The 288,358-nt window shown below is 45.5% G+C and overlaps 4 protein-coding genes across 10 annotated transcripts; all 4 read left to right on the forward strand.

The window, feature by feature from the left end:
* Positions 1-2,567: 2,567 nt before the first annotated feature.
* LOC142577856 (uncharacterized) lies at positions 2,568-151,327 on the forward strand. Of its 2 annotated transcripts, none has more exons than XM_075687290.1 (4): positions 2,568-3,048; positions 118,558-118,840; positions 138,555-138,746; positions 150,762-151,327. In XM_075687290.1, the coding sequence occupies exons 2-3, from the start codon at positions 118,561-118,563 to the stop codon at positions 138,662-138,664; spliced, it is 390 nt and encodes a 129-aa protein (XP_075543405.1). In that variant the 5' UTR covers positions 2,568-3,048; positions 118,558-118,560; the 3' UTR covers positions 138,665-138,746; positions 150,762-151,327. The 2 variants fall into 2 exon arrangements, with proteins under 2 accessions (XP_075543405.1, XP_075543406.1); XM_075687291.1 differs by lacking the exon at positions 2,568-3,048 and adding an exon at positions 60,649-60,873.
* On the forward strand, positions 24,179-26,599 carry LOC142578282 (uncharacterized). Its single transcript, XM_075687683.1, has one exon. The coding sequence runs from the start codon at positions 24,179-24,181 to the stop codon at positions 26,597-26,599; it is 2,421 nt and encodes an 806-aa protein (XP_075543798.1).
* Positions 151,328-207,537: 56,210 nt separating the features above from the next.
* Positions 207,538-241,758, forward strand: LOC142579528 (uncharacterized). 6 transcript variants are annotated; one of them, XM_075689840.1, is made up of 12 exons: positions 207,538-207,702; positions 210,316-210,466; positions 212,593-212,802; positions 214,414-214,486; positions 219,529-219,771; positions 222,635-222,712; positions 222,821-222,988; positions 226,005-226,091; positions 230,296-230,370; positions 231,308-231,639; positions 236,417-236,558; positions 241,368-241,758. In XM_075689840.1, the coding sequence occupies exons 2-12, from the start codon at positions 210,333-210,335 to the stop codon at positions 241,407-241,409; spliced, it is 1,584 nt and encodes a 527-aa protein (XP_075545955.1). In that variant the 5' UTR covers positions 207,538-207,702; positions 210,316-210,332; the 3' UTR covers positions 241,410-241,758. The 6 variants fall into 6 exon arrangements, with proteins under 6 accessions (XP_075545955.1, XP_075545959.1, XP_075545956.1 ...); XM_075689844.1 differs by lacking the exon at positions 226,005-226,091; XM_075689841.1 differs by lacking the exon at positions 222,635-222,712 and having other exon boundaries at positions 222,752-222,988.
* A 923-nt stretch (positions 241,759-242,681) lies between these two features.
* LOC142579530 (acid phosphatase type 7-like) lies at positions 242,682-276,189 on the forward strand. The gene is made up of 12 exons (XM_075689847.1): positions 242,682-242,924; positions 248,456-248,650; positions 253,629-253,808; positions 256,008-256,033; positions 263,040-263,137; positions 263,564-263,635; positions 264,169-264,283; positions 265,243-265,356; positions 268,643-268,771; positions 269,872-269,943; positions 275,793-275,930; positions 276,023-276,189. Exons 1-12 carry the CDS (start codon positions 242,804-242,806, stop codon positions 276,077-276,079), a joined length of 1,317 nt encoding a protein of 438 aa, XP_075545962.1. The 5' UTR covers positions 242,682-242,803; the 3' UTR covers positions 276,080-276,189.
* Positions 276,190-288,358: the final 12,169 nt, after the last annotated feature.

Genomic DNA, 288,358 nt, shown 5'->3' on the forward strand with positions numbered 1-288,358 from the left:
CCTCTCAGTGAAGCCATCAAAGGTTTCATGCTGACGTTGAGGACCTCAGCCACAACCACACCACGACGGATGATAGCGTTCTTGCGCTGAGCAATCTTTTTGAATCTAATTAGATTCTGCAGCAAATACATACATAATCAGGGTGCTTTGTTAAGCTTGGCGAATGCCCGTTGGCAAGGTGAAACGTACACTCAATTATTAGATGGTATATGTTATTCCATTTTTTAGCAGTCTCTTATCCTTTGCTGAACAAAATGAGTTTGCTATTACTTCATTTACGAGCACTTTACGCTCTTTACATATCACGCAATGAGAACCACTTGACGATCGGCAAAACCGGTCGTGCGTGTGTGTTCTTAGCGCAAATGCTTTCAATGGGCACGTCTTTCGTATCGGCTGTTATGAAAAACAAATGCGTTCTTGAACTCGCGTTGCCAACCTTGGTTTCCCGGAAACGTCGAGTGCGTTACAGGGGCAACTGTAATACTTCTACCACAAGAAAAGTATCTCAGGCAAGGTTTCTTTGCTTGCATTGGCACTCACGTAATGGAATGGATGAAACTGCTCGCAGACAAACACTACAGTTTTTTTTTTTTTTACGTGCTCAAGATACTTCTAACCATGGTGGCCTGTGCCTGGTTTTGTCGAACTTCTGGCAGGAGCTGACGGATCAGCACAGAGAAATTGATAACATTGTCATGGTCAGATGCGGCTAGGATACTTCTATAATGCTAGCACAAGACATCAAATTCTCCTCTTGGAGCGCGGGTGGTTTTTAATACCACCGTCTGCGCACAGCCGGATAACTTCGTTTCATCTTCGCATCTCACCACGAGTTCGCCGACGCGAGGATGCCCTGCTTTGTGGGCTATGCCTATGGGAGCAGGCTTCACAAAATTTCTTGCCTTCCGTATTCGAATGGCTGACAACGCTGCTTGTGGTGACTGTGGTATCGAGGAGACATGTGAACACATTTTGCGCGTCTGTCGTCGATACAGAGTACGGAGAGAAAAAAACTTAAAAATTAATTATATTACGGGGGTTTACGTGCCAAAACCACCTTCTGATTATGAGGCACGGCGTAGTGGGGGACTCCGGAAATTTGGACTACCTGGGGTTCCTTAACGAGCGCCTAAATCAAGTACACGGTTTTTTTCGCATTTCGCCCCCATCAAAGTGCGGCCGCCGTGGCCGGGATTTGATCCCGCGACATCGTGCTTAGCAGCCCAACACCGTAGCCACTAAGCAACCACGGCGGGTCCAGAGAATCGCTCACCACTGCGCTAGCTCTCACTGATGACATGCAATTGTCGGAAACCACTTTGCAACGTGGACCTCCCAAGCTGTCGCAGCAGATGAGCACGAATTCATTGTTGCAATTCTTAAGGAGAAAACGACCTTGACAATCGACTGTACTGTTATGATTTGCCGCGAATGACTGTGATCGCATGCATTTGCTTTTTCGTTTTTTAAATATATTTTTTTACAGCTGAACCTCAACACCCCAGAAGTGAGTAGCAAATTGAATTTTTCATTCCAGTTAACCTCCCCTTAACCTTCATGCTTCTGTCCTTTCTTTGGTCTTTTTTTTAGCAGGAACATGTTTTCTGCGAGGGTGGATTTTGATTTACAGGTGATGGAGCTCAGTAGACGAGCACATAATACGAATTCCAATACAATGAACCTTTATTCAACGAAACGTTTTTTTTTTTCGTAGAGCAGTTGATTCTCCTGTCTCTGAGATTACCACTCATTTAAACATAATTTACAGTTATCATACATTCTGGATACCTAACTCAATGACACTATAGATAAAGCGCAGTTGTCGCCTGCTTTTTCGGGACCACAGCGCATTTTCCAAAAACGATCACCTACTTCACGAAATTGCGAGTGTCGCGTAACGTCGCCTACCGTACTATAAGCAGTGCCGGCGACGGAACGTGGGACGGCCAAAATTGCAGCCTTCATCGAAGAAGGCCGTCGCGTGGTTGCAGAAAAATATAAAAATAAAGGCAGGAGGGGGGGGAACTACAGCACGACCTCGTGCCTTTGTAAGTATCCCTACGCAGGCACGAGGATAACGGTTGTTGAGATATCGAGGCGCAGGAAAAAGGGTTCGGGCGGGCGGGCGAGGGTTGAAGTAAGGTCGCCGTGATTAACCCTGGAACAAGCAGCCGAAAGAAACAGCAACGACAAAGACAACCTATCAGCCCACAATGCACCAACTAGCAAAGGGAGCCACGAGCGCGGAAACAGGAACGATCGGGCAACCCTTCAAGGGAGCCGGCCCCCCTATAACCACGCGCGAGCGCTGATTGGTCCGCGCGGGAAGTGACGTCGTCAAAAAGGCGCGCTCACGCGTTCGCGCGCGCGCACGCACGAAAAAACTTGCGACGGAGCGAAACACGGAGACGGGAGCAGAAGGCGAAGAGGAGGGGTTAGAAGAGGGAGAGAGAGAAAAAAAAGCTCTAGCGCGACGCGGGTTTCCAATATGGCGTCGGGCACACTTCCGGCACAACGCCCACGCGCACAGAGCGCGCGCGCGTCAGCCGGACCGGGGGGTACAAAAGCGACGGCCGCGGACGGCTCCGATCCCGACTCCGGAGTCAGGACCACCCGAAACGCGTGCGCGGGACGCTTTCGAAGAGAGAGGCGCGAAATCCGAGAGCGAGCCGAGTGTGCGAACCCAGTATAGAGGCTGCTCCTTACCGGTGTCTTCGAGCGAATAGAAAGCTAGTAGGGATAGCAAGCGAAAAGAGGGACTCAATAAGGGACGAGAGCAGAACCGCACTTTGTTTCCGACTTCGCCGCGTAGTTATCATTGCCGCCTGTTGAGCGGCACAGCGTGGCAGTATCCGCGTTAGTGACTTTCCTTTAGATCGGCAACAGCTGCGAACGAAAGCCGGCCTCTGACTCGAGTTCGGGAAGGAGTGAAGGAAGAAAGAAAGAAGTCAGGGACGAAACGACCAGTGCAGCGACTTCGCCCTGAAACATCCCGCTCCTGAGTTTGCCCCTTCGTCCGCTGTTGGAGAAAGACCTGCCGAAAGAGTGAGTTATTTGGTGCGACGCCTTTGTACCTATACCGTAATGCGACATCCTACTTTGCTGCACGCAGAAAATTGTCGTAGGTCTTAAGAGGCTATTAATACTTGGCACGTTTGATTAACAGTTACCTTCACGACGCAATGCAGTCTTGCGAAATTTGAGCGTGCGGAACGTCCCGATTTGGTGTACCGCTAAGATTTGATAATTTTAATCATCCTCGTGGGCGATGTAAATAAATGTGTCGCAGTAATGTTTTGAATAGGGAGAGAGAGAGGCGAGGTAATCGACATTTGTGAAATTTCGAGGTGCTTGGATAACTAACGTGGTCATAATTGTTACATTGATTCTAGGCCAAGTGCAGCGCGGTGGCTCAGAACGCGACAAGTAGCTGGTGTGTTTCGCCCAAGTTTTAATGAAACGAGTGTAACCAATTTAGGTCTAGGTAATTACATCGCAAAGCAAATGACCTAATAATAACAAAGATGTCTAGGTATATCTCTTTTTGATTTCGAGAACTTTGCGCCCTTTTGTGTACGCGTATATCTCTGATGACAGTTATGAGTTGTAGAATATTCACAGTCAACTTGCGTACGCTTGAATGAAAATTTTTAGCAAGTAACCAATGGTTCTGCTATATTATAGCCAAGAAGCTGGACTTTTTTTTTTGCACTGTCTTAGTTTGGCACCGAACATAGAGTTGTATCATTGCGCGGATTTTCGTGCTACATACGCAGGGCATCAACGTGGTCGGTGCACCTATTCCGCGAAATAATCTTATTTTTCATTTTGTGAGTTTTACGTTCAAGAAAATTCTGGGGAAAACGTGTACTAGGGCGTTTATCTTAATCATTTTTAGTTGAAAATGATTCGTCATTAGGAGCTTCTACAACTTTCGCCTTAGGCGACTTTTTTCGCACACGTCTCGGTACGGCGAGGCCGTATCACTTTCTGAAAACTAACGGTTGTCTCCGACGTTTCTTATAAGGTTTCAAATACCGAACACTGTCGCTATTCCCTGACAGCCATTAACTGAACAACCTGCAATCCTTAGAAGAAAAAAGAACCAGCAACATATTGCTGGAGACATTTAGAATACTGGTGCCTACTTTTCAGCATTCGCTTGTTGAAAGGAAACAATAGTAGAGTGAGCATGAAAACTGTGTTGAGATGGCATTTGTATTCGTTAGTTTCGTTGGAATAATTTGCGAGAGAATGTCCCTGTCATAAAATGTTGAAAATTTGTACTGGAAGCTCTGACCTGCTCTGCAGGACCTGAGTCGATGAAAATATACACGAACAGCTGAGATATATGTATCCTGGGACTCTATAACGTAAAACTATTCCAATATGTTTTTACTCCAATCTCCTGACGTCACATTTACATAACTGCCGACGTAGGCAATGGATGGTGACCTGCAGCGCTGTTTGAACCACCAAATCAGACGCTGTCCTCTTTTATAGGAGGCCGCTTTAGTTTGATTTCAAAGCAAATAGCATTGCCTACTTTGACAGGCTTTTCTTATTGAATTGTCTGGCAAGAGGCATGGAGTACGTAGAAATGAACGGAGCTTCAGTGGGGCCGAGCTAGCGCACTCAAAGTAGATAAGAAAAATAGATAAGATAAGATAAATGTAGATAAGAAAGGTGTGGAGGGTGGTGTCGGCATCTGGGATTGGACCGCCTCCCCTGGCTTAGCTTGGGGTGGCTGGTCGAAAATCGCGGTGGCGTGCAACGGAAGGTTAAAAATGTCGCTGCAACGAATCCTCAGCGACGAATTGGCAGAGCGATGTCGTACATGTGCTGGAAGGGTTCGACAACGTTACACCGCCACGTAAAATGCTTTTCTTAGGCAGTTTTAGTGTTGCGCCATGACGATACGTACGCAGCACGCAAGGGCTTTGCGAAACGTAGCAGCGCGTGTGACGTCAGGGCTTTTGGTACTGGGAAATGCCTACGTACGTAAGCGGGCGGGCGTCGTTAGATGACGGGTGCGTTTGCGCTGCGTCGGAGAATATTCAGGCCTTTAAAAGACGCTGCATTTAATACGGATGCAATACGCGAATCATATCGAGAAAAATAAAAACAGAGCACTCACTTTCTGAGGCTGGCACAGTCATTTGCGACGAACTGCGCCAACAGGAGGTCCAGCCTATCGCGCAAACAGCGCACACTGAACACTTTCTCAAAAACAAACTTGATATTTTTTGCTCTGGATTCCCGCCGCGAAGAATCCTGGAATGGGTTCTGCGCATACACTTCACGCAGCAAAGCCAGAGCGTAGGCCATTGAAAAGCACAGCCTTCCGCTGGTCGCCTTTGACGCCGAGATTTTGCGAAACTGTTTTGTCTCGCGTTCTCGCGAGCAAACGAGTACCACGAGAGCAGCACGCTGTAGGCTCCCGACGTACGCGCGCAAGAATCGGATGCGTGCGTACACAGCGGCCGCGTACGCATCAAGTACCATTCGGGTTGCGTTTTGCACATGCACACTTTCCAGAAGGTAGTGGTCTTACGTACGCAACGCCGTTGCGTACGCAAGGTGCGGAGTACCAAAACTGTCTATTATACGCAAATAAGTCTGTTTCCCCAGCAGCTGCGAGTAGTCAGTGCCAGAGTGATCGGTAGGCAGACGTCTTATATTCCTTTCGTAATTGGGCAGTCTCCAGTTATGTCAAAAAAGGCCGGTTTGTCCGGCATATCAATGCAACTTTAGTGTGTAGACCTCATTTTGACGTGGTCAATTACTGTGGCTTTGTGACGTCACGTGACAGAAAGTTGAAGTGGGCGCCACTCGAAAACGTTGGACAAATAGCGGAGGGCTAATAGCGAAAAATGTGTGGAATCTGAAATATTTGTTTTTATGTTGTTCGGTCTTATCATGCCTAATCATTGCGCACACGTCATGCCCGATGGGGAGGTTTCGCGGTTTTCCTGACGTCGCGTGACAAGCAGGTGAAGATGAGGGGGGGGGGGGTAGCCCGAAATTTTTCGACACATTTTGTGGAGGCGTGATTGCAGACATGGAATAGAAACAGTTTGGAATAGTTTTACGTTATAGCACCCTTGTGTTCCACCTGTCCGAAGGAAGAACTGAAACCATGGAGGTGTACGGCTCTGACCGGCAATCAAAACATGGATTGCGCCGTTAGGCCCATAGTGCCACGGCCCATAATCGCAAATGACATGCGTACTCCGATAGCAATAACATTTACGCGTCCCTCCTGGCAGGGAGACAACGGCCGAGGGACGCCCGCAGTTTGTCGAAGCTTATTAAACCCCGTGTAACCGACGTGCAAGACAATATGCGCACCAGAACGAAACGGTATCTACACGAAAAAAACGCTCTCAGCTGCGACCTCCACCCGGCCTTGTTGTAGGGTTTACAGCCTGCTGTCACTGACAGAACGATTTCGTTCGGAGTCAGAGCAACAGTTTTAAAAACCGCGAAACATTTGTATGTCACATATTCTTTCAAGGTGCGCGGAACACAAATACTTTTGAGAATAAAATGGCTTTGCAAGAGCTCCCGCAGCGCTATATGAGGATTAGGCTTGAGAACATGCCATTGTCACCAAATAGCAGATAAAAAAATTGCGCGCTCGCTTAGCAAGAAAAAATAAAAGAACGCCTGCTTTTTTCAGGTACGCTTTTTGCTTTTGACCAATCCTAACTTCTTACAAGGGGAGCAGGTGAACGCTTCAGCCACTGCGGTTACCAATGTGTTCACGCATAAAAGCATCGAACAGTCCAGATATGGTTTATCTGTGGTTTAATATGATGCATAAAGGAACTGCTCCTAAACAATAAAAAAATAAAAGAAGAAACACGTAGGACAAGTATTTCTGCCAAACTCCTGCTCTTCTCACAACCCATTCTTATACCGACTCCCCCTTTATTGTCTTTGTGTACTTAAAGTCGATGTCATGGGCAAAGCCTGAGTCATCGGATGTTTCTTAAAGGAAAAACTAACTTCTTACTACACTTTTTGTACAGAATACGGAAGTTTTTGGTAGCACGCAAAAACATTGTACAGTATGCGGTGCAAATTTGAGCTGGTCGCTATGCTTTGAGGGCAGAGTGATTTTTTTTCTTTAATAAAAAGCACCACTAAGTCGCTCTTTCCACGGGAAAAAAAGTCATAATTTCTCGATGCTGGGAAAAGGCCAGCAACGAGAAAACGCCGCAAACTTTTTATTTCCTTAAACATAAATGCCTAAAATCTTGAAGCCTCATATGACTTATATAACACAGCAGTCAGAGATAATTAGGCTGACAATAAAATATTAAAAATAATGTTCCTAACCGACTCTGCAGGCATTTTCACTAAAGTTGTTCTCTCTCTCTCTCTCTCTCAGTAGAACAGCGTCTTTCCTTCGGGGGAGACATGATGAACTGGATATTTACTGAGCAGGATCGATTGCTCGGTATTTGCTTAAGCTTAGAAACTCTAATTGCATCCCTTCTACAAAGTCAGGTTCATTTGCAGGCCTAACGGGAAGCTCTTTCCTATCTCACATGGAGCGCTCAAAAGGCGAAGAACCATTTGCCCCTTCACTGATTGCCCTTTCAATTTGCAGGAAGCGATGGGCTGTTTTGCTTCTAAAGAATCTTTTACAACATGCCAAGAGCACTTTCAAAATTAAACTTTGCCCAAATGCACCAGCAGTGTTTTAATCTTTTTCGCTAGTGTTTGTTTTCCGTCAAGGGGTCTTCACGGTTACTTAAAAGGAACTACTGTCGCTTCCAAAGAGCGCTTTGAGGAAGAGTAGCACATAGAAATTCCCCAGGGCAAGCCTACGAGTAAGCTTTGACAAAATTCTCGAGGATCCATGCGATTTGCATGCTCTAATGAGTTCCAGGTATCCATTGCTTCGTCAATCAACGTGACCAAGTAACTTCAAGTTTGAACGATATGAAATCTCTCTTTTTTTAATTTCATGATGACTTAGTCTTGTAACACCACGAGAGTAAAACGCTAGAATATCAACCTAATCACAGCTGTCCATGCGCGATGAGTTTGATGAAAACCACATCACTTTTTCTGTCACTCTTCTTTTCGCTGTTCCCGCTGCGTTTATTATATTAGCATTAGCGAATGGTCAATTGCGCTTCCAGGACAGCCTGATTGCTTGAAGAGAACAAACCGATTGCGACAACATCCAGTTTACTTGACCAGATTTTACCATAAGAAGTCTGAATATTGAATGGGCTATTGTCTTTTAGATCAAACTTATGACGACGTTAACATAAAACTTGCGGTAAAAAATCTGAAAGTATACCTTTTCACCCCTACAAGGTGTATGCCATAGCTTATGGCTGAAATTCGCTGAATTTTTCGGCAGCCTTAACAATTACTACAGCGATAAGCAAAGATAAAATGGTTAATTCCTGCGTTCCTTCAGAATGCACCGTCATTTCAGTAGAACTGAAACAGGGTACTAAGAGTAGACACAACAAGCGTTCGTTGTGTCTACTCTTCCCGTCTCTCTTGCCTTTACGCTACAACTACAACTCTTTTTCTGAAACGAATTGCCCCCCTCCCCCCTACCTCTTATTTATTTTTATTATTTTTTATTGTGCAAGGTGGTCCAAGTATCTTGGCATTTTAAGGTCGAGCGCAAAGGAATTTGCCCACTCGAGCTAGTGCTGCCGCATTTGCTCCGTCCATATTTCAGCGGAGACACCAAAAAAGCGGCTTCGTGTACACCAGTTTAGCAGAGCGCGGTTTAAAAAAGTGTCCTAGTTGTCATACTCAGTGCCTTCCTCGTGACAAAGATTATTTACGCTTATTAAAATTTTGCTACACCACGAAATTTTGATATAGACAAGCCCAACAGCTCAGCATGGCTGAAAGAGTTACATCGCATTGTTAATTGAACTTTAGTTGCAAAGGGCTGTACACCATACAATTTCAACACACAGTCTCATAATTATTTAGAGGCACTGTAATGGTGTATGCAGTGTTGTTCCCGTTTTCTTTATTTCCACCACGTGCTGACATAAAGAAAGATTGTGTAAATTTGTAAGGCGGGGACGCTTCAAAGAAGGGAACGCTGGCGTCTACTTGCGGTAACACCTGGCTACAAAGGAAGCCCATACGGGACCCTCTTAGAGAAGCCTACGCAGTTGAAGAAAAATTGATCTGGTAGGAGAACTGAACCCAATGCCCAGACTATCTTGGGTGGGTAGATTGCACGGTTAGAGCGAATGAAACATTTAATTGAAGCAGCTCTTGTGTGCACAATAAAGAAGTGAGTTATACGGAAATCCTCCAAATGATTGCAATACCTTGTAGAATATTTCTCTTGTTCGTTTTTTTTCTTTTTGTTCCTCTTTCTGTCGCCGTTCTAATTTGATGTGGACACGTTTCCCATTTGCTCTTCGTTCTACTAGAATAAATACTAGGTTTTCAAAGAACAAGTGATCAACCCAGGCAAAATTTTTTTGTTCGGCTTCTAATTTAGATACTCGTCCAATATATGAAACGGAACACCGGATAAAGAAAGCCGGCAATTTTCCTTGCGTGTGCTTGTAATGAGGAAACGTTCCGTGAGCATGATTTTTCGGCAGGAGAACAACACAACAAATAGCAGCGAGTGAGGTTCAGAATTTCATATATGCAGGAATCTCGGTTCGAATACAGGTGAAGTGTGTTCCCTTTCATACTAGACGAGGGTGCGCGTCCTCAAGGTGGTGATATGTAGCGATAGCTTTTCCTATGCGATTCGTTCACGTACTTTTCACGCTTCGTCAGTCGTCAAAGTGATGCTTCGGCCACGTTATCAATGGAATCAACCACCCGTTAACGATGGGCGATACGAACTTCACAGAATCGAGTGGAAGGCATTGCTGCAAGCTCGCGGCCCACAGCAAATACACTGCTGCAGTTGCGCTTTCTGTGAGGTGTCGGAGGCCCTTTCACTTACATTAAAACATTCCCAAGAAACTTGTCATTGCGAAAGATTGCGAAACATCATACTGCCCAGACCCCATTAGGACGTGATGGCAAGCATTTTAGTTGAGATCGTCCCACAGCACATTAATCCTTACGCGCATCTGCAGAGCCACTTGTGGCTTCGCTTGACTCCTCCACAGGCATCGACCAGCTTCATTTTTCACAAGTAAACCGTGCGTATCTTGCTAAAAGACGCGCTGAGCAGAGCCAGAGATTAGTCCTAAATTATGACGGAGCTTGACAAATGAAAAAAATAAAGTGAGCGACGCAGCTTTTGCTGCTTTGTGCCATCTTGCTCAGCACCTTTATAATTCAAGTATGGTCCAACTAGTCCGCAAGAAAGTATTATTGCTTACCGCGCTTACTTTCACCCCCTCTCTCTCTCTCTCTCTTTTTTTTTCTCCCTGTTTGCACCTCGGCGAATGTTCTGACATCCTTTGGTGCTTTTCAGTCGTGAATCGATCGCCCGGCTTGGCACACCGGCAGTCCACACGCTGGCGATGACAGCGGCATTATTAAAGGACAAGTTTTGCCACATCATTTGGCAAATGCTAAATGATGCAGGGATTGTTTTGCGCAGCTTGTACACGGAGGGTGCCGGCCAAGGTACGCGTCGTCGTGAGAGAAGCCTGTACTTGACGTTCCGCAAGAGATTGAAGAGTGCGCCGGAGCAATACACACGTCTAATAAGCCGCGGTGCAACCCCGCTGACCAATAGTGCTGCTTTCGCTTGAAAGCAGCAACTGTGCCTCACTTCGTACTGCTTCCTTTGTTCATTAAGTTTGACTCCCCCCCCCCCAGAAAAAACTGCCGCGTAAGCGGAAGCCTGTTATTAACGTTTTCGCAGACACTATGCGCAAGGATACGTACGTGTTAGTGCATACGCAATGTTGCGATGCATGCAGTTTCTTTTATTTCTGATCAGTTTCTCGGACAGTAATCTTTTACCATGGTTGTGCTTCTATTCAAAACGCACCGGTTAATGAAATTACGCATTTTCCGCGGTGCTTTAATCATTCTTTCGAATCATCGCCATGACTACCGGGAAAGGAAGATTGTAGAATGAAGCCTCATACTTTGGGTAAAATGTAAATCAAAACTCTTTATTGAGCAACCATTGCCAGTGATCGTTTTCGTTTTTGCCATGTGTCGTGAACGCAATCGTAACCGTGATCTTTAAGCGTGGTTCAGATAGTGTTCTTGAACATAAATGCGTACCTGCCATGGTAGCCGAGTGCCTATGGCAATGTACGGCTACGCTCGAGGTCGGTGGTTCAACCCCATCCGCGGCGGAATGCAAGTACCCTCGTGTACCATGCATTGGGTGCACATAAACAACCCCAGCTGGTGAGAATTAGTGCGTCGTCCCCCTCTACGGCGTGCCTCATAATCAGTTCGTGGCTCTGGCCCGTAACGACCCACAATCTAACATGAACATAAATACTGTAATCTGAGAGAAACCAAAAGCTATAATAAAGCAAGCTGGATAAAAAGCTGATAGTTGTTAATTTTAAAATATTGTAGATAGCGAAATAGTTAAAGTCTGATCATGCACAATATACGCAATCGTCATGAAACAGACGTTGGTTTCATTGCACCATTAATTTAAGTTTTGCCTCACGGAATACCACAGCATGCCTCCTTGTTTGCCAAACTTAGTTTACGTATGGCCTTGCGGCGAGAAGTGTAAATGGTTACCCTCGTTCCTTATCTATTTAGCGGTGGTGACTTTATATGAGTTTCAGATTTGTACTCTACTTCATTTAGGCTGCTTTAAGTTTTTTGTGCACAATATTTTTTCTGGAACAACTACACAAAACCTTTCTTTCACATCACCATCCCTGGCCCAGCACTGTTGGGATCGCGACGCTTGACATCTGTCATGGCCATGTCTGGTAGCCGATCGTACCTACAATTTTTATAGTTATCGGCTCCTGTGGTTTAAGAATGCCTCGTTGCGATCAATGCTGAATCAGAAGTGCTTGAAAGCAGCCTCTACGACGAATTTTACTCAAGAAGATGACGTGTGAATGCAGTGCGAAAGTTATGTTTATTTGTACCACCGAAAAAACAAAGTCGCACGCCATACCCCCACACACAAACCACACACACACGTTCTCTCTGTATTCGTTTATTCAGCTCCTATCACAGCTCGTGCATGATACAGAAGAAATATGAAAGTCACAATTCTGCGTTTCAAGTGGTCACATCATGAAACTCAGTTAATGGAATAACACAACGCATCAGGAGAAAAAAAAAGTTAAAAAATTTCTGATGCACGAACAAAGTGCTGATTCAGGCATACGACGATGTAGGATGTGCAGCCATTGATTGGTGTTCAAGAACACGCGGAGCTTCTGTAATGTTCCGGTACTCCTGTTGCTGGTCACTTTTCCACTTGCTGTGATGGTACCAAGCTCCTATAAGCGTAGTGCACCGCAGAGGTGCCACTGATGGCCACCTAGCGGGCGCTTCCCATAGTACGATCGGGAGCAGCGAGCAGAGTACAACCCTTTGCAGCAAGGATGGCTGAAGTTCGCGACTGCGATTTTTCCTTTGTCCGGGTGCCAGACTGCTTCTTCTGCGGTAACAGCTGCAGAAAAGATGCTGGCCTCTATGGAAGCGGACATGAACGGGATGTTACCGCTGTTTGGGACAACACCCTGCACATACGTGTCAGATGAGTCCCACAGACAAGCGCAATGAACCCCAGTTACACGAAGTGGGGCTCATTAACTAGCTGCTTGGTTTTATTGAGTAATGAGATGTGCCGACCGTTCTTTTTAATTCTATCATTGCCGTAATACTGCTTCTGTAGCTCGGTAATAGGCACACGTCGTTAGTGCGGACTTATTTCTCAAACAAATCCGCACGGTGCGATGTCCGCACGTGTCGTAGTGATCATTATGCCGATGAATGCATGTTACATCGCTAAATGAGCACCGTCAAAGTCGCTTCAAGAAGAGTATTTGCGAATTTATTGATGGAAACGGGTACGCTAGTGAACGAAGCCACCAAACGCACGGATGAACAAAAGCGCGAGCTAGCGCTGTACCGCCCACGCAATTCCGCTGCATGGATGAACTGCCGTTCCCGCTCCAGTTTTCGCAATTTGCAATTCTTTTAGAGAATTGGACCTGCCTGGAGAAGTTCAGAGCTAAATTCCGACTAACTTTCAGTAGATTTATTTTTCTCGAATGTTAAAGAAGAGAGGTGAAACATAATATATTTAGAAGCAGAGCAGCGCCAGCCAATGAAGATGAAACCTCACACATGAAAACCTCGCACATAAAAAAAGAACAGCAAGAGTTCTGCATGAAGCAACTAGCAACAGTTCAACATGCGCAAAGTCAAGGATAAAATAGATGCAAAAACATGGAGTGCGCGACAGCTGGTGGGGCGATTTACTGGGCCGCATAAAATCAAAAGTTTCAGTTCGTGCAAACTTCAGTAGCTTTAACATACAACATGATACACTAGTGCAGCCGTGCTGCCTAGCTAGAGCAACACGGTAAAGATGCGGCAAATGGTAGAAGCGGCATGAGGCATTCAGAATTTTAGCGAAATGCCTTAAATCTCCATGCAGCACAGCGGACGAGCCAAACCAAGCATGGGCAGGCCGCGATCAAGTTCGTCACTTACCTGTGTAAACATCGATCGAGAGCAAAAATCATCGACACGAAAGAAGAAAGCATGAGAAAAACAAATTTCCCGCCGAACGGCGGCGATCCTTTGCTACCGTTGCTCTCGCTGATGAGACTTTGCAGGGAATGATAAGAGCCGACACGTTTCTGGGGTATTTGAGCACACCACCGTGAAATAATTCCTCTTCGACATGCCTTGAAGCTTCGGCCACCACACACATGCGAAGGGTGTTGCTTATTTTGCTCTGAAAACGTGAATCACACAGAGAAGCACGACGCAGAAAACTACGGCGCGCGGCTGCCTCGTTTCCTGAGAGCGCTTCGCAAGGCCGTCACCAGTGGCTTGTCCATCGGCGTGCACTAGGCGTATCATTCACGTGCGCGTGACACGGCGAGTGTCACAAGTAGTTCATTCGCGCCCAATGTTGTGACCAAAGCCGTGGCCTTGAGACTAAAGGCCTCGTGCGAGACCGAAAGGACTAGCACGAGGTACACAGTTAATACGCACTGTAACTGTGTATCTCTACGTGGTGCGTGTGACACTGGTGCTTCTTTGCGCATTAGGGGGACACGGACCACCATCTCGAAACAAGTATGTTAGAACATTTAGCAACCGCCTTCGGATGTCCTCTGCACGCTGGATGCATGGATAGATGGATAGATGGATGCTATCAGCGTGCCCTTTGGAATGGGGCGGTGGGTTGTGCCACCACACTCGTGTTATTATATTGCCTAATGTCCTACCTATACTAAAAAAAGAAAAGGAAAAAAAAACACGAAGGATTCCCATCACCAAACTTTATGTACCCCTATTGGGAACTTTGTTTTTTGCACGCCTCTGTTGTTTCTCGTTTGCCTACTTTTGCCCCAATCTTCCAATCATATCTTACTAATCGTTGTTGTGGACATGCTACTTTCCCCCTGCTCTCGTTGAACCCAAGGGCTTCCAGGAGGCCAGAGGTGCCTAAATCAACCGCTGGGCAGATATCTTCACATTCTAACAAAACATGCTCCATTGTTTCCCTAGCTTTACCGCAGCAAGCACATTCTTCTATCTTGTATCTCACTTTCTAAGAGCGAGTTCTAAAGCATCCCGGTCTCTCTTCGAAAAGTAATGAGCTTCCCTTTGAGTTATCATAAATTGTTTTTTTCCTTATTTCGCTTTTTTCTCTGAAGTGGTTACTCACAGGAGGTTTCTTTTTTATTTCCGCCACCCTTGAGATTATCTCAGCCTCTCCGACTTTCCGGTTGATGTTCTTTGTTGCTGTGTTGCTCACCCTATAGGCCACACACTTGCTGGGGCGCTTCCTAGTTCTTTGCCTCCACTGTCGATCATGTTTTTCCTGTACAAATATCTGAACACTCTCCGACCCCATTTACTTTCTTCCGTGTTCCTTAGTCGTTCTTCATAATCAATTTTACTCTCAGCTTCCCTCACTGCAAAATTTGACCAGCCCATATCAACCTGCACAGCTTCATTTGTAGTTTTCCCGTGAGTGCCCAATGCGAGGCGTCCAACTGACCTTTGGTTGCCATCGAGTCCTGATTGTACCCCTGACTTCAAGCAAACAACCGTATTTCAAAATGTATCTCCTAGAACAATTGCACTATTCCACATACCCCGCAGCTACCTAGCGCATCGCCATAGCACTCTGTGTTTCATCATGGCCGCGTTTCTCTTTGCTTTTGCAGTTATTGTTTTTTCCTGTATTTCCCAATATCTATTGTCTTCGTTTATCCATATACCAAGGTATTTATATTCTTTTACCCGAGGTATTTCCTAGCCCTGTATTGACACTGTCTGTTCAATGCTTTCAGTAAATGTCATAACACATTATTTTTAACGCTAAATTTCAGATCTAAATTCTCGCCTTCCTGTCCACAGATATTAGACAAACGTTGCATAACAATTTGCTTGTTAGCTAGCAATAGAATGTTGTCCGCATAAAACAAAGCTGAAAGCCGCTGCTATACTTGTACCTGCCTGTTTGTATGAGAGATTAAACCGGAGATTACTTCCTTCTAGCGCTCTCTCCATTCTCACCACGTACTTCATAAACAGCAGTGGAGAAAAAGGCACCCCTGCCTCAGTCTCTTGTTGATATTAACTTTTTCTTCGCTGCTCATTTCTTCCCATTCAACGCATGCGGTATTTTCTTGGTAAATTTCTCTCAAAACCAGTATACAATCAGCGCCTAAGCCTTATCCTTCCAGAATATACCACAAAATGTTGTGGTCTATGTTGTCATACGCTACTGTAATGTCTAAAAAAGCCACATATAACGTTCTTATTTCTACTCCAGATATTAGAATAGACTGAGTAAGGACAAATGAGTTATCATCCAGACGCCTACCGATTCTGAAGCCATTCTGAAGTTCTCCCAATATGCCATTACTCTTTGCCCACGCTTGCAGAATAATCGTTTTTCGCTGCACTGTTCTCGCCTGAGCATAAAGCAGTGCCCCGTGTATATGGCTACATCATGAGGCATCGGTCACCAATATGCACGGCTGCAATGCGGCGAAAGCATAAATTGGTCGCGATGTCACAAGTGTGCGAAAAACAGAGGCGTGATGCAGTTTCTGCAGAGGCGAATGGCGTCGCTTCGAGTGACCTCATGACTTGCACTCTGGAGGATGCAAACAAGCAATCAGAGTGAGTGTTTCGACAGAGTGGGTATTTTGGCGTCTTGAGAAACGCTCTTTAGTTTATTCTAACATGAAAACTCAGGTCTTCCGACATATGACAAGGTCAAAGTTCCACAGAGTTTGTGCCGCTCGCTCTTTTGTACAAATTATGACACAACATTAGCAAGATAAGTGGTTAACTACGCTAATTACTTCATTTCACTTCATTTCAGCTTTCTTTAAGCATCGGGTAATTTTTCTTTCAGGTGGTTCAGGATGACAAAGTAGTTGATAGCTCATCATAGCTTAAAATTAAAAAAATGAGCGTATAAGTAAGTGTGTGCAGCTTTCTTTACGAAACACACTCCAAGAGCACGTGAAACTGCATAACTGTAGTTATCCGCCACGGTAGCTCAGTGACCATGACGTTGCGCTGCTCTGATGAAGGTCGCAGTTTAGATCCCGGCCACGGCGGCTGCATTCCGGTGGGGGCTGAACTCAAGAACTCTCGTGCGCTTAGATTTAGGTGCAGGTTAGAGAACCCCAGGTGGTAAAAAACTTATTCGAATATTCCCCCTATGACATGCCTCATAATCAGATCGGGGTTCTTTCCCCTCCGGTTAACCTCCCTGCCTTTCCGCTTTCCTCTGTCTCTCTCTCTCTTGGGCATAATACTCTGGAGTTTAATTTTAATTTCACTGTAACACTACGGCTAATTCAAAAACTGCGGCATTTTTTTATTGAAGGCATCTGCGGCAAACAATATGTAGTGAAAAAGGGCGGAAGAGAAGGGGCATCAAATAAATGCATGCAGCCCTGTGTGAAGCAGGTACTGCAGGCATGTGCCCATTTGTTGTCCTTTATCCAACGGGTATAGTCCTCTAGACATGCGGCTTTGGTTTGGCCTTCGTAAGCATAGTGAGCTTGATACCTGTATCCTGGTTCCAAACTCACTAATCTTTGCGTTCTTAGGTGATCTTTGACCATTGGCCGACCATCTTCGCTATTATGCGTCAGGAGTCAGCATTGGTTGAAATAAGAGGAGTATATCAGGGCTGTGCGAGGGCAGCAGCCACAAAAGGCGATAGGCATTCGCCGTAGACACAGGAGCCGGACACTTAGGACACGTAGCAGCGCTGTCACTTGCAGAACCGCAGGCCTGCAGGTGACAGCCGATGTCGGGGCTACCCCAGGCCGAAGCCTCCTCCACCCACGGTAATGCTGCGGAGATGGAAGGCAGTTCAAGTGTGCCAGGTCGGAGAACGGACTTGTGGGCTTGGGCTTGCTGAAACTTTCCATATTGGTGGACGTCACTGATCACGACTTCAAACTTATGGGATGGAACCGAGAGTTTAAAGTTGGTGGAAGGGATCACGAAAAGCATAAGGGAGAGTGAGTGGAGTATAAGCTGACAGAACGGGTGCCATGGTCTCTACATGAAAGACGGGGAAGAGAGAGAGAAACAAAAAGGGAAAGGTAGGGAGGTTAACCATGGAGGTGCCCGGTTGGCTACCCTGCACTTGAGGAGGAAAAAGGGAAATCGTACATAAGAAGGAGAGAAGAAAAATAATAAAGAGCCATCCATTCGCAGAGTCAGTCGCAGAGGAATGCCCACTGTCACAAGCGGTCGTACAGTACAGCAGCCTTCAAGAAGTGCAGAAGGACTTTTGTGGCCTTTCGCATGCAAAAATTCATAGGTCATTGGCCCAGGATCTTTTTCTCCGAGAGCAGTCGATTATCTAATCGGCAGAGTTTAGCCTGTAGCTTACGTCGTTGAGCATCAAAGGATGGGCAGAGACACAGAAGGTGCTCTAGAGTCTCATCGCACCCGCACAAATCGCACTCCGCACTTTTGGCCATTCCTATTAGGAATGAATAGGAATTTGTACATGGGGCGTCCAACCACACGTGACACAGTAAAGCTGTTTCGCGACGGGAGAGTCCGGGTAGCAGGCGAAGTCGCAAGACGAGTAAGGAGATGGCTTGCAATCACCTGCGCCAACACAGATTTGGTGCTCACGTCGAAGACTGCAAAATTCGATCTTTGCAGCACGCTAAAGTGAAGTCTATCGGCAGCAAATACAGCCTAATGAAGTACGTCACGACAATTCAAGTGTTATTACTGGCACCTGAAAGGAAATATCAGCCATGCGGGCGCTTGCACTACTCTTATTATGCCTCCGAAATGAAAAACTGACAGGCTTTGAGTAGAGAGTATTCGTTCGCGTCAACGACTGTTTAACGCTCCTATTCTCTGTTCGAATGCAACTTCGGCAAGTGTCTGTTCTTCTACATAACACCTGTCATAAGAAACATGTGCTATTGACGACTCTGTCACAACGATGGCGTAATAAATGCGCGATATCAAACTGTCTGACTTGCTCGCTTGTTATCTGTCACGTAACGCTATACTATGCGCATTTTTGTATCTTCTACGTTTATTCCTTTATTCCTTTATTCTTCCTTTATTTATTCCTTTGCTCTTATTAAATGTTCTGTCAGTGGCAACAAAGCGTTTATATGAGCGGGAAACTTTATTTGGACATTACTTTCCCACATGCTGGTGTATTTGCCACAGAGCAGCCAGGACAAGAAGCATAATCGAACAAACGACAACTCCCAAACCTAACAAGTTCATCCATCAAAATACGAGGGCGAATCAGAAAGTCTCTGACCCCCTTTTTTTTTATTAGCCAAAAGAAGGTACATACTGGTAAATACAACTGTACGCACTGTTTTACGTACTTTACACCATTTTTCCACATACTGCCCACACCGGCTCAAACACTTGATCCATCGGAGCACTAAATTTAAGGTGCTCCTGTGGTAGAATTCCTGCGCCTGACCGTGGAACCACGCTCATTGTCATGCAAGCCTTCGCGGCCTTTTGGGATCTCACAACACCACCACCTCGCACTTCTCAAAGCGAGACATCTTTCCCCATACGTGAACTGCATTTCCCTGTGGATTTCCATGGGTATTCGTGCCATGCTCTATAAAAAACAAATCACACTTCGTTGCTCGTACGCCGTGGCTGTGTGAAGCACAACCGCCATCTTCAACAACTAACAGCAGCGCCATGCCGCGGAGATAGCGGCAGATAAGGCCGGCCGGTCCAAGAAAGGTGCACTGCTGGGAATGAATGCGTTGACTTCGCATTTACAGCAGTAATTTGCCTAAAAAAAAATAGGGGCAAAGACTTTCCGACTCGCTTGCGTATGTTCAATAATTTCGGTGCTAGATAAAAGTGATAAAGGAGACGTATTCAAATCTACGCTTGTACAAATAAAAGCAAAAATTGAGGATGTTTATATTAGCATTAGAGAGTGTTAATAATCCTGCGCGATGATTTCTTGTTAATCGCGGGTTCGATGGTTTGAAATATTACTTAGAATTAAGGAGACCTTTCGGTTATTCAAAAGAAAGCAGAGCTACCCTTAATATAGATACCCTCTTACGGAACAGAATTGTTTGAATGCTATACAATTTCATAAGCTTTGTCCATACCACAACTCGACAATATTTGGGTGAGGAACTTTTCGCGCCGAATATCCTCTAACGATTGTAATTTAACTTGACTGCTACGATTGCTTGGTCCAGACTAGTGAATCACAGCTCACAAATGATTAAGTATGGAAGTGCTTGTTCGCGCACCACATTGGCTTACTATTGGCTGATTTAAGTCTCGTTTGTACGCACATGGTCCCCAAAACGTGACTCCCTATTTAAGGTCTCTTCACTTTTTTTTCTTTTGCGGATAACATATGTCGACTTTTGTTCTTGCATAGCAGTTGATCAGACTTATCAATATCTCAGATATTCCTGTGTCGCCTTTCGATGCTACAGAGTATGAAGAAAGGAGTCTTCATTAAGCTACTTACTTGCTTTCAAGCGTCAGTAACGCCGAACTAATACAAATACGCATCAATGCCAAAAACTCCGCCATCAACCTTTCTTGAAGTTTCCTTTGCGCTGACGAGAAACTTTTCTGTAATTCAAGTTCCATTTGCAAGCGTACCTAAAGACACAATCGCGCTCGCGAGGCAACGCAGGCAAACTGGGTATGGCCGCATGAACTCTGACCAATTACCTCATCAGCTACACGTTCCCTGACCGTTCGTAATGCTTAAAACAAGATCCCACGGACTTTCTCTGTCGAAATCGAGATGGTGTACCTGCATGCGCCACGCACATAGAATAAATGTGCGTCCATAACTGGCACTGAGATCATAAAAAGCTCTTTGTCATTAACCGGTCGCCTTCGCTAAATATATTTTTACCATCGCCATTGGTTGGCGAGGATGCAAGTGGTTATGTTTGGCCAGTCACATTCGATAACTATAGAAACACTGATATCGATGACCGGCTACCATTCTTCAAAACCGTTCTGGTGTGCTCGGTGCTTGGGTTCCTAAAAAAAAAAATCCTGGCACAGCTTAAGGCGTAGGCCACCATAATGCAATGCTTCTTCTCGCTAAATTCTGTGCCTTTTCTATCAACCGCTATTCACGATTGGTGATTGGTGATTGGCGAGTGGTGATTAACGTAAGCGCAGTGCAGCTCGGACCACTGACGAAGAGCGAAAAGGAATAGCATTGTGATAGAATCGCTACATTAATCCTGAACTGGTTTCTCAATCAAGACCATACATTGTTCACTATTAAGCCGCTGCGCAATCGTTTAATATATTTATAACGCCACAGTCTCCAACTCCCTGGAAGTGGTAGCGTGGCGGCTCTGTCAGCGTTCGTGAGATATCGAGCACTCGCCCACAGCAGCTTTGGCATTTGTCTACAAACGAGTATTCAGTTATGTGCAGCGCGCATGCGACATTAAGAACAATGCGTTTTTCAGTAGTGTCTTTTAGAACATGCTGAACGCTTTTGCGCGTTGCTTGGGAACTCTACTATTTCTTATTCACATCAGCTTACTTGCACTTCTTTCTTTGGCACATGCACCCCCCCCCCCTCCCCGCTTACTCTCTTAAAAATAATTTCTGGGGTCTTACGTGCTACATCAACCATGTGATTATGAGGCAACCTACATTTGCGAACTGCGCATTAACCTGGACACCTCGACTTATTTAACACACCGGCATTGCTCAGCACAGGAGCGTTTTTTGAAATCCCGCCCCCATCGAAATGCGGCCGCCGTGGCAAGTATTGATCCCACGACTTCGAGTTATGCAGCACAATGCCATAACCACTAAGCTACCAAAATGGGCCTACCCCCTCTCTCTACCGCGCATCGCCTCCTTCCATTCCCCTCCTATCAGCTTCAAGTCTAAGGGAATAAAAAAATCCAGGTGTAAATTAATACAATGACTTTGTTCGATTTAAATGCCTTTTTTGTATGCTTTGCACAATGGCAATACAACGTTTCATGGTTACAGTTTGCGTTAATAATGTTAACTATTCATAATATTCAGAATGTTGTTGAAATCCCGCAAGAACTCAGTGCAGTTGAGAAGCTTTTTCTCTAAAAAAAGAATGATAATAATAAATAAAAAATTAAAATAAATAAAGAAGCCCGACTTGTTCGACCCCGGGGGGCTCAGCATTTCTATATATCTCAATATAGTGTGTGGGCCGAACAGCATAAATAAGTCACGTAGGGCGTTTGTGTTCTCTCTGAAGGGCAAGCCGCGCATTCGGCATAGAACGTAACACCGACGAAGTTCTGGCGATCACAGTTGCAATGGCTCACAAGGCGCCAGTTTGGATTCATGCAACGGTGAGCAAATCAGTTGTTGACTGGCACCGATAAGAAATAAGTTAAAGCAATACCGCCTTATAAAGCGGTACATAGGAACCGGGCAGCTGAAGATAACGAAGAAAAACTACGCCATAAAGAATACGGGACGGAAAGAGAAATACCCTTTATTCTCCAGAGCACCATAAGCACCGTACAATTTAGGTGGATGGTTTGGTTGAATGACAGTCGTATCACTACGAGGTATCGAGCAATCGGCGGGGAATGAAACAATGAGAATCTTATGGCACATAATGTTGCCCTGGCTGACGCTTTAGGTCATTTGCATTGCGAGCTTGAACTTATGCGTCCAGATGCTTCCTTAGATGCAGTGATGAACAAAGTGAAAAGAAGGCAACGTAGGATGAATTCGCTTCGACCTACTTGAGCATCACGCTCACGGTGACCATGCAACGACAGTTTTACGCAGCCGCAGGGTCCATGGTGCAATATAATAGATAATTCTACCAGGTTAGGCTTACGTTGATTGAGTAATACGTGCATTGCGCTACAGCCGTTGTGTCAAAGCTTCGCTCTTTACACGCTGTAAACTTTTTTTTCTTCGAAGTTTCTTACAATAAACTTTTAAGTGTAAAATGAACAACGAATGAGCACCGAATAACTCATCCTTTTTCAGTTTCTTCGGATTGCTCACTTGAGCAGCCCGGTCCGAGGCATAGAGATTTAAATTCCTTTGGCCCACAATAGTGCTCCCACAATGTGCGTTTCGATACTTTACGTCACGGAGCACAGACCCTAATCCATCAAATGCGAAAGCACCTTTGCTTTTCTTGCTGCAAGAAACAGCTCTTTTCAACCCAGCACCTGGTAAATGCTTGTGTGTCATTATGTGCCCAGTCTTAGAAAAGGAATGAGCTATCAGTCAGCTGTCGTGAGGATAGCACGATTGTGGCGCTTACTTCTATCATTAGAAAACTCGAGTGCATCATCCCATTGATGGGCCCATGGCGTATCCAGCATCTCCGTACTTGAGGCAAACTTATCACGCATGTACGCAGCCTCTGGAAAACGAAATCTTTACACCATGCATTTAGGGTTCCGAGTATTTCGGCTTTCGAGCGCACAAATATTCGTGTTAGTTTGCTTTGTAATTCTCGTTTGTGTGTTTTCTTTTTCTTTCTTTTTTTTTGGGGGGGGGCGGAAGGGGGTTTGAAACCCTGTTTTAACGAAACACAAAAATATGTTAATCACTTTACTAACTATGTTACCTTTTTTTCATGGCCGCCCTAATCAGGCGCAACGTCACAGCGGTGCAGCATGACACCGGGAATGCACAAATCGACCACGTCCTCGTAGAACTGATACCGCGAAGAAAGAAAGACTGTAGCTTGTTTGTATTAAATGTGTACAGCTCTCCCAGACAAAGAAAATGCGACTTCGGGGATCTCTTCGCGACGACGCTACGTAAAATTAAGAACAACCCGCTGTTGATCGTGGGGGACTTTAACGCTCACCACACGGCATGGGGATATAAGCAGACTTCGATCAAAGGTAGGAAATTGTGGGACGACATACAAACTCATAATCTGGATTTAATAACCGACCCGATGCAGCCTACGAGGAAGGGAAATAGTGTCGCGTGTGATACGACACCCGATCTCACCTTGACGGGGAACGGCACTAAAGCCACGTGGTGCAATACAAACGAAGACTTAGGCAGCGATCACAAAATCATAGAAGTGGTGGTAGAAGGAGGCCCGACAACCTCCCGGAAAAGGAGGGTGGAGGCTGTAAATTGGGACTCTTTCAGGGCACTCAGGGGAGACCCGGCTCCCATCTCTAATATTGCAGAGTGGAGCGATGGCGTAGTGCGCACTGTTAAAGAGGCCACCGAAGTGGTGGAAACTGAGGGGGACAACGAAGCGGTAGACAGGAGATTAGTTAATCTCTGGAGGAAAAAGAAAAGGCTGGAGGACCGACTTCGACAGAAGAGATGAGATCGAAATATCAGGAAACAGATAGCGGCTTTAAACAAGGAAATTGAAGAGCACGCAATCACGCTCACGAAGCAAAATTGGGGGAACGTCTGCGATCAGATGGAGAGGAATATGAGTACCGCGGGGACGTGGCGACTTCTTCGCCACCTCTTAGATCCGGATAGCACAAAGTCAGCGTCCAAACAACAGCTGGAAAGAATGGCACATCAGTTTGATGGCACTACGAAGGAACTCTTAGAAGTAGTTAGGAATAGGTACATCAATCCCGCCGGACCTGAACCCCTCCCGGACTACGGAGGGGGAGAGAATTCGGAATTAGACGCCCCCATCACCCTGGCTGAGGTCAGAGCGGAGATTAATCGGCTACGGACTAAGTCAGCGGCAGGGCCGGACAGAGTGAGCAACAAAATGCTCCGTAATTTAGACGACAGCTCAATCGCCAACCTCGCAACGTACATGCAGGAGTGCTGGGAGAAGGGGACGATACCGCAGGAGTGGAAACTCGCCAACCTCATTTTCATTCCCAAGCCGGGTAAAAAACTAGGCTTCGAGAACCTCAGGCCTATATCGCTCACCTCCTGCGTGGGTAAGCTTATGGAGCACGTTGTTCTGACGCGGCTCAATAGGTACATGGAGGAAAATGGATTGTATCCGGACACCATGATCGGTTTTCGACCAAAGCTGTCGGCATGCGACGTGATGCTGCAGCTCAAAGACCAAATTATAGATAAGCAAACGCGAGACACGAAAGTGATTGTGGGGTTAGATGTGGCAAAGGCATTCGACAACGTGAGGCACGCGTCCATCTTGGAGAATTTGAACTCACTCAATGTCGGGAAGAGAGTGTACGATTACATCAAGGACTTTCTTACCAACAGGAAGGCCACTCTCAAGATAGGGGAAGAATCTATAAAGAGCATTGACCTGGGTAACGTGGGGACGCCGCAGGGCTCGGTTTTATCACCTACCCTTTTCAACATTGCTATGTTGAAACTCCCTGAACGGTTGGGGGAAATTGAGAATCTAAACCACACCATATACGCGGATGACTTAACACTATGGATAAACAAGGGCAGTGATGGGCAAATTGAAAGCTCCCTGCAAAATGCAATTGACATTATCGAGGAGTACCTGAAACCCAAAGGACTTAAATGTTCGGCCGAAAAGTCGGAAGTGCTGTTCCTGATGCCCCCCGGAAAACGGCGGCTTCACCAAAAGCGTGAGGCGGGCATACACCTGTACGTCAACGGCGCCGAGATCCCTGCGGTCGACAGTATCCGCGTCCTCGGGCTGAGGATTCAGGCCAACCGGAAAAATTATGAAACGCTTGCTAGGTTAGAAGCCAGTTCAAATCAAACGTGTCGTCTTATCAGACGAATAGCGAACAGGCACGCTGGGATGAAGGAGGCGAATCTCCTGAGGCTAGCACAAGCCTTCGTAATCAGTAGGATAGTGTACGTGGCACCCTACCTCAAGCTCAGTTCTGTAGAACGGAACAAGCTCGAAATCATTATTAGGAAAAGTGTCAAGGTCGCGCTCGGACTCCCCCCGAACACGCCCACCGGCAAACTTATGAAGCTGGGTGTGTCGAACACTCTCGAGGAACTGATTGAGGCTGCCGTTACCGCGCAGCACCAAAGGCTACTTGGATCTAAAACAGGGAGGAAAATTCTAGAGAAATTAGGCTACGAGCCCAAACATGAGCACGTGCGCTCAGGCGACATACCCAGACATATCAGGGACATGATAAAAATACCTCCGCTACCCAGAAACATGAACCCTGCCTTTCACGACGGCAGGCGTAAAGACAGGGCAGAGGCATTACAAGCTAGATACACTTGTCGACAGGACGTCCTATATACGGACGCTGCGGAATATGAAAGCAAAGCGGCACACGCGGCCGTGGCGGTTAGAGAAGACGGAACACCGGTGGCGTGCTGCACAGTCAGTGGCGTCGAGACGGTTGAAGCTGAGGAAGTAGCCATAGCCTTGGCCCTCAGCCAAAGGGGGGTAAATGTGGTCATCAGCGACTCCAAAAACGCTGTGAGAAATTACGAATCGGGGAGGGTGACGGAAACTGCCATCCGTATATTAAACAGGGAAGGAGGACCCAGTCAGCTTGTTCTGCTCGTTTGGGCACCAGCTCACCAGGGACTTAGAGGGAACGAGGGGGCTCATTCGGTCGCCCGAGGTCTCACTTACCGGTCGACCCCCGGAAGCTCCCAAACCACCGAAACTATAAACAGAAGAGAGGATATGCGCGCATACCAGGAAATCATAGCATACTACAGACTAAATCGCCAAATTTACCCGGGAGCGGACAGAACGCTCAGCAAGAAAGATGAGGTTATGTGGAGGAAATTACAGATGGGGGTTTTTCCAAACCCCGTACTCTACAGCAAGTGGCATCCAGGAGTATTCAGGTCAAAGTGCAAATTCTGTGATGAGGCCGCAAATCTGGTTCACATGGTGTGGACATGTCCGGCTAAGAATGATAGCTCGCGCACTCTAGAATCCTGGGAGGCTTTGCTCCGCAGCCCAGACCCCAACGTCCAGCGGGACCTCATCGGTCAAGCCCTTGCTGCTGCTGTGTCTCAAGGTATTCCGGCCGACGGCTAGGGGCGAAGGGGGAGAAGCATTTCTCTCCTGACGTTCACTGACTGGTGTTTTTAATAAAGTTCTTCCTCCTCCTCATCGATGGACTTTTAACCACACCTTGCAGTACGTTCACAGAATGTATTGCGACTCAATAGCAATCCGCCCTCTTGTGATGGTGCTCTATGGAATTGGTTCCGAAATTAGAGCTGGCACATGCGAAGATAGTGCCACAGAATAAAACCACATAATCTGCACCGGATGCGCCTACTCTTGTACAGTAGTGGGAGACTAAACATTGAAATAGAAAGCAAGCAAGCAAGCAAGCCAGCAAGAAAGAAAGAAAGAAAGAAGAAACTCTTGGGGCGTTGAGCGGGCTGTAGTAACGGGTTGATTTACTCGGCGAAGGATGCAAATCGAGCCCAAATGCGAGGCATCAGTTCAGCACTACACGCAAACAGTTCACATAGCGGAACGAGTGTAACGAATATTTTGAACGGCGCAGGGAGAACCGCGCCAGTCATCTCCAGAGTGAAATGTGAAAGCATAATGTGTCACCACGATTTTACATTTTGCAGACATTATTGACTGAAAGGTAACTCGTGTTTCCATAAGTGCGCCCTGCGATATTTCATATTGCGTCCTGCTAGAATAACCCGGCACTCCTATTTAATTTGTAGTAGAACTGCCGACTAATGTTACGGTAATATTTACATAGCTGACAGCGATTTCTGACAACACAAAATCAGAGTGAAGTTAATCATTGAGGAAGTCAACAGCGCTGTTACGCTTTTATAGGAATGCATCCACGTGTATCGGCATTTCTTTCTGTTTCGGCTGTGTTTCTCGCTAAAGTTACTTCCAATTACATTTGTTGTTTCAATTTCACGAACTTGAGTTTCGCTGTGGAAGCGTTACTGGAGCTCACTTGCTCCTCCGACGTGCTCAATTTGTGCTACGTTTTTCATGCAGCGCTGTGTACACGCTCAAAACTAAGTTTTCTATTCATATTGCTTTACATTTAAATAGACACAGAAACATCGTGTGGAGGGATCTGCAGGCTTTGTTGCACCAACTCATTATTTCCGTATTTTCTGGCCCTCAAACAAGGCGGCTGATTCGGCTTTGAGCGGGTATTTAGAATTTAAAATTCCGGCGAGAGCTCCGAATAGAATAGTCGGCGAATTTCCTGCCAAACGTAAAACAGTTACTTTCTTTTGTAATGAAGTCAGTAGCATTGCTTACTTTACTTACAAAATAGTGCTTCAATACGCAAGGTATGGGTTAGCTGTTCTGAGGCTGAAAACTCTTGAAACTCTGAAACCACCAATTTGCTTCCCACCACTGGAAAGCTATAGTAGAAAACATGCCTCGTATTCACAAAAATAAAAAATAAGGAGCTGTTGGCCTAGAACAGTTTGCAAGACGCAATGCCAGCCAATAGCGACTACCGGAAATATAATTAGCGAAACCGGCTGACCAATAGCAAACAGCCCTTAAGAAAAAAATCTGCGTGAGATATATCAGGGCCTGATTCACAAAAAACTCTTGCTGCATGATTGCGCCTATAATTCCAGCCAATCTGTACACTGGACATAATATTACCAAAAGCGGCCGGCCAATAGCAGAGGCTCTTACGAACCCAAATCTTTGTGAAATTGGCTCCAGGTTTCCTTTACCCTGGTTTCTCTCTCAATAAATGCGAACTCAGAAAAAAGAATTAAATTAATGCTTTTGACCATATGCCTACTTAAGAAAAAAAAATAAAGGATAACTTGAGCTGTGCCTACGGATACAAAGGCTCCAAAAAAAGAAAGCACCGAAAATTTTCATTCATCACACCTTAAGGTGGTTGTGGTGAGAGTGGCGGTGGTGTTGCAACAGGCGTGCTTAGCCTGGCATACGTAACATGAAATTGTACCGCCTGAGCCTACTGTGAGTCGAGATCAGGGGCGCGTCACCAGGTGTCGAAGAGTGCTGTGTCTTGCATGAAGCTAATTAACAGTCGTTGCAGTCTCTTCCGGATTCCCGTGGGCCCACCGAGGAAAACAACGTCTTCAAATGTCCTATGCGAAAGACCATTTTTTTTTTGCAGGCTGTCGATCATCGCTTTTCTTTCTGTGTCGAACTGTGGGCATAGCCAAATGAAATGTTCGATGTCGCCGTTGTCACCACAGAAGGCACAGAGCGAGGAAACGCGTCGTCCCGCTCGGAATAACAAAGCTGGGGTGTGCGCGGAGTCGGATGGGATGTGGTACAACAGGGTTGCTTCTTCCCGAGTGAGTCCATGGGTCACACAGGCTTGGTATGGAGGCTTGTGGATCGCCCTAAAGTGATTGCGAATAGCATCCTTAGAATACAGAAAGATGTTTGGCCCTCTCACTTTTGGGACGTATGTCTGCGCTAAGCGCGCAAGAGCGTCAGATTTCTCGTTTTCTTCAATTCCGATGTGGGATGGGATCCGCTGCAATCTTACGCTAAGTCCTTTGCTCATTAGATCTTTAATCAGTGGCAGAGATTGCCTTGTAAACTTTTCTCGAGGTAGGCCACGATGTACTCGTTATAACGCTGACTGAGTCCGTCAGCACCACGACGTCTCGTGCAGAAAAGGCGCACTGTTTTCGCATTGCCTTGGTAATTGCGGCGCTTTCTACTGTTAAAGACGAAACTATGCGATCCAGGCGGCCAGACCATGACATATTAAGGGAGGGTACGCAGAATGCCGCTGCGCTGCCATCTTCTTGCGCTTTCTGTGAGAGTTCTTCGGCGTTTACTCCGATGACCGGGATATGGGGAGTAATCAATAGCCTATCCGGAAAAATTCTCCCGCACAGGCCATAAGAAGCGCTTGTTTTAAATCAAGCAAAACGTTTATAAACCCTTGCAGAAGATTTTGCAGATTTATGCGCATCTGGCAAATCAGCAGGAGTTGAAGCCTCGTACATCTCAATCATTCCATACAATGGATGCGCCATTCAACTTTCGTGAGCTCAATTTGGCGCTTAGCAAATTAAGGAGACGCTCTGTGGTGGGTCGCAATTTGATCAGCAACCAAATGCTGATGAATGTGTCATACGAGTGAAGACGAACTCATCTGGAGATATTTGATCACGTCTGGAGCACAGGAGAGATCTTAGAAGCGTGGAAGACAGCATAGGTGCTGATAGTGCTCAAGTCCGGAAAAGATTCTGCGAACCTTGCCTCATATCAACCAGTATCGCTAAGATCATGTGCGTCAAAGTTGATGGAAAAACTAATGTGGTACGAGGTTAACTTGGTATATTGAACCAGGAAGTTGACGGTCGTCATCTATGAGCGGATTTCATCCACGGTTGAGTGCGCAGCACAGTGTCTTCGTGTTACTAAGCCGTATCGAGCATCATTGCGTCAACGGCCTTTCGACACTCGCCATGTTTATGGACGTTGCCAAAACATACGACTGTGTGCTTGATACAGACATCATCAACGGACTCCAAGCTATGAGCATCTCGGGAAGTTATCTTGGATTCGTCCATGAATTAATTTATTAGGGATTGATGTGTCCAGGTAAAGCTCGGAAATATATTAAGTGAAAAGCGATGCATTCCCTTACGCGTCCCAGAAGGAAGCATCCTATCTCTCTTGCTATATAACCTGGTCATGGCAGCCTTCCAGACGCACTGAAAGTAGGTTGGATGGCAGTTAAATGTGCACCTACGCAGATGGCATCTCCATTTGGATCTCGGGGTACCAGCACAAACGTTTGGCCCGGATAGCCAATGGCACAATCGCCATCATACAAATACGGACACGAAGAACTTTATTAAAAGGATCCTGAGAAGCGCCGCCCCCTAGGGTGACACTGCGGGCCACTCCCTCGTGGGGACAGTTAGGCCGACAGTTAAGCGTCGATAAGTGAAATCTCAAAGGTAACGACGGAAGAAGTAAAGAAAGCCTTGGGAGATATGCAAAGGGGGAAGGCAGCTGGGGAGGATCAGGTAACAGCAGATTTGTTGAAGGATGGTGGACAGATTGTTCTAGAAAAACTGGCCACCCTGTATATGCAATGCCTCATGACCTCGAGCGTACCGGAATCTTGGGAGAACGCTAACATAATCCTAATCCATAAGAAAGGGGACACCAAAGACTTGAAAAATTATAGACCGATCAGCTTACTGTCCGTTGCCTACAAACAATTTACTAAGGTAATCGCAAATAGAATCAGGAACACCTTAGACTTCCGTCAAGCAAAGGACCAGGCAGGATTCCTTAAAGACTACTCAACAATAGATCATATTCACACTATCAATCAGGTGATAGAGAAATGTGCGGAATATAACCAACCTTTATATATAGCTTTCATTGATTACGAGAAAGCGTTTGATTCTGTCGAAACCTCAGCAGTCATGGAGGCATTACGGAATCAGGGTGTAGACGAGCCGTATGTAAAAATACTCAAAGATATCTATAGCGGCTCCAGAGCCACCGTAGTCCTCCATAAGGCAAGCAACAAAATCCCAAAAAAGAAAAGCGTCAGGCAGGGAGATACGATCTCTCCAATGCTATTCACAGCGTGTGTACAGGAGGTATTCAGAGACCTGGATTGGGAATAATTGGGGATAAAAGTTAATGGAGAATACCTTAGTAACTTGCGATTCGCTGATGATATTGGCTTGCTTAGTAACTCAGGGGACCAATTGCAATGCATGCTAACTGACCTGGAGAGGCAAAGCAGAAGAGTGGGTCTAAAAATTAATCTGCAGAAAACTAAAGTAATGTTTAACAGTCTCGGAAGAGAACAGCAATTTACAATAGGCAGTGAGGCACTGGAAGTCGTAAGGGGATACATCTACTTAGGGCAGGTAGTGACGGCGGATCCGGATCATGAGACGGAAATAATCAGAAGAATAAGAATGGGCTGGGGTGCATTTGGCAGGCATTCTCAGATCATGAACAGCAGGTTGCCATTATTCCTCAAGAGGAAAGTATATAATAGCTGTGTTTTACCAGTACTCACCTACGGGGCAGAAACCTGGAGGCTTACGAAAAGAGTTCTACTTAAATTGAGGACGACGCAACGAGCTATGGAAAGAAGAATGATAGGTGTAACGTTAAGGGATAAGAAAAGAGCAGATTGGGGGAGGGAACAAACGCGAGTTAATGACATCTTAGTTGAAATCAAGAAAAAGAAATGGGCATGGGCAGGACATGTAATTAGGAGGGAAGATAACCGATGGCGATTAAGGGGAACGGACTGGATCCCAAGGGAAGGGAAGCGTAGCAGGGGGCGGCAGAAAGTTAGGTGGGCGGATGAGATTAAGAGGTTTGCAGGGAAGGCATGGCCACAATTAGTAGATGACCGGGGTTGTTGGAGAAGTATGGGAGAGGCCTTTGCCCTGCAGTGGGCGTAACCAGGCTGATGATGATGATGATGATGATGATGATGATGATGATGATGATGAAGTGGCGTTAGAATCGCCATCACCTAACGCCAGTTATCGACGCTTGGCCTATCTTTACCAGCGGAAAAACCTGCCTTCATGCTTTTCCTGGAAGTGAGGCGGAAGTCAGCATGCCCGATGTTGAATATTATAGGCCATCCAATTCCTCGTGCAACTACTGTTCAATTCCTGGGCATCGCCATCGACAGCGAGGTACTATGTTGACGTGCAGTTGTAAGTGTTGCGGCTGCAATGAGTCAATGGACTCCATCGCATGGCAGGTGTCCGTTGGGGAAACAATCCTATGTCCATGCTTTAACTGAACGCTGCACTGACACGCTGACAGAGAACGCTGCACAAGCCGCATTCTCTTTCAGCTGCCGCTGATATTACTATCACCGAATCAATTCTAGCGCTTAGAGGCAGTGCACAGAAAGGGACTTCCCTTGGCGATGGGAGTTCCTCAGGCTGCTTCAAACGAGAAGGTTAATAATGAAGCACAGTTTTTTACACTCTGCTGTTTGGCCTCTCAGGCCTTGCTGATGCAGTTATTAAAACTGGGCGAGCCCTCCGCAGGCACGGCGTTTCTCCGGCGGCTAAGTTCCGGAGAACTGGCTCCAATTTCTATGCGGCGCTGAACGGCTCCCGATTTTCGGGATCGGAATGGCGTAAATGGAGTCGCCTCGACCCGCCATGGTCTTTTTCGGACGTTACCCGCAGCCTCGGTGTGCCTCACCTGCCGTCGAAACGCACTATTTCAACTGCCGAAGCAAAGTTTTTTTGTGTTGGACCACTTCAGCACAGCGTTTCACCGCCACCTACAAGTGTACACAGACGGGTCAACACCACTTAGCTGCTTAAACACAACACACTCCATCGCGCTGGCCCCTAATAATGAACGGCCGCGATAGGTGCACAACATGAGGATACACTCGCCCTATATTCGCTAAATATCATGGTACCGAGTGTTTCCTCGCCCTAAAGCAGACAGGCCTATGCAAACGTCGATACCTCAGAAGATCGTGCGATTGTGCTGACTCTGTTCTGCTATAATTTTACAGGTAATAGTTGTTCTGCCGCTTTGCCTAACCTTTGGTAACACGCCGTGTACGATATCAGCCGCACACTGTAACAAAGCTCACCCTGTCCTGAAGGTGTACTGTAGTCTGCCACGTGACGTACGATCACTCCAGTTTTAATACTTTAGCTGGTAAATGGTCGCATAAGCTGGCGCAGGTCAACGACAGCAACTCCTCCGAAATCTCTACCCCGACACACTACTCCACATTGAACGTCTATGAGGCCCACACCTGCGCTCACCAGCATGCGCCGCGCTGGAGAGATGCCAGCGCCACGCTACACATCAGGTTTCCAGTTTTGAACCCTTACTTTAGTTTGCTCCGGAATTAGGCCGGAACTGAACCGATTTCACTGAACAGGAACGAAAACCGGATCGAAGAAAGTTTCGGTTCGACAATTGGCTTCCTAGCGCGTTTATAATGACTAGCATCGATGTGCGACGCCCAAAAAAGCTTTCGCAGATGAGGTCTTGCGGATATGAGCGCTGTTTACCTTTTAAGTTTGATCCTGCTCGTTCTGTTCTTCAGGAAACAATAATGCTACTGGGCCCCGCACACCCAAAGCACTTTGGGTCCGGAGAGGATCGAGAGAAACTTTGACCAACTGCGTCAACTGCGAGGTACCGCCATTCAATCACCAACCACGGGGCCATTTTCCTGTGTCTTGCCCCGGTCCCGCGCTCGATCTGATCAACTCCGCCATGTGTTACGGATTAAGGGCGGGGCTTTGTTTGGTATCAGTCTGTCGACAAACAGGTGCGATGCATAATGAGATGTCCTACACGTGCGAGACGGGCTTAGTTAGACAAGCGGCTGTGACAGTGATGTCACGTACCATGCAAGAGTCACGGACTGTATCTGACGATGTGTGTGCTGTGCTATGTGCTCTCTCTCTCTCTCTCCTCCCCATCTTTCATCCTCCTTCATCCCGCTCCAATGTGTAGGGTAGCAAACCGGTTGAGCTAAACTTGTTAACCTCCCTGCCGTTCCTTCTCCACTTTTTCCTTCCTTCCTTCCCTCCTTCCTTCCTTCTTTCCTTCCTTCCTTCCTTCCTTCCTTCCTTCCCTCCCTCCTTCCTTCCCTCCCTCCCTCCCACCCTCCCTTTCTCCTTCCTTCCTTCCTTCCCTCCCTCCTTCCCTCCCTCCTTCCCTCCCTCCTTCCCTTATGGCTTTATACCGTGGTGCATATGCGAACCGACAGTAGTCAAGTGGGCGCACTCAATGTGGCACCCCTTCTGACAGGTATAGTGGCACCTTCATTAACGCAGTCCGGGACAATACCACTAAAACGATGCGGTGGATGGGCTTGCCAGAGCAGCTGGGAAGAAACAAGAACTGAAATCTCGCTCCGATTGCTGGCCAATGGGCTTCAGGAAGATGGACAGGTTGCAGCTAGCGTCAGTGCAGCACACACTGGGGTACTTTTTTTAGCGCAACCTTCGACACAGCGCGGAAATACCGATTTACACAGAATCATAAATGAGCGTGTGGAGAGGCGATGGAAATCCTGATTTGCTTTTTCATTTTCTTTAGGTTCATGGGAGGGCTGGATGTTCGCGAAAGAGCGATAACGGTTACTTAGCAGGAGGATTTTGATTTCTTGCGTCTACCTGAATCTATTTGCTTTCTTCGTCACTTCGATTGTTTATGACATATGATTGTATTTGTTGACATTCGTTATAGGCTTAAATATAAACCCGGAAAACTTGAATGGCGGCTAATATTTCAACAGGCCGCCGAAGAGGTCAACTCGAGCAGTACGGAGAACTTGGCGGTCTCCGCTGTTTGGGGAAGTGAGGTCGTTGAATCAGCTTTTTAGTAACACACTAGATTTTTTTTTTTACGGTGTTGAGTGCGTTGTAAACAGTCCCATGTAATAAAAGATATAGAGCGAACAAAGCGGAAGAGGAAAGCACGGCAGAAAACTAGCAGATGACGACCACTCAAGGTAACAACTCGCGTAAATAAATACTGTTTATCGGCGGAATCCATACCAGTTCACTGGTACAGTACTGAAGTTCCCTGGGAAACTAAACAATGCTGTCTTAATTCACCGCGAGCAGTGGTGTCGACTAGAAGGTCGCAAACCTGAGCAAGGTGCTGTGAGAGAATGCGATACACGAGAGAACTCAGGAGCAGAATTCACAAAGCCGTTTGGTACGTTAGAGGCGTTTGCCAACGGCCCGGCATCTTCCCTGATTACACGCGCTGAACCACGAGAGATGGGCTCCGGTTCTTGCAAACGACTGTAGTATGAGAAAAGTCCTCTGAATGCGGCGGCAAAGGACTCATTTCAAGTTCATTAGCTATGCAATCTCCGTTACGCTTAAAGCTAATTCAGCCAAGGTACAAAGTAACGCATAACAAAAAATTCGCTCGCATTATTGAGCGACTGCGCATCATCACCCCTTTGCCAGGCACTGCCAGGAAAAAGAAACACAACTATGATCTACAGCAATGTCACTAGTGCGCGTTCGCAAATAGCAGCATCACCGCCTGGGTAGCAAGAAAAACGAAAAAAAAAAAACGAACGTAGAAAGAAGCTGCGATTTCATATGCGTCAGTACGTAGTGACGCTAGCAGTGGTTTTTAAGTCTCCTAATTGAGACATATTGCCTCCCATAGGACCCATAAAGAAATCATACGCGTCATCTACTGCAAATTAAAGAGGCATTGTGAAGAGAATGAATTTTGTTAGTCAACAGAGCGTGCGCATCCGCTTTTAGCAATTCTCTTCCCGTGTTTGCAAGACTAAGAAAGAAAAAATATAAGCGAGGCAATTTATTAACCTTCTTCTCGGAGCCTTCTTTCTTGTAGCCTGCTGTTCAAGTTAGCGACTGGCTTTCATTTACGGGCAACGACAGCAGACATTCTTGGCTGTAACCATTGTACTCGATGTAGTTTATTTCGAACTGCTTTTGCGAGGCACGAAGATTCTCAATTGCCGAGAATAACATTCCACGACCTCAATAGCTCAAAGACTGCCTAAAGTATTCCTCGTTATAGAAAACTTCTTTTCATTTTTCTGCTAACAAAGTGCATTACCTCTGTGCTCTACAGAGAACAATGCTCGATCGAAAGTTGCACTATTCTGTATCATAATTGAGAAACAAAGACTTGAATTACTTTTTGGCAAAGCTACAGTAATCAGTGTTCGACATAGTTATTGCTCTATCTTTGCTACCAAGTTACGGGGTTTCTTTTTTGCAAAAATATTGTTTACTAGAAGGCAGACCTCGAAAGAGCATTTTCCGCTATAGCACAAAGCGACTGCACTTTTCATTTTATTTCTTTTTTTTTTGCATTAGCACGAAACAGTTTATCAATGCAAGAGTCGAAATCGTGCTCAGCGCGCTCTTGAAAATGAAATACTTAGTTAATTCTTGTTAGGCCGGTGCCTCCTAAAATTGCACTCACTCCACGCCGCTGCCGCACGGCTTCCTTTAGTTTGTTGCGACGAGCGACCGCGTAGACCGGTGAATACTCGTCCCTCCGAGAGAGAGAGAGAGAGAGAGAGAGAGAGAGAGAGAGAGAGCAAACCGACACGACCTATCTTGTCGCGTAGCAATGTTCTATATTATCTTTTAGTACCCTCGAAGGCTAGCCCATGCCGGGGCGTGCCAGGGGCACACGCCTCGTGTAGACGCAAGCGTCTGCGTAATTCTTATGCGACGCCGATGCTGCTAGTGCTACAAGTTATTACAGCATCTAGGATGCCCGAGCCTCTCTCATAGCCGCACCAGCGCTGGGCGAATAAGTAAATGTAACTCTATCCTCGATGTTTTGAATCAGCCATTCTGGAATCGTAATACAAAAGAACTACAAGCAATAAGCCGACAAAGAGGGCCGGCGTAAGGTAGACCAATTCCTTTGGATCGATTCTATTCCTCTTTCATCATTCGCCCCTCACGATCAGCCGATTCCGGCGATAACGTCTCCGTTATCTGACGCAACGTGACAAGGAAAATATATGGAATAAAATTCTTGCATTATCCTGAAACATGTTGGTTTAAAATCAGTTTCTCCGTCTTCTGAATTAGACAAATTGCCTTCGAGAAGTTTGATTCAAACCCCGGCAGATGCTTCTACCGCACGGGAATGGTACGTTTCCTTCATTCGTCAGGGCCCGCTATACTGCGACAGTTTGCTCTAGAACAAGGCGCTGCCTAACCGGCAGCGAACCCCTAACCGTGCTTTTCACTATGCGTTTCCACGAATGCATGCTTTCGGCGATGGGACACGCGTAGCGATAAAGCACGCCCACGACAGCGTTCGTGTCGAAGTCCCGCGGTTTTCTATTTACCAACTTGTAAAATATATGTTTGTTTTCTCACCAATAAACATGTGGTTGTGAGTCAGCACTCGTGTACATGTGTTAGTGCTTCTTCGCGAGCATGAAATTTTCAGCATTCCTTGCAGAAATCAAATGAAGCAACTCGCCAAGTCGCTGCGACCATCTTTGTTTACTTTAAGAATTTCGGGAAAAAGATATCGTCAATTGGTTCGAGGGCCCATAATTTAAAGGAAGAAAGGAAAGGGCTACTTAAATCCACGTAAATTATGTACTTCTGCACTCCCTCTGTCTGCGCGCTGCTGACATCCTCTGTCACCTCAGGTGACGTCACTTAAGGGGCGTGACGCTAGCAGAAAAAGCGCCTCAGCTTTTTTCCCGCTCGTGATCGACGGTGTCGTATCACCGGAAGACACAACGCTTGCGGTGTTGTCACCTCGCGGGGTGTGCGGGATGGTGACATAGCAAACAAAAAGAAAAGACCAAAGATGGTAACACACGATTGTCGGATAGAGACAATGACTTTTTATTATAGCGCGGCTGAGCCAATCACGGTGCGCGCTCTAGTGCGCCGCGCAGGTGGCGGCCGAAGAACGCGCGCCGCGGTATTGCACAATGTCGGGAGAGACACGGTGCTCGTGGCGAGGAGTATACACAAATTGGGAAAAAGGCGTCGGCTGGGGAGATGAGTAGTTGGAGTAGTTGAATAGTAGTTAGAATAGAGTAGTTGAATGAGTAGTTGGAGTAGTTGGTCTACGTCCACGGAGACGAGGTCCACCAGAACCTAGCCATAAACAGCTTCGCTGTAAAAACAAAAAAAGACAGCACCTCACCACTATGGCGTTAGGAGAGCTGCAGCGATACATGCTCTTCGCCTGAATAGAGTTCACAGGCGCCACGAACTTAAAGCTCAACGCAGATTCTGCTGAGGCGTATAGTCGGTTATCATCCTGCCAGCTTAGACCAGGACTGCAAGTTTCTAATAATAGGTTTAGGAAACGACCCTCGAACAATAGATCTTCGGCAAAATCAATGACTGGTCTTGTCTACTCAACCCGTCGGAGATAAGACGCCGCCGCCCCCTTTAGCCTACAATCACAAATAAATTTTGAGTGCACTGGCTAGCGCTCGCCCTTCTTTCTACGCACTATGATAACTTCCGAAACGTGTCATTTACCTTCGACGCGGCTGCTAGAGGGAGCAGCTGAAACGCGTCGAAAGACCCGCTTACGAAATTCCGCTTATGCTATGGACCTTGAGATGATTTCCTAAATTGTGACCGCTATAGCCAAGGGAAAAAACGCCGGAGGTCTACTATATTTACTCTTTATGTTCGCGACCAGAACAAAGGAAGCGCTGCGAACTTTTTTCTGCGCAAGTAACTACTCGTCCTAAGTGTAACTTCACTTTTTCTTCGTTGTAGGTTCACTAACCACTATGAAGTACACTGATTCCGTTCAGCATAAATACGATCAGCTATGTACACCCTCTGAAAGAGCGAACACTTGCAGGCAATATGCAAGCGAATCTCAGTTGCATTTAAGAAACACAATTCTTTGAGCGCCAACGAGCTGCTTTTCCTTTGTTAGGACAGAATTTTTTCCCAACAACAATTATAATCATCTTATTTATGAACATCATTTAGTATACGAGAGCTCCTTCGCTGCCGCACTAGTCTCCCGCCGATATCCGCAGTGGACTTTCTCTTATTCTCCAAATCTTTCCCTCCCCTGCCACCATGTGTAGGGTAGCCAACTGCCCTAACTCCTGGTTAACCTCCCTGCCTCTCATTTATAATCTTCTCTATCTCTGTCTTCCGCGCATACCGCATCTACTCCGGCACACAATGAAATCCATAGCTAGTCCTGAAAAAAAAAAAAAAAGACCGCCATCAATGGGACTCACGCGACAGTAATGCGTTAGCAACAGTTTTCTCCCATAGCACTTTCGGCATCTTCTTCATCTGCACAACGAAAGCAAGAGCTAGTCTGGGAAAAAAGTTACCGCGATCAATAGGATTCGTGCAACATTATTGCGTCAGAATTAGTCTTCCCCTATAGAAGGTAAAGTGATCCTTCGTTACTATTAACTATATAGCACACGGAACACAAACGCGGCCACTAACGCGACTATCGGAACACGCAACACGTACAACTTGCCCGCCGGGGTCGAAAGGCATCTATCTGCTGACGGTCGAGTGTCAACTCAGCGAGGCCGCCTTACAGCGCGCTGCGCGCGCTGCCTCGGTCAGGTGGCTCTCCCTTTCCACGTGTGTCAACCTCCTCTGCACTCATATCCCCTCTGTTGCCGTACACAAGCCGACAAATGGGCTTTCGTTTGCATGACCGTTCTAATCCTTACGCATTCAATATTTGCGCTTGCATGGCGAAGCACCAACAGTGATAGCAAACGTCTAGAGTTTAGCGTTGCGCTGTAACTCCTCGGACAGTGTTCTAACTATGCGCCGCCGAGTGCAACTATATACTGATGCGACATACACGGATGTGCTGAAATTTCTGTCACCCTTAAAAGCTTTAGCATGTCTTAAAATGCTTGTAATAGCATCGCACAAGCGCCACTGCGCGGCCCGTAAAGGGCGGCGCCAGTGAAATTGCGTCATTTTCAGGCTATGAGCACTAATATTGTCTTCCACCTTTTTAATAATGTGAGATTTAATATAGAAGACATGCGCTGTGAATTAAATGTCCCCTAGCATCAGTTTTCTCCCATAGCACTTTCCGCATATTTTCCAGTTCTGCACAACGAAATGAAGAGCTAGTCTTGGAAAACTGCGATTCTCAAAGCTTCTGAGAAATAATTTGGTCAGGACTACAAGAACAGGTTTGAGGAACCTTTGACGTTGAATAATATAGCACCTATCTTGGTTATATTGCATAGCTGGAAGACATGGCATACATATACATAGGTATGCACGGAACATCGAGGACCACAAATAGTAAACGCATCCGCATTTTCCTCCATGGCTGTAGTATTTTGTCCTCATGTACAACAGGTGTGTCCTGATGTAGACGTTCTCGAAAACCGTCTTGTATATACATTACTGCTACTTCTAGTTACCCCAGCTTGCCATGCTCGTTCCAATAATGTGTCGTGGGGTGCGATAACGGTGCCATTTCTGCCCGGCCACCTACGCGACTTCATGCGGCGTCTAGGGTGGCAAGTGCTCCCAACGCATGACAGGCTAGAACGGTGGGGCATAGTCCCATCTTCGCTGTGCCCCAATTGCCCCATTCAAGTATCAAATAGACATGTGCTTCAGCAATGCGTCGTTGCTAGGGTATTTTTGAGGGCCGTGCATGCTGGTTTCCATGGCCTTGGAGCTAACCGCTTTATTAAATCTGGTTGCTGCTGAAGTGTTCGCTTCGCGTGAGTTAGTTGCTGCGGGGGCCTTTTGTCTATGGCGTAACCGATGCGAGGCAGTTTACGGGGGACATCGTCTACGCACTCTGTTTCCACTCTGTGATGCTGTCGTTTCTGTCAGAGGAGTCCTTCCTTGGGGAAGAGGAGGCTCTTCGGCAGTGGCCATGCCGTTTCCTGTAGGTGACTGATCGACACGTATGCCTTGATTTTCGACCAGCCTGGTTCTTGTATCCAGGCCATCAAAAGTACTCATTGAATGTGCATAGAATGTAGGCAGTGGGGTAGCGAGAGATTTTGTTGGGAAAGGAGGGGAGGGAGAGGGGGCACTCATTTTTGCAGCTCGGCCTCCTCCTTATAGAATTTGTCAAGGGATCGAATACATGAACAATAACTGCATTGCCATCACCATAAATGCTGCAAACGAATTCTTGAACGCTACGCACTGTTAATAAAAGCAAAATATGTTTTCTCATAAAATAATATATTCGTGTGTCTCAAAAATTGTGCCCTAAATAACTGATAACAATGCTTTCATGTTTTTGTCTATTTAATAAGTAAATAAAATATAACTTGAACTTTAGAATTATATCATTTCGAAACCAACAAAGCAGTGCATGCCGCTGATACGAAAAATGTAACGACCATGAAATGAACAAGTTGAGGACAAATATGTTAATGAAACTTTGTCATTCAAGAACCTTGTCTACATTTTTGTACATATGCAACCGCCAGGGGAAAATCTCAATGACGCTGTCTCTTGGAGCAGGAGCAGCTATCACCGGTAGTGTATTGCGAGTAATTGCACCGAAATTATAGTCGCAACAGAGAGCACATATAAAGACCAGAAGTTCTGCAAAATATACGATGGCGAGTCAAATGAAAGTGAGCCGATGCGAATATATGACCAAAGGGGTACTTTATCTAAATATAGCCTCCATGAGCATCTAGACATTTGTCCCGATGACTAATGAGTCATGTGATTCCCTTCTCATAATACTCCTTGCGTTGCGGCTTCAAAAACTCTGTAAATGACTCTGTCACGTCATTGTCCGACACTAATCATGGTTCCCTTGAGCTGTTGCTTCATTTGCCCCAAAATGAGGAAATCGTAAAGCGACAGGTCTGGGCTGTATGGCAGACGTTGCAGCCTTTGTATTGTTTTGTATTAACCAGTTAACCAGTTGTATTAACCAGTTTTGTATTAACCCCGTCGGCGACGTGGATACGGGCGTTGTCGTCGAGCAAAATGACCCCCATTCGTCAATTTTTCACATCCTTTGTTCTTGATTGCGATACGCAGCCTATCCGGCGTTTCACAATATCGGAAACGATTGATAGTCTCTCCAGGTTTAACAAATTCTATCAGCAATGGCCCCTCACAAACGAAAGAAAAGTCAGCAACACCTTCCCGGGGAAAATGACGGCCTTTGCTTCTTCAGGGGCCGGTGAATTCATTGTCTCCACTGTAAACGTTGTCGTCGTGTTTCAGGCCTGTAGTAGTGGCGCCATGATTCCTCCCCGGTCATAATTGCAGACAAGAAGTTGCCACCCTCATTGTCATACCGCATCAGATGAGTAAAGGCAGCGCCGAATTTCTCCGTCTTCTGGCGGTGGCTCCAAATCTTGGGCATCCACTGCGCACACAAGCCTCGATAACCGAGATATTCATGAATTATGGTGTGAACCGAACCGCGACTGGTGTTCACACGCTCTGTCAGTTCATCGATGCTTATCCTCCGTTCTTGTCTAATAAGCTCATCAACCTTTGCAGTTGCGTTGGGGGTGATTGCATGGTGGCTTTGGCCTGGTCTTGGACCGTCTTTCCAACTTTCACGGCCTTCTTTGAACCATTTCCTGCAACGCTTCACAGTGGCCAATGAAATGCAAAGTTCAACGAACACGGCAGCCACACGGCGACTAATTTCTTTTTGGGAAACACCTTCAGCTGTCAAGAACCTCACAACACCATGCTGTTCAACTTTTGGAGCGTCCATTATGTCAGGCAACCATGTTCAGCCCAGTGTATGACAGCATTAAAAACATTTATCCTCACACCAGTGTCACATTCGTAAATGAGAGATGCCTATGTGCTACGCGCATATACCTCGCAGATAATGAACCAACCCATTATTGCGCGGGGTGCATTGGCTCGCTTTCATTTGACTCGCCCTCGTACATTGTAAATGCGAAGACACAATGGAATATACAATTGCGAAGATACAGCTTTATAAAGGGCAAAAAAGTGTCACTGGAAACAAAGTTCACTGCACGTACACACAAAACCTCGCAATCATATATTTGAACATATGTATAAGTCAATAAATCTACGTATCTAAGAAAAAGTCACTGTATATAATGCGTCAAACAACACAAATAAACGTATTGCGCAATCACAGATCACAGTATCTTAAGGCCCCCCCGCCCTTCCTCCACTCCACCCGATGGATCGCGCCCGACTGAAGGCGGCGCGCTTCCTTCCCGCTTTTCTCCCTCGCCCTTCCCGCTTTTCACCACCGTCGGCTCACCCATGCCATCAACCCCACCTCCCTCACCACGCTTTCACTGGCACATACAGCATGCGGCGCGCGGTCACGATGTTATCACCCTTGGACTTTATACGGAACATCAGGGCGACGGCAGGAATGCGCCTGGAGTGTCCATATAATTGCTATCGCAATAATATAATAAGAGTATCCGGCAACTGAAGCGTTTCGTCGCCAATTACTTCCCGCAAAAGAAGTAACAAAATTAATCTTTAATCATGCGACAATTCGCTCCTCCGCAACAATGTCTTTTCTTTTCTCTTGTGAGGCGGGGGCACCGAAATGAAAAGAAAAATGCAAAGGCAAGCATGTTGATCACATTACGTTCGAATGCCTAATTTGGGCACCTAATGTCGCTACCAAAGAAATACCGAAGAAAATGTGAGACGCTTGGTCCACAGAGCAAGCGTCTCACAGAGCAGGATACGCATACTGCTCGGTATTCTACACTGGCGAGACAAGATTTTCCGGAGAGGTGGCGCTCAAGCGAACCCGTTGCAATCCGTGGAGCCCCCCCATTCATGGCAGCGAGCGACCATTTTTTTTTTTTTGTCTGCTAGCCAGACAGCGTAGAAAGTAAATAAGAGCGTAGTTACCTTTGCGGGCTTTAATGTCTTGACATGGATGCTCTGGCGCTAGTAGAAAAATGTTGGTATTTTTTTCTGTGAAATGACGGCACAAATGAACCACCACAACACTTCGTCTTATCGGACCTCGTGCTTTGTCAACTTGTTTGATAGTTTGTTGATTTCGCTTGTTCCGTTGTATGGTCTGATGTACGACTAGGAAAGTCAATGCACCTTTGGCGTTAAATGTTTATAACAACAATGAACCCCCCAATTTCCGGAATTGAAAATCTAAATCACGACTTTGGACATGTGAATGAACCTTTCGCATCACAAATTTGGGAACTTTATACCCATAACATTTCGGAATTGAAATCCATGCGCTCCGTAGATTCTGCGGCTTCCGCGAGATGCCGCGACGAGCCCGCTCGCCATCAAAACGTCCTTGAATCTTTGTGCTCGGATGGGGCTCCTTGCGTTATGTGACTCCCGGTGCATGGGCGTTGCCGCGAAATCTATCCCGAGTTCACAATGAGCGCGCTGAAATGCCTTTTCGAGCGTGATAAAGACATTCTAGACAAAATCCGGAATCCTGGTGTTAACAGCGCAAAACGTAGACGAGACACGAAACGAGAAGACGGCACCACAAGCGCTGACTTTCAACAACGTTTATTTGAAGAAAACACGGCTTCTTATACCATTGCCCACGCGTGTCACAGTCACGTGATCGCACATCATGTGAAATACGCACTTTTTTCTTTTTTTGCACTCAAGATATCTTGAGTGCAAAAAATTCGCCTGCAGTGTCCATGGAGTTACTGTCGCAATGAGAGGACCTGCCCAACGAACGCTAGCCTTCCCAGCCACCGAGAACACAAAACCTGCGCTCTTCAGTGGCTAACCACGCAACGGTACCGAGAAAAATTCATCAGCCCTTCCACTCAGTGAAGAAGGACGAGCAGCGAAGCTGTGGTGCGTTTTACCTCAGCCAATGTGCGCTAAGTGCAAGTGTGAAGAGACCATCGGTCATCTTCTGTGCCACTTCTCGCTTTGATAACCAACGTCAGACTCTCCAGTGTGCCTTGAAAGACTGGATGACAGGCCATTTACAGAAGCAGAGATCTTGGGAGCCTGGCCTTACCGTTCATTAGCCCAGAAAGCAGTTCGAGAGCTTCTTCACTACCTGAAGGCAACAGATTTGAGTGCCCGACTATAGACATCCTACACTTAACTTACTGCATGTGAAAGTGTTGTATATACTCATGCTTTCTCTCTCTCTCTTTAAATCCCCATTCCCCTCTCCACGTGTAGGGTAGCAAACTGGACTGAGTCTGGTTAAACACCCTGCCTTTCCTTCTTCCCTTCTCTCTCTCTGTCTCTCTCTACCTCAATCGACGCATCTATGTATTATAGGTATTATTATTATTACTACTACTACTACTACTACTACTACTACTACTACTACTACTACTACTACTACTACTACTACTACTACTACTACTACTACTACCCACTGTCCAAAGACAGGGCCAACGAATACAACTTTTCACTTTGGAGCGATTTATTCTTATTCTTTTATGAAGTGACGTGTGCATGCAAGTACCACCGCATGGCAGACAACTTCAATGTGAACTACGTAATCTTGGAAAGTAGATGAAGCTCGGCGTATTGTTAGAGTCGTCTCAGCGGCTAATTTTCATACGATTTCTTTCGGGATACTTTTGATAAACCAAGAGTTACAGCCACTTTCTGTAACCATACTCCCTCCGTTGACTGTCATGTATTGACAGTAGACGGGAATTCCTTAACGTTTACAACTACACTGTGTACTAACTAATTATGACAACTAAATGAAACTCGGCTTAATGAAAAAGTCGTTTTGCCAGCCTGTTTACGTATAATGTTTTCCAAGATAACCACATTATATTGAGAACTGCAGAGCATTCACGAGAAACTCTGTAGCCACTCAGATATGAGTGCGATCCCGCTGGTGTAATCACGACACAGAAGCCTTTATGTCGCGTATCACCCGGTATCTGCTGGGTGATACGGGGTGATTATCTTTAAGTTTTACGAAATTTTCGAAAATACCCTGTCCCAGATAACATAATTCTAGTCCTTGAGCTGCATTATTCAGAGGAACAGACCTTACTTGCACGAGAAATCGAAACACATATTCAACTAATCACCGAAATCCACTAATTATCTCTGGTATTTATTACTTGACGGCACATATTGCCATTTGCGAACTGTCGCCAGTGAGTTTGCGAGGCGTATTCACTTGGAAATAATTCCCAAAATGACGCCGGTTTGCAGATATGCGCCATCAAACTTGTAAAATTGCGTTGTTGTTCTACTTACTTTTTAAAACAAGCACTCTTTTGTGCATTGACGCACAATAGTAACTGGAAGACTCATGTATTTCATGCCGCACTTTGGGCAATAATGTCTCGAAACTAGTATAATCCTGGAAATTAATTTCACGTTTAAGACACGTCTTGTAAGCTCACCGGATACAATTCGTAATTGCAATATGTGGTGTAAAGTAATTAAGAAGTTAGCTATTTTCGTTAATTAACTATCTGAAAGAATTGGAGGGCGCTTAAGCTTCGCTTTTATGAGTGGAACGCGATGGAATTCAAATATTCCTTAGTGCTTCTCACGCTTCCCGGCAACTGCAGCTTATGTAACCATAATGTTTACCAGGAAACCCTGGCGGCGAACACGATGCACGAAAGCGAGCTTTGTGGTCGTTTTTTTTTTTTTGATGGTATGCACGGAACCGAAGGGGCAGCGCCGCTCCTACTAAGATAAAACATCAAACGGCAGCTGGAAAACATCATCGCGTTAAAAGGGGTTTGTGTTTGAGTTTCCGCGTAACAGAATCATATAGTTGTCGTATATTCAAATTACATTCCGACGCTATCATGCCTATAGGTTGTATATAAGACGTACCTTACAATTTTTCTCATGCATTTTACTTTGAGAAATTCAATTAGCTCAATAACTTCTTTGTGCTACATGGACGCCCTGCGTCGTTGGGTATGCGTGGATCCTAATGATTACTCCCGAAACGATGACGCCGGAAACGACGAAGCGGGACGCCGATGCCGAATTTTCTGCGACATCTTTATTTTATTTTTATTTATTTTCAGATACCGTTGGCCGTCTTGGCTGTAACAGGGTGGGTACAGCACGTTTGCACATAGCGTAAAAAATGTAAACACCTTACAAACTTAAACAGGACATGATGCAATGAATGTTGGAAATACAATGCCAAACAACCAACCAAATACAAATACAATATTTCGGCTAAGAAATGCATGTCTGTAACCTTGTGACAGTGACATCGGAAGCAGCATAAAAGAAAGACTATTGTATGTATTTCTAGAATAGTGTGACAACGTTTGCACGACACTACTAAGCTTCAATTTCATAAAAGGTTTTTAACGCGCTCCTCAAAGATTTTAATGCTACTCGACTGCAAAACAGATGCCGGCAAACTGTTCCATTCCTTAATCATTCGCGGAAAAAATGAATAAGAGTGCATGTCCAGATGTGCTTTTGGAATTGGGAACATGCAATGATTGCTTGACCTGACGTTTCTAGCCTGCCTGGGAGCAAGATAGGGTGTGGTTGCAATATTGAAGTGGCCTTTTTATAACAAAAAAAGAAAGAAATTTAAGTCTAGCCAACTTCCGCCGTTGAGCCAGTGGAGGCAAATCAAGCAACCGAGGCATTTCGGAAACAGAGTCAGTACGATAATACCGGGTAAGAATGAATCTTGGAGATTTTCTCTGTATCTTCTCAGTGCGGTTTATTATTCCTGATTGAAACGGATCCCAAATGACACTGGCATACTCTAATAATATTTGGGGTTTTACGTGCCAAAACCACTTTCTGATTATGAGGCACGCCGTAGTGGAGGACTCCGGAAATTTTGACCACCTGGGGTTCTTTAACGTGCGCCTAAATCTAAGCAGACGGGTGTTTTCGCATTTCGCCCCCATCGAAATGCGGCCGCCGTGGCCGGGATTCGATCCCGCGACCTCGTGCTCAGCAGCCCAACACCATAGCCACTGAGCAACCACGGCGGGTACTGGCATACTCTAACGTCGGTATAATGTAAGTTAAATATGCAAGTAGTTGGACGGGTGTGGTTGCTAGCTTTAATTTTCGTCGAAGGAACCATAACTTTTTTTCTGCAGCTCCACTAATTCTGTCTATGTGTGTTTTCTAACTTAATTCTTTCGAAATTGTTAAACCTAGGTATTTGGTCGTTTCAGCTTCGGTTAACGATATCGGTTAACGCTAACGTTTCAGCTTCCCAACGCTATCGCGTTATTATGTGTTTAGATTTCCCGTGCTAGCAGTATCCGCCTCCTTGAACCATGCAGCTCAAGGACAATAATTATGCTATCAGCGACATGCGATTTGTAAAAATTCCATAAAACTTAAAAATTATCACCCCGTATATTCAATAGACAACGTACAGGATAAACCGGATGCGGGATAACTTTTCTAGTTCTATACACGGACACACTTACACTACCTAAAACAAACACTGGGCACTATCCCACTAATATTCATTATGAACACGGACCCGAAGCGTTCCCGAAATATCAAAACACATTTTTTTTCCCTCAACCATAAGCGAGTGCTTGTTTTAATTTGACCACGTGCCACCCTCGCCTGACGAGCTTTCGCCGCGCATTGGACAAATTATAATCGTTGATTCCTATAATTCATTTTTATAGCAACCAAATACCTTCATGGTTTCACGTGCGGTCTGTATTTCGGAGAAAAGCAAAAGAATAATACGTAATGCTTCCTCGCCATCAGAAGCAAATACAATGACACCGCATTCCTTGAGGTTAGGTTCCCGCAAATGCGCAGTTCTATAGCTTTCTCACCGGCTAGACCAGTGGCTCGATCAATGTTTGAACAATTTACATTCTTGGCAGTAAGCAGCCTTTCTACAAAAATGGGAAGAACGAAATGGCGGTAGCAACGAACCCCGCAGTTATCACAAGGCTGTCACTGATGACATGAATGCAGTATTTCTAAGGCGTTTTAACGCCCTGAAGAGTATATTGCAATCGTAGTGTGCAGGCACTCTTTGTTCGCTCTTTGACACTAAGTAAATTTCCAGTTCAAGTCAGTGTTTAAGCGAGGTTCAGGTCGTAGAACGGCTCTAGAAAAAGTCGAATGGCTTGCTGTCAGCCATTAGGACCGTCAATTGCTGCCACCTGGAAATTGTCGCTCTGATGTTGTCATAAAAGATACGATGGGACGTTGAATATTTGAGGCCAAAGTCATTGCGAATGTCGCTGTTTGTTACAAGGCTTAGCTATTTTTGGCAGCAAAAGCTCGGCGAGGAAGCCGTTGCTCTTGCCCTACATGTAACAAGCGATCAGTACTGCCCATTTCGAGTGATAAAAGAAAGGCGAAAATTTCGTACGTGCTGTGCTGTATAATGTGCCCATTTGTATTTTCCATGAAGTACACGCAAGCATTCTGCGACATTTCTGTCCAGTTATTTTTACTTTATTTCCACTTTAGCCGGCCTAAGCGGGTAAAGTATCTTTAAGAGAGAAGTAGCAGACATCATGAGTCATGATGCCAATGCCTTCTAAACAGACTAAATATACATGTTTTCTGGTTTTTGCTCGTTTTGAGCCTTGGGCCTCTTCTGAGAACGAGTTTAATTTTCAATTCATCAAGTAAGCGCTGCCCCCCCCCCCCCACGCGCCCTCAACTTAAGTTTTGCCCTCTCAAATAATTATTAGTCCAAAAGCTCGTGGTAAGGTGGAAAGTAGTCAGTCAAGTAGATTGATTCAGCCCTCAAGATATCTACGTTGTTTGATGTGACCCTTCGCCGGTTACAAAAAGTATCCTGCGACAGTCTGAAGGCGATAATTACGCACTTGTGCCAGCCAAGCGACGGAGTAAGCTAATGTGAGCGTTTGCTAATGTGATCGTAAGGTTACCACTATCTAAACATAATGTACTGTATGATGATGATTAGTGAGATTTATTGGTGCAAAGGCCAGATGTGTTCAAAGAGCGCCAAGGCGATGATAATGGCTTGTCAATGGTACATGAACTGTGAACTACGGCGGGTGGATGAAATACGGCTGTATACATAATGGCCTAAAAATATTCGCGAAAGAGATGTGTAAAATATATACGTATTGAAGCTATGCCAATGACAAGACGTACTGTACAGCGCGATAGACGCGACGCTAGAGAAGGACAGCACACAGACGAAGCGCCAGGTAGCACGACTTTGTGCGAAGTCAGTAACCACTATAGCCATTCTTTTCTTCTCTGTCTTGTATCAGTTTAGGCCTTCAGCAATGTGCTCCGCCATGTAGCCGAACAAATTTCTTCCCCGTGGCGGCTACGTGCGTGACGTGGCGAATAACGAATGTTTGAACGAGGAAAAAATACATCGAGAAGTGATGCTCTCAAACAAAGTAAGTGGCCCCAAATTCAACACAGCTCTACGCTACGAAAGTCGACCCTATGAAGAACTCGAGTAAATGTTCCAACCAGCAGTTGAAAAAAGAAAGGAAGAAAGCACCCCGTCAGCGAAAGTGTGATAGTGTGTTTCGGACAAAATTGCACCATTTGCGAACGTTGCCTTAGTCATGGTGTTCGGACGCAAGGTTTAAAGTGTCCACTTTGCTCCTTCTGGCTCAAGGCTTGCCGGCGTCATGTACTTAGTTGCCGCACAACCCTACAGCAATAAAGGTCCTTGCCCTTCTGTCTGTGTTATTTTTGTTCCACCCACTACCATGTTAGCGCTATACCAAGCGAAAGAAACCGGTGTTTGAGGGAATAAGAAAGAGACAAAAAAAAAAGAATAATAATGCAAAGAAGAAGGAGCGTACTGTGAGCAATCTTTCTCCGGGGACTATGAACTCTGAGCGCATTTGTAATAAGCTCGTGGGCCAACCTCGGTCAGAAAGACCGGAGTTGCTTCCGGTCTCGGGATGCACGAAAACGTGGGTTATTCGGGACACAATAAATGTGAAATAGACTATTGGCAAGAGGACCCTGGAGAACTAAAACCCCTCAATATACACGTGTATGGCATTCTTCCTTTGTTGGCGTATGCTAACAGATCAAACGCGATAAAGATTAACATACGATGAAGGTACAGGTAAGATAAAGGTACGTTCACTCCAGCGCATTACTTGAGGAGACACCGAATATTCAATTCGCTATAGCACTGAAATTGAAGGATTGCCGTGAGGAAAGTGGTGGAAGTTTGTGTGTTTGTTGGTTGGCGCTCAAGAGCTTCTCCGATTATGATCAGCACAGTTTTATTCTGGTTTCATTAGCGAATTTCTCTTATGCTTTTTGACATGTACATTAACTTCGAGTGTCACTGCTGTTGTAGCTTTCGATTACACCGGTAATGCGAAAATTCCTCCTTGCTTTCTCATTAGACAACCACTAACTCGAGTTTAAAAAATAAGTGGTTTTCATATAATTGAAGCTAAAGTCGGATGAGCGAAGCATCACAATTCTTATTCAGTATATGCTACTAAAATATTGAAAAAAAAGAAAACGTTCGCAACTCACCAAGAAAATTATTAAATGTCGAATGTGCATAAAGTAGACAAAAATGACACGTTAGGAATATATTTTCACCATATCTGCATTTTTAAAACAGGACTTGGAAAACTCGCGCAACTCATGCACCAGCTTCATGCACAAAATTCAACATTTTGATTTTACCATCGCTAAATGTTATATCACATGTGGCTTACGAACTACCTGCATTTGCTCTTTCTGTGAAAAAGAGTGTTTGCAAGTTTGCTTTTCCGTTAATCGCAAAATATATATATTTCTTTAATTCTCGACCTTTCTTGCAAAGTTACGTTAGGTTTCAAAACAAACCACCGCTCGTCAGCCACTATCGATTCATATTTTTCTTTAATTGAGGCACAATACATCTGAATGAGCACAACGGTTGTCTAATGAGAAAATTACGACATCCGAGTTGCTGTTAAGATGAACGCACAGAGTCCAGAACATAGAAGAAAAAAATATTTTGCTCGCGGCCTTTGTTACGTCGTAACAAAAGTGCCCCGCTGTATCAAATTGTCTTGTGACGAACTTGCGTTACTTTCATTGTTGTTGCAAAGAATTTTATTCCAACTGCTCCCATGCGAAACTTTCGAACAAACGCCGAAGCTTCTTTGTTCCACCAACAGCCCTCTTCAAAGAAATAAAAGATGCTCGTCCCCGGGAGCTCAGGCGTAGCGCACCATTGATATCGTGCGCACATCTTTCGTTAGCCGCTGTGTTGGCACAGCAAGAAGACACACATGCTTGCTCTTCAAACATACCAAAATACGGAGAACTCGCTCGACGTGAAAGTTGCGGCGTGCTTTCTTCAAGAGAGCAGAATGGGGGCGAAATACACACAGAGAGAGATGCGGAATACGAAACAGAGCGTTGTCTTGTTCCGTCAAGAACAAACTGCAGCCGTCGAAGTTTCAATTCACGGGCTTGCTTTTAAGCGTCTCCCTGTGGCGGCGTCAAGTGAAACTACAGATGCCACCGAAGTATATAGCGTGTTTGTTTTCTCGGAAGTGAACCAGGGTGTTATGACCTTCCGGGATGGTGGGTTTATAGGCTCAGTGTTTTCCGATGCTATTTAGGTTCCTCAATATTGACCGGGAGTATGAAACATTTTCTCGATGTCTAGACCTCGCGCAGAGACAACGTAGAACTACCGCTATAAGAAAGCAGATCTGACAAATTTTAAATGCAGTTTTCTTTCCTCCTTCAGCTTTCGTTCTTTCTTTGTTTCTTTCTTTTATTGCAAGTATTCCTAATCTGACGTTGAGGGCCATAGCAGAGTGGTGCGGATCGTGTATCAGAAGACAAGAACAAGTTGCCCCATATGGATACCCTGAAAGCAAGAAGCAGCAGTAACCGATTTACGCACTTTTGGCAAAATACTTGTGCTACGCACGATACGGCCAGGAAATAACTACTGCGTGGACATTGCACTCCGTTTCAAATTTATGAATTGCAAGTTTTTCTATGAGCCACAAACATCCTAGGCGCGTATTGTCGGACGATCTCTTCCGGCGATACTATCTCTTTCGCATGACGCAGTGCTCAACTAGCCAATCAACACTTCCGGTTTTGCTCAAACAGCCAATACGCCCGCATTGAAAATGTTATCACCGAAATTGCTAAATTAAAGACAATCCAGCATCAAGTATGGACAGGACAAGCGTGACACCAGGCAAGACAGTGCGTGGACAAACGTTGAGACCATGCGCGTCACTATTGCGTCATCAGCGAGGCCAGCAAGAGGACACCAAAGATCAGCTGCAGCGAGCTGTACAGAAGTGCTGCACCGTAGTCAATAAGTGGCTTAGCATTACTATCCGCTAGCCGCGTACGTGATGGTAATGATGACGTTGGATCTTCTAAATTCGCAACTCTGATAGCAAAACCACAGCACACGGACAAAGTAGCAGACCACGACTTCACAGCAGCCGCAAAGCGCGCTATAATTAGCTTGCGAGTTTGTTTCTGTGCCACTCATTGTCATTCATTGTTGTGCATCTTAAATATTGTTGCGGAGGGCTTGGACATGAACGTACGCGAAAGAGAGAGACGAAGGAAGGAAGGAAGGAAAAAGTGGAGAGGGAACGGCAGGGAGGTTAACCAGTTTAGCTTAACCGGTTTGCTACCCTACACATGGGAGAGGGATGGGGCGATGAAAGATGGGGAAGGGGAAGAGAGAGAGGGGGTGAGGCGAAGATGTGGTAGACTGTCTACGTGAGCTGTGATCTGCCTCCCACCCTGCACGACTACTACTATCGTAATCATACAATCAAATACTATAATCAATACTATAGTCAAGAACAAGGAAATCTTTTCTTCCTCCTTAATTACGTTCATGGCACAGCGTAATGATGAACACTTGTCAAACAAGGAACTTGTCTCCGTCAGGGCAGTGTCAGTCCGCTGCCCTGACGAAGGCATGTGCTCTTGTCTAAACGTAGGCTCCTACGACGTTTCTCGTTCGACCACTGTTAACCCTTTCGAGGCCCCGTCCTTCTGTTAACTTTGTCGGGTTGGGCTTGCAACAAAGTAAGTAGCATAACTGCGAGTCGGCCTAGTTGGAACATATTCATATTTATACTTTTTGTGCGCAAACAAACAGGGACGAAGAATAGGGGCAACACAAGGACGAGCGCTTGTCCTTGTGTTGCCCCTATTCTTCGTCCCTGTTTGTTTGCGCACAAAAAGTATAAAAGTAAGTAGCGCCTGGGATAGAATTTACGAGCATTGTTCTGCAGCACACGAGGCTGCTCTCGCGACTGCGCTCAGCTTGAAATCGTAATCGAGACTGAGCTCGAATTTTGAAAGACGAAACCCAGACGCAGGATACAGCCGAAGCGGATACGCGATCGTGGCGCCTTTCGTTAGTGGGCGGCAGCCCCAGTCCAACGCCGAAAGAAATGCGAAACAAAATTTTACTTGTACATTGCTTTACATTAAACAAATTCTAAACCCACTGCCCTGAACTTCTGTCAACATTTGTGAAGCATTTCAATGTTTGACTAACGGTGCGTCTTCCGTGTACAAAACTCGCGCGTGTGAGCCCAAGTACGGCACGTGAAGTTCTGCGAACGTTTCCATGCAAAGTTCCAAGCAGGAATGCTAGCCAGAATGAGAGGGAAAATAAACATGAATCACAGAAATGATTGAAGGGTCGCGATTAGCGAACCGCATTCACGTTCGACACGGGCGAACCAACGGAAACAATAACCGCTCACTCGCGCCGATGTGCGTCACTGCGCACTTATTCACAGCCGACGTCAAACATAAGGACCCTTAGTAGTACTGCAGCAACAGCATGCAGTGCTCCGGTGCTTCGCGTACACGCCATGCAATGGCGCGCAGGTTGCAGAGGGGGAACGCAACAAGCGAAGCGAAATAAATGGCTGTAAAGTGTCGCGAACCCGCAGCACTCCCGACGCAGCATACCGACCCTTCATCGGGACCCAAATAAAGGGAACTCGGAGGCGGAACGTGCTCAGAGCCCGACTCTGTGCCCTAACCTCAGCGCGCACCGGAGCCTTCTTTTTTTTTCATCTTTATTTTTATTTCATCTCTTTGCCGTACGTTCGCGACGGAGCGAGCCCAGCGCCGTCTCGAGAAACAGGCACGGGAACTTTAGAACGGGAACAAGAACGAACGACGACGTTGATCATTTGGCTAGGGCCGCCGTGAAAGGATAACGACGCTGTTTGTTTGACGTAATGCTTGTCTTGCATGCATTCTTACTCTATCCCCAGCGAGCCTGCTCCCCGAATGAGCCTTTTTTTTTCTCGGGGACCGTTCTGCAGTACCTTCTTCGTTTCACGGATGCCGTACGGGCCTTGTTTGCTTGGATTACGAGACCCTCGACGAATATATACGTACGCCGGCGATTCATGCCCCCCTTACTTCAACAGGCGCACCGACACGAACAGTGAAATTGTGAGCTTGAATGTGTGCTGTGTATAGCACACGTACGCACAGTGGTTATCTCGTTCCACAATTTCTTGTTCACTTTTTTTTCTATCTTTCCCTCTGTCCCGTGCGTGGGCGCGCAGGTTAACGTCGAGTGGATACACAGCAATGATTGTACGGCCTCGTTAAGCAGCGACAAGCGCTACATTGCGCTGATAACGGGCTGCACTTTATAGACAAAAAGCAAACGTTGTTTAGACAGTTTCTACAGCTCGCAAGGTCTCCGTTGCGCTGGTTTGCGCTGGCACAGAACAAATTTACAGCGAAGCTGTTCTCCTCTCGTTGGTCGGCATTTTTCGACTCCACGTCCGTGGACAAAAAGTGGGCCGATCCCGGCGGTGGTGCACTACCGGGCCGACCCACGGCAGAGGTGAAGCAGGCTTCAAGCACTGAGCAAAGTGAAGCGAAAAGTGCATACATTCTTTGAAATAGCGCGTACAGCATACATAACAGCCTTCTTTTCATTCAAGAACAAGCACAAAACATCCATACGGACCACATAATTGATGATAAGGCGCTCTTGATAGGAATGCGAAGCACGCAGCGCTACCCGCATGCGTTTCCCGGTAAAAATTGCTGTTTGCGCAAGCTGCAGCCCCCCCCCCCCCCTCATCAGTTGTAGTACTGGTTTTAAACAGCTCCACTGGGCATGCACATTCGCAGCCTTACTGTGCAATACAGCCAGGCTGTATTGCACAGTAATACCCCCCCCCTCATCAGTTGTAGTACTGGTTTTAAACAGCTCCACTGGGCATGCACATTCGCAGCCTTACTGTGCAATACAGCCAGGCTGTATTGCACAATTGGCAGGCCAGAATGCATATGAAACAAGTGGTAGTTTGTGACGTGAAGTACATCTGCTACGATATATGAGCGTTGCAGTCTATATTGTACTCACGACTTCTAAAAGCATGCGCTGCTATCCGCCACCTTGACCATGAAGCACGAGAAATCCTGCCGCGTCATCTCAACGTCTCATGGAGTGGCGGAGTTGTTCCTTCTGAGTGAAAGCGCAGCCGTCTTGTCCCAGTCTTAAAGCATGGAAAGTATCCCCTTGAACTGACATCATATCGACCTATTGCTCTCGTCAGCTGTGTTGGCAAGTTGATGGAAAGGATGATCCTCACGCGCCTACGGACATTACAATGTTTATCCAGACGCGATGACAAGTTTTCAACGTGGCCGTTCGTAGGTCGACAACGTCACTGATCTTGTGTCTTCGATTCAACAACAGAAGTCATTCAAACGCCTCTCTGTAGCGCAATTTTCGGATGTGAGGGGCACTTATGATAATGTTTCTCACGAAGCCATTCTTTACGCGCTCGTGGCTGCTGCAATCGGAGGCCGCACTTTCGATGTATTCGCAGCTACCTAACTGAAAGGAGCTTCTTTGTAGTCACCGAGGATGGTCAAACTTCCTACCACTACACCAGCCGTGAAGTTCCACAAGGTGGCGTTTTGAGCCCGGTTTTGTTCAACCTGGCTTTGATTGGGCTGGCGGAAACCCTGCCACAGTCGATCAGTCTGTCAATTTAGGCAGATGACATCTGCATCTGTGCGTCAGGAGTAACCAGGCCGTATGTTCGCGCAAGGTTATAAAAGGTCGCAATTTGTACTCCTCTTCAGAGACAAGGCCTCAGAATTTCAACTGCCCTACATGCGAATACGAGAAGAGCGCCCTTCGCACAGCTTTGGAGCAATTGGACGACCGTCCTTTCACAGACGCGAAGATCTTGGGCCCGTGGCCTCGTGCGTCTGCTATGTGCAAGGCCACAAAGGCGCTGTGGCGTTTCTCGAAATGCGCCAGCCTGTATGACCGCCTGTGACTAACTCAGTGGTGCACGCTTGTGTTCGTAGCAGCGGAGACTGTGACCTTCTTTCTTCCTTCTCCTCTTTCAATCCCCTTTCCCCGCTTCCCCTGTGCATGGTAGCCTACCGGGCTCAGCTTGGTTAACCTCCTTACATTTCCCTTATGTCTTATTCCTCTCTCTCTCTCTCTCTCTCTCTTTCTGTCTCTTTAAGAATGTGTGTGGATATCTAAGACCACGGATGTTCTTTTCTTTCTGCTCACAATAACAGTTCCGCGAGAACTCCAGTAGCTGCTACGCGCGGCGTCTATCCAGGTAGCGGCAATGGACGTTGCCGTACCGTAATTGGAAGGACTATCTGAGAGCAGGTAATAGCGACGTTCAGCGCCAGCTATGAAGTCATAAAATGCAGACGCAGAAAGCGTGCTCGTGAAAGGTCCCGGGAATATATCGCCTTCATTTTCTCCTATGCAATGTCCACTTTACCGTTCACTTTAGCGTACCGTACAAGTGCCCTCTCCATCCCTCCCTCTCATCTTATTATTCGGGTCCATGGCCACGTCAAGAAAGAAAGCTAATATTGCGCAGTCTTCTATGTTTCCTGCAAGAAGGCCACTTTGGCGCAGTTGAGTATCGTTCAAGTAGTGGTCAGAAACACGACAACATCGCTATAGACTCGAGTGCTGAACCTTGTGCAATTCAGGCTCCCGGGAGGGTGTCTGCCGGACGTCCACTGGTTAAAAATGAACGGCTTCCCCCGCCGTAACTTCAACGCGACTATATCAATTAATGGGCATGCGATTGACGGTAAGTACGCGTATACTGGAGCAGTATTTTGTAGCAATTTGTCTCATTTTCCACACATTTCGCCCTGCGCCATTGGCTTGGACGCAGCTGCACTGGCGCTACCACCAGAACCGACCACTCAACGAAACGCAGGACAAAAATTAAGACTAAATTAGCCGGTGCAAACGCGGCCCTAGGCTATCGATGGCGTTAGTCTTCATTTACTCGGTTCTGAATTATTCTAATGCGTCCTTCCTTTACTCGCATTTTGTGGCGGTATGTACGCAATAAAATGAATATGCAATTCTTCTCTATGACCTGAAACATCCTACGTAATAACATTTGCGTACCATAGCTTTAGTTGCGTGATACCAAGCGACGAAACATACGCTCCCGTTGAGCATACTGCAGCGCCCACCAGGGTTGCCAAGGTTTCTCGTTCAGAGGAGCGCGTAGTGCAGCCTACGGTTGGGATGGCATCGTTATGTATGCTTGTGGATCTGCGAAAAAATTTGATTAAAAAATATTTCCTGGTTTTGTTCATATAGGCCGCGCCGAGGTGTTACGATTATCATATAGTGTGCGACTCATCATTTGAGCGAAAAAAACCACAGTGCTGTTTCCAGCACATTTGAAAGTACTGATAACTATTCTCTAGAGGAATACATAATAACTGTATTGGTTTATTCAGAAACACCGTTGCAGAAATAGTCCGCCAGATAAAATATTTTATAATGTCGTAGAAGCTCCAATTATTTAACATTTCATTTACTACGCTTGGTAGTTCAGATCCATAAACTTTATTTACCACTTGGGTTTCGGCACACAAGGCCTTAATGGGTCTGCTGAAGTATTTAAGGGCTTGTGAATTGTGCGACCGTCTGTGAATGTTGTGGCGCGTAGCACCACGTTACTGTGTGAATTTTTCTCAGTGTTTTTTTCTCTTCTTTCTCCTTTGATTTCTTTTACCCCTTTCCCCAGCACAGGGTAGCCAGCCGGTACTTACACTGCCTAACCTCCCTGTCTTTCCTCCGCTTTTGTCTGTCTCTCTCTCTCTCTCTCTTTCTGTCTGCCTTCTTACAAGGACGCATACCCCATTTTGATGCGGAATGAGTAAGCCTTTGTAAATGCTACCCCAAGCCACATTCGGCACAACAACGTTATTTGTGAGCGGAGAGCTTTTCATGGCACTTGTAGCTTTAAGGATGGATCAAGGCCAATAACAGAAACTAGTGAACGTATCCTGTGCCTTCGTCCCCGGTACAACTTCGAGCGTGAGTCTCTGTGGACATCACTGAACCGACGGCACTCAAGACCATTTTCGAAAATGAGGATCCTTGGATCGCGGCCATATGCATCGGTGGCACAAAAATAAAAAAAAGGGACACGAAAGCGTTGTTGCAGTACCTCAAGCCTACAGCTTTCTGCGACCGTTTATAGACTCAGTGCGCACCTTCAAACGTGTGCGAAACTGTGCTTTTCTTCTCTCTCTCTCTTTCTCTCTCTCTCTCTCTTTTAATCCCTATACCTCCTTACCCCAGTGCAGGGTAGCAAAGTGGACATGCGTCTGGTTAGCCTCCCTGCCTTTCATCTCTGCTCTCTCTCTCTCTTTAAATTTTTACGAAAGAAAATCGAATGTCTGGACAAGAACAAAAACTCCTACAACAGCAGATTAGTGAGGTTTCAGTAAGCAGTTTGATCTTATCAGTAGGCCGTAATGAATGACAGAACCTTGTTTTCTCGTACTTTACGCCGTATATGCTATAAATGAGCCAAAACATTAAATTCGGGGTTTTACTTCTTACAATTACGATATGATTATGAGGCAGACCGTATTGGCAGACTCCGGCTAATTATGACCACCTGGGGTTGTTTCACGTGCTCCCAGTGCACGGTACACGGACTTTTCTTGCACTCCGTCGAAATGTGGCCGCCTAGGCTGGGTTTCGATCCCGCGACCTCGTGCTTAGCAGTGCAACGCCATAGGCAGTACGCGACCCCGGCGGACATCAATGAATTAATGCTTCGGCGAATAATTTCGCTAAATACAAAATAAAGGGCTGGGAGGGGCCGTTTGAGGGCTGTGAAAACAATACCGCACGTGCACAACATAATATGCGACTTGCAATATCTTAAGAATTGTAATACTGTTCCCAAACGCGAACGCTGAGGGTGAACCTAAGATTTGTGTATTTTGCATAAAGAAAGAAAGAAAGAAAGAAAGAAAGAAAGAAAGAAAGAAAGAAAGAAAGAAAGAAAGAAAGAAAGAAAGGGAAGCTTCGTTTAGCTGTCGGTGCATAGGAACTGTAAATTCATGTCTGGCGTATCGTAGGCTCTTTTACGGATAGGAAATGGAGGAAGTCGCTTCAAGGCGGGCCGAAGGAAGCGGAGAATGCGCGCAGTTTATCATTCCGTTAGCGCAAACGCCCTACCTATAGGCCACTTCCCCCGCGCGTTCCCTCCTTCGGCTCTACCGGTCGCTTCCGCTCCGGAAGCTGTCTGTAATCTGGCCTCCGGCGTCGTACCTCCTCGCCTTCCTCGGACTCCACCCAGTTTGAGCGTCGCCCTAACAGAAAAGTCAAGGTCGGCCGCATCCCACCTGCTGGCTTTTCCTGGCCGGTTTGCCCCAATGCGAGGATATTGCCGCACGGAAGATTTCGTAGCTGTTTAGGCCTGCAAGGTAGGCCGTAGCCCCTGGGAGGAAAGCGCGCGCAATCGCAGTCGCTGTGGTTCGCACGTCTTACCTACCATTGTTGTAAAATATCTAGCGCATCGGGTTCCGTCCCTACAAGAACTCTCACCGCTTCCCTGATTGGTTGGGCCATGGCGCGAACGATAGCCTCTTCTCTACTATAATGCGTGCGAGGTGAGTGTGAAAGGTTCTTTATCGAAGAAGCTGCCGCCCGTATTCGCAAAGACGTTCTTATGCTAGAGCTGTTCAAAGCAAGTGCCAGCCACTTGTGGCGTTCGAGATATTATTAGTGGAGTCGACTCGCAAATAGAAGATAGCTCTTAAGAACGAAATTCTTTGTGAATTCGGACATGCATTTTTTTTCTTGTTTCTCGGCCCGTCCAAAATATGCACTCGTAGATGGGATGGGTGGGCCGAGAGATTTGCTTCTTGCAAACGCTTTCTTCTTTTGTAATAATCTTCATCACTTTACTTTTCTATATTTCTTTCAATTTTTTTTCGTATTCATCTTTCACCCAAATAATTACGTGATTTATTAACACACAAAAAAAGAACTATACTAGAAGTGTTCGTCAGTGCAGATGTAAGCCAATCGTGTTGCTGTACGTATTACTAGCAAAGGTGCTCGGGCAACGGCAAACAACTCTTACGAATGAAGGACTTTGTGATTCCAGTCTCTGGAGTAGCATACAAAGTGTTCCGGTAAGCCAACCTCTCCAGCTTTTGGTCCCCCCCCCCCTCCAACTATATTTCCACTTACTCAATCCCGATTGCTGTGTTATCATTTTTTTCAATTATTTGTACTAAAAGTTCTTATGGTTCAATGGACGACATGCGTCAGAATGTAAATAGTTGGACGATCGCCAGAAGTAAGACGACAGTGTGCTTTTGTTTGTGAAACTGGAAGAAAGTTAAACGTATACACAGAGCTTTGCTGTCCAAATCTCGTAGAGTCGTTTCCGAAACTTTCTCTCTTCGACGTGGTTAATATACAGCGAAATAAATCTTTTTTCCCACGATACACAGAAGGCAACAAAGTGCGGAATAGAGCGAATGTAAAAAAGAGAGACACATTCCTTACCGCAAGTTTCCTTCGTTTCACAGCTTCCAATGCACCATGGTCGTGTTATGGAACAAGCATGCCGATTCAGTTTACATTTGCCACGTGTTCAGAAGTGTCAGAACACTTACCAGTGTTAGTGAACAAATTGACAAGATGGGTTTGTATATGTGACAAAAGACCATAAACTTGACCAAAAGAAGAGGAAAAAAAGGAAACTCGAGTGAGAAAAAGTGAGACGTGCTGAATACTATTTAAAGCTTCAAGCGTTGCAATGCGTTACAGGCCATGGGACCGTCGTTCCCTTCGTCCATCTTTCCCGTGCCTTTTCAAGTCGATTCATGTCAAGCACGGTATATTTGGTTTGTATATATATATATATATATATATATATATATATATATATATATATATATGAAACGTGTGGGGCGTAAAACCACGTAACCTCCTCCACAAAGATCATTCTGAAGCATTCGCGTGGTCAGGAGCCCTTCAATTTAAAGCTTAGACACATCATCGATTGGCCGCATGGGAGCCAACAAACGGTTCTCGCCGTATCAAGCCCTACACCGCCTACAGCAGTGTTATGCATAAATAAAGGCATGCTTTCTGTCGCAGACGCAGACAACCGGTCACAGACGCTCACAACACGGTCACAGACGCAGACAACCGCAGGAAAACAAATGGTGGTCTGTTTCAGTGTTGTATCACCTGCGTCTAACGACTGCACCTAACAGATTGCGAACAAAAAGTTTCTCGCGTAACTGCTCGTAAAAAAAGCAAAAATTACGGGCGCAACGTTAACTTAGAAAACGGCGCAGTTAGCTGTGAAGAACTCGTGTTCCAGAGAATCGACGTTACTTTTGGAGGGCGGGGAATAATGATCATCCAGGAAGGCAGACAGTTATTATGCGAGGTACGATCAAAACGAGGGGTTTCGATCGGTGGCGATTCTCAAACCAGACGTGCTACAGGCAACATTGCGGGTACAATCGACGTTTCCTCGGAAAAACTGCGCATGGAAGTCCGCTATGCGAGGCACCGGCAAGAACCTACTAGGCGCGCTAGACACAGAAGGGCAAGCCGCAAGAATAAACTAAATCTACGCACAATCTATAAACACGCATATAATGAATGTCTAGCGTAATCTGTAGAGCGAAATTAGGTAAAAACATAATGTAATTGGGACGGTTTGAGGGGGAGAGTTGCTCAGGCAGCTACATCTTCATTTACATGGTTAGGAGCACATTCTTTCAAAATTAACAAAGCCGGAAGAAATTCTTGTTCGCAAAAAAGGTGCGTAGGAGTACCATTAGCTAAGGTCTGTATTCGTATTTTCAAGCGCGTTCTTTGTGCACGCGCAACACAGCAACTATGATATGTCCGTCTTTCAAACCGCATTGGTCCCTAAAACATGGCGCCACGAATGCTGGCGACAGTGCACCTTTCGCCTACGGAAGTGCCTATATTACCAATTGTGGCGATAAGAAGACGCGCGTTTATAACGGCTCACGGTGTGTTGCGTACTTTTGCACAGCTATCAACGGTGTAAGATATAACGGCTGTTGTTCATGCAATAAGAAGATTACGTCGATGACACATGGTTCCTGCAAGTACCTAAATATGTGTCAGAATAAGGAACGGCAGAGGCATTGCTAAGAGACCACTGTTTGTCGATCATGTGCACCATCTCCGCAGTGACGTCTGAGACTTTTTTCCCCGTAATATACGTAGAGAACGTCTACAGAAAGAAATGAACGCAGTGGGCATGCTTTGTTTCACAACAACAAACATGCCATTTTACTCATTAAACTCGAACCATTACAGGAAATACTCGTCGTGCGCGCCGCAATATGGGTCTGACACATCGATATTGACTCATCGATATTGTTTCTGGCGACAACACATATGAGGCGCTATAATTTCCCGCGTTTGTGCTAAGCACGGTGTGCCGTGTGACATTTCCTTTAGAAAGTACAGAAGAATAGTTTTCTAGCGGCTACTAAAAATCTGCTTGCCCTTTTACACAGCTTTGCGACATCGGCCTCCATCTCACCGGTGCACAAAGCTTCCTTTTGCCTACTTTTCGGGCGTCCGTTCGATGGGCGCTTTTAAACTTGTGTGTTTTCGACGTTGCCTTGTTGCGAACTAGACCTTCATTAACTTTCATTGGAATATTGATCTGCACCGCGGGGCTATTTTAGAGTTCCACTTTGCACACTTGGTTCTCTTATTGCCACTGCGGAGAAGCTCGCAGATACGGACAACAAACACCCGTGCTTGCAAACACAAGAGCAAAATGCGCGAAACGATACAAGTAAAAGAAATTTCCAAACTTCGCACACTTTCAAGTAATACAGATGGCTTCCATTCAAACAGCCATCTCTTATGCCCCTCACACCATATATGCGTCGAATGATTTAAACTGCTTGCATTTTGATGCGTTGATGTATTGATAGATTTGTGTGTGCTTCATTTTTAAAATATTTTGTTCTAGTGATAATGTTGTTTTCTTTCTCCTTTTGTTTCCTTCTGTTGTTTCTTAAGGCTAGATCAACAAACAGTCGTAGCATTTACGATAATTCACAACGTCGGCGCAATTTACGCACATTTAACGGGAACTCTTATGAGTACGTACCTGTTGCACGCAGAGCCTGATTTATCGTTCGCTAGTAGTATTATAAGCGTCTTCGTGATGCCTTATTGCTTCTCGTCTGCGATATTACGAAGCCACATTGGAACCATTTGTACAGCACGCCACTCGGAGTGATGCGACGTTGCACTGTCAACTTCATGTTGTACGTGAGAATGGGAGCGGTTTTTGAACGCGCCTTGTGGCTTCCTACTCCATCTTTTTATAGAAAGAAAGAAAGAAAGAAAGAAAGAAAGAAAGAAAGAAAGAAAGAAAGAAAGAAAGAAAGAAAGAAAGAAAGAAAGAATTCTCTATGGATTCATTCTCGGCTGCTGCGCCGTTTCTCGGCGTGTGCAACAGCAGGCGCCGCCCTATTCTGATCAATACCATGTATGCCGCAGGAATGTGTTGAACAAGAATTGAATTAACTAAACCGCGGCAAGCCAGAACAGACAAACTTCGGAGAGTCAGCCTCTGCGGCCCTCTGCTGCCGAGCGTGAGGTCGTGCTTAGTATCACGTCGTGGGAGGCCAGGCTTCGATACGGTGCAATAAAAAAAAAAACTAATTATAAAAATAAAAAATAAATAAAGCCTTCAGTATGCGTAATTTCAGCGCCTCTTAAAGAATTTTTTTTTTGTATGAAATTACGAGCGTTCCGTATAAATGTGCCGTTGCGCGAGCATGCGCATGCGTGGAACTATACACTGGCGCAATAGGGAGTATTCGAATGCACCCCAGGACACCAACCGTCTCCGCGTACTTTCACACACTAGCCAAACAATAAGAAGCGTACGTAAATTGACAAATTAGGTTTTGTGCTGAGGAAACGCAGCATAATACACTAGCGACGGTGCTTAGAGGCAAGAATGCAAACACTCAACCGCCCACTGAAAATTTGATGAAAGAGACACACGCGGCAAACAGCACAATGTTATAGATCACCTAAGAGATGTGCATCTAGATTATGCGGCCGTATATCTCCAAGTACTGTCGTGTCATTTCTGATGTGTCTGGACGCAAATACATAGGTGTTATTTCTTTTATTTCTTGCCACGTTTGCTTTCTTCCTGTATTTACAACGCTGCTTTCGTTAAATTCCAGATTTTTTCAATGCATTCTTCTTAGCCTCTTCTCTCTCCCGCTTACTGGCCACCCTGCGTTTTGTTTGTACGGAACATCGATTAACCAGAATTATTTCCTTCTAAATGGTGTGCTATCCGCTATAGAAAGCCTTACTCGCAGTGTCAATGAATACAGAGCGCTTATCATAGATAAGTGGACTTCGGACATGTCACCAATGTGCATGTGCTATACTAACGCTAATTCCGGTATTCACCTACTCTGTGCTATGTTTTCAAGTTAAATACTAATAATATTTGCAAGGAGATAGGGCCGTCGGTCAATCGCGTCGTGCTTACAGAACAGCACCGCTTACGTATATCTGTCGGGACTTCGTATAGCGCGTTTTCCGACTATTCCTTGCCATTCGTCTACGTTCCATCGTGTCCATAGAAATACATGGAAACTCAATTTGCTTTATTTAGTTAGTTCCACTTTAAATATTCCGAACCGGTGACGTTTCTTTTCGCATAGAACGATCTCAAAACATTTTTTTTAAATTTCTAGTTACTATCACGTGATAAGGAGTAGCCGTCACAATATAGGGTGACAAACCGTCGTATTCTCCAGCCATTCTCGACTCGAATCTCTTCCTCGAATTTTGCCGAGTTTAGCACAGCGCCGCCTCTCCAGAGAAGAAAACGCTAAGCCTTTCAAGACGGAAGACGAGACACACATGACGCAACCGGGTGAAGCATAATTTTCTGAAAAAAAAATTGTGATATAGTTTCTTCACCGACCGATTCATGGTCGATCTATCCCCCAGAGTGGGTTGCGCCATTTCGCTAGGGCACAAAAACAAGAACAGGGTGAAATATGGCACCTATCGTCCTCGTCTTTTAAGCGCATTTACTCTATCGTCATGTCAAACGAACTCGCCCAACTATAGGTGCTATAATTGCTGATGAATGTCGATGAATCGTAGTGACCACTTCTGCCGAGAGACGGCGCTACCATCTACTTTCTTGATTCGAGGTGGAGCGTTGAGTAGAGGCACGTTGTAGAATTCAGGGGCAAATATCTTTCCGTTATTCTCTATTTAATGAAAGGAGCACTTGAAATTGACGTTTTGAACGACCCCTGGACTATTCCGCTGGAAAAGGAAGGCAATAATCACTCGGCTTTTCCGGGTGGTCTGCCAAGTACTGACCAAGCACAGTGTCATGTTGCCAGGTGATCTGAAGAGAAAAGAACCAGAGCATTCAGCATGGCAGGGTCATCAGCTAATAATTAGTGTCCTATTAGGGTAACGTGGCTTGATGTCCCTCCTTGACGACCGCGAGAAACACTCTGTCGCACTATTCAGCCGAAGCGCTGCAAATTTGACAATACATATTTTGAGGGGAAATCTTAAAGACCCTGCCTTTCTTCCCAACATTATATTTAAAGAAAATACATTTAAGTTCATCAGCTGTAAACGGCAAAGCCGGTAGGCAACCCCACGAAATTGTTCTTTTCTCGTGAACGTGTTCATGCTCCTTCCCAAACTACCCTCGGGCTCAGTTTACTTGGGCAGTTTCCGGACTATATCTACCTCCTGGGTCAGTTCAGGAGCTAAATAAGACAACGTAAACGCTTCAATGAGTGCACGCCAACGATTACTTGCGCTTGAGTTTCGAAGAAAGCAATGAAGCGGACTGATTGAGCAGTGGCTCGTCGTTTTAGAGGGTCGTAAAAAGTGCAGAAGGCGAAACAGCGCGGTCGAGTTGCTGGAGGCCAACGTTGTGCACTGCGGCTAAGAGGGAGTACAGAGCCGGCATTGGCTATAGACGCCTAGCGAGTCTCCCGGCTTACAAGCACACGCCTTCTGATGCAATTGTTCGTTTTACAATTATGTGGCACTGCAAGCGCCGTGGCTTCATCCCTGTACCTTCTCTTCTAACGATAGGGGGGGGGGGGGGGGCTTAAGATTTATTTTTGCCCGCTATGCCGACGCTACAAATTCCCTCCTTAAGCGAGAGTACACAAAACAAACATTCTCGAAACACGACAATTATGTCCGTAAGAGGGTATTGTAGGCCAGTTTGTTCACGACTAAAAGCGAAAGCAAACAGCGCGAAGCAAACGAGAACGCGGATAGGAGCGCCTGACAACGTGCAAAAAATGCTGACTGTTGGGTCTGATTGGTCCTGAAACACGGAATCCGTTTCAGCGCCTGGGAGACGAACACAAAACCAGACAAAGCCCACGCCATTGTGGGCCACTTACACCTGATTTATTGCGAGAACCGTGGCCGAACCGCCCTGTCTTCTTCGCCTATTTCCGTGTCCCTCATCCTGTGCACAGAATGCTGTCCCCGTGTTAGACCAACAACGTCCAAGAGTCACCACTTTTGCCCGTTGTCATCTTCTTCCTCTTTTCGTGTCCTCGTTCTCTTCACGCATTTGGTATTCCCGATTTCCAGTTTACGGCGTCATGTAGTCGGAGACAAGAGTTCATAAACCAAGACTGCCGTAACAAAAAAGAAAAGCTCACCCGTCGGGCCACGGCAACGAATTAAGTAAATTAGGCAATTAAGTAAATTCATAGCTTTGTGGGCAGCCCGCGGAGAAAAAGATTATTTACTATTTGCACTCACACGGTTTCTTCTGGGAGCGTAAATGTGAATTTACGCTCTAGCAGTTTAAATATAGGCAATGCGTACGAATGACATAAAATTCAAATCGCGATGGCACCACCTCTATGGAAATGGGAACGAAAATATATAGTAAAGGGCACGCAAGAATTATTACAAAGACAGAAATAGTTTTCATGGAGAATCGGAATGCCCTGAGCAGAATGACTTGAACGGGAAGGTCGAACCTACTGAGCTGCTAAAGAAATGATGTGTTTTTTTTATTTATTCTTTGCCATTGGTGCACGTTGCAATGAGATCTTTGTTTTTACCTTGCTTGAGAATCCCTTTCGTTATCAGGCGTGCTTGACGAAAGTAAATGTTTAGAGCGAGAGGTATGAAGAATTCGGCCGGCTAAATAAAGAGCAGTTTTGGAATTCCTTGAGCTAGCAAGCTCGATTCGGACTCGCAAAAGTTATCCAGAAGTTCTACAAGCGGCACCGCTCCTAACAGGCACCATTTATCATTTTCAGTAGATAGAAAAATTTCGTAAACTTAGCGTTTCGGCTGGAATGTGCCTAATATGCGCCTATCACATCACAATGGTTTTCTCGAAACTTCTGTAAGGGAGCTGTTCTCGCTTAGAAAGGTCAATGAAAGGACAGAATGAAAACGTTAGGAGGTTAAACACTTTTTAGCAGAACACACACATAAAAAAGAACCTGAAGTCTGAGCTTGGCTGCTACATAACGACTTTCACCTACCTTTTCTTCACGATACTCGTCGCGTGAATTGTTTGTTTTAATGCACAAACATTAACCCTGCGCCATTACGCGAAAATCCGCCGGTACCGGCGTGACTGAACGATAGTACCAAACATGGCCGACAACAATACATAGTAAATAAAAAGAAAAGCAGTGAAAAAGGACAAGCTGAAGAGTTTGGCTAGCTTGTGATTGCTTGTTTGTAAATGTGCAGCGCCAAGGAAACATACACAAATTAAAAGTGGATACAATACAGCAGTTATACTAGGAAATACAAATGCGATTTATATATATGCCCACGGCATTGCTATTTAATGTGCTACGTATTAGAAGTCTACAAAAGTACGAGCATTTGTGCCCATATCCGAAGCATTGCATGAAGTACAATCGCCAGCTCTTCAGGGACGACGGTTCTTAATGGCATTTACCATGTCGCATTCTTGTCCGTGTGATATGAAGACTGCTCTGTCACGTGATATGTAGATTCCTGCTCTTAGAAAAAAATTCATCAGCCCATCCACTCTGTGAAGAAGGACGAGCAGCGAAGCTGTGGTGTGTTTTACCTCAATCGACGCAGCTATGTATCTATAGGTATTATTATTATTATTATTATTATTATTATTATTGAAGGACACAGACAAAGAATACATCTTTTGACTGTAGAGTGATTTATTCTTATTTTTATATGAAGTAGTGACGTGCGCAATATTGGCCTCGAGATTCACCACTGAAAAAGGTGGCGCCACCGTCGGCGTGACGAGCTATTAGGGATCACGTGTACATAGCGGCCGCGTCGGCTGCTTCGGGAGCGCCGAAGCGAGCTGAAAACGAGATTTTAAATTCACTCGTACGCTGCGGTCCTCATTTAGTGGTGAGATTTTCCCGCTTCGAGTGTTTTCTTTACAACGCTTGAAAGCACTACAATAGGTAGTGGCTGCCTTTGAAGGCGCGCAACATGGTAGGCTACTGCTCGGTGCCGCAGTGCCGGACGTACGCAATGGAGCCCGGGGTCAGCCTTATTTGCACGTAGCCGCAAGACAAGAAGCTGCGTGAATCTTGGCTCGCGAAACATAAAACCGGCAAACAGTCATCGGCTACAACTCGGGTATGCAGCAACGCACGGATGCGAGGCAGATTTCTGCTACGGCGCCGGGTCTGCGATGTTCGGAAAACGCGCACTGAGACGCTCGCCCGAGTCCGCTGCCCGACTAATGTCACGACGGTTTTGTCTATGAACTTGTCGATGCTATAGATACTGGTAAGTTCACTGGAGTGGAAAGGGGGCGGTAAGAAGCACATTAAAAAAAGCATGGCATATGGTCATGTTTGTGTTATGAATTAATGCACTGGATTACAAAAAAAGAAGCAGCGGGAAATCGCACACTGAGAACACCGATAAACATACAGTGCGACGCAACTCGAGGAATAATATTGAAACGTCCAAGAATTTAGAAGACAAACAATATTGAATCGTCGTGACGGCACATCACAGTCCCCGTAGGCGTCGAAGTCTCCACAATGAAATTATTTTTGAACAGCTCTGTTAGCGCCCACGCAACAATGGTTGCTTGTATACTATCAAATGCTCATATTCTGGGGCCGAAAGCTCATGGCACGGTGCAAAAACGCGCACGCGGCGAAAGCGAAACAGTGCGCGGACAAACATGCAGACGCGCAGTCGGTCGCTGCGAATCTGTGCGATCGCTGCATTGAGACTTCATTCTATTACGCTCCATTTAGTTATATAAACACTATAAGGACATATTTCAAATAGTTTGCTCTCAGCGTTCACCTACCTTTCACGCAAGAAGCCGGTTCGGGAGACTCCATCGCGGCGACCGCGCGCAGTAGCGTTCACTGTACGTATTCGGTAAAGAGATAGCGTCTGTAAATGATTCTGTGCTTTCAGTTTGCCTAAGATTATTATTTAGACAGTAAAAAACTTCTTTCGTTTCGAAAGTACTGACAGAAATGTCCGGGAGAGCTCGCACGCGGGGTTTTCAGTGAGCGCTGACAGCAAAACCTATAAGGAGCGCGCCGCGTGATCCCTCATACTACGCCAGTGAGTCGCTTCCGATAGATGGCGCCTCCGTAACTCCTCGCCGCCAATATCACATTCAATATTCCACAATATCTACAATTTCGCTGTGAACTACATAATTAAGAAAAGCAGATGAAACTCGGCGTAACATTAGAGTCGTCTTAGCTTCTAATTTTACCCGCCATACGGTTGCTCAGTGGCTATGGTGTTGGGCTGCTGAGCACGAGGTCGCCGGGATCGAATCCCGGTCAAGGCGGCCACATTTCGATGGGGACGAAATGCGAAAACACCCGTGGTGCTTAGATTTAGGTGCACGTTAAAGAACCCCAGGTGGTCGAAATTTCCGGAGTCCTCCACTACGGCGTGCCTCATTATCGGAAAGTGGTTTTGGCACGTAAAACCCCATAATTTAATTTTTAGAGCGCAGCTCTTTGGCGTCCGTTCCTGGGTTTCGCGTCGGCGTCGTCGTCGGCCTCGTAACCAGCTCCGCCCCCCTTTCATCCCCCCAGCGCTAGCAGCGACCGACTGATACCGCTGGATGCCGCTGACGCCGCTAGAGAGTCAAGATAACGTGACTGCATAGAACACCGTCGCCGCCATGCAGAAAGAGGAGGAAAGGGTCCCCCCCCCCTGTTCTTGTGTGGCGGATAGGGTGCTCTTCAGTTGCCGACGCGCCGGTTATTCGTTGTCCCTGAAACCAACTCCGCAGCTGGGGTTGACTCACTATCGGCGTCAGCGGCATCAGTCAGTCGCTGCTATCTCTTCCCTCCTCCCTTTATCGTGTTGTCCGCTTGCTGCGCGCGCTTCTGCCCCCATCGTTTGCCGCTGGGTGTACACGCCGCCCCCCTCCCCCCTCTTCCTGCGAGTCTCCGGTTGTCAAAGCGCCGGCTCGAACTTAATTCCTTTCTTCGCTCCTCCTCCAATGCAACCCCTGTGCGGTGGCAATCAGAGAGCCAGATCGGTGGCGGCGGATCTGTATATGTGCACCGCCCGAGCTGAAATTGCCGCTGCCGTTCGCCCTGTGCGGTGGCAATCAGAGAGCCAGATCGGTGGCGGCTTGACATAAAGACAAACAGCAATTTCCTAACACTTATGAGGGAGAACATCCCGTTCCTCTCGCTCGTAACGCGTCCCACGGCTGTGACAACCTCGCGAGGCACTTGTATAGATCTCGTCTTTGAGAATCAAGCATTGGTGTACCAAGTCGAACATATATCACTCTATTTCTCCGACCACAAAGCTTCCTTCATGACTGTCAAGAACTGTTAGTGGAGTCTTTGTTAAAGGAATACGTGTGAAAAATAAAAAAAAAATTCTGTGATAGCGCATACATGTGTTGCTCGATTTCTTTGCCTCAATCTATCGAAAAGGTGAAACAGCTTATTTGCTGCGCTCAAATTTCGCATTAGGAAGTAACCTAATCGTCGGCAATTTTTTTAGCTTCTAATTTTTATGGAATTTGTTTTAAGATGGTGCTGATAAAGCAAGAGTTACAGCCATTTTCTGTAACCATACACCACTGTAGGCAGCCATGTATTTACAGCAGACGGGAATTCTGTAACGTTTTACAACTTCACTGTGAACTAATTATGACAAGTAAATGAAACTCGGCGTAATTACAGAGGCGTCCTAGCGGCCAATTTCAGTGTACATTTTTTAAATATATCTACATTAGGTTGAGAGCTACAGAGCATTCGGGAGAAATTGGAGCCGAATTTTTTTTTTTTGTGTGTATGTGTCGACGCGACGCGTAGACGGACGGACCTCGACCACCGCCGGAGAGTAGCCATATATAGAGCTTCGCTGTAAAACTGTTCTTCTAAGAAGTGAGTTCTACAACGCTAAGTATTATGATTTATGTACCGCGAGGGAGAGTATACATTGAACTTGCCGAACAGATACAGAAGTTCTCACCTGAAGGTTCTGTGCTCCGTACGGCGCGCAGTAAATAATGAACAGTTTGTCACCGTTCTAGATGAGGAAGCAAGCCAGCTCTCCTGTGTGCAGTCTACGCTCGATAGCCTTTGAAAGTAGAAAAATGAAAGCCAAGTCTTTCAACCGTAAACTGCTGGGGGGCGGGAGGGGGAAGGGTGTGGGGCGGGGGTACCCAGTCAATTGGCAAGAACCGGCACGCTCGGGCGATAAGCTTAGCAGCCTTTAGGCTCATGCGACAAATTATACTTGAAGCATGCTTACTCCGACAAGGACTCCAGTTTAGAATGTATCGGCTGTGTGTTTTTTTACACCTCTTTTCAGTCAAACTGTTTTCGCAGTTGGGTCTTATCACGTCCCTTAGTTTGTAAATGAATGGACACTATACGCCTGATGCTATGTTTCGAAATTGCCCAGACCTTTTGTCTTTCGCTTAAGAACACACGCGCGGAGCCAACAGGCGTATCTAAAGACTAATGCTCACTAATGATGTGAAGATGATTATGCAATACAGAACCACTAGGAGCACGGACGCGACCCTGTGAGACAGAAACTATTCTGCAGGTATTGTTGTCAGAGAGAGAGAGAATACAGAGAAAGGCATGAAGGTTAACCAGAGGTAGTTCAGGTTGGCTACCCTTCACGGGAGGAAAGGTTAAGGGGGATAAAAAGAGAAAGAGAGTGGTAGGGGAAGATAGAGAGAAAGCGAGACGAGCATTAACAAAGCGCGTACAATATAGAGCGGTAGGGGGCGGCGTTCTTAAAGTCTATCATGGAGCCCCGTAGGCCGCAGGAACCTTAATAACGCGAGTATGGCCTTCAACGCGGATTTCTTTCCAGATAACTGACCTAAAGCTTTATCAATCGTTATCTATACCCATTTATACGAGAATGACAACAATACGAGAGTACTAGACCAGTTGGACAATCACATTGTTGTCATTATCGCATAAATGGGTATAGATAACGGTTAAATGGGGTCCGAATTGAGATGTCCGAAGTAGTACCACTCCGGCTAGTTTAGTTCGCTCCTACAAAAAAAAAGTGTACTTGAAAAATAAATAAAAGAAGAGGAATAACGATAGCAGAAAGAATACGTTGCCACGCGCAAACACCAGCACATAAAACAAAAAGAAAAGACCAAACATGGAAAACGAAGGCAAGTCACTGCATAAGATTAAACCTATAGTATCTCAAGCACGCGTCCACGCTGTCAACGAAGATAGGTGAATGTTCAAAAATAAAATTTTGGGGGTCTAGGTGCCATAAACACGATCTGATTATGCAGGCACGTGGTAGTGGAGGATTCCAGATTAATTTTGACGCCCTGGTCTTTTTAAAGTGCGCCCACCGCACGTTATACACGAGAGTTTTTGCATTTCGCCCAGATTGAAACGCAGCCACCACGGCCGCAAAAAATGGACCGTGTCCTTGCACTTAGCAGTGCACCGCCAAAACCAATGAGCCACCACGGCGGGTACGTAAACGCTCGAAGGGGAATAAAACTCATCGGAAGAAGACGCTTAAAAAAGAGAGTGTCAGAAAGGACCACGACTCACGTCCAGTGTGCTACTGCGCGCAGTGGCAAGGGTATTGTGGGATGAAAAGAAAGAAGGCAGAGAGTACACAAAGGTCGCTCGCATTGGAAGACGCACATCGAGACTATACAGGCAGCCACAAAGGTTTGTCGACTTCAGGAGCGGCGCTAATGCGTGCGTCGCCTTGTGACTTCGAGACCCGTGTGGCTACGGTCCAAGTAGAGCTTTTATCATCGTGATTAGGCAAAAACGCACAGAGGGCCTACGAGAGGGACCGCAATAAAAAAAGTTAATACTACAGTTTTAAGACCCAAAACCACGAAATTATTATGAGGAATGCCCGTAATGGGATTCTCCGGATTCATTTCGGCCGCCTGGGCTTCTTTAACGTGCACAGAAACCTAAGTACACGAGTGTACTCGCATTCACACTCCCCCCGGTCAAAGTTCGGCTGCTTACGAGCGTGATGGAACCCATGGACCACCCTGAGCTCAGCACCTCAATGTCATAACTTATAAGGAACTATAAGGAAGAGCAGTGAAATTAATAAGTTTTTCTCTTCTAGCAGTTTTCATGTTTCTATTAAAACGATCTGACCTATGCTGTAATACTAGTGAATCCGGTGTTTATATAAACACCGGACTTTTCTTTTATTTCTTTTATTTAGTTCTTACGAAAGGAATGGGCTACCGCGAGCAGCCATTTAGCTGGAGCAGGTGGCACGTTGAAAAACAATAAAGCGAGGGGAAGTACCTTCTTCAGGAAACAAGCCTTGTTCAAGCGCAAATATTCTGCTGGAAAATATTTTGCTTTGATAAAGAAGGAGTTTAGCTGCTTTACTCGACCACGTATTTAAAGGCATGATAACTTGACTATTATAATTGCCTCATGCGAGAAATGAGTTTCCAGTGATGTCGAAAGTTTATTAGCGCTACCACGCCTCTGTCCTCTTAGAGTGGCCAAAAGTGGCGAAGCTATCACAAGACCTCATACACGGACCTTTTGGCGATTCAGTTCTGTTTTTGAATGCTGAATAGCTGCCGATTTTCGTTTTTTTTCCAGCCGGCATTTATTAAAATCGCGCCAATTACTCCACTAAGACCACGATGGTTCGTTATGTGGTGTGTGTGTGTTTCTTCTCTTCTTTCTTTCTTTTCCTTCTTTCTGAATGTTTTGGCTCAAAAATTGCGCGCACAAAATGTCAGACGTTGAACCCAGCTAGTGTTTGCAGTAGTTTTGCGCATGAAACGATTTTTCTAAGTGCCTTGTTTAGTTACTAGCCGCTGGTGAACGTTGAAATAATATATACCCGCAGGCTGGGTATTATCTCAAATATTTGAACTCAAGGTACACAGGCTAAATGAGGCTATCGTCTTCATTCTTCCCGGCTTCGCGGCTTCATACAACGGCAGAAAAACGGAAGGCGTGGGCTTTTAACATTCAGCCCCTCTTTTATGTGCAGGATATGTTTACTGTGCCAGAAAATAGAAACACCGCGACGAACGTTTTACGAAGCGTATCGGTTATTGGTGACTCCACGTAAATTTTCACACTTGTCTTGCGTGCGATTTGTGCTTTTAAACGGAAAGACCACCCCCGCCCCTTTCTTGCTGTGGTGGGCGAGTCCACTGTGGCGCGCGAATGACATACGTGCCTTATATATTCTACACTTGTCTCAGTGTTACAGTTCGTTGACCTCGCAGAATAAAACTTGCGCGTCTCTCTAAAAACTCCCTCTAGCTATTAGACATATTGAACTTACAGTTAGTGAGGTGAATAAGCTTCCTGCTTTTTTACAGCTTTGCTTGCCGCGAGCCACAAAAACAGCCTTTTCATAGAAGTCTTTTGCCGCTGGGTCAATTTAGCCTTAAAAAGAAAGGGGGGGGGGGGCGGGAGGACTTGCCGTCCGCCCAATTTTCTCCCCGTAAGGTTGGTTCGCTTTCAAACGCTGCTTTAGGGTACATTACCATTAAGTAATGTCTCGCATAAAACAGGTTCATCGTCGTTGAGTTGCATTTTGCTTTAGACATTCCATTGGGCCTCATAGTAAATGTAGAGGCATGAAAAATGGCTTTCATCTCAACGCATCAGGTACCTGCACATCAATACAAACATCCTGTGAATGCGGAAGACGTACTTTCACGTGTCTATGTTGAAGCCTAACGCTCCTTTCGTCGCCGGAAATCGTGGACGTGTTCCACATAAGCGTTTTCGATGATGGAACATCATCGAAAAAAGCGTAACGCGCACTTCTGCAAGCCACAATGAGCAGCCGTTAAAACAGCTTTCAGAAGTTTAGCTATAGTGCTCCGTGCACTAAATTGGACCAGGAACACAGCACCCAGCCGTACCAGACGGCAATCCCTTCCGCGTGCTTTCTTTATTACAGCCTAATATAGTGTTCGGCTGCTAAGCGCAAGGTTGCCGGATCGAATCCCGGCCACGGCGGCCGCATTTCGAACAGGCGTGTACTTGGATTCAGGTACATGTTAAAGAACCGCAGGTGGTCCAAGTTTCCAGTCTCCCACTACGGCGTGCCTAATATTCATATCATGGTTTTGGCACGGAAAACCCGAAAGTTCAATTTCGCAGCGTGTACACTCTAATTTTATTTCACATCCGAATTTCACTTTATATGCCAATTTCATTTTCACTCTAATTGCTTAGCGTCTGTACATGAACATTAAGTTCCATTCGTCAGAAAATTAAAATGCCCGCTTGTCTTAAACCATGCCTAAATCCCATGTCCATGATGCCCGAGCCTTCGTTCTCTCGTCGAAATTGCCGTTGTCATGTTCCCTTCGGCGTCTCTGCTTCGTTCTTGCTGTTATTGTGCTGTAGATGTGTGTGTGTGTGTGTGTGAGAGAGAGAGAGAGAGAGAGATAATAAAAAAAGAAGGCAGAAAGGTTACCAAGGTGAAAGTTTAGTTCGGTAGACACTCAGGAGAATTACACTCTCAAGCTTGGATTACATGTCGGAACACTGTTTGGACACCCTTACGACCATCTCTGGAGATTTTTAAAATGGGTGCATTTCTCAGCAGGACAGTATTATCGCATCCTTTAATTAATTGCAGGGTGCTAAAAGGGCGTTTTGTGCGGCACATGCACCTTACAGAATTTAAAGGGGCTCGGGCACTTCAACATTTTAAGCAAGCAAAAAGGCGCAAGTGACTATTTCCCATCTATTTGTATCAATGACTGTTCGAGCCCATCACATGGTCACAGTAGTCTATGGATGACAACCTGCTACTTCATGTAAATGGAGTCAACGGTAGTGATCTGGAAAGAAATTGCTTTTTTTTTATTTCCCACCCTGCCTTTGACTTTTTACAACTGGCTTTGTTTAACTTCTTTCAGCTGTGTGTTGTTTTATAGATCAGCTTCCAATAGTCAGCGAATCACGGTGCGTCAGCTAATTACGATTCTCCGGCGCATGTTTGTTCTGCTGTAATGTCGGGGCTAGCGCGACATTGCGCTCAGTAAGTCTTGCTGTGTTTTATACAGTATCGGTTAAAACCAACATTAGCAGGTGCATGGTACAGCAGTCTAGTACCGATAAGCACACCGCGTTTATTGTTGAGGTGGTGCTCCTATGTCTTCAAGTATAAATAGACAACTGAAAAAAAAAACGAATACCAGCGAATCACAAAGGACGCGCACACAAGGAAAATTCGTTAGGCACAGACGCACGGTGGTCCGTCCGTGCCTAACACATTTTCCTTGCGTGCGCGTCCTTTGTGATTCGCTGGTACCCCGTTTTTCAAGTTCATCATTCACCAACTGGCCCGAGAGCTTACGCTAATACACAACTGCTTTGTCCTCTTCTCTCCTTTGTGTCTTTGAGATATTGCTACAAGCCTCAATAAAATTGTTTTACCTTGGTGGACATTTATAGACAAACTTAAGTAATCAAGAATGTGGTATCCACCTTTCAGAATGGCTAGAGTAGCAACTGCACTCTTAGGGTGCTGTATTATTCCCTTTGGTTAAGCTGACAGAGTGGTCGAGAGGTAACACTTCCGACTGGAAATCTGTAGGTCCACACTTCAAATGCGGGCTGCGCGACCTTTCCTTTGCTTCATTTACGTATAATCGTGTCGGAAAACACTTCGGGATTTCATTGGCGGACGTTCGAAAGACTAGGGTTCTGATAGAATAAACAATGATGATCGGCCTCATTTTGCCTCCACCGCAGGACGAAAGCTGCGATCCGAGGGATCTCCGATGACCCCTGTCTTGCGCTAGCTGATTTCAACCTTGCGCCTGCAGATTTTCTAATTTCATCGCTCCACCTAATTTACTGCCGTCCTCGACTGCGCTTGCCTTCTCTTGGCATCCATTCTGTAACTCTTATGGTCCACCGGTTATCTATCCTACGCATTATATGCCTGCCCATCTGCATTTTTTTTTCTCTTAACGTCAAATACAACATCGGCGATCCCCGTTTACTGTTTGATCCACACCGCTCTCTTCCTGTCTCTTAACGTCACGCCTAACATTTTTCGTTCCTTGGCTCTTTGCGCGGTCCTTAACTTGTTCTCGGGCTCCTTCGTTAACCGCTAAGTTTATGCCCAATATCTCAGCACCCGTAGGATACATCGATTTTGCGCTTTTCTTTTCAACGACAGTGGTGATCTCCCACTCAGCATTTGGGAATGTCTGCCATATCTACTCCAATGAGTTTTTATTCCTCTGTAAAAAGGATATCAATAAAAACACATCACTGCAAAAATAAAACCTAGTGTGCATTTCGGCTAAACATATATTGGAGGAAAGGGGGCAATTTCAAGAAATTACCCTTTCAAATGCATTGTATTTGTTTGTTAAACACCCGTTTCTAACGGTGATAAAAAAAAAGGAAACGTTCTTAAGGGTGCAGTTCTTGGTTGCGCTCTGCGAGGAAAGGGGGCAATGAAGGAGCTCGCCGCAGTACCGATAAAGTCCTGCCGTCGCTCATGTCGTCGCTATTACAGATTCAACCTCAGGCTTTCTAGTGCACTGAGCATTTTTCACTAAGGACACTAAAGACAAACATCAAATCAGCTTAGACAGAAATCATTCGTTCAAAGCAGTATTTTCGCTAATTTTACGGTAATAGGTTGATAAGTAAGAAAGAAAGAATAAACGCCAATTTCTTTTTTTTTTAATTTCGCGCTGTAACTTCGCGTCTGTACGTCAGTCTGACGTCACAAATTGCAAACTATTTATTCGTGTTAGGGGTGATGAGGCTACGCAGAATTCTTATGTATTGTTACGTACAGTATTTGACTGTTCTTGAATACAATGTAGTCGATGTTTATCGATAAAAGAAAGAAGTATAGGCTCGTGCAGGTGCCGACAAAATTTATGACGTCATGGTGTGCTGGTGCGTGAACTACAAGGCGGCGTCGCCAGTCTCTTCTTATTTTTCGTTATTGTGCCTTTTCAGGCTTAGCAAGCTTGTTTCTCATGGTAGAATATGTAGTAGAAGGACAACTTACCAATGCAGCTCAAATAATTTTTTTCTCTTTAGTGTCCCTTTACGATACCAACAGAGCTTGCGACAGAGTGAGTGCTTTGTTCTCGTATCTCTCCTTCGACTCCATTCGCGTTGCTCGTTATTCCCTGTCCTTTTGGTCTATGGCGTAGGAGCGTAATCGATCTTCAGACATCACAACTCGCAGCAATCGCCAACTCTGGTGCCAATAAATAAGAAGGAATGACGAGTAAAAAAAATGATCCAGGAAAAACATGTTTAGGCTAGTCCTGCCAGTGAGACGTGATCGGGATACTGCGCAGGGTACCCTCTTTTTTTTCCTTTCTCTTTTTTCCCCGGCTAGCGCTTTACAATATCGATGTCCTGCCGATGCGAAGGTTGGAGCTTGAGTGCTTTGCGATTTCTATAACAAAGAAACCCCTCGACGTTGTGTACAAGCTTCCTCTTTAAATGGATCTTCATATACGTACGCACCATACAATTATGATACATCGAAAAGCGGATTTCTGCTTTTGAAAATTTTTAAAAGACAAAAAAGGGACTTCATCGAACGATTCCTTTTACTCAGACATGCTCACAACACCCTCGCCCATAAAATAATGCTAAGTTAAATACTGCATTTTTGGATGTAAGCACGCGCGTGCAAGCAAATGAAACTGAAGTGGGTAGGCAATGCTGCTGTCTATGCTGCAACTTTCCTTAAGAACGCGAATATTTGAATTAATTAATTGTGTAGTTTTATATGACAAAATCCCTATTTTATTATGATGCATTCCATAGTGGGAGACTCCGGATTAATTTTGACCACCAGGGGATCTTACACGTGGCCCCAGTCCATGGAACACGGGCGTTTCTTGCATTTCGCCTCTATCTAAATGCCGCTGCCATCCCGTAAACTCGTACTTAGCCGCGCAACACTGTAGCCACCAAGCCGCCGTGGCGGGTCAAACATTTCAAAGGGGATAAATACAAAAAAAAAACGCTCGCATACAGAGATTTAGGTGCGCACTAATGCACCATTCAGTACATCAAGTGGCCCTGTACTGCGACGTCCCTCGAAACCCTCTGCGCAGTTTAGGGATGCTAAACTGAGTAATGTTTTTTTTTCTTTTAATACAGACGTGCTCTCATGGTAGTGAATGAAAATGTTTTTTTTTTCGCTAGGTAATACAAAGGATTTTACTAAATGAAAGGCAAAAAGGTTCGCCTGAGCTAGTGTGCTCTAACCTGCTACTCTGTACAGGGGAAAGACGAGAAGGGGAAAAAAGCCGGCAGATTCCATGGCCTGTCGGAATCGATGCTATTTGAAGCAGTGTGTGCGGAGCTTACCAAGTTAACGAAACGACCATGAGAGCACCGAGGCATCGGCGGCTGTTTCATGACTTATACATGATACGCATGTCATGAGATTTATGTCATGACCTATCATTTATGTTGGTCATGCACTCCTGTCATACTATGCCAGCTTTGGTACCTACCAAGTTAACGAAACGATCATGAGAGCACAAAGATGTAGGCAGCTGTTTCATGACCTATACATGACACGCATCTCATGAAATCGATGTCAAGACCGATAATGTATGTTCGTCATACACTTTTATTATACTATGCTAATTTTGGTACATACCAAGTTAACGAAACGACCATGACAGCACCAAGACGTAGCCGGCTAGATATATATTGTCAAAGTGGCACACATTCGCCAAGAAATGCTTCGCATTTAATAAGACGATATGAACGATGATGACGACAGACTAGGGGTATGCGAGACACAGTATCCTGCAGCACTGCTAATTTCACGGGTCCCCATATCGATATTGCGGAAACGTTCTTGAATATTACTTAATGAATAATGTTTCATATTTTGTCAAGCGACCACTGGTGCGAAGGGAAGGTCCACGTAGTCCTGCCGGGCATCGCTACGGACCAAAAGGCTAAAGTGGTGACGAGCACTCATTCACGGACATATGAAGGCGCATAAAATTCGAGCTTCGTAAGCTGCTACAGAATAACCGCAATGAGCGGCTTCAGTACGGATAACAGCTGTAGAGCGGACTTAGCAGCTGGTGTTTGGAACTCAGAAAAAAATACGGTCACGGTGTAGAATGGTTCCGTGCCGTGTGGGGTGGGGTGGTGTGTACGATCCTGGGTGGTAGCGACGGCCATTCCACATCCGAAGTGGTCATTTGCAAAAAATAACGACCTTCCGTTGTCATTGTACATGTGGGTGAATTGAATTAGGTTTGTCGTCCTACTTGACGGAGGACGGCACACGTGGGTGAGTAGGCTGATATGTGAAGGACAGTGCATCTTGACGGGATTTTCTACGAGTCCTTTGGCGTCTGTGTCATGAACGACGCATTCGGTACCGGAGAGACGTTGTGGCTTCTATGTGCTAAAACATGGTCCTGAGACATTTGCCGAAAAAAGCTCACTTAATTTTTAATCTTCAGGCATATTGTTGACGTTGCCTCGTGGTTGTCGGAGCAGTTTGGACAGTTCAGAGTGGCCTGACAGTTCTGAAATAATGCGAAATCGTAGTGAATACTTGGAAGATTACTGACTTATGCGACATCCTGAAATGTTGACGGCAGCCGAAAAAAATAAAAGAAAGAGCTGATGTTGACGAGATTACCTTAATATGGTTTTTGCCGCGTCCAACATCTGTAAATGTTTTTCTTTTTTCAGTGTGATCATTTTCGTTTTTTTCTTCGCACAATATTTATTGCATAACTAAAAGAAAGCTTTCTAATGTAGTCCTTTGACCTTCGCTACATTTCTAAATGCTACAAGTTTCATTAAATTAGACTCATTGGCTCCCTAAGCAGAACGTTTCTGGATTTTACCTTTATTTAGATGGGGAGGGTAAGAACAAAAGCTTCTTTTGAAGTACAACGTGAACCAATCGGACTTATTACGATTTACCAAGCGATGTTTGGTGGAGTAAACAAAAAGTAAAAACAGCACAGACGTCCAAATCGTTGAGGACATTGACTCAAGTTTCGCAACAACATTTTCGATTTAGGGTTATCGTAAGTTTCATCCCATAAAACCGTTAACTCCAGCAATTTGAAGCGCTGTCCGGTAGCCTTTGCGCTGTGTAATCTACTTAGTAATGTGTCCCCGTTGGCCTATCGAAGGTATTAGAATAACGTTGTGTCCGAACCAACCCGCATCTAACGCCTCCGCTGTTTTGTCAGTAGCCGTGTATTTGCGCAAGCACATAATGTATAAGAAAACTGAAATGACCGCGTGGGCGCTTTCGAGCGATACATTAAAGCTTATCTCGTCGGTCACCGACCAAACATGAGAGTTTTATTATCTAAACTCCTTAATGACCCATATTTTCCTCCCTCTTTCTACCGGCAGAGCCACCTCCGGAGGGAATGGGGGTCTGGAGAAGTTTCATTGCCAGAATGTTTCACTGCTCCCTCCCTTTGCTTTTGTTGATATGTATGCGTTTTGTTAACCTCAGTGTCATTTTGTTGAACTGCATGTGAACAGCACCGCAAAAAAAATTTGGAGAACGCTTAAGGTTCGCCTTTAAGAGTGCAATGCGATAGCATTTAAATACTGCTTCTCTCGCTTCCCGATCACTGCAGTTATGTAATCGCAATGCTCACCGAGAAATGCTGGCGGCGAACGCTATGCACGAAGGCGAGTTTTCTGGTAGAAACGCAGCCTCTTGCGCGCGCCGATCCCGGAGGTAGCGCACTTCCGCGTCAGAAGGAATACATCATTTTCAGGTTTCTTTTATTGTTTCGCACTTTTAATATTTCAGTCTACGAAGATTGAACATAAAAAGCATGAGCTGTCGGTGTTCTGTTTCACGACATTTGTTTGTGGGCTGTCATTGTCAGAATTTTTAAGAGCAACTTTATCATGAATTTAAGACATGGTACGAGCAACTTTGGTGATTGAATGGTGTGGCAATATAGCGAGAATATACAACCTGTCATAGAGCAAGGCGTGGCATATACACATACCTTAAGATATACGGGAATTTTCGCTTACGGGGACGCCGGCAGCAGACACCGACGCCGGTATGTCTGCAACACGGGGCCGTTAACCCTATAGTTGAAAAAAAAAAAGAAAGAAAACATTACTAGTAGATCGCGGGCACCTCACGGAAATAAAGAACGTGCTTAAAGAAGCTGAAGTAATGCTATGACTGTGCTACTGCCTGCAAATTCACCATGTGCACTCTTGACGCTCCCGTAACAAAGCATATAGTTATGCGTGCTCGCTGTTTTACGTCTCTTGCGGCTCATAATTCTGGGCATATGAGATAGAGAGAGAGATGGTTTATCGGAAGGCAGGCAGGCTGACCTGAACTTTAACCAGGGGGCTTTGACCTCTTCCTCTGCACTGAGTGAGAAAAGAATTGGTAGTAAAATATTGAACGAAGGATGACTGCATACAAAATGTATGCATAGGGGAACGTGTAGCCGAGTTCAATGTTGCGGACATCATCTTGAGTGCCTCTTAGTACCACAAGGTTTCATACGTATTTTGGATGAGGCCATTGATGCAAATTAAGCTAAAAAAACACGCAGAAACTCCTCTGCGAGTTGTCTTAAGTATGCGTAAGCATAGTGACACTTGCTCATATCTGAGCTGCCTGGTATCATTATCAATGTTATGAAACTTGCGCCGACCAATATAAAGCTTAGCAACCCTTAGCAGTCGTTATCAACCTTATCGTAATGGATCCGACCCTTATCAATTCTTATCGGTTGTTATCAGCCTTATCGGACTTGATCCGATCTTTATCAACCCTGATCTGTCCTTACCAAATTTATCGGACTTGATTCAACCCTTCTCCACTCTTATTGGTTCTTATCAACGTTATCAGACTCGATCCGACCGTTATCAAACGTTGTCAGTGCTTATTAACATTACCAGCATTGATGCGACCATTATAAGCCTTTAAAGCAGTGATTTGGGCTTGTTGGTAAGACATCGTGAGGCTTATAGCGCGTTAAAAAGACAAGGGCGAAACTGTGTGTGTCACGTCTCACTTTCGTCCTTGTCTTTTTAACGCGCTATATAAGCCTCACGATATAAGCCTTTATCGCTCTTGAGCACACTACCCATCCAAGTTGAGCCATTATCAGCCGTAATGAGGTCCATATAATCCCTCCAAACTCCTTATCCTTATCAAGTCATTGACTACTAATCTGTCTCTGTTGCGTAACGTGAAACGCACGATCCCTCATAGATCCGTGGCATATCGGTCGGTGAAGGAATGCCTTGCTATTTGTTGGGCGTGTTGGTAAACTGACTTGGAAATCATATTTAGTGCCAGCAAACAAGGACAGAAGGGAAACAACAAAGACAAAGAAGGAATGCCCCAAGGGAAGGCGCATCCTGCGACCACCGAAACGCAACGGGAATGTGGCATGCTTGGTATTTAATTTTCGCCAAGTGGGAATTTTCGTTATGTCTGCCGTACACCAAATCGGCTCTACATGTGGTGCTAGTGATGGCTTTTCCACCGTCACCAAGTCTTTCAATTTAGCCTTCATAGAAATTGTAGTTTTGTGCATTTATTTCTTTATAGCGATTCGTCTTACGTGACGGACAGGTTTCCTCGTTGGGTAGGCATAGAAATACTTACGCATTAAAAAAAATAAAGAAAGAACACTCGCTACGAAAGAGGGCTTCTCGTACTCTCTTGCATAAAGTATAAAGTACTCCAGCATAAAGTACTCCAGCATGGCCGGCACAGTACAGAGCTGCTATCAGCCGATGTCTGGAGACTATTTCTTGTGATTGTTGCCGGATTTACCGGTTCGATCGTTCACTTCTTGGCGCAGGCGTATACGGCATGGTGCCGTGCACTGACGTATTAACGATAGCGAGCTCCATTGTACGTCCGCATAGCATCCGCCCTGCGTTGTCATTGTTCTTGACTATTCATGGAAAAGAGGGTGTGTCTGTTTAGAAACAATTGTAGCAGAGACCATCGGTAATTGTAGCCAAAGGCAGTGCTAGTTTCTTTGAAAGCCACTGAAACTTTTCCTCGTCCCTACCCCCTCTGTAAAATCTCTCGCGCCATTCTTTCACGCTCAAGCCTACAGGCGCGGCCACTGCTAGCGAGAACAGGAAAGCCCGTGGGAGCGCTCAGCAAAGGGCCACCACCGGCGCCTCGTGAAATCTTGGCAGATCACTCACCATAGCACACGAGTCTCCATGCTTTTCGCCAATCGCTTTGATTGCGCCTGAGCCTCAAGTCTTCATTAGGTGCCAGTGGTGGGACACTCTGCGGAGCGATTCCTTGGGCTGCGTGGTCCCATTAGCAGCAGCCGTGCCTGTACATGCCCCGTCTGTGAAATCGGCGGGATTATGTGTGTCGCCGCGAGGGAAGCGAACGCCGGAGCAGGAAGGCGCCTAGAGGTGGAGAAGACAATCGCTCGCTGTGCTCTTCCAAAGACCGCGGATTCCCTTACAGTGCCTTACCATATTGCCTAATGACACTTTACACTTCATAAAGATCACTGCCCAAGCACTCCGTACAGATGATTAAGCAGCGAAGCTGAAACGTGTGGCCTCAGTGTTTATCACTGAGTCAATCCAGACGGTTTAATAAACGACGACTTGGTATGCTGCCGGATCCTCGGTACACAGTTGGTGCGCCTGCTCGGCTGCACAAGCCTGTTCTTGTGCCCGGAGGGAAGCATCGGCACGGGGTTGACGAGCTCGTTCCCGGTTCTGCTCGCCGCGTTGCTGGTCTAAAGCTGCCTGCTACTCAGAAGTATGGTACGTATGGGGCGTGGCCTACATATATTGCGGAGACGGAGAAAAACTGCTGCACGCGCGCTCATCTGCGACCGAGAGCAACAACGTCGCTACTAGCGCAGCCAATCGCGCGCCTCTATTTCTCTCTCTCTTTCTCTCTCTTTTCTATTTTTTTTTTCGTGCATGCGAAGGGGGTTGCGCTGGAAGAGGTTTTGGCGAACAGGCGACAGACGGACGGACGGACGAATCGGCTAGCCAAATACAGCTTCGCTTAAAAATCGCAAAACGGACGTAAAACAGAAACATTAAAAAATAAGTCTTGAAAAAGTCGTCACACTTAATGCAATCAAAGCATTTTGAAAATCTTCAACGCGCAATGCACAAAAATGGAATAGCGCCCACACGTTTGCGCGTAATCCACGTTCACGAAGTGAAACATGGTGAAAATGTCACTAACTTGTTCCTTAGTTCTTCAATACCACATCACCGTCCTCAGCACATATATCGTCGCATGCCACCCCAATCACTTATTAACAGCTTCAATTCATGCATGTTGGATGCGACGGGCCGGTGCCCTTTCTTGCCAAACCATCGTTGCTGCTCAAGCCTATACACATGTCTCAAACAATAAATGTATCAGAAATGTATCAGACAATGCAAGGACCGTCGATACTCATAGAACAGAATAAGGCTATTTCCCCTTTGACACATATTTCAAAGCATAATTTTCTAATTTTAATAATAGAAAGAACCATAACCAACAAAAATAAATTCGACTCCTCACGCCACCAAAACGTTTGGTGTTCCTATTGCGATAGCAATTACACGGACACTCTGGCCGCGTTAGCGCAGTCGGCCCCGCCGTAGTTGTCACCATCGCTGCCACCATGTGCCGTCCCGGTGTCGACGGTGTAAGAGTGGCTCGCGCATCAAAGTTTAGAACGTCTCCAGAGAAGAGAGGCGCGCAACGCGCTCGCCTGCTAAGGGGACAAAGTTAAGCAAGTGGACGCACTCTCACGCACACTGCTCAATGTGCTTTGCGGCGGAGCCAGGCAAGCGTTCTGCATTGCAATGCATGAGCGCTGTGCGCGCACAAACTAGCGTGCCTGCAGTGCACTTGCGTGCAGGATACCACACTGGTATGCACACGCCCTTGCCTGAGTGGAACGAACAGTACGCTTCAAGCTACAAGCTCAGATGGTTTCCCTCCATTCTCAGATTGAGATGCGAAGCGTGCAACGCAGGCGGCGGTTCTCCCCATAATGTCAGCGTTGTGAGACGCCCGGTAGCTGCCAGGGTGCTGTATCTGCTGCGCAGAAGTTGGATTGCGCGCTGTATGGCGCCAGCATATAGCCCCCTGGTATTCTTAGGACACCGTCTGAAGAGCTTCAACGCCATCATGAAGTGTTGCATTGCTAGCGCATGCAATACTTCGCCCTTACGGGCGAAGCTGCGAAATTGTTCTAAAGATTATTAGAAATTCTGGCGCATGGACTGAAACGTTCAAATAATTGAGATTCTCCTTGAGCTCATGATTGCTAACGGCACGGAACTAAAAAAAATTCTGGAGTTTGACGTGCCAACACAACGATCTGATCTTGAGGCACGCCATTGTGGGGCATTGCGGATTCATTTTGACCACCGGGGATTCTTCAACGTGCTCGGAATGCTTGGTACACGGGTATTTTTGCATTTCGCCCCCATCGGAATGCGGTCGTGATTTGCTACCACGTACGAAATTTGATCCTGCGACCTTGTCCTTAGCAACTCAACGCCGTAACCTTACATCGTAACCTTAGCCTTACATCTTTGTCTGCAAGAACTACGCGACATTAACAGAGACAATTTCCAACACGGTGCTTAACCAGAACGAATATTTATCAGTTTTTCTCCTTTCCGCGTTCTGCATCCGGTTGTAATAATCCAACTGAATAGACAAATACATATATTCTAAGGTTTTACGTGCCAAAACGACGTGGGAGTATGGGTAACGTCGTAGGGGGGGAGTTCAGATTAATTTTGACCACCTCGGTTTCTTCAACGTGCCCTCAATGCACTGCACACGTACTGTATGAATAGAGGCTCATGTATTTTTTTATTTAATACTTAGCCATGCTTTCTCCATAATGCACAGATTCTGTTATTTGCGTTGCGCGTCCCGCTTCGACCAGTTTGATTAGGAGTAGGAAATAAATAAATAAATAAATAAATAAATAAATAAATAAATAAATAAATAAATAAATAAATAAATACAAATTCCTAATAATGGCTCTTCTCGATAAGGGCATGCGCAGATAAGAAAATGCGCTAGGATCAAAGCTACCGAAATGCATAAATATTGTTACGGGAGTATAAGAAGGGGCTAAGTGGGAGGGCGCACAACTTCCGCAATATTTCGGATACACCGACAGACGTGGGAGCAGAGGTCCAGGAAGCTTCAAACGTCCTTGGTGCACGTTGGCACGGGAAAGTATTTCACTGGCCGTATTTTGTCTTGATCAGGGCATGCACCAGAAGAATCGACGAGATGTCTGAGCGCAGAAATTTCACGACGACGGAAGTGGCATTTGGATGAACTTAGTTGTAGCCCCGCCTGGCAAAAAAAACAGATAAGTGCGTCGACAGGCGTTTGAGGTGCGTCGCAAAAGTCGAAGAAAAGGCAATCACATCGTCCAGGTAGCAGAGGCGGATGGACCACTTGAAACCGTGTAGGAGGGCGTCCATCATACAAAAACCGGGAGGCATCACATTTAACTGATAAAAGCAGCCGGAAGTAACAAAAACCGTCTCTTCATGGTCGATGTGATCGACAGCAATTTGACAGTAGCCGGAGCGAAGAGCTACGGATGAAAAGTATTGTCCGCCATGGAAGCAATCCAGGGCATCGTCAATGCGCGGTAGCGGAATTTGTTGCGGCTCCGATAATACACGCAAAATCGCCACCTGCTGTCCGTCTTTTTAACTAGTACAACAGCGGATGTCCATAGGCTGTAAGAAGATTCAATGGTGTTACGAGAAAGCATCTTGGAAACTTCGTGTCTGATGTGTCGCTCAGTAGGGGAGATTCGGCAGGGCCGCCGATGGATTGGGCTCGCATCACCGGTCTTAATTCGATGCTTGACAACAAATGTTTCTCCTTGAAAACCGTCTCAAAGGTCGAATGTGTCCCAGTACGAGGCGAAGAGGCAGCGTAGTTCATGAACACACTAGGGGGAAAGGTCGGTAGCAATGATTCTGATTAACGCATTCAAATCTGAAGAGACAGGAGGCAAGAGTTGCACACGAGGAGCTGGGACAAGTTAAAGCCAAAATGTGGTAGTTCCAGGCCAGCGGGATTTACGCAAGCGATACGTTATGCGGGAGGACTTGTGCAATATTTTCAAAGTTCACAAGCCGAAGGCAGGACGCCTTGTCCGTAACGAAAATGACAGTTTGAGGAAACGCGACGTTATGCGAGAGCAGAAGATCAGGGTTAGGGGATACGATTCGTCACCGTCTGGTATAGGTGGAACGGGTGCAACACTTATGTAGGTAACGGCAAGATGAGGGAGGCGAATATGCTCTGTGGAACATAGCCGTATCGGAGCGCTATCGGGAAGATCAATAGCACCGATATATTAAACCTAGAATGTTTTAGTTGCCACATGGGAAAGAGTAACCGACATCGCGGAACGGAGTCTCGCAAAGTCCCAAGTTTGTTTCAATGCCAGTACTGTGTCTTCTTTTTCTTTTTCTCGATTTAAGATGAGTAGAGTTAGAGAACGGAAATCTGCAGAATTAGGTAATTGAAAAGTAAGTCAGAAAAATAGCTCATGCGCAGTTTCAATAGACCTGGTTCGATTTTTTCGTGGTACATGCGTGAGCACGTGTACGATAACAGACTACAGCTACAGGTCAATATTTTTATGCAGAGAAACAGGGAAGGGAGGAAGGAGGGAGGGGGCTCTGTATTGAACCCTGGAGAGGATTGCCTGGTGGAATGCCTAGCATGCTACTTCAGGTGTATACGATGAAAAATTAAATGATATACACAGTGCACGTCACAGATGCACAACACACATACAGCACGTCACAAGACTCAAGGAATTAAAGTATCCCATGGGGACCAGTGTCCCTAAGGACGATTAAAAGCGGGGTGTCGAATAAAAGAAATACTGGTTCGGTCCAAGTTCGGGTTCCGCGCGCTCAGAGTTCTTTTCGGTTCAGTTCCGGTTCGGATAACTTAATTATAACCGTCCACAAACTGGTTCAGCACAGTAAACATTGTCCTGCCCTAAGTAGGTTGCGGTATAGTGCTATCGACTTGTCCGAATGGCAGGTGTGCAGGCTTTGTCTGGAGGTGAAATAAATAGGTTTGCTGGCAGATGAGACAGAAATCAATATTTCTTAGATAAGTATCCATTATCTTAGGCAGTGTTGTCACAAGAGTGAGTCGCACGTGGTGCGGTGCCTTGACACTTCCTCCCTCTTCGCCTCGTTTTCTTTTACTGTCATCTGTACAGAGCACGGGCCGAACAATAGCAGTTGATAGAGGTGTTCTAACAGCGACATTTTCTAATCATATTAGGAATACGAACGTTCTTGAGAAAAAGACCGCCCAATTTCGAAACACAGTGAATAAGTAAGTTTTAGGGGAGCCTATTCGACAACAAAGGTTCGGTCCCATTATTCTATACATGTGGATCGTAATAAAGTACGATCACATCTGGTGTACTGTGACATCGAAACTAACAAAATGAAAAGAGCAATAGCACGTACCAAATGCATGTAAGAGTGTACAGTGCTCATTGAAAAAGCAAAGGACCATAATAGCATTTTGAAGGAATCGAAACACGATGACATTGGTCGAATAATAAGGTTATTTGTCTGAACCAAAAGAGCTTTTCATAACCTGCCTCAAACGAGGCATGTTTACATGTGACTTCCTCCACGTGCTCCGTCAGGAACTCGGTCCTCTGCATAAACGAATATTCGGCAACTTCGAACAGTCAATTCTCGAATCAAAATTTTAATTCACATTCTATATTTCGAATATTCGAACACAAAAATGGTAAAGATATTTTCCCTCCGACACGCATCACCGCAATGATTTAGTATGCAACGTATATCCGTCAAGTGGCCCATTGAGCGAAAAGGCCGGCGTCCCGCGTCTATAGCAACGAAACGGCACCTACATTCCCATGGGCTGCGACGCCACGTCACGAGCACGGGTCGACGGAGTTCCCATTGGCTGCGACGCCAGGGTTCGAGCACGCCTCGACGGAGCAGAGCTGGCGAAACGGAACACCTGCTGCTGCAGTAGTGCGCCACGTGTTGCGCCAGTAGTGCGTGGTGGAGAGGGCATCACCGCGACGCCAAACCACCCTCGCTCTCGCTCGCGCAATCCTGTGCTATCCGCGGGTTCCTTGTCCACCGAAGCGCTCGCTTGCGTTCTAAGTGCGTCTCGGTAATGAGAAATCGAAACGCGCCAAGCTCCTCGACGCGCTCGCTTAGTTGCCCGCGAGGAGTTCATACCTAGAAAGACCATTCAGCGGCGTCGAATTGAACATTAATGCTTTCGCATTCACAACTCATAAGTGCGTAGGTGACCTCGGTTTTTCCTTTGCACACTCGTTCAAAGCACAATGCACACTGTTCAGACAGCTCAGATAAACGTTTCACGTTGCCGCCATCACCGCGATTCTAGCAATAGCGTGGTCAAAAGTTACCTGTCGGGCAGCAACAGAAGGAGTGCTCCTTCATAAGATTGAGTGACGACGTTTACCTCAACAACGCGCAGCTTACGAATGGATTTTACAGATACGGCGAAACATTTATGTAAGTATCGCAGACACAGTTAATTGGTGAGGACGTCTTTATCTACGTGGGGCGCGGGCTTAGTTTCCGTGCCTTGAAAGCAGAGTAGTAAGGTAATTTTTGTTCTGGTTCAAATAATTATTACTGTCTTGGCGTTGGGCGAACTGTGGCATATGATACTGCGCGAAATCACAATAACTTAAATTCCCTATATATAGCCTGCATCAAACGAAGTACCCAGCAAGTGACGTTCTGCTCAGTTTTCTTCTATTTTATTCAATAAAAGCAGGTTAGGACTATGATGCTTCTAAGCCATGAGCGAGAACAGTTTGTTCGCTATTTCTTACGCAAATGCATGTGGCGTAGAGTCTTGCGTTGATTACGCACCGATCAAAAAAGGCCAAATCACGCTTATTGTACCGGGGGAATGGTTTACAAAAATTTAAGAGAGTTGTTCTATGCTTTGACACGCTGAACATGCATTGAACTATAGCACTCAATAAGGCACGTTTGCCGTGCCGTTTACAGTCGTTGAGAGACAGCGCACAGAGAACTTGACGGTGTTCGTTAGGGACCACAGTGTTATTCTACGCTATTCTTGCAAGAAGCCATGCTGATGAATTAGTTGGTTTTAGCATTTTCTCTTCTCGTTGACAGTGTCATTTCTCGTTGCCGCTAGCAATCCAGTCGTACGATCGACGATAATAGCACGTTATAAAGGTGATGGAGGCTGTAAAACGTATAATAATTGCAACTGGAACAATAAACAAGTAAGTAAGCGCTTATGAATATCTTACGTACACGAAACATCACTTTTCATGGCACCTGTTCAAATTTAGTAGTGCCACCAGCCCGCTAACAAAGGTACTTTACAACAGCCGTCTCCTCATTGGTCTTTGTTTGCTTTTTTTTTGCATCCTTAAACTTTCGCAGTAAAACAACAGATCATACAACGCTTGCCAAGGACTTGTAAGTTAGTTCACCACCTGTAGGGCAGAGTTTTAAAAGTAAGACAGGTCTGAAACCCAATTTTCGACGTGGCGTCTGGCGCCAAGGACAATAGCTCTCCCGGAAGACGTAGCTATAGAGTCGCGCTTTCAGTTTTATTCCTCACTTTCACACACCTCCATGTGAAAAAAAATACACGGTTGCGTTAATCCCGTGCGACGCAAGTGCATACAGCTTCAAAAAAAAAAACAATAATAATAAACGTCGCATGGCAATGACAGAAAAAAGAATTCACCAGGTGGCAGGGTCTTTGGCCCTAAAGAGGCAATGGTGCAGAAAGTAAACGCACATTTTCACAGATTTCCCTCTTCCTTTTGTGCAATATTTCATTTTCTATTTCTTTTCTTAATATTTTTTTGTGAAAAAACAAAAGAATGAGACGGAGCACGATTGCCAGAGTTGTCACAGCCGATTACTGTGCTTTCTCTCTACGACGACTGCTCTGCTGAAAAAGAATTACTACATGACACGTTCGCGCCTCCTTGATTGTAATCCAATACGGCTTGTAGTTCCGCATCGAAGTGCGCGAGCTTAAAGCGCAGCTGGGTAAATTTTTCCTTTTTTTCCATAGCGTTGACAATCCTGTCATATTCAGTCACGGCAGTACTACTTTTTGTGTACGGAATGAGGTCAGACAATGCCTTCGCTTTTGTCGAACAGTTGGTCCCGTCGTCTTAGGCCACAGTACATACTAACCTCCAAGCACGAAGACTGACGCGATAAAAGAGAAGAAAATCAGTTGCGCCACGGTAGAAATACATAAACTGTACAAAAATGGCACTAAACGGAGAAGGCAAAACGTCTGGATATGAGATATCTTTCTTCTGCCAGATCGCCCGCCAAATTTTTCGAAAATCAAGTAGATGCTTTTAAGAGAATCGCCTGGTGCCGCGGTTTTTATTACTGAATACTGTACGTATGCAACAACTCAATACATATCTGCACACATGCAATTCTATCAAGGAGCCCTTTCGCGAGGCAAGGACGTCTTTCTTCTTTATACCCTACGCTCACTTTGCTTATCGAAGCAGAAGAAGTATCCGGAACAAGATGCGTGGATGGAAATGTTTTAATGTCCTTTCATGTGAAAATACTGCGTTATCAAGAGAAATTACAACTGTCTGTTTCGTTCGTGCAAACGGCCACAGATTTGGCTCCGCGCTGCAATTTACTCAACTGTCAGCCAGAGAACCCTGTACGATGGGACAAATTTAAGTTTTAAAAAAACAGCTTTGAAAAGCTTTTGCCAGAGGTTACGAACACCTCTTAAGTTGCCGAGAATATGAGCGTCCTTTCGTGGATAGTCTCATTACACGGAATAATGCACACCAAACTTGTTTCCAAGGCAGGTGGTTCTGTCTAAAAAATTGTCGCAGTAAAAATCGCTACTTTGCTACACCTTCCTGTACTGTCTCATATCTTATGCTGGAAGAGTAGTACACTGTAGGAGAAGCTTTACGGGGAGCACTTTTCGGCGCTAAATTAAATACCAAATGGCAACAGATGCTACGAACAGACCATTCTCGCAGCTCTTTAATTTGCTCTGTTACTTGCGCATACAACGAGCCTTCTTAACAACGGCAAGAGAATATGCTAAACCAGACATTGTTTAGCCAAACTTGCATAGTGGAGAGGTTGTGATCATTTTTTTCAGAGAAGTAATTCTTGCCGAACTGCTCGACCACAGTTCTTGTTTTAAATTGTTCAACCAATGAGCGTTTCTGTATATATACGCAGGAAAATGTCGCTGTCATCACCGTTTTCGTATACCTAAGCCGACCTTATTTTTAATAAAATAGGTAAGCACAAGGATGTCCGGGTCACTTTCGACTTCTCATTTTCCTTGCTTTACGCACGCTGTCTTGGTCTGTTTTAATGCGTTAACGTTAGCAGTTTTAAAGGGGGAAATGTTTATGTAAGTGAACGAGGGGGGGGGGGGGAGCCGTTCACGTGGTAGAGAGGGTATGAATGACCTTAGAAGGATATATATATATATATATATTTGGCAACTGTAAGTGTTCAAGTGTAAGTGTTTCGGCGTAGCATGAAGTGCCATTAGCGCTAAACTAGCTAAACTAGGTCAGGACGGACAGGTTGAGTGTCCGAAGGTGCATCGCCGCAAATGGTGAATAGGCCTATATCGGAGCACTGCGTCGTGCGCACGCTAATGCTTATTCGCGTAATTTATTATCGCCACTCTACTGAAATGTTCATCATGGTATTCTGCAATTTCACATGTTTTGCGTGCAACTACTCCGTTAATTATGCAGAACTGTGACGAAAGCATTGTCGATTCTGTAAGATCAGCACGGAACGCCTATGGCGTACTTGTGGAAAGGTCGAACGTCGCGCACTTTTCCTTATCTAAACATAACATATGCAGGTCCCGCATTGGGGCAGACTATCGCCGCCGATTAAATAAATGCAGACAAATAACTGTTGACGAAGTGAAGACTGGCTGTGAATGGCAAATATCCCTTGTTCTACACTCCTTCGGCGTTAGCAAGCCCGGCAGCATGACGCGATCAAAAAAAAAAAGGATCGAGGATCCCTGCGAACTCGCCCCGCCGGCAGTTAATTATCACGCGATCCCCGTCGCAGAGACAAAGAGAGAGAACTTACATAACAAGCGCGTGTTTTGTGCATGGCCTTTTAAGTGACGAGGATGACTTCAGCAAGTTGGAGCCTTTAATTGTCAGCGAGAGCAGACCCATAGAGGTGCCCCCACTCTTGAAGGAGCTGAGAGTTCGATATGGCAGCGGGCACACCACCTCCTTTAAGTTTGCCCTGAGCGCCGTTCGCTTTATTGCCGGCAAAGCGACAGACCGGCCAGAAATGGCGCAAGAGCCCGGGACCTGCCGTTCGCGGTTGACTGGGCAACACAAAGCGCCAATTGAAGCGCATAACTGGAGCCACGACGCATCCTCACCGACCGACCTCTTGGGTGCGTACTGATCAGGAAGCAGCCGGGGCCTTGCACGTTGTGACGTCAGACGCCCGCTCGCAGAGGGCCAGAGCCGCCATAGGGGTCCCGCTGTGAGAGTGTGCGTGGCTCAGTCGAAGAAGGAGACCGATGACGAGGCGTGCATTTCGTTGCCACTGTGCCAATGGAGTAGATGGAAAATACTGGATGGGTGTACAAGCGACGCTGTGTGGAGTTTGCATACCGAAAGTTACGACTTATTGTTACAAGCGCAGACTGTTCTTTGTTGAAAAACATCTCGACCCTTTCGTACATTCAACATCTACTGGAATCGTTCTTCAGGTCAGAGTTTGTTAACGAGTGCAACTGCACAGCGAGAGATCCCTAATTTGCTCATACCCTTCAGCAGGACGGAAGGCTTTCCGCAGTTATTAGGTGAAGCTTGATGACTGAACGCTCTTTTGAACGAGAGGGGGAGGCGATGAAGGGAGAAAGGCGGATCAACTTTATTTAGAAATGGCCTTTTGTCCAAGCCGGCCAGCGATGGTACCACGTTGTCAAGCGAGAAAAATTTTTATTATTATTATTTGTTTCTTTGAGTGGAACAAAACGCGAACAACGGTAGTGTCTGCCGCAGTAAGCTCGGGGGCATTGAAAGAGAACACCGAAAAAAAAAATGAGAAGCAGAACGAAGTGTCACATATTTTTGTGACGTTCTCACATGCGGAGCTCAGGAACAAAAAGAAAGTTATGCGAAAAAAAATCCTCGCCCCTTCCAGTCCGTGAAGATGGTCCAAAAGCGAGGTTGTGTTAGTTACACCGAGTGTTACACCATGCAAGTCAAACTTCGCAAGCAGTCTATATTGTAAATCTTTGGTTTCACCATTCTTGCACCTCATTTTCGCTTTTGAGTGCTTTGCGTGGTGAGCATGCTTTAGCACTGCTTTTTCCTTTTTTTTTAGCGGTTCAGGCTGTCGCAGACTTTGCAACTGTGACCAAAATCTAGATCCTGGAATTCCTGCTTGAAGAGAGCAGTGGCTCACCGTTCAGGATGGTTGCTTCTCTACGTTGACGCCGTTCTAGAGCTTCTCGTTCGCGGAGCCCCGATTCTTCATTCCGACGCCCCCGATGTGCTTCCGGGCCTCGGGCGCGCCCTTGGGGATCAGCCTCCGGGCGCTGCCGTTTAAACCCGGCATCTCTGGCGCGCAGCTCGGGGTCGGCCCTACGACGACGAGACCATTCACGAGCCAAGACTCGCTGGCACTTGCAGTAGGCAGCTTCTTCCTCAGGAGTACGCACTACTCGTGGCACTCCCACAGTAGTAGCTGGGATGGACTGTGTAGAACCACTAATACAAAGCTCCGTATATTGGGCGCAAGGCCCACCACTGGAGATGCGGGCGTTGCAGTCGTTTCGACGATTGGTTGGATTGGTTTGACGATAACGAGCTGCCGGCACTTCTTTCGCCAGCAAAAAGTGCAGCAGCAAATAAATAATAATTCGATGCCAATCTGGCTCGATCGCCGAAAATGCACCGTGTGACAACCGTATAAGATTCGCGATAAGATAGCATTCTCACAGGGGAAAAGGGGGTCACTCCAACCCCTCTTCCCCCGTTGAGCTCTTCTGTGCCTCTCCCGCTAGGTCACGTGGCCCTTTCTTAGCGAAGACCGACAACAACGGCACAGGGTCCGCATAAACAGCTTCGCTGTAGAAGAAGACATTTAGGCTCAGGTAATAGGGAGTTTTACAAAATAGTGCATCCAAGCGTTCTTCGGTACCGAAAGATCGATGCCCTGCAAGCGTTCTCCTGTGTTCGGTTTGCGTTTTCTTTCTTCCTTTCTTTTTTACGTATATCTTCTTGCACGCTGTCGTGCGCCCGGTGGTTTGCGTCCCCAATCGTGTACAAAACCTCACACTCTCATAAACATTGCGAATTTTTCGTGTGGATGAATTTATGCAGATATTGTTCCTATCACTGCAGTGCATATGTTAAACCTAAAGAACAGAGCGTGCTTGGCCAGGTGAGCTTTCTCCATTTTGGCAACACGTACGCAAGGGTAGGAGAGACTATATTATAGTCAAACCGTGAGGCTTTCTACTGTACATTGCGCATTAACGCACACGTTTAATTTTGACAGAATCAAACCGACACTAAGTGACCGAAAGTATATAACGATAAAAATTTGCTAAAATGACCACGGCTTCGGCTATTCGATTACCGAGAAAAGTGAATAAATGGCGACATGTGGATCCAAACAAGGTGACGAACACAGCACGAACAGCAAGCGTAAGATATATCAACCAAGCTTGACTCCAACCGCAATGACGTTAAGCAGGTGCAAATTCTCTTCGGTTCAGGCAAACGAAGTCAATATAGCATTGCATTGAGGGCAATATAGAAATATATTTCCACGTGACTCCAATCGTTTTCCTTGAAGCAGACACAAAAGCAACGTCGACCTTGATCCTTGAGGAAAGCACACTCAGACATGAAGCGGACGATCACCGTGAAAGATTGTTCGAAAAAAAAAAAAATCAGCGGCGTGAGAGTGCCTTGCGTGGTAAGCATGTTCTTGGAAAAACAGTAGATTCACCGCAGCCGACAAAGATGGAACCGATGAGACATATACGACTGTCAACTATCTTATTTGGAGAAAATAATAAATTGACACAAGTATTTCACCGTAACATGATCACCCTTGTGGTGGAACTGAAAACCACAAGGAAAATCTGAACGGGAAAAGAAATGCCATCGATACTTAAAAAGGATGAAGTTGCAAAATATTAAATTCGACGCGCATCGTGACACGTGATTACGCAAGAAGGCAAATTCCTTATTTTAACAGTGTATATTGGAGGGTTGACTGGCACATGCATCACCCTTGTTTACGATATGAAACGCCTCTAATTTCTTTTTTTGTTGTTGTTGTTTCGCAGTCGAGATGATCCGCGTGCTCGTCAACGAAAGTTACCGCCGCAAGAAGTTCAAAGCTTTTGTTACATTTTATTCGCTGATAATGTGCACTGGCGCTATTGTTTAGATGCCTTAATAACACTTCTAATGTCAAATTGTTGTTTCCATCATTGTTTTCTTGTGTTTAGCCAGCTTCTATGCCCTGTAAATGTGCCCTATGTGAGTATTGCAGTCGAACTTTTTATGTTAGCTAACATACCACTACAATTTCTCATGAAAGTCACGCCCGCCTCTTAACACGGTCAACCTGAACTTGACTAATTGGGCTGTTTGTATCACAATATTCTTCTGGCCTGTTCAATACAAAACAAGAAAACCTGTTTCTTTTTGGAAGCCGTATAGGTACTACAATATCTAAACTGATGGCTTGCGCATAACGATCAGCGACACCGACACACCAAACGTTTACTCCAAGTCTCCACGTCGCACTTTATTACATAATTTGTCAGTGTCTTCGAGCCTTACATCATCTCTCACTGACTCGCCAGTTCCAACAGTGGAACGGTGTCCTGCCAGCATCTCGGTGCTTTTATAGTTTCCAGTGCCATGACAGCCACACGTAAATGTACACAAAATTGAAGCTACAGCCTCAGAATGCCTTCCTGGGGATGAAATAAACACCTCGCGCGGTCCGCAGAAGCTCGGTCCCAGAATACAAAGTGGTTCGTTGCGCTATCGGCGGAAATGGGCGAGATCTTGCTCGTTTCCGTCGCGCCTGAATTCCTGATGCGCTATCGACAGTGTCTCTCTTCCGGAAACTCATTTCCTCCACTGCGTTTGGACAGCAGCTCCCGTTCTGTGACGCGCGCATCAAATTTAACAAGCGCGTACTTAATTAAAGAAAAAAAGAAAGCAGGGAACAGAAAGTACCCGGCAAACAATTATTTTCGGCTAGAATCGTAATTACTTTTTTTTTCTGATCCTGACACACTCTCAAACTGTCTCCTGGCAGCGAGGTACCATGATAGGTAACCCTTCACATTCCCTGCAAACCTGAGAGGTAACCAACGCTCAATAGACCATCTCCAATGAATATCAATGCTTAATGCGCGCAAATCAGTAGCCTTATTCACTAAGCTTCCTGTTGGTCGGCGCTGTTGGCTATTAGCCGACCACCTCAGCGAATAATAGGTCCAGCATCGCGCTCGATTGGAATTTCGTCTAACGAAAAGTAGTGGCGCAAGGGCTTTACGGCGAATACGGACCCTGACTGCTAAATCAGATAACAGGAAACTACTGGTTCTATATGTAAAACTGGCGCTTACATAGAATATTTGCTGGCTTTGTTCTGTGCAATGCGCCCATTGTTCGGAAGATCTGAAAAACCTCGCTCCGAGCACGAAGTTGTTTCTCCTCCTGGGAACGGCATTTCTTCGCTAATCAGAAACTTGATTGACTGATTCCTTGATTTCTTCAGTCTGTAATTGGCCGGGTAACCATTTCATTACGTGCCGATTGAAGAGTAACCAGATCCCCGTGCGAACTGTAAATACAACGTTGATTAAAAGTACCAGGCAGGTTATGGAGACGTCAGAGCAGAGTACGGCAGAAGGTTAATGGGAAGAAAAAAAAAGAATTTTTTTTGTTAACCTACACCGGAGCTCCAGAAGCCGCTGCTGTTACTGACAATCATAAGTATTTTCGTACCAGTCATAATTTTCAGTACTATAGAAGGAGAAAGAATGTGTTTTGTAACGATTATTATCGTTGTTCATTATTTTTTTTAACTGTACCACTTGCTCGCGCAGTACTTCGTCTTCAACACTGCGGCAGACGCTCACTCGGTTGGAAGCGTAATTACGAAAGGTAGAGCGCCAAGGAAAAATGGATACCTTTCCGACGTCCGCACGCAGGACGAGTACACGCGCATACGCTAGAGATGTTTTGAAAATAAAGATTCCGGCTTAAAAACTTTTTCATGGCAAAGAAAGAAAGAAAGAAAGGAACACGTGCTGCAGCCCAGAACAGTACTTGGACCACCACGTGACAGTTAAGTTTCAGGAGCGGAATCAAACGGTCGTAGCACAATCACGTGTAAGTTCACATTACTCAGCTTGTGTTCGTTAGAATTGTTCTGGCTTTTAAAACAAACCTAGCCCTTGGATCCCAACATTCTTCACGCTACAGTGTTTGTTAGTCGACAAGGAAAGAGAAACCTCGTCTCTTGCGCCACGAACGACCTACATCCCGCACGCTAAATGTCCGAGCGATCTGAATTTTACAAATACATAATGCAGCCACGCAAACTCGGCTGAAGCCCGGCTACTGCTTTCGGTATCTCTTTGCCCGAAATAACAATGTAGGAACAAAAGAAAAGAAAAGGAACACGTTGGAGAACGACACACGACCAGCGAGAGGCTCATGAATAACGCAGGAAAAGCTCGGCCAGGCGTGTTTTCAATGGCCCCTGTGCGCTCGCTGACCACCTGTGCCGGCTTATCGAAGAGGCTCACGTCGCACCAGTGGCTGGAGTAGGCGGAATTGGCGCTATGTTTTCGAAGTCAAAGATATGCCCCTTCTGTGAGAGCACTCCCGGTAGCAGGAGGCGGTATGTGAGACAACAGACCACCGCGTTCCCCAGCAGACCACAGCTATAGAAGGTGAATAAGTATGAGGCAATGGCGATTGGAACACGGTGGCACGCGCTTGCTCGATGCAAGGAGATCAAGGCGGCGAAACAGCAATCGAAGTGTACAGATTTCGCAGCTGCGGTCCCACCGCGGTTCTTTGTTGTCATTGCATTTGAAATCGGCGGCGAAGCTGGTCGAGCAGCAGTTGTACTACAAACTTTGCCTGAGCAAGCCACGGGTGCCTGGAGAGGTGGCCTATAGGAGCAGTTCCATTTCTGCTGCATCCCCGCCGTTTGTTTGTTTCCCGCCGCTCTCAAAGTGAGTCTGAAGAACAGCCACGAGGAAGCTGATTTCAACTGGAACCTCGCCGTGAACACTTCGCTATAGCGAGACCTTAACGCCGATGCCTGTTTTACCCTTTCTTTTTTTGTATGACACTGCTCATCGCGCAGCTGGAATGCATTCTCGTTCGATACTGAACATTTTCTCCGCACAGATCTGTTTGTCGGTACTCCTGCATGCATACACATTCTGGATAGTCTCGCATTTCTGCAATGCGTGTCAGCATTGGCGCGTACCGTTTTGTGCGTATGAGTTTGCCGAGGAAGCTGTGAATGGTACGCGACCTTAACCAACTACTTCGCTCATTATACCATTTCTTCGTCACGCTTCGTCGCTTCATCAATGAATTTAGCGCCACAAACACACGATCACAGAGAGGGAAGGACATGTTTATGTGGCTAAATTCGTTATTGTTCGACATGAACCAACTAACCCAACATCAAGTGCTACTGGAGAATATTTCTTCGATCTGCGCATGAAATTGGTCAAGGAGTCTTCATTCCGCTTTCGCGAACAGGACACTGCGACTGGGCTGCGATTGATGTCCCGTGATTGTACTTTGCCCCTGTGGGACTCGAACGTTTTCGCCACGTGTCGTTTGCGTTCGTTATCTCCGGACATACCGATGCACCTCCCGCCTGAGTTACTACGACGTGAACAGACCATGCTGTAATGTCTGTGGCTAGGCGTTACCTTTAGGAACTCATATGCTTTCCTTATTGGAATGGCCAAGAGCCCCACGTGCGACACATGTAACATCGACGAGACGCTCGCACACATTATCTGTGTCTGCCCGCGATATTGCGCCCAGATGCAAGTGATGTGCAGAGTACTGAACCTGTTGGACAATATTCCACTATCAGAACTCAAAGTTTTTGGTCAGTGCTCCTGAAGAACATCCGCGTTGAAGGCCTTGCTCGCGTTATTAAGGTTTCTGCGGTATAGGGGGCTTCACGATGGACTTTAAAAACGCCGCCCCCTACCGCTCTGTAGTGTACGCAGTTTGTTCGTGCTCGTCTCTATTTCTCTCTATCTCCCCCTTCCACTCTCCTTCTCTTTTTATCCCCCTTCACCCTTACCTCCGTGCAGGGTAGCCATCCGGAACTACCTCTGGTTAACGTCCCTGCCTTTCTCTGTATTCTTCTCTCTCTCTCTCTTACTGGCTTCTTCATCTGCTCTCTTTCTACCATTTTACCCACCCCTTGCGCCGTAGTTTACAGCACTCATCAGGAGAAATTAACTGCTTCATTATAGTGTTCACACCGCCTCTTTATTTTTCTTGTCCACAACCACGTTCATCGTAACTAGTCTTCTCGGACCTATGTTAGGGTGATGACAATCACAGTAATGCTCAACAAAAGCATTATACTGATTATCTGAACAGATTATCCTGCCATTGATAAATGTTTCTGTTTCCAGGCTTCTAAAACTCAGTTGATTTAGAAGATTTAGCTTGTTGGTTAAAGTAGTGATTCGGACTGGCGCGCCAAGTACCTAGTAGCATATTGCCAGCGTTAACACTCATCGCTAGAACTTTTTTTTTTCAATCGGCAAATCATGAACGAAAGCTCTATCGACAAACACGGTCCATAAGGACCTAGGACCAGCCAATAATAAAATCGCAAATGCAACGCCTCCGATTCGACACACGGAAGTGATTAATCTCATGCAACCACAATATTTCATTCGAGAAACAAGTAAGGGCTGAAGCGTTAGGCACTATACGAGTGACTGGAAGTGAGCTCTTCAGCATGGCTGGTTGCGAATTCTTGCTCGTCAGTGTCTCTCGGTCGTACCTGAAAATACAAGACATGTTTATTTTCGTAACAGGACCGCCAGAGGTTGGCTTTTTATTTGTTTACTTTTTTTAATTTTTTCGTGGGGGTGGGCTTCCAATCTCAAAAGCTCTTAGCTGCAAGACCAGGAGTTCCTAATCATTCCTAGGGTTTTGCGCGCCAAACCATCATCTAATCATGAGTCACGCTGTAGTGAGGGCCTCCGAAATAATGGCGACCACCTGGAGTTCAATAACGGGCTCCCAAGAGACGGTACGAGAACGTACTTTCGTTCCACCTATACCGCGGGATGCAGCTGCCATACCCGGGATCGAACTAGTGACCTCGAGCTAAGTATCGCGACGGCATGGCCACCGCACTACCGCGGCGGTCAGGCGTTCTTCATGTCATTGTCGAGACACAACAGCACACATGCTTTCCTGCCTTTCGTTAACACCGCGTCGGCAGCCGCCTATAACAATCAGATCAAGAAAAGCGAACAGCTGAGCCTACACTTGTTATTTTGCGCCAATAAATGGACGCTTTTTCCAGAGCCAATAATAAACGAGTCGGGGCTCCGAAAACCGCCTAAGCAACTAGAAAGAAGAAGAACACACGCCTCAACGCGGTTCTTTGCTCGAGAGAGAAACAAGATTTCAACTCGAAGCCACCGCAGAATCACCTTTTTTGAGAAGGAGCGAGCGAACGACGGCACCAATAGATCCCTCCAGCAGCGAAGTGAGCCCTGGGGACCTTTTGTACAAACATTTAAAACGAGCCGGCCTGCTTTCGCCTCGACGTATACGGCGTCGATTCCTAAGTTTCGCGCACACCGCAGGTCCCCGAGGCCTCGTAACGTCGGCCGACTATCGTAAAAAAATAATCGCATCTCACGAACGCTCGATTACGATACCTCTGCATTTCTCCGCTCCTCTTTATCAGTGGCGATAAGGCCGCACGCCAGTTTTACCTGCTATATTCAAACGCCTCGCGTAACTCGCTGAAGCTACTCACTCTCGTAGGGCAGAAAGAGAGAGACGTACGCAAAGTGTTCCTGTTTCTTTTCTCATTTTCCTTTTCTTCATCAGCAGAGGCACACATTTGATGAATGGTTAGCCTGATAAAACGCTGCTCGGCGAATTGCACCTCATTCGTACGCGCGTGCGCTTTGGTGTTTTAAGACGGCCGTAAAGAAACAAGAATAAAACGAGGAATAAAGGCGATATTTGGGACGCCTCTATCGCACCCGTGCCTTGGATCTGACGCCCCGCGTGCGGACGCCATTCTTTCGCGATTGATGCAGTCTCGTTGCGGTCGCAAGCAGTGCCATAGCGCGTTAATCAAAGAAGTGCGGGTGCAGCCCGATTAATCGAGCCCCGACGAGGTGGAAAGAACGCTACGAGTTGGAAGCTCACAGTTCATACCTGTAATGATACCGTTTTTCGCAATGCTGATAATAATTCAAGCGCCCATACTTTTCAGTGAACGAGAAACGCTGAAGAAGACTGGCTAGAAGAAAGCCATAGTTTGGAACCATAAATGTGAGTGCGGGATCACATAGTGATAGCCAGAAAACGAAAACTAATAGGTGCTTTAAAAAAATCTCACCTTAATCACCCCTTAGAAAGCGAAGGCATAGCAAGTGCTACTCAATTTTTTTGTGTATGTGTGCGTGAGTGCGATCAAAGGGCAACGCTCTTTCTTCCCATCTTGCGTGGCGTCAAAGAGAGAAATCATAATCCCGCGAAACTTTCTTGCAATGCAGCTACGATGAAAAATGAATGCAAGGGCAATAAAACGCAGCGTACGTGATGCCTTCGCTACATGGCGCAGAAAAAAAAATCCTTTTAATCATCGGCACCACCACCAGCAGTCCACACAGTCTGCGGAAAAGTGTTTCTGAGAGTCGGAAGCTTTAAGCATTGAGTGCCCCTTCAAAGCGAGAGCCCGCCGAGACAGAACGGATTCGTCGGCGAGGTGGGGTTGGCATGTTTGGGCAGTATTGCGACGTGCACGTTATTGGTCACTTACGGATGCCTGCAGTGCAACGTCGATTCGAGAGATGACCCGGCTATGAATCTCAAACTAAGGCTGGAACTCGGTAGTGGCTTATCGACGGAATCCAGTTGCGGAATTCTTTTAACTTTCTTTGGCTGGCTCTTCCCGCTCAGCGGTTTGTATGCTTCTGGCCATTTACGGCCGACCTGGGACACTATATATGTCACTAGTTGCCACTGGAAATAGCTAAATAATAAGTAAATGAATAAATAAAGAAAAGTTTGATGTTCGATCTCGAACCCGGTTCTCCAACAGCTGTAAAGGCGGAATAAACTCGTTGGTGCCAGTGCCTGAGGTGCTGGTCCGCAAGGCGCATGATGTAGTGATTTAAAAAAGGGAATGACACTTGTTTCGCGTAGTAAAAGTAATCGCTAGAACTTTCTAGCTGACCACGAAGGGAGAAGTGATCAGACTCGTTCGTGTACGAAAATCGCTGCGCGTTTCTCATCGCGCTGCGGCACCGTCTCGCGTTTCTGCAATGTCGAGCACGTTGTGTCTTGTGAGTGAACGCATTCGAATGCTGAATAAAAACTCCGCTTTCTCGGCAAGGTTCAACATGGTGGCTGAGGGCCGTGTTCCTGACTGAAATTCGCTGTGTGTCTCTTGTCGTCAAGCGCAAGTGGAAAGATATCAACCCAAGTTTCGCTTTTCCACTTTTGTTAGGAAACCCGGTGCAGTCTCATGGTAAACCGGATGGTTGGAAACCTTGGTTGTTGCACGAGGCACGCTTCCCTTCTTCATCGTATACCACCAGTACGCCACAATTTCGTCAAAGTGGGGACCAAAGTTAGTGGGGATTAGGGTGCGTAGAGGAAGGAAAAAAGGAGAGAGCCTTACGTCACGCAGCCAGCCTCGGCAAGCGCACGTACCGCGAAGCCAGTCCATTTGCTCAGTCGCTACCCAACATTTGATTCCTTGCGTCGAGGTCGTGGAGCAAGAATCGAGATTTGCTGATACCTTTGGTTCCCACTAGTTGTGCCAGTAGTTCTTTTTTCAAGTGGAGCTTGTATTGGCTCAAAAGTTTCAGTGGTGATACGGCAGCGCCAAAACCCAGTTACTCCCAGAGCAGGGCAGCTGCGGGAAAGGGCGCTTTTTTGAGTTGACAGCTGCGTTGGCGCAGATGCGTGAGTCATTAGCAAGGATTCCAACTGCGGACGCGTGCGCTCATGCCACGCGCGCAACCAATCAGAGTCGTTTCGCTTGCGCCCGGGAAGGGGAAGGGCAGGAAAAGGTTCCGCGCGTGCTGCCCCGGCTTCGTTTCCGTTCGGCTCAGCCTCGGAAAGCCGATGGGACGGCCACGCGTTGTGCGTTCCCCCGAGGAATGGGCAGCATTCGGCGAGTGGCTGCGAGAACTCACCCGTAAAAGTGCTCGCCGTCGGCGCGCCGATACAGTCGTTCGAGCCACCCTAGCCCATGCAATCCGACAGCAACGAGAAGATGATCCCAAGCTAAGGGAGCGGGAGGCCGAAGCAATCCGACACCGTTACCTGTTGGTTACTTTAACGTGACGAAGGTCAGGTGCACGCACGACAAGCTTCGATTACCCCCATTTCCGGTAGGAGAAGGGTTGGTCATATCTACCGCCATTCTACTAGTTGCTCGGAAGACTTCGAAGTCTCCTAAGACGCCTCAGTTGGCATCGGCCTAGGCGTTCTTCCTATTTGGGGCAAGCTTGTTCGGATGCACTGCCAGGACTCTATGTAACTGCAGAGCGGGAACACCAAAATCATTGACTTTTTTTACAATCATTTCTAGAGGGAACTCTGACGCTGCAGTCATTCAGCCACCATGGGAATGATGAGTAGTACATGGATTTGTCTGATCTTCGTGCTTGTGGGTTCAAAGGTTCTTGTGGCTTTGTTCATTACGCTTTACGTGCCTTCATGTTCGTAAATTTCAGAGCAATCTACACTTTTCGAAGTGTAGAATATGCTGCGAACACGCACAATCGCTACTAATTGCAACTGTTCAGCTTGTCGAGTTGGCCACATCGAAACGCGTCAAGCGTCTCAAGGCACCGGCTTGCCCGCGATAAATTCACAGGGGCGTTTTGTGTCGCTTGTCAACACGTGCGTCCGTGGTGTAACGAAACAATTGATCATGTGTTTTCAGTATGTTGGGACGTTGTATTCCTTTGAGATATTCTACAGAAGACCGTTAAGAAAGCTTTCCCGCTGCACCCTCAAGGAATCCTGTTTTCGGCGAAGATGGAGGACCTTTTGATGTAATCATGCTCATTGTACTGCACAGTGTGTGGAGATCTCGTATGACTGTCCGAAATGCAGACGTCGGCGCCAGAGCAGCGCGCCAATATTGGAAAGAAAGAATTCAGAGATATGTTGAAGAACAAAAGCCACAAATACCACGTGCCAGACTGGTTGCCTCATGTAGAATTGCTTTTGAATATAAAAGTTATTTAGAATTGCCTTCTACAAGACAGGAGAACGTTTTTTAGCATTTGTCTAGTTTTATTCATTTTTGTTCTGTGATCCTTGTAACTAGTAATAAAGAATAACAGCGTCTGTGGCTTAAGAGTTTATTTCCAACAAAGGTGTTGGAAAAAACATTTCTGATTCCGATTCTGGTTTCAATATCGGGCAGCTGTGCAAGAGGTTCTCTGTTCGATTTCTGCCGTCAAAAAATTTTATTAATGCTTATGTAATTGTTTACTAATCATTCCTTTGTTGAAAATGACGAGATTACAGAGTCGCCAAGCCGTTTTAAGCCAGAAGCACGATGTTTAGGCTAATCCATGTACTTCCCATAATTACCATGCTGGCTGAACCGCCCCCATTGCAGCTCCCGTAGACACTAGCTCCAGCATTCCCTCTAGTAAATATTGCATGAAACTCTATGACTAAAAGCAATCGCGCACTTTCACGTGTCATCATGGGCTGGGCCGGCAGGTTTGGCTTCAATCACGTAGCGAGATGCTCCCTTCTTTTTCCTTCATCCACGCTAGGGCGCCTCGATGTACTCCTCGCCGGCCACTCCGTGCAGGGTGAAGACAACCGCCGCCATTCTCATGTGCACTCCGAGGGGCGCCATCGAAATGCGGCAAGCGTTCAAGTCTCGACAGGCGAGCTGCGCATGGCAATGGCGGCTTTGGCGGCGAGAGCCCCGTCAAAGAATATATCCACCCTGCACGGAGCGGCGGGCGAATAGCTAATTGACGCACCCAAATGGGAACGGGTGATGACCGCATCTTGTGTGACATCTGGGAAGCAGGAGGGGAAGGTTGAGCTGGTGGTGTTTGCAACGTCCTTTCTTATGTGGTACACGGATGCTAGACATTCATGCGCAAAAAAAGGGTTTACGATTGATTGTGAATTCTGCCGAGGAACGTACGGAGAAAATAACTGTAAACGAAACAGAAATTAGGCGGACAATTTGAGCAGAGAGAGAGGGATGCACACTAAAGAACCAGAAACACTATATCTTGGGGTCGAATTCGCAAATATTTTTCTTCTTAACTTCTATTAGCCACTGATTGGTCGTATTCGATAATAATTTCTAAGCTTATTTTAATGCAACAACTGCAGGTTCTTTCCATAGAGCGCATATTATCACCGGCTCATACATTATACCACTATTGTTTGAGCACTAGATTTAAATATGAAGTGAGATATAACATACCTAACCTCGGTAAACTGGCACAATTAGAAAAAAATTAGCACTATTATGCTACCAGACATGGAGAATATTGGAACGGTGTTGCACCTCGCTTGACCTCTGGCATGGAACGCCTATTATTCTTTGCCATCACTGTTAAACTATTATCATTCTACTAATTCTGACTTATTTATTTGTTCCACTGCTAAACGTAGATCTATGTTTGCAGAAGAATAAAGCTGGGTTATTTATCATGGCATTTATTTATATATTTATTTCATTGTTTTCGAATCATTGTTTTACTTTTTTTTCTATACTGATCAAGTGTTTATTGACTTTATCATTTGTTTATTGACTGTTATTCATTGCTGATGCCCAAACGCCGCTCACAACGTGGGGCTACGGACTCGTCAAGCCGCCTAGTGGCAGCTTTTTTTTTTTTTCTGTTGTCCTCCATCGGTAATGTACATGGTGGAAAATAAAGATATGATTTGATTTGATATGTCCGACAACACGATTGGCCAACATTGGCCCATAGGAACAACTTTAGCGCAAAAACTTTCTGCAAAGAGGGGCTCAGAGTATTCTACTCTCGAACAGGGGTTTAGGGCAAGCTAATCTCGACCGCAGTAGCCAGCTGTTGGTGCAGGCCACGCTGATCGGCAAATTTGTTGACGTGGCGGCTGAGTACAAATCCACAAAGAGCTTGCACTGAATGCAAGCATGTGTTATGAACAGGCTGAGCGTTATCGCAGTTGTTCTGTCGTTCTTTCTGCCAATTCTTGCTGCCCCGGCAAAAGATTGCTGCTCCCTGAAATCCCTGCAAAGTTCGGCTCAATGAAGTGGAGCTTCCGTCGCTCCAGCGCCGTGCGCACATGGCGATGCGAAATCCTCCCGATGACGAAAGAAGTGGCGTAAATCGCCAGTTCCAAACAATCACTGTGAACTCGGCCATTTTCGCAAATGTCGCGCATTTCCATAGTTCGAGCATCACGGTCTGTCTTGAATAGAGTGCCGCGAATACAATACCCCTGCGTGCGTGAGGCGCCAGTTTAGTACCTATCGCCCTCGGCACTATTTTTCTGTCGAGCCAGCGATTTGCGAGAAACAACGCTTTTTAATAGAAACTGCGCGTCCTCTCGGCTCACAGACGCTATAGAGGTGCTGGTTCGTTATTCCTTGGGAACCCGGGCTTGTCCTAAGGCGGAGCGAACAAACGTCACGAAACGAAAGCAAAGGTCGGCGTAAATGCGCGCGAAACAGGAGTGTTAATGCGACAACGCAGCGAGGCGGAATAAGCCTCTGCATGCTTTCTGTCACTTGAAATTCAGCTGCACAGCAGGGCGGCGAAGGCCCTATGATACGCTAACTTCATTAAAGGTTAGTTTCCAGTCGGCACGTGCCCTAGGGTGTGTTATTCTGTTGTTGTTATTGCTGTTGTTTTGTTTTGTTTTTCTTCTTGTCGTGTGGTAAGCTAACGCTACCATTGTCGAAATCAATGGTGGCGTTATCCTGTTGTGCATCTACAACGCCACTCTGTATTGTGTACCGTTCCACGTAAAACGATGACATAGTTCGTATATTGTACCGCGTTGTAAAGTAAATCAATGTGCGACAATGACGGCTGACAGACGTTGACGATGCTGTGAAGCGCACCGGCAAGAAATAAAGCGTGTTTTTTTTTTCTTGTTATGGCAGTGCCTCGTGTTGCTCCGTTTACTGTGCCAGAGTGTCTGTTTAGTGACGCAAGTCTGTTTTGTTTCGTTTTCGTTCCCGTCAACTTTAGGCATACAAGCGGCTGTTTACACTCTTTTAGAAGCAGACAATTTGCGCGCAGATTGAGTCGTGCAGTGCAACATCGTGCAGTGCTGTATAAGGAATTCAAGCTCCTCCTTTTCAATTTTCAACTCACCGAAAATGATATCGGACAGAGTGCTAGTTTACAAGCGCCTAAAAGTTCACTATAATTTTTCTGTTTCAGTTTTCTGCAACACACATTTTAAAGCATTAGAGTGCGCAGTTCCCTTTCCTTCTTTTTTTCTTTACCATGGTTTGATGTGCTGCTTTTAGCACATTTAACGCCGTGTTAATGTGCCGTGTTAAATGTGCTACAGTGAGCTCAGCATGTGGTAAAGAAAGAAGGATCTTTTGTTTTGTCTTAAATACGTGCTTCGTGAAACAAGCGATTTCCGAGAAATCGCAGACGCGCCGCCGCCAGAAATGTCCTCCACTGGCTGGGTTCTTGCCCAAAACTTGCCGCCATTACGTAGCAAGCACTACGGTGTCTACGCTTGCAGCTGAGTTCCAAAGGTGACGTATATAGTTTGGCCGTTATGTGTAGCTTGTAAGTGTATGTTTGACTTTCTTGAATCCTACGAGCGACAATGACGCGTGGCCGTCTAGTCTTGATAGCAGGCAAACAGTTCGGCTTACTTCAAAATAAATTACGGGTACTCGGATGCAATGCACTGTGATGTGCGAGTGGCATGCGAAAAGAACATGTGATTGGTTTTCAGTTTTTTATATTATTATTTATTTATAGAGTACATTGAAAAGTGTGTTCAGACAAACATTTATCGAAAGCCAGAATTCAGAAGATCAGAAACTCTCAAATTCGAACTACTGCAGGACCCATGGAACTCAGAGGTGTGGGACTGGGTAGGCGCACGGTATACCTTGAATAAGCAATCTCCTTTTTTTTTGTCTTATTCGTGCTGGCTCTCCGAAATGTCTACTCCTACTATTTGTTACGAGGAAAAGAATTTCGCGCTTTAAATTACTACGACTACTTCTGTTGCAGAGTTAAAGAAACGGCTCCTGCAGTTCTGAAGGTTGATAACTTACTATATAGTAAATTAGTAAAGAGTAACACCAGTTCTCCCGTATTAATCGCGTTGCACAATATTTCAATTTATTCTGAATTTGCTATGTCATCCGCCCGTTTCATTCCTAACTTTCGAGCATTAGAATAATAGCATTTGTCATTGGCCACTTTTTTTTCCGTTGGCCCTATTGTCACATTGCTCCATCTTCAGTCTTCGAATAAAGCGTTCGCCAAAAAGCGTCGTTGAAGCAAATGGACCTTTTCCGTCGAATAGCAGCGATAACTTACAATCAGATTTTGCTAGCCGCGTAAACTTTTTGTCCATGAATATGACGTGGCCCTGACCTTCAACCAATTGCAAAGAGTTATCCGGATCATCATCGCCGTTGTCATTATCATTAATGGAGTGGAGGAAGAAAAGTGCCGAATTGAGGCGCATTTATTTACTATCCGAGATACGAGCGAATAATGCAACTCACCTGGGCGTCCTGTACTTGTTCAACCTGCTAATACTCGTTGAGTTTGCGCATAGGCGACAGATTGCAGTAATTGGCTAAACAGCGCCTCTTGTAACTCTTCAATGCCAAGCAGAGCCGGCCGCAACCGTCATTGCGATTGCAATGACCGTGTCATTACACATCGGTCGGCATACGAACTCCCTCATGTTTGATACCGGCAAGTAACCACTAACCGTTATTAACGTTGAAAAGGTTACATTGTTACGGCGCGCTATTCACTGGGCTTCTTACGTTATTACGCTGCGCCGGAAGAAACAATGGGTCATGATATTGCAGGCAGTCTGTTGTTTAATCATAACACTTAGTTTTGTATGTTCACATAGCTCATGCGACAAGGGTCAATCGGCGCCAGTTTCCGGCACCGGCAATTTTGTGGGCGAGATTATGCACTGGTTCTTTTGCTCAATGCCAGCGACAAATCGCACACTACAAAGCTAACACCAGAAGGAACTCCAATCTCTTAAGTTTCCTCAAACTTGTGTCTGACTAGTAAGCGTTCCCTGTACATAGATTCCACAAATTTAATGCCTACCCAGCCCCTCATACCAGGATACGACGGCCGAGGTCAGCCATAACCTCAACCTTATGTCGCTGGCAAGCGGCACGTCATCTACGTTAACTAACGGCCCTTCAACATTTCCTGAACAAAAGACGGCACTCATGCGGGCTGCTATCACCACCGCAGCGTGTCGAATCAGCACACGCGGAAAATATATCTCGGCCTATCCGGGCGCGCCTTTCTTTGCTCCACGGCAGAAAGAAAAACACGCGAAAGGCAGAACAACTGAAGCTGACCACTGGCGTAAATTCGTTTGCGTTCGCGCGTAGTCGATCACAACGCCTGCCGCTTACGCTGTTTATGGCGACCTAAAGACCGCAGTGACAGAAACAGCCGGCTGTACTCATGAGTGGGCCCGCGGTGTGTCATGGGCTCGCAAAACGAGGAGGACAGTGATATAAACAAAAAAAAAAAAGGACGCACCCGCATAGCTGGTGCAGAAGGGATGCCGGCTGAATCAAGTAACCCAATTAAGGCTAGGTAACACGTCAGCGGAAATGGGCCGCGTTGCGCGCTCAGCATGCTGTCATCGCGTAATAGAGTTAGCCAAAACTTCCAACCGGAAAAAAGGGGGCCATCGACCCTCAACTCGGGGATCCCTTGCCAAGGAGCGGCTTGCAGGAACCTCAGGTAGTCGTCGATGGCTTGAGATACGGTCCTTTTCTGGTGCTAACTTAATATGGATAATAGCTCGGATCCGTGCCTATGACCTCAAGCCGACAAGGCACACGTTCGTCGAGGATTTCGGCGCGTTTTCCCCTGCTTGATCCCATTGCTTCCCGTCTCGCCTTCGTGCGGTCATTTACTTTCTCCCGTTCCGAGGCTCAAGGAACCATCTCTTATCAAGACAAAGCGGTACATACAAACTACTATATTTTATTCTTTTGAGCACGCCGTGTTCGGAGCAAGAAAAGGTTCGTGTACGTTCGGGCTTCTCAGACTAAGCCGCTTTGAAGCAGTGACACATCCGCCAGTAGCAAAGTAGTCGAGCGGCGAGAGCCCGCTGCTGGCACTTGACAGCGCATCGGGAATTCTAGCACAAGACATGCTGCGGAAAGGAATGTTCGCTCAGTGACTGTCAAGTATGTTAAGAGGTCTAGCAGGTTAGTCGGACGATGTTCAAAGGATCACGAGACGGCATGTACCGAATGGCACCCATAAAACCGAGAAGCACGGCTCACTGCGAAAATCACACGCAGGGCACGTTCAAAGCGATGTAAAGGTTTCAAACAAAGGTTTCAGGGAAGCAGGCTACATTTGTGCTGTTGTATTATCTCGCAATCTAGCAATAAACTTCGTGGCGGCATACTTTATTAGCAACTCTTTCTCCTTTCTTAAAGGGAAGCTGAAAGGCTTTCCAGAAAAAATGAGTGAACATCTGTACATAAAGGTTTTCAACCCTCCGAATTCGAATATCGTATCGAAATTGAGCGAAAGAAAGCGCAAATATATTTTATTTCGACGAAAAGTGCAGCAGCGGACACGCCCAGCTCGCGCGTCTCGTTTCCGCCTGTGATTGGTCGGGCGCCTTGTGACGTCAACACTAGTGTTCGTCCGAACCGACCGCTGCCGCTACACATGAAGCGCGATGCCAGGTAGTTTGGTGCTGTTTTGCTGAGACGGTAGCGGCAAATTTAGAGAGACTGCGTTTTTTTGAGGAGTTCTGCGTTACTCCCTACATGTACGAGTCGATTGCGAAGAGCCGGCCTCTCGAAGAAGCAAACGATGCTGGAGCGAGCAGTGCTTTCGACGCGAACGAAAGCGAAGTCTTAGGATCTCCTCGTGTTGGAAATGCTCTTTGGTGGGTATGTTTTTTGCAAAGCAATCTAGTGATCTCGCTGATCTTTCGCCGATCTAGTGAGCTCGTTTCCGGTCAAACAACTGTAGTGTTGTGTTCCTGCATGCCTCCTCATGGAACGTAAGCGGGGATGCGATCGTCGGCATTTGTGCGCTGTCCAAAGCTGTTGGCAATCTACAAAGACGGTTTAAACTCGTGAAAAGCTTCCCGGTTCATGCAGTACGTGTAGTGACCTTCATCTGTGCGCCATCCGCACACTACTCTTAACCGAAGTCGTAAAGGCGGCGAATTCCGTCGGTTACGTGAGACGGTCGGTTTCTCGCTGCGCGCGAGAGAAGGGGGAAGCGTAGCGTCCTGGCGTGCGCCGGCTTTCCAGCACATTCAAACTCTACATTTGCACTGCGTTATGGTAGCTGCATGCAGGCTGTTTTACAACACACGTGCAAATAGAAAATTCGCGGCGCTTTGCGACGAAACCTGCGTCAAGGGCGGGAGATAAACATGCACCTTCCGTTCAGCGAAGGAGCTCGCAGTAAATCAAAATCCAGGTTTGGGCGAGTTCATGTATTCATAACACCTTCCAACATCAGTTATCATCAGTCAGTCCGCACTCGTGCCGTCTTTGTTTTCGTTGCTCCGATCTTTTCGCGCTGCGTTTAGAAAGCCTGCTAGTGGCAAGTAGTCCTCTCTCATTCTTTGGCCATATACAGCAACTGCGCAGGCCGAATTGCAGGGCTGGCCGTATACTACCACTCTACCTATACGCAGACGCACCAACAAAGGAATGCAGGGTCGATCGAAGCAGATTATGATGGCACGCACGCACAAACAAGCACGGTCAGGCACGGTCGCGGAGGCTGCGAAGGAACGGAACACTAGTGTTGACGTCACAACACCGCGGTTTCCGGTCTCCGCTCGCATCATCAGCGTCAGCAGCAGCGCGCGGCATTCGACGGGGGGCGGAGCTACAGCGCAATTTTAACCGACGATTACGTCGCTCCTAATTGAAAAAAAACCCCTCAAATTTTACCTACATGGTTTATAAGGTTCCCGCATCCGTATATGAGCGTCTTATTGAATTCGACAGACTCTTCAGCTTCCCAAAATACACGTACGCGCGCCGGCGCGTGAAAGTTCGCGCCTGTGAGGGTTGCGCCTGTGAGGTTGTGAGGGCTGCGCCTCGCGAGTAATGGCGGTATGAACCTACAACACGAGCGCCAACGCGCGTTCACTTGGCTCACATTTTCGTCTTGGTAGACATCGTTTCGCATATTTATGAGGCAGCCAGAGCATCGATCTTTGTCTGGAGAACATAGACAGCTTTGGAGTAGCGCTTATCGCCTAACGTATACATTAAAAGCAAGCACCTTTGCGGGACGTGTTGATGTGCGTCCCTTTAAGACTTTCAGTTTAAGCGGGAGCCATGGGTGCCGCCATGTTGGACAACAGAATTTCTTAGCGCGCGTAAACACTAGAGATCTGTGCTCGCGCCGCGCTTCGACGGGTACAATCTGTCTTGCACCATATGCGCATGCGCGAGATGCGTGGGAGCGAGCTTTCCCGCGCCGGCACGCGTACGTGTAGTTTCACCTTAACCAAGCACTTAGTATCGTTGCTACGTTACATCGATAAAGGCGATCCTTACCTGACGAAAGATAGTTTCGTAAAATTCTTACAATGGATGCGCACATGCTAATTGCTGTGCAGAACTATGCCCTCAGTAAAGCTTGCTGTGCTGCCGAGATGAAAACTAAGCCGCGAAGCCCACCTCGCTAATTTTGTAGGTTAGCCTGTTAGTTTTTCAGCTGGCTTTATGAGAAGCTGATGTCATCTCTATGCCCTGCGACGCCTTTTTCTGGAAGCATTGCTTAACACCATAAAGTTACATGCTAAAACCACCACGTGGAAAACAGGATATGGAAACGTTCAACCAACATAAAGATCGTAACCAGAACGTGTTTTTCTTTTTTTGTGATTTGGCACGGCTTCGTTAGGACAACACGTTGTGACTTTGTGACTTCATTTTCTGTTCTTGTTTTGCAGAGTACTATGTTGGCTTAGTTCGTGCATATCTTAAGCTGGGTGTGTGTCGCAAGCTTAAAACCAGCAGACCAAATAAGAGTTATAAGAAATACTGTTTTTGTGTTTCGATATATTGGTGTCCCAACACTGCAACACTTTATTGAAGAAGTTCTACGTTCCCGCTTAATACATTTATCGGGTGATCACCAGGGTATAAACAAATCTTGACACGTTTGATAATTCTGATCGCTAAATCTCGATGATATTCAAGCAACAACGCTCACCATAACCAAGCTTTGTATGCTTTAAAGGGAGATACAGATCGAAACTCGAAATCTTTCTTTAGAAAATAACTTTTCTTATATTCTGATCGCAACATTACGATTTAACTATTTTCTTGTCTAAAAAATCAATGCGTTTCTGTATCCATCCGCAAGTGTGCTAAAAAATGATTGTAATCGAAGCATGGTAGTTGTAGGGGACTCAATTTTCCACTCATGATCTAACCTGATGAGGCTCAGAACAGCAATTTTCGTCCAAATTGTGAGTTTCCGTAATGTAGCAACAACCTAGCACTAGCCCAGGCTTAGTCGCTGACTAAAGACCGCTGGCCAATGCATTAGCAAACCGTCACTATCATTGTCCACGAGAGAGTTGGATTATTTGAACATGTGATGAAAGCTGATTGCATTTGCGATGTATCATCTAGGTTTTCTTAGGGCTCTCTTGATGTACCGGTTTTAGATTGTTTACATGCCGTCATGTGCGTAGCTTCAAGGTTGATATCGCTGTGCACGTATTTTTTTTTTTTTTTGCGTGTATAAGTACGACCGATTCCGGAATAAATTTTGTTCTTAATAGTTAGCACTTCGTCGTCGCATCTTCTTGTGTCCGCGCTTTGCTGCGCTATCCAGATACCTTTCCAAAATTCGGCTGAGTCAACCGTGAGATTTTGTTTCTCTGCCGCAAAACACTATTTGCTTCACGCAGTGCTGTGCCGCCCTAAGCACACAGTTAGTTCATGCTTGGAATTTTTCGCAGAACATCACGGCGACGGCGAAAGTTCGCTGGAGCATCCACATAATTGTTGTCGCAACGAGAGGAAATCATGGGCACTTGTATCACGCAGGGTATTGGCGTGTTCTGGATCATAAATCGTACTCAATGAATCGACCGTTCGAGTAGCCCCCTGACTGTAGTGTGTCGATTCCCGCAGGCCATGCACGTCGGCAACAGCCGCAAGAGCCCGCTCGCCTGGATCCTGCGCGCGTCGCTGGTGCTCCTCCTGCTGGTGGCGGGCCGCGAGGGCGCCTACCTGACCGCCAAGGAGCAACCTGGCGACGAGGAAGGCCGCGCCGCTGCCGACCTGGGAGAGTTCGCCGGACTGGCGGCGCTGCTGCGCGAGTACCTGGCCGGGAGAATGCAGGAGCTGCCGCCTTCCAGGACGCGCTTCTCCTCGGACTCCACCGCGCCACAGCTCAGCGTCGCCAAGAGAGGAGGTAGGCACTTGTCACTTCTGGCCACAAGGCGTCTCCGTTGGTAACTCCACATAGTGGGATGCTGGCGTGGCAGTATCGTGAGTGACGCAAGAGGGGCACACGGAATTCGCTTTATCCGGGAATTACTCGTCGTGCGCGGATGCCAATCTCACGTGCTAATTTGTGAGAAGTAGCTTTCTCGCTGAACATCTGGTGCCACTGTAAACGTTTCTGTAGAGCACGTGTATTTAGCCACTGTGGTCTCTCGAAAACAACTGGCGTCCTCCCTTTCATATTGTTCGAGAGAAAACAATATTTCGCGAAATGTCTTGGCCAATGCATTCTTGAGGCATCGTGTCAGCGCACAGCACACTTGAACCGCTCTCGGAAGTATTTGATGCCCTGAAACTTCATCCATTGAGTAGCAGAGTGACGCTCAATCTAGATAATTGCTCAACCTCAAGATATTTATGGCATGCTGAAAAAAAAATTATGTGCCTCTTAGCTCCAGTAGCCAATGATTCGGCAGCATCATGTATGTTCCGATAGAAAACCGATATGATCATATGAGTTCTCTAGACATGTGGCTGTTGTGGGGCATGTTGGTGTTTTAAGCGATGAAGCCTTTACCAAAGCCCCAAACTAGCCCCCTCAAAATTTCTGCCAAAAAGATTTGCTAACTTTTTTTCTCTAAACCTTTCAATAAAAAAGTTAGCATAGCCGGACAATGTTTTTTTTTTTTTTTTTTTGAAAACGGCAGCGCTTACCCCGCATGATACTCTGTTCCAGTACTCTTCCTACAATGTCTTTCGAAAAAATGTGCATTCTTTGCTCTAAGCGCTCAAATGAGAATGTGTAGTGTTTAATCATAGTTTTAGAGACACTCGGCGAGGTGAAATAAATGTAACCAAATACGTTTGCAGAGCCCCCGAAACGCACTATTCACTCGAGAAATCAGGGCCTATATTCTCAAAAGTTCCTACGCTAGGATTGTCCGTAAGAGCATACACTAGCAAATCGTAACTTTCGATATAGTATCAGCAAAGGTAGCTAGCCAACACTAAAGAGCAGTTACGAACGAAAATCTTTGTGAATTTGGCACATTGGAAGTAAGCGGCGCTCTGTAAAACAAGCGTTCACGCTTGGTTCATCACACAACAAAATCACAGCTGCTGGTGTGATTGAGTTGCACTTATCACGAGTTCGTACAAGTATAGCTTTTATTTTTTTTGGGCTGAGTTAGACGACCAACCTGACTACAGGGAAAACGCTGAATGAAATAAAAGCAAGTTAGTTGCAGCCAATGTTCAACAGAGGTGGCTAAGTCAAGGGAATCATCTCTTCGCTATAGTGAGTTCATGATCTTGAGGTATGCCAGGTTTCTTAATGCCTTTTACTGTATTCGCTTTACATTTTATAGGGAAAGGACTGTTTTCGCAACGTTGGTTACTTGCTTCCTCACATGAATTGTATAGTGATTGATGAATAATCTACCTTAAAGTTCATAATGTGACAGATAAAACTAATATCGCGTATTAGTAAGCGGACATGACGTATTCCTCGTATAAGAGTTTTTCGATGCTGCATGCACGATGTCGCAAGTGAACGTGACTGAACAAGAAAATCTGAAGCCCATCACGTTTTCACATCGCGTTCTTCTAAATCCAGTGTACCAGTAGTTTCGTTGCAATAGTAACTTATATGGAAACTCGCGCTCCCCCAGTGTAGACAGTGCTAGCACGGCTCGCGCGTGGAGAGTTGAAATGTCTCCAGAGAGGCGAGAGACACGCCGTATGTTTGCTTGCACAAACGACGAGGCCAAGCGGATCCACTCATAGAGTTTCATACAACAACTGCCCGGGGGAGCTGTGGCACCATTGTCTAGGGCAGTGGCACGCAGGGTGGCTCAGCTGGTACGGAATTGAAAGTACATGAATTTTGCCGATAGACTCAGTTCTTTTTAATATTAACGCTATCCTTGACCTTGCAGACTGCTCATCTGCAACAAAGTAGTGTGTTATATATAATTAAGCGAACATAAATAAAATTGTACGACGGCAGGATTTGAACAGGGAGCCTCTATAGCACAGATTCCCTCCCCTCCCTGCCCCCCCCCCCGGTCTGGCTAATTCTCGCCAAGGCAAATCACGCTCGTCGCTACCTGGTAGACTACGTCCGGAAGTGCCTGGAAAAGTTCATCACGGAACCTTTGTGTAAGGGCGTCCTAACGTAGGGGCTCCTGTTAATAACAATAAAGTTTTCATTCTTTCCAGCACAGAAGGCCCATATTGAAACCGTTACGCCAGGGACGCGTGCGTCCAGACGTTACATGCGTCGACAAGTGCCATAAAACACCCGTACGAGTTTCGCTCGGGCAAGCCAGTGCGTTGAGACCAATGAGGTTTTCTTGGTTCAGACGCTTGGGCGCGCTGCCGGTTTGCCCAATCCCGACAGGCGGAACGCCTGCAACTAGTAGGGATTACGCGTGTTCCCAGAGCCGCACCGACTTACGCATTTAGAAAAGCAAATATTGCTTCGAAATTCAGTCCAATAGAGGCAGACAAAGCGTAAGAAACAAAGTCACAAAAATGTCTCAAGCCACAAGCACAAAGATCAGACAAATACATGTACTCACAACCACCATTCCTATGGTGGCTGAATGACTGCAGCGCCACAGTTCCTTCTGTTAACTATTGCAGTAAACGTTATGGACGCGCCCTCACACCCTGCTCAATCGCCTGTGTGGCTTCGCAGGGCAGCGTTCTGCCTTGCGCTGCTGACATGAGCGTTGTGCGCTCAAACATTAGCGTTTCTTCTGTGTAGCCGTGGACGCACTAAACTGTGGAGCTTACAGTGTAGTATGAGTAGAACGGAAAGCAAAAATGTTGTAGGTTTTATTGCGATAGCAATTATATGGACACTAAAAGCGAATTTTTGCCGTCTTTGTCGTTGGCGTTGTCATGAGGTTGCGGATATATTAAGGTATAGATGTATGCTATATGAGATGTACACACAGGTTATATTGTCACATGTTATCCCTAAAGTTCCTCAGACCAGCTCCTAAATTTTTGACAAAAGCGTTCCTCAGAATTTTGAGAACGGCAACCCACAAACATATTTCCTGTAACAGAACAGGGACAGCGCATGCTCTTTATCTTAGATCTTCCCAGACATAAATATTAGAAGCGTGAAACGATAACTGAGCTCAAACCATAAATTGATGTCATTTTATTCGCGCGGCTGGGCACTACCACCAGCGACGCCCGAGAAAGAGGTTTCAAACATACCCGATATGGAAAAGTGGTGGTAAAGTCGCCAAGAAAGAAGCTGGCTCTAATTAATAGGCAAAACTCAAGTTGTCCGATGGAAAATTCAGAGAACCCATAGCACGAGATCTCATTTTCACTTAGTCAGCTTACGCTTACTTCAATTCGTACCGCCACTACAGCTACGACTCTTACAATTCGTGCAATATTCTAGCTTGTTGCTACCGCATTCACTGCTTCGCCCCTATGGCGAAACTGCTGGATTCCTCTCTGTTTCACCTAGTACATCACTGAGATGCGACGCCTACAACGCCACTGGCGGCGGCGTTCCTCATCACCTTAGCTTTGTCAGACGCCTATTGGGACTCTTGCCTATGGCCGACAACATGGTGCTCAAATTTGGTTCCCGCAACCATCATGAAGGGCGGACGTGGTAGGGAGCGCAGGACGCGCGTATAGGAAGGATGTGCGCCACACGGCCTCCACTGCAAGTCTCACTGATTTTGCTGGTGTGCTCTCACACACATAGAGCAACCACTGCGTAACGTGCCCATGGGAACGCAAGCTCTGTTCCACGCAACAGAATAGGCACATGTTGCGGCATGATCGCGCGCTAGCGCCACGAAGGTGTCGTTGACGCACTATAGAAGGAGAAAGCGGCGACTTGAAGAGGCCGTGACTACAACTTTTCTCCAAAATAACGGCATTCCTGATTACATCAGAGCTAATTATACGATATCTTGGCCACTGGAGCAACCCAACGCCATCATCTGGCACGACGACCGATGTGACCTCGCAAGCGCTAGAGTATTACGCCGTAATACTGGGTCAGATTGTCGTAGCCACCCTGTCCGGCATATCATCTGTGTCGTCCTTCGCTGAAAAACGTGATGGCTTTTGACGAATGGTTCCCCAACCCATCTTGGTGGGGTGCCGGGTGCCGCGCGTAACCTCAACGAGATTGCCCATGACGCAGCGTGCCCGCTTACCGACCGCGCCGTCCTCGGCCGACCCCATCTCGCCGAGCTGGAGGACAACCGGGACGCGCTCATTACATACGTACAGCGAACTCACAAAACATTTCTACCTGGGGCGCCGCATCGTTCCGCCGCCACACCTCAAGCCTAACAGGCCGCAGGCGCTAGCACTATATATACGCTTGCTACCGACGCACATGCACCCAAACCCTGCCAAACTACGTTTTCTATCCCGGCGCGTACCCCAGCGACACGTGCCCCTCGTGCGGAGACACGGCGACACTCGCACACATGCTCTGGGAGTGTAGAAACGCTCTTCCTGACTCTACCTCGGACTTGTGGGAGAAGCCCCTCAGAAGCTCACTACTCGCCGACCAGCAATGGACCGTCCAGCAGACCCGCGAAGCGGCCGCCAGGTACTCCCTGTTGGTCCCTACACTCGCGGACGACTTTCTGTGGCAATGAAGGGAAACCTACGGGCGCGTGGCTGCTGCGCATTCGTTACGGCGCCAAGTAGTCCGCCAGCGTTTGACAGTGCTTTTGGATGCTCAGAACAGGCACTGAATCGACGCAGCTTCACGCGTGACGGTTTCGCGTTTGCCCAGACGCGGAAGGGAAAAGCCCCAAAATGACTAAACTTTTACGTTCAGTGGTGTGTTTCATCTTATTTAACTGTTGCCAATAAGGTGGTCCTGCTTTCTTTTCCCCAGCTTAAACTAACGTGGATGAAAATACAGGACTCTTTTCAGAAGCGCTCTCACTTGTGCGCGCTTTGCCCCCGTAACTTTACCTTCGTTGCCACAGAAGATTTTCCGCGATTATAGGTGGGAGACACCCGCTACGCACTAAGCGCGTCCTGCAGGACCATAATGAAGTTTTCCAGTCTGGTCCAGTTTAGACAAATGGCGCGCTGCTTTCGACGGCACCGTCGCTCCTGAGTGTGAAAAACAGATAACTAGCGATGTGTACACTGTATACGTTGTTGTTAGCGACACTTAAGTGTTATAATCAGTGTGAGATGCGGACGAACGGTCGGCACGGCCTGCAGCAGAAACCGAGCCACCTAGAAACTTCCTACGCGTGTCTTGCGCTAAGCCCCGCACGTCTACCCTTCCAGTGGTGCCGGTAAGACAATGTAGGTACAGGGTTGTCGGCTTTACGAAAGAGGTATATAGCGGCCAGGACGCTGTGTCTGCTGCGCTTCAGAAACTACCTCGCACCCTGTCTCACCGCCGACGTGTCGCGCGTGCGTGTGTTCTTAGAACCCCGCCTCAGGCGCTTCAGCGCAACGCTACACCTGCTATCGCTTTCAATACTTAAAAGCGCGGGCGAAACTGCATAGTTTCTTCTTGCCTAATCAAACGTCTTTGAAAGAAAAGTAGGTGTCACTAGATGGCCCCGATGGCTTCTCGTCGTATATGGAATACGAAAAATCAAATAATGAAATTATCGAATGCCAGTATCCTTAAATCTCGGAAGCGGCTGTCCGGATGAGCCAACTGCATCAGCGGCGCAGGATAAGCAACAAGTATTCAGCTTAAGTTGATATTTGTTTAAGTGTGTCTTCTTTCACTGGGCGTATTCTGCTTGTAAGCAGAAGTATTCGGAGAGACCGAAAGGTAGAAAGACAGACCTCATTGCGCGTTGCGAATACCTATTGTAACATGAGAACACATTAACAAGCACTCGCGGGGCGCATCGTTTAAATATACTTTTCGGCCTAAACCGGGAACATTGCAGCTGGCGTTCCCGAATCTGGATTGTCTTGACTGCAAACGTCTCAAAGACATTGTTTATGCAAGCTCTGCCTTTTTGGCAAATATTACGTTTCAGCCAGAGTTTTATAGGAGTGACAATTTTACGCGCGATATTATGTGATGACTATGTTTCTCAAGTAATTTTTCTACAATTTCCTTCTGGTAGAGCATGGGCGCTGCAAGCGCGCGACGCTGAGGCTAGTCGGGAACTAAAAGGCATTGACGCGAGGCTGACCTGGAATCGCAGAGCGGTCGCAGGTTGGAAGACCCTATGCTTGGGGCGTCTATTCTAAATCTCTATCTTGCTGAAGAGCAGAAGAAAATGGGAAAGAAATCATTACGAGATGCGGTGCCACGGCGTGTTTTCTAAGGCAAGCATACACAAAGAGCACGCAAAGAAAAAAAGTTACGCAAGGCAAAGGACAAGATAATGTGATCGTTTTACGCACCTATATAGTTTTGTAAGCTGCGCAATGCACACAAAAAAAGCGAGAGAGAAAGAACTTGTGTGTTGACCCTCATCTGTGTTTTGCAAACTTATGAGCTTTGAAATAAGTAACGATAAAAAGAAATGCTTCAAATACATCATTAGGAAACAAGCCTTCGTGCAATAAGCAAGTACTGTTGCCTGAAGGAGCCCAGCTCCTGTTTTTCAGCATATTGAAGAACTTCACAGATGCAAGCAACGACTGTGGAAGCGTCTGATACTGACGAAAATGCAGTGTCAAGTGGGTGCAATGCTACTGTAAATACCACATTCTCACTCAATATATCACGTTCACATCGTTCCTTGTGAAGCCCGTCTTGCCCTTGTTCGTGTAGAACGAGAACTAAACAAAGCAATTTCACAATAATAAAAGTCAGGCTCTATACATTAGCGTTCGTTTGCTTTGTTGGCTATTTCTTTCTTCCTTTCTTCCTTCATTTCTTCCTTTCTTCTTTCTTGCTTTTTATCTTTATTTCCTTCAGATGGGCGCCTCGATGGAGTGCTTCATATCTTAATACGCATAAACACTTAGGTTATTACGATTATATTTAGCTCCATCTTACCCATCGAATTCTCCCTACATTTGCTTTTATTTCCTCCTACGCGAGACGAGAAACTGGAGGGAAAATACTAGGCAAAAGTAAAATGTCAAAGTTGGGCATTGTTGCATAGTTGAATGCCTTGTCGGGATACATAAAGACGAAAACCATAGGCAGCTTAAATTTAATCAAGGCTGTCGGGCGAAACCAACGCATGTAAGTTTACTGTCAAGTACTTTGTTGCAAGAAGGGCGGAAGTAAGCCCAATAGACTACTTTGAAACAAATCATTATTTAAGGCACCTAATGTAGAAGGGTTTCGTTATTATCGATTTTTCTTTTCTTAGGTCCCATAGTGTAGTTCTGGGCTTTTAAGACAAAATACTTTTAAGTATTTCTTCTTTCTGAGTTCTCGTGCGCATCGCAAATACTACACGTGTTTTCTTTATCGCTCTCTCTCTCTGGTTTCGTGCAACAGTCTTGTGAAAAAGCGGGGAATACCGACAATGAAGCAATAAAACTGGCAGTGAAACAAAAGACCACTGGTTTTACGAAAAAGCAAAAATATGCACATCTCGCTAGTGAACTAAAACAAAGCAGACGCAGAATTTCTCGATTTGGAGCACTTTGTTCGAGGAATATATAAAGAATTCGACTACGTGCTTAGGTTTTGAAAACTCCAGAATCGGTCGCATGTTGCAGGTGCTCGGCAACTTTTCAGAAAAGAAATCATGTGTTGCCATAAATTATTTGCGAAAATGTGCAACGATTCACTTCGACTATAGTAAGCAAAGCAGAGCGTATATCATATTTTTTTCTCACTCCCTCAAGATAGATAGATAGATAGATAGATAGATAGATAGATAGATAGATAGATAGATAGATAGATAGATAGATAGATAGATAGATAGATAGATAGATAGATAGATAGATAGATAGATAGATAGATAGATAGATAGATAGATAGATAGATAGATAGATAGATAGATAGATAGATAGATAGATAGATAGATAGATAGATAGATAGATAGATAGATAGATAGATAGATAGATAGATAGATAGATAGATAGATAGATAGATAGATAGATAGATAGATAGATAGATAGATAGATAGATAGATAGATAGATAGATAGATAGATAGATAGATAGATAGATAGATAGATAGATAGATAGATAGATAGATAGATAGATAGATAGATAGATAGATAGATAGATAGATAGATAGATAGATAAAGTTGAATGATACGAAATGCAGAGAGGTCGGCCTAAGGTATATTCCTCTAGCCAGCTACTCTGCGTTGGGGGAAAGGGAAGAGAGAAAGAGGGAAGAAAGAGGCGCATGATGGGTGACAATGACGAGAGGAGGAGATGACTTCCAACATACAGTATCGGTGTCGTCTACTTAGAAATTTCACTTAGGGGCTTTAATTGCCAAATCGACGCATGTTTCTGAGGCAAGACGTAATGGGAAACGGCGGATTCATATTGACCACCTGTGTTTCTTTAACGTTCACCCAACGCACGGAATTCGCGCGTGTTAATATTGTTAATATTGCGCGGGTTAATAGCAATATATATATATATATATATATATATATATATATATATATATATATATATATATATATATACATTTGGATCTCGCTACCATCGAAATGCGGCTGCCGCGCCCGGGATGTGATACCGCGTCCTCAGGCTTAGCAACGCCAGAGCCAGTACGTCACCACGGCTGGTCACGTTGTGCGTTTAGTGTGCCATATTTTTTCAAGTTTAGTCGACTGGTCGGTTCCTAGGGCTCCAAGAAGCCCTTAGATTTTAAGACTCTCTTCCAAAATATGCGAATACAGAGAAAGGACCCGACGAATAGAATGCCTCAAATAACACACCTCCTGAAGCTCAAAGGCTCTGCATTCAATGGCACTGCTCAACCTCCCACGCCTGAAAGGTTTGTTATTCCTGTCGTCAATTTCTGCCGAAATGATACCGCGTCGGCTTCAACACATACTGGGAAACGGAAGACCCGCCAGTGACGAGACGCTTCCTTTAATCTGCGAAAGGAAGACAGCCGTTCGCACCTGACTCCACTTGTGTTGTCATTGTCGTTGACAGCGAAGCCAGAAGGCGCGATGTTCTGTATCAGAGGACATCAAACGTGGGATTCCTTTTCGACACGAAGTACGAAGGGACTGAAGAAGGCTTCACGCCGAAGCTGAAGCCGAGCAACTTGTTCGGCTTCATAGACAGCGGCTTTGGCAGGCGCAATTCTCATCAGACGTCACGTATACATCACACGCCGAGGTGTTTGCTAAGACATAGAAGCGTTCACCGTGCCTTTTTAAGACTGCTTCTCCATCGGGAGAGGCAGCCCGCGGTAAGGTTTCTTGCGCAACGATCAAAAAGAAATGCTCTAGAACCCTGTTCCAGGAAGAGCTCCAGTAATTCTTACACGCGACGCAATGCTTCTTAGCAACGTTTCTTTATGTCAGGCAATTTAATCTGATACAAAGAAATGCTATGTTTCCCTTCATGGTAAACTCTGGACGATTGCCAGTTTATTCTTGGTCGTCAATATTTTCGGCATTATTCTCGCGTGTTCATATTATACATATATATTATATATATACTCCTATTATATAAAAATGTAACACCAAGAAACTCTACTGCTATTTTAAATGCCATGTGCAAATGGACGTTCGTGCTTCTATACTGCCTTCATTTTCTTTCTTTCTTTTTCAGTGCAGAGTGTTACACAGCAAGCTCTAAGCAAGGTCACGCAAGGTCATTTTTATATCTTCTGCTGACCTTAAACAAATTATTGTTCGGCTTACAAATCCAGCAGAATAATGCTACAATCTTAAATTATACCTTATCACGTCTATAATGCTGGGGAAAAAACCGTGTATGTGCATATACGAAGGCTACGTCACCCGCAACAAAGTCCCAAGCTCCGCCTACTTGACGCGCTACAGGCGCGCAGCTAACGCGCAATTGGCGCGCACTTGGCGCGGAGACGTGCGTTCATTGGCGCAACTATTGTACAGAGGGCGCCGCTCACCACTCTGCGCAGATGCTTCTGCGGTCGCGATCACGCTGGCGTTGCTTCTGCGTGGTGCGCCAGAGCAGCCAGGGATAGACAGCGTTACCCTAATCCAACGGAAGAAGTGAAAGCAAGAACGTTCAGCTCTCAAACGCGCAAATAAGGAGCCACTTTATAATGCTTCGGACCGCAATTATTCCCCTTAAGAAAATTTCGAGCGTATGTCTTCTTTTTTTTTTCATAATAAGTTGTCTTTGGGGAGGTCCTCAAAGCAAACAGGTGAATAACGTTAAAAAAGTTGAAGAACTTCGAATTTCATTGCGCCGTCAAAGGAGTGTTCCTTTTACGGCATAAGTGGGAGTTTCTCGCAGACGTCTGCGATAAACTCCCACTTATGCGGGAACAAAACAAAAATCTAAAGAAATACACGTTTTAATTACGTCCAAAATTGAATTCCGAATCCGCGCAACCCTACTAATATCCTACAAAATTAGGTAAACCAACTGGCCGAACAACATTTTCAGCTCACTTTAAAAGAAAACAAGAAAAGAAAGAAAAAGGTCGGTACCTCGCTCTCAGCTCTCGAAACAAGGCTAGAAAGAAGCCATCTTTAGCCATCTTACACCGCGCCCCTATGACGTCCTGCGCGTCTTCACGTGACTAGAGACGCCCTTTACCATAGGTCGTCAAAACAAACGGAAATTACTCAGACTTATTCATTTAACTTAGAACTATCTCGCACTCCCATTCATCGAAATCGAGCTCGACCTAGCTCACTCGAAGTCAGACCTCGCGAGCTAGCGACGCTCGCTCGTATTAAACTCGCCAAAGGTAGATTCCGCCGGACTCGATGACGTATACGCACTCATCGGTCGGCGTGAGTCTGAGTGAGTCAATTTGTGAGTCTGCGAACTGCTACGACATTTACCGCGGCCATGTCAGACGCGTTTCGCAAAGCCACGCGCGTCCTGCAACAAACTCAACGCGGACATTCGTGACGTGAAGAGGAAACACGTCTGACAGCATAGCACGTGTGCGGTTAGAATGCACGAAAAAGGCAGAAGTCGTGCCGAAAAGAGGTCATGACGACGCTGGCTCCGATACTATGCCCGAAGACGCAGTTGAAACGCATTGATCCCTTCAAATCGCTTGGTTTCATTTCGCAAGTGGAGTGGGGTCGCACTTTCAGATCGCCCATCAGTTGCGCGATCATCCCCAACATCACGTCGGGCGAGGTACTCGACGAGCAAATATGAAACATCATTTTCCCCTTTCGCACACATTGCCGCAACCCCCCCCCCCCCCCTCGGCCTCTAGCTACTATGAGCAGCCGGCCGTCACCATGCCCTTGTACCATACATTTCAAAACAATTCGTCTCTCACTTTTTCTCCATCTCTCTCTTACCTTTCTTTTCCCGTCTTCTTTTTTTTCTTTTTGCCACTCCGTTTACGCTTTGTAGTCCTTTCAAGTCCCACTCTTACCGAGCGTAAGTTGACATCATGATTATATATGTGCCTAGTGCACGTAATATATATCCACAAACTTTGCCACACTAGCGCAAATTTTCAAACAGAAGCACAATTTCCTCTTGCAAAACCCATCCGGCAGACTTCTAGAAAAAAAAAATCGAAGACGATTGAATTTGGTGTTTTCAGCAATACATGGTATCTTTTTTTCAAGGGCTTTATTTTTCAAGCCTTTCTTCACTTCAAGCAAATGTACGACTGCGTTGTTCCTAGAAGGTTGCAAGTGTAATAAGCTTTTCTCGTAAAGCAATACCGCAGGGCTCGCGTAAGAAAAAAGAAAGAAAGAAAAGAAGTTGGTATAAAGCGGAAACATTGGCACACCGGAAGGAGCGAAATGTAAGCACTGCTCGTGGGTACTTCACATTCAAGAGACGTTCAGCGAGGCGTTCATACATAAACAATGCATGAAATACCCGCTCCACGTTAAAGATAAGGTCTGATATCGACACAACGCACGTTTCGAGGTGCACCTCATTCAATGAAAGCTCGCTGAATAATCTTATTATTCGCGAGGCCGAAGTCCAGAGTTATCGATCATGAAGAGCTCCAAAGAGAGCCCTTGAATTGTTGCCAGTGTTTTCGGACTAAACTTTATAACTCCACATTCTATTCTGTCGACTCGTGCCTTTGAAGTGGCTTGCTTTCTATTGTCTGATTGAACCTCCAAAGCGAGCCTGTCCTTATATATATATATATATATATATATATATATATATATATATATATATATATATATATATATCTGTGTGTGTGTGTGTGTTCTCTTCAGAACGTTCTCACATTTAAATTGCTTGCATAAATTACAGCGCTACAGCACCCAAGAACACCTACCTATAACTTTTTTCCGTTCTTGAAACGAATTCTTTTACGAGCGTGCTTAAAACGGGCGGCGCATGATTTCACCAAGCCTAACCAACGGGACACCTCCTAGAGACATCGAGTCGCTCAGCGCCTTCTGAAAGTTCTAGTTTGCTGCGTAACTGAGAGAAATGCCCAAGAGTTGAGGAGCATAAAAGTGAGGCCTCTTGAGACGTACTTTTATCATTGAGCGTTCTTGATAATACCTAATACTGATGTAAATAAGCAAAACCCCTAAAGACTCTCATAAGGCTAACACATGTCGCTTGCGACAAATGTATGCACTGAAAGAAAATTGTATAGCGCGGCTGGGAATTTACACAGCGTAGGATGGAGACAACGGAAAACTCCGTTTGTCTTCGCTCTCACTGAAATATTCAATACGGTAAATTACACCGTCGAAAATAGCCTATACACGACGCATATAAGAGCTTTACAAACATTCGTTTTGCTTGTTTGAGTTAGGGAGGCGTTCCTGAATCTTCGCCTTATTATCACGGCCCAGCCTTGGGATCGCAGCTAATTAAAAAAAAATGATTCACGAGCCATAATAGCGCCCATATCAAATCTAATTTTGAGCAGTTTTCGTAATGAAGCAAATAAGGCGTTCGCGCTGCGTGATTCGAAGTTGTCCCGAAAGAAAACAAAATTAGAAAGTATTCTCCGTGTTATGAACGTCTGTCCCTCGTCATTATGAAGTGCATCGACAGAGTTTCTTGTTTGAGCACTGGACGGAGTCGGTTCGCGCAAAATTACGCCTGCATTGACACTCATATATATATATATATATATATATATATATATATATATATATATATATATATATATATATATATATATATATATATATATATATATATATATATATATATGGTCACGGTCAAACACAATGAGCGTATAGGCAAGCACTGACGACTTTAAAGGGGCCCTGCATCACTTTTTATTGAAGTGGGGACATATTGCACTTGAAGCTAAAATACGCTATTTCAGCGATACCTTGCCGCAAAAAGTACTTAAAATGCGTTCAGCAGACGCGGCTTTGTTGACAATCAAACTTTGTGCCCTTCGCGATGCTTCCGCTCCTTCTTCAATGTCTTGCACTGCGGCGGCTACGGAGGAACGGGGCGTGCCGACAGCGATTCGTCTGCTGAACGCCACCGTGGCGCGCAGTTCAAATTTGATTTTGCATGTTAAACTAAACGCCACTACTTTCGATTTCGGTGCCTGCGACCCGTCAAACGTAAGCGAAACGCGCTGGTCCTCAGCGAGCCGCAGTGCGCTTAGCCAGTGGACTCGTCGCGGCATCCCATAGCCGTCGTGGTGTCTATGGGCTACGTAGCTGACAGCGGCTGCATGCAACTGCAGTGCGTATGGCAGCGTTTGTTTTGTGCACGACAGGGCTTGAGCGAGCACTCGTACTCGTATACTTCAGTCTGACCGTGCTACGCGGTGCGGACCGGCTTTGTCCTTCACCAGCTTGACCTACGGATAGTAGCCGCATGGAAGTTGCGCATTTTGAAGCGTTATCATGAAGTCTGCCAAGGCGTTTAACGAGGGGCGGCCAGGAGATAGCGAGCGCTGGCAAGCGTGCGTGTGGTCTGACCTTAAGTTTCGCGTGGTTCGAGGCTATAGTGTAGCGTTCAGAGATAGTCGAAATTCGCGAGACCCGACGGCTACGACACCGATAAACAGGGTAGCCAAGATTTGATTCCTACGCGGACTGCCACGGCCAAGCGCGAGCAGACGATGGTCGGCTTCTTCCGGAAGTAATTCATTAATATCGAAATTCGAAAGCGGACTTTCGCTTGCTTCAGCCTTAAATTAAACTTCGTCAATAAATGCACGCAGTAACAGTAGGAAGAAGCGCACGGATCCAAACACCCTTGATGATTGATGTCAGCTACTGGCCAATGGCAGCCACACATGGGAATCTGCTATATTACAAAATAAAGCGTCCAGAGAAGAGTGAGCAGCGGGCATCCGTTGAAAAGAGGGCGCTTGAGGGAAAGGTGACTTTGCGCGCCGCTTGCGTGCTCCACGCGTCCAGAATGACTGCAAAATTTTTCTGAAATGTTCACATTAGCGTATAGGCTATCCGTGGGCTATGTTTTTTCACCATGCCCGAGGGGTAGTTCAAGACCCCTTTAAGACGTATGACTCCTGAAGACGTAGCATCACAACCGGATTCAATTATAGTGCTACTACCTTAATCCATTCTCTTGTTGTGAGGCTTAAAGAACGTGACTACTCTGTGTATATCTCCTTCATTGTTCTTTTTCTTCCTTTTAGTTGCGAGTAGTTGCATGCATCATCATCAGGAAGTAATTGCTATCAACAAGCGTTGCGATTGTTGATAGCAATTACTAGTTGAACTACCTACAAAGAGGAAAAAACATGTCACAGACACCTATACGGCCAAATGACAAGCAGTTATTTTCTGCTTTGAAACTCGCAGAAATATACTGATGTACTTTGTGCTGTACATACAATCGCGTAATTAAACACGCGTAATTAAACGTTACGAAAAGATCGACATGTTACTGAAAGTCGCAGAAATAACTGAAGTTCCCGATCTTAATGAAAATGGCTGACTTGGGACTACTCGTTTTCTCCGGTAGGAAGTATTTCTCAAGTTTCCGAAAACCGCAGATTCATCAGTTCGTGATGGAAATTTACTTCAACAAAGGCTAACACAATACTGTGCGTACTCGTACCGTGGTGTGCAGCGACTGCTTGGCGAAATAGTCAGCTACGAGCCTATGTAGACTTAATAATCCTAGCCGGAACCCACGGTGTACGAAGTAGCCAGTTATGATGAGGGCAGTAAACCTAAGTTCCGATGTTTTCCGACGTATGTGTTGTGCAAGCATGTGCGACAGGCTTATCCACGACATTGTTGGCGCCCAGGAGAAATACTTCCTGTATTGTGCAAATCAAGCAATGAAATTTATTTATTTTTTTATTTCTTTATTTATTTATTTATTTCCATATAGAATATACGAATGGAGTACCTCTCTACCTCAGTAACTCCCCAGCAACCAATGATATCAACAGCAGACTTTCTCTTCCTCTCAATGTTTCTCTCTCCTATCAATTCCCTCAGAACCGGCTAGCAAACCGGGCTATGTCCGGTTAACAACCCTGCCTTTTGTTTATGGTTTTCCTCTCTTTATAACAGAACACGGCAGTGCTGATATTCGCAAAAAACTAGGGGTGTGCGAATATTGAAATTTTCGAATACGAATCGAATACGAATACGGCAGAACACTGTCTTCGAATATCGAATCGAATATCGAATATGTGTGTAGTATTAAAAAGATGCAAAACGTGGTAACAATAGCTTCATTACTTTTTAAAAAAATAATATTGCATATTACAAATCTGTTGTAGGTTAAAAAGACACTCATTACAGATAATGCGCTCAGGTAATGACAGGTAATGCCCTCAGTCAAGTAATGCACTTGATTATGAGTATCATGAAGGAAAATTAACTGCTCAACATGTTCAGAAAGTAAACGCTCTGTATGCACTGCGACAATATTTCCAACGGTAGAATATACTTTCACTTGGAACTGAGGTAGCAGGGATGGCGAAGTACTTCTAGCGAGTGTAGTTAAAAGCGGATACGTGAAGCGGCCAATGGACTGCCACCACTCACAAGGATCCTTGCCCCTTTCGAGAAGAAGCTTTTCCGTATAGTCTGTAACTTTTCGCTCAGAGGGAGATGCAAAATGTGCGTTCTCCTTGTTGATCACTAGACCGTCGAAAGCTTTCCATACAGCGGATAGCACCAGTGGACACGAACTCGACGCTGGCACAACAGTGTCCTCACTGGGTTCTACGCCAGCTGCGTGGAGCTCCCTTGTTACAAGGTCTTCAGCCAAATCATCTGACCAAACGCCTGATGAACTGTGTCCTTAAAAGCGCGGATCAAGGATCATGGCCATGTTGGCCACTTCGTCAAATTCGCACTCAGCAAAACGAGTCTTGCTACATTTTGCGAGATTGTTCGCAAACGCTGAGTTGCCTTTGCAACCTTCGAGGCAATACAGCATTCCAAAAATAATTGGAATTTGACATGACAATGAGGGGTACTTTCCAGCACTTAAGATCACAGTTGCGTCAAATAAGGCCTTCAATGCCTCGAAAAACTCCACTGCATCTCTTCACTCTGCAGACTTAAAGGTATCTACGCTCGTGTCCGAAGTGGTGAGCTCAAGTCTGAAGAACTCTTACAATTTAAGGAGCCTTGAGAGCATGAGGTACTGACTGTTCTATCTTGTGTCAACGTCCCGGCCAACATGGAGCACATCTTTGTTCAGCTACGTCTACAGATCGTTCAGTCTTTTCTATGCACTAGGGCTATGCTTGTAGTGCCCTACAATCGCTTTCGCCTTCTTGCAGAGTCTGTTGATTGCCGGAGAACACGAGATTTCATTGCTTATCACCAGGGGCAGAGTGTGCGCGAAGCAGGCTCGCTGGAATGAAGGCAGTCTCCTGGCAGCCGCTCGGATATTCCGGCCGCTGTCCATCCCGATGTACTTCACGCAGTCGAATGGTATCTCCCAGTCGGTGCACAACTGCTCCAATGACGCAGCTATGTTCACAGCCGCGTGACTCTCCGGCATATGTCGCGTGTTCAAAGCGAACTTTTTCATGTCGAACTCGACCGCAGGAAAATGACGCGTGACGCTTACAAAACCCTCGTTGGCACGCGTCGTCCAGATACCGCTGGTAAAAGCGAGAGTGCTTGTTCCGTGTTCAAGTACTTTTCACAGCTCGCGTCGTGCGTTTGCTCTTGTGTCGTTGTACAGGCGCGGGACGAGAATTTTGTTCAAGATGGCTGTCTATGGCACGACTGTACAGTTGCTTCGACCAGTACTTTGAACCGATGTGGCAGGAATGGTGAAGAAATGAATGGCTGCCACATCCTGGTGAAGTGCGTTTTCTTTTTTTCTGAGACAATGACTGCTATCTCTGCTGAAGTATACCATGCAGTGTCGGTTGATTCTTCAACGGAACGTCTGCGGTGGCATCTTCTTTGTATTTTTCCGTCAACAAAGGGTGCTGTTTCATGCGATTTTGAAGAGGAGCGGTTGTTCCCGTTCGCATTTTAAGAACATGTTCACACGACTTGCACCATGCTGTCGACGGCGAGAATTTCGTCTAGTGCCGCCAAAGGAGACTTCTTCCGGCTTTCTTTTCTTGCTTGCTCGGTGGCTCGTCATCTGCAGTTGATGCCGTTCTCGGAGAACACGCTTGATCGAGGGCTGTATCACCACTGAGATAGTTGCTAAGAGCGCAGTGGCGAAGTTAGCGTGTTTTGTGTTTGTCTCACGGAGCAGCAGTGCAGCAGGTAGCAAAGAGCCGTCGATTACATGAGAAAAGCGGGACCGCAAGGCGGGAGTCGTCGATGGCGACGCAATCTTCTCCTCGGACATGTGTTTTTTTTCTTCTTTTTAATTTACAAACATCTGAAAATTGTCCAGGTAAAACTTTTGGGATACATATTTTATTGCATATAGTTACAGAGGCCTAAAGAACATCATATACGACTATGAAAGAGCCATAGAATAGAGCTTGGTAAAAAGAAACTGAAACTGATCGTGTCTCACAGGCGTCATGCTGATAGACTGAAACAGAGCATACAAATAATGAGCCGGTCCTGCGAAGTTCTCAGTGAATAAACATGTTCTTAGGAGAATGCGGAGCAAGCATGTAATTCGTTACTTGCTTAATTATTCAGTCTGTCAGAATATTCGCCGTTTCTACCGTTATTTGGCCCTCTTCGAATATTCGGGAATTTCCGAATGTGCATTTCTCGAATCGAATACGCTTCGAATAAGGAAAATATTCGATTCGTATTCGAAATTTCGAATATTCGCACACCCCTACAAAAAACTTCTCACTCTTGAATTGACCTTAAGAGAAAATTCTTGCCAATCATGACGTTGGGGATATTATTAGCAAAGGCGCATGGCCAATGGCAAGAACACTTACGAACAAAACGCTTTGTGAATACTGACTCATATGGGTAGCTGTGGTACGTTCTAAGATGTATCCTGTACACATCGGAAGCTTTCCCTGCCAATTGCTTAGGGCCCGAAGTTTGCGATCATTCTTGTTCATGCTTTATTAACAGCGCATCTCTGTCCACTATTGTCCTGATTTCACCACTCCCGACTTTCAGATCACTAGGTACATGAATGAAGCCGTCTACACGTGGTCAAGCTCAGACCGTAAGACCTAAAATACATGTACGTCATTACGAAGCAACAACTCTGACTACGTGGAGCCACTTTTCGACACTGTGTACTTGATCTGTTTTTGTTTTGCGAATCACTCTTGGGTTACCCATGAGCTCTCCTCACTTTATATTTGTGCTTTGCAAATTTACCTTCTGATTCTTGAATAGCGAAGCTTTCAACGCTGCATACCCGTGAAGTTGCGGGTCCCTCGTTGTTAGGAGCAAACGTTTCCACAAGCATTCCCGATTGTCTGGCCAGCCTTAACGCTCCAATATGTCGGTCACATTAGTGAAAAGTTGGACAGATTCGTTATTAATCCCACAAAGCACAAACACCGTTTCGCAGGAAAGAAAATTATACCGGGTGTTTCTACGAAGACTTTAAGTAATATTTTAAAATAGCCGTCTTGAAATAAAAGGACGGTTTTTTCGGAGACAGGCTGCCAGTGGTGGGGACCACAGGGTGACGCGTTACGCATATTATTTATTCACAAATTAACAAAAAATCCTTAATTAGGTTTTAAGCTTTTAGCTTATAAGGCTCATTGTAATTGAGAAATTGAAGCGAGTTCTCCGTATACAAACACATCAACTCTTGGATCTGAAAAAAAACAAAACAAGACAAGATACTGTGGCACGACGTATTTCGACTGTCAAATCGCGTGAAACTGAAACTGAGAGGCTGTAGCGAACGCAAAGCCGCGCTCCTCGAGAGAGGCGCGGCTTCTATTACGTTATATTGTGTTCTGTTACGTCATACAGCAGCGGGGCTGCCAGCGCACTGCGACAGCGAGAAGCACGAAGCCGAAGTGCGCTTGCTTCAGGACATCAAAAAGCGCTACTGTAGGTATTTCGCTAACTTTCCTGCACCTAAATGAAAGTTTGCAGGCGACAAGCTGAGCGAAAAAAAATGACGCATTGGACTGCGCGTGGTCAAATGTCTGCATAATCAATCAGGATAATTAATAGTGTTTGTTAATATTTTAACGATGATAAGTGTACGGGCTCCATCTACAACTGCGCGTTTCTACTCTCGCAGTGATGATGGGTGTGGACCTTCCGGACTTCATCCTGAACCGGAACCAGCCGTCCCTGAAGAACCTGCAGGCTCTTCGGCAGCGCCTGTTCGAGAGCGGCCGGAGGCGGTGATTCCCAGGAAGAACCGCGTCCAGGAAGCACCCCCGAAAACTCCTCGGACCGCGCCAGCCGCGCCTCTTTTCTCTCCCGCGAGGTGCGACACCCGAAACATGCAATTTTCACTCCTCTCTATGATACATTCTTCTTTTTTTTTGCTAAATCGGACTAGTGTCTCCTGTACATTGGCTCTGAACCAGATGCTCTAGATGTTCGTTACTGTGTGAGTTTGATACTCGTTACTGTGTACGTTTGTGTTTGTTACTTGCGCATGTTCAGTGTCAGAGTATACTGTCCATGTATGAGTGGCTCATTGGATGCGTCACTATTGTCATTTGCAGTAGCATGCCAGGCGTATGACCATGGTAAACATCTCTAGCGCTTATCACAGAACGTCTCTCTCTCTCTCCCTCAGTTGAATATGTATTAAAAGTTTACGGTGGTGCATGGCCGTTCTTAGTTGGTGGAGCGATTTGTCTGGTTAATTCCGATAACGAACGAGACTCTAGCCTCTTAAATAGGTGCGGGGCTGCCAGCACCTTACAACCTTCTTAGAGGGACAAGCGGCTCCTAGCCGCACGAAACAGAGCAATAACAGGTCTGTGATGCCCTTAGATGTCCGGGGCCGCACGCGCTATGATTGGGATAGGGGCTTGCAATTGTTCCCCTTGAACGAGGAATTCCCAGTAAGCGCGAGTCATAAGCTCGCGTTGATTACGTCCCTGCCCTTTGTACAAACAGCCCTTCGCTCCTATCGATTGGCGCTTGAAGTGCGTGGCATTGTACACTGCCGTGGCTGGACCATGCCGGAGGCTTGTGGCGATACTCTGTAACCTAATGCCTGGGGGCAAGCCGTTGATTATTTCACACACGAATGTAGCCCGACAGTTCCCTTTACACACGGCTTACATCCAAGGAAGTTTACGAGCAATGTTCACCAGGGCAATCCCACGGTGAACACAGAACATACTGAAAAGGCCGGGGGTCTTGGAGGACCCGTGTAGTCCAGCTCCACGGAGGCCTCAACATGGAATGGCGTCCTTGTGAGAGAGTTCAAAACCGTGCTGTTAGGGCCGGAGGTAGGTTGCGCGCCCCTGTCATCCAGCCTACTGGAAGCCACAGTGCGGAAGTCGGTACATCTCGTAAGTCCATAATGGGAAAGTCCGATGACCATTCATGGTTCAGAGGTGCCTGAACGACGCAGATGATTGCGTGTCCATGTAATCCAGCTTGGGTGGAGTCGCAACCTCTGGATCTGAGATCTCCCCACCTCCTAGGGGTGCGTCACGGGCAACGTGCGGATGGAGTCGGATGCCCGCACGGCTAAGCGGAGGAGCCCTTGCCGCAGCCTGGAATCGGAGGGCTGCCGTTGCAGAGAGGGGGAAAATAGCGGAAGCCCTTTTGAACGGCACCCGGCAAAACGCGCGGGTTGTCAACCCCCTCTTGCTATACCGATGCAGGGAATGTGCCCTGGTTAGCAGAACTCACCTCAGCTGCGGTAGGTCTGGTCAGCTTACCAAGGGAAACCCTGGCTGAAGTCGCACGCCTCTTGCCAGCGTGGACCGCTTGTATGCGATCCATGCGGCTGAACCGGTCCCTCATATCTGCAGCTTGAAAATGGTGAACCCTGTGCCGGGTCGGACGTGGGGCTACCGGATTCAGGACAAGGGAAGCCTTTTCTTTGTTGAGGCCTGGACAATTCTGGGCCCAACTGTTGATGTCAAGATAATTCTAGGCACAACTATTATTACAGGTGAACCCTGTAACTACAGATGTCACCGGTAGCCCGGCTATACACCCTCGACCATCTGAGGTGGAAATAAGAAGCATTAGCTGGGAGGTGAAAACGCGGTCCTGAGCACGTCGGACTGTGCCGAACACAGGTCGGACAATGAGGAGCCCCGTCGCAGCTGGGGTTCCTCCATTGACGGCTGGCAGTTATCCCACGATGAAGAGAGGCCCTTCAGACCAGAATTGAAAGCCAAAACCAAGTTCGATATGGACTCGACTTGCATCGCGTCCTAGCCCACTTCCTGCGGTAGGTCGGTCGGCGCAGGGACACAATCCTGCTCAGATTCGTCAGAATCGCAGGAGGATGACCGTCTCCATATTTATAAAAAAATTTCACGCGTGCAAGGTGTGCCATGTGTGTGCTCCCAATGCTGCGTTTCTTCTCGCTTCCGTCTCCCTCACTGCAGGGTAGCAAACTAAGTACAACCTTGTTAAGCTTCTTTGTTCTTCTTTTTCTCGCTCTGTTCGAAAATGCGTTTCCCTGAAATTTTCTTATTCATATCTCCTGATTTGCTCATTGTTTTATTTTCCGTAGCCTATTTATTATTGTCGTGGTAAATCTAGCTCTGTCTTCTTTATTGTTATTTAATTTATTCATTCAATATTATTATTTTGCTTACACATTATGCCAGTCCTATCGCTCAGACTGTGGGTTCGGAGTTTCGCAAGTGTGCTATGCAGGGCCGATGACAATGGGCATCGACCTCGCACTATAAGCCTAAAAGTTCCTTTTTTATTTTCTTGATCTATTCCATAATCCGTATGAAAAGTGCTGCCTGAAGGTTGGGACACGTCAGGCCCACCCTCGAGTGCAACAACTTCTCTATCCTCTTTCGTAAGATTTCGTTAGCAGAAATACATTTAAAGATAACAATAAAACAAAAACAAATAACGATATAATAGGGAAGCGTGAGAGTACAGGTCTAGACAGTTGAGCTTGGAGCTTACGTGGTTTTATTGAACCAGTGTTCAGCTGCCATTCTATGCTATTTCCCTTTGTTTAAGGCATTTGCTTAGCTGCGGTAATGTAAAATATGAAACATTTTGAGTGGGAGCAAGTAAAAAGAAAACATGGAGGCGACTAGAAAACTCCGAACGACTACTTTGGGAAGCATTTTACAAGCCTTAAGGTCTAAGCTTCCGGAGATTCATCGCAGTGCTCGAGACCTAAAGAAATCTAGTTGCATTGGCAAACTTACACGTGTAAGCTATAGCCTCTGTGATGATTTTTCCATTATATACGGTGAAGTATGGGTGTGGACGGAGGTTCAATTTCTGAAACCTGGAGAGATGGTCTATTCAAACTGTAGTTTTTTTTTTGCGTTAAGGTTGAAAAGCGCGTCTTATGAAGGACAATACTGATTATGTTGAAATTCAGAGAACTGAGCTTAACTTTGGTTGGATGTACTGAAATCATTGACGCAAGGTTGAAACATAGCAAAATACGGACGTTCTTTTGTTCCCAAGAGTCCATTATGCGGGGCATATGGGTTTTGCAATCTTCTACCATACGAAGGATCCTTTTAGAAGCGTGTGATTTCTTGTGCTAGGTGTTACTTGGAAATACATTGTGCTATTAGATACATGACTTTCAAGTGACAAAGTGAAATAACGAAATCATGCCCTACGTTTTTTGCTTCAGCTGTCCAACCCTCTTCAGATATTTTTCTCATATTGAGAAGTCTGATGCCTTTCCTTGACGAGAACCTCAACACTGTCCCGATCGAGAGCAAACATCAGCGAAGTTTGTGTATAAATGATTTCGTGCATCGCCTCGACGCATTACCTGAACGTGCATCTGTAGTTCAAAGTGCGTCAATCTAAGTTTTAAGGCCGCACGTATTACAAAGGGCAAAGCGCATGTAGGTCACTACAAGGCAAATTGGCATGGCCTAGAAGGGACAAATCGTCGCGTTCGGCCTCTAATTTCTTCTTAAATCTATTATTCCGTCCAACGTGTATGTACTGCGCTCGCTGCGGGACACTTAAGCACGTGATCTTGCGTTTGTTTCGTTTTCACATCGCAGCACACGTCACTGGTGAGGGACTATCATCTCCATGGCCTGCGGTGTACGACGCTCGACGAATGCTTGTACCCCGTTGGTTGTGTGTCTCGACGGAATCAGGCTCATCGCGCTCTACTTGATTTTCTAGTAATACCTAACTTATGTTCACGTTGATACCTTATTTCTCATTTCAGATGACAAGACCTCACTGAGAATTCTTAAGTAGCGTGAACTGTAATGTGCGTTCTGCTTTATTTTTTGAGATTTGTCATCATGTTATCTTGTTCTTTCTTTCCTCCCCTTCTTCCTATCTTCCGTTTCAATGTTTCTGTCTCTTCCTTTCTGAAGAGTAGGCAGGCATCGTGCCCCTTCCGTTGGCAGTAGTCATATGTTTTCAAAACAATTATTATTATTATTATTATTATTATTATTATTATTATTATTATTATTATTATTATTATTATTATTATTATTATTATTATTATTATTATTATTATTCACGCACTCTGCTACCTACACGTGAAAGTAAAGAAAAAGAAAGGAGACAAGTGACCTTTCAAATTAGGGGTCATAAAAGGCAAGGTATTGACACTCGCGCACGCACAGACGTGCACATTAGGCGCACACAAAGGTGTGCAGGCACACGGATACGGAAATGAGCCAGTCAGATCATAACGCTGCACAGCTAGGCGGAACCGCTTCCAATACGACCTGGTTGGTCTCTGTGCGAAGGAACCAGGAATAAAAGGCAAAAAGGCAAGACGGCGGCGGGCAACGAGCTTTCGATTTGTTTCTGGCGTGAGTGGTGGTCGCGCGCTGCGGCAATTTCCTGTTTGGCCGGCGCCACCGAAGCCGTATTCGCGGAGGTCTCACAATGCGCGCAGCATCATGTCTTTCCCGGGAGCCTCGCTAGCTGTAGGGGCTCGCGCGAGTCCGTCTGTAAACGGCACGCATTGGAGCCAGATCCTCCCGCTATTGGTTACTGTGGCCATCAAGGCTTGCACGTCTGGCAGCGAAAGAGCGCGTTATTGCATCTCTTTCCTTAGATTCGTTTTTTTTTCTCTCTCTATCTCTCTCTCTCGTTAAGTCACTCTCGAGTTTGGGTTGGTGGCATGGAACAGGCATTAAAGAAAAAGCGGGGGAATCGAATTGCCGTGTTTCGTATTTAACGCACGCGCGCTTTTCAGCACGCCGAGTTCTCTTCAGCAGCTCGTAAACCGCACCCGTTACGAAGCGCAACATTGCATTGCAAGGACCCTCGCCCCTTTTTAGCCTCGTTGCAACAAAAGAGCCTCGCAATAGGCAAATGCATGAGTCAAAAAAAGAATGCTAGAAACACTATAGAAAATAAGATCTCCTGAAACACTTCCTCGTACCTTCTCTTCATGTATACTTCAATGAAACTTCAACTTGCAGTATCTATCGTTCCGTGCTGCAGTAATACGTAATTTCTGCGTCTGCCCTTCCTGCATATCTACGTTTAACGGTGATATCAGTCTGCTCGTTTTTTTTATTGCTATAACAATTATATGGACACTACAGACGCATTTGGGGCGTCGCCATCGCCGCCAGCGTCGCCGTGAGGTTCCGTATGAGTGAAAGCATGTGAGGGTGAGCCGGCCAACGCGGTTCAATCTCTTGTGCGCAGGCCAGGAACGCGGCCCGGATGCATGGCCTCTCCCGTCGCGCGAAGCAGGGGTGTCGGGCCAGGGAGGAGGGGCGTTCTTCTCCGGCGGCTGCTAGGGTGCCTCGATGTCCTCCTTGCCTGTCGCTCCATACAGAATAGAGACAACTGCGGCGCCTACTACAGCGTTGGCCACGCGAATCGCGGACGCCGTAGTAGACGCCTACGGCAGACGCCGTAGGGACGCGTTGCCGGAGCTCGTGTGTCTTGAAAGCCATTTGCGACATGGCCAAAGTGCGCCCCCGCGCGGGCCTCATCTTCAAAGCGATCTGCGGTGTTTTGCAGGCTGCGCGTAGTGCCCATAGCTTCCTATGCCCTGCGCTTTTGACGTTTTGTTCGCATTGAAGCGACAAGTGCATGAAGGTCCATGCGATTGCTGCTGCCGCGACTCCTCATTCCAGAATTTTGACAGCGAGTTTCCGCACTCATCGAGCGAGATGGTTCACGTTTACCTGTGCGCGTGTGACACCATGCTGGTTAATTTAGTTAAAACACGTTGGCAGACTAGTTAGTTTGAAACCATGATAGAATGTGTAAGCGCGACTGAACAAGGACGTAGAAAAAAGCAGACACACAAAGACAGCGCCGCTCTGCGTGTTTGTTTCTTTCTACGTCCTTGTTGAGTCACGCTTACATATTCTATAATTGTTAATTTAGTTAATAAGCGAATGCTTACAAGTTTATACGGCCGATAACACTACTCTTCTTACTTCTTACAGCTATCTACTAATTTGCTATCGCAATCGGTGCTTCGTCTTTCGAGCGGAACTGCGAATTTTTTTCTTTTTTTCGCAAATGTGTTTTAGTACATGTTCTTTGCTTCTCGTTGGTTCTTTGGTGGCTCTTTTTGTTCATCTGCTGTTTACGCTCTCAAATGTTGGCGTCAAAGCACGGGCAAATCACAAACCTAAATATGATGACGCTCAAGGTGCATTTCAAGTTACACTCTGAATGGTGGCCTACGCAAAGAGCTTGGGGCAGTCGGATGCGCAAATTGGGAGAGCCTGGGAGAAGGCCTGTTGTCTCGCAGTCCTCATACAACTGACTGCCTTCGGGGCATAAAAAGGTGTATCCGCGCCGCGAAAAGGGTAAAGCAAGGTCACACTCGAATTATGGCAACATGAAATAAAAAAAAGGGCAAACGTACAAAAACAAGATGACAGGATAAGAAAATCCTGCAGCTCCGTAGCATCTGCGCATACTGTACTTAAACGTCGGGGGATTACATTCCCTTTATCTCCTAATTTATTCGCACTTCGTTGCTCGAACATGTGTCCATGTGCGTGAGTATTTTGCGTTTTCTCGCGTGCCGACTAGAGAAACCTATGCAGACCTCGCGGACATTCCTGGGAAGCAATGATCGCGTGTGCCGACATAACGTCATTCCAATAGCAACAGTTCTACACAGGTATGGAGGAGGACAGCAACGCGTATAAGAATGTAGCATTTCCGACGTTGATAACATCAACAACCTTACAGTGCACATGTTGCAACACGCATTATCTATGTAGAGATGCACACTTACGTCTTAAAGTCTACAGGATATGCATTCTCTCACAGTCAGTATCACTGAAGAATCGTTAATCCATTCTGTTTGTGCTGTGTAGGCACTGCCCTTTGCACATAGCAGGTTGAGAGACCACCATAAAGCTCACAATGAGGCTTTATTCACTGACCTTTCCGCGCAGTCGAAGCACAATTGAACCTATCTCAATAGTAAACGGTAAATAAGTTACACAACGTAATCTAAATAAATTAACGACCATCGCTGCATTGTGCAGTCGTTGCTCAGTGGCTGCGTGCCTGGCGCCGCTCCAGAAAGCGTGATGCGAGGCCAAATAGAGCGTTGGAAAGTGTCTCATAAATCGGAGGTCTTGTTTCCATAGGAATAAGGGGTAACTGCCTAAACAAAAAAAAACACATCATTTTTTTCTTTTTTTCAGGAAAGGCAATGTATCTGAATTACTCCTGCTGCAGTACGCTGTATGCCATACTGAAAGAAATTGTTCGGATTCATTGTTCAAAGGCTAGGAGTTAAAACAGTGCAGCTTGATAAATTAAAATGCTTTTACGACCAAGTGCTCGGGACGTCAAAAATTCTTCCGTATGCAGGTCAAGTTGCGCAGCATACCGCTCAAAATTGAGCAGACTTAGCACGCTCAACGAAAGAAACGATTTAATTAACTTGAATCATAGAGAAACTGAGTGAAATTAGACACTGTTCGTTTGCTGACTTTGTGTCAGAATGTTCGACTGCAGCCAACCTACTGTACCGATGTTCACAGCATTATCTGCGACAAAACGCCGAAGCTATACACAAAGTAAAGCTGCAGATTGCCGAATGCCGCTGTCGCCTCCCTTGCCGTCACAAAATTTCTGGTTCGTTTACAGGACCTTTATCCCTGTTTCCTCCGTTGACATTGGCGTCCTTTCCGCCTTAGATAGTTTACATCCTCACATCGTCATCAACTGAGACCTCTTCGTCGGCCGTTGTACCCGCGAATGAGTTACAACAAACGGTGATACGAGTCGAGCAGCAGCGGAGCGAGGATATTTCGATTATCCGCACGCTCGTCGAGTGCGACGTTAGTGCTGCCGTCAGCGCTAGCGCAGAGTGCACCTTGGTGACGTCTGCGGGGGACAGTGGTGGCATCACAACGCGTTCGTCGTAAAGCATGAAATCAGCCAGTGGGGGCGCCTGAATTCCTTCGTTGTACAGTCAAGTACGCTGTACGGTCTCCGTTAAAATGGCGTTCGCAACACATATAAAATATGGGAATTCGGCCGCCGCATAATCAACCCTTCGTTATACAGATGTTTTTGCTGTAGAGGCGTTCGCTGTAGAGGCATTCTACTGTATCGGTAACTAAATAAACGTGAGTGACTCGGCGTTCGTTGAAATTTGCACCCGTTCTACGCATGCTACGTCTGGTCGTGCAATGCATTCTACTTCGGGTTTCTACCGAATGAGAGTAGTTCATGTCCAAAACATTGCTCTCGTGACGTGTTTCCGGTTCGGGTACTGTCTTTCGGATCATGTGGCCCACAATATCACTGCCCTTGGGATCGGTGTTTGCTACTTCGAAAGAGCCGTCGCTGGGGAATGCGATTTAGACACGACCTATACGGCGCTGTCGTTCTATCCCTTATTTAATACGGACTCAAGGGCATTGATTTTCGACTTGAGAAATGCGGCGGTAGCAAGTTCGCCCATTTTGATGTATGTGTACATTTAGCACCGCGGCGTCCTGAAATTCCCAACAAAGCTTCGGATTCTAAAACATAGGAACATTGCAGTGCTTTCGTACTGCGAGAACTGCTGTTTTCGGAAAAAAAAAACGGTATAGATAGGGGCGTTTATTGCATGCTACTTCAACTTAAACCCGTTTAATATTGAACCAGCGGCTTTAGAGTTCTATTCTGCATGAACAAAAATCGCTGAATCACTGAATTTTTGGTGTGTGATATTTCTAGCACTGCCAGAACATCAATTCACTTGCCACCGTGGTTCACTAAAGCATTCTTTTCCTAATCACGAGATCACTTCGGCGAAATTGTGGCGAGGATAGAATACGGACACTGGGCACAAGATGCTTAGGGAGGCCAAACTAAAGTCAAATGTCCAGTAGGGCTTGACCCGTTGGAGAATGAATAAGTGCACGAATTCATTGCTGCAGCATCTGCATCAAACGGGGCTGTACTCATTTATTTGACGCCTCTTGGTGCATTTCTTTTTCATGTATGCCTTGCGGTAAGTACAACTAAATAAGAAAGAAGAAGAATGCGTGAACGAATGTTTAGGCAGATGTGCTTAGATGCGAGATATGCCTGTTGTTTAGGAGCACCGGGAGTCCGAAAGTCAAGTTCATGGCTCTGTCCCGTCTTATTTGTAATATGGTACCTGGTGACTACATGGATGATGATGAAGAAAAAAACATATCCTATCAGTGATGCAATTTCATTTAAGCACAGGCACACAAAAATCATGCAAACAATTGCGGCAATGGGTGCTTTACTTAGTATAATAGCACCAGAGAACTCGAAACTTTCAGGAGCCCGATTCTTGGCCTCATGTGAGATTACCATAACAGACTATTCATCCCATTTCGCGGAATTCATTCCCTGTGACCATGTTAACTTTACCTTACGAGGCTGTCATCTAGAAAAATGTGTTTAAAGAAAGTCCGCTGTGTCAAGGAAGTCGTGAACACATATTTAACAGCCTGATAGAGAAGCTGTTAAATATGTCGTTCTTACATTTTCTAATAAAAAAAAAAACGTTGAAAGTAGCGCGCTCCGTGTAATTGTGACATTATACTGCCTAAGCACATTTCACCGACCTCGCGCGGCCCCCTGTACTAGGAACGTCATGTACAAATGATTTAGCGTGTATTTCATCATTGTGAAGAAAACTACAATGGCGTCTTTAACATAAATTCGGCAAGCCAAAATTACAGCTAGTATTTGCGTCATGGTGTATGCAGAAGCCCCTTCGCGCTTTGCTCATTGCTGATCTTTTAATGTCTTTGTCGTTGCCGCATAAGTTCCCTTCTCCACGGCCGTCTTATCCGAGATGACATGCGCATCCATGCAAGGAATGAAGACAAAGCCGGCCCAGACATAAGGCAAGAATACAAACAAAATTGCTGCTTCAGCTTGTCGTCTTGTGCGACGGCAGAGCATGGAGCTGGTCTTGTCAAGCTTGCCGAGAAATGAGACGTACTATAGCCTGCGGCAATGACGAGACGCAGTTTGCCCCGACGGTGGGGCACTTATGTGTGGTACCTAATTTTTTTGTCGCTAAAGAAAACAAAATGTATGACAGGTCGCCAGAAATGTGTCTCAAACCCGTAGAAATATGTCCACCGATACAAGAGAAAAAATGGTTGTATGCTTCTTTCGCTGGGTAGCTGATGCCGATTTAACCTGCCTAAACATTGTGAACTCACCGCTAATATTCGAAATGTCGGTTTCGCCGAAGCCCACGCTTCGTTGCGCTGATTATATGGTTGTGCTGATTAGCCCAACAACGTTGTTCGTTCACGTCATGAAAAGAGGAGGCACTTCTTTTGTGCACACCAAAAAGGGACGACACCGCAGCCGCGTTTTAATAACATCAGGTATTGCATTTCTTTAGATATGCTATCAAAAGGAAGATGGCGCTGTTGTGTGGAATGTTAGTGGTAGAGTGGCTTTCGCTTAATTACTGACGTTTGCATGGGCGCTATAACGAAAAACTATTCCAAACTTTTCTATTCCATTTCTGCATCAGCCCTCCGCTATTGGTCAAGAACTTTTTTAGACCACCCCCACTTCACCTGTCTGTCACGCGACGTCACGAAAACCGCGATAGCTCCCGATCTCATATGACGTGTGCACACTGATTATGCATGATTTAACCAAATAAAAGAAAAATAGTTATTTCTGATTCGACGCCTTTTCGCCGTTAGCCCTCTGCAATTGGTCAGAAGTTTTTGGGCTGGACCCACTTCACCTGCCTTTTGCCCGACGTCACAAAACCGCAAAAGCCCACCACGTCAAAGTGACGTGTACGCGTGAAAGATGCATTAATATGCCGAACAAAACTGAATTTTCTTCTGAATAGCCGCAGGCTGCCCCATTCCGAAAGGAATAAAGGATGGCTGCCCGCGATGCCAGAGAGCATTCAGAGAGCATGGCTTTATTTGCGTACAATAAAACGTTTTGCGTGGCCCTGTAACGTTTTCGAGCACTTTCGGCACGTTTACGACCTCGCTCTGCCAACTCTTCTTTGACGAGGATCCGTCTTAGCTGCAATGTTAACCTTCCGTTGCATGCCGCCGCGATTTTCGATGAGCTACCGCAAGCTAGTAAGGGAAAGTGGACCAATCGCAGACGCCGGTACCACCCTCTTCATCCGGTTATCGATTTTCAGTGCACTGGCCTGGCCCCATCGAATCCCTCTCCATTTGAGCGTGCTCTTCGGCTCTTGTCAGCCAATTAGATAAGACAAGCCGCTCAGTGTAGGCAATGTTATTCGTTCTTAAAGCATACAAAAGTGACCTCCTATAAACGAGGAGAGCATTTGATTGGTCTTTTCACACAACCCTGCGGGTAACCGCCCGGTGCTTCCGTCGGCGGTTACGCAAATTTGACGTCAGGAAATTGGAATAAAAACATATTGGAATAGTTTTACGTTATACGGCCCCTGGTCACTGAGTGTTCTTGTACTTTTTATTATGCCTTTCTTTACCCATGCAATGGTTCGCACTAATACGTGCTCTTAGGCAGCCTGGTGTATTTTTCAGTGCTTTGCTTTACTTTATTTTTTTTGTACCTGCGATAAGGTGTACTAAGTGCCATTAAACGCGCCAACATCCCCTTTATATTCACATCAACAACAACAAAAAAAGACCGCATAAACGCTCGCACCTATATAAGCCCCCCGTAAGCTTTCTCTTCCACGGCACGCTCATCAGCTTTCTTAGAATCAATTCTAGTCTTAATACTGATTAGTTAGCGGTTTGGGAACTTGGTAACACATGAAATTTCTGTAGCAAACAGAACTCGGCGTTACAGAAGTTACAACTTAAGAGATGAACTTGCAATCATAGTGATGTATCGTCGATTTTTATTTTTTGACTTTTTTCAGACATGGCCCATTCCTTCGAAAACCACTTCATTTGACAAAAAGCTATCAACGTGGATCAGCGATGAAATCTTCTTGATCAAGATTCTTCATTCAGAGGGTGCGACCCTGAAGAAGGGAAATCTTTGAACATCCAAGAAGAGCTACCTACTTCTTGGATTCTATTTAAAACACAAATACGTAGCGTAGGCACGACAATCGATGCGAGACGAAAGGGCACACAGCCGTGGTCGCTAATAAAGATCGACGACGTATGTGATAAAAGGAAACATACGAAGAGTACCTTTAGGACAAGAGTAAGCCAGTTCTGTTGCTGAATATAGTTGTTAAATTATGGTTCGGTTGAAAAAAAAACAATAGTGTGTTGTGTACTGCAAACTGAGTATGAAAGTCTGTTTTGTGCGGCTCTTGTAACTATGTGCTTTGTGTTGCCAAAAAAAAAATGTTGCGGTGTTGTGTCACGTCAAGCGGAGTCACCGTTGTGTGCAGTGCTGAGTAAGTCATTGTTTCGTTCTTGTTTCCATTGCATTGTGAATAAAGCACCAATTAAACTAGTGTTTCGAAACTGATCCGGTCTCTATGCTCTGTGTCTTAAGATCAATGCGCGTTTTTCCCTGGCGACGTTTCTGGCGATTGTGAGCCCTTGTCATCATCCAAGAATACAATAAAACAGTTGTGCTCTCGAGTGCTAAAGCTCAGTTTAACGTTTCCTCTGAACGCCATAGCATGACAAAGCAAGATTTTCTTCTAGTTCAAGAAAAAACAACCGGGCGCACTATCAGTCGTTCATGTCTAAGAAGGGCGTAAGATCGGAGTGCAACAAATAATTTGTCCATACGCACGATCTATGTTGCATCGAAAGGTCAACCGCGTGACAGCATGGGCAAGCTCCATCGTCCAACGTTGTTCAACTATAGTTGAACCATAATTTGTTCCATAATACAGGGTTGTTCAACTAGAAATTATAACGTTTATTATAAGTTGATGGCACGTTATTGAGAAAATTTTATCGTGAATGCACATGGCATAGTTAAAATGCCTGATTTCACATCGTAGAGATTTACACTGTAACTATAGTAAGTTAATTACAAATATTTTAATGAAAAGGACAGGTACCAGGCTGTGAGAGACGTTGAAACAGATAATGTTAGTGATATGTATAGTAACAATAGGTTGAGCAAAGTTTGGCAACGGTAATATAGCAGTGAGCACCAGGCGTTCTGACTTTCGTGGGTCTAGAGTCAAGCTATCATCAATAAGGCCTAGAAATTTAGAACTAAACAGCGTCCGTGTTAAATAATGCTTGCAGATACGTCTTTTTTATTTATTTTTCTGGTCTACGTCTTTTTCATGGCTTCTTTGGAAAGTAAATGGTCAGGTAAATGGAAAGTAAATAAGGGTCACGTAAGTGACGATGGCATTCGCAAATGCCCGCTGCGACCATGATGGCGTTGTGACGTCAGGCATGACAATAGAGTGAGTGAGTGAGTGAGTGAGTGAGTGAGTGAGTGAGTGAGTGAGTGAGTGAGTGAGTGAGTGAGTGAGTGAGTGAGTGAGTGAGTGAGTGAGTGAGTGAGTGAGTGAGTGAGTGAGTGAGTGAGTGAGTGAGTGAGTGAGTGAGTGAGTGAATAAACTATTTCGGAGACCAAGCTGTTGAGGCCCGAAAGTGAGCGGCCACTCTATTGCAGGTAGCCGTGGTCCTGTGTTGATAGCCTGGGCCTGTTCACCAGCGGAAGCTGGTCCTCAGGTTTTGGGCTTGCCACCTGTGCTTCCCACTGGTGTTCTGTTGCTGCTTTGGTAGGCGTTGTCCGTGGGTTATTTTTGCATCCCCAGACCATGTGTTAAAGGGTATTTGGTGTATTGCAAAACTGAAAGTCTCTTTTAAATGTTGAGGGGTACATTGCGTGTAGTGGAGTGCCGCGGAGGTACTTGCCCATCTGAAGTCGACGTAGTATGAAGGCTCCTTCCCTGTTAAGCTTGATGTGTGGTGGCGGGTGCCTCGGCTCCCGGTCTTGTGGCCATGGACGCGGAGCCTTCCAGAGGCCCTCCTGGCCAGAGGTCATCAAGGCCGTCCTTCACGAGGAAGAGAGGAAGCGTGCTCAGTGACACCGAGGACACTGAGCTCTACTCCGTGTCGGATGAAGACTCGTCGGATGATAGCTTCATCACTGTACACAGAAAGAGGACCAAAAGGACGACTGTCAACGCGAATACATCAACGCAAGCGAGCACGGCTACTCTGAAGTCGACCTGAACGCTGGCCTTACGCCATCGTGTTTGTACCCGATGAACCCTCAAGCAACCTCCGACTGCTAAACAGGCAAGAACTATCTGTTTTCTTGGAAGGGATTGTGCCGAATGAAATTAAGAACATTCAGATAAATACATGCAAAAATGTCCTCGCAATCGATGTTTCCAATGGGAGTGCGCTCGAGAAACTGAAGCAAATCTCGGAGCTAGGGCACATCAAAGTATGTTCCTATATCCCGATGGATGATGCATCCACAGCAGGGAAAACAGGGGGAATGCGGGAGATGGAAATTCAAGACGATGAGCAAAACGTGAACAAGGTGAAAGCAGGAGCCACCGTTTCGACAAGTGGATTTGTCTTCTTGAAGGCCACGTATGCTTTCCTCACCACAATATATATAGGTAAGGTTCTACTAAAGGGGAGAGGGTGTAAGGCGGGTGGGTGCGGCAATGATTGAAGTGTGTTAGCGTGTCGAATTAAGAGTGAAGGTATGCTGTGGACAAGTCTTCTAGTCGCGATTCCCAAAGCATACTTGCCTATCCTCGTCAAACCAGCAAGCATGTGAGCCGCCTTGGAACTTCGCACTGCGTCAAACCGATTTTCAATGTAGATTGCTTACCATCTCACGTCAAAGTCGGTCACTTCCGACACCCTGTTCGCCCCTTCGTACAAAAGCCCCTTCAATGTCATCGGTGCTTTAGGCTTGGACATGTCAAGGGGGTCTTTCCAAACTGGTTACTGTGTCCTTGGTGGGCTGAACCTCACGCGGAGGACACGTGCCTGGATACTGTCCTTAAGTGCGGCAATTGTAATGGTTGCCATGCTGCCTCGTCTAGGGAGTGCCCTTGCATCAAGAAAGAGGTCGTGGGTCTCAAGCAATTGGTTCGGGACAATTCGACACACGGGGAAGCTGCTGAAACGATCGCGTGTCGGCGTCAGCGTAACCGAACCTCCTAAAAAAGGCAGAGACACGAAAGGAGACGGGCCCTTCTATTGTAGCACCGACATCGTAGCACCGGCCAAAAAGAGGCGGAACAGCACAAGAAAGTCAGCTGAAAAGAATCTTTCTCAGGAAGAATGGCCTGCGCTTCCGAGCCAGCAACTTCCCACAGAACCACAAATTGTCAAGCCCGCTCGGGAGCCTACTCCTTTTGCCGATGACACGCCCAAAGCAGATCGTCAAGTCATTTGAATGCGGCGTCGCATAGATGCCATTCGAGTGATTCTGTCGAACCTTGAAACCACGTCTGCTCTAAGTGCACTCAAAGTACTGGACGCCTTAAACCCAGTGCTTGAGTCTCTCTAATAGAGACATGGTCAACCATCACCCATCCTTTCGAGAAGTCAAGGCAGCGTCAATCATCCAGTGGAACGCAAGAGGTCTAAAGTCACGCCTTGCAGACTTTCGTCTGTATATATATATATATATATATATATATATATATATATATATATATATATATAAACAACTGAGGCATGTAGAAAATCGGAACATGCAGAGAGAACCGAGCTATGTTCGCCAGCCCATTCCGCCTCATGATAACAATCAATATGTTTGCCTAACAATTAAAAAGGGCAAACCCGTGTTTACACTTGCAGGCGCATATATATCGCCTTCAAGTAATTTTGGTCCCAAACGATTAACGAACGTCTTGTCGGTGTGTCCTGCTCAATATGTCATCATAGGAGATTTTAATGCGCACCATATGGCATGGGGAAGCACAACGACAAATGCAAGAGGGCAATGACTTGCAAGCTTCGCCTGCAACCATGGCCTTTCACTCCTGAATGACGGCAGACGAAAGTTTATACGAGGCGTGAATTATGACGGCTGTCTTGGCCTAGCTTTCATCTCCACCTCTTTCACAAGATGTGTTAAATGGTTTTCGGGTATCGAGACACACGGGAGTGATCACATTCCCATGTACCTTGTCATGAAAGAGATGTCCAGGTCCTTCCCACGGAACACCATTTCGAATAATTGACTGGTCTAGTTTTATTTCCACCACGGAAGATGCTTGTCGGGAGGGTTTGTCCTCTGGATTAGAGGAAACAATCAAGTTTCACAATCAAGACGCCACGCGCACAGTCATGGTTTCGTCAAAGCACAAGGAATTAGATATGAAGTTGGAGCGACTTCGTGCGCTCCGTCGTCGTGCGGAGCGGCGTTACCGGCGTACAAAATCCATCGAAGACCTTAGGACAGCGAGACGACTACAAAAGAAAATTCAACGTTGCATGGATAGATTGGCATCTCGACGTTGGACAATGTTTAGCCAATCACTAGACCCCTGAAAGCCACTTTCCCACATCTGGAGAACCATACGTAGTCTGCGTTCCCTCCCTGAACAACGCTTGCCATTCAAAGCGCTGGCGCTCTTCCAGAGGTGACTGGATGCTGATATTGCAAAAGACTTTTGTGCAAGGTCGCTGGCCAAGCAACGGGTCCAGGCTTCCCAGCCCACAGTCACATCCCTGTTTCACGTGACTGCCACATTGATCTTGCTTTCATGATGGAGGAACTAGAAGCGGCTCTTGCTCTATGCAGGCGTTCTTCATCCCCGAGACCAGATGGCATATCCTACCGCGCCTTGAACAACTTGAGTGATGGTGCACGGAGGGAACTGTTATATCTATACAACGGATCTTGGCAAGATGGCATGGTACTCGAAGAATGGAAGACAAGCCGCTTGGTCCCTCTCCTGAAGCAAGGCAAGTCCCCAATTTAACTCACCTCATACCGCCCAATAGCGCTGGCCAGCTGTGTGGGAAAGATAATGGATAAGATGGGATCCTTACCCGCTTGGAGTGGTACCTGGAACGCTGCAACCTGTTACCAAATTGCTTGGCTGGTTTTCGTCGAGATCGCTCATCACTATACAGCGTTGTTGATCTCGCTACGTATGTCCAGCATCAAAATTCACGAAAAAAATTATCTGCAGCTTTGTTCTTATATGTCAAGGGGCATACGATAACGTATGTTACGAGGCTATCCTCGATGCTCTTGAGATGGTTGACCTAGGTGGTCGAGTTTTCCAATAGATTTCTCATTAACTTTTTATAAGATTTTACTTTGTGTGTATCGGCGATGGTAAAACCACACGACACTACAGATACCGACGTGTTCCTCAAGGCGGTGTACAAGGCCCTACCTTATTTAACCTCACACTCATTGGTCTTGTTGATCATCTACCAGCAGCTATCAAGATCTCAATGCACGCTGACAACATATCTATGGACTTCAGGTGTGACACGTCCTCAGATACGTGCAAGACTTCAAAGGCTGCTACTCTGTCAGCTATATACCTCCGCAACCAAGGTCTTGAAATCTCGTCAGGCAAATGTGCACTGATGGCATTCACTCGCAAACCAATGACACCTTACGTCATCTCAATAAATGACAGTATGCGGCGACAGTGACCGGCGACAGTGACCGACAGTAAATAAATGACAGTATGCGGCGACAGTGACCGACTGTGATTGTATGTCTGTGCTTCTTTCTTTATTTATCTCTACTTTGTTATCACTTTACCTCCCCCTCCCCTCTTTCCCCAGCATAGGGTAGCAATCCTGATCTTCCCCTCTGGTTTTTTTTATTGATATGATATAAGGAGATGTTGGCGCACAATGTAGGCGCCGGCTACACCATATCTCTTGAATGGTTCCGTCATACAGCATACTGGGTTCAAGATTACATATCAAGTACTCTTTTCACACAAGCACCAGGGCTTACCACGCAACGTTTCCACAGGAAGACTATGACGTAAGGAACACATGGTTCATACAATATACAAGGTAACTGTATCCACACTTATGTAGAAAAAGTCTCAAAAGTACAAACGATACTGTCCCCTAATAACACATTGTCTAGTCAGCGGGTGGGACATACATCGTGTAAATGCATTATCACATACAGTCCCAACAGAACAGTCAACATAACGTAATTCACAAACAGAAGCATATGTACAGTGACATTGGAATCAAGAGAACAATGAAAGCACTAATAACGTCCAACAATGCCGCTGTCTTCAAGAAAAGTCCTTAGTGCTTTTAAAGCGCTCTTCTGCAAGGCCGTTGTTGGCCAAGGGCCCATTGGTTTCCTTAAACTGAAAGGTCTGCGGTCTAATTTAATTAGCGCTGATTTAAATCGGCATCTTGGTGTGTCCTGATGTGGGCAATGTAGAAGGAGGTGATATATATCCTCGTCTACAAATCCACAATCAAATTCGGGGGTTTCTGCTAGGTCAATTCTGTGTAAGAAATACTTTGTGTAGGCAGTGCCTAGCCTTAATCGAAGAATAAAGGTTTCCATAGTTCTATTTAATGACAATGAAAATTTGAATTCAATAAATGGATCAATATGGTATAAGTCCGAGCTCTTGGAATTGCGGTCAAACCAAGTGTTTCTAGACATTTTGAAACACGTTGTTTCTATAATGCACCGTAATTCATTCTTTGATATTGGGAGTGGTACCGTATCATCTTTGAGATGCGCTTGTCGTGCTGCTTCATCGACTGCTGTGCTGCCAGGAATGTTGCAATGCCCTGGTATCCACTGGAATGCTATTGCATGTTTCGCTTCGCTTGCCTTTGTGAGGTTTTTAAGTGTTTCATATATTATACTGTCACTGAATGTTTTCCCCTTTGTGCTGCAGAGTGATGTTAGAGCCACCTGTGAATCGCTGAAAATTACCCATTTTTGCGCATCTCTTACTCACAATATAAATTTTATCGCACATAGGATTGCGAACAGTTCAGCCGCTGTGGACGAAGTCGCACGAGATAAATGATTCTTGTTTGCTGAGGGGCGGTATAATGAATGATGAAGTTGAAGAGGTTGCTGTACTGAAGCCGTCTGTATAGACGTGCTTGTATCCTGAATACCGCATATATATCTGGTTTAGTGCTAGTTGTTGAGCAGCTTGAATGAACATGTCTGTTTTTCTGAACCTTCCATCTACTGACAATTCGATTTTTGGGTCTGTAAGCAGCCATGGAGGATATTAAATGGCAGAGTTCCAAAATTCATTTCTTGGCAATATGTGAAGATTTTCTTGAATTTCTGTATGCACATAACTTCTATCTCGTTTCATTATGTCTAGAGCCAATTGCGGGTTTTTATGCTGGGTTTGAAGACGGAAATAATGCCGGCATGTTTCTGTAGTTCCCATAACTGGAAATGGTGATTGGCGAGCCTCAGCTATTATAAGACATCTAGAAGCCGCTCTTGGAACTCCTAAACACAGGCGTAGTCCTCTAGCTAAATGTATTTGAAGTCGCTCTTCTGACGTGTGGGAAAGTCCGTGTAAGACGGGCGCGGAATACGCAATTTTTTGTCGTAATAATGCATTGTAAACAGTCAGCATGGACGATACTGATCCGCCCCATGATGTGCCTGCAAGTCTGCGAAGTACAGTCACTATGGCATTGACCTTGTTTTCGAGTTTTCTTATGTGGGGTGCCCAGGATAGCTGCCTATCAAGTATTATGCCAAGAAATCGATGCTGTATGACAATCATTAGAGGGTGTCCTTCCTGAGTAAGAGTAAAATTTTTTAACTGCCTCCGAGTGAAGGGCAATACAGCTGTCTTTGCGTGTGATAGTACCATTCCTCTCTCTCTCAAAAATTGGTTGATGATATTTATGCCGTCTTGCAATGCCATCTGAAGTAGTTGAGCATTAGACCCAGATGTCCAAATACACACATCATCTGCATACAGTGAAAACATTAACTGTGGTGGCAGCCTTCTTGTTAAATCAGCCATGACGCAGTTAAATATGACGGGGCTCAGTACGCTTCCCTGCGGTACTCGCTGTTTGACAACATGTTCAGCAATCTTTTCTTCACCCGTCTGAACAAATATTTTGCGACCTGATAGAAATTCAGAAATCCATCGCAAGGACTTGCCAGACAGACCAAGTTCCAGCATGCTTAGCAGAAGAACGTGACTAACAGTGTCAAATGCCCTCTTGATGTCTAGGAATACTGCTATCGTCGTCTGTCCACATGCACGCTCTTGCTCCACGCAGGTTACTATATCTAATATTGCATCCATTGTACATCTATGTTTTCTAAAACCTACTAAGTAGTTGGACAACACATTCGTTTCATTACACCACAGTTGAAGTCGCGCGTCAATCATTTTCTCCATTACTTTGCATAAACAACTTGTCAAATTAACTGGGCAGAAGGATTCAAGGCACAAAAGGTTTTAAAATTGTTATGATTCCAGCGACTTTCCAAGAATCAGGTGCAGTTTCCTCTATCCATAAGTTATTATAGATGTCTAAGAGAGCCTTTGTACCTGTCGGTCCGAGGTTTCTTAGCATATTGTACGTAATGCCGCCCGGCCCAGCAGCGGACTTTTGGCGACATGGTGCAATTGCACATTGAGCTCGCTTATGTGAAAGTATGGTCGAATTGAGGATGTTGGACCCTGTAGCAAGCACTAATTTTTCGCTTAGGTAACACTACTGAAATATCAAATTCTGCACATTGCGATGAAAAGCAGGTCTGGAAATAAGCTTACAAAATTAATCTGCAACTATTATTTCACACGTGTCCCGAGCTACAGTGAGAGCACGAAATGGGAAGCTCTGTGTTACAGGTCCGCTTAAAGGACGAATTACTAGAAAAATTCGTGGGACAGACGTGTGAGGAGACAGCGTACCGCAGAAATCGCGCCAGCGCCGTTTGCCTAAATTTTCCATTCATCTGCGCATTACATTGTGTATTTTCTGTGCATTTCTGTATGCTTCTGAACTTCCGCTCCGTCGGTAAGCTCTTTCGGATCGGCGTCGGATGGCTCTTAGGTGTTCATACTCTCCGTTAACTGCAGCATCAATTAACCTCCGTGCCTTTCTCCTTTCCTCTGCCTCTCTCTTGACAATAAAAAGCAATTTATTAAAAGCCCCATTAGGAAAACACAAACTAAATACAGGAGGCTGCGTCGAAGGCATTTCTGCTTCTACAAAAATATCCGCACCTGTTGACTCTCTTATGCGGTCAAAACTTGACAGGAAGTCGTACATGTAAAAAAAAAAGGGGGGAAGATTGAAACTGACTGTAGAACTAGTCCTAGACGCCGTTCTACCAGTGCGCAAATAGCGAGTAGAAGCGCGCACTGATGCGAGAATGAGTGTTGTCGTGAAGCAACCCAATGACGTATGCATATAGTTCGGTCATCACAGGAATGCAACATTGTGCAAGAGATGTATCAACATTCACGCTGGTGTGCTCCTAACTTCTACACGTGCTAAAATAGCGGTGGTAGCTTGCTCAAACCAGCGAAATACACATTAATTTCTATCTACCTGTGCCCGAAGCGCAGAGTGCAGACAAACAATGAGGCTTATATCGGTTTACCAGACGGAGCTGGTTTCGGAGATATTAGCGCAAGAAGGCAAATTCTAATGCGCAATCAGGCGTTTCTACACTTCGGGTGATAAATCTTTCTTAGAATGAAGATAGAGCTCGTATATGCAAAGGTGCAGTTCCTCGGCCTTGGAAACTTTTCAACATCCAAGCGACAAAAGCACACGTAAACGACAAGAGGTAATACGGTCAGTCTAAAGGAAAATCCTTCTGGAGTGAGCAGTCACCACACGACCGATTTTAGTTCAGCAATGAATTACCAAACATGTATGATGAAGCAAAATTTTTTTACCATGCTTGCAATTTTTTGAAGGACACTTACTTCGGAGAAGATTTAGGCAAAACTACCCGAGCGTTAAAATCAGCCACTGGTCAGTATATGCATGGATGCCACAGGTCAGGCACACGAGTTCATTGAAGTTTTTTTTTTTCAGGTGCAAATATGCGCGTATTATAGAAAACGCACAATGCTTACGCTTCACGTTGGTGCACCTGTGTTCATCTAAAAGAGTGCTCAGGGTCTCCATGCCTTAAGTGTACCGCCAACGACATAAGCACGTCAAATACTTCCTACGTGAATGCATTAGGCCGTAAAACTGACCCTACTCAACCGCACTATGCGTAGAGATAAACCGTGGCTCATGTACACGGGGTTTGAGCGGACACATTAAAAAGTTGTTAAAATTGCCTGTATCCCCAGATAGCACAATTCTAGTTCTTGAGCTGGTCTACTCGAAGAGGCAGGCGTTACTTGCACAAAAAAAAATTGAAATGCATAACTGACTAATCAACAAAAATTCACTAAAAAATACACAATTGAAAAATCATCAAAAGTTTTCTGATTGCATTTTTAACTAATTGCCTTATGGTACATATTGCATTTTACAAAGTTTAGCCGGAGCGTTCGCAAGGCGGATCCACTTGAAACGAATTCTCCTGATGGCACCAGTTTTGAGATATTAATTCCCGAACTTTACGGAGAAATAAATCAGCGCTCCGGTTACGTTTGTGCTTCAATGCATCAAACCACGTTTTGTTAAGAGAGTAAGTGGAACAACAGTGTATCTTGATCGCAATTTTGACGGCGCACATCTCGTAAATGGTGTCGTCCACACAATTATTTTCAAATATATATGATTTGCAGTCTCAGCCGCTAGAATTTGTAAATTGCAATATGTGCCATAAGGTAATTAACGAAAAACTCAATTAGTGGATGTTTCTTAACTAGTCGATAATGTATTTCATTTTCTTTTCTGCAAGTAATGTCCACCTCCTCGAGTAGACCAGCACTTAGACTAGAATTGTGTTATCTGCGACAGGCAATTTAAATATTTTTGAAAGTGTTCGTTGAAACACCATCTTTGTCCAAAGTAGCAAACCAGTGAATGAGCCCATATTCTAGAAACTGCGACAAGTGATCTTAGAGTCAGTGAGTAAAACCTTTATTGAAAACAAAGTAAGGCAAGATGGTTGGGAGCCCCTATTCCAAGGTTACACTGGCACGACCGTCCGTCTCGCTGGGCTTATCCCATAGTGATTATAGATATTAACGTAGTTACGAGTACACAGAAGCGGCCTAGCCTCTGCTGTCAAGATTTTAGTTTAAAGGAGACGACGAAAAACAGGCTCTTGTGTGCAACCCCGTTTTCTACTTCTCTCATTTTATGAGTATTCTGGCGTGCTTTCGGCAGACGCCGATCCCGGGGCCTTCGGCGATAGAAGCGGATTCAACTAGACGTGCAGAGGAGGTGCTTAAATGCTCTGCTCAGATGCTTAAACACATAATTCAAGACTATGATTCGAAAACCTGTAATTACTCTACACACTTCGCCTATGCGATACCCATAATCGCCTTCTTAGTTTCACCAAATGTAAACGAGGTGTCTTGCTTAGCTTTTCGCTGATGTCGGGAAAATGTCAACCTCAAGAGTTACGTCATTTTTCACCAAATATGAACGGGATGTGAGCTGGAGTTCTCCAGGGACAGAGGTAAGCATAGCTTTTAACGACCGTAAAATTATTTAGAACAGCTTTTCAAAGAAATTTTTGAAAAAGGTTGTAACTAACTGATGCTTTTGAAGCTTTGCCTATGCATCACGAAACGTAAAAAAAACGAAAAAAAAACGATACTGGCACTGTGCAGAAAAGAAACCTATCCGCGTATTTGACTAACAGCTGATAACTACGTCTTGTATAATAATTATATCATCACAATACGAAATCAGCTGTACATGAAACAATAGGGAGATTTTGAACAAGACACAATAGAATACTGAATAATATCACATACGTCTCTGTCATATGCGTCGCATAATTATAAAAAAAATCAAAGGCAATTGAACCACACACAATCGCAAAGCACCGAAACCTGTAAAGTCGTTCACTATAGTCTCCCGACTTCACCGAGGTGCAACGTGATGCCGGCAATTGTCAAGCGACGTCATACGATCACAGAAACGTGCCGTTTCTATAAATCGCACGTTCCGTGCTAAAAAGAATACAAACAAGCAAATGATCTGTCAGTTTTATCCTGACAAACACACACCCTGCACCAATTGGCACAATTTGGCTCTTCGCTTTCCGATGTTTCACAATGGTAAGTCATAGGCCCAAACACGCTCCAGGCACAGCGTCGCTTCGATAGAAAGGCGTCGACGAATTCGGCAGCATAAGGTCTGTTCAGGAATGACAAAGCGATGCGAGATCTATTGGTCGCAGGGAGCACGCACTCGAATCCGCTTGAGCAAGCAGCCGCTTGCTGACGCGCTTCGTCGCCCGCAATGATCGCTGCGACGTCGCTCGGCGCGCAAAACAACCCCATAGAGCTCAGTGTAGTTGCCATATGTCAAACGCCTACGCACACGAGGGTCATGGTTATTTTCGGATTCAACCCGACAAAGTGCAGGCGCCCGTCTTTTTCCCTAAGCAACTCAAGAGCAAATCGGTATAGGCTGAAGGCTAAGCAAGAGTAATGCATTATTTATCACCTCGATCGGCATTGTCACATTGGAAGTTTGCGTGACCATCCGTGCGACTGCCGAGCAAGTCTCTGATTATCTTTACCAGCAGCAGCCTGTGCTTGACAAATTAGTCCTCCGTTATCGTAACGAGAGCTGCGTCGAATTCACACGCTGAAAGGACGTGCTTCGAACCCAATAGGACAATCACTTTTTCGATGCCAGGAACTCAGCCTTAGAAGGACAAAAATGGTAAACTCACTTTGTGGACTTCTACAGCCAATCCTTTTTTTTCTTTAATCAAAGTAAGAATGTATGTCTATCACTGTCTCTTCAAAAAGATCGCATTTCGCTTTTGACGTGCAGGCTTGACTTCATTCAGGAGAGCACACGTAATTTATGTAGAAGACGGACTGAGCACAACGCTGCGCAGTGGCTCATAACCTGAGTGGCGGCTAGATTTGGTATTAGGAATGAAAAGTGAGAAAATGAACAAATGTGAAGAATGCGTAATATGCTAGTCACATAATAAAGAGATGATGAAAACTCGTTGTTAGACGTGGTGAAGAGTGCCAATGATGGGACAACAGATAACGGGTCACGTACGCTGACGACCAGCCGGTTTTCAAGATTCAAGGCAGTTTTCTTATCCCATGCACACGTAATGTACAGTAATGTTAAATCCAGCAGCCTATAGTTAGCCAGTTCCTAGTCCAATACAGAATGCTTCAATCTTGGAAAAAGAAAAAAAGAAATCACTTAGTCATGAGCGCACAATAACACGCCGCAATAAATGGAAGACAGATCACAAGTTACAAGTGAATGTTGAATGCTGTAATGGTTGGGCAAGAGTCAATCGTTCCCATTTTTCAACCATTGCCGTCATGGCTACATCCGTAGCTGAGAAAAACAATGAAGGAGTAAAAAAAAGAAGTCAAGTTTCACCAATCTCTTCGGTGCAATTATCAAAGTTGGTGCCAAAAGAACGCGCACTCGCCCAGAATAAAATAAAAAAATAAAGAACATGACGTTTCGGGCCCCGTACGGGTCTCTTTTCGACAATACCATGAAATCCTAAAACATCTTATACACCTTATCTATCTTATCCTAAAACATCTTATACACGATGATGGCTGCCGAGTCCCAGTCAATGCTGTGTTTGTGACTTTCGCCGTTTCACGGCGAAAGAAACAGTGAAACGCGCGGCGGTAACTTACACAGTGGGAACCAGCGAAACGCTGGCAAGAATTTTTTTTAAGGGCTACAGTCCCGTACAAAAGTGACTGTTGATTAACCATTGATATATTGCTGGGGAATTGTTGAAACAACGGACTTCAACAAATTTTCAAAAGCAATTGAATTCGCTTAACACTTGCACAACAATATTACCGTTGAGGATCCTCAATAAACAATTTATTTGGTAATTTGTGTTGATTTTTGTAGTTGCTCTTTTTATTGTGTAGCAGTTGAGTCCAGTATCAATAATTAGGACTCGCATATGAAGACATACCAAAATTTAATGCGAAGCGTTCCAACCTCATTGCTGTCACTTTGCGGCAGGTGGGTTCTCTTTCGCCTGGTTTTCATAAAAAGAAAATAATGTGCGACCGCACGGGTGGCATTGAACGTCGGCCGTCGAGCCCGGTGCTCTAACCATTAGGCCACGAACGTGCATTCTCCTCGCGTTCGAAACCCAGTAAGTTCTGAAATGCTTGGCGCGTGCGCAGCGTGCCACTTCCTCGTGCTGTCGCTAAAGCTGGCGCTTTCTAGCGCCGATCTCCGGGACCGCCCCACTTCCGTAGCCGTTTTCTCTCTGTAAAAACTGCAGCGTTAGACTAGCTTCATGACCGCCCAAGTTCATAATGATTTATTTCTTCGCCGGTGTACAAATGCCATCGTCGTTTTAACATGCACTAGATGACATAGCAATTGGTACGATCCAAAATGAGCACGTTTCGGGGAGCAGAAGATTGTGAAGTTCACTCGCAAACACGGTGACTACGCGCATGTGGAGTTCCCCAATAGTAGACACGGCGGCAGCGCGGCCGGCGATAAGACAGGCGCCGACACGCGACGACGCTACCTTCGAGCATCCAACGCGCTGTGGGAACCGTAGGATGCAAGCGGCGCACACGCTGCAAACATACACGTGAGAGATCTTCGAATTTCCTGCAACGCACCCTCTGTCCGGAAAGTAAACATAGCTTTTTTTTTATCCAACGGCCGTGATACTAGAGATCAAACAACGAACACGCTTTGAGATCGCAGCGCGCAACTGACTTCAAAGAGCTTCTGATTTAGAAACAGCCACAACAGTATCGCAGCTAATCGCTGTATCTGCGGCTGCTCCCGACTCTCGCCTTGCAAGAAGCATGCGATTTATTTGAGCCTCGCTGAACTGTCGTCCTCTCGTCTCCCAAGCCTGCAGGACAGGTCCCGTATCTTCAGTTAAATGGAAGAACACCAAAGGGAAATGAAAGAAATACATGTAACGTGCTCTTATCATACCTTACTTGTCACCTCGTCATCTGCAAAGGTGCTCTAAACTATTCTAGTAGCGTTACTTTTGTAAAAGTAATAAAATTCGTAGTAATTTTTATTTCTAGGTGGCGCTACCAACGTCAAGGTAGCGTTCTCGTGTGTGTGTGTGTGTGTGTGTGTGTGTGTGTGTGTGTGTGTGTGTGTGTGTGTGTGTGTGTGTGTGTGTGTGTGTGTGTGTGTGTGTGTGTGTGTGTGTGTGTGTGTGTGTGTGTGTGTGTGTGTGTGTGTGTGTGTGTGTGTGTGTGTGTGTGTGTGTGTGTGTGTGTGTGTGTGTGTGTGTGTGTGTGTGTGTGTGTGTGTGTGTGTGTGTGTGTGTGTGTGTGTGTGTGTGTGTGTGTGTGTGTGTGTGTGTGTGTGTGTGTGTGTGTGTGTGTGTGTGTGTGTGTGTGTGTGTGTGTGTGTGTGTGTGTGTGTGTGTGTGTGTGTGTGTGTGTGTGTGTGTGTGTGTGTGTGTGTGTGTGTGTGTGTGTGTGTGTGTGTGTGTGTGTGTGTGTGTGTGTGTGTGTGTGTGTGTGTGTGTGTGTGTGTGTGTGTGTGTGTGTGTGTGTGTGTGTGTGTGTGTGTGTGTGTGTGTGTGTGTGTGTGTGTGTGTGTGTGTGTGTGTGTGTGTGTGTGTGTGTGTGTGTGTGTGTGTGTGTGTGTGTGTGTGTGTGACGCACATTTTACTGAAATGCTTTAACGACGATAAGTGGGACGTTTATCCGTTGAAGTCGTTGGCTGACTCAGCTACTAGTATTCGACTGATGCGCGAGCCTGGCTGTTTTGATCAGTTGCGCGGCAGAGGGTATGATGCCTGTTGGAGAGAAGGCACCCGGAAAGAGTCGCAGCCGCACTTCTGCAGCTAGGTAAGTAATCTCGTTTTCTTGGGCAGTAGCCTTTTTTTCTATTTTGACATTGACAAGCGTGATATGTTAAGCACAACGTTCACTTTCTTCAAGCGAACCGTATGCCCCGGAGCGAACGCGCGCGATACTAACGCTCGCTGCCGCCGTCACTTCGTTTGAAACAATAGTAGGCGAAGAGGCAGCGGCGCCGCACGTGCGTAAAATTGCATTGCTTCATTTGTTCCTGTCTAATGACATTTCCTTAATTTGTATGAGAGAACACAATTGGAACATAAGGATCAGCTTCTCTGAGCAGTGATAATTTTGTTCAGTGGCCACGCCATCGTTCATAGGGGCTCACGTGGGCCGTCTAAGCGCTTGTTATCGCGTTCCGATACGTGAGAGGCGCGCTGCCTTTCAAGGTATTTAGGCAGACACTACGAGCTTAGGAGAACCGCGACAAATAATTGTGGAGCAGGTGTGCAGCCATGCTACTTCTGTACCACACTCGTACCGGAAGGCGGTGTTGCACGTCACGCTTACGCATTTCGTAACTATGGCGGCCGCCGTGGCAATTTGGGGCTCGAGGTCGTGGATACGATCCCTTTAGCGGCCACATTGCAAAGGAGCGGAATGCAAGAACGCTCGTGCACTGCGCATTGTATGCACGTAAAAATTTCCAGGAAGTCAAAATTAATACGGAGTCCCCAACTACGACCTGCCTCATAATCAGATCGTTGGTTTCGCACGTAGGACATCATAATTATTCTTTTTTAATCCGTAGTGGCTCATCATATACCATACGGTTAGTGTGATAAACTTTTGTGCCGTAGCGGTTAAACGCGCCTCGATTTAGGATGTATATAGCAACGCACATATTACAAGCTTTGAGAAACAAAAGCAAAACGGTGTCGAAGTCAGTTGCCTGTCTTGGTGGGCCAACCCGCCTGCACCTATCCTACTTCCGGTATACCATTGTCGCTCACACTGCGGCCACTACACCGTTCTTGTCGCCTAACATCCGAACTAGAAATAGTTTACATCGTTTAAATACTTCGTATGCCAAGCGTTCACGCCATCGCGCGGTTGTCCTCAATCGCATTCCGACCAGCATTCATTGAGTGAGCCGTGAACTGGCAGTATACTTCGAATCAACAGGGAAAAGCTTTGTCTAAGGGAGTATCAAGGACCATTGGAAAAGCAGGGACATCCCATGTGAGGCTTATCGGACTCAGATAAAATTTCCCATAATACATAAATTGCAATCCACGCATACACTGCAACTCTGACTAACCCTGGCTTGAATTAGCATATTTATTTATCAGGCTGGCGCTTGGGCCTGTTTCAGGAAAGTGTAATAGGAACGTGCGCTAGATCTTCATAATAAATTAATAGCCCCCATCACTCACTCACTCACTCACTCACTCACTCACTCACTCACTCACTCCCTCACTCACTCACTCACTCACTCACTCACTCACTCACTCACTCACTCACTCACTCACTCACTCACTCACTCACTCACTCACTCACTCACTCTATGTCAAATCGTTTACTCCCATGAACGTGCCTCGTGCTCATGCCCATACAGCTTGTGTTCGAGGCTCTTCCGAGGCATGCGTTCCTTGGGTCCCCATGCGCCTTCGCCCTAGAAGCAGGTGTCCAACGGAAAACGTGGGTCATTCATTTCCTTCCTAAATTTCCCAAAATAAGGGCCGACAGCCAGACCGCGACCAATCAATATTGTCAATCAGTCAAACATTCTTTTCGTCTGGAGAATTCTCCTGGCAGATTACAACGAAACCTGCATTTGAGAAGCCGTTCACTTGTACACTTAAATTATTGAAGTCGCTGCTACTGTTCTTGCGCCCAAGTCAGTTGTCACTGCCAACCTGAGACCTATAATTCAAGTTTTTACGCTAATTCCAGTTTCCGTGTACTTAAGCTTGATAGTTCTGCACCCTGCAAGCTCACATGACGCAGCGAGAAAACGGGCGCTTACCTTCCGCGCCTCCTGCCGCTGACTTTCGGAACCGAAGAACTGGACCTGTCACATTTCTATAACAGGTGGCGTTGGGCAACTACACCCGGATTCAAGCTTGAAGGGGAAGCGGCAATAAATTACATCCGAAAAATAACAGCCGAATCTTTTCAGGGCAATGACGAGGCTGTATTTGAAGAAAAAAAGAGCATGAAAGAGACCCAAGTGGAAAAGGGGCTGGGGCTGATAAATGTAACTGGAAGAAAGCGGACGAGAAAATTCCTAAGCGCACAGCCACAGGGCTAGAGGAGGTTCCCGTTAGGCTGATTAATGAACTAGGACCAAAAAGTAAGGAAGCTCTGGTGAAAGCAGTGTAAAAAACTTTAAAATATAGACGTTGGTATATAGAATACCAGCCTCGTACTAGAATACCAGACAGTTGGCGACAAATTAGAATGAAAGTAATTTAAAAGGTAAGGGGGAGAAAGATAGAATTCACTCGTATAGACCGTTGACCATTACATCGGTAATATACAGGCTTGCAATGCAGGTAACCAAATTAAAGCTGCAAGCATGGGCACAGAATAATGACATTTTGGGAGAACTTCAGAATGGCTTCAGATTAGGTAGGCGTTTAGATAACAACTTATTTGTTCTTACTCAGTGCATTGAACTATCAAAAGTAGAAAGCAGACCATTATATGTGGCCGTTTTGGACATTACAGCTGGGAGCCTACGACAACGTAGACCGTAACATATTGTGCGATATTCTGGAAGGGGAAGGCTTAGGCGACGATTGTCTACAGCTTTTGAGAGAGATATACCTAGAAAATACCGTTTGCGTTGAATGGGAAGGGATGAGGAGCGAGGAGAAAGCTCATATGAACAAGGGACTGAGACAGGGGTGCCCTCTATTCCCAGTGCTGTATATTATGTACATGGTGACGATGGAGAGGGCGCTAGAAGGAAGTAATATTTGGTCTAATCTCTCATATAAACAGGCGGGTACAGTAGTAGAGCAGCAGCTTCCAGGTTTCTTTTTTGCGAACGACATTGTGTTGCTACCTAACAAGCAAAGTGATTTGCAACGTCTGTCTAATATCTGTGGACAGGAAGGCAACAATTTAGGTTTGAAATTTAGTGTTAGAAAATCAGGTGTTATGGTATTCAATGAAAACAGTGAACAGACAGTGGCAGTACAGGGCCTGGGAATACCACGGGTAACAGAATATAAATAACTTGGTATATGGACAAGCGCAGGCAATATATATATATGGAAACACAGGAAAAAACAATAACAGTGAAGGGGAAGAGAATTGCAGCCATAAAGAAGCACAGAACGCTACGGGGATACAATAGGTACGATGTGCTCCGAGATATGTAAAAAAGTGTAATGGTTCCAGGACTTACTTTTGGAAATGCGGTTGTTTGCTTTAAATCAAGGTTACAATCAGGACTCGATGGGAACCAAAGGTCAGTGAGTCGTCTCGCATTGGGCGCTCACGGGAAGACTACAAATGATGCTGTGCAGGGTGATATGGGCTGGACAATTTTTGAAGTGAGGGAAGCTCGCAGTAAAATTTAGTGTGAAGAACGCCTGAGGAATAGGGAAGAAAATAAATGGGCTGGGAGAGTACAGAAAAACCATTGATTCACAGTGGAGGAAGAGAACTAGGAAGCTTACCAGCAAGTAAGCGGCCTGTAGGTTGGGCAACACAGCAACAAAGAAAGTCCAGTGGAAACTCAGAGAAGCTGAGATAATCACATGGGTGGCGGCAATGGAAAAGAAACCTGTCATGAGTAACTCCTTAAGTGGAAAAAATGAAATCAGGAAAGAAACAATTTATGATAACTCAAAGGGAGGCTCATTACTTTTCGAAGCGAGATCGGGATGCCTTAGAACACCCATCTATAAAGCGAGATATAAGAAGTAAGAAGAAGCATCTGCTTGCTGCGGTAAAGCTAGGGAAACTATCGAGCATGTTTTATTAGAATGTGAAGACGTCTACCCAGAGGTCGATTTAGGTACCACTGGCCTCCTTGAAGCCTTTGGGTTCAGCGAGAGCAGTGGAAAAGTAAACATGTCCGCAGTAGAGCTTAGTAAGAGGCAATTGGGAAGATTCGTGGAAGAAAGGTAGGCAAACGACAAAAAAAAAAGGAGATGCACAAAAGCAAAGTTCGCAATAGGGAATCAGAAAATTTGGTTGTGGGAGTTGATAGGGTTTTTTTTCTTTATTTTTCCTTTTTAACCTAGGTCGGACATCATGCAGTATAATAGCCAGAGCTTGTTGGCGCAACATACCGCCCCGTTCCGAAGGGGACGCTCATAACATCCATCCAGCCATCCGCTGTGCCATTTCAAGCACGAGTCCTTTATCTTTTACGTCCTCTGGAAACTTTGGTGACTAACCTCCATCATTGTAATAAAGAAATAACAGATTCAACAGCGACTAAATGTCGGCTTTTATTCCGTTCACACTAATACACCTTATTTGACTTTTCGTTCGGCCTTTCTTTAATAACAGAAGCGGATTTATAACATTTTACCAAAGGTGCGGGTCTTTTTCAAATTTGGTGTTTCAAATTGTTAGTTTTTGTGCAGTCGCTGGCCACTAAAGACCTCTATAATGCCCATACGTGGCTAAGTGATGCTTTGTTGGTGCTTGTCATCGCGATGTAGCATCCTCCCAGTGGTGTGGGAACAGCCACTAGCCTAAAGAGATCCAGTGACTCATGAAAACTTAAATAATTACTGGCTGTGAGGCACAATAGGGCTCTAATTTAAAAATATAAACAGCACTCTATTGAAAAAAGAACGTATTGCCCATAACTCCTATATCCAATAACATCACATGACATACGAGCAAAACGGTTTTTTATATGGGATCCTATATGTCTCATATCGCATTGTTGGATATGGAAGATATGATACATATGTTTTTGTTTTGTTTCCTTTTATTATAATAGGGGAGGAAGAGAGAGACAGAAAGAGAAAAGGCAAGCAAGTAAACGAGATCCAACTTTTCAATTTTCTGCACGGCACGTGATTGGAGGAAAAAGAAGACAGAAAGAAGGAAGTATGTTTACAAACACCAAAACAAAACAAATGAAAAAATGAATAGGAAATACTATAGGCGATCGCAGAGTCCGGTGAATCGCAAAAAGTTCAACAATGATTTCATGGTTTGGTGATGAAATGATGACTCAAGTCTGTGTTGAAGGATTATCTCTTCCGAGACACCAGCCGTTCGTCTCGTTGAGCACAGCGGTGAGTGATCGTCTCTGTGCGAAATACTGATGGCGCCATCACAGACTGTGACTGATAGTTTTCTTTCCACCGTAGTGGCCACAGGCTGCGCCACGCCGAACCATGTCTGCATAATATGGTCGCATCTATTTAAAGAAATCGTGATGACAACCGAAGCCCTAAGGTATACGGTCCAGGCAATGAAGTTGGGTATGGCTTAAGTGCGAGTCAATCCACTCAGATGTAATGCATTGGTGTGCAAATATGCGGAGCTCTCTCGCAGCAACCGTCTTAAAACGCGGGATTCATTGATTGTGGTTTTCTTTCCCAAGTGGGTTAATCGAGCTGCCTCACCTGCGCGTTCTTTACCAATAATGCCACAGGGCCTCGGTATGCACTGAAAAATGTCCTGATGACCTTAATTATTCTTTTCACAGTAAGCTCAGCAGCGACAAATTATTTCCGCCTCCCTCTAGAGCTCACATACGAAGGCAACAGGTGTCTCACTGTCATCGCATCTTTATTGCAAATATTTATCGTCTAAAAAAAAAAAACGCCCTCTATAAGATGCGAAAGGCAAGCTGCTTCAGAGCCGATGATGAAAATTGCGCTTTATTCTGGACACTAGTTGTATTCTGGTGGACTTGGGGCTGAATGAGGCACCGATAAGGCGTCGGAAGTTTCGCTGCAGGCGTGAAGCCAGATCGAAAGGTTCCACGCTCAGCAAATATTGCTCGGCTTAACGAGGTACTACGTGGCTTGCTAGCAGCTAGAGAGCTTAGGGGTGCCAGTGGGTCAGCGCTTGTCTTGTGTATACCATCAGGGAATCAATAAGCAAACTATTTGACACAAACTTTAGGTCGGTTTCATTATTGGTAAAGTCCTTCCCGGGGTCGTAGATGAAGAAGTGGCTGACAAGTGTTTGCCACACTTCCGTGCTCTTTGCCGGCGAGACATGAGAAATGTTCGTTAGTGTTAAACCGCAATTATATAGGACGTTTATCTTATAAGTTTTCTATGGCACCTCGTGCATTAACTACCACGTGTAAAAGAAGCCTAAACATAAAATCCAATGTATTCAAGCTTAGGCTCCTTATATTTGCCTAGGCCTTCCGGGAAGTGCGTCGATGGCTGCAACCATCGCGATTGCTCGAAGCTACCTCATCACGACTCATATTGTAGTTGAGGACAGTGAGCGAAGCGCAGTATTTCTATAGCGTGGAAATATTTCAGCTAGAGAAAATTACATTTCTCCGTGTCGCGCTTATGATTTTCGAGCTTTTCAACATACGGAACGCAACGTAGACGGTCCACGGGAACATTGAACTTCCATTCTTGCACAGCGCACCCATTACAAAGAGGCCGCCGCACCCCCGTGAATGTGAATGTTGTTTAGGAACATTTCATGCATTTTGCACTTTCATTGCCAATACGAGCGTATGCGTAAACGTTCTGATATATCATGTTGAATGTTCTGAAGGTCGCTGGGTACCATGCGTTCCCATATCGCGCTTCAGACAACTAATAAAAATAAATGATCGTAATTATATCCTGAAACCGCACAACTCACCCTTCTTTTCGCGTTTTTTTTAAAATATGAACAGTGTGTTTACCGGGCTTCACTGTGCTTTCATGCCGATTTACCGTGCGCGCCACAAGCGCGGTATGTCGTAACTCACATCCTTTGGCCTACTTGTGGTATACTCGTGCAAAGTAAGCTCGAACACTTACGACCCATAATAGCCCTTAAACAATCTGGCTCAGCTGCCGTCCGCCATTCACTAAGAAGTCATTTTCGCGTGCTTCGACAATTCAACGTTTTGATATCGATGTAGGATGTCAGATGGAACGTGGACTGTGGTGTAAGAAGCTAATGTTCGCTTTGTTTTAGTTTTCACATCAAGATCGATGCTTGACATGTTACCTTGTTCAAGAGCAATGAATGCAGCTCCATTGAGTGTTCTGGCTTGCCCCTTTTGCGTGGTATAACATTCGCCCTGCTTTTAATATGCGGCATTCTTAGTACAGCCATGTCGACGTATAGCATAGCTTCAGCAGGCGTACTTGAAGGCGGCTAATACATAATCACAGGAAGCTAACTTGGAAATACTTGAGCTGTATGACTCAAAGGAAAAAACACACTTGTGCTAATGAATAGGACGTGAACTGGCAAACATAATTTCGCATGAGATTTATTTATTTACGTAGCAGTGCTATATCTATAAAAAACACTGCCAAGCATAGACCTCACATTTCAGATTCGGTAGCGGCCGCTTTCGACGCCACAACAGCACGTGTAGACATAACAACTGTTCGAATGTCCGTTCCTGTCGAATAATTAGACGCCAGCACTTTAGAAGAACTCAACGGCGATGATAGTGGAAACCACGAGTCAGAAAATAATCAGTATGCCTTCGAAATTGGGAAAGTCTCGACTCAAGTGCGAAGTTAGCAAAACACAGAATGCCCTACAGCAGCTCTGGCGAAAGAAAAAAAAATATCTATTGTACCGGCGCGAGCCGCAAGATGTTACGGCTTCCAAGAATTCATACTACTCCTGCTGCTCGAGTTCGTTTCTCCCACGAACTCGCACAATAAATTGCCTAAGCGACAGAAACCATGGAGGCAGATCTTTTCATTGCCACCACTGGCGTAAAGAAACATATCGTAGAGTTCTTTTACACGTGACACTTCGGGGCGCCCCATTCGGGCAAGAGTGGTGACGTTTAGTCGTACTTTCCTTCCACTCACGCCCGCGCAACGTGTAAGAAAATCTCTTCATGGTTTTCAGCATACAACTGAAGTGCGCTGTTTCAGCCTGCTAACGATACTGCTTTCTTTTTTCATTTCCTTTCCTTCAAGCTAACTAAACCAGTCGTCGCCTTACTAGGATATTGAAAAACAAGTGACCGCGAGCAAATATTGCACATGTGCCTGTGGCGCACAGCGCCAAGCGCAGTCTTGTGAAGTTATGTGCAGTCCGTCTGTCCGTCCATCCGTCTGTCTGTATGCTGTTCGGCTGATCCAGAAGATAGACCAGGCATAAAAACGAGGGTCTACTGTCCCTTCATTTAATGTGAATAGCATTCTTCGCATTGTCAGGCAAAGGGCCCTATAACGTAAAGCCATTCCAATCTCTTTTTATTCCGACTTGGTAAAGTCAAACTTACGTAACGACTGACGCAAGCATCGGGCGGTGATCCGCAGTATTGTTCGAACCGACCAATCAAACGCTCTCATAAATTACAGGAGGTCCCATTTGTTTGCATTGTCTATCTAGAACATCTTTTTTTTTATTTAATTGGCTGACAAGGCGCAAAGAACTGCGCAGAAGTAGAGAATGTTTCGGTGGGGCCTAGCTTTCGCAGTGAAAGTAGATAGCTGGGTGAGGATAATGGTGCCGGCACCTGCGATTGGCTCGCGAATTCTTGCTTAGCTTGCGGTGGCTGATCTCAAATTGCGGTGGCCTTCAATGGAAGGTCAGAAATGCCGCTAAAAGCGATCCTCAGAGAAGAATGGTTGGCAGAGCAATGTCGTATACGCGCCAAAAGGTCTCAATAACGTTCTACTGCAGCGTAAACATTTTTATTATACATAAATAAATCCGTTCTTCCCCGCAGCTCGGAGTACCCAGTGCCAGACTGATCGGTCGGTAGACTTCTATTTCTTTCGAACGAGGCAGGCTATTCCGAAAAAGATCCCACGTTTTGTTCGGCATATTAGTGCATCTGTAATGCGTACACGACACTCTGACGTGGTGAACCTTCGTGCTTTTGTGATGTCATGTGACAGAAAAGCGAAGTAGGCGCAGCCCGAAAACGTTGTACCAATAACGTAGGGCTATCGGGGAAGAGGTGCGGAGTCAGGAATAATTATCTTTCTTTTGTTCATTCATTCATTCATAATCATTCATAATCAGTGCAGCACGTCATAGCGAATGGGAAGTTCTTGCTGCTTTCGTGACGTCGCGTAACAGGCAGGCGAAGCGTGGGCAGCAGGAAATATGTTTGAGCAACCATAGAAGGCTGATTGGACAAATAAGATAGAAAGAGATTGGAATGACTTTACGTTAAAACGGTCCAGTTTTATTTCCTGCTATCTACCTAGCCGCTTTCTTGAGCCTTTCTTGAGGATAGTGCAGTCTATATAAACCTGTGGGACGATGCCGCAAATACTGCAGTCTAAAAATATGGGCTTAACTTCGTTGACGCTGCTATTTCACAAAAAAAGTGCTTTAAAAATTATGCGAATTCATTTTTATCTCCAAAGGACGCCACTCGCATACTTGGAGAGTATAATCGTAGATAGTTATGCCCTAACTTTTTTGAATAGGCTCTGACTACTCCCGACGGTTTCTCGTCGGTCTCATCTCATACCATCGGGGGACGACGCCTGCAACGCCACTGGTGGCGCTCATTACGCCAGTGTTGTGAGACAGCTGTTACGCTGTTCCTTCTGCCCATCAAGAGTTGTCTCTCATGCTAATTGCGCTGACAGGTCGCGCGCGCCTATAGTTGGAACACCATCCGAGGAGCGCAAGCGCAACACTAATCTTTGCTATCGCTGTCAATGCCTCATCCCTTCTAATGAAATTGCCCATGTTTCTTGCACGTGACAGCCACGCAAGATAGGTAACCGTTAAAGAGGCGCCACACTAAACCAAGAAGACAAGAGTCAGCATTAGCAAGAGTTAGAAAAGACTACAGCATTCCGACGGTACGCGTGACGGGCATGATTGTAGAAGTTGCACAAAGTTTCTTTTCACTGGTGCGCAGTGAATTTTTATATGGGAAAGCTCGTGATCTCTTTCATGTCCGAGACACATGCCTGTAACATCAGCAAGCAAGCTCACTGAAGTGGAAGGGCAAATTCAAGTAAGAACGAAATAATTATTGTGGTGTTCCTCTTTTTGTGATTGGTGGCCGATTTATGCGCACTTGAAAAAAGGCCAGCTCTAGAAGCTTTGCATAGTGACCATGGCACCTGCACACCATGTATTTGCACCATTAGAACGAATATTTAGGTGCTCTTACATCGTCAAAGGAGGTCCGTACCCATTCGTGAATATAACACCAAGATATTCTTGTACTGTTTCGGTATTACTGCATCAATCCAGAAATCTCACATGAAACCACATTTGCCGTTTAACTGCCAGCGCCAGGCCCACACCGGATATGCACTGACCGAGGACGTTCTTGCAAAATGGCGTGCCGACCTACAAGATGATGTCAGTTTATTATATACAGACGGCTGACTGCGAGAGAACGTGAAGAACGCAAGTGTATTGCATAGCATGCACTGTACCCACTACAGGATACATCATATACAGAAGGCTTAAACATGCAACGCATCCTATGGAACTGTAGTGGCGAGCAAGACAAGTCAGTACAGCACTTGCTCACGTAAAAGACACGCTCCTCTCCATGTGGGATTTTGCGCGTTGGGCTTATGTGTAACAAGGATGTGAAATGTATCACTATGTTTATGGGTGTTTTCCTTTCTCGTCGTCCCCCTTTCAAACTGAGGCGACAGGGATATTATTTTATCTAATAAAGGGAATCAATCAATCAAAAATATGTTTCTTTATTAGGAGGCCGTCATGTCGTGCTATAACTTTGCGCAACCAAACAAAAAATGTGCCATAGCGCCCATGTTGCGCTGAACTTAGACCCCTAAAACATGCAATTTTAGTCGATGTCTAAGCGTTGTCATGCATCAGCGTGGAAAAGTGTCAGAGGACAGAAAGCAACGCGGGGAACAAAGTCGGTACAGGCACTTTAGCCGTGGAGATAAACACGAAACGATTTTCGTGGTGCCGGAACGCGGGCGCACGACAAAAGCACTATATAGAAGATCATGCCGCTCTCTGTGTAATGGCAGGTACTTCTCGCTCATTACGGCAGAGTGTCTCGCACACAGATGGCGCGGGTGGCAGGCTTTGTTCGGCCTTGTTGCAGCATAGTCCGCCAAGATGGCTAGAGCAAAACATGTAATAAACCTTCACGCAACCCTTATTGCCCAAACGGGCTTAGTTAAAACGCCTCTCAGCTAAAAGAGGAACAAATGAGAAGCGCTGCAGTTTCAGAGCATATGTCGCGAGATATGCATCGAAGAAAATACATACGCATACTAAGGCAGCCAAATTGCTGTCACCAACGCTGTGTCACTTGCTTTGATTTGTCGAAAGCTGTCACAGCCAGGAAACGTTCTTGGTGTGGCCGATGATCTCGGGCGGTTTCTGCAGTGTTGAAGTGAAAGTTTTCAGCGTAGATGTCGTCCAACACGTCGACTACCCCAATAAAATATGTTATCTATGCTCTCCTGCTCAGGCACATGTTCCTCAATGTGAATTGGTCCTAACTGCAAAGGTGACAGCTGTTGTTAGTTGTACGAGTCGAATTAGACGAGGCTGTATCCAGCCTCAAAAACTCAAACTCAAATGTCAAGATCAAGCGTGACGTGCGTTGCGAGTGCAGGTTAGTCTTTAGACACACGTGTGCTGATGGGAAGAGTCACTACTGAACAGCTCTCGCATCGTTCGACGTTCCCAGCTGACTTTCCGCGCTAGTCTACGGCAAGTGCTGCATGAAGTCTTCAACCTTAGAGACTTTGCGTCAGCGAGAAAGCGCAGCTGCCTTTTCAGCCCTCTGCCCACTAATTAGTGCCAGCAGGCTAAGTTGCAGCTCGTGTGGCGTGCGCGAGCTGGTCCAGGTGTTCGTGTTCGGTGTAATGACTGGGCGTTCTGTCCCTTTCGGTTGCTACGCCTACCTTCGTTGCGCTGTTTGTTTCGCTTGCCATCGTCGTCGAATGTTGGGAAAGGCAGCTTCCGCGATCACAGGAACCTACGTGACTTCCACAACTTTTTTGTCATAACAGAGCACGGCATATGTAAGGCCTCTAGGCTGCACATTGCTTCCTCCATAACGTCAACAGTGTTACCCACGTGGCGATAGTCAGCTAGCACTCACATCGCCGAATCAATCAAACAAAAATGAACGCCCACCGCAGGCTTCACGTGAGGCCGCCCGGAATTCGAGAAAAAGCTGCAGTTTGACCTACAATGCGTAGTGGTGACGCGATAACTCACGTAATTTATGCGTAGTATTTAGCACTGTGTTGTGCAGTACCTGTTGGAGAAAACTTTCGGAGATGCTCCCGATAATGTGCTTGCAGTAATAGGAACAGAACTTTATTCATTGACGATATAGTGAACTATAGTCTAATACACTGCAGTGATGACTCATACAATTCAATTCTTTGTCCATTCTGCCTTAGTTGACATGCTCCATATTAAGAAGGAGAGAGAAAAACATTCTTCAATACATGCTCGGGATGTTTTGCTGGCCGTATATATGGGGAGGGGGGAGAGGGGTGCTAGCACGCTGCTCAAAATGATGGACATTACATATGGAAAGATTTAAAGGAAAATTTCAGACTCACTATTACAGTAACGTGGCACATTTTATCAGGTATGAAATAAATGGCGCGATAGGGTGTCCTAAAGTTGAGAACTGCCGGGGGGACGCCAACGCATATATACAGAGTACTTATGCACTCAACTTACACAAGCGCACGCAGTAACAAATAACTAAGGCGAGTAACTAAGATCGAGATCAGTGTCTCTGAGAGAGAGAGAGAGAGAGAGAGAGAGCAAATGACAAGTGAAAGGTAGGGATGTTAACCAGGACTGAGCGCGGTTTGCTACCCTAATCTAGGGAAAGGGAAACAAGGACAGAAAGATTAAAAGAAGAAGAAGAGTACTAATGATATCATTCGGTCACTCAGTCCGAATCACAGACGGTGACTCAATCCGGTAGCTTTCAAAAATCGCAGCAACGCTTTTGTGGCTTTCTGTAGCAGCGATATAGAAAGACTGAGAGTGCCTCCGTAGCACTTAAAACACTACCAGTGCTGATCCGAGGTCTTAGCATATGGTTTAACTCTAACGAGCTGCCACGCAAAATTAAAGGCATATATTGGAGCATCCCTTGAGACCATATATAGCGTGTGCGGATGCATAAAACACATTGCCCGTATTGCGCTGTGACGAATGCGTCGATTGCAGATTTCACAAGAAGTACTGTGAGTAATCGACGTTTAACCTAAGCGCGTAGGGTCGCGTTTTGTAAGGCAATTCGGCATGCATCCCCGAAATTAGTCTGTTCCGGCCGAATGGTCTTCGTTTATAGAAGTGGCGCACCGTGGTATTGTGATGAAAGACACATTTCGCTTCCTGGCACTTGCTTCCTTTATGTTCTTTTCCCTCGGCGCTGTGTTGTGGATAACCTTTAAGAACGTGCCGTCAGTCAAATAAGACGCGTCCGCCATTTGCAGCAAATGGCGGCGCGACCACGCCCTCCAGAAAGATTGCAACACAGTGCTGCAAGTGCAACATTATAGTTTCCGGAAAAAACACGAATATCAAGAAAATTGCTAAATATGATAATGGTAGCTTTCATGTCGTATTTGTCGACGTAACGACTGGCTCTTTTTAAAATGGCACATATATTCGTTTCGGTGTTTCCTCGTGTATTCGTGTGTCCGTGGCTCCGATGTCCATGTTCGCGAGTGTTGTGCTTGGAATTGGCACGCAAGAGAGGCATTATTTGCACCGGCCTAACAACATGTATATTTTTTGACCTTGAAAGAACATTTCTTCTTTACGTGAACATAAAACATTTTCATGGAATTTTTTTAACCATTGCTTCTATTGTTTTCATCGCTTTCAGCGCGAACCATGTCAAAAAAGGCCAGCAGCCAGCGCTGCATACAGGCATCACCGTCTATTTCAGTACCGTTAATAAAAAGCCTCACGTGAGAGAAAGAGAGGGACAGAGAAATTGCGGATGTCCGAATAACGTGGTTCTGCCCATACACGTATATAGCGGGGGGTCTGCGGGCACTTGTTGCCTCTCCCTGCGTTCGAAGTGACTAGGGGGGGGGGGGATGCGACATAGGCAATTTTCCTGCTCTTCTCCTTACGCCCCCCCCCCCCCCCCCCTCACACACACACTTTTGAAAAAGGGCTATCTGAGCTGCACACTGGCTATTGATGCAATAAAACAACAGCTGAGGCGAAGTTTTCTCAGAATAGCGGTGGCATAAGTATGCTTCTTTAATACGTATCGCGTGCTTGGGCACCCAGGCGGACTATTTCTTTACCTACGCTTCGTGTGTGCTCATAGACGTATTTAGTGAGGTCGGGTGGGGGGGGGGGGCATGAAAGACTCCTGTTCACCCCCCCTCCCCCATTCCGCGCGACCTCTTGCATCTGTCTTGTTTCGCGCAGGGCACAATTTCGAGCAATGTCCACGAAAACACCCGACTAGCGGAAGAGCTCATTGCCTCACCAGCATAAATTGAGGCAGACGCAAGCGAATCGAAGAGCAAGATCCAGCACGGGAGCCCGGTCGAAAAATGGCAGATGGTTTAGTTTTCTGCTCGTGCGGCTGCACGGCGTAGGAACAAGCACGTGGAAGAGAAGCACGTCCCTCTTGTTACGGTTAAGGAGTAAAAACGACTTGCAGACATTTGGTGTATAGATTGTTATTATTTTTGTAATCTTTAAATCGTCTACTGAAGCAACAGATCGAACAAACAACTGCTTTAGCCTTTTATATATCTTGAACTCGCAAGTCGCGCTGAGTCATGTTCAGCAATGCGAAATACTTAGGCGCACTTTTGCGTCTGACCTCGACTCTCCGGCTGGAAGCGTGGCTCCAGTGAGAAAGGCACGCGGCGTTCGCTTTGAAGTTTTGGCTGTTTTTGCGGCGCACAGCGGCGTAATACTTTGCACACACGATCGTAAGTGCGCGTTGTATACACGGCGCTTGTCTGTTTAAAATGGCCAGACCTGGTGAGAGGCCCTTTAAGCAATAACGGTTTTCCGCACTGCGAGCCGCCTGCAGGACGTGCCTAGGCACCTAAACTGCTCCTGAGAAGTTTCACCTTCCGCCGCTTGCTCCGTCACGAGTTCCTTGGGAACGTGTTAAATATCTCTGAAAACACAATCGAAGCGTTGCTACATTTTACGAAAAGGCAGGGAGGCGGATCCGATTATAGCGTTATTTATATTTACCGGTGTCTAACGTGTCATAATGTGGGATTGATAATCAGAACCTTTAAATATAAGTATAAAAATAGCGGAAAGTGACTTTTCTGATTTTCCCCATCCTTGAATGCAATGCTAATCGGCAGTTCTCAGATTGTATATATATATATTGTCGCGAAGCACTTTGAACAGTAAGCGTTCGCGACTAGAACGTTGGAGCAGCGAGAGGTAGTGTAGCCGACCGAGCACCGAAACAAGGTTGTTCCTTCTCGTCGTCGTTGTCTCTCTCCTAGCCACAGCCCCACTGCTCCCGATTTTACAGTACAATATATATATATATATATATACATTCTTTTGTTTCGTTGGAACAAAATTTGTTTTAAAGAAAGGTCCACAAGATTTCCTACAATCACGTCAACGCAGATGCGTTATTTGCCCTGTAGGACATTTATTATTATTATTATTATTATTATTATTATTATTATTATTATTATTATTATTATTATTATTATTATTATTATTATTATTATTATTATTATTATTATTATTATTATTGATACATCTGCAAACATCACAAAGATAAAGATAGTGCGATATCAATTGTATCCTAAAAGGGTCAGCATACCTACCCGCTTTCAGAGGAGAGAAAAAGAAAGAGAAAGAGATAAAAGAAGAAAAAATAAAGTAGAGAAAGAGCACATCACTTTCACACGCAGAGTACGAGCGTTACAGACTAGAGGCCAGTCACGTGTTAGACAAGAATTCCAGTACAGCTGCGTGAGCCTGTACCGAGTTGACGCACGACCCTTTGCAAACAATATATCATTGAGGGCAGTTTGTGCAAGATTAAGCTGGTGAAACTTGCTCGGCCGCACACAGTTCTCAATCATTTCGCTGGAGTGCTCACAAGCCCGGGCAGGAAACGTTGAGCCTACGGTGTTTTCAGTGAAGGGGATGCACGCCACTCACACACCCGATTTGCAACTTAAGCAATAGAGACCTACTTAGACGAATGAGAGCATGGCCACTGATTGTTGTAGAGTGCGATCCCTTGGCTACTCGTTAATATGGGTGTATGGGCTGTAGGTGGTGGCGTATAAGTAGTTTAGTTTCGTCGAACTTGCATAAATTGTCCCCTGTGAAATCAAGGTTGTGTGCTGACGCCGCCAAAGCATGAGCGACTTCGTTTACTGAGATACCAATGTCTGACAGTATCCACTCAAACATCACTGTTCTTTCATCAGATTTGGTTTGATAAGTCCCCTTGAACACTTCGCGTAGAAGAGGTGAATCGGTGTTGACGCTGGACAGCCAATTGAGAGCTCTGCGCGAGTCAACTCTGATTTTAGGATAATGCATTTAAGAACCAACTTAATAGTCCTGCCGATGTCGCAGACGTTGTATAATTTATTCGAAAAGAACCTTGTGCTGCTGGTTGTGGGCAATAAAATGCAGCAGTTTTACTGCCTTGGTGAACAGAGGCGTCTGTGTAGACCTCATTAAAATATTTACCCGTGTCTTCTAGCAGGACGCTGTTAGTTTGCGTACGCCTGCAGCGCATACTTCAGTTTCCTTTCGAACCATTGGCACACTTAAGTAGACGAGCAGTAGAGGGCAGTTATACTGTTGCTCAAGCGCCGCCTCTTTTCCGGCATTAACAATCTCAAGGAAGGCAGACGCCATTTTCCCCATACGCGACTCTGGTCTGCTGAGCAGTCAACCAAAAACCTTTCTGCCGTCGTGGGCCTGACAGAGACGACCTATGTGGTGTAAGGCCCTCCTTTGCGAGGTAGCACAAATGAATCCATTCACTAATTTCACAAATTACGTCAATTATCTTTTTTACGTCGTATGATTTAAATTAATTGATCGTGAAGAAAAAGAAAAGGATATGCTGATACAACGCACATGTTGGAATTTATGTGAAGCAATCCTTTATTAAAGTGATTAACTAAATACTTTAGAAATAAGGGAGATGCGAAGAATCTTGCTTACTTTCATTCTATGCATGGTTTAATCTCATTCAACGTTTTTTTTCATATATTTTTTTATCTACCAGAAAACCACAACGTTAGTGTCAGGCAATTTTTATGTTTATGCACTACTTCGCTCAGAAGCTATATTTACATACATACACCAAACCAGGCCCTAAATGGCTCGTCGTATGTTACCATCATACGATGAGCCCACGAAGCACCGCGTGAAATTTTCTTTTTTCTTTGCTTTTGATGGATTTCCGGTCTCCTTTATTTTCGCTTGCTTGGTTTTGCAGGCTTCTTTCTCCTTTCCCGCATTTTCAATGCGCGTGCACAGGCCTGACAGCTTACACGAAGCGGAAAACACTACTTGTACACCATGTCAGCCAGCAACTTTCTTGATATTGTCTTCTTTGCTTTTGTCGAAAATCCGGCCAAAACTAAGAGAAAAGTTCATGTGCTTCTTTATATTCATAAAGTGTCGCACAATATCAAAAAGTTGCTGGGCGGCGTGGCGTACTAGTAATGTTTTTCGCTCCGTGCAAGCTGTCAGGACTGCGCATGCGCATAGAAAATGCGGGAAAGGAGAAAGAGAGAGAGAGAGCAAGGACAGGGAAGGCATGGACGACAACGAGAAGAGCATCCGGCTTGCTACCCAACACTGGGGGTGGGGAAAGGGGAATAGAAAGAGGAAAAAGGGAGAGAGTGAGCACAGAGTGCGTGTGGGTGGGACACTATGCACAGGGACACTATAAATGGTCTCTTAAGCCGGTGCACTTCAAGTATTGTACTAATGCACGATTCGCTTTTCGTGCCAGCGACGGGTGTGGCCACGGTCCGAGTATCTTTGACTCGGTGAGCAGTCTTAAGTCCAGTCGGTGTAAAGTTTCCCGCAGAGAGAGGCGTTGTAGAAAGATGCCTGCAAAACCAAGCGTGTGAACAAATACGTTAAGTGCGCGACGCACCTTATCTACTAAATCCCGCTGACGTGTGGTAAGCTCTGTATCGGCCAAAGCGGCCGATGCGTCAATGGCCGGATGCTCGAAAATTGCGCGTTGACTAACTCTCAGGGGGCTGGTCACCTGGCTTTTCGCCGTCGTTCTTGTGACCATGACCATTTTTTTTTGAAGATGCAACAATCCTTGGCAGAAGTGGGACCAAAACAAAGAGAAAAATTTGATGCGTTTCATATCGGTGAGCAAGAGGAGGGAAAATGCACCAGTGTTCCTTCTATCTCTCTGAGCGATAAAGAGATAGATTTCCTCAAAGGCTGAGCTTTAAACATAAGGAAGTAGAAATGCGTAGGGCAAATTGCAAGAGTTTTGTACCTTGCTAAGAGCATTGCGCATGCGACGGCGTATGGACAAATTATTTTTCAAATATATGCCATTTGCTAGTCCAGCGTCGTGTTCTCTGTTCTTTCCTTCATGTTTGCGTCTCTTTTTTTTTTGTCGCTGGTATTCGCAAGCAATTCAAGTGTAGTTGCCGCCCACGATCCAAAGAAGTAATGCAAGCTTGCATCACAGGCTACGACTATAGGTGGAGCGTTCATTCGGTGATACATACACCTTATTGGCCGTGCTGACAGTCTGGACTGCAAGTAGTGTCAGATATCCGAGACTACAGAACACCTCTTGTGGTCTGCCCGCGATATGCTGTGAAAGCCAGCCTGAACCTCTATATTTTGTTCTATCATAATATACGTCTCTCTTTCTTTCTCTCTCTCTCACAAAATCAGATGGACACAAAGTATGAGACCTTTGGGCAGAGATCTCACAAGGACGAAAGCGATGGATGATGCTTGTCGAGGGAACAATGGGGATGACAGGTGTACGTACAGAAAAGTACGACACGTATCAAGCAACTTTTAGCGATCCTGCACCTCTCGTGTCACAGTGGGACGTATCCGTACTGGAGGATTGTGCAGGAACGAGCACATGGCCAGTGTCACATACCAAATGGGTAAATCACGGAAAATAAGATGAAGAAAGAAAAAACTATGCATAATATCAATCTACATTATATTGACTGATTGATGTGCTTTCAGGTATATGGAGAAATCATTGTGAGACACGCATTCAGGAGGATGGGCTTAGAACCTGCAGACTAGCTCTTGCTGAGAGGCTCCATTGTTAAATATAAATTTTTAAATATAAATCACCCTTCCGCTAACAGGTCGGCCTGGTTTAGAGATGCCTGCGAGCCGACACTATATGTTCAGGTATAATTAAGTCGGATGTTATCTTTTGTTGCACTGAACTGAGGTGTGAACACTTGGTCAGCCTACAACAAGGGTTATATCAGCCCGTTACCTGGTACTTTCATATATATATATATATATATATATATATATATATATATATATGTCCACCGAGGTAGCGACCTACACGTGAAACACGAAAATAGCCAGGCAACCACTCGAAGTACAGAAACATAGGCAAAGAAAGCCTCGCTTTAAAAACTGGGGTGGTATGCGGGGAGAAGACCCGAGTTTTGCAAAATTAGGCATCTACGGAAGCTCTGGCGATGCCCTCCGATGAATAAACTAATGGTCACATGACAAATTTCAACCCGCGGCATGCCTTCAGTTTCAATGGCTTACCCTAATTCCCTCTAAGACTACCATCACTTCGGCGTTACTTCCCGGGCGGTGGAAAAAGAATGCGTCGCATGTCTTCTTTCGTTTCTTTATCGTTCCACCCAGTGCAATACATGTGCAAGTAAGTCAGAGAAAAGAAAGGATGCTATCTTTTAAGGTATTCGAAAGAAAGTAAAGTGTTGGCGTGAGAATGCGCCTCCTCTGCACTGTTTGCATACGATGGTGGATAGACAGATAATATCCGAAAAAGAAAACATGTCCGTGAGGTGCCCCAGAAAATCGCGGCAAGCAACTTGCACCAAGTATTTAGATCGATATAAAAAAAAATTATGGGGTTTTACGTGCCAAAACAGCTTTCTGATTATGAGGCACGCCGTAGTGGAGGACTCCGGAAATTTCGACCACCTGGGGTTCTTTAACGTGCACCTAAATCTAAGTACACGCGTGTTTTCGCATTTCGCCCCCATCGAAATGCGGCCGCCGTGGCCGGGATTCGATCCCGCGACCTTGTGCTCAGCAGCCCAACACCATACATCGATATCGGGACAACCACGATATTAGGATTTTGCGACATTGCGTCGATAAAAATAAGCAGCGCTGGCACGTAACAATGACCAGTGTTCTGTGTTTGAAACAAGGGAGCGGCATGCGCAGGGTACGCTCGTTTTGACATACGTGGCTAATGACAACATTATACTGACTAATGCTTTCGCGGCTTCCGCGTCATCTTTGTTTACTTACTGCCGTAGAGCGAACTCAAACGAAGGAGAAACTCGGGGAATCCGGCATTAGACCCCCGGTGTCAAGTTATTCTTTACCTGATTACGCGCGCGGTACCACGAAGCGGCGCTCTTCGCCCAAACCCTCCGTGATTAAAAGCGTGGCATAAAATTAAGCGGCCGTTGCAATTATATCTTCCCGCGAAATCATTCCGATTGGTACTTTGCACAACACCTGAGTGGTCGCGCAGCAGCGTCGTGTCGGAGTGCTTTGTCGCTGTTCGAGTTGTCGGACGATCTCGCCGCTGCCACCAGTTGTAAGGGTTGCAGGTCGTAGGGAGGAACTTGGGAGGACAGAACTAGGTGAGCTGGATTTATTTACATAATTACATTAGAAGAAGAGATACATTCGACAGTCTAGCGTGGCTCCCAAATGGAGCACGCAAGATGGGCATACAGCACGCGAGCATGAAGCTCCAAGCACGCAGCACAGAGCACACTGCTCACGAGCACGATGACGAGCTCACTTAGCAGCCGACAAACAGCCGCTTATAAACACTCCGCGCTTCCTAGATCCCTAGGTGAGAGCACCATTCGACTAGTCATCGAAGCCAAGCCGCTTTTGAGTGGGAGGGCTTACACACACACGTACGCACTGGTTTCCCAGAACCCAGCGGAGGAGTGACGGCGACGGCGGCTGCCACCCCGTCTGGCGCGGCCGCTGTTGTTACCAATACAACACAAATCGCGGCGGACGGAGCTGGGGACCACGAGGACGCCGACTGTGCTGTCAAGGAGTTTCCGGCAACGTACCGGGAGGTGCTTGGTCACTATAGGAAAGAACGAAGAAAATATCCACAACACCACGGGCGCCTAGACAGGTCCCAGGCGGTCGACCTGAGACGGTTGCAGATGGGCACTTTCACCAACCCCTACCACCTGCACCGCCTGTGGCCCGCGCTGCACCCGTCGCCCGGCTGCCCGTGGTGCGAGCACGAACGGGCCGATATGGCCCATGTGCTTTGGGAATGCCGACGCCACGTGGAACAAGGACAAAGAGGAAGGGGGAATACAACAGCAGAACCCTCTGAAGCGGGGCGCCTCGCTGAGAGATGGCAAGCCGCCCTCCTCAGCGAGGCACCCGAAGACCAGGAGTGGGCCGTCCAGCGGGCCAGGGCCGTTGCCGAGGATCTCGAAAGATTTTCCTCGGGCGATGGAACCCTGGCAGCCTAGCCCCGGGCACCAACATCAACAACCGTTGGACAAATAAAGTTTATTCCTATCCTATCCCAGAACCCGAGTTGAGCACGTCCCCGTAGCCAGGTGGTCACGCCTGACCCCAGCCGGCGCCTCTAAATTCCAGAGCTGCCTTTCTCCGGTAGTCGCCACGAGTGTCAGCAGACTGCGACGAATCCTGGGGCCCGAGGAAAACGTACCGCAAAGCACCCTTTGTTAGGGCAGCTCTTCTTGCTGCAGAGAGACCATGAAGACCCGGCAAATCAATCAGTTCCTGCGGCACGCATCTCTCGCCGCACCAGTCATCCGCAGCAAGTCGCACGCCCACGTGCCCGAACCACTCATTTTTCCGCCTCGTTCATTCCTCGAGGAGGCAAAGACTGGAACGGCCTTCCTGCTGACATTGTTAGCATCACTTGCCTGTCTTTATTCCTAGAACGTGTGATTGATAACTTGGGATCATCATCATCATCAGCCTGGTTACGCCCACTGCAGGGCAAAGGCCTCTCCCATACTTCTCCAACAACCCCGGTCATGTACTAATTGTGGACATGTCGTCCACGCACACTTCTTAATCTCATCCGCCCACCTAACTTTCTGCCGCCCCCTGCTACGCTTCCCTTCCCTTGGAATCCAGTCCGTAACCTTTAATGACCATCGGTTATCTTCCCTACGCATTACATGTCCTGCCCTTGCCCCCCCCCCCCATTTCTTTTTCTTGATTTCAACTAAAATGTCATTAACTCGCGTTTGTTCCCTCACCCAATCTGCTCTTTTCTTATCCCTTAACGTTACACCTATCATTCTTCTTTCCATAGCTCGTTGCGTCGTTCACAATTTAAGTAGAACCCTTTTCGTAAGCCTCCAGGTTTCTGCCTCGTAGGTGAGTACTGGTAAGACATAGCCATTATATACTTTTCTCTTGAGGGATAATGGCAACCTGCTGTTGATGATCTGAGAATGCCTGCCAAACGCACCCCAGCCCATTCTTATTCTTCTGATTATTTCCGTCTCATGATCCGGATCCGCGGTCACTACCTGCCCTATATAGATGTATTCCGTTACTACTTCCAGTGCCTCGCTACCTAATGTAAATTGCTGTTCTCTTCCAAGACTGTTAAACATTACTTTAGTTTTCTGCAGATTAATTTTTAGACCCACTCTTCTGCTTTGCCTCTCCAGGTCACCGAGCATGCATTGCAATTGGTCCCCTGAGTTACTAAGCAAGGCAATATCATCAGCGAGTCGCAAGTTACTAAGGTATTCTCCATTAACTCTTATCCCCAGTTCTTCCCAATCCAGGTCTCTGAATACCTCCTGTAAACACGCTGTGAATAACATTGGAGAGATCGTATCTCTCTGCCTGACGCCTTTCTTTATTGGGATTTTGTTGCTTTCTTTATGGAGGACTATGGTGGCTGTGGAACCGCTATAGAGTCTAAGGCATTCCTGATTCTGTTTGCGATTACCTTCGTAAATACTTTGTAGGCAACGGACAGTAAGCTGATTGCTCTATAATTCTTCAAGTCGTTGGCGTCCCCTTTCATATGGATTAGGATTATGTTAGCGTTCTTCCAAGATTCCGGTACGCTCGAGGTCATGAGGCATTGCGTATACAGGGTGGCCAGTTTCTCTAGAACAATCTGCCCACCATCCTTCAACAAATCTGCTGTTACCTGATCCTCCGCAGCGGCCTTCCCCCTTTGCATAGCTCCCAAGGCTTTCTTTCCTTCTTCCGGCGTTACCTGTGGGATTTCGAATTCCTCTAGACTATTCGCTCTTCCATTACCGTCGTGGGTGCCACTGGTACTGTATAAATCTCTATAGAACTCCTCAGCCACTTGAACAATCTGATCCATATTAGTAATGATATTGCCGGCTTTGTCTCTTAACGCATACATCTGATTCTTGCCAATTCCTAGTTTCTTCTTTACTGCTTTTAGGCTTCTTCCGTTCCTGAGAGCATGTTCAATTCTATCCATATTATACTTCCTTATGTCAGCTGTCTTACGCTTGTTGATTAAATTCGAAAGTTCTGCCAGTTCTATTCTAGCTGTAGGGTTAGAGGCTTTCATACATTGGCGTTTCGTGATAAGATCTTTCGTCTCCTGCGATAGCTTACTGGTATCCTGTCTAACGGAGTTACCACCGACTTATACTGCGCACTCCTTAATTATGCCCACAAGATTGTCGTTAATTGCTTCAACCCTAAGCTCCTCTTCCTGAGTTAAAGCCGAATACCTGTTCTGTAGCTTGATCTGGAATTCCTCTATTTTCCCTCTTACCGCTAACTCATTGATCGGCTTCTTATGTACCAGTTTCTTCCGTTCCTTCCTCAGGCCTAGGCTAATTCGAGTTCTTGCCACCCTATGGTCACTGCAGCGCACCTTGTTGTTATGTTAAACTTATGTTAAACCCACCCCTTATGTAATACTCCCTTTGGGGGTATTTAAGGACAATAAACTGAACTGAATTGAACAATACACGGGGCGCCAAACGTGGCCAGCCCTGCTGCCATCACCGAATCTCCGAACGAGACGCATGGTGGATTAACGGTGTCGTCCTCGCTGGTTCTCTGAAGGGCGCCACCACCGCAGGTCGATCGAACACCTGCAGCGGACTGATAGTTTTGCAGAGCAGTACCTCAGCAGGTCGATCCTAACATCGCGTGCTGCGGCGAAGCTGTGTTTTACGCCGCTATTCTACGTCATAGGGAGGTTGCACTGCGAGGCGCGTTTTGTCTTGCCGCGTGCGTAATCAAGTAAAATGAGCGAATAATTTGACCCCAGTTATTTCAGTTTGCGTGGATATCTTGAAATTTAGAAACCCGCAACCAAAATTTTCCGACGATTCCATTAGACTTCTCAATATAGACATAGGATTAAAACGACCACTGATGTAGGACGTTTCAGCAATGGATGTGTTGATTTAGTTTCTCTTCCACATGATGTCCTTCTGGGCAAATATTTTATCTCTAAGGAGGTGATACGAATATACTAAGCTTTTAAATAAAGGTTTCTAGTAAACAAGAATTTAGATAGTGCAGCAGACGGAGGGGTCCAAGGGCTTGATATATCCAGCTCCCCCAACTCGTGAGCGAGTTGGCACGCTTCTGGTTTCGCCGTTGTTAAGGACAATGTATACACTATAGAGAGATATAGGCCTACTTAGCTCGCACTGCTTAACGTTTCCTACTGGGAAAAGATAAACTGCTGAGATCAAAGTCCTTTCTTCGAACAATAACTACTCGTTTGTGCAACTTGCTTAGGTACAAACACTCGGAAAAGCAAACCAACTCTTAAGTGACAGTGATGTAGTGAGCGCGGTTGACCCATCGTCGAATCGAATCACCGAGCCCAAGTCGGCGTTCTTATCTATATAGTCGTGCGCGCGTAGATTAGGAAAGGTATGACAGTAGTCACGCCACACGTACACCATGTTTCGGCAGGCCTACCTCGCTATCGAAATGGCATCCATTTTGGCGAATTTTTCGATACAGCAAGCGCTGCTGGCGTAAGAATAGAAAAAGTAATGGCTCTGTCTAAGTTATCACGGGCAGAACGAAATACAGAAGTCCGCTTAGCGATGTTCTATATATAGGATACCAGTTCTCGTTAGACGGTGAACGAGCTACTCAGAAAAGAAAAAAAAAACGCTAACCACTCATTCACTCAGTGCAATCATTTTGCATCCGTTGCAAGATTGCCTGCGAAAACTGCGTTAGATATGTCACGCAGTGTTCAAAGAATGCGCCATTGAAATTTTCTAAGAAGGTGGCGCCGCTAACGGACGACAGCGGTACTGCAACTTATCGACCAGCGCAGCCGATTCGTGCCGTCGTCCTTAGGTGGCGTGGCAAAGCTACCGTGGAATAAGAAAGGCTCAATACCGTTTTCCTACTTTCGGCACCCCCCCCCCTTGTCATAGTTATAGAATTTAGGAGTTCATTTGCCAAATACAAATGTTTCTGTCAGGCAGACCGCTTGATATTTCTGGTCAATACATCGCCATCTTGGCAAGCGAGTGTCCCTTTATCGGAGATACGTCGTGCATTTTCAATGTTGCTACATAATTTCATTGCATTCAACTATATATTAGTCTCATGCCGCTTGGCGAATTTGAATAGCACCAGTAAATTGATTTTGGAAAATGTTACTCGCCAGCTAGAAGGAAATTGGGGCTATTTGTTTTTTCCCGATAATCTAATAACTGCGCGTAAAACAAAGAATTAAAGAAAATATGGATACGCATATATCAACGTATTTCTAGTCGTAAGCCGATAAAATCATACAAACGTATTCACTCTTCTGCGTCATTTTAAGTATTGTCATTATGCTCGAATATTGAACTTTCATATAATTCGCCAATTCAGCTGACGTTGCGTTGAATGGATCATGCAAAGCTAACAATGTGAATGTGCGCTCAGGAGGCACTTACATTTTACTTACAAATTATTTTATTTATTTAGGAATAGTGCAATCTCTGAGATATTATATCAGATCTAGTAAGTTGGCCCAGAGAATGCCGCATAACATACATGTAATAAACAGTGCTTGTAACAATGAATGAAAACAATTTTCTAGGCGCATTAAGGCACAACAAAGCGGTAAACAAAACTGCAGATTAAAAAAAAATGACTGAAAAATACCTGTTTCTCAAGCGACGACAATGAATCTTGGATCGCGATATCATCGGAAAGGCTATACCATTCAACAATATTCTCGGGCGAAAATAAAACAACTTTTAAAATAGGTATTTCGCCGAGAGTAAGGCGTTCTGACACAATGATGCCATTGTCGTGTAGCACGTCCTTCAGAGTAAGTGATGATATGTGATGCATCACTGTTATAGAAGCCTCTGAATAACTGGTAAAAAAATTAAGCCAAAAAATTCGATTTATATTGGTAACCGAGGGTAGTCAATTTCATCTTGTGAGCTCGCTTGCTGGCGTGCACCCATATGAATTATCGATATGCAGCGACTGCTTTTTTGGTATACCTTCCAGTTTATTATCGATGGCAGCCTTGGTGCACGGATCCTAAATTAATAATTAATTCATACTCGTACTAACTGATATGCAAAGAAACGGACCGAGGGCGCCGATCATTTTGAAGACCGTCTTAAGCAGAAGAATTTGAGTAGAACTTTGCTCGTAACAGTGTGAACATGTTTCGTCTGAGATAGAATGTCTTTGACTAACAAGTCCTAATCTTTATATTGAACTACCTCACCTGTGAAGAACAACTTCGGCTTGCACCGTAACAAAAAATAAATGGATTGTTTTTATCAGTTATTTGCATAAAGGCTGTTCCTTTATAAAATTAATAGCAATCTGCCGCTTCGAACACCAAGATATGACTTTTTGAAGATTCTTGTTTAACCTAACTTGATCTACAACGGATCTATTTTTTTATAAAGCACACAGTGGTCTGTATGAAATTTAATAGTAATATTGAGTTAAGTAAAGATTTAATTTGTAAAGAAAAAATAATAAAGGATCAAGCAGAAGCTTCGGCGGAAGGCCGAAGGGAACGCCAGCGTGGCTTGAGCAAGAGTCACTTAAAGAAACATATTTGATAATGGTTGGATTAGCAAACTGCAATTCACTGATAGTAGGTTTTAATTTATTATAGTAATCCCAAATTGTAACCGCGCGCACGTAATGGACGTTCATAATAATATATCATATAGCTCGTATAGGAGTCACGTCTGCTTTTCTCCGAGTTTCTCTCTTCTTCCTCGAGAAAAAAATCGGGATGCTGCTGTTAAAGAAATAAAAAGGTAAAAATTAGTTTTTTTTTCTTATTTAAACCCGCCCTTACAGAAGGCCCCCGACGTGCTTATTTTCACAACTCCTGCGTAGATGCGCATAAGCTAGAAGTCGGCACGGAAGCCGTGTTTTCGGCTTCCTTCCCAGAAAGAAAGCAGATTTGCCTTCACAGATTAAACGATGCGGCTTATGCATGGGCAAATTCTAAATTCTAAGAAAATTCTGGACTAACCTCGTTGATCAAAGGTAAAGTAGCGGCTATTTATTTATCAGGACTATTCACGAGACGTCACGTACGCCATTTTGTAGTCCTATTCTCAGTTCTCACTTTGCAACTGGAGATTAGTGGACCTAGATAACGCGCAGCCTTCCACCGGGGCGGTTGTACTAAATTTTGGCCGCCCCGATGACGTCAGAGCATACCGCGTATATTTATTTATCGATTGATAGTATCGATAGGACCTTAAATTCTCCTTCACATGAGTGGTTGGTGTTCTGCCTTGGCTGCTTCACTACTATATACGGTCTTCGCACTTTCAAATTTAATAATAAACACACTGTTGCAGAAAAGCCAAGGTAGGTCCACCCTCCACCCCCTACATTTTCTTAAGCTTTCTTTTTACTTTCTTGTTTCTCCGTGCTTGACATGAGCATTCATCGCAGCATTTTGCCGCTGTTTCTTGGTGTCTCACTTTCAAAATAATGTCTTAAGGAACAAATAAATACGATCGCCTTCAAAACAAAAATCGCACACAAACGCCGCTGGACAGAACGAGAGATGCACGGACAGGCATTCCGTGAGTGTGTATACGCCCGCGTCGCCATCTGATTTGCCATTCCTAGTGGGAAACCGATTAGCCCAAGCTTCCGTCTTGAGACAATTTTAACTGCAGAGAAGCAAACCGCGTTCGAAACAACAGATCGCGGTATCTTACTTTCAGTCTGGCGACAGCGTTAATAAAGCATTGAAGATGCATTGGCTTATCCTTATTCGAGTCTTTTATGAGGCTAACAGGACGCGACTTCGAAACGTCGAAATGCAGGAAAATGAATCGCAAGTTCGCACCAAACACAGCCCTGCAAGTAGGTCTGGGCGTCCGTATAACCTATCCTGGAGGTACCATATCGACTTTATGACGAGCAAAGCTAATCGCACACTTGGATATCTTCGCAGAAACTCCTCGCTCGCACCATTATCACTCAAACATTTGTTATAGACGACATATGTTCGTCCACAGTTGGAATATGCATCATCAGTATGGGACCCACATCATGCCATCTCAATTAACTGCCTTGAAAGTGTCCGGAATCACTCCGATCGGTTTGTACTAGCTAATTACCACCTTACGGCAAGTGTAACACAAATGAAGACTACACGGAACCTGCATTCGCTGTTAAGCCGCAAGAAACAATCACGCCTATGCTTATTCCATAAGATTTACCACCAGAACGCATCGCTTCGGTCGGCATGAATTATTAATTCAGCCCCATTCATCTCCTCACGTAGAGATCATACGCATAAGGTACATGTGCCTCCCTCTGACACACTAACACATTCGCAATCATTTTTACCCAAAACATGCAACGAATGGAACGGTCTGCAGAATCTATTGTTAGTATAAGTAATCCTGATCAATTTAGAAATACATTAGTTAACTACATTTAAATCATGAAGCTTGCGTTCAATATATCATGTGACTTTTTATTGTATAAATACTATATCTGCAACTTAACTATGTATGTATTGACCTATGATTTCCAACTTGTGTATTGAAAAGTGTATCATCAGATTTCTATAGTGAACTATCACTATTATTTTTTATTTATGATGTCTAACTTAGTGAGCTAGCATAATTTCTCATTGTTACTTATACTTTGCCTCTTCTATAAATAATTTTTACCTTTTTTATTTAGCCTCTGTGCTCTATAATGTATACTTGCTCTGAAGGTACTGTAAATAAATAAATAAATAAATAAATAAATAAATAAATAAATAAATAGTGGAGCAGCTATCGTAAGCGGGAATGGAACCTTCAGATCCCAAGTATAAAACTGGGAAATTTTACTTGAACAGCAGGCATATTAGAGGGCTTGATTACAAATTTTATGTACCATATATTATTCTATGAAAGAGAAAACGACCTCGACTAGCGTATAAAATCTGTCAACAAAACTAGTGTTTCTCTCTCTCTCTCTCTCTCTCGCGTGTAATTGGTCTGAAATGGCTCTGGTAAGTTGTTCACAATAGCGTCTTTCTGTATCTGTACATGACCGAATGTGGGGGCTGCGCAACGACGCCAATTTGGTTTCCATAACGACGAAAAGCGACTTCTGCTTTGAAAAGTTCCGCGCGGCTCGTATCGACATAATAGAAGAAAGGAACGGTGCCTGGACATCACCAACCCCCAAAATTATTTCCGCTCGTATTTCGTAATATTGAGTACAGGCGGAATGTGTACTTTAATCAGTGTTCCTCGCCTGGTTTTTTTGTTTTTTAGGACCAACTGCCACTACCTTTTTATGCGCAGCGCGCGTAAGGGACAACAATAGCAGTGCTCCGGTTGCCGGCGTAGCCACTTTGTCCAGGCATGCAGCTGTAATGGCTTCAACATCACCAAAACTTTGCTAAGAAGCAACTTGACGTTCAAATATCGTAATATAAGCCCCGTACTGGAAAGCATTTACATTTTTTGTCCATTTTGTAAAAGACGCAATGAATGGGCCCGGTCCTTAAGAAACGTAAATATTTTCGTTCTTACTGCAGCAAACCGAAGCTTCACGAGCGGTGGACAAGAATAGCTAAATAATCGATAGCAATTTAAGGCCACGCAGCGACTCTTGGAGAGAGTCTTTCAAGCAGGAACGTTGAAAGAGAGAACCAAATTGAGATGGGGCGGCGATCAAGAGGTAACGGGAATCCGGATGTAAGAAAAAGAATCCAAAATGAAGTCGAACGCACGTTTAGAGGCAGTCATTTTTGTTCGGCCGCCTCGGCTTTGTTGCGGGTAGTCGACGGAGCGACATTTCAACAGAGTTCTCTTTGGAGAAAAATACCCATCGTATGAAAAGAAAAAAGAAAAAAAACAGGAGAGGCCGGGAGACCAATGGAGTATGACGTTCAATTATCATTTTTTTTTATTCGTTCAGGCAATATGTGGTTAACAAAGAAAAATTACATTACACCCGACGAACGAAATACATTGCGTTTACTGATTCGTTGGTATATACTTTCTTTCCTTAACTGAGATTAATAGGGTTCATCCCAATTCCTATGGAAAAGTGATTTCTGTGCGAAAGTGAGGGCGATACTGTCCATAATTCGAAAAACGCAAGATTGGCACAGACCTCAACATAGAGGATCTCCGTGAGCATCCGTAGAGGGCTTATCTGACTGCGGGGACACGTGACTTTCCGGAGAGAGGTGTTTCGATTCCTGCTATAAGGAAGGCCGCTGTTTTTAGCGGGTGATGATATTTAGATAGTAATGATAAATTTCACCACTCGGTTGATGTCGTAGATATACATATGTTCGTTGGGTACGGGGTAAACGTAGCAAAGTGATAATATTCGACCTCTGCTTCTTATAATCGACTTGATCTCTCTGGGTAGTGTTAGACCTGTTTACGGCACGATGAGCTTCGTAGCAGCTTTTTAGATACTTTTTGTGTGTGTGTGTGTGTGTGTGTGTGTGTGATAACTTTATTTGGAATCCGGCGATTGGATGGCCCGGCCTGGGGCCGCCTAGATGGCCACTGGAGCTGCTGTTAGATACTTTTTTTAAGTTTCACAACTTCTTCCTAAGGAGCAAGGGCACTGCGGTCGAGCTTTGCACCAAGTTAGCGGTGCTGCCCTGCTGACATGTGCACGCTGGTTGCGGGCGTTTGCGCCGCTTCTTATGCGGACCACCGAATGTTAATATTGTGCGCACACTGTGATTTGTTGGCTAACATTATTTTCGTCGCCTGAGAGATAAACCTTACTCCTGGTGTGATATTGTATGTCATGTTATGGAACCACAGGGCAACATGCCGACGTGTTTCATGTCTGTTTTCACCAGCAGGTACGGGAAAGCTCCCACAAGCGACACAGGATTCCCCCCGCCGTCAGATCCGCGTTTTTACTTTAGAATTGGCAAAGAGCCATTTCTTGCGCGGAGAAAGGCTTGGGGGAAATCATTCAGGGTATCTGATGTATAGTTTCAAGATGGTGACATAATCATGTCACATGTTACACGTCGCATGCCATAAGCGGCGAGGTCGTCGAAAGTGAGCGCGTTGCATGAGAACGCATAAAGTGTACAGTTCCCTGCTTGTTTCTTACCCCTTCAGTTTGCTTTTGCTCCTTTTTTTACTAGGTTTACATTGCTTAGTAGCACACATTTTAAAATTAAATTCTAGGGCCTTACGTGCCAAATGACGATCTCATTACGAAGCCTACCGTAGTCGGGGACTCCTGATTAATTTTGATCACCTGGGGCATGTTAACGTGCCCTCAATGCACGGGACACTGGCGCTTTTGTATTTCGCCGGCATCGAAATGTGGCCGCTGCGGCCGTGATTTGATCCTGCTACCTCGTGCTTACAGCAGCGCAACACCATAGCCGCTAAGCCACCATGGTGGGCAATGTGGCATGTTTATGGCCCGACTTTAAAAGAAAATAAGCTCAGGTGGAGCAACTTCCTTGGCATGCCATTGTAAGGTTAGATTCGACCGTAGCTATAGCACCATCCATCCCCCTCCCCTCCCTCCTTTCTGATCTTTCTCCCGTTATAGCCATTAATTCCTGCTCATAGAGTGAAAAATATGCATAGTTGCCGGCGTGCAACATAAGAATATGCTACCTTTAGTGCCTCGTTCCACGCTCAAACACGGTTGCCTTGTTCTTACGTGTCCCGGGAATAACACTCAACAATAAAGACATCTACGTCCCACTAAGGTCAGCCGCTCTGTAGTCATGCGCATGCAAGTATACGCATTGCCAAACGAATCAGCACCTCAGACAACAACTGGCACCACCCACTCATTATATTTAGCTTACTATGCGCTAAAAGAACGCCATGCTATAAACCCGGTTGCGGGGCTGCCGAAATGACGAAGCTATCGCACGAGTACTAGCGCCGGTCATGCTGAAAGACGCGTTTTGAAGGCTTGGACCCTGAGAGGAACAGATGGCTGCGGGGGTATAGCATCAATCCCCTACATCGGCACTTTATTTGCAATCCTGTCCCCAGGGCCGTCATAGCGTATTTGCGGATATTGAATTTCATCTAACCTTTGGTTTACCTTCTTTGGACCATGTTCTCTTTTCTTTTCTTTTTTTCAAGTCAACTGCAAATTGAGCTCCTTCCGTGTACCTTACCTTTCATGTGTCTTCCACCCTCTCCCCCCACCTCTTGTTTTCTGTGCCGTCTTTGTGATGGAGGTAAACTTTTGTACCCTGTTCTTACTGCATCGTTAAACGTGCTGCAGCTGTTCTTCAATCAGTCAGGACAACTAACACGCTCGGCTGGTGTTACACATGGTGTCGTCTTGAAGTTGAGGGAGCGCTCGCAAAATGGCCGGAGTGAAGACCACTTCGATTGGAATGCGCCAATTAGCAAGGCAAATGATCTGGTACGTAGGCAATTGCCTCCCGTGCACCACAGATGGAAATTGAAGTCGCCGAGATGCTACAACTAGAGCACGGCATCGATAATTGTAGTCCGTGTTTTATGGCACCGATGACATTGGCAATACAGGAAGCCTTTTCCACGAACTCAAAACAAAAAAAAATTAACAAACATGGCAAACTGTTCTGAATGACCGAAAGTTCCTTGTGTACGGACAAGCTTCATGGCTTAAGCAAACAGAAATAGTGAAGACCACAAGAAGAAAGGGCTACGTCGTCAGTTAATATTTTGATTTTGAACAGGTTTTCGCAAAAGCACTTTTAAACTGTCTGAAACTTTGAACAGCTCTCTATGCGCAGTATTCTTCCTTCTTTTTTGAATTGGCGATGGTACCAAGGGCTCGCTTCGAAATTCATGCCAATAGAGATAGCACATATTTTTTTTTCTCCGTGCAAGAAATGTGTCGGTTGTGCCATCGAATCTTCGTGTCATTACGGTCCGAATATGGCATCTTTCATCCACTCTAAAGGTGCCGCCCTAGTAAGGTTGTCCGTAGACTAAGTCAGGACGGTGGGAAGGGGGTTTAGGTGGAGTAAGACGGCTGGCTACGACCGACCCTGCGAGTGCCAGGAGCCGATGGTCTACGATTTCTTTTGTTTCGCCCACCACGAGAACGTGGCGAGAGAACTTGACCTGTTATTGTGACTGCAAAAGTCTTTTCAGGTTTACTGTACCTAAAATGAGGAGCCACTCGCTTAAAAAAAGAAAAAGAAAAACAACTCCAACGTCGCAATGGGGGTAATAGTGCTGGCAGACACCGACAAGAGCCACATCAGAAGCACTCGTCCTGTCGTCTCACTCTTGTTCGTGTCTTCCAGCGCCGTGACCCCTATTGGTGTATCTAACCAACTAACCCAAACAAGCATACTTTTCAAGTGCCGCCGACGTTGGTCGCTAATGCGATTCTGACTCGGCGCGAGGCGGAGGTGGCAAATCCTTTTAAATCACGCCCTCTTCGGCAGTAAATGATCTCAAATTATCATGTCTGAAATAAAAAAAGGACTTTCTGAGCACGCTTCAGTGCATAGAGAGCCTCAACTACGTGTGTTCAAATTTTCATTTCCAAAAATGCACACTTCCCTTTACAATGACAGTTTTAATATTTCGCTACTCGAAGGAGCGCTTTCGCAACTTTCGTGGCACTTTCACTGTGTATCATTGCTCGACTAACTGTTTTAAAAGGACAAGATTTTTTTCAGTATGTGCACAAAGAACGCACTTTGTATACAAGTTGTTAACTTGGTGCGCTCAGCAGTTTTAGCAGTTCCTATCAGTTCTTTTACACCAAGCGTTTAGGACAACTAAGACCAAAGGATGGTCGTATTTGGTAAAGTTATCTTGTGGCTGCCTCATTCGCTCTAGAAATGTTAGATGTCACCAGAATGGCCTCACTAGTATATACCTTTCTCTTACCAAGCTTCTACGCGGCATGCGCGGTAGTTCTTCCGCACCCCGTCTACAACCCCTCGAAAGGGTGTATTTTCTCGCAACACACCCAATTAACCACGAAGCTTGTAACGATGTGTGTGCAACCCGAACAACCTCAATTTTCAGCATGGTGCGACGTTTCGTTCTTCAAGTATGTGCGCATAGAATATTTTTTTATTGAGATCAGTGCTTGGGGGCCCTAAGGCACTATATGTACGCCGTAAGGCCAGTGGTGTGACATGCCAAGATCATGCATATGCCGCTGACATGCCAAGATCGGGCATGTCAGCGGCATATGCAAAAATTTGACCGTGAGCGCAAGATGTTCTCAGCAGCACAGCGCAGATGCTTGCCGTGAGACTCACTTCAAATGTGCCAACTGCTCCGGTCCCCATGAAGCATCATTGAAAGACTGCCCGAGACACAAGACAGAGCGGAAAGTCCTAAAACCAATGGTGAGAGACAACTCAACTCACAGAGAGGCCGCCGCCAAAGTACGACGTGGTAGTGTCCGCCCTCACCGTAGACGATCCTCGTCTACTAGAAATACTGATACCGTCGCAAGACAGCCGATACTTCCTGAGGCTGGTGCTCCCAAGGCGCTCACCCACACTAACAACACGGTGTCTGATGACGCAGTGGATACCTCTACTGCAAACGACTGGCCTGCACTTCCGATATTAAGTCCTCCAGCCCAACAAAGGTCGATGGTGGACTACCGACGAACCAATGAGGGCACATGTCACGTGCGAGGTCAAGACAAGCAAGTAATCGCCATAATAACATCTCTAATGAAAGTCATTCGCGTGTTGATAAACGACATTCAGACCATGCTCTAACGTCTGTGGCTAAGCGTTGCCTTTACAAACGCCTACGCTTTCCTCATAGGAATGGCCAACCGCCCCATGTGCCACACATGTAACATCGAAGAGACGCTCGCACACATTATCTGTGTCTGCCCGCGATACAATGCTGAGAGACAAGTGATGTGCAGAGTACTGGACCAGTTGGACAATCGTCCACTTTGAGAACTAAAAGCTTTAGGCCAATGCTCCGAAAGAACATCCGCGTTGAAGGCCTTACTCGCGCTATTAAGGTTCTTGCGGTCTACGGGCTTTACGACAGACTAAGAATACCGCCCCCTACCGCTCTGTAGTGTAAGCGCTTTGTTCGTGCTTGTCTCCCTTTCCTTCTATCTCCCCCTTCCACTCTGTTTCTCTTTTTATCCCTCTTAGCCCTTCCCCCTGCGCAGGGTAGCCAACCGGAACTACCTCTGGTTAACCTCCCTGCCTTTCTCTGCATTATTTTATCTCTCTCTCTCTCTCTAGTACGAGAAGGCAGCGTTCCGCTTGCAAGCCGGAACAAGGTCTAAATGCATATAGGTGGTAGGCGTCTACTTCCAACACTGAAAAGGGATGTATCATGGACATGTGGCACGCAATAGAAAGTACGGCAGATTACATACAAATCTGACAGCAAGTGTAAGGCCCCGCCCAGCCCGAAGCCTCCTAAGCACAACTTCCTCCGCCCTAGTTAGGTGATGATGGAGGAAGCAAACACGTGTGTGTCCCGCCAGAGGCAATTTTTACGGTCGCGGAGTCAGGGGAGGGGTTGACGGAAAACCTTGAGTAGGAGGGCTGTGTGGCAGCATGGTACCTTGACGGCTACCTTGAACGACCTTAACTTGATTTCACCACTCCAGTGTAATTTGACGCACGTCAAATTACACTGCCGATTCAGGTTGTGTATCGTCTCACATATTTCTGTCGCCTTTTGAACCTTCCCGAGTTCTTGAACACCCGCTAAGGAGTCAGTGAAAACATCCAGGTGTCTTTTGTGTAGGCAGTGGAAATGTAGCCCCAGAAAGCGTCGTTGATGACTTGAAGTTGCCTTACCAAAGGGCTGGCTTTTGTATATATGCAACGCTTGTGGCCTCTGACAAAATCATACGCAGGGCTAATAAACAACGTCTTCCCGCCGTCTAGTAGGGTAGCAGCATGATATTTTTCGTGCCATTCAAGCCACCAAGAGATACATGCAGCCAGCATCGTTTGAACGAAGTTGTAGACAGTTGTCAGTGAAATTGGCCGCGAGGCCTGCAGCTTGCTTGGGGTATTTCGTGCTATCGGATGAGGAACAACTGAATGCTTTCAATGTGGTGGGACGTTACCAGTTTCCCTATACTTTGTTAACAACCTGATGAAGTACGTTAACATATACTCCTTCCATGTCGTTGAAAACTTGATAGGGAATACCATCGGGACTAGGTGTCGTTCATGTCTTTGACGTTTCAATTGGCTCTTTTAGTTCAGTCATGCTGAAGGCGCTCGATATGTCTCATTGCGCACTTGGATCAGGTGCGTCAATGTCTGGACATTGTACGGATGACACATGATTATACTTAGGGAAAAGGGTTCCAGCGCCTTGTTCTGCATACTCGTGTGGCTTACTCTGCATCGTGTGCCGAACTGACGCAGCCGGGTCAGGCGCGTTGCACTCAACTGCACGTTGTACTCCAAAGGGTTTCAAATGTTGTAATCCAAAAGACTCTTTTTCCGACTCCAGATCCGGATTTCTCACACAACTCAGATCAATGTCGACGAGAGAGCTGTTTTTCGTGCCATCGTGCCTTCGTTACTAGATGGTCAGCACTAATTCGGCTGCCGGAATTCCCGGACGCATACACTTCTGCCTAACGACGCTTTACCCTAAGTTGCAGAAGCGTTCGGTTGAGGTTGTTCTTCGTCTACTGTGGTTGTATTCGAATTTGCGCGCCTCTCGTTAACGTGTCTCAGCTTTGTGTTCGAAAGATTCCGGTCACAATACAAGCTTAGTAGCAAAAGCTTTTGCTTCGAGCTAGTCCCACACTCAGTTTCAGTTTGACTGCTGTACAGTCGACAAGCAATAAACCCTTCTCAGACAATTAAAATTTTCGATTAACTCCAACTTCTGTAACCCGGTCTGCCTACTACGTATTGAATGTATCTAGCTGTCTAATTAAAGAGAGCATTTCAGTTCACTCGAACTTTCTTGGCTTCCCAGTCGAGATAGCGACGCGGCCAAAAGTTGTAAATAAAGCGAGGTCCATATTTAATAGCTCGGCAGACGTCTATGTTGATTTGTGACAGTAGGACATCCGCCTCTAACAACTATCGCAACCAAGTTGTGGGGCTCGTTCTTTTCCGAACGCCATTTAACGTCCTTTGGCGCATACGATAGAGAGAGAGAGAGAGAGAGAGAGAGAGAGAGAGAGATAGAGAGAGAGAGAGAGAGAGATAGAGAGAGAGAGAGAGACTATTTTCAGGTTTGGTGGGTATGGCGAAAAGACGCTCATGCCAGAGCCTCGTTTACGACGTTCTTCAGTGCAGCACTGATTATCTCCGCAAGGTACCGTTCCTCAGAGGCGCTGGTGAGCTGTGAGACATTTCAAGGTTTAGATGCTGCGGTCGGTGGTTTCTCCTGCGCTTGGTCTGAAGGCTGCGGAGCGGGGCGCGTTCATCGTCGAAGTCCGCTGTGACTCTCTTGTTGAGATGCACCGTTTCGTGCATCTCGACAACAAGGGCTTCGCTTTGACCTAGTCCCGCAGAGCGTGGGATTTGCATAATATTAAAGCGAACGGTCGCAGGAGTGCCTGGCCTCCGTTGATTAAACGAGTGGCGAAGAAAGCGCAGATGCGCAGCCGCTATCATGCCATCGTCATAACGTTGCCGTCATTCCATTGTTGTCAGACTGCAGTCTTCGTACTGTATTCGTACTGTCTTCGTCACGCTGTCGCGATTACGTTGTCGTTGTGCCTTCGTTATATCCGGCGGCATTGTTCAGTCGTCGTCACCCTGTCATCGTCGTCATGGTCACGCTATCACGCTGTGTACAACACAGGTCAATTATAATTTGTAAGGCCTTCATGAAAAACTGTTATCGACGTAAGGAGTAGTGTTAGAATGTATAGCTATAGCCTTTCCGTTTACTTTCTCCGGTTCGTATAAGCTATTCGCATACTTTGCTCTTCCTCCAGTGCAAGGTAGCAAACCAGAAACTCTTCCGGCTAACCTCCCTGCCTTTCCCACACCATTTCTCTCTGTCTTTGTCCCTGACAGTGATCTTGGATGGCTTCCGCAACAATTTTTTTTCTATAGACAACATTTTCATTCATTGTCGGTACGTGTGAGCGTGTTACATCGGAAGAAGAATAGTCTCAGTTTCTTAACAGCGTCTTGTGATGACTGGCTATAATGTAGCCTACCCGTCCATTTGTCCGTGCAGTTATCAAACAACGACAAAACTAAGACAAGGACAGGAAGGAGAAGCGCATACAAAACAAAGATAACCATTATGATTGAGGACATCGTTTGATGCCGCATAGCCGACCAGAGCACACTGGGTGTGTTGATGCATTACGAAAGAGCCGTTGTTCCACCCAAGACAAGCACAGAGGAGGCGAGATGTGCGTGTATCGCTTGTGCGCCTCGCCGTCTCGCTTTTTCTCTTGGTTTGCGCCATTGCTCTTTCATAGTGCCTGAGGAACATGGCGTTTTGGCGGCTGGCCTAAATCTCTTTCCTAATATGGTCCATTTTCCTTCAATACGAAAGACACGGTCATCACTTCTCACTCTCGCAACGCGTAGGAGACGCCCAAATCACCTTATCATTCGCCTCCACCACGTCGGGTTGATCGCAGACATAGCTGTCCTCACAGCCCTACGTAAAAGGCTTGCATGGTATCACTATATAGATATTAGCTTCTGTTATCTACGTCATGGATCAAATACTTGTAGTCGTCCGTGATAGCGATCCGGGTGACGACCCACTTTAACAAGAAAATTCGGGTGGAACCCACCTCGCGACAACTGCCGACGTTAATACAATTAGCGATGATGCTGACAAAGACGGCTTGACGACGCCGGCACGAAGATAATCGGATGACAAACCTGACAAAATGACAGGACCAGGCCGGCATCACGACAACTGCATGGCGATGGTGCAATGACGATTCTGAAATAATGACGACGCTATAATGAAGGCTGCGCGACGACGACGGCACGAGGACAAAGGGGCAACGACGAGTGTGTGATGCCAACTAAATGACGACAATGGCGTGAGATGGCGTAACGACGACTCCATGACGATGACGGCGTGTGCACAACGGCACGACGAGAATCGGAAGACGAAGCTGGAATGACGACGTTGAAACGACCACGATGGCATCGCGACCACGAGTACGTGCCTGACGGCCCAAGCCAGCAGACAAGTTGGTTCTCTGGGGCCGGAAACACGGTTAGAGACAGACACGCACATAGACAGATTACCGGTAAGTGCGCCAAGTATATCTTAGGAATGCTAACAGCAGTAGAAAGCTCTTAGGCTACAACCGTTTGTAAAAGCAGATGCCAGCTGATCGTTATGGGAGACCTATTATTAGCAAATGCGGCGGCCTGCGAATGCAAACTGTACTAGCGAACAAAAGCTTTGCGTATTCGTCCCAAGTTCGGCGACTCGCTTTTCGCAAGTTCGCAACAATGACCGCGTTTGCGTCAGTCGCAAAAGATAAACATGAAAAACGAAAAAATAAACTACAATCAATATAGAAGTGTACTCATTGAAAGCTAACATTGCCTCACTATAGACTTTCACTGCCTTTGGACGAAGCTATACGGTTCCACACTATTTACTTTAACGTGGAGTGCTGTGAGTTCACCCTCTCGGCATTGCCTGTTAACGCAGTCAACAGATGACGCGTGAGATGGACAACTACACTTTCGGTTTTTGCCCTTCGTACGTATCAAAAATGAGTAAATTATGGCGTTTTATCGGAATATCGTGTACATCTTTTTTTCTATTATATCTACTTTCTTCAGGCCATAATTATTTTCCTGTTGTCGATAAAAAACGCGTTTATTCATTGTCTTTCCAAGATCATAAGCAGATACAATCACTTTTTGGAAGCAGTTGATTCGCTTAATGAGAAAAAGTGCATGGCTATTTCATTTCCAATACTATTCACCCTCAACAACCCTAGTTGCGCTTTCATAAAATTAAAGTTACTTCCATTCCTGCCGGCTCAAAATAAAAACCGGGCGTAATGATACATTAGAGGCCATCGTAATTGCCATCAAGCCTGGAAAAAAATAAAGAAAAGCGTCCCGGTATAAAACGAAGTGACGAAGAAGAGAAACGCCACGCCACGAGGACCAGCTAAGGTGTGAGAAGAAGAGGAAAGGAATGCATCGTTTCTCGTGAGGCCTGCACGGGCGAGCACGGACTACGCGAACGCCTGTGTGCCGCCGCAGCAGCTGCCTGCCGAACGAGCCGAGAGAGCACAGGTACGTGACTTCACATGCGTGACTTTAACCGCTTTCTTCGAGGCGGCGTCCGCCTGCAAGCACCACGCGACATGCGTTCGACGTTGACATTCTTTTTTTCTCGCGCGGGCCTCGCCGTGCCGCGCCACTCCATGTGCGGCGTTCCAAATTCTCAGACTGTGATATGACCCGCATTCGGGCAGTCGTTGTTCAGTGTGTAGATTTGCGGTCCCTCTTCTCTTTATTGAACTTACCCTGCGGTTTGAACTTTATTTGCAGTTCCTGATATGAATAGCCAGCAATTTTTTTTTTCGAGGTATCCTTTTTTTTTCTACGACGCGCTTTTACGATGCCTACACCTGGCGCGTTTCTGCAGAAGGGTTAACGGCGGGTTGGGTCCCTTCTTCCGCGTTTCTTGCAGCGAACAGGTGAATTGAGTGAGTCAGTTCGACTTACCATGTAGTACTGCGATTTGCTTTTAGCGGTGGCCGAATCTGCTCGCGTTGTTTTAAGCGCATATCCGTGTTTTTTCGCCCTGTTTCTTCGGACATTAGTTCGTGGTCGATGGCTGAGACTGGTTGACGATGCCCAGTCTTTTTGAAAATCTGCGTGCAGCTGGTCCAGGCACCTGTCCCATGTTCGCAGCACTGCCTCTTTGATTTAATAAAGTATCAGGTTATTTTTCTTTTCAATAGATTTTTTTCTTCATAAGCCATATAGCTTTGGTTAGTAGGGCTAGCAGCTAACTAGTAGCAGGCAGTACCAGGGCTGAGGCACTTCTGTCGGTGGTCTTGTAAATTCTGTTCAAGGTTTTTGCTTCTCATGGCTAGTTTTCTGCGTCGTTGCTGTAAACAAAATTGTGTTTATTTTTGACAGCGCAAATTTTATGACTTTCTAAGATCTTGTCTCGACACTGTTAGTGTTAGGGTGTGTTGCATTTTGTGCCAACGGTCTCTCTCGTAGTATATTCCTATTAGGTTTTTCTTTCTTCCATCCCAGATACGACGCTGACAACTTTACACTTCTATTTTAATGTCCTTTCGCTTTTGTTTGTTTACGAGGCCTCGTCCACGCGTTGTGCCTTGTAATCTGGCCAGCACATCAGCTGTCACCTAAGCCCTGCTCAGCTGGTGAGGACTTTAGATAATTCGATCTTTATCTAAATAACTAAACAATTCCGGCCGTTACCTCTCCTTTCATGTGGCTGAGCCTTAACAAGAATTCATGAAAATAATTTTGTGAAATATTCTGGTCTTGTTTTCTTTTCCCTGCATTTTTTTTGTTGACCTGGTGTTGAGTTTACACAGCTTTTTGTTTCGAGACGCTATCCAACTTGACGATCAGCTGTTACCTACTTATAAGAACAATCCTAGCATAAGAACTTTTATGAACACTGATAGCTCTTGCTTTTCCCCCTGATTTATATCTTATGGTAAGAATAAACGTTTTACAGCCGAAAAATAGGGCTGGACTCTCCATTAGCTACAGACTATCCGCGACTTTCATGGCTCGGCTATTATTAAAAATTCAGGAACGAATTAAGACTAGCCCCGTTCCATTTTCTTGACGTGGTAGGCCAATCTGGTTTTCTTTCGTACTTCATTCCATTCACCTTATCACTTGGTTTACTTCAGAAGCTAATTGAAGGATTTTGTTTGAAAACGTGATAAACTACTATTCTTACTATTTATTTATTAATTAATTTATTTATTTATTTATTTATTTATTTATTTATTTCTACCCTTGTACGACATACATATAAAGCATATTTTTAAATTATGTCACCATGCCCCGCCAGACAGTTTCGCTAGGGGCTGTGTGTCCTGCTTACCTGAACGTAAGACGCTTATCTACAAGTGCATCTTACTTAGTTAAGTACCATTTTTCTTTACGAATGCTGTGACCGCGATGGTTTGTTAGTGGTTGATGTTAGTGGTTTGTCACTAGTGCCTACGAATGTCAAAAGGTTATTGCTGTTGGTATGCCGTTTGCAATTGATCAGATAAACTTTCAAGCGACCCACTATTGTTTTATAGAGCTGCCACAGTCCATTCGAAAAAGAGGACTTTGTTTACAAGCTTCTTGCTTCTATGTTAAGAGTTATCCGTCTCCAGATCCGGTATAACTGATTTTACTTTACATTGAGCTGGAAACTGGAAGCTGGAAAGGAATAGTTGATGGCTGTCGGACGATACTCAACATGATCTGGTTCAACTTGTTGAGCTACGTGCTTTTTTCGATTCGTGTTTAATTTCTGTATTGCTTATGACCCAACTGCGCTTAGCCATGCAGTACTCCTGTTTAGCTGCAGGTTTTTTTCCGAAAGGGTGCAAACTTGTGGATCACCGCATTACTTGTGACTTAGGTGGCTCGTCCAAGAGCGTCGCCCTTTGATTTCGTCGCAGTTGATGTGTACTCACTCAACCCCTTTCTTCGGAACCATCGAGGTTTAACGTACAGTCAACTCGCCATCAACGCTTTATACCAGATTACTGAACATCTGACCTGACCGTAAGTTACCGCTGCCGTCAACGCGTGGACGTGACAGGGACGAATAGTATAGGGAGTCTAGCTCGAAGGCTACCTCACCGACCTGTGCCTTCGCGCGCTGTGCCCGTATCTGGCGGGGCGCAGGGTGTCAGTCGAGTGCGATGTGCGACAAGGCCGAGCAGGACCCGGAAGCGACTGTACTGACCAGCAACCCGGCCTCAGAGACCGACGAGCGGCAGAGCTCCTATCCGGAGCCTGTGGACACCCTAGGCTCGTCACCAGTGGCGTCAGAGAGGTAATTACCGTCCTCTCACTATACGCACGCTCGTGTCCACGCATTTGTGAAGCAACTGTGTCTTAAAGCAAGAATTAATTAACGATGTCATGTTCAATTGTGGGGCTTAACGTCCGAAAAGTGCACAGCTGCTTATTAGCGACGCCATTGCGGCGGGCACCGGAATAATTTTGGCCACCGGGTGTTCTTTAACGCGCACCCAAAGCACAGTACACGAGCGTCTTTTGCATCCCGCCTCCATCGAAAGGCAGCCGCCGCTACCGCGAATCGAACGCGCGACATATCGCTCAGCAACGCAAGACGCTTCTTTCGCACGCTATATGTTTGACATTCATGATCAGGGTTGTCAGAGCCCTGCCAGAGTTTTTGTCTGAAGAACGTACAGATATTCTTTTTAACCAGTTACAAAACTGTTATCACGAGAAGATTGCAAGATTTGTGATATGCAAGAAGTGAAATGCGTTATTATATCGCTTTTACTTTTATTTAAATTTATTTTTTTCGATGTCGACGCCTCAGCATTGTGGTGCTTATGAGAAAATTAATCAATGATGCAAAACAAAACAAGATGTCATTTTCTTTTGTCGTATTCGCTTCGCCGTTGCTTGGGCAGAAGTTCAGATAATCTGCAGCCTCATGCTGTGCTTACAAGTCTGAAGTCGCAGCACAAAAACATCCATAATTGTGCGCTCAATGGTTCTTGCGGTCAATCGCCATGCTCTGGGTCTCGCTTTCCGTCCTTTCTAGGTCCTCCATATGTCATTAGCCTTGTCACACCTCACTCTTCCTTAACACGCTTGATATCTCCCCTCTTTGTGTCATCTGAGCCTGCGTCTCACTATTGACTCGCCTCTTAGGGTTTTCAGAATTTCCTGCTCCACGGCCAATGTACACTGCGCTCCTCTCACTAACTCATGGTCCTTCTCGCTCGAGCTAGCTGTGCTTCTGGTAATTTCCTACTCAACGACCCTAACACACTTATGTTACCGTTTACTTGCATTGCGCGCCTGCCAGCACTTATGCTGCCTTCTATAATAGCTAGGAACAAACGTGAAAACTAAAGACAACATCACTCCAGTGGTAGCACGTTCATGAAAATACACGCGGCCTTTTCCTCTTCTCTTCAGAATCTGGAGTACAGTATGAAATGCTCACCAACGCAATGGCAACGTGCTGCATAAATCCCACTCCACTGCCACGTTGTTTACAGACTATGTTACTTAAATCACTGCTGAAGTGAAATTACATAATGTGACGCGTACGAGCATTTCAAAAAAGCAAAGCTCCGTCCTTAAAGAAAGACGCTAGAACGCGAAGTTTTCTCCCTATGCAAACTGAATCAAAGTCAAAGTCAACGACCATGCAACGAGCCCAAGAAATGCTGAGTGACCCAATGGTATGCATATATGATTTGATTGCTTGTCTAGCATTGTAGCTTTTGAACATTGAAGTTGAATGAAGGCCTATTTCGTTACGTTGCATAGCCTTTATTTTAGACCATGTAGCCATTGATTACACGCACACACTCACACTTTCACGGACGACTCCACACTTGCATACGGCAGCCTCTTCTGCTGCGGTGTGCTGCACCGACGGCCTACCCATGGTGACGGCCGGGAGTACATTGCGTGACGCGCGTAATGCAATGCAGATATATGCATCGTCTGGGCAGCGTAGCGTTCAACCATCTTTCTAGGTCCTAAGACGAGCCCGTATTCACGCGCACTTGCTGACTCCAATAAGCAGGGAAGCTCAGCTTATCGCGACAGGGGTGGTGTCATGCCTAGCAGACGCATCTTGAGCTTCCAGTGAACTTCGTGCGCATGTGCTACTCTTGCTGAGCTCGTCAGTTCGTGCCGTTATCAGGCACTGAACGGCAGGCCAGTCGACGCTGGCGCGGTACTGCAAATGTAACTGTAGTGTTCTGCGCAGATGCGTAAGTTGGCTTTTCTGCAGTGCGTTTTCGGCGCTCATGGACGAATCAGCGAGACGTAGAAAGCTTCGCTCTAAGACAACTGTAGAATGCTTGCACATTAACAGTGCTCCTGAATAATCTCGAGATATTCTACAGCTAAGCTGTAGAAGAGAGCGAGCCTACAATTTTTGTTTTCTTTTCCATGGCGCAGAACGAACAGTCCAAACACAGGGAGCAGTTGCAACAGCGCAAGTTCTTCAAATCCAAGCGCAGTAAGCGAGAAACCGCAGTTTTACATCGAGGTGGACGCCAGTTCTATGGTCAACTTGAAAGCCGGAACCCAGTACACATTGGTACCTTTGGATTCGGATCAGGCGACGGCGGCTGCCATACCAACCTCTGGCTCCATTGCTCAGACGCTGTGAGTACTCACATAAAGAAGCGACAGTTTTATTTTTCTGTTACACGCGAAACGTTTCAAGGGCCAATAGCTAAGCTTCTTGCAAATCGGGAGTATCTTTCTACAGCTCGACAGAGCTTTACAATTCTCTAAACATGCTAGCGTTTACAGATGCGAACATTGTGACGATTATACACAACTATCTTTCTACAGCTCGACAGAGCTTTACAATTCTCTAAACACGCTAGCGTTTACAGATGCGACCATTGTGACGATTATACACAACCACCGCATTATTTACAATAAATTTTAGCAATGGTTAGAATGTCTAGCCTAATTTTTGTTAGATGTGATGACAGTTGATAGTTCTGATGCTATTAAAATTTGTACACTTTACTCAGTACCAAGTGTTTTGCTGTACAGATGCTAATCTGAAAATGCGCAGATTTAATAATAATGACCATGCTTGGAACGTATCTTTCTTGCTTTTGCTACCAGTATAAACCTTCTGTACTTTCTAGGTCAATGCAAAAAACGCGTCTCAAAAAATGTAGTTAGATTCTTGGACATTACGGGCCAAAACCACAATTTGATTATTAAGCACGCGGTAGGAGAGGAACTCCAGAATAATTTAGACCACCTGGAACATAAACCAAATGCACGTTACACTAACAGCTTTCGCATCGTGCTGAAACACAGCAGCCGCGGCTGTGATATGACCCCGCACCTTTTGGCTTAGCAGCCCTACGCCATAGCCACTACACTACTACGGCGGGTCCCTCAAAGGCCCTTCACTGGCGACTCCACATTATGGGTTGATATTCTAGCTGGGCTGCTACAAAAGTCGATGCGGTATTTCTACCTTCAGATTTAATAATATATAGCACTATTGTGCGAAATCCAAGGTACTTCAACCTCTTTTCCGTCTATCAACTTTCTTTTCTTGTTTCTTTTTGCATGACATAACTACGATGTTGTGTTTCGCCACTTTGTTTTGGTGCCGGTCGCTTTCAAAACTACCGTCCTAAGGAAAAACTAAATATAGTTTTAGAAAGCGGCTCGCACATCTCATTTATGTTCTCCCCAGAAGACGCAATGGTGTACATTGGTCTTTGTTCTTGAACTACGTGTTCTCTCGCGTTTAACGTTTACCAATTTTACGTTGCTAATTAGGATACCACATGTTCATAAACACATCAATGGCTTGCTTGCTGAAACCGTGCGATAACTACTCCTTTGACATCTGTACATATCAGACACCCATAGACTGAACGCGAAATTTCAATTCATAATAAGTTAACTATTCTACGAACGAAGAACGTTTGTCAGTTCTGTCATTCACGCGTAAGTAAGTAGCACTGTCAGGATATTATTCGCTGGCTATATCGTTATTATGCAAACCGTTTTTTTTGTTAAATAATTACGGTGGGATTTACTTGGCTGCCTTTGATAGCTTCGTGAACTATTAGAGTGCTGTAAGAGCGTCTACGACTCAAATTAATATGTAGTGCGTAAAGGTGGAGGCCTTAGGTTCTGCATCGCTGAAAAGAGTGTTTCCTCATGCCATATTCTTTCCTAGGTTTACATAGGGCATTTCTTGCTGTTTCTTGACGTTTGCTTTTTTCTTCTCAGTGCTTGGGGCCGTACACTAGACGGACGATTGCCTGGTGAAGAGCCAACCGGAAACCCTAGAGTCGTCTCGAAGGTAGGGAAAGTTCTCCTTATTTTAGCGTGATTGATTGATTGATTGATTGATTGATTGATTGATTGATTGATTGATTGATTGATTGATTGATTGATTGATTGATTGATTGATTGATTGATGGATTGATTGATAATTCATTAATAAAGTGATTGATTGATGCTTTGGGTTATAGTGGACTGCTCTAAAAGAATTCGGACTCGTTCTAATGCTTTCAATTCCATTGCAAGAATCGATTCGATGAACTGAGTACATCTCTACAAGACGGCCATATTATTTAGAACAATGGTTTCACCATAGCCCATTTCTCAGTTGTATATAAATATTTTATCTTCATACAATTCTTATTTCTTTGTCGCCAGTACTTCATTTTATGTTCGGTCACTTGCTCTCTCAAGCCTTCAACTTTAACCCAACCGCCATCCACTTCATTCCTCTAGTTCTTGTGTTCACACCTTCCTTGGTATTGCCGTTGCACTCTTTTTTGTACCGACGTTGTTGTTACGGTGGACACTACCTTCTTTCTTATAAAGTGTGAGAATGGTCTGCTTTAGATGCTGTTACAATTCCTGAACTGCAATAAACCGCAACTCCTGCTCATATGTCCTCGAACTGACATTTCCAGGATGTAGTTGCTCGAAACTGATTCCCTGGCAGACCGCACATATATCTTGGGATTATCGTTTCTGCTGCTTTTATCTTGAGAATGTTACCCCTGCTAACAATGTGCGTGCTGACATCAATTCACGCGGTGAATAAATTCACTTCCACAGAATGGGTTGCGTGAAGTAATCCTATAGCCTGTTACAATATCAGCATAGCCCGATTTCTGCGTCGAAATGGCTAAAAAGTGAAAGTCCATGGTTAAAATGGAGAAAGCTACGTCGTAGGGACGGACGCAGGCTTTTTTTAAGTAGAACAACAATCAGCCTAGTCGGTCACTTTTCTTTTGCACACAGTCCTGTGCCTCGCTCCACTGCGATATCCTCGTCTTCCTCCTTACGAGACGACAGTCATTCTGCTGGAGTCAACAAACAGCTCAATTCTGCATAGAGCAAATCTTGGTTTAAAGGGACACTAAAGCGAAACAATAAATAAGTGTATACTAATGAAGCATTGTTTGAGAACCCTGCAGGCAGTCATTTAAAAAAAAGATAGTTTGATTATTAGAGTAGAAAATGAAGGTCCAAGTATCAGTATTTCAATTTCGTGCCGAAACCCCAGCACCGGTACATCAGCATGACGTCAGGGATTCCAAAGCATGTTTTCGCATTTGGGCCGCGTTGGCTGAATAAAGGTTCCAGAAAGTTGCCATGTTTAGTATTTGGTTCCTTTAGAACACAATGTCGTCAATCTGTACCGCTATATATAATTAGTAGGCCCTAGAAGATGACATCGAAATCCAAGACGTCACAGCCCCCAGGTGCGGGAACTTAAGTAGGCTTCGCCACCCGTATTCCGTTCTTGCGCTTTTTCTGGCTTACCAAACGTCTTATCGTTCTAAGAGTGGTGTTTTTGGTGTTGTAGAACGGTAATTTACAGATGCAGAAGAAATCATTTTTCACTTGAGTGTCCCTTTAAGAACCAACCTGTCGGCTTGCTATTTAAGCTTGGTTGGTGTTTTTTTATTGGAAATCACTATTTGTTTTATCTGAGTCACTTTTACGGCAAATAGGTAGGTGAGCTCCTAACTTTCTTCATTTCGGGCCTCCTAATGAAAAGAAATGCGCGGCCGACGGTGGAATCAAACCTCTAGCTTCCAGCACAGCAGCCAAATACTCTACTACGTAACGCTCTTCTACAGCGAAGCTCTTTATGCGGACCCGGTGCTGTCGTTGTCAGAGTTCACTAAAACTATCATCATCAGCAATGGCTCGAGCGTCGTCATCGTCTTCCACAGCTGGCTAGGCTAGTTGGTGCCACTCGGCGCTACCGCGCCCGTGCCACTGTTCCCGCGTTCGTCGTCGTCGCAGTGTTCTTCCACAGCTCGCTCCGTTGCTGCTCTTCATTCCAGCGCAGAATTTCACTTCTGTTTGGTCATCGTAATGGGGAGGCTGCGTTTACGGGGGCATTGCTTAGGCCGGTATGAGCCATTCATTGTCTCACGCGACGGGCAGGTTTAATTTTGAAGGTACTTAGTTTTGAAGAATCGCAAGCGGCAATGCCAGGCGGATGCTGCTAACGACGCCACCGAGAAAACTCGAGACATCGAACGCAAGCGACATCAGCGAACTGCGGCCGTACCGTCACTGACGTCGTTATCTCCATCGCTGGTGAGCGTGTGTGTAATCTCATTAAGAAACACAAAGGCGTCAATCGTCAAACCAATCCAACCAATTGTCAAATCGATTGCAGCACCCAGATATCCAGTGGTGGGCCTTGCGCCCAATATACGGGGCTTTAGATTAGTGGCTTCGCACAATCCATCCCAGCTACAACTATGGGAAGACCACCAGTAGTGCGTACTCGTGAGGAACAAACTGCCTACCGCGAGCGTCAGCGAGAGTTGGCTCATGAACGCGCTCATCGTCGTAGGGCCAGCCTCACGCTCAAAAAAAAAAAAAAAGAAAGGAAGGAAAAGTAAAAAAAATAACAGTGACTACCGCGAAGAAATCACTCCTAAATAATGCTTACCACGCGAAGCACGCAAAAGCGAAAATGAGTAGAAATGCATTGAAACAAAACATTTACGACATCGACTGCTTGCGAAGTTTGGCTTGTATGGTGTGAGAGCGATCTGTGAGGATTACAGTCTAGGTACACAGAGGGCTAATAGTTTCGTTCGCACTCTGTTTTCGCCACTTAGTTCGCGTTCAAGCAAGAGGCAGCACGAAGGTCAGTTCGCTCGCTGCTGCTTCCGCGCTTCCTCATTCCATTGTTTCGACAGTGAGTTTCCACGGTCATCAGGGGAGATGTGTTCAGGTTTATTTGAGCGCGCGTGACACCGTACTTCTTTTTAGTTAGTAAGCGAATGTTTACAAGTTACTTATACGGCCGATAAAACAACTATCCTTACTTCGTATAGCTGTATATTAATTTGTTATCGCAATCGATGCTTCGTCCTTCGGGGGAAACTGCAAATAGTTTTTCTTTATTGTCATATTTACAATTTCTCAAGTAAGCACTTCCATAGAAATACGGCGAATAATACACCCTCTAGCCGAACTTGAGCTCTCGCGTTCTTTCTAAAATATTTTCATCTACGGAAGGTTTTCGACACACGCATACTCGCCTCTTGCCGAAGCCAGCTAGCTCTTTGAGACCAGTTTGGCACGTGCGCCACATACTAGTTTCTGGCATTCTTCACTCGGGGCATCTAGCGCTTCGAGACACTGCGTCGACCTGCCGCCCAGCCTTCGGAATCAACCAATGTTCCCCAGTCCTTTCCCCATTGCAGCTAACACGACAGCGGCTGTGCACCATTGTACCACCTTCACGATCAACGTATGTCGAACAGGCTGTCTTCGACGGAGCACAAATTCCGACGTCGTTTTAACATGATATGACAGACATGACACGACAGACATAAGTAAATACGATTCTGTAAACATTTCGTCGCAGGTGACGTGACAATTCCCGTGTTTCTCGCTTACGCTCGGCCAGTGCCTACAACTGCGCACAAGCCAGAAATCGGCATGTCGTGAACTCGCGTCGAATGGGCGGAGCATAAAACACGCCGTGACCATCGCAAGAGTGTCATCGTACGAGTATCTTCGCCGTCGTCCTCGTCTTGCTGCTGTCGTCGCAGACGCGTACGCTCGCATCACGCACACCAACTGCTCCATTTTTACAAACACGTTCATGTCCTTAGTAGCGATTTGCGAAAGCCCAAACAATGCTGGATAGCTAGCCTCCTGCAAAATGTTTCACATAACAGCGATTCCAACAGGGCGTGGGGTGTATTGCTTTTTTTTTATATGAACTCCTCGTATGTTAATTGCATCCACCGCGTGTTTTGCTGCTCGATATTTTTGTGTAAGCGAAATGTGGCATTCACATAAAGGTGGCGCTAAAGCTCTTTTGGAAGCGATATTAATAAACCGTATTTACCTTCCTGACTGCCTGATCGAAGCGGGATCACGTGAACCTGATGCTTGGGCCATCAAAACAGCATCTCAGTGAGAATAATGATGCCACCGTGATAGTCTCAGCACAAATTTCGATGCGTTGTATATAATGTTGCCGTTAACGCGTGAGCCAAATTTCGGCACTTGCATTCAGCTGGGAACGTTTTGCGTTTTACATCGGATGGCGCTAGATCCTGATCCCTGGTGAGCATGCTCGAAGCCCAATTGTACTTTGGCTGAACTTGAAGGTCAGATTTACGCAACCAGGCGTTTTCTGGGTTTGTACCTTGAGTAGCAGAGCTATCGTTCTAAATCTTGGAGGACGCTCAAGCTTCGCCTTTAAGAGTGGATCGCGATGTCATTAAAAAATAACTGACTGCTTCTCACGCTGCCTGGTCAGTGCAGCTTATGTAACCCTGATATTTACCGGGAAATGCTGGCATCGAGCGCTACGCACGAAGGCGAGCTTTCTGGTGAAAACGCGGCCTCTTGCTTGGGCCCATCCCGGAGGTAGTGCTAGTGCGCAGCCTCACCGATAATATTATATCACTTTCAGGTCTCCGTTATTGTTTCGCACTTCTAATATTTCAGTCTGAGAAGATTTAACATAAAAGGCAAGCACTGTCGGTGTTTTGTTTCAGGACATTTCTTTGTGGGCTGTCACTCAGAATTCCGAGGATTAGCTTTGTAAAGAATGTAAGACAGAGTACGAGCAACTTTGTGCCACATAGGATGCTTCGCGGCCTCATACAAACACAGCCGATTTGAAGACCTGGGAAGTTACGCTTGCGCGTAAAATAGAAATGAGATAGGCAAAATGCTGGATGCAGTAAAACCTGATTTGCTCGACCAGACTAGGTGACTATCCGTCGCCGGCACGTTTCGAAAGGGATGCCTATTGAAATCATTATCATCGTCATCATAACCGTCAGCATAAAAATCGTTATGTACGATGTGTTCCACTTTTGGCATGTGCAGGAGGAGCTGACCAGTGACGCGTTCGGCCTGGACCAGGGTATGATGAGCTCTTTCGACGGGCCTACAGTGGCGGCTGGCAAGACCGAGGAGCCAGACACCACGCTCGACGGGGAGTTCGAGGGCTCCGAAGACAAGATGACGTACACACCCCTCATGACCGTCTCTCAACAACAGCAACAGCAGCAGCAGCAGCAACCACAGACGCATGACGCAACCGCTGCAGCAGCTGCTGCCGCACAGATGGTAAGCCTGTTTTTTTTAGAACTTGGAAAACTGTCTAGACATATTAACGCAACTGGTTGCAGATCTGCAAGCATCTGGGGCACCAAACTAGCTGCATTACGAAAAGATATGTGGGCCATTGTGGCATGAAAACCAAACGCCCTCAACATGGCCGCCAGCGGTAACCAGCATCTAAGGATTTGCTGACTCGTACATCGAAGTCTTCGATTACCATTATCTGTTTTCTCGTTATAGTCGTGTTCAGAGAGCTGCTGTGGACGTAACAATTTGTCACCCTTTGATACTGGAGCCTTGTCTTCTTGAGACTAATTTGGAGAGTTCTTTATCCCCAGAAAAGCCGAGTACCTGCCATTCTCCTCCTTGTGTCCTGTCTTCGTAGCTCTGAGCAGTTACTGTACCACCGTTTCTCATTTTACTGTGCCCTTCGGGAAGAATGAAGATTTCAAGTGACGAGTGATTTCGTATCAGAATAAGGTTTATATTATGCACTCTCAACGAATAGCCTCTAAAACACTCACTTGCGGTCTGCCGCGAATATATTTGCAAGTTATCAGAGGCTTTATGTGACGATAATGTGGGACAGCAATAACGTGCTTTAATTCTAGGGACTCATCAATGACCTGGGAGTCATACTCATTATTTTATTACCTGATTCGGCTGATCGTAAGCGGTAGATGAAATTAGATGATAGATGGTAGATTAGAATGCAATGCAATATTTGTAATGTAGCACAAAGATGATCTCGTTCGCAAAGATTGTTTGCGAAGTGCTTCGTTAAGTGCGAACACAAACACACAGAAAGTGTAACCTATGAAAACTTACTACGCACGGCTAAGGCCCCAGTTTCTCGACGTCTAGGGATAATGCAAAGATACGAAGAGTTCAAGAATGTGTGTTTCATGTGAGAGCTACCTTCAACTTGTTTGGCAGCATTACTAATGAGTAACGCTTGACTTAACTGCTTCCGAAAGAAAATCCTCCGAAAGTGTGCTTTTGAGCGCAGTCGTGGAGCATTCGAGCTAACAAACAACACAAGCTTGAATGGTCATTAGCACTGAAATAACAGCGCAACATATGGGACACAGCGCCATTGTCATCAGTCTTAACTGTCCTGTACCATTCGATGCGCATTTATTACAAGGTTGAACTCGAACTAACCATTCTAACGTCGTACGATTCGTTCGCATGAACCCCGCAATGCTCTTTATCAATGCATCCAGGAGATACACCAAAATCTGTCGGTGACTTTGGTAAATGCACTGTTTCCTTTTGTTGTAGTTACTTAAAGGTGTGTGACACCAAAACGCTGATTTGAAGCGTACAAGCTGCCTCTGTATTAATGTATTCATGATGACACGTGCAAATCTTTTCCTCTTTATATTCGAGGAGCTTACATTGGCACGTAGAACTTGGAAAAAATATTCGGCCTGGCCTGTGTTGTTAATGCCCCTTGCTTATTTTGAAGGCTTGGAAAAGAGGCTTAATTGGAGGAGAATTGACACAAAAATATTTACCCTAGACGAGTGTTGACTGTTGCCTTTGCTATCATTTTTTCAGGCTGCCAATGTCGGCACAACTGTTAATAGCAGCGTGCCTTTGGTTGGCGCCATGCGATATGTTGCAGTGATCGTCGGCAATAGTTCTTATGTCCGTTTCGGCAAAATATGTCATTTATGTTTCTGAACTCTTCTTCTCCGAAAACATATTCGGTAAACAGCTAAAAGTGACGGTCATGGCAAACATAGGTAACAAATACCTTACCGCACGAAATAATTCTAAGTGTAATTTTCCAGAAAAATACCGAATCATTGTTTTGGGACAACGCTGATGTAGGCTCAAGGCTACTTGGTTTATTGTACAATAGACAGCCGATTGCTCTTAAACTTAATACTGAAAAAAGGCAAGAAACTCTGCGTAAAAGTTCAATAGAAGCTGTAACAGCGCGTTTGCGACCCTATGCCGACGAAGCCTTTGGTAGACAGATGCGCCAACACGTCCGGAAACTTTTTCGTTCTCCACATGTTTCCCTTCCCTTCTTTGTTAAAGGGTTAATGGTTGTCACAATAGTAGCCTCCAGAGAAATATTTGCGTGAACGCAAGTCATTTAGGTCATACAGTTATTGAGACTACACAACAATATATGTGGGCAAAATTATTAGATAATACTTCGTAGTGTATAAACGTTGACCCCCTGGCACGATGATGACACACACTGCCAACACATTCGCTTCTTCATTTGTTTCTCTCTACCGTTAAGTGGGGGTCTGATATTCTTACTAGACTATGGAGTAATCTGCTTTCAGTCGGGCCTTACAGTTGTGTGTCGTTTATTTCAATTTAGCGTTTAATGCGAACTCAATTGAAATTTAATTCTCAGGTTTTAACAGCCAGAATCAGGATATGATTGAGGCACACCATACCGGGTGACTCAGAAAATTTTTTAACCCCCTGGGGTTCTTTAACGTTCACTTAAGTCTAAGTAAACAAACGCTTTTGCATTTCGCCCCCATCGAAAAGCGGCCGCCGCGGGCAGGATCAAACCAAAGACCTCCAGCTCGCGCTCAGCCCCGCAATGTCGTAACCTCTAAACCACATACCGCGGCGGGTGTCAGAACATAACGAAATAATACACTACGCGATTGAAATCCCCATTACTCAAGAATCGTTGGCGGGAACTCGTGTCAAAGAAAATAATTCTAAAATAAAAGACTGGTGCCTTTGTTGGAAGAAAGAAGCTTCTGTGCCCAGGAGCGAAAGATTAAAAAAAAGAGAATTATGTGGACTTAGACAGAATATCAAGAAAATAATCCAAAATTATTAAGCCGGCTTTATTAAAGCCCATATGCCTTAACTATACTTTAAGGTTTCACCCACCAGCCACGCTGCACGACCCACATCCCAAAGGTCATTCACCCCCCGTGCATGCTGTGAGAGTCGAAGAGTGAGTAACGACGCCCCACCCCTCATCTGTTAATTCCAGTGCTCGGTGAAGAAAACGGTAGTTAAGACGGTGGCAACGCGTTCTCCGTGTGTGCGTGCTTGCGCGCAGCAACACGTCACCAGCGGCTACGACGCTGCGGCGCTGCGCTACCGACACCCGACGTCGCCCGTGTACGTGGCACCGCCGCAGCACACGCTCCAGCACCAGACGGCGACGCCCTTCCTGGTGCACCCGAGGGCCAGCTGGGCCCCTTTCACAGGCACCTCGACTCCACAGGCAAGTATTGCGAAGCCGCGCAGCGCTACTCTAGCATGGCCTTCGAGATTTGGGAGCGCACCGGCGCATGCCGCCCGATAGCGGAGGCTATGCTTCCAAGAACATTGTTTTCATGACAAAAACACTAAAGGAGAACTTGGCGCTGCAATAGTTCAGCCACTATGGGAATCGAGGGCCGCACAAAGATTTTTTTTTCTTTTAATGCGTAGGCATTCTTTGGCGAGTATCCAGGGAAACCTGACTGTCACGCGAAAAGTGTAATGGTTTTTATCTGCAGAAAAAATGCGTAATTTGCGAAGTTAGGAGATTTACTCGTTATAATAGCGTAAATTTCAATTATTGGTAGCTTTATAAGCGATAAGAAACAATTGAAACAAAAAAGCAAATAAATTGATCCGAGAGAAAAATAATTCTCGCTAGGCCGCCTTGAAAGCTTACTTTTTTGCATTGCGGGTGTGTGTGCAGAGAAGCCTGTTGTGGAGCTGCTGAATATAAGCCTAAGAACTGATTGGTACATATGATAACAGTATAATAATAATAAACTATTGGTAGCGTTAAAAAAGCTGGGGACATCGCCGTCGCCACGTCAAGGTCGCAACAAAACAAGTAAGAAGCAAAAATAAAATTTAAAACCAGGGGGGAAAAGCAGCTTGGTGAAACCTGTGGTGACAGCGTTCCGGCTCAGTTTATACAATCACTTTGAAGGGGCCATGCACCTTCCTGGTAGCTCACCTCCGCTCCGTTCAGTACACTGATTTCATTTATTTGGTACCCGAAAAGAGATGTGCAGACATGCGTAAGCCAGGAAAAGCACGTAAGCAAGCAAGCAAAAGAGAAGTGACAGCTGATCCAAAGAATGCTTACGAATTGGTAGATATTTCTCAGAATTTCTGTACTTTTTGTTCTATGACATAGCAGAGACATTTGTAAGTACATTGGAGCTTCGTTTATTTTTATTTATTTCTTTTTCTTGAGAAACTCATACGTGTAGTGCATATCGTGTAGGTGACTGATGTGGCATGGTGAACCAGTTGGTGCATGCTAGTAGTTATAAGCCCCATGATCAGCATATCGTTTAACTATTACATTTACTGAGCCACTCGGTGCATGTCAATTCTGAGTTAGGGTGATTTTTAGTGTGGCGGTCCATACGGTATGTCCTGAGCCTGATTGGAATAAAGGTAAAATGGTGTACGGACTGTGGATAGAAAGATTGCACCCGTCATATCAGCACATTTCTTTATCGAGGTATTTCATGCTAGGTTCCAGATAGAGCCGACACCTATAGGGCCCAAATCTTCGACGAATTTTTTTGTCTAGGCAGTTTAAAGTGTTACATATACGTAAATATTCGTGGTGAGCTGAAGGTTCTGTTATTTGACAATTTTCTTTGCAATTTAGGTATATTTGTCTTCACGTGTGCTGACTTAAGTATGATTGTGTTGCATGACTCGGCTCTGTCTCATCACTGCGAACCCACAGGCAAAAGACAAGGGTAACCAGAATCGCCATGAATTTGTCGCACGCCTGAACTTGACACAGAAACATGACTTCGCGCACCAGTACTCAGGCGTGCACAAGTCTACTGGCACACGTGTAGGCTGTATGAACCAGTAGCACATATAGTGAGAATGTGCCAGCTGGTACACGTCTGCCCTGAATGGTAACCAGTTCAAGGTGGTGTTTCTCATACTGTGGCCTAACTTTCCATAGCTTTTGGCGCGTCACTCTGAGTGAACATGGCTCTCCTAAATTTTCGCTCAGATTTTCGTTTGTTCGCAATTTCAAGTATCACCTACAAGCATCCAAATCTCTGAAGTTCTAGTACACAAACATGCAACGCAAATAGGTAGGAAATTCGCTTTGTCTTAGAAGCACTTGTGCATGTGTGTGAGGTTTGCGTACATTCGTTTTGATGCTATTCCATTAATGACAAGGCGCCCCTTCACTGACACCTGTAATCATCTGCAGGTGCAGGCTTTGTTTTTGTATATCGAATCGTCGCACAAATGTCGAGTATTATTGGTTCTGTAAGGCTTCAATGTGGTCTTTCTTGGCGTCTGATAGAATTGTATTAGCCAGCGAGGCGCACTCGGCCTTTTGTCTTGTATATGCTCCTGTGTACCTTCCTCGCTATCTATAGGCTGCCTAAGATTCATTTCTCCCAATAATAAGCGATTTTGACGGTTTAGTGCTGAACGAGCTGTTCCCAATGATGGACTTGAAAATATGCACGTTTACGCAACTTTTTCAATTTGCTGCTTAACCAACACACACAAGGCTGCAGTAGATGCTGCCTAAATCAGCATCCAAATAACATTAACGATAGTGTCGCGCACAACTCTAAAGTTCCGAGTATATGCATGGCAAACACTGGTGCTACACATTGTTGTAAGGTTCATAGTATATGCACGAGAAAAATCGAGGACGCAAAGCATAGCGGAACGACAGAGGCAGTTTCCATGCAGTTCCATATGACGCGCGATATTCCGTACATTGTTTTCGTTTCTAAATGATAACTTGTGATTTGTTATTGAGACAAGCATTTCTCCTTCAGTGTCTGGCGTAGTGTTATTTCAATTCGTTGAGTTTTAACACTGCTATTGCAAGGACTGTGACACAACGACCGGCTAAACGTTTCGCAAGCCTCGAGCACGTCCTTCAGCAGGTAAAGTTGTCTTCTCTACGGCCAAACAGTCATTTCTTTTCGTCTTATGGCGTGTTCATCCTTCACCTCTGCTTTCGTTTTTGAAGTCCTTTGTTCCCTCGCATTTTTTGGGAGGGGGATACAAGCGGCTAGTGGCGTTACCCTGAGGATTATTGAGGCTATGGAAACGGCACATGTCAGTTTTTGCATGTCATATCCTTTTTTTTTCGTCTCTGGCATTAAAACTTGTGTTCGCATCAGATCGCCGTTTCCATGCTTCGTTATCGATTTTTTTTCTCCTGCCCCCTTCCCTCAACCCCACCTCGTACCCCCTTACGAACACTGATTTTACGTAGCGGTACTCACCAGGTATGGAATAGGCGACGCCTAGTGCGCACCTGTACGATCCATGTGACACCACTGCAGGGATGTCCTCTTTGCCCTCACCAAGTCACTGTAAGCCACATGCTTTGAATCTTTTTTATTCACTGTATCATTGAAACATCTTGTGCCATGCAAAGTCTGACTCTGTACCCTATCCCATTATAACAATCACGTTTTAGACATTCATTTGTTGTGCCTTACAACAGTGTATGAGAAACTCGTGGCTTTCGTATGTTATAATAGTAATGCACTATTGAATTTATTTATCTGGGATTAGAGATTGACCATAAATTTGCACTACAACGAACGTGTCACGCACACGGCACCTCGGCACAGCCGCAAATAGATTCCCGTATTTATAAGTTCTCATGCTAGAACTATCCATAAGAGTTAACGCCAGCAAATTGTGGTATTGAACGTATCATTAGCGAAGTCAACTGGCCTGTGACGAATAGCATTAATGATGAAAAAGCTTCGTGAATGCAGGTCCATGGTCCACTACTTTTCACGCGGTTGCCTTGCAGCTGATGCTCGTCATCCGGGGCCTTGAGCTTTTGATCAACTTGAGAACACTACCTTACTGCCAACTGAGAATACTACCTTACTGCATTGGGTCTCGCGTTCACCCTATTGGTTGAACCCTACAGACAACATTGCTGAGCTTGTTTTCAACAGGTCAAGCAATATATCTGTTCGTAACAACAGGCACCAGCCACTCGATATGACGAGCAGTCATTACAGAAAGCTGCCAAGCAATGGCACAGTCCAAAGGAACTAAACGTGGGATATCAGTCTGAACTCGCACGAGATAATCATTCAGCTGGCCCGCCCTTACGCGGCACATCTCTCGCGATGAATGAAAGTTTATGAAACGATGCAATTGTGCGTGAGAGAGCCAAATGTGGTTACGCACATGCGTTTCTTTCATTTATCGGTGGTTGTTTTTCATATAGTGACCTGTTTTATACATTTGTAGATAGCAGTATCAATTCATTCATTTCGCTACAACCATTCCTTCCCAGCTAAATTAGAGACAGCGTTCCCCAGAGTTTGCCTCAGTTTCACGCATTTGGTCATGTAGCACGCTTACCCTTAGACCGCTGGCTTCCATGAGGAAGAGCCTATTTTATTCTGCAACGAAAAAATATATTGTTTACGAAAACACCATACTATCAGCGGATAAAATAATGAAATCTATAATAATGACTGCCCAAGAAAATAATTCTGCAGAAATAACACTTTATCCCTTCAAATAACACTTCGATGAACCTAGGCGACATGTTCGACTCTGGAAAAAACTGGTCAGTCCTCAAGGGATCTCTCACAGTAAGAATACTTAGCACTTGTTTGTAAATGAACTTCACCAAATTTTCGTAGAAATGAGTAGGTATTTCAGTTCCTAATTTATCTCGAAGCTGTCTTGCGTTCAACTAATGGGAGTTCGAACGTAATCTGGTGCAGGTTTTGTGTACTAAGATTTCAATACTGGTACTGATCGCATTTGCTACTGAACAGACAGGCTTTGAGCACTGACCGGCTGCAATTCCGAAATTTAAAGCTTTTGTAGAAATATAAAATTGCCTGTAGTCATTATTGCGGATTTCGTGAGGTTCATCGCTGATATTCTGTTACTGAAAGCAAAAGATTCCGCGTGAACTATCTTAAAGAAGAGGCTGTTTCTCCTTCGAGCAGGTTGTATACAATCATGACCGCATAACCTTTAGCACGATAGCACCCACACGAACTGGATTGCCCAGTTAACCTCCCTGCGCGATGGCCAACACGACATTCGGCGCTCACAATAAAATTTTAAAAAATTACCAGCTCCGGTGCACGACTTTCGTTCTGAACGCACTTCGAGAAGACAAATTTGTGCTTTCGATAGTAATAACATTTCGTCTTGGCTGGCCGCGTTTGCTGACATTTTCCATATAAGGTTTGGCAAATCGATACCCGCCTACGAGCCGCATTGCCTATCCGGCCCCCAGAAGCTGGGATAACGAGAAGTCCTTCGTTCGTAAGAACTGGTTCTACTGACCGGTCTTTTTCGCTAATATATTCGTTTTAATGATGGCTGGTACCTGTTCTTACGGCCTTCGTGTACGAAGCGCTTCGTTAAACCTGATAACGACGGCAATATCACTAATTGCATAATTATCGAGCGCATATATTAGTAAGTGCGGCCCCTGGTTACTTTAGCCATCAACTTTCTAGACTTGTGCGGTGAACATGGACGTATATTCAACCGTCCATCACTGGAGGAGGCCCCGTGCGTGTGGCACGTAGTACGGCTGAAAAGTGTCGCGAGATGAGCAGGAGAAAGTTGCGCTCTCTTGTTCGACAGTGCCTAGTGGGCTTTGCGCCGGAGGCTTGTTTAATGGAACGTCACGAGGTTCTTGTATGCATCAGAAAAGTATTTGCGCCACACCGCGTTGAGCCGAGTCACGCTGTCTACACGCGCATCGCCCTTGGGGGAGGTGTAATATTTTGACATTACCGTGTGCTCCAAGTACGGTGGCGCTAAAGACACTTTCTAGAACTCAGTGCCAGATTAAGTCGTTGCGAAATCGTGAGCAAGCACTCACTACGCATGATACAAAGTTGTAATCAGTGCCAGATTAAGTCATTGCGAAATCGTGAGCAAGCACTCACTACGCATGATACAAAGTTGTAATGCGGTGTTGCGCTTTCGAAACCGTCATCTCGGGGTCACCAGTGAGTTTTTTTTTTTCTACTGGTTCATTTTTCTTTCTCGAAAAGCGGGGAGGGGTGCGTGAAAGGTCTTTATAAGTGGAGTGGAGGCGCCGATCAAAATCAACCCGTATTATTTTATCGTTATCACCACCGGAGATAATCCGCAGTAAGACATAGCCTTGTCCCGCGCCAATTGTGTCCACCCAATAGATACGAACTAATCGTCGCATCACTTCTCTCCCTTGGTTGGACTCTCCTTTGTGAGAGCTGTTTTTGCGTGACTACCTTTGTTACTTCTTGGTTGGATCACAGGAGATGTGTTGGAGGAAGGTCGTTCGCGAGAACTTCGATTGTATTCTGAAAGTAAACGGAGAACTGTGATTGTGGTGGTACTGTTCGGTTCCAAGAGACGCTAGTAGGAAAAAGCTAGAGCGATATATTACGTGGTTCAGAAGTCTGTCACTTCTTTTTTTTTTGTGCCAGAGGAAATCTCTTCATCAAATTAAATCACTTCAAAGGACGGGCAGAGACAGGCTACCCACACATCTGCACGGCGTAGTAGGCCAGGATTTTCTCGCCGTGACGAACATTTCGATGGCAATGGTCTGCCGGAAGCCACCACCCTCGATATTGGGTCGGATGACTGTGCGCTCCCCCACGTGGCCCCGACATGGCGTTGCAAATAGAGAACACTTGAACTAACAGAAAGTGCAGCAAGTTTGGGTACGTTGGTGCAATGCCAAAGTGACAGATACACAGCGCGAATAAGAACGTGGAATGAACGTAACAACCACTTCAAATCGAGGTTCATTCACCAGTGATCTCACATGGTAAGATGTATAAATCACTTGTATGCTTCTGATTAAACTTGTGCTTCCTACGTCAATTCCTTCTCTAAGTACGCGTCTCTCTTTACGCTGGTTATCCATCACCATGCAAGTATACGGACAGATGCCCTTCATACGGGGCTCAATGGGATGCCGTAGGCTTTAAAACAGCACAGAAGAAATTGATGAGGAGAAGGAAGCGAATTTCCTCACCATCGTCTTCCATAAAAGAAACAAACAGTGGCTAATATGCTTATCCTTGTAGATTCCAATACAGTGTAATAGTCGCTATCTCATCTGCTGTTCCTCTACCTCTGCAAGAAGTGTCAGTGCCGCACATTGTTAACCCAGTCTTCTCGCTTACAAAAGCTCTGGTGTTGACTAAAGTGAGGCTTTGGACATTATAGCCTAACAGTTCAGATTTAGCACGTGCTTCCAGAGCACTCGGTTTTTTTTTGTTTTTTTACCATATGATGAAGGATAGGAGAAATATTCGAGTGTATTTTGTGAAGCTTGGATATTGCTATCGGCATTGCTAAACTTCCTTCCTATTATTTTGATTGGCGATCAATTCGGCATCCACCACTTTGTGATGCCTTTGCGCCATAGAACGCAACCAGACATCGCCAGATCAGTGCTATTGGAGCTACGAACACTAACCATGCGCGAAAGAGGCGGCTTGGCTCTGCGAGACATGGTCGTGGCCCGTAATGTGTATGTATGCTCGACTTTTTTTAATGTACTGGCCCATTCAGTGCTGCTGGCGTACTGATTGTGGATATCCCGGAGGAGCCAACATCAGCAGCCCGTGCGAGGCCCTACAGACTCGGGTATGGCACTCCCAACAACACACTGCAAAGTTCGCGGGCAGGCGAAGGCGCAGAAAGGCACAGTGGCTCAGCGGGTTCCCAAATTTCGAGACGAATTTTATTATGGGAAAAGTTGCCTCTTTCTGCGGGGCCCTTTTTCTCGTGATAACTTTGTTTTATTAGAAATTCAAGATAAATTTAGGACACTTTCTTTAATACTGACCATTCTCTGCCATCCCTCCTTACTTAAACAAGAAGAATTCCAGTTTACGAAAAGGCACAAGGTAAGGCGGATTCGTGCTATATCGTTAATTGCGTGTGTGTTGTTCTGGGTCGCATGACAAGACAGGAAGCTGACAGACACGGGCAATATTAACGAATAGCCGTCACTGCTCCTAGACGGAGAGCTACAAGATTTGCGAAAGATGTGCCAACGATCACGAACTAAGAACCGCGGGTGTCGGCGAATACGACACGTCTACTTTCTTCCATGTCCTTAGGTGCGCACATTTAGGAGCGATAAATATGAAGCAATATTCCTGCCGCAATAGTTCTAGAGTACGTGTGTCATCGCCTTTATGCGCCTTTGCCTGCAAGCACCATTTAGGTACGGGCATAGACGGCTTGCACGCGATGTCACAAAAACCCCACTAGAAGCACCACTAAAAACCCGCTACCCAGCGATTGAAAAAAAGTGCGGGACTGCGCCGAACGGTTGTTCATCTTTTAACTGGGACACCCCATATTCCCAGTATGAATAGCATCGGTGTATGGCGCTGTGTCTTGAGCTGTTGAAATTGAAGTCGCAGTCTTCTTTTCACCGTGGCGGCTGTAACCGTGTCAGTGCAAGCCGTCTTAAATATCCCCATGAAGCCTTGTAGTGTTGGGATACAATTTTTTTTTCTGTAATTGTAAGCAGAAGTTTGTTCACAGATGTCCGTTGCCTGTCATCGTGCAGGCTTACCTCCCCATGACGTCGGCCGGTCACTCCGGCACGGCGGCCGGCGCGGCAGCCGGTCTCGCCGGCGGTGCGAGCAGCAGCAGTGCTACAGCGACGGCCGCCGACAGCGGCCTGCACGCCACACTGGGAGCGGACGAGGTGACCTCGGCCGGCGACTTCAGCCGCGGTGCGGCCGGAGATGCCGCGGGCGGCGACATCATGGGTGGCGTGACCACTCGCGTGGCCAACATGGGACAGATCCAGCACATGGTTGGCCCACTGGACAACGTACCGTACTACATGCCTTTCAACGGCCGCGAGAACCACAACGAGAAGGAGCGAAAAAGGAGGTGCTTGCTTTAAGACTGCCGCTGCGCTGAAACAGTCACCGCGCCATATCCATGGGCCTGTATCGCATATAACATACATTTTCGCTGTTTCGACTGTTCATGTGCAAGTGTCGCTAAGCGTGCATTTGGTTCAGTGGAGGAAAGTTTATGGAAATTCCAAAGAGAAAAAAAAAGGATACGTTTATTCGTAGTCTACGCTCCAAATCTCGAACTGAAACTTGCAGCTTTATGCCTAATCATCAATGAGCGCCAATCAAGTCCGAGCTCTGTACCTTGGCCACTATACAAAATAGCTCCCCCTTGCCAGGTGTGGTCCGCAAGCTCTTGTCACTGATGTATTTTGCTGGTACAAAGCGGGCGTGCTGCCAGTTTATAGATAGTATCTGAGTAAGCGCTCACGCTAGCCCGCATTGGATCGGAGCGCACAATGACGACGCCCAGCAAGTTCTTCGAAATTCCTGCACATTTGAGTTTTTATAAAAACAAAATTGAGAGTACGAATGAAATTTTGCTAACTCGAATTGTCTGACTCGTAGGACATGAAGCGTTGCAATGGCTCACAAAAAGTAAGAGGAAATATTGCTATTTCTGCACGAAATTTTGGGATGGAGATAAACCAATTGTCACTTCAATGAATTGTGCTTATTTCTTGATTTACGTCACTCCAACACTTTATTCGATAAATGCTTTGTTCTCTCGCTCACTTTATTTGTCGTTAGTCTTACATGGTAAATGTTTCGAATTTTATTTACTTTTGAAACTCTTGTTTTATGCCTAGTCATTGGTAAAAAAAATTTCACTTTTCTAGCCCCCTATTATATACACTGTTTTAGATAAATTGAAAGACCGCATATCAGGGACCAAACCGAAACGCCCGCGTCGCTTGTCTCATGTCAAAAGCTTCATATGGCGTGAAGGCTGTAGCGAAACAAGTGTTAACTCCGAAACAGGTTGGTAAAGGAACATAGCGCGGACACATAAGCCCCTGACGCAGGCACAGAATCAATGAGCCTTGGAAGCGTATGCGGCGAAGAAGCTGGTGCTGTGTGAAACAAAACAACCCATATTCACAAAATTTAAATTCAAGTTCTAGAGGCCTCGCCATGAGCAAGCCTTCTAGCACTTTCATCGTGTCTAGTTCCGAATCTTAAATCTACACCTTGTCATTTATTGTTAACACACCGTAGGCAAGTAACAAATCAGCTTGAACTATTAATCATCTCCGGATGTCGCCATGCTTTGTGCGGTACCAGGTATAGATATCATGACGTGCGCAGTAATTGAAGGCGACTCTCGTCATTGCTGCGTATCGCTTCTAGACAAGAAAATTTTGCATGTAAAATATCCCTTTTTTTTCCAGTGTACATTTTCGTTGACTGTTATCCACATTTCTGTACACCATCATTTGTTATGAAACCAATTTGTTAAGACACAAGGGTTCTTGATGTCTCATCCGCTCTTGGTTCGCCTTGTCTTAAGTGTCGCACGATAATAATAATAATAATAATAATAATAATAATAATAATAATAATAATAATAATAATAATAATAATAATAATAATAATAATAATAATAATAATAATAATAATAATTAATAACCAGCAGCCTATTTAATGTCCACTGTCAGGACGAAGGCCTCTCCCTGCGATATCCAATTACCCTTGCCCTGCGCTTCCATTCTCTTGGCACCCTTTCTGTAACCATGATGGTCCACCGGTTACCTAACCTTCGCATTACAAAGCCTGCCGAGCTCCATTTTTTCTCTTGGTGTCAATAAGAATATCGGGTATACCTGTTTGCTCTCTGATCCACACCGCTACCTTCCTGTCTCCTCACCGTAACGCCTATCATTCTTCGTTCTATCCCTCATTGCGCGGTCCTTAACTCGTTCTAGAGTAGAATGCATTGATTGTATACCTTTCTTTTCAATGATAGTGGTAAGCATCCAGTCAGGATCTGACAATGTCTGCCGTGTGCACTCCAACCCATTTTTATTCGTCTGTATACTTCCTTCTTATGATCAGTGTCCCCTGTGTGTAAATGACCTAGGCAAACGTACTCATTCACAGACTCTAGAGGCTGACTGGCGATCCTGAACTCTTGTTTCTTTGTCAGGCTATTCATATTTATCTTTGTCTTCTGCATATTAATCTCCAACCCCACTTTTACACTCTCTCTCTTAAGGCACTCAATCATTTCTTGTAACTCGTCTCCAGTGTTATTGAAAAGGAGAATGTCATCTGCAAACCGAAGGTTGCTGCGATATTCACCGTCGATCCTTACTCCTATGCTTCCCAGTTTCATAGCTTGAATACTTCTTCCAACCCGCCGTGGTTGCTCAGTGGCTATGGTGTTGGGTTGCTGAGCACGAGGTCGCGGGATCGAATCCCGGCCACGGCGGCCGCATTTCGATGGGGGCGAAATGCGAAAACACCCGTGCGCTTAGATTTAGGTGCACGTTAAAGAACCCCAGGTGGTCAAAATTTCCGGAGTCCTCCACTACGGCGTGCCTCATAATCAGAAAGTGGTTTTGGCACGTAAAACCCCAAATATTATTATTATTGAATACTTCTTCCAAGCAGGCAGTGAATAGCATAGGAGAGATTGTGTCTCCTTGCCTGACCCCTTTCTTTATAGGTATCTCTCTACTTGTGGAGAATCAAGGCAGCTGCGGAATTTTTGTAGATATTTTTTGCAGGATAACCCTCCTGTACTCCTTAATCACGTAATGCCTCTATGACTGTTGGTATCTCCACTGAATCAAATGCCTTTTCGTAATCTATGAAAGCCACATAGAGAGGCTTAATGTCATCTGCAGATTTCTGGATTACGCGATTGATAACATGGATGTGATCCATTGTGTCGTATATTATAGCTCGTCTAATTTGTTTATTTATTTATTTAGTTATTTATCCAGCAGTGATCCAGCGGCAAATGTGAAAGAAATGCGTGAGCATTATGTCGCACCTCTTGGAGGTCCATGATCCATTATTTAAACCGCGTTCCCGACATTGCAAAGTGTTGTTGGGGAACTCATCACGGAGTGTAATTTAGCTGACGTCGGTGCGAAGCTGACAAACATCAGTTGCAATATATATATATATATATATATATATATATATATATATATATATATATATATATATATATATACACACACATTGGCAGCGAGGAGTTACGGAGTCGCCTTCTGTCGGAAGCGCCTCCCTTGCGTAGGATGAGGGATCACGCGGCGCACTCTTCATAGGTTTCGCTTACGGCGCTCAATAAAAACACCTCGCGGCAGCCCTCGGAAGTTTTGGATGTTGATACAATAATCGTGGGCAAACTGAAAGCACGTAATCGTTTACAGACGTTCTTTACCGAATACGTATAGTGAATGCCACTGCCCGCGGTCGCCGCGATGGATTCTCCCGAACCGGCTTCTTGTGTGAAAGGTAGCCAAACGCTGAGAGTAAACTATGTGAAATATGTTCTTATAGTGGGCTGTCTGTGTAACCAAATGGGGCATAACGGAGCCTCAATTCAGCGATCGCACGGGTTTGCAACGACCGACTGCGCGTCTGCATGCATGTCCGCGCACAATGTTTTGCTTTCACTGTGAGCGCGTTTTCGCACCATGCCATGAGCTTTAGGCCGCAGCATACGAGCATTTGACAGTACACTAGCAAGCATTGTTGCATGGACGCTATCAGAACTGTTAAAAATAATTCCGTTATAGAGACTTCGATGCCTAGCTACGGCGACTGTGATGTGCCGTCGCGACGATTCACTCTTTTTGTCTTATAAATTCTTGGACATTTCAATATTGTTTGTCAGGTTGCGTCGCACTAATATGTTGTATGTTTATCGGTCTTCTCAGCGTGCTATTTCCCTCTGCTTGTTTTTCGTAATCCAGTGCATTATTTCATAACGCAAACATGACCATATGCCGTGCCTTTTCTTAATGTGCGTCTTACCGCTCCCATTCCTTTCCAGTGAACTTGCCAGTATCTAGCATCAACAAGTTCATAGACAAAACCGTCATAACATTAGCAGGGCAGCGGGCGCGGGCGAGCGTCTCAGTGCGCGTTTTCTGCTACTCATCGAACATCTCGGAGTCCCGGCGCCGTATCTATATCAGAAACGTTCCTTGCGTCTGTGCTTCCTGCATATCCGAGCTGTAGCCGATGGCTGTCTGTCGGTTCTAAGTTTCGCCAGCCAAGCTTCACGCAGCTCCTCGCCCTGCGGCTACGTGTGAATAAGGCTGACACCGGGCTCCGTTGCGTACGTCCGGCACTGCGTCACCGAGCAGTAGCCTACCATGCTGCACGCCTCCAAAGGCAGCCACTACCTATTATAGTACTTTCAAATGTTGTCAAGCAGACACTCAAGGCGGTAAAGCCTCACCACTTAATCAGAACCGCGGCGCAGGTGGGACTAAACTTTCATTTTCAGCTCACCTCGGCGCTTCCGAAGCGGCCGACGCGGCAGCTGTGCCCACGTGATCCCTCATGCCACGTCACGCCGACGGTGGCGCTAGCTTTTCCAGTGGTGGAGCGCGCCCCCAATACACCTGCGCACTGTCCTAAGCTTTCGCATCACCATTCTACCGCTACCACGTGACCGGCTTCCTACACGTGCATGTTCCACTTTCCACTTTGACACTCCTAATGTGTACACAGTGAAATTTTCTTACAGGCCTCGTATGAGGCATTGGGCAAGAAGGGCGTCAGAATTCTTCTACCCTTTAGCCCCGGCATGATACAAAAGCTCAATGTATGGGTTTTCTGCTCAGGACTCGCATCAAGAATGCCTGCCAGACCCTACGGTCGCTTGTGCCCGGCTTGAGTGAGAAGACGGACAAGGCCACAGTGTTCGAATTTACCGTGCAGTACCTGCTGCATCTGCGCAGGCACCTGGGAACCAAGCATGACAAGGTGTGTGTGAGAGAGCGAACGCGCTCATTGCATCATAGATGTCTGCGTAAAAACTGACTCGCTGTTGACTAATTCGCCTACTAATTAAAAGTAGGCGCCTTATTGTCATCGGTACTACAATTACCGTTCAGCACACAGTGCAACGTTTAAGTTGTGAGTAGTTCCGCGGTTAAGTGTTACGATGCCGCCATGACTATCTTAACTTAGTGGATTGTGGTCAGTAGCTACATTTCTCCCATTAGTGATATTACGCTCTTCAGTGTTGTTGTTTTTCTCTCTGAAACCACGAGCAGACAGCCCCCTTTAAAGAACGATGACGCCCTCAGATTAAAATTTCCCAACGTAAAGGAAAGCACAGTGACAGTTGATAAGCGTCCCACCACAGTACAATTGCTAGTGCTAGCCATTCATTGAAAACGCGTTGAATAACTTTCACAGCAGTAAGTATTTGCTCGGTCATGAATCTGTGCATTCGTGTTTGCTTGATTGCGAGCCCCAAATGCTTCTCGGAGCTACAAGCACCACATGCCTGGTATTCCCGGTAAGAATATTGTCCGTAGTAAGCTCACCTAATATTGATATCCAGATTATTATCATAACTGTCATGTCCCATTTAGATAATGCCGGCCTATATTACACGCTTGTTCGTTATCTTATTGTACTTATGTATCTTGCTAGAATGGTGAAGTATTTCCTTGCGTAAATCCCCCTGATTCCTCTTGCAACTACAGCACCTTTCCTTCTCTGTTGCAACTAATACATTTCAGTCTCTCTCATTAGTCAGCTGATCCTTGGTCCTAATGTTCCGTGACTGTAGTTGTTGCTTGTATTCCTTTCAATATCATCTTTCTGCGCTCCAGTAATCTCCATTTCAGCTACCTAGGTCTTATCCAGGGTGATCTTGTTTAGATTTTAGGGAATTTTTTAAAATTGCCTGTTGCAGATAATATAATTCTATCCCTTGAGCTGTATTATTCAGAGAGGCGCACGGCAAATCGAAACACATATTCAACTAAGTAACGAAAGTCCACTAATTATATTTTGAATTAATTACTTTATGACACATATTGTAATTTCATATTGAACATATTGTAATAAGTCGAAATATTGTAATTTAAATTTTATGACACATATTGTAATTTAAAAATTGTAGCCGGTGATCTCGTATGGCGTATCCACTTGGAATTAATTTCCAGACTGACACCATTTGAAGGTACGCACCGTCCAACTTGGGCTCAAAATGCGCTGTTGCACTTGCGTTTTAAACAAAATGTTATTTTATGCATTCGAGCGCAAAAGTAACTAGAATGCCCATGTATTTTGTCCCACACATTGGTATACAATACCTCAAAGCTGGCTTCATCCTGGGTATTCCCGTCAATTGCAATACGTGCCGTAATTTATTCAGTCAAGTTGATTAGTGAATTGTTAATGAGTGTAATATGTGTCTTGATTACTCGTGCCCGTAATGTCCGCCTCTTCGAATAATCAAGCTCATGGACAAGATTTATGCAATCTGCCACAGGCGATTTTTTAAAATTCCATAAAACTTAAAAACCATCAGACTGCGTTATTTTCGTTACCTAGGTCCTAAATATCCTAGCCGTTTCTACTTCGAATGCCTTTGGTTTCACAGCGTTGCCTGTTCTTGTAAGCATCTTGTAAACCTTTCAACTTGAGGATCGTACCTTTTTGTCGCAAATAAACCTCAATACCTCTTTTCAAATATTTCCAGGCAGCATAGAGTGCTGTTTCTACATTGAATTTTTAGCTCGTTTTTGAGTGTCATTTCTAATTTCATATTTTAGCGTTAAGGCACTTCTCTGTGAAATATCAATTTTCGATTCAACGTGGAAATTCAGGTTCCTGACAGGGACGAAGGAGCGATGATTGCTATGTTAATGCTTCATTGGTGTGCCCTCAAAACCAATTCTTTCCTCAGTCCCAGAACAGCAAACGAACGTCTATTTTCTGAGTGCATCCGGTAGCACAATCATTCTAAGTGTCCAGCCTCTAACTCCATCTTCACAGCAAGTGATCCAACTAAATGACATAGACCTTGGGCAAACTTCTCACTTACTGACTCATATTATGACAAGTGGGACCTAAAGCCCTTGCATTTCGTCAACCTTTACACAGGTATACGGCAACGAAGAAAGAAGTACAGAAATAGCTAGACTGTCAAAGGGGTGCTCTCAAATTTTCTTTCAGATCTTGGTAAGAAAAGGAATGTATCGTTCATAAGAATAAGTTGGTACATAGCTTCTTTTCTTTTTAAAGCGCAGCTTTCTTTTGCTCTTCCTTCGACTTTTCCACTGCTGCTGCCGCCTTGCACGCCGTGCCGACGGATGGTTAAGAGCTCACGGCAGTGGGGGAGGAGACGAAATGGAAAGACGTTTCGGAAGAGCGGGGCCACAATGCCCTCTGATGTGCCCTGGGGGACACCACAATGCCCTTTGGAAGCCGTAGTTAGGCGTGACCCCCTCCCCCCGCCTCCCCCCGCAAAAGCATTCCAGGAGATGCTGCGTTTGCCTCCGTAAGCACGCGCAACAGCAACGACGGTCCAGGGACGAGGTAGGGAGAACGTAGTAGAGAGAGAGAGGAGGAGGCAGGGAACGGGTACAACCAGATCCCGTACCGACGTCGTAGGGAAACGGGTGATGCTTTTGCCGCTGCACTCGTGGCAGTTCAGCTAACATGACACGAGAGAAAGAAAATGCGTCGTCAGAAAGCATTGAGGGTTTGGAATTAATGGCACATTTCTCTGTGTTCTGTGTACCACGTGGACAAACTCAAGTGGCGCAAGCAAGGTAACATTTAACATCGCATAACGACTGTCGTACGCCGTCAACATCACCGCCAAACGCCGTCAATGAATGAATATCGATTCCCACCGTGCCTGAGATCTGCATGTTTCTTTCTAACGGCAGTTTCACTAGTACCTGCTGTGAAGCTAGAAGCCGAAGCACACTAGTTGAGAAAATTCATCACTGCTTTGTGATTAACGCACGACGGTCTACCGATGTATCACATACTGCTCGCACGTTTGTGATTCTAATCTTATGCGCTAACGAGCGTCAAGGTACTCCTATAGTATAATGAAGCCCAAAGATAGGTGGCAACCCGTCTGGTCAGGAAAGGGCATATAGAATAAAGAAACGTGCAATGACGCACCAACCAAAAAAGAACTGAAAATTTGCTTGCATAGTTTGGAAGCAAGAATAGGGCTCTACTACTTATTGTTTCTTAGGAATCGCAAATAACGTAGCCGTCTTCTTTCGCGTTAGGGCCTGTCGACACGTTCGAAACTTAGTTCTCAATGAAACAGAGTCGCCGTTGGAGGGTAATATTTACATTTCAGACTACACTGTTATAAGAATAAGGCTGGGCTGAGTGTCGTCCTAGTCTGTCGACGTTACCGACTGACAGCCTCGCTTCTTCGTCAGATTTCACAAGAACTTTATGGTCATGCAGGTTTGAGTGCGTGGTTACTACTTATATTGGTAGCTTGAATTTTCTTTCTTATGGAGGGAATGCAGTCATTCTTATATACAACCTTGACAGCTGTCCCAATAAAAACTTCGAGGAACTGCTCCCGGATTGGGAAAGGTAGTTTCAGCCTACGTCCGCTGCTTTTACGTTATTTACCGTATTTGTCGCGCTTTAATAGGGCGTGTCAACCAAAGTGGACGTGAAACGAAAGAAGGTCGGCGTAGGTCGCATATTACATTGTGTATATATATATATATATATATATATATATATATATATATATATATATATATATATATATATATATATATATATATATATATATATATATATATATATATATATATATACGCAGGAAAGAGACGACGAACTTTTTGGAAGACTTCTTTACTTAATGGTTACGGCTGGTGGACCAGCCTTCGTCAAAGACTCTGACGAAGGCTGGTCCACCAGCCGAAAACGTTAAGAAGTCTTCCAAAAAGTTCGTTGTCTCTTTCCTGCGTATGTTACGTCGGGTCCTGCGTGCTGAACTTTGAAGAAATATATATATATATATAACCGATATTCGAGCAATAAAGATGCAATGGTATATAACTGCCCTATACTTTTGCATTATTTTCTTCGCTCTATTGTCAGATCTGGCATTTTCAGACGCTCTTTCTTTTAATGAAGTCGAGTTTTTTCATTCGCTTTTTTTTTGCGCACATATGTACGGCAACGTTGTTTTCATTTGCTGTCCACTTTGGCTGACACGCCTTTTTTGTTTTTTTTTGTTTTTTATTGAATAGGCCAGGTGGGCCAATCCCGCTGGTTGTACGGTCTATGGTGCAATGTGGTTATTTTGTACTATATTGACGCTAATTCAGACCTGCACTTTGATACCTTTTTGACTTCGCTGCGACGCTCTGGAGACGAGGAAGGGGCGTTATTTCACCAAAATGCCAGATAGATCTTCAGATCCAAGTTACGCCAGACCTGTGCGAAGTCATCAAGAAGACCTTGTCTCCAAAATGTTATTCACTAAGGTTCTATTTTGGTTCCTCAGCAATCATGGCACGTTGCAGCGTCCACATTCTTTAAATTTTGTGTGTCGGGTACTTTTCCGGTAAGAAAGCTATGGCGAGGCATTGCTTTGTCGACCTTTCCTAACAAGAAGGCACCCGGTACACAGTGCTTGAAGCAGGTATTCTAGCAATTATCATAGTTAAGGTTGTAGCATACAGCTGCATCATCAATTACGTGTCATTGAAAAGTCATAACGGAGAGAGAAAAAAGGTTAGAAGACCCTCCTAACACAAAACCTTCCCAATTTTTCAGTCAATTTCCCAGGAGTTCATGGAGAAGTACTCACCCTATTAGGAAAGCCGAGGTTTCGCGCTTGATACAAGGGCAAGCAGTCCAAGCTATGAGCCAGATGTACAGGAGGGTGAGGCGCATCTCGATGCATCCGTAACACCTTCAAGGACTTGCTCACCCGGCGTGAATGCGCAGAGCAGCTCCCGCGTTTGTGCCTTCGGACTTCAGACTCAAGGTCAACGGTGGTTCGTCCGTTACAGTGCTCAACTTGTGCAGAAGTTGTGACTTTTTTAAAGTTGTCTTTTAAGCCCTGTGCTATTCCACGTCCACATTTTTTTTTCGTGGATAAAGCGTAAGGCGTGGTGATCACAAGGCTCAGTGTTGTACCGACAGTAAAAAGTTTATCCATGTGTCTGGAAAGTTGCAATTTTCTTACTGCATAAGGAAAGCAGCAGTTGGCACACCTGGTTCTAGTTCGTAACAAACAAAACATATGTAGAAGCCGGCTACGAGTATCTTATTTTGCAGGTGGCTTGTATAATTGATGCAGATTAACGACTCGAAACTGGTGACTAAGGAACGCAATAGTGCAAACCCACCTTCCCCACAAAAAACAAAAATTACGTGTTTTTATTTATTATTATAGTCCTCTTACGTCATGATCTTGTCAAAATATGGCCTGCATTGCAGGGATTTACATCCTGTGGTGCCATTCTCGGCAGACGAACCTAACGTATACGACTACATCGATTGACGCGTGAAAGTTTTAAACCATAGTTCGTTAGCTGAATTCTCATCTCTCGACCTTTGGTATTCTGGACTATGCGCGCCTTTTTCAATAGGTGGCGTCATAACATAGCTGATCGCATTTGCAGTGGTTTTACCACGCAGTGTCCGGCTTGTGCGAAACAATATGAAAACGCAGAAAGCCTATTTATCGGCTGTCATTCATAATCGCGCAAGGCTACTCGGTCACAGATTTCTGTCCCTGCTAATGTCAGTTCAAGGCGAGCCATATGATGAGCAATGAATACGCAAACTGGAACCTGTTGGCGCATTGCAGTAATTGTTCTGCAAACCTGCCTGCGTAATTGAAATTGTTTTCGTGATTCAGTAGTCTTAACACTGAACGACAAGCTGAAAAAGCTTTCCCTTAAATATAGCTAGCTATCGGCCACTCTTCGAACGACACACAGCAGCGTATCGCGCGCTTTACCGACGATGGTCCCTGTAGATTGCTTCGCTGATATGAAACCCAGCAAATCTCTTTCTCACGAAAGTTGCTTTCTGTGCTTTCTGTTGGGAGCAGAGTCATCTGTTGTTATCGGAGCTAGGGACTTTGTGTAGTGATATTGCTATTGTAGCAAAGATATGACAAGGTCGTGCTACGGACGGGTTATAAGAACATCTATCCTGCGGTCGCGACGGAGTGGTTCCAGTGGTTCTTGGAGGCCATAATGCGACGTCTCTGGCTAGCTGCTGTCATCGCTGGCCTCGTGCTGATCGTGTGCCACATTAGAATTGGATCGAGCGCTGCCGCCCACACGCAGCCTCAACAAATTCATCTCTCGTATGGAGGTAAGAAAAATGCACTGTAGTGGAGTCCAAAATTTTAACAGCATAAAATCCACTCGATTTGTGAGATATTTTCTGCGCGCGTAAACAATTACGCCCTTCAAAACACTGCTCGTCATCACGAATATCGCAATATACACGTAACCACAGGGCATGTATCTTCAGCGAGCGCAACGCAAGCCGTGTCAGAATAAAGAACGTTAAGCTTATACCGGCTTAATTTGAAATGCCTAAATTGCTCCAAGACGCATTTACGTAGCGAGTCCAACAAAGACTCTCAAAATTGCGCAATCGCATTTTCGTGTGTAGTAGTACGTCACAAACCTCAATCCTCATCTCTTCAGAATTATCACCGTATCGTCGCCGACGTTTCCGACAATACTCAACCACAATGCGATGTACCTTATGTGAGGCATTGGAGCAAACCAACTGAACAGGCGCCTTTTTATTGCAGTGTAGCATGCCGGCAGAACTGAGAACGTCATCGTACAGCCACGAATGTTGCGAACTGCTTGCCCATGGTTGGTGGAAATATTGTGCAGTCGCCACAAGAACGAGTAGGCAACGTCTGTTGTAAAGTATTATTGTTCATGCGATGAAATACCTCCAGTATTAGGGAACAATCTCTCTATTTTTCTCTTTCCCTCTCCCAAGAAACCTTTTGTGTTTGTGTGAACAGACGGGCTAACATAATACCCGTTATGTGAGTATGGCTCGCTACTGCTATGTTGTTATGCGCGCTGTTCTTAATCGAGGATAAATCACTGACTCGGCCAAGCTTGCACCTTACAGGAACCGTCCCCGATAAAGGAATAAAGAACTTCAGATCTTTTGTTCCTTGATAACCACTCTATTGTGAATTTAGATGACGACAACGCATCATAAGCAACCAAATGTATAGGTATCCTTGTTTCGCCTCGGCGAGTTCGCAAACATTACAACTGTCTCTGCTAGCGACGTGTCGATGGCACAAAAGGTGAAGCCATTTTTTACCGCTTCTTATTTTTGTTACTCGACATTTCGTCGCCGCTTCTTTTTTTCTCTATTCAACAACCTAATAACTTCCCTAAACTATTCAAATCCGTTAGCGTGTGCATTACGTTAGGAAAATGGATCCCTCATGCAAGCTAGTAAATCTCCCAGCTTCATTTGCCGCCCTTCACCGAGATTTTTAGCGCCAATTTTCTGCGTGTTTACTTATTGAGCACTTAACGTATTATTTCGCGTTGTCTTCACTGCGCGCAGAAAGTACGACCAGCGCCTTTCGCAGCAAAGACGTACGTCCCGGAAGAAGGCTTCGGTGCGCTAACCTATACCGCTTCGAAAGCGGAAGGAAGGAAGAAAGCCAAGAATAGTGCTGCACGACGCAACTAACTTTCATTGTTGCGTTGTTTGAATAGACGCCATTGTGTCCCTGAATTGCAGAAGAAAGACAGCTTTATTCAGGTCAAAGACAAAGAAGCGCCGTTTTTCTTTCTTTTTTTTAAATGAGAGCTTTATCGGAACAGGAGGAGTGTTTCCTTGAGTGGGCTCGCCGCGTAATTCAAACAAAACGCTCTTCACTGCTTTCTCAATAAAAAAAGACTAGACAATTAGAAATGTGCGAAGGCAGTACACGGAAACCTTTAAGTAATATTAATCACTCTAGCTTCGGCGAGCACACGTAAAGGACAGTTGAAGAAAAGCAGACCGAGCACTTGTGTCAAGTTTCAGCGTACGGAAGTGTCGCGTTTTTTTAACTCGCTATTTGAACCCAATACTGTCGCGTAGGAATGAACATCTGGCGTTAAAACTTCTTTTCCTTGCACGATTTTGCCTCTGAACAAAGTGAACACAGGCGATTTGATTTCTTATAAAGACAAAGCTGCTACTCGCCGACTCGCGCGCTTAATTAAAACCAGAATTTTACGCTAACAAGCTTCCTTCGTAAATGTTGACCCAACAGCCTGTCGAGACGCCCAGTGAAGCGCTGAGACACCGCTTATTAACCTCGCACCCTGGATTTGCAGCCAACCTCCTGAGCCTCTAAGTCTCCTCGTGCGGCAGACCGTCATGAGGGTGGGATCGCCGTTACGTGTGCTCAACGTCCTCCGCTCTCCTCCTCGAAACCACCTCGCGACTAGGAGGGCGCCACTTGGGGCCCGTGTCAGCTCTAAGATTACAGGAACGACGCAGTGCGGGCGCCTCCTGTGAAGTTGGAAACTTGAACTCCACTTTGGAGCCAATTATGTCGGCGCCCTACGGTTCGGACTGTAATCCACTCAAAGAGGAAGGATGCGAGCGCCTTCCAATCGACTTGGCTACAAGCTTCTCCTTCCGGAGAAAACTGACGCTGTACCTACACCGTGATATCGCTTGATCCCTATTAATCATCGACGTCCGTCGTTTTGCCCACCTGATATACAAACTATAGAAACACAAATGCCAATAATAAGTTGAACTGTAGGGGGTTCACTCTAGACTGGCAGTACTAATTAATAAAAACGTCCCGCTAGCTTTTGAAGGCTCTACACCTGTAGAGCTTACACCTGTACACCTGTAGAGTTTGACGGCTTCGTTTATTAAGCAACGTCTTATCATACAACAAAATAATTCTACCAATAGAGGAGGGAACAGTTAAAAAACAATAATGAAATCGCAAATTTTACACATATGCGACGTAAGCGATGGCCACTAAGGGAGACAAAGGGGCAACTTCCCTCGGAACGTGTCGCGAAGAAAGCACTTAGGACGGGAAAAAGGTTTACATTTACGTAAGCGAAAAACTTTCTATGAGAGAAATACACCACCATGTTCTGGAAACAGGACCCAACCTAACTTTTTAGTGGGTTCCTGCTCATTGTGGCATTGTCGGCAGCAACTTTGCTGACAGGACTGCCCGGTCCGTCCACCAAGTCACCCACACGCATAAAATATGACCAGGTCGGACGCTGCCAGAGAAGTTCGTCTGTTTGCATGCAAAAAATCGCAAGCTTTCTGAAGTTCAAGTGCCTTCAATTGACGACTGCATGAGCTGGATCCCTTGTTACAGCTACAACTGCCATCTATCCTTTCCCGTGGGGAAACAACCTTGCTGTGCTGCTTGTGACGGGGAGTGGCGTTCAGGACCGCTTACTCCGCTTACAGCTTACCCTATGAGAATTGCCAAGGGCCCGATGTGCGACCCATGTGGGTGCGAGGAAACTACCGAGCACTTATTGTGTATTTGTCCTCGCTACGACTTAGAACGCCTCTCTCTCCGGACAACTTTAAACCGACTGGACTCGATGCCGTTCTGAGTCAAAGATACTGTGGCCGTAGTCACATCCGTCAATGGCACGGAAAGCGATTCGTGCACTAGTGCAGTAGTTGAAGTGCACCGTTCTGAGATACCGCTTATAGTGTCTCCGTGCATCCTCCCACTTGCGCTCAGTGCTCACTATCTTTCTATTTTCCTCTTTCTATTACCCCTTTTCCTTACCCCCAGTGTAGACTAGCAAACCAGAAGCTCATCTGGTTGACCTCCCTACCTTTCCTCTCCTTGCTTTCTCTCTCTCTTATACTTTCATAGTGTTCCTTCCTAGTGGTTACGCTCTTTACTGGGAAATATGATTTCATCGCTGTGATTCAACACAAGTACACTCGAAGGCACAGTTTGTGGTTGCGTTCAAGTTTTCAACGAAAGAAGACAAATTGAACAAACAATTGTGTAGTCTGATGAAGCAGGTTGCACTTCATAAACGTGCCCATTATTTCCCTTAAATTCTATTGTGAAACGCGACATTAAGGAATTGCACTCAAACTCAAAAGATTTTCAAAAGTAAATTATACTGGCGAAAAGAATGCAGCTTCCAATGCTTTGGTATGATTTAGCTTATTGAAAGCCACCATACAGTAACCACGTTCTATGAAGTAATGACTGCTTTGAGAATGCAGATGCAGCATTCTCTAAAATGTAAGCAGTGCACTGCGTACCCACTGAGCACTGCTTACAGTTACCGGATTTCGCAAGAACGGGTGCTGGCGGTTCAGGATAGGGAACATTTTGTGAGCGATGGGGACCCACAGCTGTTACGAACTACGAGTTCTTTGAAGTCTGCCACTGATTTGCTCTGTACACGCTAGTTCTGTTTGGTATTTCTTCTACGGTAGCTAGAACCTCCAGCGCTATAGTGTCGATGCTGTGTCCACTATCTGGTAACAGTTGTGGCCGCCACTCACTACAGCCAACCAGTTTCGCTTCCGCTGAATGCAGTGCTCAGACGAACATGGCGTCTAACGCACTTAAATGCGAGTTCACACGCCTTGTTTGTTTGTTTGTTTGTTTGTTTGCGTGGTGCGTGTGTGCGTGTGTGTGTGCGTGCATGCGTGCTTGCGTGCGTGCGCGCATTAGTATTGCAGTGCAGAAAATTGTGACAAGAAAAAAGATTATATGAGTAAGTCGTTGAACACTTAGAAGGTCATAAGAATAAGCCATAATGCGCATTGTAAAACGCGTACATCTTGCATGAAAGATCAGTGCTTTGCTGAAGATATGCATCTTTACCAACCCTCACATCTGTCTAGCGTGCCTGTTCAACTACATATAGCTAACGAAGTAAGTTCCGCAGCTGAAATGAAGTCGAAGGTATCATCATGTAGGCGAAAAGCAGAATCAGTTAAATAAACAAAGCACAAATGAAAATAAAGAAAACAAACAAATACTGTATTTATTATTTTACCTTGTATATTATAATTTTCTTCTCTCATTTATTATTTTTATCTTGCCCAAGCACCATTAATGGCATTAGAGCAGCCCTTCAGGAAAGGATGAGGAAATGGGTAGAAGACGATCAGAAAAGAGGACAGAGTGACTACAGAACATTGCAAATGCTTACGTTGCATTTACACGAGCGCCAACTCGAAAGTGGTCGCAATATTGTACTACTTGCGCTGGACCGGTAATTCGTCGTGCTCAAGCGACCTGGTTTGGGATAAAACACCCACGTCCCCATCTCTACCTACAAGACTTGACTGCATGAATAAACAGCATCCATCCACGGGACATGTTGACAATTAAATACCTTGCGTTAGCGCGTTTCCCTCCCATTTCCTGCAGCTCAAATCTGATGCGTTTCTTCTCAGACTATGCTTCAATGAGGCAGCCTTCTCTGCGGGAAGAAAATTTTGAACTTAACACTCCATTTATTTTGCATTTGTAGATTACTGCACACGGTTAGGTATTTTTGAGCTGCGAGGTGCGAGGTAAATGTTATCGCTAGAAAACATTCATAATTGTAGAACGCAAAAGAACTCAGGTGTATAAGGCGCAAATTCTCCAGCAAATGCAGTCGCCTACGCTTCCACCAAAATTAACCAGGTATTGCATATTCTACTGTTACGTCTCCTTCGCCATGGTGCCTATACATATATAGTGTTCGCGCAACGCGATATTGAAGGTGCAAAATGACGTCTTCGAAGTCATTTCAACATGACTGAATTGTATAGAGTGCGCATTGCTTCTCTTGAATTTCCGAGTCTGATTGCTTGTTTCTTTCATTCTTTTCTTTCTTCAGCTAGCGAAAATGAAAGGGTGGTCACCTGGGTGACCTTCGATCGTACAAGCCCTCCGACCGTAGAGTACGGTTTGTCGGGCTTTCAGGAAACTGCTCAGGGCTCTACAACTCGGTTCAAAGATGGAGGAAGGAAGAAGAGAGTTTTGTACATTCATCGGGTCTTGCTTAAGGACCTGGAGCGCGGTACTGAGTACAGTAAGTTCTATCGAGTTTCTTTAATGATTCTGTCTTATTTTTGTATGTTATTTTCCGTTCCCTCTACTCGCCTCTGTTCAGTGGTACTTGACAGCAACATAATATTTCGTGAGCAAATGCCCGTCTTTGAATATCAACTCTCTAAAAGCGTGCACTTAAGTGTTATGCATTTCCGTGCCACTTCGTTCCTTATGTCTATTCAGCCAAATCCACTTTTGAGGAGTTGCTTGCTCGGAGCAAACACCAAGTTTTCAGAAAAGTAGTGGTGTTAAATGCGATGCAACGAATGACCTTGTGCTTCCTTTAAACGTAACGGCAAACAAATACAGGTCACTTGAAGAAACAGAACTCATATCTCTTTCAGGTACTTTTTTTTATTTTATTTATTTATACATACTGCAGCCCGTTAGGGCTATGGCAGGAGTGGGTGTACATGCGAGGAAAACTGATTATGATATGCAGAAACAAGAACATAGAAATATAAAGATGTGAAGGAACTATACATCAGCAATAGCATTTAAAAATTGAGAAATGGGTAACAAATGAACTTCGGCAGGTAACAAATTCCACTGTTCAATCATGCGGGGAAAAAAACTGTATTTGAAAGTATTAGTGCGTGGATGGAGTGGTCTGATATTAGAGGCATGATAAGCTCTAGTTGAAGTCGGGCAAGCTGGCATTAAAAGGGAGGGATCTGATAGGTGACAAAGAGAGTTCTTATAAGAATAGAAAATCTTCAGAGATTCTATGTGCCGCCGCCTAGAAAGAAACTGGAGGTTTAATTCCGTAAGAGCAGCTGATGGTGAAAAGTCTCGGTCGAAGCGACGGTAAACAAAATGAATAGCCTTCCTCTGGACAGACTCAATACAATTAATTTCACATTGTTTATATGGGTTCCATACGGAGGAAGCATATTCTAAAATTGGGCGAATCAGTGTTTTATATGCTACTAATTTAGTGTCCCTCGGAGCAGCAGACAACGTCCGGCGGATGTAACCAAGTTTTTTTAACGCTTTACTACAAATGTAATCTATATGTTTAGACCAAGACAAAGTGGGTGTAAAAATGACGCCTAAATATTTGTATTGAAAAACTCGTGTTAGTGGTACACCGTTGCGTATATAATCATAATATACGGGCATGTGTCTGTGAGTAAAAGACATTACAACAGTTTTATCAAAATTTATGCTCATTTTCCAAGTAGCACACCAGTCACAAAATGCTTTAGCTGCTTGGTGTTTCAAAGGTAATGGTGTTTTAAAGCTTTACTTCGAAGTTCGGTGAACTTATTTTATGCATTGCCATTTTAGTAAACATGAAAGAAAGAACTGTCATCCAGCTAAAGCAGCACGACGCTACAAAATATGGTATAGAAATTCTGATAATTGCCTACTTATGCATAAGCATTCTTTGGCTGGGCTATTACTTGGAAAAGATTACTTCGCTTTTGCTAACTTGCCCTTCCTAGCTTATGCATGTCTACCCATCGCTTTTGCAGTAGCGTTCTTGCCGCTTCTCATGTCTATTTTGCCTAGACCCTATCATAACGTTCCCAACACAATTCCATTCCATACTATCGCGGGCTTACAATCTTCTTTTATTGCTGCGTTTTGTTCTGTTTTACTTTTGTTAATGAGACAACCTGCATTTCTTATGTGGGTGCTGGAAACCTACTTCTCCTTCAGTTTGAATACCTCGCTGTTCCTTTGTCGCTGTAGTCGTTGTTGCCTCAAGCATGGCTCGTACCTACAGGGTGGATTGGCCACATTGGTTTGTCGGACTTTCACGAAAAATGAATCTAATAAAATATCGAAAGAGGGTACAGGCATACATTCAAAACTAAGCACTAGGCAACAGAACGCTAACAGAAATTTATAGAGGGCCTACACATAAGTTTAGGATAGCTGCTTGTTCTTCATCTCCGTCATCGTCTTTCTTTCTCCTCTGTGATGGTTCGAGTGCACAGTATTACCTCGTTATTTATTTCATTGCAGTTCCTTTTTATGTTACGACGAGGACGTGGTGACGTCAATATTTTTTAATTTTTTTTCGTGGCTACCAATTATCTACTATTACACTATTATCACAACTACGAATTAGCTATTCTATTATTTTTGATAATCCGCAATCCCAAAGCAAGTTTATTTGAACGCGCACCAGTAATGGGCAAAACAAATTTTCAAGAGGGCTTGACGAGAACGGTTATCTCTACTTTTTTTTTTCATTTTCCATTTCTTTCTTATCAATTCTAAAGCTACAAATCATCAAAACTTACACTGCCATAATGATTAAATGTCCTAATTTGCTAGAGACATGCATTTATTTTTCAGACAAAGGGTGTGAAATTTTTCGCATTGCGAATATATTTTGCTGATGTACTCGCCAAAGAATGATTACGCATTAAAAGAAACATACGGGTTTCCAGTAAGGAAGACTCCGTACTTCGGGGTGACCACTCTGCTACCTGAGCTAACCAGAAATCTAGCAGACAGGTAGCACGAGGTCAAATTAATCGACAACTCGAAGCACGATAAACAATGAATATTTAAATAAGTTCAGCTTAAACGACCAAGGTAAACTTTCTTTTCAAATCAATAAGAATCGAGTCCGGCATCTCTTTAGTGGGTCTGGGCATCCACCGCGGACGCGGTTCCGAGACTGTCTCGAAGCGGCTTCGTCGGCTCGCTGGACGGGCCAGAGTTGTGCTGTCAGGTTCGAGCTGAGCAGTGCGGTCTTCCAGTTCGAGCGGAGGCTGGCGGTGGAAGAGACGGAGGGGTCGGCACTGCTCGACTTGTTTGTTCAACCCCGACACTCCCATAACATGGGATTAAGTGTGGCAACCTCACGACACAATGTGCATCTGTTTGTAGTGTACATGTCTGGATAGATGGCGTGCATGAGTCTGGGGTTTCTGTAAGAATCCGTTTGTGATTGTATGAAGTGTGCTGCTTGCGTCCTGTCTAATCTAGCGTGAGGGAATAGTTATACGTGTCTTTGTAACTGGTAGCGTGCCGTGGTGTCGTGAAACCTGGTCATACAATCCTCCCACGCCCAGACGTTTGCAGTACCCCGCGGGGGCTCTTCCTCCGATGATGCTTAGTGAGTGAGGCCTCGAGCAACGTGGTGAGCCGCTTCGTTGAGGGTGCTCAATCCATCGTGTGCCAGGATCCATAGCAAATGCCTTTGGTTATCGAAGTCAGCCTTTCCATGGTGTATGGGATGTCGTTGAAGTATGTGATACGCCTCTTGCGAGATGCGCCCATTTGCAAAATTCCGAATTGCCGTTTGTGAATCGCAGATCACGTATGCCGCTTTGGTTTGTGTGAGGGCCAGTGTTATGGCCGCTTCCTCTGCCGCTTTGGCATGTGATGGGTTCACAGTGACGCTCGGGAGATGGTTGCCTCAGTGTCTACTAACTGCCACCACGAAACTCTTCCTATCTCTAAAACGGGCTGCGTCGGTGAAGACCACCTCCTTGTTGTTGGAGTAACTTTGGTTCATGTGTGTGACCCGGCTTTACGTCTCCCGGTGTGGTGTTGAGGGTGCATGTTGCGAGGCAATGTAGGTACGTATAGTTGCTGGCGTATGGTTCTTGGAATTTCTGTTTGATGCCGTGCTGCGTGTGGTATGTGACGGCCAGATTTCCAACACGTGTCTAGCCGGGCGGGTCTTAAATAGGCGCGCGAATTGGGACACTTGCTGCGCCTCCACGTGTTCCTCGAGCGTATTGTGTAAGCCTAGTTCGAAGAGCTTGATGATGCTGACTCCGGGCGCAAGTCCTAACGCACATTTGTACGCCTTACGTATGAGGGCGTTGAGCCTGTTTCTTTCCGCTACCGTCCAGTTGTGAAACGCTGCCGTGTTCTTTATTTGAAAAATGACGAAGGGTTGTCTGAGTCGTATGACGCTGCTTTCGCGCATGCCCGCGTGTTTGTTGGCGATGCGTCGAATGAGCTGCATCGTGCTGGTGGCCTTTGCCATTATCTTGCGAAGTGATTCGCCATTGCCGCCCTTGTGTTCTATCATCATTCCTGTACCCGGATCTTATCCACCATCGGGATGGGTAGGCTGTTTGATGCCTTTAATTCGATCTCTTCCTTTTCCAAGGGCTGTAGCCTTTAGGTGGGCGCCCCTTTCTGACCGGTCTATATAGCAGCAGTTCGGATTTTTCGGCCGAGCAGGCGAGTCCCGCGCCCATGAGGTAGTTTTCCACGCTTTGCATGGCCTACTGTAAACGTTGCTCGATCGCTCCGTCGCTGCCCGTTGTAGTCCAGATCGTAATATCATCCGCGTATAGCGTGTGATGCAGTCCTTCGATTTGAAGCAATCGGTCGGGTAACCCCAGCAGGACGAGGTTGAATAGCATCGGCGAGATCACCGAGCCCTGCGGGGTGCCCGAGCTCACGATGTTTATTTGATCTGACTCTAGTTGGTCCCACTTGCATGCGAGCGGTTCTTCCCGTGAGGAATTCTCGGACGTAGTTGTACGTTCGCATTCCGAGATTTAGCTTGTCTATTTGTCGCAATTTGGCATCGTGGCGAACGTTATCGAAGGCTTTCTTCAGGTCCAGCCCCAGGATGGCTCTCGTCGAGCGCCCCGGATTGTCAATGATTTGATGTTTTAGTTGCAGAAGGGCGTCTTGCGTGGAGAGATGCCTTCTGAACCCAATCATGGTGTGTTGAAATAATTCATTGTCCTCGAGGTAACCCGTGAGTCTACTGAGAAACGCGTGATCCATCAACTTGCCCAAACGAGACGTTAGGGAGATGGGGCGGAATGCGTCCTTTTTATCCCCCCACTTTGCGTGTTTCTACAGAGGTAACATTGAGTGAAATAAGATATGCTGCAGCCCATAGCTGGCTTCCACAGCGCGCAGTTCCTAGCGCACCCCCCCCCCCACTCGTATTATTCACTCAGTACAATGTAAATATTTTGCTTGTTATAGAAGAGATAATACAGAAAATTTTCTCAACGCAGTGTACCACTGCGGCAGCGCCGAAGGCTGGAGCGCTGTGTACACATTCCGAGTGGCACCATGGGACAGCAGCAGCGCTACGATCGCTGTTTTTGGAGACCTTGGAAGCCTCAATGCCCGCTCTCTGCCAGCGTTGCAGCAGGACACTCACACAAAGAAAATTGACGCTGTTTTGCACCTAGGTGAGCATTGAGAAATATATCGGTATCATTACGTCGTATACCTGAGTTCAGAGAGACTGGACTACCACACTCTTCATCCCTCCTCCCCAACTTACTGATCCGAACTGCCAACAGCGCCATTTCTTGGAGAGATAGTGATGACGTGATTGTCGTAAACTATCCTTCAGTCATTAAATGTGAAAGCGTCAAAAAAAAATAAATAAACACATGCCGTAGCCTCATTGTTGACAAGTCGTAGTTTGCTTCCCCGGAGATTACGCCTCAGTTCCAGGAGCGTTCGCGTTTTCAACAGGCTTTGAAGCATTGCTTCTTTATTAGACGCCGAGGTGCCGTAGTGGCTTTGGCGTCGCGCCACCAAGCCCGATGCTATGGGATCGAATCCCGGCCACAATGGCCACATTTCCCTGAGGGCGATGTGCAAAATCGCTCCACTACCGTGCATTGGGTGCGCGTCTGAAAACCCCAGGTGTTCAAAATTAGTCTGGAGTCCCCCGGTCATTACGGCGTGCCTCATGCGCATATCGTGGTTTCGCCACGTAAAACTCCAGACTCTTATTTTTAAAGAACCAATTCCTGAATACATGGGCGAGCATTTATAGTACCTACGCTCGACGCCACGCCAACATCTTAAATTTTATAGTTTTGGCATCACACCAGCAATTGAAAAGGGGTGCGGATGCGCGTCCATACAATGGTGGTGAAGCTATTCCGTAGTACATTCACGTGTATCCAACAGAAGTGGTCGCAGAATACGTGCGATAGTCTAGATAACGAGCACTACCAGCGTCGTATTGCATAATACCGGTGTGCAAGTGCGGCGCGCTCATGTGTGGTTTAGAATGTCTCCAGTGCGTTTGACTCCCCGCTCAATCGGCTGTAAAGGAAGTTGGACAATGTATGCGCGCTGTGCGAACGGGGAATGCGGCTCGCATAAGTTTAGCAATCGTCATAGACACTTTCTGTCTGATATTTTTTTTTCTGCATTGGGTTCAGGTCGTAAGATACAACATCAATGCGTGCTATCCTTCTGTGTCATGCATTTCACATCTCATGCTCCTCTCTTACTTTCCTTATATTCCTTCCCCTCCGTAAAAGGGATGGCATGTGATAAGGAAGCAAATCAGAAAAGTGATATCACAAATCGAGGGACCATGTTGTCTCTCCGCGAAAGAGAGTCGACCGAGTGATAACTGATAAACTATTCTGCATCGCCTGGTACCACTCTTTCTCCAGATTGAAATTAGTTAACGCTTGCTTAGGGTTAGGGCTGTGGTCGAGTCTCGGAGCGCCGATGGAAACATAGTAAGTCTAAGCTCGACGTACTTGCAAGCGTTCCAGGCGCGAGCAGCAATGAAAATCTGCCCAAACAAGAGGTAGAGTTGTCAGCCTTACGCTTATCATTCTACTCTTGTACTTGCACTTGGAATATGTAAGCTAGAAAAAAAAGTTTAGCGATTTCTTACAATAGGGACATAGATGAAACAAGGTGCGAGACCCGGAAAGGGCAAGTGAAAGATGAAAGCGTGAGAAAGAGCAACAGGTAAATAAAAAGAATTACTGTGACTGTGTGAAGGTGCTATTATGCGCTATGCATGTCGTTCAATGTCTCAGAGCAAAAAGTGAGCTTTGGGGGGAACCGTTACCTTAGGATAGCCCTCCTGCGATAAAGTTACACATGCCACTATCACTTTAATCTTCTTCCTTATTTAAACCGTCTTCCCATTGATTTATCTCGGAAGAAATACTTAGGAAAACGTTATGACAAGCACGCGAATAAACCACGTCAGTTGCTAGAGAAAGAGCGCTAATGCAGCTTTTGAACAGTAACTATTTTTTTCTGCGTAGGAAGTTCCATAGTAAAGTTTATGACTTGTATCCAGACAGCGATAAAGTTAGCAGACGACGTGCGTGGAGGCCTTCGCCTCGAGCCATGTGCAGACTTATTAATGTCGTCACGGGTTAAAGCAAACGACCCGTTTGCTTACGCTGTGGTCAGACTATACTCAACGAATTCAGATGAGCAACAGCGCTTTCAACGGCACTTATAACCACCCAATATGCATAGTGATGACTCATTAAAATGCTAGCGAATGACAGCTCGTTCGCTTGCACGAAAGCCATTTCGAAATGTTCCCCATAAAGTCTACTAACATTTTTTTTTTCGTTTTTCCTTTTTTTTTTTTGCTTGTCTCCATTTAGGTGACTTCGCTTACGACATGCACTCGGTATGTATGATTATTATTTTCTGTTTTCGGCAACATAAATACTAGTTGCCGCATGCGTTCCTCGTAGGAGCATTTGGCGAACCACGCCGATGTCTGTGGCTCCATGTATGACCCAATATAACCCAATATTTTAGAAGGTCACTGTTCGACGTCGAAAGGCGATTCCCAACAGTTTCCGCTAAACAGATACGTTTCTACAAAGCTCTCTGGCACTGGGCATCATTCACCGGCTCTGAAAGACATGTGAATATACACGAAGAAACATGTCGCCAGCCATGAGTACTGGAGGATAAGTGGACAGAACTCAATTAGTTTTCGCGGATGCGAATCCTTTAGCGGAGAAAAATTGCCCCTCTTGGCAGCTGCCCACGCAAATGAAAGCAGTGTCATCATTAATCCTTCGCCTGCATTCTTTTGGTTCCGGGCGGGACGAGATTTCTTTTACGATCGTGCTTGGAAAAGAATCCAGACGACTCGCCCGGAATTAAGGTACCGGTAGAAGTTAAGGAACGATCGCCTAAGCACCTTCAAGTTCTTGCGCGTAAAATGTGGCGGCGGGCTTCTTTTTTTTCTCGTACCCAGTGGTTGATGGTTTGCTGTCTTCTTGCCTAATACTGCGTTTCCTGAGACTTGGACTCCATTTTCTTTTCATTATGTGGAAAAATTGATGGCGTGCGTAGTTTAGGTTGAACAATACGAACTTCCACCGCAAATTTAACTAGTGAAATTATTAGATTTTATTGCATAACATTCCAGCTGTTTCATTAAATAAATAGCCGTACCTTCTTACAGAGCTCCCTTATTTGATAATAAACACGCCATTCTTGGGCACAGTGTACCCCATTTTACTAAAAACACGTATCCAAATCATTGTGACAAAGCTCTTAGGCGGAAAAGACGAAAGAGGTTGGTGCAACCTAAATTCATTGTCTCATAACTATATAAAAAAACAGAAGCGTTTCCTCTTTCAAGCGCAACTTCATGAGTGTGATCTACTTGCAGCTACCAATCCCAACAATATAAGTACATACCCTTTCGCGGCTTTTCATTACATCAATTAGAAGTACACCATTTTCGCAAACTTCAGATTTTCATAAATTGGTAAAGGGCAGCACTCTCTAATTAAATATCTTTTGGCATTAAAAGATATCTTCAAATATCCTCTACCGAGATGTGTCAGAATGTTGCTGACAAAATACCAATAAGCGTCAGTATTCTGTGTAGTGCTTCCGCTCCTTCGTCCACACTACACGTTCCCATGACAATTTTCTAAAATTAAAGTGAATATACCAGAAAGAGGTTTAGTCACCCTATAATACTGTGGGCTTTTACTTTTCACCATAATAGCAATTTAAAGAAACATGGTGTAAGTTAAAAAGAAGCGGAACAGGTTTGGGATCAACCAATGGGCAGATGAGAAGCAGTACGGAGTAGAATTTCTAATCCATAAGGACATAGCCGGCAACATTGACGGACATTTCTACAGCATTAATTAGAGGACAGCAGTAGTCATAACAAAACTTAATAAGAGGTATAGATTAAAAGCAGCACGAGCCCACGCTCCAACTTCCAGTAATCATGATGATCAAATATATCTGTTTTACGAAGATGTTGAATTAGCAATGAGAAAAATACAAACTCGGTATACTGTAGTAATGGGCAACTTCATTACAAAAGTGGGGCAAAGACAGGCTTGTGAACAAGCAATTGGCAACTACGGCGTCGATTCTAGCAACACACGAGGAGAGATGTTGGTAGAATTCGCAGAAAGGAATAAGCTGCGAATAATGATCACTTTCTTCCAGAAGCGCAGGAACAAATAGTGGACCTGCAAGAGCTTTAATGGTGAAACAAGAAATGAAATTGATTTCATACTTTCTACCCATTTTATCATAGTACAGGATATAGAAGTGTTAAATAGGGTAAAGTGCAGTGATCATAGGTTAGGGAGGGCTAGGATTCACCTCAATTTGGAGAGAGATGGAGTAAAATTGGTTAAGGGGAAATAGGTCACACTTGAGGCTGTAAGGGGAAAAGCAGACCAATTCAGGCTGGTACTTGCAAACAAATATGCAGCCTTAGAACAGAGAGAGGAAGATGACAGAGAGGTAACGAAAGAAACCGTAACTAAGCTGGCTTCAGAAGCACCAATTGAAGCGTGAGGTAAGGCACCAAGGCGACCATTAGGCAAGCTCTCCCAAGTAATAAAGAAACGACAAATAACGAGAGTGTCCAGCTCAAGACATCAGATAGAAATCGCGGAACTGTCAAAACTGAAATACAAGGAAAAAATATGGGATAATTGAAATTATAGCGTGAGAACGAGTGTGGAAGTAGTAAAAAATGGACGCAGCACGAAATGCCAGCAAGAGCTTGGCATAGCTTGGTTTGTCCTATGCCAGCAAGAGGTTGGCATAGGACAAACCAAGATGAATGCACTGAAAGACAAGCAGGACAATATAAGCAGCAATCTCGAAGATATATTAATAGCAATGGAAGAATTCTATACAGACGTGCACAGTACCCAGAGCAGCCACGATACCTCGATTAGAAGCAGTCATGAAGAGATTACAGAGGCTCATTTTATAACTAGCGATATAGTTAGAAGGGTATTGCAAGACATGAAACGGGGAAAAGCGACATGAGAAGATGGAACAGCGGTCGATTTAATCAAAAATAAAGGAGACATAGTGCTTCAAAAAGCTGACGGCCCATTATATGAACTGTCCATCGACTTCAAGCGTCCCAGAGAACTAGAAGAATGCCAACATTATACTAAGACGCAAAAATGGAGAGGTTAAAGAATTGAAAACTCATGGGCCCATTCGCTTACTTCCAGTATATATAATATTCACCAAGATAGTCTCCAATAGAATGAGGGCCATACTGGACTTCAGTCAACCAAGGAAACAGGCTGGTTTCAGGAAGAGATACTCTACAAAGGATCACATGCATGTCATCAATCAGGTAATCGAGAAATCCGCAGAGTACAATCAGCCTCTCTATATTGCTTTCATGGATTACGAAAAGGCATTTGATTAAGTAGACATACCAACAGCCATAGACCCATTACGTAATCAAGGAGTACAGGCCGCTTACATAAATACCCTGGAAAATATCTACAGATTCCACAGCCACCTTAATCCTACACAAGGAAAGTAGGAAGATACCTATAAAGAAAGGGGTCAGACAAGGAGGCGAAATCTCTCCAATGCTATTCACTGCCTGCTTGGAAGAAGTATTCAAGCTATTAAACTGGGAAGGTTTAGGAGTAAGGATCGACGGCGAATACCTAAGCAGCCTCCGGTTTGCCGATGACATTGTTCTATTCAGCAACACTGGAGACAAGTTACAACAACTGATTGAGGACCTTAACAGAGAGAGTGTAAGAGTGGGGTTGAAGATTAATATGCAGAAGACAAAGGTAATCATCAATAGCCGGGCAAGGAAACCAGAATTCAGGATCATCAATCAGCCTCTAAAGTCCGTGAAGGAGTACGTTTACATAGGTCAAATACTCACAGGGGACTCTGATCATGCGAAGGAAATTTACAGAAGAATCAAGATGGGTTGGAGCGCATACGGCAGACATTGTCATATCCTGACTGGAAGCATACCATTATCATTGAAAAGAAAGGTATACAATAAATGCATTCTACAGGTGCTAACACACGGGGCAGAAACTTGGAGACTTACAAAGAAGCTTGAAACAAGTTAAGGACCGCGCAAAGAGCGATGGAACGAATAATGTTACACGTAACGTTAACAGCCAGGAAGAGAGCGGTTTGGATCAAAGGCAAAGTGGGATAGCCGGTATTCTAATTGGCATTAGGAGAAAATGAATGGAGCTGGGCAGGTCATTCAATGCGCAGGTTAGATAGCCGGTGGACCATTAGGGTTACAGAATGGGTGCGAAGAGAAAGGAAGAGCAGTCGAGGATGGCAGAAGACTAGGCGGGGTGATGAAATGAAGAAATATGCAGGCACTAATTGTAATCGGTTAGCGCAGGACAGGGGCAATTGGAGATCGCAAGGAGAGGACTTCGTCCACCAGTGGGCATAAACTAGATTTATGAAGGCGATAGCGATGTTAGGTAAAGAGAGGTAATCAAGCGCGCATAGAGCCCTGGACACACTAGAACATATAGGAACAAAAGGTGAGGACAAGCTTTTTTTGCGTGTGTGATTTATTTACCAACGTGGCGGCCAATCATTGCGCTTTTAGCACGTACGAGTCGCTAAACTTGGGTGCTGTCATTCGCTGTGCAATTCAGTTGCCATATGTACATTATATACGCTACAGCTACAGCCAGTACGAGAGGATCTTACCTCCGAGATTGGGGGCGCGCGGAACCTCAGAGGCTACGAACAAGGCCGACAGAGCTTCATACAATTACCAAGCTGTAAAAGTGGCGCAGGAGCGCTATTGTATAAGTACGAATGCCCGGAACTGGAGTCTTCAGATTAAGTTGACACCTTTCTCAGAAAACGTTGAAGATGCGTTTGGCAACCTTTGTGGCCCTCTGTCGCAATGAATTAGTCTATAACTAACATACAGGGTGAAGTGCGGTTTTTGTCTATTGATGTGCCCGAACCATTTTATTAGATCAGCACTCGCGTTTCGTTGGGCAGTTTAGGAAGGAAATAGGAATTAACGAAAAGACAGGGAAGTTAACCAGTTCTCAGACCGGCTGGCTACCCTGTTAGGCAGTTAACGTGAACTTAAACAGTACCGGGATAGTAAATGATGTCGAAGCAAGGACACGTGCGCACTGTGTTTCTTTTTCAACTATACGTTTGCGGGTCCTTTGTTGACTTGTGGCACTTTCCGCGACCAAACATTGAAGCAGAATGTACTATTGAAGAACTGCGAACTCTCGAAAGACTTTATACCTAGAACTCAAGGGAAAACACGGGGCATGCGGGAGATGGAAATTCAAGATGATGAGCAAAACGAGAACAAGGTGAAAGCAAGAACCAACGTTTCGACAAGTGGACTTGCCTTGAAGAAGGCAAGTCCACTTGTCGAAACGTTGGCTCCTGCTTATACATAGAACGGCATTTCTAGAAAGATCATCATTTATAGAAATCCACGTTCAAGCGAAGCGGAACCACACATGTCCCGGCGTTCGCAAGTTGTCACACCAGCCATTGAAAAGCTCACATTGATGGTGGCACCAGATTTTTCTCCAAATGGCAGGGAACTTCATTGCAGAACAATCGCTAAAATTTCCTGAGATCGCACCAGCCCAGTAACACAATTCATTTATGGAAGAAATAACTTTCAGTAAAACAATTTCTTGTTTTGTGACACCCCTCTTCATAATTCAAACAAACGCGAATGTACTCCTTCATCAGAATGGGTTAAAGGCACGTTTCTTTTGCACGGCTGGACAACGGCGCCCTCAAACATGGAATCGCATGCAATTACGCGCTCGCTTGAGGCCGTGTACTTAGTCTGGCAGTGTACCAACATCAACAAGCACTGAAGGAGGCGTGCATCTTGTATTTTAATACGTCGTCCCATTTTAGTGGAAGCCCCAGCGGCTAGCTTCGCGAACGGGTACACCGATTCTAGTATCCCATGCGTTTTAAAGTTCATTGTAACTGCGAACGATACAAACGAATCGTTCACAGCGTGCCTGGAAACGTCAAATCTACATAAACGAAAGGGTAGACCATGGCCTGTGTTCAGATGATTATAAATTCTTGCGGAGAAACGCAGGCTCAAATGCGGACCAGAACTCTCATAGTAATTTAAGCGAGGGGGTGCACAAAACTTTAGCGATGACACAATCTTTCATTACGCAGGAAGAAGTGTCGTAACTGTATGACGGACAAGAGCCGCTCCAAATCGGAAGCGTCGAATTTGTCTAGCTTAATGTGCTATTGGTGCTCAAGTATTTTATCACTGCTTTCGCGAACTTAGTACGAAAAATAATTAGGACGGCTGACGATATTTTTGCAACTGTCAAAGTCATGATTAATGGGGGAAGTACCTAAAATCGGGTCAATAGCCGTATAGAGGGTCCTCATCTTGCCATCTGGTAGACAACAATGGCGGAGCTTTGAAGAAACTATAGGGAACCATGAGCGATCGTGAGAGCGATGCCTTGCATTCACTGCTGCATGTAAATGAGCAATATTTGATAGAGCTGTCGCAATAGCAATATATGGCGTCAAATATTTGTTTATTTGACATGTAGGTATATTATACAACCTGTTTAAAAGCACGCAAAAATTTAGAATTGTTTTAGCTATGCGAAGTTAGTTTCTTCTTATTTGCCTGCTTGAGTATTTTCTTAGGAGCCGGACTGAGTGAACGAACGATATCCCCACTGAATTTTCTCTTCTTCTTTTAATCTTTCCGTCCCCTTTTCCCTTTCCCCAGTGTAGGGTAGCCAACCGGGCTCAGTCTTGGTTAACCTCCCTACCTTTCATTTATCATATGCTCTCTCTCTCTCTTCTTAGGAGTCGCATAGACGTTCAGATAATTAGGTGGAAAGGAGCCGCTAGACTCGAATTAAAGGGCGTCGCCTCAACAACCGTCCATATGCAGGATGTCCCAGCTATCGTGCATCGCGTTTTTTAAGAAAGATGAGCCATTCTACGCGAAAATAACCAACTGCATACTGTTCTCAGTCGGGTGCAGTAGCCGCTAGTAATCTTTTTGTTGATGCCATTCAATTTATAATCAATTGCAATTAGCAATTTTTTCCCAACTGCCCTGAATGTCGTGCTGTCAATAAAGAACTCGTAAAAAATGATAGAAACTTAAAGTTGGCATGTTCTCAGCCAGATACTTCTTCCCGTTTGTTTTCTGGCTGATAAAGGACGCCCGCCATAAATGGAAGATATCACGTGACTAACCGTAGTAGCCCATTTTTTGGAGACGCTAATCTATGGCGTGGTGGGTTTACAGGATCCTTCGTGTTTTCAGAAGGGAAGATTTACTTCCACAAGTGTACATACCTCCCCACTTTTTCATTGAATCCGTTTCTCAACAGAGAGACGCAACGGTCGGGGATGAATTTATGCGGCAAATTGAGCCGATTGCTGCTTATGTTCCATACATGACCGCCGTCGGAAACCACGAGAACGCATAGTAAGTACATACGACTTCACATTAGCCGGCAACTATTTAGTTCTACGAAAGATGGCAGCGAGCGATATCATGCGAGTACAATGAGTTTTGGGTCTACTCAAGGCGTGCTTCAATGGCAACTTTGATGTACCGGAGAAACATGATCAACATATGCACAATGTTTTCCTTTTCATACCACCATATGACCTCGCCTCATGCTAAAATCACGATCATAATCACGATCATAAGTAACGAGAGACCCGTCATCAAGTATATTCATCTCTTGGCTAAGTTAAGTTTGTACTTGCTCAAATAGGTGTATTTGAAATGTCTCGTAAAAATCTTAGAAAAACGCTCCTGGTGACTACACCTGCTATTACAGACACATTGCTATATTTGTCTCGTTTGTTTCCTTCTTGTCTACGATAACCTGTCTCGACTTTCCAGCAACTTCTCGAATTACGCAAATCGCTTTTCTATGATGGACAAGTCCGGAAACTTCAACAACTTCTTTTACAGGTAAGAACATACCCAAATGTGGTTCCTTTAAATTGTTCCATTGCAGCGGCATGCATTTCATTGCATTATGTAAAAAGATTACCGCCATTCATTTGGCTCAATATGGAAGATGTTTATTGTGGTTTACTCCAGTGTTTATTGATACCTTTACCACTATTATTACATTGTTAGTTTCGATATTTGATATTTGAAGTGTGGTAGGTGACTCCCACGTAAGGCAACTCATGCTTACAGTTGCTTATGAATTATGTATATTGCAATTGATAAGTTACCTAAATTTTTGTCAGCCTATAGACACGAATATGAATTAGGAATGATTTAATTTGGGGATAAAGGGCACTGTTTGAAAATTACAATTATATTCAAGTGGTGCTGTTACGCAGCCTGTCGCGGTAACAAAGCAATCATCTCTACAGATAAATTATTTTGAAACCTTTCCGCCACGTAGCTAAAATTGACCAGCGGAGCTAAATTTTATGCTTTGTTGCCTAGTTACTCGTGAACAAAGCATTCACACAGCTATATTCTCACAGCTTTGACATCGGCCCGGCCCACATTATCAGCTATTCAACGGAGTTCTATTTTTTCCTGAAGTTCGGCTGGCATCAAGTTCCACAGCAGTACGACTGGCTAGAGAAAGATTTGCAGGTACAACCTTGACCATGTTATCTGGCCGTTTCAGTTACTTTGTGCGAAAATATCCACATATTTTACTCCTGAAGATTAGACAGATTAGATAGATAGGATAGAATGAATAGATAGATGGAATGAATAAATGAATAAATAAATGAATAAAATGAACAAACGAATAAATAGAATGAATGAATTAAATGAACAAACGAATAAATAGAATGAATGAATTAAATGAACAAACGAATAAATAGAATGAATGAATAAAACGAACGAACGAACGAACGAACGAACGAACGAACGAACGAACGAACGAACGAACGAACGAACGAACGAACGAACGAACGAACGAACGAACGAACGAACGAACGAACGAACGAACGAACGAACGAACGAACGACCGAACGAACGAACGAACGAACGAACGAACGAACGAACGAACGAACGAACGAACGAACGAACGAACGAACGAACGAACGAACGAACGAACGAACGAACGAACGAACGAACGAACGAACGAACGAACGAACGAACGAACGAACGAACGAACGAACGAACGAACGAACGAACGAACGAACGAACGAACGAACGAACGAACGAACGAACGAACGAACGAACGAACGAACGAACGAACGAACGAACGAACGAACGAACGAACGAACGAACGAACGAACGAACGAACGAACGAACGAACGAACGAACGAACGAACGAACAGACAGACAGACAGACAGACAGACAGACAGACAGACAGACAGACAGACAGACAGACAGACAGACAGACAGACAGACAGACAGACAGACAGACAGACAGACAGACAGACAGACAGACAGACAGATAGATAGATAGATAGATAGATAGATAGATAGATAGATAGATAGATAGATAGATAGATAGATAGATAGATAGATAGATAGTGTTCTTAACTCTATGTTAAACGATATCGTTCTTATACTCTGAACTCTCCCCCTTTGTTAGGAGGCAAACCTACCAGAAAACAGGGCTAAAAGACCGTGGATCATCACAATGTCGCACCGGCCAATGTATTGCAGCAATGTCCGATTCAGAGACTGCAATTCCAACACAAGTATTGTAAGTCACAGTGGCACCATGCTCTTTTCAGCGTTCTCCACGAGAAAACTGGTTACATGAATTGTTGTAAAGACGACGGACGTCTTCATCATCATCATCATCATCATCAGCCTGGTTACGCCCACTGCAGGGCAAAGGCCTCTCCCATATTTCTCCGACAGCCCCGGTCATGTACTAATTGTGGCCATGCCGTCCCTGCAAACTTCTTAATCTCATCCGCCCACCTAACTTTCTGCCGCCCCCTGCTACGCTTCCCTTCCCTTGGAATCCAGTCCGTAACCCTTAATGACCAACGGTTATCTTCCCTCCTCATTACATGCCCTGCCCATGCCCATTTCTTTTTCTTGATTTCAACTAAGATGTCATTAACTCGCGTTTGTTCCCTCACCCAGTCTGCTCTTTTCTTATCCCTTAACGTTACACCTATCATTCTTCTTTCCATAGCTCGTTGCCTTGCTTAGTAACTCAGGGGACCAACTGCAATGCATGCTCACTGACCTGGAGAGACAAAGCAGAAGAGTGGGTCTAAAAATTAATCTGCAGAAAACTAAAGTAATGTTTAACAGTCTCGGAAGAGAACAGCAATTTACAATAGGCAGCGAGGCATTGGAAGTCGTAAGGGAATACATCTACTTAGGGCAGGTAGTGACTGCGGATCCGGATCATGAGACGGAAATAATCAGAAGAATAAGAATGGGCTGGGCTGCGTTTGGCAGGCATTCTCAGATCATGAACAGCAGGTTGCCATTATCCCTCAAGAGAAAAGTATATAACAGCTGTGTCTTACCGGTACTCACCTACGGGGCAGAAACCTGGAGGCTTACGAAAAGGGTTCTACTCAAATTGAGGACGTCTTCAGATATACATATTTCAGTCCCCTACAGTGATTAGGGCTCATTGGCATGCTCTGTCGTTTGAGTGAATCGAGCTATGGAAGAAGTGCGATTATGCAGTTACAGTTAATTTGAGAAAGAGACCAGGTAATATATAATTTACATGTGAAAGTATTTACGTAGGGCGAGCGCACATCCTTCACATTTTCGCTTCTCTAGCATGCCGGCATTGTTATTTTTTATCAAAGCTATGAGCGCGGAGCATCCGGAGGTTCAAAGACCGCGTTGTAGGAGTAGCGAACTATAGGAATCGAAGGAACACTTGCATATTCCTCAGGCTAAAGCATTTTAAAACTATCGGAGTCACGAAAATTAAACAGACGCTTTTGCAACGCGCTCCGAATATTGGAAAACCTGCCAATGTTACATCCTTAAATAAAGATGACGCGTTTCATGCACTAGCCTCTAGCAATGTAGTGACGCGGTCTGCATGGCATGACAGGCAAAGCCGTGCACCGATATTTTGAGCTCAAACAACAAGCAACTCGATGCACGTTTCGCAGATATTGAAGGCATAGAGCCACTGCCTCTTACTGTTGTCTCGGCATAGCCCTATTTGCTGTTCACACCATAGAGCTAATTACATAACTTACCCTAACTGGAGCCAGTGTCTTTGAGAGCTTCGTGTATGGCGGTTCAGCCAATGTGGAAATGATGGACAGTACACGGATTTGCGTAAACTATGTCCTTCTGACTTGAAACAGCTTTGTGATTTTAGAGGTCAACCATCTTCAACGAATCGTTATGTTATGAACACAAGCTAGGTGCTATGGACGTCTCCCTGCAGTTAGAAAGTATGATTCCCTGGAGATTGAAAGAGAGGAATTTTAGCGAAACACGTAAAAAAAAAACAGTTAAGGTGGCAAGCACCAGAATTACGCAAATACATGTAGCAATCAGCATTTTCATGGCATTTGGACGACTGAAGCTTTTCACTTCCATCTAGAAACATTTGTAGAAAACTGTTCATTACGCGAACGCAGCTTGAGACTACGTGCGCTAGCACTGCTATCGGTACTCTAGTTTGCCTGCGATCCGAACATGACAAAAAATATGTTTTTTTATAACGGTAAACCAATCATGACAACGTTCTAATTCGCAATAAACCAGTCCGCTGCTTTCCAAACCATGCGGGCTAAAAGCCCCTCCCCTATAAGAAAAAAAAAAGAATGCATATGTGCAATGCTGAACAAGTGCTTCCGCGACAGTACACTACTCCACGCCGTAATGCGTAGCTCTGACTTTCTACAGGCACTTGCTCTACTAGTCCACCTATTCAACGTGAAGAAAGATAGCGACTTTTTGGAGCTTCATTGCGTGCATGAGAATTCTGAAAGTACATAAACAAACCAGCCATAGGTCATCTTAGGTTTGCGAAGTGCATGTTCTTAACTATGCTGTCATTTAAATTGCAGGAAAATGGTCATGATTATTTGGAGTAAACGAGGACAACACATCGCTCTCTTACTTTTCGAATTCGCGCTTTGTCTTCAGCAGTGATACATGAGTGCCTCCTCATAAAATTGAAAGTATTTTCTCCTATTCCGTTTGTTCTGTCACAGAAAGATAAACAAGAAGGTTATTTAAGCTTGCTTAGTATAGTCATTGATATTTGTTGGAGGCTATAAGGTTGTCCTTTAGCAATGAACAATTAACTGAATGCGGTTAGTCATCGTCAAAAGCTGTTGGTCACGCCGCGCCTTTTATTCTGTTTCTATTTTTCTGCGGTGACAATTGATGTCACTGCCAAAGAAGCGTGAAACGTCTGAGCGCGGCCACGGCGACCGCATTATAAAAACTAAAAGGCTTAGGGGTCTTCTTTTTCTCGCATATGTATTATGTCTTTTTCCTCTGTTCTTTTTTTTTTCATCTTGTCTGTGCATGCGAGGTGATTTCAGGTGAATTAAGCTAGGTGCTTTCAGAATTGCTGCACATGCCGAGAAATCCGCTTGCTTGCTTGCATGGGAACTGTTTCTAGGCTTTTCCTGGCACAGTTGGTGCCCTGTCGTTAGGGCCCAAGATAGGACCTACATGATCGTCGGCATGTGTACGAGCATACAGGCTCAATTACTTATCGTCTGACTAATGAAACCAGATTGGTACAATAACATGATATTACGGTTTAGCAGGCACCCCAAAAGGACCGAGCGCTCGTTCTCATGTGCAGGTCTCGTGGCATTCGGGTTAGCCGACAAGATCCGTTGCTTCATTTTTCTTTCTTTCTTTCTTTCTTTCTTTCTTTCTTTCTTTCTTTCTTTCTTTCTTTCTTTCTTTCTTTCTTTCTCTCTTTCTCTCTTTCTTTCTTTCATTCTTTCTTTCTTTCACCACTGCAAGCTGAGCCACTTCCTCGTATTTCAAGCCTTTCTTCCTGGAAATGTATTCACCCCTCCTAGGCTCGCAAGGGATTTCCTCTGACAAAGATGTATGGCCTGGAGAAGCTCTTCTTCAAGTACGGAGTGGACTTGCATTTTACCGGCCATCAGCATTCGTACGAGCGCCTGTGGCCGGTCTACGACGGCGTGGTGAGCACTGAGCCACTAAGTTTTAAGGAACAGCTAGAAATATAGGCTTGGCTTAGCAGACGCCCTTGAACACCAGCAAAAGCTATAGCGTGTGGTAGCGTTCAGTCCCTAGGTATATACAGTACACTGTAAAACCTAAAATTCATTCATTCATTCATTCATTCATTCATTCATTCATATTATTTGGCATCGTGAATGTTGTAAACTGTGAATAAACGTCGCTGCGAAACTTTACGCGTACTCTACACCCACAATACAATGCACAGTGATTAATAATAATAATATTTGGGGTTTTACGTGCCAAAACCACTTTCTGATTATGAGGCACGCCGTAGTGGAGCACTCCGGAAATTTTGACCACCTGGGGTTCTTTAACGTGCACCTAAATCTAAGCACAAGGGTGTTTTCGCATTTCGCCCCCATCGAAATGCGGCCGCCGTGGCCGGGATTCGATCCCGCAACCTCGTGCTCAGCAGCCCAACACCATAGCCACTGAGCAACCACGGCGGGTCCACAGTGATTGCATCGGGTTATACACAAAAAAAACACAAATAAGTACAATGACTATATTTTCGATGTTTTATGTATTAGAGTAGAAATACTAGTTAAATATGTGGAGAATAGACAACTTACATCAAACATTAACATCAATGCTAACGTTGACACTAACGCTATCATAGGTAACTGTGGCTTGAAACTTCACATTGATTTGAACCATGTACTCGCGATCGTAATCGATATAGAAAGGAAACGCTTTATTCAAAGCGCTTGTCTTTCAGAATCCAGCACTACTTATAGTCAACACATTGTCTGTTAACGAAACACGACAGTCGTACAATATACACGTTCGCCACACAAATCTTGCGCCTTGTAGAGTACATGTTATGACGGTGATAGTAAAGAAGTCAGCTTTCTTTTTCGTTTTTCATTCATTTTCTCTTTCTTTATTTTTTCACCTTACGTCCAGTCAAATGTTACGAAAGCGGCATGCAAGCACGATTGAATGGCACGGCACTTAAAGACAGCGTTCCTCAAAAGATTCATTTAAGGCAAAAGAAGAATTCCAGAAACATTGCAAGCAACCCGCATCTCCATTACAGGTGTACAATGGGACAAGCACGGACCCGTACGTCAATCCCAGGGCGCCAGTACACGTCGTGACAGGAGCTGCCGTACGTATCAGCAATTTGAACAGCGATTTTGTGTCTGCCCGCGATATAGTGCCAAGAGACAAGTACTGTACAGAGTACTGGACCAGTTAGACAATCGTCCACTATCAGAATTCAAATATTTAATCTAGCACTCAGAACACCCACGCTAAAGGCCTTACTCGCGTTATTAAGGTTCCTGCGGTCTGCGGGGCTTCACGATAGACTGTAAGAACGCCGCCCCCTACTGCTCTGTAGTGTAAGCGGTTTGTGCCCGTCTCTATTTCTATCTCCAGATCCGCTCTCATTCTATTTTTATCCCCCTTCACCCTTCCCCCGTGCAGGGTAGCCAACCGGAACTGCCTCTGGTTAACCTCCCTGCCTTTCTATGCATCATATTCTCTCTCTCTCTCTCTCTCTGAACAGCGATTTGATCTTTCTCGGCTACCTGGGCTTGCGCAGTCAGTTCATTCCCTTCTCGAAAGCCGCAGACAAGCAAGCTGCAGTTGATATCGGACAGCCCGTTTTTCGCTCCAGTAGAATCGAAATCACCCGCCACTTCCGTCGTTTTGCCCATGAACACCTAACCCGTCCGTGTAGGGGGACACCGGATACTTGCAGGTGTGCTCATCAGTATACCGTATGACAGGAAATGCGGAATGAAACAGAAAATGAATGCACGAATACAAATTTAAGAAACTTACGACATACGAAACATACTTCTCGCGCGTTATGACAATGGGCATCAGTCGCGGGCCACACATCTGGGATTTGCCACCCCCCCCCCCCGTTCCGGTCTCTGTTTTCTGTGTTACCCCGCAGCATCATTTCAGAAGCACCGAAATGATACTGCGGTACCACTACGACTACCCCAAAGAACATTAGCATGGATGAATGGATGTTATGACCGTCCCCTTTGGAACGGGGTGGTGTGTCGCATCACCCAGCTCTTGCTATTATAGTGCCTAATGTCCTACCTAGGTTAAACAAAAAAAAACACGATGAACTCCCACAACAATATTTCCTGACCCTTAATGCGAACTTTGCTTTTGTACGTCTCCGTTTTTTGTTGTCTCCCTAGTTTTCTTCCACCAATCTTCCAATCGTCTCTTACTAATCTCTATTGCGGACATGTTTACTTTCCCCCTGCTCTCGCTGAACTCAAGGGCTTGAAGGAGTTCAGTGGTGCCTAAATCGACCGCTGGGCAGATATCTTCACATTGTAACGAAACATGCTCCATCGTTTCCCTAACCTTACCGCTGCAAGCACACGTTTCTTCTTCCATCTTATATCTCGCTTTAGAGGTGCGTGTTCTAAGGCGTCCTGATCTCGCTTCGAAACGTAATGAGCTTCCCTTTGAGTTCTCATAAATTGTTTCTATCCTGAATTCGTTTTTACCTCTTAAGTAGTTACTCATGGCAGGTTTATTTTCCATTGCCGCCACCTATGAGATTATTTCGGCCTCTCTGACTTTCCGCTTGACGTTCTTGGTTGCTGTGTTGCTCGCCGTACAGGCCGCGTACTTGCTGACAAGCTTCCTACTTCTTTGCCTCCCCTGTGAATCAATGCTTTTTTCTGTACCAATACTTGAACACTCTCTCAACCCAGTTACTTTCTTCCATATTGCTCAGTCGTTCTTCATAATCAATTTTACTGTGAGCTTCCCTCACTTCAAAATTTGTCCAGCCCATATCACCGTAGACGGCCTTAGCAGCGTTACACAAGCGCCACCACCACAAACGACGTACATCACGCGCGCGCGCATATGTGCGCATGTGCAGCATACATCCTCATCCTTCTAAGCCGTCAACCAAGAGCTAGTTGATTATTGAACCAAATTAATGTTTAAAAGTAAATGGCGTCAGAAAATGTGTCAAGTACGATTACACACAAGCTGTAGACTTGACAGCTTCTGTTACGCGCGAACTGTAAGTCAAACCCCTTTTCCAGCTGCAGTACGAGGCCTATACACATTACTGTAGGCCCACCACTTGGCACAAGTGCGTTATTGAACTAATCCAATTTCTCACAATAAATTGTGTTGGAAGATTCCTAAAGTGCGACTTATACACAACCTACAGGCATGATAGCAACGGCTTGTAATTCAAATATACAAGGAAACATAATTTTATTACGCGGAAACGGAAGCAGAAACCCCATTTTCCAGCTGTCGTTTTTTGGGTGAGCACACCACGAAAAATTCCGACCAACTAGAGGCAAACAGCTGCGCTATAAAACACATACTCCCGTTTTGATACAGCTGCGAGTCCCTTATTCACAATGAAGATGGGTGCAAGAGGGCAATTATTTATTCGTTAGGTGGCGCAGATTTCGCATGTATATCTCAGAAAGATTACCCTGTGTCTGGTTAATCGCGTATTTAAAAGTTTGATTATGTAAATATTCTAGAGTATCCTTGAATGTAGGCGCCTTTTGTTGCTTTTGTGCTCGCAGTATCCGAATTGACCATGTGGTTAGTAGTCACGTGATGATCCGCCAAAGCACTCTAACTTGCATTGCCTTTCCTGACATCGTTCTGGTGCTGCTGTATCTTTCTTTTAACATTCCACGTTTTACGTATGCAGGATGCGTCACAATTCTTGCAGAGTATCTTGTAGATTGCCCCTGGAAACTTTTCCAAAGGGTCTTTCAATCGCACTTGCTTCTGTTCTAGTTTATTTGTTGACACGTGCACCATATTCACGCCATATGTGCCAAAAACTCTCACCAGTTACTCACTGATTCCTTGCGCATCGGGTCAGCCGCACGTTTCTGATTCTGATTTCTGAACAGAACACCGCAATTCTTGAGCCTTCAGTAGTTGGGAAGGCTAGCAGTTGTTGGAGAGGTCCGTCCTTACCACGACTAGCTCTTGCTTGCGAAGTCCAGGCTCGGAACAGATGCTCCGAGTCTGGACTGCGTTAGCAAGATCTAGCTTGTGTGTATCGGAAGTCGACCCGTGTGGGTCGGCTTCTGATGCACACAGGTTGTCATTCCGTTGGCCGAACGTCTTATGATGACGTCGAGGAAGGCAATCAGTCCATTATTTTCCTCTTACATCGTCAATTGGATACTTCGTATGAAAGAGTTCAGATGCTCAAGGACAGGTAGGGACTCTTGGCGGTGAATCAGACAAAAACAGTCGTCTATGTATCGGAGACAAAAATTTTGTAGCCGTCTTGTACGAGGTAAACGCAGAATATTCCAGGAGCCGGCATGAGTGTTCTCGAGAACGACGCGTTGCTACTTTCACGCACGTCATTTGAGACGCACATTATCGATTAGGATATACTGCGAGCATAATCACGACAGAGAAGCGCCTAAGTTTAAGGCTACTCTTAGAGTCTTTACATATTGAAACGACTAAAGTGTCATATGATTACGAAACTCCCTAATGCGAAATTTGAGCGCGGCACAATAAGTACTTTCATTTTGCGAAATATTGAGGCAAAACATTTTAGACCGAAATCACCGCACCTACTGGCAGTGGGCCAGTGCCGTCAGCGCCTTCGCAGAGGCAGGAGCAGTATGGCAATGCTGGCATGATGAGCGGCATTGGAGACAGTTGTGCAAGAACGACGATGACTAATGCTCCAGAAGTGGCACGAGCGCGCGTTCTCGCGGTTACGCTGAGGTACGCCGACGGGCGCCTAAGAACTGCGCTCTAAAACGCGATTAGTCGGACACGGGGTCATCTCCCAGAGATATACGCGCGCACTCTGCGCCAGCTAAAGCATTACCAATCGCCCCTCTTCCGCCCATGTTCATTATGAACGAAGAGCCCGTAGCGGTCTCGAAACGTCATTATATGTTTTTATGGCAAAGCTGTCTATAGGTAGGATCTGGGGAAAAATATGTGTCCGGGATGTTGACAAAAGCAAATCATAATGGGGCCCGATCCTGGTGATAGTGCTGAAAGGGTCCAGGCTCAATGGCTCATGCGTCTGTGGGCTCGGGGACCTGTAACTTGGCCTTTAACTACCCTTGTCACACGTGGGACCCAAAGAGGTCCCAGAAACAAGGGTAAGAACAGATGTTTTTGAAAAAAATGTTTCGTACAGCTTTTTCAAAAACGGCAGACCTCCCGCCGAGAGTAGAACCTGGGCTTACCCCGGGATACTGTTTCTAAAATAAATGTTCCTTCCTCCTCCTCCGTTAAAAATTCTCGGTGCCAACTCCGCAAACTCGCTAGTGCCACTGCTCGCATGGTCATCGTCTTTTTCCATAGCCCGCCCAGTTGTGCAAAATACTATCATAATCCGCAATGGCTCGAGCATCGTCGTTTTCTACTGCTGCCTCCATTGTCACTCATTATTCCAACGTACAATTTCACTTCTGTCTTCGTAATGGGGAGGCCGTATCTACGAAGGTATTAGCCATTGTTTATTGGGATATCAGTCATTCATTGTCTTACGTGACGGACATATTTCATAACAGATGTGATACGCGAATATCACCACGATAACCACAGATTAGTACAATAAATGTGTTTGTACCTTTGTTCAGTATTTGGGTCGCGCGCTAAAGAGATTCGCTGGCAATCCAAATTCACAGAGTGGAATGGCTCATGAATTTTTTACCCTACTGAACCTTAGGCGAGTGCTTGTTTTGTTCTACCAATTTTGTCAAATGATAGTTTGTTCCAACACAACGCTCTGGTTGCTTCTTTCTTACTGCCCCTTATTGATACCTGACGGAAGCCAAATTCTGTAATTGATAAATTATATATACAGGGTGTTTCAGCGAACATTTTCAAAAATCTTTAAAAGCTGCCTGTGGCAGATATCACAATTCTAGTTCATGAGCTGGTCTACTCGAAGTGACGGACAATACTTGCACAATAAATAGAGGTGCAAAATCGACTAATTCATAAAAATTCACTAACAAATTTTTAACTAATTACATTATGGCCCATATTCCAATTTGCAAATTATAGCTATGGAGTTCGCACGGCGAATCCACTTGGAACGAATGTTCAAGATGGCACGAGTTTTGAGATATAAGTTTCCGAGCTTTGCGGAGAAATGCATTGGCGTTCCGGTTAATTTGCTAACAAAACGTCGTTTTATGCACTGAAGCACACAAGTAACTGGAACGCCAATGCATTACTCCGCAAAGTTCGGGAATATATATCTCGAAACTGGTGTCGTCCTGAAAACTCGTTCCTAGTAGATCCGCCTTGCGAAATCTGTTGCTAAAATTTCTAAATTGTAGCATCGGTGATAATTAGCTAGAATTTTAATTAATGAATTACTGTTAATTAATCAACTTTGAATTTCAAATTTTTGTGCACGTAGTTTCAGTCGCTTTGAGTACACCACCTCATAAACTATAATTGAGCTATTTGCCATAGGCAAACTTTAAAAATGTTTGAAAATGTTCGCTGAACACCCTGTATCTATAGATTCGAAATCTTTAACCATGGCCATTTTCAGGATCAGACCTTACAGCTGGCCCAGCAGTAGCCCAGATGTGGTCATCTCTATAAAGATTGCGGATTACGTGGCCTTGCTCATTAACTTATGATGCTGACTGGTAATCATTAACCAGCAACTAGCGTTTAATGCAGATTATCCGCCTTAGGGGATTTATGAAGTCGCTGGTATGGCCATACTTGTCTTGCGAAGGCTACAACATATTATTTACATTTTATTTACAACACTTACCTTGTTAGTTTACACCATAAGGACACATTTTCCTTTACTCCTTTAAGTTAGTTCTAAAACACTGATTTCCTGTTCGTGGCCTTTCTGAAAAATTGCGATCAAATTTCTGTTTGAAAGAGTTATTTCGCAGAAGTTACTTTGTAAACAGTTCGCGAGGTATTTGCATACGGTATTCTAACATAGTGATGCGGTTAACCATCACGCAGGGAAACTCTGAGTTCCTCTCACCATTTGTTCCGGACCCGAAACCATGGAGCGCCATGCGAATTTCAGACTACGGCTTCACGAAGCTCCACCTGATCAACAGGACGCACATCCAACTTCAACAGATATCAACCAGAGAGGTAAAAATAACTGTCATTATAGCTATGAGATACGTGCGCGCCTTAGTTAGGCCGTTTTTTCTAACTTGCGGGTGCACCATATTCATTTTCAGAAACCACGCGTCGTGGATGCAGTGCACATCGTGAAAGACAAGCCAAGAAACTTCTGAAGTGCAGTACCAAGTACTGAATAAACGTTCAAGCTGGAAGGAGCTCAGAAAGGCAGTCAAGTTTCGCTGTAGAGCATTGTAGGTCCACTTTGCCGAAGGGAATGCAGAATCATATGACATGCTCACGACTTTTTATCCTATTGACTTTTTTGCTTCATCAGTTTGTTTGCTTGTTTGTTTGTGTCTGTTTGTCTGCTTGCTAGTTTGTTTATTTGCTTGTTTGCTAGTTTGTTTGTGTCAGAATCGCATCAGCAATATTGCGCAAATGGGCGCCTAGGACCACTACAGCTCAAACACTACAATGCAATTTCACCGCCAAAGGCACATACATGTCTTCGAACCAGCACAAATGTGCAGCCGGGAACAGTATAAAATTCAATGACGAAACGTTTTACACGCAAAACGATTACAGGAGATGTGACCTCGCGAAGCTAATGATTTTATGCTCAAGAAATAGCTCTCCGATTTAACATTCAGACTCACTGAAAGACTCGGCCTGAATATTTAGTCTCAGCATGGGGAGCATCCAAAGAAGACAGAAGTTCACAGCAAGATGGATGCTTGAAGTGACAAACGACAGACGGACAAAGTATGTCGCAGAAGCTTCGATAAGGGCACAAGTCTTCGTCAAAACAGCAGCATGGGTTGCGCGTGTGTTTAGCCGCTACGGACTCTCGAACACAATTTTGGCATTCCCTCTCGCATTGCTCGAGGTGTCTCAACGGGATTTGACACATCTTCCTGGGGTAAAGTAAAAAGCGCATCGGTATTAAAAAATTTGGAGGACGCATGCCCCTTTAAAAGTGGAAAGCGATAGCGTTCAAGGACCCCTTACTGCTTTTCATGCTTCCTGGCCACTACAGCTTATGTAACCGTAACGTTTACCGGGAAATGCTGGCTGCGAACGCTATGCACGAAGGCGAGCTTTCTGGTAGAAACGCGGTCTCTTGCGTGGGTCTACCTCCTGTTATTGTTTCGCACTATTACTATTTCAGACTGAGAAGAGCTAACATAAAGGACATGCGCTGGCGGTGTTCTTTTCCATTAGATTTGTGTGTGGGCTGCCTTTCTCAAAATTCCGAGAGATAACTTTGTAAAGAATGAAAGACATGGCACGAGCAACTTTGGTGGCAGAGAAGTGCTTGGGTCTGCGTGATTCGGAATTTGGTTGGAAATTCTTTTTGCCGAAGCGACGTCCAACGCCGACGTGGGACGCCGATACCGTCGCAAGATTTTCTGCGACACGAGCACCTTAGCGCTGTCGCGTTAAAGGGACCTCACTCCAATCTAAAAGAACCGGGTACTCAACCTCCCAAGTTTCTAAACCCTTTCCTGTGCCGAAGGAGTTCAAATGTGAAAATTATCGGATAAATCACACTGATGCGCCAGTGCTGAGGCATCGCCATGAAAAAGACAAAAAATGGTTGCGCTTCATTTTTCCCCAGTAATAATAAACCTTTATCTGCCAAATAAATGACGATCAAGTTTTGAAAGAAAGGTCGCAGTTTAAAGGCGAAACATCGATTGCGATAGCAAATTATTAGACAGCTACATGAAGCAAAGATAGTAGTTTTATTGGCCGTATAAACTTGTTACTGACTAAATTAGCAAACACGGTGTCATACGCGCGCAGGCAAACAAGAACAGTTTTCACTCGATGACCGCGGACACTCCCTTTCAAAACGCTGGCGTGACGAATCGTGGCAGCAGCAGCGAGTGAATTGACTTTCGTGCTGCCTCTCGCTTCGACGCAGCTAAGCGGCGAGAACACAACGAGCACGAAATTATCAGCCCTCGGCATGCCTAGACTATGCCCCGATCAAAGACTTCTTTCAAAATATGGTACGCTCAGCCGGTCCATACGCAGCTGCCGCCGAAGTAGAACGCTCCCCACACCCTGTTGCCTTGCACGCGATGTAAGATGGAGCGCTTCGTCCCCGCCTTCCTTCCTTGCGCGCGCGCGAGACTGAGCCACCATAGTCGGCTCACAGTAGCACGCTTTCACTCGCACACAGCATACGGTACGAGGACACGATGCTGTCGCACTTGAATTTTATATGGAACATCACGGTGACACCGCAGGCGTAAATGTGCATTAAGTGTCCATGTAATTGCAATCGGAAATAAAACACACAAACAAGGAGATTCTAAGCGTTAATACTTCGATAAAATATCACTTTCAGTAAAGAAGGCTGGTGCTGCAGATCGCTGTAGTGACGCGTCATACGTGACCCAAAAACTACGGGGCAATGCAAAGCAACTGCTTGTTGTTGTTGTCATAGTCGTTGTTGAGATTTTGCTTGCCATCGTGTAGTATTTACAAAATCCGGAGCGCTTACGCCCTCTGCAGTACACAATACATCACAACCATTAACTAACAATAATATTTGGGGTTTTACGTGCCAAAACCACTTTCTGATTATGAGGCACGCCGTAGTGGAGGACTCCGGAAATTTTGACCACCTGGGGTTCTTTAACATGCACCTAAATCTAAGGACACGGGTGTTTTCGCATTTCGCCCCCATCGAAATGCGGCCGCCGTGGCCGGGATTCGATCCCGCGACCTCGTGCTCAGCAGCCCAACACCATAGCCACTGAGCAACCACGGCGGGTAACCATTAACTAACAAGACAAGCCTCAGCGTCAGTGCAGGCTGGCGCTTCCCTCGTGCGCACACTATTGATCCATCTTCCTGTGAGCCCTAGTTCTTGTTTGACACTACAGTACAGGCACGGCGTGTAGCCTCCATTCCCGTTTGTCTACAGCTGTTAAACAAACAGAGCAGGTTACGCTTATTGTGAATATCGTGCAGCGTGAACGCAGTATTTTTGCCGTAGAAACAGGGCGCAAGAAGGAAAATAATCTACTCGGCTCTGTTTCTGTCATCCTAGACTCACACTAGTAGAATCCCGGAACTTCAAAGGCTTAACTAAAGCTTGCGCAGCAGGTTCTTCTTGATCCGGGACTCGGGTAGTGGTGGCAGCGCGCATTGCGATTCCCCTGTGGTCTTTGAAGCTGCTTCCGCTGTACCATCGCAGGTCGCGAGAAAGTTTAGAGTCTAGCAATGAGACCTATCTTGAAGAGCGGCCAGTGCTAAAATATACACAGAGACTACTGTATAAACAATCGACTACCTCGATACTTGCATTGCTGAAGCGTCTCTTTCTCCAACGTCCTCTTCGAGTAAAAGATTAGACACGGGACAGGTCAACCGTCGGTTCTATCAGTAGTGCGAGGGAAATTTTAAAGGTGCTCATATCTTATGCAGTGGCCCAATTCCTGAGAAAAGTTTATTTCTGCTTGTTCGTGGCCCGATTTAGGCAAGTTCAATGCGCGCTTCGGTCTCAGTGAGTGGCTTATGTGGTGGTGAGAGAGCTCTGCTGCCATCATTCAGACGTCTACGTACGACTTTGCTTTACTGTAGCACACAGACGTATTGTTTGTGTCTTCTCACGTGCAACTACAGAATAGTACATATGAAACCTGTTCGTTGGTTATGTCCATTCAACGTGTACGTAAGAAACGCGGACAAAAGAAATTAACGAAGGGAAAAATTTTTATTTTGAAGTATATTCATGTATATGTAACCAACTTGTATAGTGCGAAGAGGGGTTCTGAATTTTGATTATTTAATTAAGGTACAAAACTCTCTTGTCGAACACTACCTGAGCCCCGCAGGCAAAAATCGTGTCCTAATCGCCACAGTGGATCAGTACAAGGACGTAGTGCTTAGAAGCACAAAGTCGATGATATGATTCACCGCCCCTGCGGCCTCATTTAAATGGAGATGGAATGCAAAGCGGCTAGTGCACTTAGATGCAGGTCCACGTTAAATAACCCCAGGTAGTCAAAAAGGTTCCGGAGTCCTCCATTATGGTGTCCCTTTTAAGGTACTGGGCAGTTTTGACATGTTAAACTTGACATTTTATTTTAATATTAAAGCTCATGACCCACTGCCTCTGGCCCAGTTGTGTAAATTTATTTATTTATTTATTTATTTATTTATTTATTTATTTATTTATTTATTTATTTATTTATTTGAATTTGTGTCGCCAGTTTCTCGCTACTTCTGAACTATCGCGTTTCAAAGAAAGCTCACTCGCTCATTGGAAAACCGAGCCAGCCAGGAGCCATTTCCAGATCTGGCGATGGGAGGAGCGAGAGAGAAAGAGAAACGAGGAAAGGCAGGGAGGCAAACCAGACGGATGCCCGGTTTGTTACCCTGCTCGGGAGAAAGAGGTTGAAAAATCAAAAGAAATGAGAAGGCGAAGACCGAGATTGTTCGCTCGCACTGCAGTATGTGTATAGTTTGTACAGGCGACCTTTCCGGTCAGTTTATATTTAAAAAGTGATGAGAGCAAGCGCTGATGGAACGATGGAACGACCGTCCAATTGGCTGAATGCGCGCCGAAGGTGCTGAAACTGGATGTCAAAGGAGGTGCAGTTGCAGAGGAGATGCCCGTTGGTATCCTCATTGTTACCGTGGTCGCATATACGAGAGTCAGCCATTCGAATGAGAAAGGACTACTGCGATATCAAACCGGGAGAGGTTTGATGGCAATCGCGGTTGCAGTGATGGATCAAGCACACACAAACGATGGTTGCAATGCTCCGGTGTTTTCCAAAGCGCAAGCGCGGTGTCCCGAGCAATTCGTTGAAGTCCCCTCGTTGTGTCCGTTCGTGATAGGAGCGCGAGCATGATGTGCGCGTTATCGTGGCAGCTTCACAAGCAAGGTGGTGGCCGAACATGCTGCATTGACCAGGTAGAAAATAGCACCATGTCCTTTTACCCAACAACGCCATCGTAGATATATATTGTTTCGTCCGGGCACTTAGAGGAGACTTGCAGTCAAGGTGAACTTTGTGCGTCTGCAGATACTGTTGTGCCTGCGTCCACCTCGGTGTGCGTGCCGGTTGTATGTCGCGGTGAAGTCGCCGCGACATACTATTGATACGGGATCTGCGCGCCCGATCAGGCAAAAGCCTTATCGCGTGTCGCCTAATGAGCGCAAGATAATCGGGGAACAAGTGAGTGACATGATGACAAATGGGATAATACAAGAGTCCTCGAGTCCTTGGGCAGCTCCGGTCATACTCGTCAGAAAGAAAGACGGTAACTGGAGATTTTGCGTCGATTATCGAAGATTAAACGCCGTGACTAAGAAGGATGTCTACCCGCTGCCCCGGATTGATGATGCGATTGATTGCCTTCATTCGGCCTCTTATTTTTATTCAGTGGACCTGCGCTCAAGATATTGGCAAATCCCGATACACCCGACAGACACAGAGAAAACAGCCTTCATAACCCCGGATGGATTATTCCAATTCAATGTGATGCCATTTGGGTTGTGCAACGCTCCAGCAACCTTTGAAAGGTTCATGGACACCATTCTGCGTGGGTTAAAATGGAACATCTGTATGTGCTATCTTGACGACGTTGTTATATTCGGGCGCACATTCAATGAGCACAATATGCGCCTGGATATTGTCCTCGACTGCATCAAAAACGCCGGCCTGGTTCTGAACTCCAAGAAATGTAAATTTGGTGACCGTCAAACCCTTGTGCTGGGTCATCTTGTTGACAAAGACGGTATCTGGCCTGATCCCCTCAAGACGGTAGCTGTTGAGGCATTCAGTGCGCCGCAGTCAGTGAAGCAACTTCGTAGTTTTCTGGGTCTTTGCTCTTACTTTCGCCGATTTATTCCTGGTTTTGCTGACGTCGCTTATCCTCTGACAAATCTGCTACGTAAATACGCACGGTTTGAGTGGACACCCGAGTGCGAGTCTGCATTTCGTCAGTTGAAGTTCCTGCTGACCTCCCGACCTATCCTTCGGCACTTCAATCCTACTGCGCCGACAGAAATCCACACAGATGCTAGTGGCGTCGGTTTGGGTGCCGTCTTGGTCCAACGTCATGACGACCGTCAGCACGTGATTGCTTATGCAAGCCGCTCATTAAGCAAACCTGAACGAAATTACACGGTGACAGAACAAGAATGCCTCGCTGTAATCTTTGCAGTTCAGAGATTTCGCTAGTACTTGTACGGACGCCCATTCCTAGTCGTCACAGACCACCATTCCCTGTGCTGGCTCGTGAATCTTCGCGACCCTTGTGGTCGCCTTGCGCGCTGCTCTTTGAGGTTGCAGGAATATAACTTCACTGTTGCCTACAAGAGTGGCCGAAAACATGCTGACGCAGACTGCCTTTCCCGTATGCCGCTTACTACGACGGACTGCGACGCAGACGATTTTGATCATCTCGTCGCTTCTGTGACATCCGCTTTTCCAGAAATCGATGCGTTCAAAGCAGAACAACGGACAGACACCAAATTGGAGCCACTCTTTACTTCTGCCCATTCAAGTGCAACAAGCAGCTACTGTCTACCTGACGGGCTCCTGTACAAAAGGAACTACTCAAGCACGGGTGCACGCTTCCTTCTAGTGGTGCCGGAGCGTCTCCGGCCAGCAATTCTTCAGGCTATGCACGATGACCCTACCTCCGGTCACTTAGGCACTGTGCGCACCCTTTATCGCATTCAAGAACGCTTTTACTGGCCCCGGATGCGACATTCAGTTGAGTTGTATGTCGCGAGCTGCATACAGTGCCAACGTCGGAAACGCCCAACCACTGCCCCATCTGGTCTCCTTCAACCTGTGCCGCCTCCCAGCTCACCCTTTCGGCAAGTTGGAATTGATCTGTTACGCCCTTTTCCAAAGTCATTTAAGGGGAACCGCTGGATAATTGTCTGCGCCGACTATTTCACGCGCTATTGCGAGACGGCAGCTATACCATCAGCCACCGCCACCGAAGTATCGCTCTTCTTACTTCACGCTATTGTTCTGCGACATGGACCGCCTGGTGCTATTATAAGCGACCGGGGACGTCAATTCACGGCGGATATCGTGGAAGAGCTTGTGCGTTTATGTAACTCGCTCCTCAGGCACTCGACGCCGTATCATCCGCAAACGAACGGCCTCACTGAGCGCACTAATCGGACAATCACAAATATGCTTTCCCTGTATGTTGCGTCCGATCACAAGAATTGGGATGAAGTTCTACCGTTTATTACTTACGCCTACAACACCGCCAAGCACGAGACAACCGGCTACAGCCCCTTCTTTTTTTTATATGCTCGGCCGCCCCGGTATACGCTCGACACTGTCCTCCCTTTTTACCACCACGACAATCCTACGGTCGCCGATACGCTATGCCTTGCTGAAGAAGCTCGGAGACTTGCGCGTCTGCGGACTTTGGCATCACAAGAAAACTCCAAAGCCCGCTACGACGCACGACATCGGCCTGTTGCATATCACCCTGGTGATCTCGTTTGGCTTTGGACTCCTACAAGGAAGCGCGCTTTGTGCCAAAAGCTGCTGGCAAACTACGATGGACTGTATGTTGTCATCGACAAAGTCAGCGAAGTGAACTATACTCTCGTGCGCCTCACGAACAATGGTAGACGTTCTGCTAGGACACAAGTCGCGCATGTAGCACGGTTGAAATCATGCACGCCACGACAAGCTTGTTGACTCGCCCAGTGGGCTTTGTCTGCGAGGAGAGGTATATGTTACGTCCAAGCGCGTAAAAGGGACGCGTGGATCAAGAAGAGAAAGAAAGAGGAGAACGAAGACTGTGCAGCGGCCATTCCTGTTGTTCGTAGCCTGCCGTTCCTGCTCTCGCACGCCTAAATAAACCCCTTTTCCCCGTGCTTGTAACAATATTATGTTTTCAATAATCTGTTCATAGTTAAAACACGGTGGCGGGCTAGTTGGTTAGAATGCATGGTAAAGTGTATAAGCGCGACTGTACGACGACGTAGGAAGAAAGATACACAGACACAGCGCTTCAGGTCGCTTCACAGCGCGAAACAGACACACAGACGAAACGCTGTGCCTGTGTATCTGTTTCTTCCTACGTCCTCGTACAGTCGCGCTTATACACTTTACCACTGCATCTGTTCATACTTCCCATGACGCAATGCCACCTGCAGCCTTTCAATGGCTGCTTCAACGTAACAGAACACTGCCCACTCACTTTGTGATAACCGTTCAATTCAACAGCGGCTTTTCAACAGCGATTATTCAACAGCGGCTTGAAGAGTGGCAATTTCTGACCTCGTGGACGTGGTCACGTTAGACGTTCGAAATTTAGCTGTGGGCAGACGGGCCGAAACAGCAACAGCGGCCGTTGAATTGGCAGACGTCATTGAATCGTCCGTATAGATGTGAACGTGTTTCCGCATATATTTCGTGCAATAGTGACAGAGCAAGCTGCTTTAAGGCTGTTAACATCTGGGCCTTTTTTGTAATCCCTTGTAATTGTAGCCACATTTGTGGATTCTACATACATCACAAGGGAGATGTAACTATTGCAACTGGTGCGAAACTATCTTTAAGGACTGATTGGTGACCAAAAGTTGTTCCTGAATATTTAGCCTGAGGTCGTTTCAATGACGCACTAGCGAGATTGTGGTCGTGGATCCGCGAAAAATGCCAGGTACATGCTCTGTGACCATTTAAAGAAGCTAAATTCTATCGTGTACCTGCTCAGATTTCACGATGGGAAGACGTGAGGCACATCAGGAAGATCCATGTTTCAACTATACAGAGCACTGCATAGAAAAAAAATATAATAATGGGCGCCATGGCCTTGTTTGACCTAAAAAGCCGAGAAAATTGCACCTACAATTGCAGTTTTAATCTCGCCATCATGAAAACTTTACACGCGATTTTTCTCGCTTACTTGCTCTTCCTTTCACTCACATCACTGCGCCACAGCTGTCGGTATGTCACCTTCATCATCAACTATGGGCGAACACATCAGTGACGAAGGTAAAGAAAAAGCAATGAGAACCACGTGAATTAATTATTCTCGTCGTTACTATCGTGGAAAGGCCAAGCGCATGCACTACGCTAAATTACCATACAAGAGAACGAAGAGGGGAAAAAAATACGTCATTGCGAGAAGTGTACGTAACAACGCTGGCAGCATATCGCACCCTTCGCGCTCTCAGGTGTTGCCGATAGCGCTCGATGCGTCCTTCTAACTAAGCTAACCTGCTCATCTTTATTACCTGCCGTTTTGTTTATCGAGCTCCGAGGCACAAGAAAAGCTCCTTGCCATTGCTTCGCGCGATCCCGGGGCACCGTAGTATCGCAGAGCTTGCTGAAAAAAAAAAAAAAGACCATCTTCTTTTATGACCATTTCTTTATGCGCGTTCCAGCACGGATAAAGACCGATGCAACATCCTGCAGAGACATTTTACCTGCCAAGCTTTGCAAAAAAAGGTCCGCGTCGCAGCCGGGGTATCGCACCTCGCTGTTGGCACCGGGGAGCATTTATATGCCGCAGTTCCGTGGCCGTTCCCTCACCTCTCGCGCGCGACGACGGGGGGCGCAATTTCGTGCGGGTGCCCATTCATCCTGGCCGGTGTTAAGGGCTCAGAGACGGCGGCGCCTCTTCTCCGGCGAGATAGAGTCTGTCACACGGCAAAGCCTCGTGGACGGCGCGCAGCGCAGCTGTCCTCTTCACACGGGCCGTGTCGTTGTTCTTGACGTCACAGGCGCAGCTCGGTTTCATTTCAAGAAGGCGCAGCCGGTACGAACGTGCTAAGCGCCGTAGCCAGAGTGTGGAAATTCCGAACAAAAGACAGCGGCGCTGGACGTAAAGGAGAAATTTCACCCTCGGCAACCCTTTCTTCTTGTGAATTATTATTTCGAAAGTTGTGACAGAGAGTGCGAACCGCGTACACTTCTGCTTTTCATCCGGCCATTGTAGTAGAATGCTGTCTGAAGTTTTGTTGCTTCAGCTCGAAAGGGCTGCATTTTCCGACACACATCTCCATGTCTCGCGCAACGTGCCACGCGGTGGTGTTCCTTCTTTCGGACGCAACCTCGCCGATACAAAGACTGCTACTTCCTCGTTCTTTCTCGCCCCCCCCTCCCCCCCATCGCCTTGCGTATTAGTCGCAGGACACGATTGCATACACTGACATTGGTCGGCGGCTTGCAGCTGCATCATTTCAAAAGCGGTCTCACAACTTCTACTCGTGTACCTAAGTGACATTGACCTTATTCACGTGTGGTAGCGAATTCCTGAACACAGGAGAGCACGCTAACCCCGCATGAAGCAAAAAACCCAACCAACCAACCACTTCTCAAGTGTCTATGGAGAATGTTGTCATCGTTGCGTTGTAACGAAACTAAGAAAGCACATTACACAGGTGTTCTTCTATTTATTTATTTATTTATTTATTTATTTATTTATTTATTTATTTATTAAATACTCTCCCCTAATTGGTTTGGTTTACATAGCAACTACGCTAGAACCTCATTCATTTATTAATACATATTAGGTTGCTTTCCCCAAGGAGCAATATAAAAACACAGATGACTCATTGTCTCCAGCTACGTAGAATAGAAATGAATAGGTCAAAAAAACTTTATTAGCAAAATTGAACTCGGTAGCATCGAACCAGTCTTGTAATAGCATGGGCTCGCGCCTATATATATATTTTTTTATATATATATTATATATATAAAAATTATATATTATATATATATTTCACACACAAGGTCTAACTGCGTTATTGCAGGAAACGTTCGACGTCCCAAACTCCCTCAGCTGTATACGTCAGTAACCAGGCGCGGAGCCTGTCCAAGTTGTTCTCTCCAAAGATACCGAGTGCGCGCGCTTCCCTTTTCATCTTCCGCCTAAGTTAATAGCGTCACGTACGATTCTGATATCGAAACTGCGTCTTGAAAAGGAACCGCTTCTATTGATGTCGATGTCTCGGAGCTCCCCACGCAAAACGCGATAAGGCTGCTCCACTTCGATGACATGCGCCCTTTCCGTTAACTTCTCTTTTTATTTCTTTCGCTGGTAGCCGAGGCGCGATACCATGCAAGATTGAGAGGACAAAAAACACAGCTCCTGCTCGAGGAACTAACCTAAATAATCTTACCCCACGCTGTGCTCAGGGAGCCAGTCAGGCCGGCTTTTTAAACGTCTGTGTATGGCACACGATAAGTACAGCAGCCACCCCTCTCTCCCCCACCCCCCTTCACCCCCTTCTTCCATCAGAGGACACATAAACTAAGGCCCGAAACTTTTCAACAGACTGCTCCCGTGAAAAACACTTCTGAAATTCTAAACTGCTGTTCAAAAGATGATCTGGTGCGTTAACACTATTACGGGAGACATTGTCTCCCCTCCCGCCATCGACACCTTACATCACTGTGAAAATGGCAAAGGGTTAGTGCCTTTGCGGAGCTGTCCACAAGGGCATGTAAATTTCCTTTCAGGTACGTTCCATGCTTTATTAGTGCAAAGCATTCCTATTTCAAATCGGACGGACTTTTTCTGCTAGTTTTTTTAGCGTTTTTATGGAGCGATGCCGAAGACTGTGCAATCTCGCACGGCACCCTGGTACAGGTAACAGCTGGGCATTTGAACCGCCCAGCTGTTATCAAACGCCCAGATAGCACTCTATGGCACCTTCAGACAAGGTCAGCGCCGATCAAACAGTGTGCAATCACTTATCGCTTTACATTTCGCCTCTCAGATATTAGGCATAGCGCAGCTAGGTTCTTCTGCAAGTGTGCATTGACGTCAGCAATAACTCTCATTCGGCTTGATTTACCTTAACCGTTGAATCCACTAATAAAACTACTGGTGATGTCGCCAGTCAAGACATGGTCGAAACCACAATCAATGAACCGATGGACATTAGGTGATTACGTCAAGTGGTATACATACGCATGCATGCTCTAACAACGTAAATGTGGAAAATTGTACATTTTTGTCTCTAACAAAGCAATGTTATATGAACGATCCATCTTCACAACGTGCGGTGTGCGCTTCACGTGAGAAAATTACCATGGTACCTGAGTGCCCTTCCAGTAGCATACAATAATTGTTCGCATTACGTGGCGTTCAAAAGAAGTTGTGGTTGCTAAATTCTTTTAGCTTCAACCGATTTCATTTAGGAAGTTAAAAAAATCATACACTCCTATATTAAACCAATGTAATGATAATAAAAGTTCGTCAGCACGTTACACTCCTGTAACACCTGAAAGCGAAAGCCTGCTGCACATTTGTTAATGCGCTGTCTCACATCACCGCGTTGCTGCTTTCGCAGTTTGACTTCTTAGACTTATTCTGGACGCTTAGCGGCGGCTTCGCGCGCTCGTATAGCGGGGTCAGACTCGCGCCAACGACGGTTTTCTTCGATTTAACGCTGCATCCTCTCAGCAGGGGACTGAAACACATGCTGTTCT

This window comes from Dermacentor variabilis, chromosome 4, assembly GCF_050947875.1.
Source record: "Dermacentor variabilis isolate Ectoservices chromosome 4, ASM5094787v1, whole genome shotgun sequence".
Classification (NCBI taxonomy): Eukaryota; Metazoa; Arthropoda; class Arachnida; order Ixodida; family Ixodidae; genus Dermacentor; species Dermacentor variabilis.

Bases quoted from the DNA above. Each gene is read 5' to 3' on its own strand.
- LOC142577856 (XM_075687290.1), top strand. From the start codon at position 118,561: ATGCACGTCGGCAACAGCCGCAAGAGCCCGCTCGCCTGGATCCTGCGC. The intron at 118,841-138,554 runs GTAGGCACTTGT...CTACTCTCGCAG, and splicing joins CAGCGTCGCCAAGAGAGGAG to TGATGATGGGTGTGGACCTT.
- LOC142578282 (XM_075687683.1), top strand. From the start codon at position 24,179: ATGGCACATCAGTTTGATGGCACTACGAAGGAACTCTTAGAAGTAGTT.
- LOC142579528 (XM_075689840.1), top strand. From the start codon at position 210,333: ATGTGCGACAAGGCCGAGCAGGACCCGGAAGCGACTGTACTGACCAGC. The intron at 210,467-212,592 runs GTAATTACCGTC...TCCATGGCGCAG, and splicing joins TCACCAGTGGCGTCAGAGAG to AACGAACAGTCCAAACACAG. The intron at 226,092-230,295 runs GTAAGCCACATG...TGGCCCATTCAG, and splicing joins TTTGCCCTCACCAAGTCACT to TGCTGCTGGCGTACTGATTG.
- LOC142579530 (XM_075689847.1), top strand. From the start codon at position 242,804: ATGCGACGTCTCTGGCTAGCTGCTGTCATCGCTGGCCTCGTGCTGATC. The intron at 253,809-256,007 runs GTGAGCATTGAG...GTCTCCATTTAG, and splicing joins TGACGCTGTTTTGCACCTAG to GTGACTTCGCTTACGACATG. The intron at 256,034-263,039 runs GTATGTATGATT...GTTTCTCAACAG, and splicing joins TCGCTTACGACATGCACTCG to AGAGACGCAACGGTCGGGGA.